Source organism: Phoenix dactylifera, chromosome 6 (assembly GCF_009389715.1).
Source record: "Phoenix dactylifera cultivar Barhee BC4 chromosome 6, palm_55x_up_171113_PBpolish2nd_filt_p, whole genome shotgun sequence".
Classification (NCBI taxonomy): domain Eukaryota; kingdom Viridiplantae; phylum Streptophyta; class Magnoliopsida; order Arecales; family Arecaceae; genus Phoenix; species Phoenix dactylifera.
The window spans coordinates 18245102-18529036 of record NC_052397.1 but is presented as its reverse complement, the minus strand read 5'-3'; the positions used below and the strand labels follow the sequence as shown (position 1 = coordinate 18529036).

General features: G+C 40.9%; 23 protein-coding genes and 2 non-coding genes across 47 annotated transcripts; 14 read left to right on the top strand and 11 right to left on the bottom strand.

The window, feature by feature from the left end:
- Nucleotides 1–3289: 3289 nt before the first annotated feature.
- LOC103697557 (lysine histidine transporter-like 8) lies at nucleotides 3290–19575 on the top strand. Of its 2 annotated transcripts, XM_008779442.4 has the most exons (6): nucleotides 3290–3548; nucleotides 10465–11020; nucleotides 12905–13038; nucleotides 18023–18450; nucleotides 18617–18748; nucleotides 18890–19575. In XM_008779442.4, the coding sequence occupies exons 2-6, from the start codon at nucleotides 10590–10592 to the stop codon at nucleotides 19373–19375; spliced, it is 1611 nt and encodes a 536-aa protein (XP_008777664.1). In that variant the 5' UTR covers nucleotides 3290–3548; nucleotides 10465–10589; the 3' UTR covers nucleotides 19376–19575. The 2 variants fall into 2 exon arrangements, with proteins under 2 accessions (XP_008777664.1, XP_008777663.1); XM_008779441.4 differs by lacking the exon at nucleotides 3290–3548 and having other exon boundaries at nucleotides 10324–11020.
- Nucleotides 19576–23983: 4408 nt separating this feature from the next.
- On the bottom strand, nucleotides 23984–58599 carry LOC103697559. The gene is given in 10 exon segments (XM_039127771.1): nucleotides 23984–24339; nucleotides 27598–27814; nucleotides 27894–27984; nucleotides 30340–30596; nucleotides 30678–30878; nucleotides 30964–31054; nucleotides 57222–57292; nucleotides 57294–57320; nucleotides 57416–57724; nucleotides 58504–58599. Coding segments are annotated over 10 exon segments (1575 nt in total). The 3' UTR covers nucleotides 23984–24124.
- On the bottom strand, nucleotides 35224–35329 carry LOC120111244. The gene has a single exon (XR_005512322.1). It is a non-coding gene; the product is annotated as a small nucleolar RNA R71 (small nucleolar RNA).
- Nucleotides 58600–58659: 60 nt separating the features above from the next.
- On the top strand, nucleotides 58660–72973 carry LOC103707473 (telomerase Cajal body protein 1; the record flags this gene model as incomplete). The annotated part of the gene is given in 14 exon segments (XM_039127770.1): nucleotides 58660–59018; nucleotides 59146–59204; nucleotides 59322–59402; nucleotides 59529–59575; nucleotides 59578–59608; nucleotides 59699–59780; nucleotides 61008–61112; nucleotides 61718–61855; nucleotides 61933–61983; nucleotides 64665–64718; nucleotides 69702–69786; nucleotides 69867–69933; nucleotides 70034–70144; nucleotides 72415–72973. Coding segments are annotated over 14 exon segments (1401 nt in total), but the record flags the coding sequence as incomplete, so codon positions are not given.
- Nucleotides 72974–74207: 1234 nt separating this feature from the next.
- On the top strand, nucleotides 74208–81979 carry LOC103707543 (cell division cycle-associated 7-like protein). Its single transcript, XM_008792074.3, has 5 exons — nucleotides 74208–74653; nucleotides 75662–75898; nucleotides 77024–77107; nucleotides 80792–80921; nucleotides 81123–81979. Exons 1-5 carry the CDS (start codon nucleotides 74322–74324, stop codon nucleotides 81741–81743), a joined length of 1404 nt encoding a protein of 467 aa, XP_008790296.1. The 5' UTR covers nucleotides 74208–74321; the 3' UTR covers nucleotides 81744–81979.
- Nucleotides 81980–85198: 3219 nt separating this feature from the next.
- LOC103707474 lies at nucleotides 85199–109099 on the top strand. 6 transcript variants are annotated; one of them, XM_026804815.2, is made up of 17 exons: nucleotides 85199–85645; nucleotides 85919–90854; nucleotides 90942–91130; nucleotides 91261–91375; nucleotides 92392–93445; nucleotides 95091–95538; nucleotides 97732–97785; nucleotides 97883–99805; nucleotides 99887–100745; nucleotides 100877–100993; nucleotides 101100–101230; nucleotides 101795–101887; nucleotides 102044–102313; nucleotides 102564–103188; nucleotides 106211–106286; nucleotides 106382–106543; nucleotides 108250–109099. In XM_026804815.2, exons 1-16 carry the CDS (start codon nucleotides 85398–85400, stop codon nucleotides 106479–106481), a joined length of 11238 nt encoding a protein of 3745 aa, XP_026660616.2. In that variant the 5' UTR covers nucleotides 85199–85397; the 3' UTR covers nucleotides 106482–106543; nucleotides 108250–109099. The 6 variants fall into 6 exon arrangements, with proteins under 6 accessions (XP_026660616.2, XP_017698411.2, XP_017698412.2 ...); XM_017842922.3 differs by adding an exon at nucleotides 108029–108109 and having other exon boundaries at nucleotides 97883–100745; XM_017842923.3 differs by having other exon boundaries at nucleotides 97883–100745.
- A 5958-nt stretch (nucleotides 109100–115057) lies between these two features.
- LOC103707475 (inactive protein kinase SELMODRAFT_444075-like) lies at nucleotides 115058–124344 on the top strand. Of its 4 annotated transcripts, XM_026804817.2 has the most exons (10): nucleotides 115063–115505; nucleotides 115610–115749; nucleotides 116009–116148; nucleotides 119862–120271; nucleotides 120465–121169; nucleotides 121323–121483; nucleotides 121869–121945; nucleotides 122039–122357; nucleotides 122452–122690; nucleotides 123375–124344. In XM_026804817.2, the coding sequence occupies exons 1-9, from the start codon at nucleotides 115226–115228 to the stop codon at nucleotides 122653–122655; spliced, it is 2436 nt and encodes an 811-aa protein (XP_026660618.2). In that variant the 5' UTR covers nucleotides 115063–115225; the 3' UTR covers nucleotides 122656–122690; nucleotides 123375–124344. The 4 variants fall into 4 exon arrangements, 3 of the variants coding, with proteins under 3 accessions (XP_026660618.2, XP_026660617.2, XP_017698416.2); XR_003385800.2 differs by lacking the exon at nucleotides 123375–124344 and having other exon boundaries at nucleotides 115058–115505; nucleotides 122026–122357; nucleotides 122452–123049; XM_026804816.2 differs by lacking the exon at nucleotides 123375–124344 and having other exon boundaries at nucleotides 122452–123049.
- A 4716-nt stretch (nucleotides 124345–129060) lies between these two features.
- On the top strand, nucleotides 129061–133733 carry LOC103707476 (wall-associated receptor kinase-like 14). The gene is made up of 3 exons (XM_008791976.4): nucleotides 129061–130379; nucleotides 131106–131186; nucleotides 132099–133733. Exons 1-3 carry the CDS (start codon nucleotides 129650–129652, stop codon nucleotides 133337–133339), a joined length of 2052 nt encoding a protein of 683 aa, XP_008790198.2. The 5' UTR covers nucleotides 129061–129649; the 3' UTR covers nucleotides 133340–133733.
- Nucleotides 133734–142437: 8704 nt separating this feature from the next.
- LOC103707477 (cold-regulated 413 plasma membrane protein 2) lies at nucleotides 142438–145560 on the top strand. The gene is made up of 4 exons (XM_008791977.3): nucleotides 142438–142738; nucleotides 144300–144407; nucleotides 144497–144567; nucleotides 145194–145560. The coding sequence occupies exons 1-4, from the start codon at nucleotides 142557–142559 to the stop codon at nucleotides 145445–145447; spliced, it is 615 nt and encodes a 204-aa protein (XP_008790199.2). The 5' UTR covers nucleotides 142438–142556; the 3' UTR covers nucleotides 145448–145560.
- Nucleotides 145561–148543: 2983 nt separating this feature from the next.
- Nucleotides 148544–172896, bottom strand: LOC103707544 (exocyst complex component SEC3A-like). 4 transcript variants are annotated; one of them, XM_039127700.1, is made up of 26 exons: nucleotides 172440–172896; nucleotides 171451–171521; nucleotides 170812–170892; nucleotides 170558–170625; nucleotides 170235–170337; nucleotides 168666–168811; nucleotides 163894–164011; nucleotides 163327–163431; nucleotides 162159–162260; nucleotides 161891–162028; nucleotides 161325–161453; nucleotides 161170–161250; nucleotides 161002–161076; nucleotides 158165–158335; nucleotides 157925–158075; nucleotides 157733–157797; nucleotides 155190–155360; nucleotides 155018–155097; nucleotides 152633–152714; nucleotides 152229–152326; nucleotides 151891–151999; nucleotides 151664–151732; nucleotides 151038–151103; nucleotides 150873–150962; nucleotides 148994–149138; nucleotides 148544–148753 (listed from the first exon to the last, which is right to left on the bottom strand). In XM_039127700.1, exons 1-25 carry the CDS (start codon nucleotides 172609–172611, stop codon nucleotides 149028–149030), a joined length of 2652 nt encoding a protein of 883 aa, XP_038983628.1. In that variant the 5' UTR covers nucleotides 172612–172896; the 3' UTR covers nucleotides 148544–148753; nucleotides 148994–149027. The 4 variants fall into 4 exon arrangements, with proteins under 4 accessions (XP_038983628.1, XP_038983627.1, XP_038983629.1 ...); XM_039127699.1 differs by having other exon boundaries at nucleotides 148544–148778; nucleotides 172440–172895; XM_039127701.1 differs by having other exon boundaries at nucleotides 148544–148778; nucleotides 157988–158075; nucleotides 172440–172895.
- A 1376-nt stretch (nucleotides 172897–174272) lies between these two features.
- On the bottom strand, nucleotides 174273–175071 carry LOC120110973 (pterocarpan synthase 1-like). The gene has a single exon (XM_039127007.1). The coding sequence runs from the start codon at nucleotides 175061–175063 to the stop codon at nucleotides 174527–174529; it is 537 nt and encodes a 178-aa protein (XP_038982935.1). The 5' UTR covers nucleotides 175064–175071; the 3' UTR covers nucleotides 174273–174526.
- Nucleotides 175072–178414: 3343 nt separating this feature from the next.
- LOC103707479 lies at nucleotides 178415–179633 on the top strand. Its single transcript, XM_008791979.3, has one exon. The coding sequence runs from the start codon at nucleotides 178744–178746 to the stop codon at nucleotides 179263–179265; it is 522 nt and encodes a 173-aa protein (XP_008790201.2). The 5' UTR covers nucleotides 178415–178743; the 3' UTR covers nucleotides 179266–179633.
- A 3771-nt stretch (nucleotides 179634–183404) lies between these two features.
- Nucleotides 183405–191600, top strand: LOC103707481 (zinc finger BED domain-containing protein RICESLEEPER 2-like). Of its 4 annotated transcripts, none has more exons than XM_039127696.1 (3): nucleotides 183405–183721; nucleotides 185623–185725; nucleotides 189254–191600. In XM_039127696.1, the coding sequence occupies exon 3, from the start codon at nucleotides 189255–189257 to the stop codon at nucleotides 191301–191303; it is 2049 nt and encodes a 682-aa protein (XP_038983624.1). In that variant the 5' UTR covers nucleotides 183405–183721; nucleotides 185623–185725; nucleotide 189254; the 3' UTR covers nucleotides 191304–191600. The 4 variants fall into 4 exon arrangements, with proteins under 4 accessions (XP_038983624.1, XP_038983623.1, XP_026660621.2 ...); XM_039127695.1 differs by having other exon boundaries at nucleotides 185601–185725; XM_026804820.2 differs by lacking the exon at nucleotides 185623–185725 and adding an exon at nucleotides 184722–184910.
- A 1746-nt stretch (nucleotides 191601–193346) lies between these two features.
- LOC103707482 (hemoglobin-2-like) lies at nucleotides 193347–195111 on the bottom strand. Its single transcript, XM_039127698.1, has 4 exons — nucleotides 194866–195111; nucleotides 194655–194769; nucleotides 193784–193900; nucleotides 193347–193701 (listed from the first exon to the last, which is right to left on the bottom strand). The coding sequence occupies exons 1-4, from the start codon at nucleotides 194997–194999 to the stop codon at nucleotides 193558–193560; spliced, it is 510 nt and encodes a 169-aa protein (XP_038983626.1). The 5' UTR covers nucleotides 195000–195111; the 3' UTR covers nucleotides 193347–193557.
- A 4493-nt stretch (nucleotides 195112–199604) lies between these two features.
- Nucleotides 199605–200201, top strand: LOC103707545 (protein MIZU-KUSSEI 1-like). Its single transcript, XM_008792076.1, has one exon. It carries the CDS (start codon nucleotides 199605–199607, stop codon nucleotides 200199–200201), a length of 597 nt encoding a protein of 198 aa, XP_008790298.1.
- Nucleotides 200202–202118: 1917 nt separating this feature from the next.
- LOC103707546 lies at nucleotides 202119–209113 on the bottom strand. The gene is made up of 11 exons (XM_017842919.3): nucleotides 208548–209113; nucleotides 208241–208310; nucleotides 207647–207727; nucleotides 206750–206866; nucleotides 205271–205714; nucleotides 204747–205156; nucleotides 204100–204199; nucleotides 203930–203989; nucleotides 203748–203834; nucleotides 202867–202995; nucleotides 202119–202635 (listed from the first exon to the last, which is right to left on the bottom strand). Exons 1-11 carry the CDS (start codon nucleotides 208592–208594, stop codon nucleotides 202330–202332), a joined length of 1851 nt encoding a protein of 616 aa, XP_017698408.2. The 5' UTR covers nucleotides 208595–209113; the 3' UTR covers nucleotides 202119–202329.
- Nucleotides 209114–217185: 8072 nt separating this feature from the next.
- Nucleotides 217186–238535, top strand: LOC103707483 (histone-lysine N-methyltransferase SUVR5). 4 transcript variants are annotated; one of them, XM_008791986.3, is made up of 12 exons: nucleotides 217189–217608; nucleotides 221827–222881; nucleotides 226519–226821; nucleotides 226913–227023; nucleotides 232633–232743; nucleotides 233783–236608; nucleotides 236791–236952; nucleotides 237204–237320; nucleotides 237390–237493; nucleotides 237581–237718; nucleotides 237853–237940; nucleotides 238022–238535. In XM_008791986.3, the coding sequence occupies exons 2-12, from the start codon at nucleotides 221907–221909 to the stop codon at nucleotides 238127–238129; spliced, it is 5043 nt and encodes a 1680-aa protein (XP_008790208.2). In that variant the 5' UTR covers nucleotides 217189–217608; nucleotides 221827–221906; the 3' UTR covers nucleotides 238130–238535. The 4 variants fall into 4 exon arrangements, with proteins under 4 accessions (XP_026660622.2, XP_008790207.2, XP_008790206.2 ...); XM_008791985.3 differs by having other exon boundaries at nucleotides 217188–217608; nucleotides 221842–222881; nucleotides 237390–237718; XM_008791984.3 differs by having other exon boundaries at nucleotides 217188–217608; nucleotides 237390–237718.
- Nucleotides 238536–239023: 488 nt separating this feature from the next.
- LOC103707484 (probable E3 ubiquitin-protein ligase ARI2) lies at nucleotides 239024–252070 on the bottom strand. 2 transcript variants are annotated; one of them, XM_008791988.4, is made up of 7 exons: nucleotides 251644–252070; nucleotides 251233–251265; nucleotides 250855–251134; nucleotides 249781–250261; nucleotides 240082–240630; nucleotides 239816–240006; nucleotides 239024–239589 (listed from the first exon to the last, which is right to left on the bottom strand). In XM_008791988.4, exons 1-7 carry the CDS (start codon nucleotides 251788–251790, stop codon nucleotides 239435–239437), a joined length of 1836 nt encoding a protein of 611 aa, XP_008790210.1. In that variant the 5' UTR covers nucleotides 251791–252070; the 3' UTR covers nucleotides 239024–239434. The 2 variants fall into 2 exon arrangements, with proteins under 2 accessions (XP_008790210.1, XP_008790211.1); XM_008791989.4 differs by lacking the exon at nucleotides 251233–251265.
- A 3968-nt stretch (nucleotides 252071–256038) lies between these two features.
- LOC103723949 lies at nucleotides 256039–256962 on the top strand. The gene has a single exon (XM_008815048.2). The coding sequence runs from the start codon at nucleotides 256039–256041 to the stop codon at nucleotides 256960–256962; it is 924 nt and encodes a 307-aa protein (XP_008813270.2).
- A 2784-nt stretch (nucleotides 256963–259746) lies between these two features.
- Nucleotides 259747–260418, top strand: LOC103723951 (agamous-like MADS-box protein AGL62). The gene has a single exon (XM_039127769.1). It carries the CDS (start codon nucleotides 259747–259749, stop codon nucleotides 260416–260418), a length of 672 nt encoding a protein of 223 aa, XP_038983697.1.
- A 1753-nt stretch (nucleotides 260419–262171) lies between these two features.
- LOC103723941 (EEF1A lysine methyltransferase 4) lies at nucleotides 262172–265663 on the bottom strand. The gene is made up of 7 exons (XM_008815035.4): nucleotides 265016–265663; nucleotides 264750–264846; nucleotides 264507–264645; nucleotides 264312–264394; nucleotides 262946–263080; nucleotides 262752–262856; nucleotides 262172–262593 (listed from the first exon to the last, which is right to left on the bottom strand). The coding sequence occupies exons 1-7, from the start codon at nucleotides 265210–265212 to the stop codon at nucleotides 262462–262464; spliced, it is 888 nt and encodes a 295-aa protein (XP_008813257.3). The 5' UTR covers nucleotides 265213–265663; the 3' UTR covers nucleotides 262172–262461.
- On the bottom strand, nucleotides 265223–265296 carry TRNAE-UUC. Its single transcript has one exon. It is a non-coding gene; the product is annotated as a tRNA-Glu (tRNA).
- A 114-nt stretch (nucleotides 265664–265777) lies between the features above and the next one.
- On the bottom strand, nucleotides 265778–273021 carry LOC103723942 (protein TIC 62, chloroplastic). 2 transcript variants are annotated; one of them, XM_008815036.4, is made up of 14 exons: nucleotides 272777–273019; nucleotides 272180–272309; nucleotides 272012–272084; nucleotides 271855–271906; nucleotides 271541–271717; nucleotides 270985–271066; nucleotides 270483–270555; nucleotides 270228–270338; nucleotides 269466–269597; nucleotides 268976–269106; nucleotides 268680–268889; nucleotides 268461–268595; nucleotides 266148–266333; nucleotides 265778–266033 (listed from the first exon to the last, which is right to left on the bottom strand). In XM_008815036.4, exons 1-14 carry the CDS (start codon nucleotides 272958–272960, stop codon nucleotides 265979–265981), a joined length of 1731 nt encoding a protein of 576 aa, XP_008813258.1. In that variant the 5' UTR covers nucleotides 272961–273019; the 3' UTR covers nucleotides 265778–265978. The 2 variants fall into 2 exon arrangements, with proteins under 2 accessions (XP_008813258.1, XP_038983622.1); XM_039127694.1 differs by lacking the exon at nucleotides 265778–266033 and adding an exon at nucleotides 266414–266470 and having other exon boundaries at nucleotides 266211–266333; nucleotides 272777–273021.
- A 1105-nt stretch (nucleotides 273022–274126) lies between these two features.
- LOC103723944 lies at nucleotides 274127–275949 on the bottom strand. The gene is made up of 3 exons (XM_008815037.2): nucleotides 275608–275949; nucleotides 275195–275515; nucleotides 274127–274423 (listed from the first exon to the last, which is right to left on the bottom strand). The coding sequence occupies exons 1-3, from the start codon at nucleotides 275705–275707 to the stop codon at nucleotides 274344–274346; spliced, it is 501 nt and encodes a 166-aa protein (XP_008813259.2). The 5' UTR covers nucleotides 275708–275949; the 3' UTR covers nucleotides 274127–274343.
- A 2514-nt stretch (nucleotides 275950–278463) lies between these two features.
- LOC103723945 (type IV inositol polyphosphate 5-phosphatase 11) lies at nucleotides 278464–283624 on the top strand. 3 transcript variants are annotated; one of them, XM_008815039.4, is made up of 8 exons: nucleotides 278464–278846; nucleotides 279301–279460; nucleotides 279555–279685; nucleotides 280784–280860; nucleotides 280964–281089; nucleotides 281300–281487; nucleotides 282887–283024; nucleotides 283133–283624. In XM_008815039.4, the coding sequence occupies exons 1-8, from the start codon at nucleotides 278791–278793 to the stop codon at nucleotides 283289–283291; spliced, it is 1035 nt and encodes a 344-aa protein (XP_008813261.4). In that variant the 5' UTR covers nucleotides 278464–278790; the 3' UTR covers nucleotides 283292–283624. The 3 variants fall into 3 exon arrangements, with proteins under 3 accessions (XP_008813261.4, XP_026656093.2, XP_026656092.2); XM_026800292.2 differs by having other exon boundaries at nucleotides 281291–281454; XM_026800291.2 differs by having other exon boundaries at nucleotides 278465–278846; nucleotides 281291–281487.
- Nucleotides 283625–283935: the final 311 nt, after the last annotated feature.

Here is a 283935-nt window from a genome sequence, read left to right as displayed (position 1 = left end):
AAAGGAAAATCATGTTCATCAAAGATGACATGTCGAGAGAGGAATTCTCGGCCAGAAGACAAATCAAGGCAACAATAGCCACGGTGATTCACTCCATAAGCAAGAAAGACGCATTGCTTGGAACGGGGTGCTAATTTGTGAGAATTATATGGCCTCAAATATGGCCAGCAGGCACAACCAAAATTCCAAAGCAGATTATAGTTAGGAGATTGGCCAAACAGTTTCTCATAAGGGAAAATATTGCCTAAGACAGGAGTGGGCAATCGGTTTATCAAGTGGCACACTGTAGAAAAAGCTGCATCCCAATAAGAATAAGGGACAGAAGCATGATGCAAGAGAGTCAAGCTGGTCTCAACAAGGTGCCTATGTTTTCTTTCAACAGAACCTTGTTGCTCATGCATGTAAGGACAAGAAATGCAATGTTGAATTCCTTGGGCTGAAAAATAAGAGTGAAGCGAGCGATATTCTCTACCCCATTCAGTTTGAATGGCCTTAATTTTGTTGTTAAACAAACGTTCAACAAACACTTGAAAGTGTTAAAAATAGAAAACACATCAGACTTTCTTGCTATAGAGAAAAATCAAGTGTACCGACTAAAATGATCGACAAAACAAACATAATATCTATGACCAGAAACTGAAAGAGAGGGCGAAGGCCCCCAAACATCGGAAAACAAAAGTTCAAGAGGAGTACGCGACCTATGCTGAGATAATTCAAATGGAAGCTGATGGCTTTTGGCGCATTGACAAGCATCGCAAACAGATGCTAACTCTTTAATATTGGCAACAGGAAGAGCAAATTGATACAGAATTCGTTGAACAACATGAGGAGCTGGATGACCAAGGTGACAATGCCATAAAGAAGGAGATACGCGTTCACCAACGAACACTTGAGGACTGGTAGGGGAGTGCTTGTGCAGGTAGAAAGGGTAGAGACCATCCTTACACAGGCCTTGATGAAGAACTCCTCCCGTGACCTTGTCCTTAACAAGAAAATGAGTGGCATGAAATTCGATAAAGACATTATTTTGGGCAGTAAACTGACTAATAAACAATAGATTTTTCCGAATATCAGGTACATGTAAAAGATTGTTTAGAGTAAAAGAAGAGATAGGAGTGGAAAGAGTAGAAGAACCTATATGTTTAATGGCCAAACCTGAACCATTTCCGACTTGTATCTGATCAGTTCCGCAATATTCCTCTGAATGCAGATTAAGATTGCTGAGGTCAGAGGTCAAGTGATTTGTAGAGCCCGTGTCACAGTACCAGTTGCTATCGGAAGGGCCATCTGGTGCAGCAAGAAAGGCAGAAAATTGATTTTGTTGCTCAGCTTGATAGGTATGGTCAAACCTGTGATAACAGGTCAATGCCGTATAGCCTTATTTATGACAGACTTGGCAAGTTGGACGAAATAGAGATTGTTGAGAGTTTCCACAGCCACGACCTCTTCCCCTTCCATGATTAAATTGCTGAAAAGAGTTTGATGATTGACCACCACGAGCACAAGTGCTAGAACCACCACGACCACGATTGGTAGAACCACCACATACTGCAGCATTAGCCGAAGCACCAGGAATAACAATGTCTCCCGACATTTGTTCAAGCCTCAATTCATGACTCATGAGATGCCCATATAGATCAGAGAAAGACATGGGCTCGACTGGAGTTGTAACAGATGTAACGAAGGAATCATAACTCGAGTCTAGAACTGCAAGCAAGTAGGAGACCATTTTATAGTCTTGGAGTGGCTGTCCAACAGCAGCCAGGGTATCTGCAATAATTTTGACTTTTTGATAAAAATCTGCAACTGAAAGAGTCCCTTTCTTCATGGTAGAGAGTTGATAGCGGAGTTGCATAATCCGCGCCCTTGAGTGAGATGAGAATGCCCCTTCAAGGGCCAACCAGACGTCTCTGGTGGTTCAAAGACCAACAATCTGAGGCATAACACTCTCAGATAAGAAGGAAACCAAGGTACTCAATAGAATTTGATCCTGCGAGTACCAAGCATCATATTCTGGATTAGGGACAGGAGCAGCTGATGTGGAGGAAGAAGGAAGAAAAGGTGGTGGATAGGGTTTGGTCCCATCAACATAGCCAATGAGTTTCTGGCCATTCAGGTACGGGACCACCTGGGCCTGCTAGAGAAGAAAGTTGTCTCTAGTTAATTTGAGGGGAAAAGTATGCTGTCGATTGGTAAGAGTTTGTGTTTGGGAAGGAGGATTATTTGTTGTTGAAGTGGAGGAAGAATTTACTGAGGTTGAAGATGAATCGTGAGAAGCCATGAACGACGTTGGTCTTTTGGCTCTGATACCATGAAAGATACAATAAAATCTAGAATGGTTCTGTCACCAATCTGTAAAGTTTTGGATCTCATTATATAAACAGATATTAGTTGCATGATAAGTATGCAGATCCCGTAACAACTTCTATTAGATAATGTTTGTTACCATAACAACTTCTATCAGATCCCATAGTCTAGCAACAATATTTTTTGGTTTTTTGGTTTAACTGATTAACAGGTTGGAGTCTTTTGGTTATGCTGGATGAGCTTTATCCTTTACATCATCAAAGCCCCGTCATGTCCAAATCGTATTTCAAATGCATGAACGGAGCAAAAGCAATACGACAGTGTGTGCCTGTTTTTGTGATTTGGATGGAGAACACCCGGACCCGAAAACGATAGAAATAAAGGAAATTACGGGGAATGAATGGAAAGAAAGCAAATGAGAACGGAAAAAAAAGCAAAAGAAAAAAAAAAATACCAGGACAGGAACGGCTCTCAACGCCACCTCGTCTTTCTTGCCCATTCCTCGCTGTCCTCCCCCCCCCCCGGGACGCCGTACACACACTTTCAGAAAAGATAAAAAAAACAAATGAAACAGAATGACCATGCTGTCCTCGCCTAGAAAGCAAAATCGAGCAATCAGCAGTGGATTGCGAATGGGCTTTCTTGTTATTATCGTTAAATATATTTCCGGGTCTCGGGTGCAGTGCAGAGGGCGACGGAATCTCCTCAACGTTGAAGGTGTGATTGGCAACGTCAAATCTCTTCGATCATCTAATATTTTGGAGGATGTTATGCCCCTGGCTCTACACAAATTTACGTCACGGACCATAATGGTGGGAGATAAGTCGGGCTTGCCCTTTGGATAAACACAAGCTTAACCGTTGTCCTGGGGAGTAGATATCCTACCCTTTATGTACCAGCTCAGCAATGGACCCAAGCAATAATATGCTACCATCTAAGAGGAGAGAGATCGTCCCCTTTCTTCTCTCTCTTGAGTCTCCAACTTTCATTGAAGTTGGCAACTCTGGTCTCCACCGCCACCACCAAGCCTCTTTCCCATCTGCTTCCATCAAGAGATGCTATCGATAGCCACTAACCATCCAATTAACTCATGACGAGTCTTTTCCTATCCGTCCCTCCCTCCTTCCACTCCCGAATTCCTACCTTGCATTGAAATTAGAAATCTTGGCATCCGCCTCCACCACCGGGCCCCTCCCCCATTCGGTGACACAAGGAGCTGCCACCAATCACCCAATTAACTGGTAAGCCTTTTGCTTCCCTTTCCCTTCTCTTCTCTCTCTCTCTCTCTCTCTGATGCGGGGAGAGGCGAGGTGAAGAAGATGATGTCCCTGTTCCACTGTTGGCTTGAATCACCCAAACAAAGAAGAACAGGGGTTTGGGCTCTTAACAGAGCTTTGCAAAGTTTCTGTTTTTTTTTTTTTTAATTCATGGGAAAACAATGAAGAAGAAGCCGGCGGCCTCTGCTTCTTTACATCCTTTATACTTCACCAATAACCCTAAATCCCTAATCAAACAGACTCTTAATTTGGCTTAACTCAGACCCTAAGTAACAGACCCTAGCTAATCAACCTAACAAGGACCCAATTAGACTCAACTAAACCAGAATTTTTAAAACAATCTTGATTCCGGTTCCGCATCAGTCCCCTCCACTTGAACTCAACTCGTCCTCGAGTTCGCATCTGGATATAAATGCTCTTCGGAATTATGGTATTCATAGATATCGGCGACATTAAAAGTCTTTGAAATTCCCATATCATCTGGTAGGTCCACAACGTAAGCATTGTTATTGATCTTTTTCAAAATTCTGTATGGGCCATACTTTCTTGGCTTCCATTTGCTGTAAGTTCCCACGGGAAATCTTTCTTTGCGCAGGAAAACCATCACCATGTTGCCTTCTTGAAATTCTTTGTGCCTTCGATGCTTATCTGTCGTTGATTTGTATCTAGCATTTGTGTCCTCGAGGCGCTTCTTCACCTCCAACTGTATAGCTTGAACCTCCTCTGCCAAATGTTCTGCAGCCACGCTCTTTCCCAAAATTTTCGGTAGGCGCGCCAGATCCAATGCGTGCTTTGGTGCCTTTGAATAGACAATGGAGAAAGGCGACCTTCCGGTTCCACTATGGACAGCATTGTTGTAGGCAAACTCTGCTTGGGCCAAGGCATAATCCCAATGTTTCGGGGTGCTCCCACAGATACAACGAATCAAATTACCCAGTGTCCTGTTAACCACTTCCGTCTGTCCATCAGTCTGAGGATGCGCAGTGCTGCTGAAATTTAATGAAGTGTCAAACATCCTCCATAGAGTAAGCCAGAAGTGACTCAAAAATTTGGAATCCCGATCTGACGTTATAGATTGTGGTACCCCATGCAAACGAACAATCTCCCGAAAGAACAACCTTGCAATGTGGGATGCATCTGATGTCTTCTTGCAAGGGATGAAATGCGCCATCTTGGAGAACCTGTCCACCACCACGAAGACTGAATCTACACCCCTTTGTGTTCGGGGAAGTCCCAACACAAAATCCATCGACAGATCCTCCCAAATAGCATTTGGCACAGGTAGAGGCATATATAATCCAGTGTTTTGCGACTGTCCCTTCGCTGTTTGGCAAGTATAGCACCTTTGAATAAATTTTCCAACATCTCTTCTCAACTGCGGCCAATGATACCTTTCCGTGAGACTGGCAATGGTCTTGTCCCGACCCATATGCCCACTAAGACCGCCACCATGAAGGTCTCTAATCAGCTTCTCTCGCAATGAGGATCTGGGAATACATAAGGAATTGCCGCGAAATAGATAGCCATCCTGAATGTTGAAGTCTCCAGTTGCTTGATGACTTGTACACTTTGCCCATACATCTTTGAAATCCTCATCTTCTGCATACAACTCTTTCAAATATTCAAACCCCACGACCTCTGCCTGCATGGTAGTCAATAAAGCATTGCGTCGACTCAAAGCATCTGCCACCCGATTCTGCTGCCCGGACCGATGCTTCAACACAAAGGAAAATTTCTGCAAGAAGCTTACCCAACGAACATGCATTCGGTTCAAATTGTTCTGATTATTGATGTACTTCAAGGCTTGATGGTCGCTGTACAGAACAAATTCTTTTTGAATAAGGTAATGCTCCCAATGCTTCAACGCCCGGATGATGGCATAGAACTCTAGCTCGTAGGTTGTCCATTTTTGCCGTGCTTCACTAAGTTTTTCACTGAAGTACTCCACGGGCCGTCCTTCTTGGGTCAAAACAGCCCCTATGCCGACCACAGAAGCATCACACTCCACTTCAAATAGCTTCTCAAAACTCGGTAATGCTAGTACTGGTGCAGAGGTTAGCTTTTCTTTTATCAGTTCAAAACTTGCTTGTTGCTGCTCCTTCCATTGAAATTGGCCCTTCTTCATGCATTCGGTGATGGGAGCGACGATGGTACTGAAGTTCCGAATGAAACGCCGATAGAATGTCGCTAACCCATGAAAGCTGCGGACTTGGCTAACATTTGTAGGAATCGGCCACTCCCGTATTGCCTTTACCTTCTCTTCATCAACCTGTATGCCATCAGCCCCAACAACAAATCCCAGGAACACCAAGCGTTTTGTAACAAAATGACACTTCTTAAGATTAACAAACAACTGATTCTCCCGTAAAGCAAGCAAAACTGCTCTCAAGTGCTCCTTATGCTCAATTTCATTGCGACTATAGATCAAAATATCATCAAAGTAGACGACGACGAACTTTCCAATAAATGATTTTAGTACCTGATTCATTATTCTCATGAAGGTGCTCGGTGCGTTGGATAGGCCAAAAGACATGACCATCCACTCATATAACCCATCCTTCGTCTTGAACGCCGTCTTCCACTCATCACCAGGGCGAATCCGGATTTGATGGTAGCCGCTTCGTAAGTCAATTTTGGAGAAGACCTTGGCTCCTTCTAACATGTCGAGCATATCATTCAAACGGGGTATGGGAAACCGGTATTTTACTGTTATCCTGTTGATCGCACGGCTATCCACACACATACGCCAACTCCCATCCTTCTTCGGCGTCAAAAGTGCAGGCACCGCGCACGGACTCATGCTCTCCCGGATCAGCCCCTTCTTGATCAAATCTTCAACTTGTTGCTGCAGAATTTTGCTCTCCTTGGGACTCATGCGGTAATGAGGCAGATTGGGAAGACTTGCACCAGGCACCAAATCAATATGGTGCTGAATATCTTGCATGGGAGGCAGTCCATTTGGTAACTCTGCAGGAGTGATGTCTTTGAACTCTGTCAACAATTCTTTGAACTCCTCGGGCACCTGCTGCAGGATAGGCATCTCCGTCCCCTTAACAATCAACACCATAACCTCTTCAGCCCCCTTGAGTTCCGCCATGAACTGCGCACCAGAAACTGCAAGGAAAGACTTCCCCTCCACTTGAGAAGTTTTGGGGGTAGGCTTCTCTTTCATGGGCACCAACAGAATTTTCCTACCCTGCCATCGGAACAAGTATGTGTTGTCTCGGCCCCTGAATGTAACATCTGTGTCATGCTGCCATGGACGCCCGAGTAGAACATGACATGCATCCATATCCACCACATCGCATACCACTTCATCCTTGTAGTACCTCCCGATGGACAAGGGCACCCTGCATACATTTTCTACCCTCGTTTCAGCTCCTTTCTTAATCCATCCAATCTTATAAGGAGACGGGTGCTTTTCTGTCTTCAATCCCATCGCACGGACCAACGCGGAGGAAACAATGTTTTCGCTACTGCCGCTGTCAATAATCACGTTGCACACAGTTTTGTTGATAGTGCAGCAAGTTTTGAAGATGCTGTGGCGTTGCGATTCTTCTTCATTCTTCGGGGCAAATAAAATTCGCTGAACTACAAAGGAAGCCAGAACTCCCTGATCTGGCGCCGTCACCTCGACGTCTTCATCGTCGGTCTGCCCCTCTTCATGATCCTCCTCCTCCTGCGGCACTTCTTCTTCATCCTCAGCTTCGACTACGTGGACTGGCCGTCGCTTCGGACACTCGTTAGACCGATGCCCAACCTCCCGACATCTGTAACATTTTATAGGCATGGGTTTCTCGTAGGGGTTGCCACTACCTTTTGGGGCCGCCTGCTGCCTGCTGAAATTTCCGGCTCCTCTCGATGTGGATATCGGTGGTGGTTGACTCGAGGTGGCCGCCCCTTCAACAGTCTTCTGCTTTGCCATGGTGGAGCGCGAGGATGATGCTCTAGTCATGGGCTGAAATTGGTGTGCCTTTCGTGTCGCCTGCGCCTCTAGTTTTAAGGCCAAACTTGTAGCTTCCGTCAGACTCCACACCGGATATAAATCCACCTGATCTCGGATGGCTGGCTTCAACCCACCAATGTACCTTGCCACTTGCTGATTTTCTGTTTCTGACAAGTTGTTGCGGGCATTGAGGCGGTTGAATTCATCAGTGTATTCGGTCACCGTCCGGGGGCCCTGTCGGCAGTTCTGGTACTAATGGTAGAGCGACTGCTCGTAGTCAGGCGGGAGAAAACGGCCACGCAAATGTTGCTTCATCTTGCGCCAGGTGGTGATCTGCATCTTCCCTTGCCGTAGGCGGTTATGTTGCAGTTGATCCCACCATGCAGATGCTCCACCCTTTAATTTATACGCGACCAACTTCACTTTCTTCTGATCTGGGATCTCCATATAATCAAAAAAATTTTCTACTTCGGCCAACCAGTCCAAAAATCCCTCAATGTGGAGATTGCCGTTGAATGCAGGGAGGTCTACTTTCAATCTGAAATCAGGGGAGCCCCTGTCACGAGCGCCACAAGGGAAACCTATTTCTCATGGGTTCCATATGTCTTCCTCCTGCATAGGCCCTGTTCATCCGTGGATATGGCTCCTGCACTTCGTCAGCGATTGCATCTTCATCAGGGGGCCAAGCGTCAAAAGCCAAATCTCCACGGTTAAGTCCTCGGTCGAATCCATCACGCCTGCGGCCCATATGACCTTGATTTCCCCAGGGTCGTTGTCCACGGAACTCATTGGCTTCGCTGAAGACGCCGTCCCCAACCTGGATTCGCCGGTGGTCGAACGCCTCCGGCCGATTCCTCCTTGGACGCTGCCCCCCACCGCCGTCGTTAGCCGCTCCTCCGTCGGGAAAGCATCGCTCGAAGGGTCCTCCGGCCCGTTCGCCCCCAACAGAGCCGAAGTCACCTGGATGCAGTCGCGGTCCACCAAACGCCCCGTGGACCGCTTCCTCTTCTTCCTCGTCGGACGTCTCCGGAAGAACCCGTTGCCGACGTCGGTGGGGTGGATCCCGTGCCGGCATCGGTGGACCGTGAGGGAGATCCTCACGGGCTTGCAGTCGCTCCCGGTTGATGTCGACGCGCATGCTTTGAAGGGCTTGTTGGATGTCACGGACGGCTCCTTCCAAGCCGCGGACGGCCGCCCACAACGCCGGCATCCCACGATCATCATCACCGGGAGGAGCACTCGCCGCACCGCCATCTGCCATCGAACCAGGAAAATCCTCGCTCTGCTACCAAATGATGCGGGGAGAGGCGAGGTGAAGAAGATGATGTCCCTGTTCCACTGTTGGCTTGAATCACCCAAACAAAGAAGAACAGGGGTTTGGGCTCTTAACAGAGCTTTGCAAAGTTTCTGTTTTTTTTTTTTTTAATTCATGGGAAAACAATGAAGAAGAAGCCGGCGGCCTCTGCTTCTTTACATCCTTTATACTTCACCAATAACCCTAAATCCCTAATCAAACAGACTCTTAATTTGGCTTAACTCAGACCCTAAGTAACAGACCCTAGCTAATCAACCTAACAAGGACCCAATTAGACTCAACTAAGCCAGAATTTTTAAAACAATCTTGATTCCGGTTCTGCATCACTCTCTATGCTTGCTTTGCCTCCTCCCTCACCCCCTCCTCCAGTGGCGTCGCCATCAACACAACTCCAGTTTAAGGACTAAAAAGAGGAAGGGAATGCTCCCCACTCCTCTTCGTTCTCTTTTGAAATCCTAGCCCACATTCTTTACCTCTTTAGTGTCGCTCCACTCTTAGCTCAATCATAAGCACCACCAATCTACTCCTCTATGCGGAACCCATCAGCATGGATTTGATGGGGGAGACTGGGCATGGTGTATTATAGTTTCTCTTTGGCCTTCGGTAAGAAGTTTGCCATGAAATTCATTGACAAGGCCCTCCTTCCCGACCCCATCGACCACAATCTCGCAGGAGCCCAAGATCCATGAGCTCACCTCCACCATGAACCGCCACATTGTCCAAAATCCATGCCGCCTACAAGGATGCTAACTCCCTTCACCTCATTCTCGATCACTGCCTGGGCCCCAACCTGTTTGCCCGCATCTTCGACCGAGCCCCGCTCCTCCAGTGCGAGGCCTCTGTGGTGATACTCTCGTTGATTATGCCTATCTCCATATGCCATTTGGGGGCGGGGGGGTGTGTGGATTGGTCTTTATCGAATAAGCCAACCTTTGTTCATTTCATGCGCGTGCCTTCATTTCGGAAGTGGGCAGTGAGGAACGGGGTAGTGATCGTTTCTTTTGACCTAGTAATTGCTAAGGTAGCGCATCAAGTGTAGGATATAATTTCTCCTCAATTCCAGCCGGCCACACTCCTCTGCAGAAAGAGAGAAGGATCTCTTTTTCTTCTCATATGGCAGCATATTATTGGTCTGGCATACAACTGAGCTGCTGTACCGACCGTAGAATGGAATTCTTTTTGCTAATCTCTGCTTCATAATAAAATTTTTAGATAAACCAGATTTATAGCTGAGCTGAGGATCAGTCTAATCAGGAACCAGCATGCGTAAATATGCATAGTTGCTTTTTCTTAATAATATGTTTTATGCATGCTAGTTCTCGGTTGGATCGATCCACTTAAACGCCCAGCGTCGGTTTATATTTGGGAGAAATTATTGGTCGGGTCTTCCAAATATAAAGCGACGCTGGGCATTTTAGTAATTTAAAAAGCAGACTATCGCTCACTCATAGCACGCACTCACTCTCTGGTCCCACTTCTCTCGGTAGTGGTAGTAGTACTACTCCTGTCTCCTCTGCTTGCGCGCTCTGTTTCTCTCGCCCTTCTCCAACGCTGCTTCTCTCAATTTTTATTTGGTGTACAAACCCATCTGTCCGTTCATCGACCCTGATCCCTGACAGACTGACACTCACGCACGCGCGAGTGGGCAGAGACGCCTGCTATCCACATAAATCACCGGCCAGAAGAAGAAAAAGAAGGGAAGACAGAAATCGAGGAAGAAAGACCGAGCTTCAGAGAGAGAGAGATGGAGGAGGGCGCCAGGGGGGGAATGGGGATGGAGGCGGAGCTGGTGTCGATACCGGCGACGCCACGGGGGGTGTCGACGCCGGAGACGGTGACGCCGTCGGGGCAGAGGTCGCCGCTGCCGCGGGGTCCGGGGGGAGGCGGCGGGGGCTCCCACTCCCTGTCCAACAAGTCATGGACGCCGACGCCGGCGATGATCTCCCCGCGGTTCCTGAGCCCGTCTGTGGGGACGCCGGTGAAGCGGGTGCTGGTGAACCTGCGGGCGTACCTGGAGGAGGTGGGCCACCTGACGCGGCTCAACCCGCAGGACGCGTGGCTCCCCATCACGGAGTCCCGCAACGGCAACGCCCACTACGCCGCATTCCACAACCTCAACGCCGGTATCGGGTTTCAGGCCCTCGTCCTCCCCGTCGCCTTCGCCTTCCTCGGATGGTATGATCCGCACACCGACGACTCTTCTCTCTCTCTCTCTCTCTCCTCTCCCATCTTTTTACTCTTTCCGTTCGCGCCTGCTGTTGCTTGTCCTTTCTTGTTACTTTGCTTCATGAATAAGTTTAGTGGTCACACATGACCATCCCCGCCTACCGCCGGCGTTTAGTACGATCGGCCGGGTACTCTGATCCGTACGACGGATCGAGTTTTGGTGGTAGATTTTGAGGGGGTAATTTGCAGCAGCGCGGCTGCTGGGAAGTGGCGGACAGGGAGAAGGCGAGTGCGCCCTTGCAATAGGCTTCCCTAAGCATGTTCATGCCAGTGATCGATGGTGATGTTGCGGGGAGGGAACTAAGTTACCGTTCCCGACCGGCCTCTCTGATTTCATTTGATGCGATACAAACAAGGAGCAGCAGGCCTCTTTACCGGAGGATTAGCGGCCGTCGCCTCGTTTATGTTATCTTATTAAACAGGGATAGCGGGATTGGAGGGGATGACTTATTCTTAGCACGCGCTGCTGCCTTTTGTTAGACCTCCCCTTCCCTCCCCTGGCCGCGATCGAGTGGCCGAAGCAGGCGCTTTTGGTGATGGATGTGATGATTGCACCCGGCTTGCTAATGACCGGACCGTGCATTCGGGCTGTTCCGACTGTCAACATCACTGGACAACGTAATAAATAAAGGATAGCAATTCGCTTCGTCCATTTTCTTGAGAGATCGAAAAATAAATAAATAAAGGACGGGTTGGATTTAAAGGGGAGGCGTGAGCTTCCGTCTGCGTGTCAAGTTGACGCATCCTTCCCTCCGTATGCGTAGCTATCCGAAGGGCCAGAGAGATGGGATGGAACAGGGCACATATTCTTAAAAAATAAAATAAAATAATTAAAGTTGTTATTTAAAACGTAATAATGAATGAGAATGCCACCCCCATGGCATGGCACGGCACCATCCCGTTCCAAGAGGGGTTACCAACGTAGAGCGATATTCCTGTTCCTCCAATCTCGTGATATGTCTGCATCATAGGCTTTGCAGACTTTCTGCCTCACTTACGCGGGCACCTCTCTGCCTCTCCGTGGAGGGGACTAGTACTAGTGACCAGTGAATTGCTCGCTTCACCCTCGATTGTCTAACTGCAATTGATTTCTTTTCTCGTCTTCCATTTGCTTCTGCTATTTCAATAATTTTTTAGCTTCTCTTTAACTATAAATTGAGGGTGAGTCGTGGCGCAAGCCAACGTTGCTTTATTGTGGTCTGGAGGTCACAGATTTGAAACATGCAAACCGCAAGACTGTATACATCTGATGCTCTCCAGATCCCTGAATGAATGACGGGGATGCAAACAGCAAGACTGTATACATCTGATGCTCTCCAGATCCCTGAATGAATGACGGAAACTTCATTCATTGGGCTGCCTTGGTTTTATGCTACATGACAGATTCCTGATGGCAGTTATGACCATAAATACTTTGGGAAGGATTTATGCATAAGGTCTTGTAATAATGGTTATCGCGATAACCGCACCTCTTGACCTGTTGTTTCATCTGTCCTTGGATTTCGTCTCCGCATTACTCGTTCCTTTTGATCAAAAGACAAGCCACTGTATATCATAAATACTTGTATGAAGAACAGTAACTCTGATGTACCTGCGTCGCAACATGCTGGTTGCTGATCCGATGAAGAAGCCAATGAAATTTAGTCCATTTGAAGAATGAAATGCCTTCCAACACAAGCGCAGCCTGGATGCCACATTTAAAGCATGACTAGCCTTGCTACATTTGCAGATAAACACATTTTCCACTGGACATTATAAAGAAAAGAAAGGTAGCGCAATATAAATTGTCGTCTAGAATACCATTTCTCTAAAACTTTTTTCCTTGAACTGCAGGAGTTGGGGTATAATATCATTGATTATTGCTTACTTTTGGCAACTTTATACCCTCTGGATACTAGTGAAGCTTCATGAAGCTGTACCTGGCAGGAGGTACAATAGATATGTGGAGCTCGCACAGGCTGCATTTGGTGAGACCACATGTGCCCTTCTTTCGTTTAGTAGGAACTATTTGAATTTGCATTGCTTAATCATGCAAATCTTGAGATTTCAAGGCTTAAGTTGCTTGTACTAGTTAAAGATTGAACATTTGAACTTGCTGTTATCCTACTATAAAGAGACAAACATGGCAAAACTTGAATTCTATGATATCTCTAAACTTAATCTTTGTTATCCTGGTTACACACTCTTTAGTTCTTTATCTCCAGAAATGCATCAATTTAAAGCCAAAATAACCTTCTGAGACGGAAATTCTTCTAACATGCTAGTGCATTTATATTGAGACTATGCGTGTTTTGTATATAGTAGCAGCATAGTCAACATGGATATCATGCATGTGATGGTGAAATTTGTGAAGGATTGGTAGAGAAGATGATCGAGGACATGCAACAACAAGCAAGAGATTATCAGCATGATAATGCACTCAAGTTCTTGAGAAGTTGAAGCAGTGAAGGTGAAGTTGTGGAACAAGTAAACAAGCAAGTTGAAATGGGAATAAAAGAAGCGACATCATGCTACATGGGTGATAATGGAAGAGAAAAAAATGCTGCTTAAGTATTATCAAAGAGTCTTAGTTTATATTCCTAATACGATACATGGTGCACCTACTTACACATCCTTCCACCTAAAATAAACTCGTGCATGACTCAATTCTCAGCTCTGAGGGAGAGTCAGGCCTCCCTTTTTGTTTCACAATTTTATCTTTTGGAAGTAGATAAAAACAATTTTTTGGGAGATGCTGTCTTCAGAAACCTATTTGGAGAGAATGTTATTAGTGTTCTGAAGTTTATTTTCAAGATAATCAAGGATTTTGCATATCTAAATTGTTTATACGCCAACCAAAGCTTTAAGTTCATTTGTACAAGCTAGATGCTATAAACAAATAATGGGACCATTTGGTAGCAAACATACTTTTGTTTCTCTGCCCTAAGAAAGGGAGGATTGTTTCAAATTGACACAATGAAGTGAGGGAGAATTCCATTTTGTGCTCTCTCTCAATTTGCACAATCAAAAAGCAAAATGAATTGGATTAGAGTACTTGAGCTAGAACTCTATTGATAATTCAAACTTGGATTATGCATTTCAAAGCAGCGATGGACCATCTAAAATGGAAACTGCAATCCCCCTCCCTCCACCCCCACACACACATAGAGGCTTCTCTCTAGATAGTAAGAGAGGTAGGGTAGATTTATATTAATGTGATTGGACCAAGTCTGTGATCACCTATTCCTATCAAACAATGACAACTTTAACCCGCTCCTTTTTCATATGTTGCATTTGTTAGCTTTACTTGCAGAGAGGTCCTACCAACAAGTGAAGCAATCTTTGCAAGGAAAAGCTGCATTAATGGTATGTCAACTTAGAAGAATACCTCCATAAAAGTTCCAATAATGAGTGTAGTACATGGTTGTAAAATTGTTGTTTCTCTGTAGAATCAAATTGGACACTCTGTTTAGTTGGAGAAATATGACTCTTTTGCATATGCACGGGGTCTAGAATTGGACTGTACACTAATTGTTAAATTTTTGATAGAAAGATCTAATGATTCAATCAATGATGGACTTTCCAAATTGGTGATCTATATCTTTTATCATGATCCACACTACTAGAAATATTTAGAAGCTATAAATCATATGTTTTGATGGTCTCTATCATTTGCATCAAATGAGTAGCAAAATCGACAGCTTTAATAACATGCTAAGATGTTTTTCTATGATGTAAGCATTAAAAAACTTACTAATTTCCAATTTATACATGCTTTTTTTAAAGTGTATAGATCATAATCAAGAAAGTAAACTTTTTATTAAACGCCATATCATGTATTTTAAGACACTACTACAATTGATATTGTCGACCTTTGCACCCTCTTGATGCATAATTTAGAGATGACCAGAGGGTATAATTTTTGTTTTAAGCTTTCTAGGCACTTTCAGTGGTCTATATCTCTAGGTATTTTTTGGCAATTTTGGGATGCTTTAATCTTTTACCAAATATTTACTATTTAGTGCATTGAGTAGAGAGAGAGAGAGAGAGAGAGAGAGACTGCATTCCATGTAAGTCCAGTTTTGTATTTTTACCTTTGCATTTAAGGTTATTTCCCCATATCAGCAAGGTATTCTGTATTCACTACCCCCTGTATTTTGTGAGTTGTTTCTTCTGTTGTTCGCTTTTTTTATTTTTCTCCCTCTTTTTCCCCTTATTGTTGATTTATAGGTGTCATTGAGTCAGATCAGCTCAAATCAACATCCACTATCATAGCAAAGGGTTACCTAGAATCCAGTCTTATGTACTACTAGGTTAGACATGTTTGACTTGAACACATTGACATATTAGTGGACCAATACCTTACTCATTCAAGACACGGAGAAGTGAAACAGAGAGGAGGAATGGAGAAAGGGATGAGGGAAGGAGATAGGTCTACGACCAAGCAAGGTAATGGTGGCAACTCAAGGTAATAGTCCAAAATTGTGGGGCAATGGTAGGGGCAAGGTCCACCGGCGATTGTATTGTACTATACTTGTAAGGTACTTGTAGCACCATGGAATGGTTCTGTATATGAGTTGAATTGGTCCATACCGGTCTAAACCAAGTGAAATTACTGATACTGTCTGAAATTAGGGTACGTACCATACCATACTGTAACAACTTAGGATCTTATCCAAAATGGCTAGCAAAAAGATATTTTTTGAATTCCTTAGTCCTATATAAGTATCCAAAATTTTTTTGACGAATAACCGATGTGGAATTAAATACATGCTCGCACGGGTCCTCACAGACTCCCTCCATTTAAGCTCTGATATTTTCGTCAGGTTAAGAGTTCAAATTCATTTAAATCTAATCACAAGAACCATGATTAGTCTTTGGTTAGCCTTCATAAACCCGTGTTGTAGTGTCTCCTAGTCCACATAGGCTATGGGCCGAGTTCGCTCTAATACCATTTGTCACAACCTAGGATCTCATCCAAAAAGTCTAGGTGGAAGGTATTATATAGGTTTCTTGATCCTATATAAATATTTAAGATCTACCCAGTGAAGAACCGATGTGGGACTGAACACACGCCCATACGGGTCCTCACATATTTTTCTTGTTTAAACTCTGACATTCTTGTCAAGCTAAAAGTTCAAATCTAATCACAAGCACCACGATCAGCCCGATATATCCGTATTGCAGTGTCTCCTAGTCCACATAGGTTATGAGCTGGGGTCCGCTCTGATACTATTTATGACAACTCAAAACATTATCCAAAAAGACTAACTGGAAGGTATTTTTTGAGTTTATTAGTCCTATATAAGTACCTAAGATCTCTTCGGCGAATAACTGATATAGAACTAAACACACGCCCACACTGGTCCTCATACATACTAACTCATACTATTTCAGACAGTACCATGATAGAAAGTGAGAAAAAAAAATGGTCAGAAACTATCTTGGTACGAGGTGCATACCATACTGTATAGGCCGTATTACACCGAACAGGTAACATATTGGTATGGTACCGATACCTAGATTGCGAACTTTGAGCAGGGGTGTTGGCAGGGTCAAAGATGAAGAACTTAATTATATAACAACCCCCCGGCTTGTCATGCTTGCCTATCCCATACATAATTTGTGAAAATGATTGGTGAATTAAGGGATTCTAGAGCAGGCTGGGTTGATAGGCTAGGTGCATAATTGCTAGCTCTAACTTGAATACAATTAAGTGAATTATGTCCTTGTGTGTATTCTCCAATAATACATCCCGGTTTTGTTTCCATACTAGGGGCAAGGTACTAAACTCTTGTTAGACTTCTATATATATTTTCATATCTTCTTAGTTTAGTGCACCAGTTGATAGTGTTCTAAAAGCATGAAGCGGAGACCAGCAACCTTTCATGCTTCATTGAACATGTTTATGCAGGAAATAAAATCAATATTGATGCATCATGTCTTACATCACATTATGGCAGGATCAGTCACCTGGGCAAACCAACCTTCCTCCAATTTTAAACATGTTTCTGAGGACGTATTTAGGGTCATTTAAACTTTGTTATATTCTAATTCAACATTATTTGTCAGGAAAAGTCATTGTGGTTATAAATTGATTGGCAAGTAGGTCCAATATTGGCAATCTAAATTATTGATTAAACTCATGATGCTGTTACTAATATAATTTAATTCTTGGTTGTCATGTATGGGTGCTAGTTATTAGACTTAACCATGTGTTGGAATTGATATGCAGCAGGCAATGATCTCTGCTTTTGTTCTGAGTGTCATACATCAATTTAGATTGGTTATTCGGCGCAAAGTGCGCTAACTGAAATTTTAATTGGTTACTGTCCTCTCCAAACCAGCATGTGGATCATTTATAGTTACAGCCTGATTCAGTTTTTAAGAAATCACATTTTAAAAAAAAAAATTGAAGAAGTGGGTTAGCATGATGCAGTAATACGTACACCACCTCCAGCATTAATCAATATGTGGATCTCTATGATTATGATGAGCATAAGCAGTTGAGCTATACAGTCGCTGCTTACTCCGCATGCTCATCAAGATCCATAGGTGAGGGAGAGATAGGACCAGCTGCAGGTCAGATATTTTAAAATTTTGTTACCTCCTACCCGATCTCATTGCTGTTACATTGTGAATTATGTCGCCTACGATGTCATAGAGCACATCCAGCTAAACATGACAGTATGCTCATGGAAGATCTGTTTTGGCTCTAATGAACAACATGGTGCATCCATTTATTCTTGTGAAAACAATGAAATTAGTCTAATGATACAAAGTGACAAATAGAGATCCTAAAACATCAAAAATGGATGTTACATGCTATACTAAGTTTTTGTACATCGTTGTCATGGTAAAACACCAAAAATTTATAGATGGAGGCTAATGTTTATGCTTTATACAGCATTTTTTTTTTCGCCTTGTTAACTTGCTGCCATTTACAAAATTATGTTTTTTCTTTTAATTCAGGAGAAAGGTTAGGTGTTTGGCTAGCTTTGTTCCCAACAGTTTATTTATCAGCAGGAACTGCAACAGCATTGATTCTTATCGGAGGGGAAACCATGAAGCTCTTTTTTCAGATAGTTTGCGGGCCCCTTTGTTCATCAAACCCACTTTCAACTGTTGAGTGGTATCTGGTATTTACCTCTTTATGCATTGTTCTTTCTCAGCTCCCAAACCTAAACTCCATTGCTGGACTCTCGCTTATTGGAGCTGTAACGGCAATCACCTATACTAGCATGGCCTGGGTACTCTCAGTCAGCCAAGAAAGGCCCCCTTCTATCTCTTATCAGCCACTCAGATCCCAGTCTTTCACCGCATCAGTTTTCTCAATCTTGAATGCTCTTGGCATAATAGCATTTGCATTCAGAGGACACAATCTGGCATTAGAGATTCAGGTATAAACTCCTGGCTCCAAAAGAATTATCCTACCGAACTTTAGGTTTGGCTGCTGCAATGATATTATGGCCGGATTGGATGAGAATGTCTTCAGTGTTCTTTTATTATTGTTACCATCATCTCTTTTCTTTGGGTCATGTAGTTATTGCTGACCTTGAATTGCAGGCAACAATGCCATCAACTTTTAAACATCCTGCGCATGTTCCCATGTGGAGAGGAGCCAAGGTTGCATATCTTCTAATTGCAATGTGTTTATTTCCTATTGCCATTGGAGGTTTTTGGGCTTATGGGAACCTGGTAAATATTTTAAATCCCATCGCCATGCTTAGAAATTCTGATGGTAACCAGAATCTATTCTCGTATTGTGCTAGTCGTTAGCTATATCATATGTTCAACCGTATGCATGTATATTGATGCTAATGTTTATTCACCTTGCAGATGCCTGCAGGAGGGATGCTGAATGCCCTATACGCTTTTCACAGCCATGATATCGCAAGGGGGCTGTTAGCAACAACATTTCTTTTGGTTGTGTTTAATTGCCTGAGTAGTTTCCAGATATATTCAATGCCAGTGTTTGACAGTTTCGAGGCAGGCTACACCAGCCGAACGAATCGTCCATGCTCAATTTGGGTCCGGTCTGGCTTTCGGGTCTTCTATGGCTTTATCTCATTCTTCATTGGAGTAGCACTTCCTTTCCTTTCTAGCATAGCTGGCCTGTTGGGTGGCCTCACACTTCCTGTCACCTTTGCATACCCTTGCTTCATGTGGGTTCTTATAAAGAAGCCCCAAAGATTCAGCTTCAACTGGTATCTGAATTGGTGCCTAGGCACGATGGGAATAGCTTTCAGCTTAGCCTTCTCTATTGGAGGTGTCTGGAGCATGGTGAACAGTGGGCTCAAACTCAAATTTTTTAAGCCTAACTAGATTCCTTTTGATAGGGATAAGGTTGGGCACTGTTCCATACTCTTGCAGCATTAAATTCCTCAAGTATTACATAGAAATGATTTGCTCCATCATCCCTTTATGTCTCCAAGAATACTGTGTTGTATATGTATTTCTTATGTGATTTGTTGTAATAGATTGTAATTTATGATATCATAACCTGATTGCTTCAGCTATCAAAACTTTTTTTTTTCTTCTTTACATATATTATATGCTGACGGGACATGCGATGTTCAAACTTGAGGCCTTAACTACGAAGGGTGACAGCTTACGTTACCAGTTTGGAGGTTATTCGGATAACTAGATAAAAATCTAGGCAAGTATAATGATGGGGACATCAGAACCCTTCATCCAGATGATCCTGAGCCCCCGAATTAAGTCATACTCGGATTGGGTCCATTTTTTCCCACCTGGGAGGAGTTATTTTTATTTCTGAGCTTGTTTGCATTTAGGGCTTATTTGTGTTATTTGTGAGCTTATTAGGATTTATTTCTGTGTAAGGGGATTTATGCAAATTGTGTATTTAGGCCCTATATATAGGGAACTATTTTCATGATTAGGATTTAATGAATGATTAAGAATTTCTTTTCCCCCACATCTTATTCTTCTTCTTCCTCCTCCTCCCCTTCTCTTCTTCCTGCATCCTTAGAACCTCTTCTTCCTTCTCTCTCTCTTGTTCTTCCTTCTTCTCCTCTTTCCCCCGCACTTGTGCAGCATCATATAAGAGTCTACATTGTTCCAATTTTCATGTTAAAGGATCAAAGTGACGAAGAATGCCTCAAAACTTGAATTGGCCTACGAACAAAATTTATGAAACATGGTACACGGATCTGCATGCTGAGAACTCATTACACCACGGCCACTTCCCAAGCGTTAGTAATAGAATGCGTAGAAATCACAGCACATGAGAATCTATGTTATTCGCTGCATCATTCACCCTTCTTTCTATTCATTTTTTTTTACTCCCAGTTATACCAACTAGTATAATTGGTAAGCTGGTCAAGTAGTTGAAAATCGTTACCAAATGACCTAGACACGCTTATCCGACACTCTAGTCTAATTCTGAAAGAAAAAACCACCAATTCCTGCAAGCCAAAAGCCGTTCTGGATGCCCACAAACAAATAAATAATATAATCAAGCAGACGGTAAGCTCCCCCCATTCACTCCATTTAGTTATACAAAATGGGCCACACAGCAGCCACAATCATCATGACAAGCACCATTATATTATTGGCGGAGAAAGGAGAAAATAAAAAGCTGCAGTTGTCCGGTTCAAGCTTACCATTAGTCTAGGGCATCTTTCCACGAACTCTCAGCCCCCAGCCTCTTAGGGGGGTAAAGGGGCATAAACTTTTAGTCCCATACTGCTTGAGTAATGAAAAGAATTATGCTTATAAGGCGTCTCCATCCTTTTTCCCTCACAAAACGCTTTTTGGACAAAGTCATGAGGGGTAACTCCCGTCCTGAAAAGGCGGAGGAGCCTTTCTAAAGCGGATAATACCTCATGACGGTACGTAACCCCTTTTTATGCTCTAACAGATAGAACGCCCCGGGTACATGGACCTCCCCCCCCCCCGCATAATCCTTCCCACTCGGGGGTAGTGTTAGGGGTGTAAAGGAGGACCACAAACTTTTAGTCCCATACTACTTAAGTAGTGGAAAGGATTGTGCTAATAAGGGGTCTCCATCCTCTTTCCCTCGCGAGGCACCTTTTGGACAAAGTCGTAAGGGGTATCTCCCGTCCTGGAAAGGCGGAGGGGCCTTCCTAAAGCGGACAATACCTTGTGATGGTATGCAACCTCTTTTCCTGCTCTAACATAGCGAAGCCTTGGACTAGGTGTTCTCCATCAGGGGATCATGGGTTCATGGACTCTTCCATTCCTTCCGTCTCCTGCACACCCCAAAATCAGTGTTGTATGGAATTAGTCAACCCTCTTTGAGGATCATTTTCAAGATCAACCAAAAAATCTGGAAGCTCAACTAGAAGATTTGAATGCTGTCAATCAAACAGGTAAGCCTATTCTCCAAGTGATGAATATGTAAGTTTCAGAAGTTTTTTTACATCGGAACAGAAATTTGATACCCAGCCCAATTAGAGAGCTGGCCTAGTCCACTTGACCGCCTAGCTCTCTGCTGTGCATGGCATGAGGAGGGAAGAGGACTCCCAATGAAAATCTTCTTCTTTCCAAATTTATCAGACAAAATCCGACTCTAGACGGGATTCCGGTCGCGACTGATCTCTATTTAGAACTCCTCTAGATCCCTCTTTCACCCCACTAGAGAATCAGCTCCGATCAGAGCTCATCGCCAAAGTTTTTTTTTCGATTTCTTCTCTGAACATTGGCCGCTATTTGCACCCTCATAGTGGTCAATCGTTGTCGAAAACTAGGTATGAACATGACCTCCTTCGACCCCCCTTCTCCATCTTCTGAGGCCTTTAGAGCCTCGATTCCGACTGGTGATCGCTAGATTTTTTGTGAAAAAGGGGATGCTTTGTTTTCCTCTATTTTGGTAGACTAAACCTTTATTTTCCTTTTTCTGGCTGTTGTTTGCTGCCAGTGCTCATCACAGGGGTCTTCCACCGGTCCCTCGCATTGGCTAGAAGCCATGGCCAGAGCTTCGGCCATCGGATGCCTTGATTTCCACCGTTAAGAGGTTGAAACTCCTATTTTTAGGCTAGTTTAATGTCGTCGGCCACTCGTTGCCCCCGGTCATAGGTCCCCAGATTCCTAGGCACCACCCGCAACCACCCTCTCTCTTCCCCTTCCTTAGAGGGAGAAGCTTGTTCTCTCTCTTTTTTGCTCCTTTTTTTTTTGGTAAAAGCAACAATTTATATAGCTCTAACGTGAGTACATCCTGCCAAGTCACAAAAAAGTAAAAGAGTACAAAGGAGAGGGAATGTCTCCTATATATCTCCTTTCTCTCTCAGCTCCTTTCTCTCTTCTCCATTCTTTCTCTATCTTATTTTTTTCTATTTGGACTTTCTCTCTCAGCTCTCTCTAAGATAGTTGGATCCGATAAAGACTCTTCTTGGTGATTTTGGATCGACCTTGGTGAAGGGTCTTAATCTATGGCCGCTAGATAACGTATTAGTCCCCATCTTGGTCCTTGCCGGACATTATTAGATTTGGTTACCCTAGATTCCTGCCCAACTATCTGTACCCTAGTTAAAACATGATCAAACTAAATCACTTTGATCGAGATGACCGATATGTTGGATGCACCTGCTTTGCCAACCTTTTGAGGGTGCTGGAATTTAGAGTTAAATTTTTATAAAAATAATCATGATGAAATTTTGATGAAAATATATTTTTTTGAATATTAGGCTCTAAGACAAATTTTTGGAGTTAATTGAACTTGTCAGTTGATTTCACTCGTAAGGTAAATAATGAAACTGTTTTTTCTAGAGCTAACTGCAAATTATATAATATTTCTGTCGTTGAATTTTAAGTTGTATTATTTGTAACTTATGATTGAAAGCATGGTATTTATTTGTTGAATATATCTTATTATGGAATATTAATTGATGCATGATCCAAGATATTAATTTTATTGATTGATTTTGATATCAGATGTTTTGCATATTTTTTTCGATTTAGAATATGAACTAATTTTATGGAAAGAGAGAGTTGATTCATGATGGTTTTCCAGCCTGACTATGTATTGATACCCTGTCAGTGGGGTTGTGTATTAGTACATCGACAACATGCTAATAGAGATTATGCGCTGCTATATCAATACTCCGACAGTGGATGTTATGCGATGTTATGCGCTAATATATCGATACCCTACTAATAAGGGTTATACGTTGGCACCCTACTAGTGTAAGTTATATATTGGCATATCAATATCATGCTGGTGAGAGTTACATTGGTATATCGATATCTTACTAGTAGAAATTATACGTTGGCACTTTAATTATTACTGAGTTCATATTTTAGCCCAACCACAAAGTATAAATATGGTCATAGTTCATGAATATTGAGATGAACTTAAAATTTTTGAAAAAAATAATAATTTATGAATGAAATTTGAAATGATTGGATAGTGTTTAGATTTAATTTTAAATTGATATACTTTACATGCTTATTTACAATATATTATTAATTATTTTATTGCTTGATTTATCTAGCAAAAATGTTCATTACTTACTGAGCTGTGTAGCTCATTATTTTATATTCTACTATATTTATAGATCCATGAAAATTCATTATAAGAGAGCAACTAAAAACAAAATTTTGACACCTTTATTTAAAAAATATTTTTATTTAAGTGAATGCAAAACTTTAGAATATTGTTTGATTTTGTGAAATATTAAATTTTAATTTAATTTTTTCGATAAAAATTTAAACATTAATTATTTAAATTATTAATTTAAATTTATTCTACTGCTCATTTATAATATCATGTTGAGATTCCTTACATACTTTTGGAAAAAAAAAATTTATAAGTATGTAGCAGTTGTCATGACCCCCGACTCGCGACTTTGGGTTGGGGGCACGACAAGAAATCACTCCACATGTTAGAAACCATGTGTCACAAGCTAGAGATATGATACTTTGCAGAAAAATCACAAAACAACAACAAAATTTAGAGTTGACAGCTCAAACAAGGCTAAGTGGAATTATGCTTGATTCAACAACCGGTATCACAAAATACCAAATCAATTAAATCATGTACAGACCAATATACCATCCAAGCTGGTCCTATTTAAGGATTTGGATAAATTTTCATACAGTTGGCATGGATGTTGAAAGAACTACATATGCCAGGTACTGCAGTGCATCCTGGATCTTGTCTAGTGCACTCATTCGATCAGCATGGAGATGCTCAGAAATTGCATTTGCTTTCTCCTGTATTTTGTTCTGCTGTGGGAGGCTACCATGTGTGTCAGAAGAAACACTCTGAATGGCTGCTAGATACGCTTCAACTATGTCCGAAATACCTAACAAAATGCATATCCTTCAAATTGATGAAGCAATCCCAGATAAATGGAAAGAGGAACAATACAATACCGCATAACTCATTTCTTAGAAGTAGGCAAAGCAACATATTCCTTCCTGAGAACAAGTGGAAAAAAGGGGGAAAGCCTACAGTACCACTTCTTTCAAGGTATAATATGTCTGTTTGAATCATATCTTGAATGAAGTGAGGTTGAAGGTTATGGCCTCATGCAAACATATAAAAGTCCTTGCCGCACATCAAGCAAACGAAATCAAATACTGGAATGCAGTCTGTAAAAATCAAATCCTACATTCAAAAAAGCAGCTATTGTAGGTGTACCAACCATGCAAGATTCCATAAGAGAAGAAGTAACATTTGCCTTCATGCACTAATGCTACCTGCAACCCATTAGGTTCTATTTTATTCCATTATGTTCATATATATCTATTGCAGTCACTTAAATTGGAATCCACAATCTAATGTTAGGCAGTTAGCACCCGGTAATACAACCAGAAACCAGCAGTAGCATACCAGATTGTCTTGTGCTGCTCCTATCTTCCTTTGTAGATTTTCTACAATTACTACACCAGGAAGATACCTTCACCTCTCATTTATTAGAGAAACCAAGAATACACCACCCTCGCGTGAGTGATCTTTTGCCCAGAAAAAAAAGGAGAGAAAGATGAAAGAATAAATTAGTGCTCCTTCATATTAGCCAACATATTCTCAATTTTTATTTGTATATTTTCAGTTCTATGATATTTTAATAGGTTATTTCTTTTATTTAATATTTTTTATTTTCTAATTTGAATTTGAATTTTTCTTTTTCCTGCTTCAATTTTGTATTGTTTTATATTCATAATCATAATCTTGAAGCCCCCAACTATTTGGGATCACATTAATGAATCCTCGTTCCCCAAGTATTCCTCTCAATTTACACTTTTCAGTTTCCATTTTCTATATTTGTATTTAAATCAAATTATTTTTTGTATTTACAATCTCATGTTAGACAGATAGCACCCCATAATACAACCAAGAAGCAGCGGTGGCATACCAGATTGTGTTGCACTGCTCCTATTTTCCTTCCTCTGTAGATTTTCCACAGATACTACACCAGGAAGATACCTTCACCTCTCATTTAATAGAGAAACCGAGAATACACCACCCTTGTGCAAGTGATCTTTTGCCCGAAAAAAAGGAGAGGAAGATGAAAGAATAAATTAGTGCTCCTTCTTTAAATTTGCTAACACATTCTCAATTTTTATTTTATATTTTCGGTTCTATGATATTTTAATAGGTTATTTCTTTTATTTATATTTTTTATTCTCTATCTGAATTTTAAATTTTCCTTTTTCTGCTTCAATTTTGTATTGTTTTATATTCCTAATCATAATCTTCAAGCCCCCAACTATTTGGGATCGCCTTAATAAATCCTCATTCGCCAAGTATTCTTATTTATATTCTCAATTTATACTTTTCAGTTTCCATTTCTTATATTTGTATTTAAATCAAAGTTTTTTTTGTATCTCTAATTTATATATTTGGCATGTTAGTCTAGTATGTTACTCTCCTCCTCATATTTTTAATCACTATATTCAGTATGTTGATCTAGTATGTTACTTTCCTCCTCCTCCTCCTCCTACTTCTATTTTTAATTTATAATATTTGGTATGCTAATCTAATGTGTTACTCTTCTCCTTGTCCTCCTCCTCCTCCTCCTCCTGCTGCTTGTATTTCTAATTTATGCATTCGGTGTGTTAATCTAATATGTTACTCTCCTCCTCCTCCTCCTCCTCCGCCCCTGATGCTGGTACAGCTGCTCCTCCTCTTCTTCAGCCTCTGCATCTTGGACAATTAACATATGTTTGCTTTCATGTTTGGGCTTTTGGTCTTTGAACACTTTATACTTTCTTGCAGTTTAATAATTTTATGTAATTCAGTGGTTCATACTTGTTTGTAGTGCCAAAGTAGTTATTTTCTTGTGGCTGCTTATTGTCCTATTATCTTTGAATTTTTGATATTTGACAGGCCATATACTTTGTATGAGTATAAATCTGAATTCTTATGCTTCTTTTATTTGCATTTGTATTCATAAATTGATAACTCATTGTTAAATGTGTTTAGAATCATTAATTCACTATTATTTATATGTACATTAATATTTTTTTTGCCTCACTTCATCAGGGCATATGCCTTGCATTGCGCCTTGTGCCTAGCCACTAAGAGACCTCGGCACCTTTGTGCAACTTGAGCCTTTGATGACTTTCATTAAACAGCTATTTGATACCCATATCTGGCTCAAGATCCAACTCAAATCTGAGAAGAAAACTTTAAATCCAAATACAAATCAATTAATTTTACTAGGTTTAGACTCTACTCTGGCTTGAAACCAGCTTGCATCTGTTTAGACTCCTAGCTTGCATTAAGCCAAAGTTGGCCCAAAAGCACACCAAAATCAATTTGAGCCTAACCCGACCTGTAGCTTGCTTCCTTCCAGGCCAAGCTCAGCTTGAAGACACCCCAGACCAATTCCATTATTATCCCTATATATTATATGCTCCTTCTGTACTCTACCATTCATGTCCAGAACTACCCTTAAAAGAGAAGATCCCATCAATCTATGCCCTGTGCATTTCTGTATGTTTCTTAATGATGATTTGATTTCCTCCCCTTTTCTTCCTATTTTATGTGTTCCAAATGTGTTGGCTTATTCCAAAACCAATATCTTTTCAACCACAATTTATATCATCCCCTTTACCATTGTCTTATCATATAATAAGCCTACCCCTTCTTCCAGCAATCAAGATAGATTGAATAGGACTACTGTTGTTGTAATGGTAGTAGTAGTTGTTGTTGTTCTTTACATCACACAGTACTATTTTCTTTCTTACTAATTTGAGTTAGAGACCAGATACCTACTTGCTGTTACAACATAATCCCCATTACTTTCTCTCTTCTAATGTTTCTGGTTTTCCTCAAGAACGCTGCTCTTGAAAACCAATAGTCCCAAACCCTGGGCTATTTTATAGCAGTGCTTTGTAAAGCTTATCTTTTTTTAGGTTCAATGGTTTGTGTAAATTCACCACTAAGTAAGTTTCCAAGCAAAAGATCAGTCCCTGAAAGAAAGGTATATTATGAAGAACGTCCATAACTGGAGTACTAGCAGGAGAAAAATATTGCCGATGCCCATAAAGACAAACCCAACCAAGATGTACTAAATAATGTGGTTGAATTCAAAGAAAATGGATGTATGACGCACCTGTAGAAAAACTGTTATAAACTGTTTCCACATCTCCAGACATGGACTGGGCCTTGAATCTGATGATCTTAGCTTTAGAAACAGAATCTTCGGGCCACTCAATTTTCACAGTATCTTCAAATGTTTCTTCACTCTTCAATTTGCTTGCACTAAAGATGACTGACTTTCCAAGGATCAAAAGTTGAGACACAGCAAAGCAACACAGTTCTGAGAGTCTCTGCATTAAAAAGCAATGACTCAGCACATCATACAATAGGAATACAAGACTAAAGAGCTTCCTATCATTACCCACATACATGAACACCCTCTGAGTGAACTGTCTCAAGTCTATCAGAAGTTCGTTGAATTATTTCATTTGCAGCAAGCCCCCCAAGGGCAGATGTGAACCTGCAAAAGTAGTTCCCAGAGGAGAATAATAATAGGAAAAGGAAATTTTTTAACTTTGTTGCAATACAATATAGAAAATTAACCTAATTACAACCACAAAATTTCTTTGCCAGTGAAGCTTGACCAACTTTTAATTTTCACACAAGAAAAAAAATGTTATGCTCATTAAAATCAAAATAAAAACTAAAGTAGATGCCAACAATTTGGTTCACCAAGCATTTCCAAATGTGCTACACCTGAACAAATACAATTATACAAAAGCAGTGGCACTTCAAACAAGACAATTTGCTACCATGTAAACACAAAAGACAATGTCGTAACTAAAATAAAATTATGTAAACTAGGAAACAAATTCTACCACATGTATATGAGACTGCTAATAGGATGACCCCATTGGCCCTTTACATCTTGCCCTTTGGCCTCCAAACATCATATGCCACAATAGGGATCAATTTTTAAAAGCAACCGTCTTAGCCACATAGAAACATGGCTTATTGTTTCCTCTCATGTTTGGGTCTGGAGGACGAAATTGATTTATGAATTAATATTGATAATAGCCAAGTTTGCACTTCCGATAAACTTGCTAAATCTTATTTGATATGTTCTCTCATTGTTTAAAACCTTGTAACTTGTATTCTGTTTCCTATGGGTGCTTGTGGTGTGTGTGCATTGAGTTTTTTTTTTTTGGGTGTGTGTGTGTGTGTGTTTTGATGGGGGGTGTGGTTGGTTAGTTTCTTGGGTACTTGATTAAGCATCTGCCCAGCTCTTAATAGCTAGGCAGCCTTTGATCAAATTTTAAAGCTAGTACGCAAGTCAGGAATGGATGTCCTAGAACTCCTTGACTGTATATAAAACATACGTTCGTAAATATTCAGCTGATAAACTGGGTTGTGAATGTCTCTTCTGGTGCATCAATTTACAATCTTTATATTCCTCAGCCTGGCCTAAATACATCAATTCATTTGGCATGATGGGATGGACTTTCAGACTTAAGATAAACAAATAAATCACTACACCTAATGCATAATTTTTGTGACATCCAATCTTGACAAGCATCTCTAATTGGACAGAACTATATCCAGTCTAGAGAGTTTTTTTTTTTTTTTTTTTGAGAGAGAGAGGAGAGACCAACCTGCACTATGATTACCCAGGTCCTTATTTTTGAAAATGCACCACCCAAGAAGTGAACCCAGAACCTCTGGTCCCCGAACAAAGGGCTGTGACTACTGGGAGAAGTTCTCCAATCTAGAGATTGTTGGCTGACACATAGTATCTGTTTTTGAAATGGTTCCCAATTTCCCATCTTTACTACAATGTCAAATCTGACCTGTTCCAACACTACAACTAGGTAAGATTCACCACAGAAACTATTAGTTGTATGTGTTATGGGGCTTCAAACTATGGATTGTGATTAGTTCATTAACAAATACTTCTTCCTGACAGCAAAGTACCTTCTCTAAAAACAATATAATATGATTTGAATTAGAACTGTAATGAAAAAAATATGCTGCATTGATTCACAACCACTATTTCCACAACTGCAACTATGCACCACTGGCCGCTTATAGAAGAAAACTACCCAAACAGAGAAAAGAATGCCAGACCTTGATGTCAAAAAGAAGTGAAGCAATTAATTCATAGATTCCACTAAGCAAGAAAAAGGGTACAACTTGTTTCTTGCTTACACCTATAAAGCTTCAATTAGCCACCTTAATTATGGTTACTAACTACAAAATGCTTCAAGCATCTCCTTGACAAACTCAAGTTAACTTCTTAAAGTAAAATTGTCAATTTGACAAGCAGTGTATTTTGTACCAAGTTACTCCTTATAAAGCATAAAATATATCAAACTAGGCAGTTTTACGTGCATAGAGGATGAACTGATATGGTTCACCGATTGATTGTTGTGACTGTACCTGATTAGCCATTCTCCACATATAATGGCATCTACATGTCCTGTCAAAATGCATGGGTCATTGATGTAAAGAGTCACCAATAGCACGGACAGGCAAAATTGTAAAACCAGCAATGCACATAAACATAATTGGCCTGGTGCCACTTTGCAGTTTGTATAAGTAGTTCTCCTTGAGGGTTCCCATACAATTATTTATATTTTTAGTGAGGTGAGCAAATGGAAAGCAGATTTGGATGTTTATGCTATTTCCTTTCTACAAGTCTTGATTGATTGACTGGTTAGGCAGGGTGTCACAAGCATTTGGGAGAGAGACACAGTAATAAAAGAATCAGTTTCGCTGTGCTGTTAGTTTTATTAAAACCATGAAAGAGTATCATATGGAGAACTTGTGCTAATAATGAATCGTAGATGATAAATTTTGAGTGTTATGATACTATTACCCTGCAGCCATATCGGCAGCCTTGCTAACACTTGAGTCCCGTAATTTTTTCATCTCAACATCAGTGTCAATATTTACCATCTCAATATTTTTTCCTTTATCTGAATCTACTCCATTTTCTTCAAATTCAGTTCCGAGACTAAAAATTTGCTGGATCTGTCTAAGCTTTCCATCACAAGAGGACTTCTGTTCAGACGACAGTTTTGTCTTTCTCCTGTTAAATAATAATGCATGATGATTTGACAATGCCTCCAGTTCCTGCATCCAAAATGGTTTGACAAAACTCACAACTGCAGATAGTGAAGCATATATCAAAGTTTTTAGAAGAAAGAATAACACCTCAAGCTGATCGGGGCCTCCATATATATAAAAGCATCTGTCAAATGTGACTTCCTCAAATTGTTCATCATCAACTTGTTGACCAGCTGCATCAGAATCCTTCTCAACTTCTAAACCAGTCTCTGAAATGAGCAAATCCATGGTCTCTTTACCAACCTGCTCAAGCACTTTGATTCCCTTCAATGTGAAAGACTTCCCAGTCTGTAATGCAAAAACGTAATCCAAGGCATTAGGCCAAGGGAAAGAAACAAAGCTGGTTTTAGGGGTTCATCAACCAGAAATATACCTCCATTATTGATGGGGCAAGAGTAGTGGCTTTGCCAGGCAGGCCACCTTGCTGAATGGATTCTGCAAGATTTGAAGCAGAATGCTCCAGCCTGGAAAGAATTGGTACCATGCCATGTGAATAGACTGATATAAAGCCAAGAAGTTTGTCTATTCCAGAATAAAGAGACAGTTAAGACCCAAGATAATGAGATAACAAGGAGTAGTAAACTGATCCACTTGATAAAAAGTTATATCTAAAATGGCACATGCACACACACAACCATGAACATGTAAACGATTTAATGACTCAAAATCAATAATGACTATTCAAAATGAACATCCAAACTGTGCTCGAAATCTCAACTAAAATGATGCCTGGAAACCAAAAATCATAGGTTTTGGTAATTTTCAATTTAAGCATTACTTGGGAGTAAAAGTGGATTCAATTGATTGTACTAGCATGCTAAAGTACATGATAGGCTATGTAAGTTGAAAATTGATGAGAGTACAAAAGTACGATCTACATACTACTTAAATTGGTATTATTGCCAACGGATGACAATATTATCACTAATTTAATATTATATTTTTGATTGGGTGCAGGTGATCATAAATCAAAGTTACAATGCGCATTTAGTATAAATTGGGCCTAGACAAATGCATCACTCAGACCACATACGCCCAACCTCGTCATGGTCTGATCGAACCCACCATTCATCAAGCACACTTGCACTCGAGGGATATATGGCAGCCATCCTAAGGCAACGCGCAATGGGACATCCGAGGGCTTAGGTTTATCAAGCCGAGAAGATCCAAAAGGAAGAAAGTGGCCACATCAGCGATCATTTCGTGATCAACGTGTCTCCTCCACGGCGTCCGAGCTTCTTCTCCCACGTGCATCTCCAGCATCCCGCAATCACCTCCGAGCTCAGGATCCCGCGCTTCTCACGCAATCCATCCCGCGGCCAGCTCTTCAGCCATTCCTTTTCCGCGTGTGAGCCAGCGTCCATTCCCATTCTCGCGATCATCCCGGCAGCCGCATCCCATGCTTCCGAACTCATATCAGATCCCGCAGCATCCGTTTCTCCCGTGCCTCCCAGCCGTCCGCGATCAGCTGCCGCGTCTGCGTCCCAGAGCTCCCAATCTTCCTCGCATCCCACGCGTCTCAGCTTCCTTCGGCAACCATCCAGCACATCATCAGCGTTTCAAAGCTTCCGTGATCACCTCCCAAGCATCTGCCTCCTCCACAGCCGTCCGCGAAGCATCCATGATCAACGCCCTCTTCTTCCGCCAGCGTTCACGCGCCTCCCAGCTTCCACCATCTCCGTTCCCGAGCGTGTGACCCCGTATCAGCAGCCCGTGACCAGCTCCCGTGCACAATCACAGCGTCCGCCCGAGCCAGCGATCAGCGCCTCCTCCCAGCAGTCCTCCACCTCTTCCGTGATTTCAGCCCGCGATCAGCCTCCTGCGAGTGATCCATGGCGTCCGGTCCTCCTCTCCCTGCAATTCTGTCTTCACCGCGTACATCTTCTCTCGTAATCCGGCCGCGATCACCGCCCAACCATCTCACCCGTCTCCCAGCGTGCTTCCCAGCATCCCAATCACCTCCCAACTCCAGCCGCCTCTTCCGCCCGTCCAACTTCCGTTTCAACATTTTTCCAGCATCACAGCCGGAACTCGCGTCCGAGCATCCCGCGTCCATTGCTCCCGGATCCACATCCCAGCTCTTCCCGGCAGTCCGCTCCTCCAGCGCATTCCATAGAGGGGGAGAGTTGAGTATAAGAGGAGTCGGCTGAGAAGGGAAAAAGGGGGGGCTGATTCGTGGGAAGAAGAAGAAAACAGGGGAGCTCTTATTCGGGGAAGAAGAAGATAGCCGTTCAGTCGGAGAGGAGAAATGGGGAGGTGACTCTGTTTTCACAAGAGAGAAGGGAAGAAAGAAAGGGAAACAGGGTATGCCCTGTTTCCGAAAAAAAAAAAAAGAGATATAAAAGAGGAGGCTGTTTTTGTAATGGCTTGCTAAATCCCTTGGCAAAGGGTGATGGATGAACCCTTGTCATGTTGCTTTCATCAAGTACACTCTAAACTTTAATTCTAATTGTTTTATATCCATTGGTATGTTTTGGGTTCTTGCATATTTATTTATTAGATAGATCTTGCATGGTTTATATATATTGATGCATGGATTATTTCGATGCTTGATTTGTCGTAGACGTAACCGGCACGATAAATACTTGGAAGTTTAATTCATGTTTTCAGATTGTATACTCCATGATTAGAACTACCCTATCATATTAATCCTTAATCAAGAATCGCCGAGTTTATTTGTTGAAAGTAACATTGTCAAGGAGGATTCCGGATCCCTAGCCTTCTCTATATTCTTGAACGTTGTTTAATCACATATTATTCTCTGCTTTTAATTTCTAAAGATCAACTAAAAATTACATCTAAAAATTATGCTAATAATCCATAGATCGTTCCCTGAGGAATCGACCTCGGACTTCCGAGTTATACTACTTGTGCGATTCTCCTGCACTTGGGAGAACAATTTTATTTTTGCACCAAGTTTTTGGCGCCGTTGCCGGGGAATGGCTGAGTTATTAGTATAATTTTAGATTTAATTTTTACCTTAGTAGTTAGTATTTTTCTTTTGAAAAAAAAAAAATTGCATCTTTACTACTATTTTTAATTCCCTGCACAGTTTGCATCAAACTCTGATATCATAGAAATTAGCCGTCTGATTTGACTCAAATTTGGTCAGCTAGTGCAAGACACATTGTCAGATAATCTGAACGGTCTGATTGACATTCTGACATTTTTAAGACCATCAGATTAATACGAAACCTTGCTGCTTTCTACTTTAAATTTTCTGCATTTATTTTTTTTAGAATCAGAATTTTATCGTTATCATATCTCATTAACCCTTGTTGCTAATTGAAAATTTAAGAAAAAAAAATTTAAGAAAAGATCAAGGGTGATTATTCAAAACTAAAAAAAAAAGAAAAGAAAAAAAACCTAAAATTTCAAATTTCAAATTTCAAATTTCAGAATTCAAATTTCAAACGTCAACTCGTAAAATTTTAAAAAAAATAATGAATTTGCTTGATCACCTATTCAATGAAATTTAATGTCATGCATAAAACATTAAAAAAAAAAATCTCTTGATTGTTGCATATAGTATAAGGCATCAGCATAAAATATTCTAAGGGCTGAACCCATTTAAAAAGATAAGGTCGGGATTTCATCACTCGTCCTTAGCCCAAAAATCACCCCAGTGCATAAATATCCTAAGCTTAACTAAAATCAACTAGACGTTGGCCCCTAAGGACATTCGAGCTCAATAGGACGAAGACCACCGAAAGTTGCACCAATTTCGTTCTGTGGCTTAGTTGATGTCTAGGCAAGCTTTGTCCCTATAAGAGAGACAGTTCATCTGTTCGAGGCAAGTGGGTTTTAAGTGGGACCTTTGCGAACGCATCGTGACCCCTCCACTTACCTGGGAGCTTACCTGGTCAACTCGGTTCATTAGACCGGATTGGAGGCTTAGGCGTCCTCTTCAAACCAGTTAGGAGCTGTCTAGAAATTTAAGAAAAACATTAGAAATTGAGGTGTAATGTTTTGTTGCATGTTTGATTGTGAATAAAATTTTTGTTTTAGGATATCGTTTTAGGGTAACTTTAGTTGGTACTTATATTTATTTTTTATTTTCTTTTATTTTTTTAAAAAAAAGAAAAAGAAAAAAAAAAGAGGGAAATATTTTGCATGCTAAAGTGGAATAGGGACGATACCGGTCGATTAAGTCGTACAACTTTAGATCATCCCTTAGGACATACCCCTGAAATTCCTTCGCAGTATCTCACACCTTGTGAGATGGCTGATTTAAATGAAGATGCGGGGAGTCACCACAATCGAGAACGAGAACCCCATGTTATGACTCTAAGACAATACCTACAACCGGCTAGGACTAGTCAGCCTTCATGCATAATTTTTCCTGATAATGTAGGACATATTGACATCAAACCCGGGGTGATTCAATTGCTGCCTAAGTTCCACGGGTTAGAGTCCGAGAGTCCGTATCTTCATTTAAAGGATTTTGAAGAATTGAGCATTACATTTAGAGGGCCAAACGTCACCGAGGATGTCCTCAAGCTGACATTGTTTCCTTTCTCTCTAAAGGATAAGGCCAAAACATGGCTAAACTCTTTGCGACCTAGATCAATAAGAAATTGGCAAGATATGCAGAGAGAATTTTTAAAGAAGTTCTTCCCCACACAAAGGACTAACTTTTTGAAAAGACATATCAGCAATTTCCAACAAAAAGATAATGAAACATTTTATGAATGTTGGGAAAGATTTAAAGACCTTCTCTCATGCCCTCATCACGGATTCGAAACTTAGAGAACCATTAGCTTCTTTTATGAAGGTTTATCTCCACGGTTGAAACAATTTGTAGAGACCATGTGCAATGGTAGATTTTTAGAAAAACAACCTGATGAGGCATGGGAGTATTTGGATTCCCTTGCTGAGACTGCCCAACTTTGGGATAACGGGGATAGAAGCAACAAGTCTTTGCCTAAGCCTACTAGCTCTGTACATGGAGGCCTTTACAACCTCAGAACTGAGGATGATCTTCACGCTAAAATGGCAGCCCTCACTAGGAAGGTAGAAGAAATTGAGCTTAGGAAGGTTGAGCCTGTCAAGACTATAGAGCTTAGAAACGAGTGTTGTGGTATCTGCGATATGTCGGGTCATACTACTACTGATTGTCCCACCATACCGGCATTCAAAGAAGTCTTGCACGATCAAGCAAATGCTATGAACTCCTACCAAAAGCCTTATAACGATCCATACTCGAATACCTATAACCCTGGTTGGAAGAATCATCCAAATTTTAGGTGGAGAAACGATCATCCTCAACAGTCACACCATTCAGCTCCTCCACCTGCACATCCTACTTATGCACCATCACCTTCTCAAAAGCCAAATATCGAGGATACCTTGCAATCCATACAAACTTTTCTACAAGGTCAAGCTAATATCAATGCTCAAAATACTCGAAATTTTGAAGACATAAGGAACCAATTGTCAATGTTGACTACCGTCCTAAGTACCCAAGAGAAGGGTAAGCTTCCAGCTCAACCCCAACCTAACCCACAAGTGCACGGTAGTAATAATACGGCTCCCTCTAGTTCGCATACAGAACATGCAAAAAACATCATGACTTTGCGTAATGGGAAAGTCATTGATCAAACCGTCCCATTGAGACCGCAAGTCACTTCTAATTCTGATGCCCCCAAAGTTGATGAAAGGGACAAAGAAGAAGTTGAGGTCCCAACTTCTACTAAGAAAGTTGAATGTCCTTTCCCTCCACCTTTTCCACAACGGTTAAAGCCGTGGCAAAAGCTCGAACCTAATTCTGAAATTCTTGAACTTTTTAAACAAGTAAAGATCAACATACCTCTTCTTGATGCAATCAAACAAGTACCCTCATATGCCAAATTTTTGAAGGACTTGTGTACTGTCAAACGCCGATTAAATGTTAAGAAGAAGGCATTTTTAACTGAAAATGTGAGTGCTATTTTGCAGCACAACATTCTCCCTAAATATAAAGATCCAGGTTGCCCAACCATCTCATGCATCATAGGTGACTTTAGGATAGAGCGAGCATTGTTAGATTTAGGGGCGAGTGTGAATTTATTGCCATATTCTGTATATGAGCAACTTGGTTTAGGTGAGTTGAAGCCAACCTCCGTTACTTTGCAATTAGCTGACAGGTCAGTTAAAATTCCAAGGGGGATTATCGAGGATGTATTAGTCCAAGTAGACAAGTTCTACTTTCCTGTCGATTTTATTGTATTGGACACACATCCGGCTTCGAACTCACAGTCTCAGATTCCGGTCATTTTAGGACGTCCATTTCTTGCAACTTCTAATGCATTGATTAATTGTAGGAATGGCGTCATGAAGCTTTCTTTCGGTAATATGACCTTAGAACTGAACATTTTTAATGTGTGCAAACAACCCAATGATTCCGAAGAGACTAAGGAGGTTGATTGGGTTGAAACCATCGCAGAAGATTATTTGTTAGCTAAAGCAATTAACGACCCATTCAATGATAGCTTAATTGATTGGTGTCATAATGGAACCAATGGTAATAATTTGTCAGTCACACCTATTGTGGATAATCTAGATATCAAGATGGTCAATGGGTGGAGACCAAAAGAAGGAGAATTTGAGAGATTGTCGCCTCGAGAGGTGAAAATAGAACCATCCCATGAGCAAGCACCCAAGCTCGAATTGAAACCCTTACCAAAGGAACTTAAGTATGCTTTTCTTGGACCCGAAGATACTTTCCTGTAATCATCTCGTCTGGACTTGATCATAACCAAGAAGGAAAATTAATTGATGTTTTAAAGAATCATAAAGGAGCCTTAGGGTGGTCTATTGCCGATTTGAAGGGAATTAGCCCCTTAATTTGCACGCACCGGATATATTTGGAGGACAATGCCAAAACCACAAGGCAAATGCAACGAAGGTTAAATCCTACAATGAGAGATGTGGTTAAGGCAGAAGTTCTCAAGTTGCTTGACATGGGTATTATTTACCCAATTTCCGACAGCAAGTGGGTAAGCCCTACTCAAGTCGTTCCTAAGAAATCGGGTTTGACGGTAGTAGAAAATGAACAAGGTGAACTAGTTCCAACTCGTGTCCCGACGAGTTGGCGCATGTGTTGACTACCGAAAGCTGAATTTGGTCACACGAAAGGATCACTTTCCTCTACCCTTCTTAGACCAAGTATTGGAGAGGGTTGCAGGGCATGATTTCTATTATTTTCTCGATGGCTATTCGGGATATTATCAAATTGAAATTTCACCGAAAGATCAAGAGAAGACTACCTTCACTTGTCCTTTTGGCACATTTGCTTTCCGACGAATGCCATTCGGGTTGTGTAATGCACCTGCAACATTCCAAAGATGCATGCTCAGCATCTTTGAAGACATGAACGAGAAATTTTTGGAAGTGTTCATGGACGACTTCTCCGTTTTTGGCGACACATTTGATGATTGCCTGTCACATTTACAAGCTGTCTTAGCTCGATGTATGGAAAAGAATTTGATACTGAATTGGAAGAAATGCCACTTCATGGTGCCAAAGGGAATTGTCTTAGGACATATTGTTTCATCGAAGGGCATGGAAGTAGATAGAGCTAAGACTGATTTAATTGCTAAGCTACCTGCACCCAAGACGGTTAGAGATGTTAGATCATTTTTGGGTCACACCGGATTTTATAGGAGATTCATCAAGGACTTTAGTGTTATATCTCGACCATTATGTAATCTCCTATCCCTTGATACACCGTTCAATTGGACTGAAACTTGCCAAGATGCATTCGAGAAGTTAAAGTCTATGCTTAGCACTACACCCATCGTTCGACCACCCGATTGGTCATTACCTTTTGAGATTATGTGCGACGCTAGCGACTATGCAATAGAAGCTGTCTTAGGACAACTCAAGGATAATAAGCCATATGTCATTTACTATGCAAGCAAAATCTTAAACGATGCTCAAATGAATTACACTACCACCAAGAAGGAATTGCTTGCAGTAGTATTTGCCTTAGATAAATTTCGCTCTTATATCCTTGGTGCTCCTATTGTTATCTTCACGGACCATGCGGCACTAAAATATTTGTTGGATAAGAAAGAGGCCAAACCACGCTTAATACGATGGATACTTCTACTCCAAGAATTTGACATCACTATCAAAGATAAAAAAGGAGTAGAGAATGTGGTTGCTGACCATTTATCACGATTAGTTTTTCATGATTCAGTGCCACAGTTTTCCATCAAGGACTCATTCCCTGAAGAGCAGTTGTTTGCACTTTCTAGTATACCATGGTATGCAGATATTATAAATTTTCTTGTTACAAGCCGGATGCCGGAGCATTGGGGGTCGACAGATAGAAAAATTTTCTTGCGCGAAGTAAAGAATTATTACTATGACGAACCCTATTTATTTAAATATTGCAATGATCAAATCTTTAGACGATGCATACCGGATCATGATATACAAAGCGTACTCTTTCTGCCATACTGATGCTTGTGGTGGACACTTTGTCTCTAAGAAAACTGTTGCAAAGGTCTTGCAATGTGGTTTCTATTGGCCTACTATGTTCAAAGATGCCCACGAGTTCTGCAGAACATGTGATCCATGTCAACGTATTGGAAGTCTAACTCGTAGGCAAATGATGCCTCTTCAACCCATTACTATTATCGAAATTTTCGATTGTTGGGGCATCGATTTTATGGGCCCATTCCCACCATCTTTTGGATATGAGTACATTTTAGTCGGTGTCGAATATGTGTCCAAATGGGTAAGAAGCTGTTGCTTGTAAGACCAATGATCACAAACCCGTCCTGAAGTTTTTAAAAGAAAATATTTTTTCACGATTTGGGATGCCTAAGGTCATAATTAGTGATGGTGGAAAACACTTTTGTAATAAGCCTTTTGAGACATTATTAAAAAAGTATGGTGTCACCCACAAAGTTGCTACCCCATATCACCCGCAAACTAGTGGCCAAGTAGAATTAGCCAATAGGGAGATCAAGCGTATTGTAGAGAAAACGGTGAACCCATCACGAAAAGATTGGTCCTTGAAACTATCGGATGCATTATGGGCCTATCGTACTGCATACAAAACCATTCTTGGCATGTCTCCCTACCGGCTAGTCTACGGAAAAGCGTGTCATTTGCCCGTAGAAATAAAACATAAATCGTATTGGGCAATTAGAAAATTGAATTTTGATTTACAAGATGCCGGTCTAGCTAGAAAATTGCAATTGAACGAGCTTAATGAGATTCGCAGAGATGCTTATGACAAAGCTAAAATTTGCAAAGAACGAATGAAAATCTTACATGATAAATCAATTTTAAAAAAATCTTTTGAACCTTTGCAAAAAGTTCTTTTATATGATTCCCGCTTACATCTGTTTCCTGGTAAGTTGCGATCGAGATGGACAGGTCCTTACATTATAAAAACTGTTTTTCCACATGGGGCGGTTGAGATTGAGAATCCACGGGATGGTAGAATTTTTAAGGTAAATGGACACAGACTTAAACCTTTTCTTGAGAATTTTGCAGATGAAGAAGACTCCTTTTTCTTGGGAGAGCCTTCTTATGACTGAACATGAAGGCAAAGGTATGTGTATATTAGTTAGGATTATTTTTCTAGTTTTGTAGATTTTATTTTCTGGATATCAACAGCTTAAGGTATTCCTCTTCTCTCCAATATTATTTTCTCTACTGTCTTTCATTATAATTTTCTTGTATCTATTACATTGAGGACAATGCAATGTTTAAGTTGGGGGGAGGAAAGTATTTTGCAAAAAAAAAAAAAAAAATATTTTTGCATTCTTTTCTAAGCAAATGCACATGTATTTTCATATTGAGTTTGTGCAACTATTAAGGCAAGGAATACATGCGTACTATGACTAATTAGAGACCTATTATTAGATCCCCGCACGTGTATTTAATGATTATAGGAAGGCCTCAGGAGTTCACATTTGTTTAATGCATTTTTATTAAGCCATATCTGTAAAAGAAGTACGAGTATCCTTGTCCGTACTATAAGGTTCTTGATTTGGTTTTCACATAAAGATAGAGGTTGAATACCCCGGCTAGATCATCTAAGTGCCTTATGTTCCGATCTTGGTTGACCTATAGTCACGTTGCAGTCACATTATATGGTTCAGTTTACCTTCTCTATTTTGAAAAAAAAAAATTTAAAATAAATAAATAAATGAGGAGATGACAAGTCTAACCTCGTGGCGTAGTTTGGTTCGAGTAATTAAGCCCGAGGGGTGTTTTCACCTAATGCCTTGAGCCAACTGGATCAAGAGTCATTGGCCGAAAACTCGCTACATGGACCTTGCTAGAGCCTAAGGGGGTTGGACTATTGTAATTACCATATGTCTTTAAAAAAAAAAAAAAAAAAGCATGAATAGGGTTGGTCGGGCTGAACCCAGTGACATGTGGTAATGGCTAGTTTGACTCCATTGTATTGGACCTTTGTGTACTTTGGATATTTAGTTGGGATTGATAGCTCTTTCTTTACATACGAACCATTCTTGACGAATGTAGACAACATGTGATATTCTGAAAATTTGATAGATCAGGTTCTAATAAACTGTAGTAAACACTTGCGAACTTGAGTAGTACACCTAAAATTCAAGCGGTACCATGTTGTGGTGGAGGTATTAGTGCTCTAAGAAAGTCATTCTATTTATGCATACTACACTTTAGTATTCCCCTTGCTTTGATAGTTGCCAAGCTTGAGAAAAATATATATATCACATGTGTATTGACTTAGATTTCATTGTATATCATTTTATGAATGATGTTTGTGGGTAACATCCCTGAAAACCCTCACGAGACAACACTCGTCCATTAGGATAACCTAGGGGTTTAACGGCTTGTTGCACATGCTAAGTGCAATCGTGATTCTCTACGAAATTGGGTACATATTTTAGTTTTATGTCTTTAGCTTTAATAAAAAGGCATAGGTTAAACCACCCCTTTTGCACTCTTATTTTATCATTTGCTCGTTGATTGCTAGAGACTAGCAATAAGCTAGTTGGGGGGTGTGATGAGAGTACAAAAGTACGATCTACATACTACTTAAATTGGTATTATTGCCAACGGATGACAATATTATCACTAATTTAATATTATATTTTTGATTGGGTGCAGGTGATCATAAATCAAAGTTACAATGCGCATTTAGTATAAATTGGGCCTAGACAAATGCATCACTCAGACCACATACGCCCAACCTCGTCATGGTCTGATCGAACCCACCATTCATCAAGCACACTTGCACTCGAGGGATATATGGCAGCCATCCTAAGGCAACGCGCAATGGGACATCCGAGGGCTTAGGTTTATCAAGCCGAGAAGATCCAAAAGGAAGAAAGTGGCCACATCAGCGATCATTCCGTGATCAACGTGTCTCCACGGCGTCCGAGCTTCTTCTCCCACGTGCATCTCCAGCATCCCGCGATCACCTCCGAGCTCAGGATCCCGCGCTTCTCACGCAATCCATCCCGCGGCCAGCTCTTCAGCCATTCCTTTTCCGCATGTGAGCCAGCGTCCATTCCCATTCTCGCGATCATCCCGGCAGCCGCATCCCATGCTTCCGAACTCATATCAGATCCCGCAGCATCCGTTTCTCCCGTGCCTCCCAGCCGTCCGCGATCAGCTGCCGCGTCTGCGTCCCAGAGCTCCCAATCTTCCTCGCATCCCACGCGTCTCAGCTTCCTTCGGCAACCATCCAGCACATCATCAGCGTTTCAAAGCTTCCGTGATCACCTCCCAAGCATCTGCCTCCTCCACAGCCGTCCGCGAAGCATCCATGATCAACGCCCTCTTCTTCCGCCAGCGTTCACGCGCCTCCCAGCTTCCACCATCTCCGTTCCCGAGCGTGTGACCCCGTATCAGCAGCCCGTGACCAGCTCCCGTGCACAATCACAGCGTCCGCCCGAGCCAGCGATCAGCGCCTCCTCCCAGCAGTCCTCCACCTCTTCCGTGATTTCAGCCCGCGATCAGCCTCCTGCGAGTGATCCATGGCGTCCGGTCCTCCTCTCCCTGCAATTCTGTCTTCACCGCATACATCTTCTCTCGTAATCCGGCCGCGATCACCGCCCAACCATCTCACCCGTCTCCCAGCGTGCTTCCCAGCATCCCAATCACCTCCCAACTCCAGCCGCCTCTTCCGCCCGTCCAACTTCCGTTTCAACATTTTTCCAGCATCACAGCCGGAACTCGCGTCCGAGCATCCCGCGTCCATTGCTCCCGGATCCACATCCCAGCTCTTCCCGGCAGCCCGCTCCTCCAGCGCATTCCATAGAGGGGGAGAGTTGAGTATAAGAGGAGTCGGCTGAGAAGGGAAAAAGGGGGGCTGATTCGTGGGAAGAAGAAGAAAACAGGGGAGCTCTTATTCGGGGAAGAAGAAGATAGCCGTTCAGTCGGAGAGGAGAAATGGGGAGGTGACTCTGTTTTCACAAGAGAGAAGGGAAGAAAGAAAGGGAAACAGGGTATGCCCTGTTTCCGAAAAAAAAAAAAAAGAGATATAAAAGAGGAGGCTGTTTTTGTAATGGCTTGCTAAATCCCTTGGCAAAGGGTGATGGATGAACCCTTGTCATGTTGCTTTCATCAAGTACACTCTAAACTTTAATTCTAATTGTTTTATATCCATTGGTATGTTTTGGGTTCTTGCATATTTATTTATTAGATAGATCTTGCATGGTTTATATATATTGATGCATGGATTATTTCGATGCTTGATTTGTCGTAGACGTAACCGGCACGATAAATACTTGGAAGTTTAATTCATGTTTTCAGATTGTATACTCCATGATTAGAACTACCCTATCATATTAATCCTTAATCAATAATCGCCGAGTTTATTTGTTGAAAGTAACATTGTCAAGGAGGATTCCGGATCCCTAGCCTTCTCTATATTCTTGAACGTTGTTTAATCACATATTATTCTCTGCTTTTAATTTCTAAAGATCAACTAAAAATTACATCTAAAAATTATGCTAATAATCCATAGATCGTTCCCTGAGGAATCGACCTCGGACTTCCGAGTTATACTACTTGTGCGATTCTCCTGCACTTGGGAGAACAGTTTTATTTTTGCACCAAGTTTTTGAAGGGAAGTATTTTGCAAAAAAAAAAAAAAATGTTTTTGCATTCTTTTCTAAGCAAATGCACATGTATTTTCATATTGAGTTTGTGCAACTATTAAGGCAAGGAATACATGCGTACTATGACTGATTAGAGACCTATTATTAGATCCCCGCACGTGTATTTAATGATTATAGGAAGGCCTCAGGAGTTCACATTTGTTTAATGCATTTTTATTAAGCCATATCTGTAAAAGAAGTACGAGTATCCTTGTCCGTACTATAAGGTTCTTGATTTGGTTTTCACATAAAGATAGAGGTTGAATACCCCGGCTAGATCATCTAAGTGCCTTATGTTCCGATCTTGGTTGACCTATAGTCACGTTGCAGTCACATTATATGGTTCAGTTTACCTTCTCTATTTTGAAAAAAAAAATTAAAATAAATAAATAAATGAGGAGATGACAAGTCTAACCTCGTGGCGTAGTTTGGTTCGAGTAATTAAGCCCGAGGGGTGTTTTCACCTAATGCCTTGAGCCAACTGGATCAAGAGTCATAGGCCGAAAACTCGCTACATGGACCTTGCTAGAGCCTAAGGGGGTTGGTCGGGCTGAACCCAGTGACATGTGATAATGGCTAGTTTGACTCCATTGTATTGGACCTTTGTGTACTTTGGATATTTAGTTGGGATTGATAGCTCTTTCTTTACATACGAACCATTCTTGACGAATGTAGACAACATGTGATATTCTGAAAATTTGATAGATCAGGTTCTAATAAACTGTAGTAAACACTTGCGAACTTGAGTAGTGCACCTAAAATTCAAGCGGTACCATGTTGTGGTGGAGGTATTAGTGCTCTAAGAAAGTCATTCTATTTATGCATACTACACTTTAGTATTCCCCTTGCTTTGATAGTTGCCAAGCTTGAGAAAAATATATATATCACATGTGTATTGACTTAGATTTCATTGTATATCATTTTATGAATGATGTTTGTGGGTAACATCCCTGAAAACCCTCACGAGACAACACTCGTCCACTAGGATAACCTAGGGGTTTAACGGCTTGTTGCACATGCTAAGTGCAATCGTGATTCTCTACGAAATTGGGTACATATTTTAGTTTTATGTCTTTAGCTTTAATAAAAAGGCATAGGTTAAACCACCCCTTTTGCACTCTTATTTTATTATTTGCTCGTTGATTGCTAGAGACTAGCAATAAGCTAGTTGGGGGGTGTGATGAGAGTACAAAAGTACGATCTACATACTACTTAAATTGGTATTATTGCCAAAAATCAACACTGTCGGTTATTATATGAACATCTCAAAGCAAGCACAGCTCAAAATTCAATAAGCTTCGGTGCTTAGAAAATAGTTAATAGATTTAAAATTAGCACAAATGCCATAATACTGTCCAAAGGACCCCCGTAAAAAATTTCGCAAAGATATTGACATGCATGTCTTTATGATCATGACCTAGATGGTAAGATATAAACCTTCCAGTGACTAAAAACATAGTTAAATAAAGATGTGTAGACAACAAATTACACCAAAATAATTAAATGACACCATAAATTTGGTAAACTTTGGTGGCCGGTGCATGGGCTTTTGCATAACCAAATAAACAAATTCTTAAAAAACGTCATAAGAATTGATGAAAATCAAGGGAAGAAAGCAAGGATGGCGGAACCGGTACCGGTTGCCCGGCAGGATGAGTCGGTATGGGCCCGCACCGTGCCGTGCCGAGCCCGTACCAACACCATAGAAGAGACAAGCGAGAGGGAGAACGAAAGAAGAAAAGAGAGAGAGAGAGCGAGGGAGAAAAGGAGAGGGAGAGGAAGGAAGAGAGAGGTCAGCCGGGGCTAGCCGACGGAGGCCGGGGAGACGCGGAGGCGGGGCTCCGCCTCCGATCCCTTGTTTCATTCGAAATAGGGGCCCAAAGAGGGCTCTTTTTATTTTTGCCTTTCATTTTTGCCTTGTTTCGAACGAAACAGAAGACCGAAGGCGGAGCCCTACCTCCATGTCTCCCCGGCCTCCACCTCCTCTGCACGGAGGCTCCCCGACCTCTGCCGGCCGGCCCCGACCGGCCTCTTCCTTTCTCTCCCTCTCCCTCCCTTCCCCTCTCTCTATCTCTCTCTCTTCCTCTTTTGTCTTCTCCTTCTCCCCCTCCGGCAACGGCGAGAGGCGTCTCGGTTTCAATGGCAGAACCGTCCCAATCTGCCGCCGGTACGGCCAATGATGTTCCGAAAGGGACGGTTCGGACAGTTCCGCAGACCTTGGAAGAAAGTTTCTACATCAAATCATATAGGATAACTAAAAGCAAAAGAATTTGGTAACTGAGAGCAACTAAAAAGATTTCTATATATTCAAACATGTGATACTTTCAAGCAAAGTTATTAAAGGGTCAAGATGCACCACCAAAGAAAAGAGGTGCAAAGTGAGGGCACACACCTTAATGAAGTAAGGTACAACATATCTGACATCATGAATTCATTATATGTATTTGTACTAACTTGTATACGCATAAGCATATTTACATACATACATATTCATATGTTTGAGCATACTAGCAACCAAACACGTTCGATACATATTTAAGGAAACATCATATAAACTTTTAAATTATAGTATGTAAATTATAAAAATGATATTACAATAATTAGATTTTGCTTTACTTGTTTAGTCTCAGAAATTTTTGTTATGATATTCTTCTTATTTGTGGCAGCTGTATACTAATTTTTCTATTTTTCCTTATTGATTTATTCTCAAAAAAATGTAGCAAGAAAATATTAGAGACAAGTTCTAAAGTGTGACCTTTCTACATAATGTAGGGGCCATTGCTTGGTCAATGGTAAAAAGCTTGGGTTGAGAAGTGTAATGGTACAGGTTTGAGTCCTAGGGAAGCCATCTTGTTCAAAAATGCCAAATATTAGGTCTATCCCCAGTTTGCCCCTCCTAGGACTCCGAATTTTTGGGAGCATAACTAGAAATGGCCCTTTTACTCTATACAGAAGTATCCAAAATTTCCATCATGAAGAAATCATAGTTATTGATTGTTATTGACGAAATTTTGGCTATTTAAGCCACCATAAAAGAAAACTACTTAAAATCATCTACTTAAATTTACATCAAGAATCTTCATTATCAAAAAAAAAAAATGTCAAGAAGCTTAAATAAATTTCTGTTCAGAAGCCATTATGATCTTCAGATTTTTAAATTGGATCAGTTATAATGCCCGTGCAATGCACATGGCTGCAAAACATTTTAGACAAGATATTTTTTTAAAAAAAATGCTTAAACTTGGATTAGGTGCTAATATGCATCCTTAAGAAAATTATTTATGATGTATTTTGGTGCGGGCACCAGAATCCAGAAAAGACTCCAATCAATTAACTCAAGATCACTGTGGCTTTGATCGAGTCCTGTAAATAAATTCAATAAGTCAGAAAGCAAGCCTCAATAAGTCAGAAAGCAAGCCAAGTCAGGACATGTTGCATGTTTCTACCACCACCTTTGCACACCCTTGGAGCACCACCTCGGCATCCACATCAACATCAGCTGGCCACCTCACCACCACTCCAACCAATGGAAGCACGCCAACCAGGATGAAGTCAAGCATAAGGAGCCGACCACATCATCTCATCAAAGAAACCAATGCAACCTCATGCCACCTCATCAGAAGAACCAATCACCATGCCACCTCATACAAGTTGACACGTCACCCAAATTCAAAGTCCAAGAGGTCGGCCACAATTTAAATGCAAGAAAATTTCAAATGGGAGCCAACAACTTTTCAAATCCTCCCCCTTAAAGTCGGCCAACTTTCTTTCCTTTTCTCTAGCAACCAAGCCTTCAAATGTGGAGCGCCATTCATTATGTGTTTAAATTTCAAATCATGAGGAAAGTCTATAAATACCTCCTCATGATATCTTGTAATTTCAATTGATGAATGAATAAAAAGTGCTTCTTTCTTCCTTAGCAATCTTGCTTTGTCACCTTGAGAGAAGGTTGGGCGTGAGGCCCTTGTTCCAAGTTGGGCGTGAGGCCCTAAAGCCACTACCACATCCACCGCTGCCCTACCTCCTCTCGCCTCCTTTTTCTTTTGTGATTTCCATTCCCCTCTCACGCCAAAGTTCTAATCCCTATTTCTTTGCAGGTCCTTAAAGTACTCCATGTCATTGGGTCAATTATCCTTCCAAACCAATAGCAAAAGGGCCCTGTTGCAACGGAAGATAAAGCTTGGTCATCCAATCATCAACCTTCGAGAGTGAGATCAAGGATCCTCCTCCAAAAAAATTTCAGAAGTTCAATGTTTGGTAAACCTCAACTCTAGGTCTGATTTATTGAAGGAAGTGTCCTAATCAAGTGGTTTCTCAACCACAACGGTCCATTCTTCTAAGTCCTAAATGAATTAGTACATGCGGGTAACTAGTCTTGAAATTACTATGCTCATGTTAATGTTTTCTTATCCCATATGTGACTGAATTTCCTGCTGCTATTAGGCTAGTTAATCAACATAACTTACTGATAATCCTTATGTTTAAATCCCTCGCATTCATCCCGCATCATTTTTGGTATCAGAGCCAGGTTAATTAGGACACGCACATTGATTATGCTGAAATTCTGCACTTGCTGAAATTTCTGCACTTTCCTGAAATCCATTGATGCCAAAATCCTAGTTTGCATGCCTTATTAAGTTTATGAATTAAATCTGAATATTTCGAATTTTAATTCCGAATTTTAGTTATTAAAGTTGAGATCTGATCTCCACAAATTTAGGATTTGAAGTTAACAATTTCAAAGTTAAATTTGAAATTCTAGGTTTGGGCTCCAAATCTGAAATTTCCAAATCTAAAATTTCCAAATCTGAAATTTCCAATATGACTTTTGCATTCGAATTTCAAAACTTGAAATTTTGAAACATTAGATCTGAAATCCAAATTTGAAATTCAAAATTCGAAATTAAAAGTGGGAACTTAAATTGAAACCAAAAAAAATTTGAGATTCAAAATTTAAATTTGAAATTTAAACTTGAAATTTGAAATTTGAAATTTGAAATTCAAAAGCTGAAAACTAAAATTCAAATCTGAAATTCAAAATTCAAAAGTTTAAATTTGAAATTTGAAATTTGAAATTTTAAATCTCAACTTGTGTGGACATTTAAAATAGTTGCATCCATCATAAATCATATTAAGGGCACTCTAATTGCAACATAAGGGAAGGATTTCATCACCTTTCCTTAGCCCAAAACAACCACCCTCATAAATCTAGAACCTAAGCCTAATTTAAAACTCAACTAGCCAACTTAACTTAGAAACCACAACGAGTCTTTAGGCTAATTGAATTTGGCTAATTCCTTGCTGTCTAGAAAAGTTCCGATCAGGGTCGTGGCTACCATCTTATCTGCCCAGCCCCGTTAAGCGGTTGGTGTCAGCTAAGTATGGTTAATGGCGGTTACACGAACTCTTGGTCCAACTGGCCTGGGCAAGTGGTGAACCAATTTTGATTAGATAAGTCTTTGATTTAGATTTAGCAAACCCTAGCATAGGCTAGTCATTTTGTTTTGTCTTGAGCCTTGTATGACAACTAGATCAGGATCACCCTACAACCCATCACATACACAATCCATTGAAGCCATGGACCCCAATCTTGAGACCATCCTAAGGACTATGACTGAGCAGTTCAAACAATTGAACAATAGGTTTGATCAAGTTGAGGAGAGGCTAGGAACCCTAGAGGAAAATCAACAGACCCACGTGGAACCTGAATTGACACCCCAACCCCATCGCCACCTTTTCACTCCTGAACATAATCAGCGACGACCACATCAGGATCATGTAGACCAGGATGAACGAGCCCTTAGGAGTATCAGACTTGATGCACCCTCCTTCGAAGGAAGTCTAGACCCTAAGGTACACATTGATTGGGAAAATGACATGGATCAATATTTTGAGTGGTATGAAATGTCGGAGGAAAGAAAATTCAAATTTGCCAAGCTTAGGTTGACACGACATGCAAGGTTATACTGGGAAAATATTGAGAGGATCACTAGGCAAAGAGAAGAACTACCTATCAATACATGGAGACAGATGAAAATTAAGCTAAGAGAGAAATACGTCCCATTATCCTACGAACAGAGGTTACTAGATCAATGGCAAAGATTAAATCAAGGAGGGAAAACTGTATCTGAGTACATTGCCAAATTTGATGAGTTCGCTATGAGGTGCAACATAGTCGAGTCAGAAGCCGTAACCCTATCTAGGTTTAGAGCTGGTCTTAAGGAGGACATTCAAAGGGAATTGTTCTTAAGGGAAATTCATGATTTAGACCAAGCCTACCAGATTGCCAGAGACTGCGAACGATTCCAGAGGGGACCCATTTTTCGACGACCTGAACCCAATAGGATTAGCAACCCTGGAAGCAGGCCAAACCCAAGTTCAAACCCATCACACAGACCCAATCCTATCACTCCACAGGCTCGTAGGGACGACAAAGGAAAAGCCCCTGAAGGTAGAAAGGAAAACAATGTCCCTTGTTTTAGGTGTCATAAAATAGGACATTATGCAAGCCAATGCCCCACTAGAGCGTTACACATAGGAGAAGTAGAAGAAGAAGATCCTGAGACCCTAGAGAATTATGGAGAAGAAGTCTACGAAGCAGAGACCAATTTGGTAGATGAATATGAAGAAGAGGAAGAAATCATTGAGACGTCTGAATTTCTAGGAGTTGTGAGATGTATATTGACCCAGGCTAAAGAACAAGAAGATTGGCGTAGGACCAACATCCTACAAACCTTTATCAAAATAGGAGAAAAAGCCTGCAAAATCATCTTAGATAGTGGAAGCTGTGTCAATGCCATATCAACCAACACCATCAAGAGTTTAGGGTTGCCTACCGTACCCCATCCCAATCCCTATAAGGTATCTTGGATAAATTCGACCTCAATACCCATTAAACTTAGATGCCAAGTCCAGATACAATTCCAATCCTATCAGGAGAAGGTATGGTGTGATGTCCTTCCTATGGAAGTAAGTAGCATTATCCTAGGCAGACCATGGCTATACGATCATGATGCTACCCTGTTTGGACGATCAAATTCATGTTCCTTCAATCATAATGGAAAGAAAATTGTAGTTCACCCTACCCCACCTAAGGACAATGTTAAGAGGGGAGCTAGTAGTAGTCTGAAGGAAAAGAAACCTGGATTGAACCTAATCAATGCTAAGGAATTAGAGCAAGAGATCAATGAAGGTTCACCCATTTGGATGTTGGCTGTTAAGGAGACCCTGGACCAAACTCCAGTAGCACACCCTCAAGAAGTGGTTGAAATCTTAGAGGAGTTCAAAGATGTATTTCCTAAAGATCTTCCTGACAACTTACCACCTTTAAGGGACATTCAGCATGCCATAGACCTAGTTCCAGGAGCCACCTTGCCCAATCTACCCCATTATAGGATGAATCCTTCAGAGCACCAAGAATTGCAAAAGCAAGTTGGCGAGTTACTTAGGAAAGGGTTCATTAGGGAGAGTTTAAGTCCTTGTGCAGCACCTGCCCTTCTGACCCCTAAGAAAGATGGCACTTGGAGAATGTGTGTAGATAGTCGTGCCATCAATAAGATTACCGTCAAATACCGTTTTCCTATTCCCCGTCTAGACGACATGTTAGATATGATGGCCGGAGCCACGGTATTTTCCAAAATCGATCTTAAGAGTGGCTATCATCAAGTAAGAATTAGGCCGGGGGATGAATGAAAAACCGCCTTTAAGACTAAGGACGGCTTATTTGAATGGGTAGTGATGCCTTTCGGTTTATCCAACGCACCTAGTACCTCTATGAGGATCATGACCCAAGTTTTAAGGACATTCATTGGAAAGTTTGTAGTGGTCTATTTCGATGACATTCTCATATATAGCAAAACAAAAGATGACCACTTGAATCACCTTAGACAAGTTTGTCAATCACTTAGACAAGATAGCCTCTATGCTAATCGAAAGAAATGTGAATTCATGACACATAGGACTATCTTTTTAGGATTTGTCGTGACCACTGAAGGAGAATCTGCCGATCCCAAAAAAGTCAAATCCATAATTGAGTGGCCAATACCCAAAAACATTCATGACGTTCGTAGCTTTCATGGTCTAGCCACATTCTATAGGAGATTCATTAGAGGATTCAGCACAATTGTCGCCCCCATTACTGATTGCCTTAAGAGAGGAAATTTTGAGTGGACCAAGGCAGCTGAAAAGGCCTTTAGAGAGATTAAGGACAAGATGACACAAGCACCTATATTGAGATTACCCGACTTTTCCAAAGTTTTCGAGGTTGCCTGTGACGCATCAGGAGTCGGGATTGGAGGCGTTCTAAGTCAGGAAAACCACCCAGTAGCATTCTTTAGTGAGAAATTAAACGACGCCAAGCTAAGGTATTCTACCTACGATAGAGAGTTGTATGCAGTGGTCCAAGCCCTAAGGTACTGGAGACACTACCTTCTGCCACTAGAGTTTGTCCTATACTCCGATCATGAAGCCCCTACGTTTTCTCAACTCTCAGAAAAAGTTGAACCCTAGACATGCGAAATGGGTAGAGTACATCCAGGCCTATACCTTCGTCCTGAAACATAAGGCTGGAAAAGAAAATCGTGTTGCCGACGCCCTTAGTAGACGATCTATGCTCCTCACTTCTGTTAGTACCGAAGTCATAGGTTTTGAAAGGCTCAAGGAGGAGTATGAACATTGCCCCGACTTTAAGGAAACCTACCAATCAATCCGTCAAGGACCCTCGAGCCAATTTCCCGATTTTACCATTCACGACGGATTCCTCTTCAAAGGAAATAAGTTGTGTATTCCCCGTACCTCCACCCGAGACTTTCTAGTTTGGGAAATCCACGCAGGAGGCCTAGCTGGTCATTTTGGTAGGAACAAAACCATCTTAGAAGTTGAAGACCAATTCTTTTGGCCAGGTCTAAAGAAAAACGTTGCCCAAATAGTAGCCCAATGTCGAACCTGCACCACAGCAAAGCAACAACGACAAAACACCGGTCTATACACTCCCCTACCAGTCCCCGAATGCCCTTGGCAAGATATTAGCATGGACTTTGTGTTAGGGATTACCCAAAACCCTGAGAAAACATGATTCAGTATATGTCGTGGTAGACCGATTCTCCAAAATGGCACATTTCATACCTTGTTCCCAGACTTATGATGCCTCAAAAATAGCTTAACCTTTTCTAAATGAAGTGGTTAGGCTACATGGTTTACCCAAGACCATCGTATCAGATAGAGACGTTAAGTTCACTAGCTATTTCTGGAAGACCCTTTGGCATATGCTAGGAACCAAACTCAAATTCTCCACTGCCTACCACCCTCAAACTGATGGTCAGACCGAAGTCGTTAATCAGAGTCTAGGAAACTTATTGAGATGCCTTGTCGGTGACAACCTAGGAAACTGGGATCTCCTATTATCACGCGCTGAATTCGCTTATAACAGCTCAGTCAATAGATCCACAGGAAAGAGTCCCTTTGAGATTGTCCATGGATATAAACCTAGAAAACCTGTAGATCTTATTCCATTACCCTCACATGCACGAGTCTCAGAGACAGCAGAATCATATGCACAACATGTCAGGGATTTACATAAGGAAATCAGTAAGAAAATTAACATGAGTAACAAAGCTTATGCGCAAGCAGCTAATCGTCACAAACGGGCTAAGGAATTCATTGAAGGAGACTATGTAATGATTAGACTAAAACCTGAAAGGTTTCCCCCAGGAACTATGAAAAAATTGCATGCCCGCAGTGCAGGTCCATTTAGGATATTAAAGAAAATTGAACCTAACGCTTATGTGGTTGACTTACCCCTTGATTTTGGTATTAGCTCGACCTTCAACATCTCAGACCTTATAGAGTATAAGGGACCAACATTGATACCTAGTGAGCCCTTTTGATCATGTTCCCATTGAGAGTGAACCCACACCTGAGTGCCCTCCAGCCACATTTCCAGAACCGAGAGATAGGGTTGAACATGTCTTGGATGATCAAGCTATCACCACCCGGAACAAAGGGTACCAACGCTATTTGGTTCACTGGGAGGGTCGACCAGAATCTGATGATTCATGGATTACTCGAGAGGACCTACAGAGACTCAACCCAGATCTACTAGAAAAGTACCACAGCCAAACCAACCCCTGTTCGACAGAGTCGAATTCTTCCCACTCCGGGAGAATTGGTGCGGGCACCAGAATCCAGAAAAGACTCCAATCAATTAACTCAAGGTCACTGTGGCTTTGATCGAGTCCTGTAAATAAATTCAATAAGTCAGAAAGCAAGCCTCAATAAGTCAGAAAGCAAGCCAAGTCAGGACATGTTGCATGTTTCTACCACCACCTTTGCACACCCTTGGAGCACCACCTCGGCATCCACATCAACATCAGCTGGCCACCTCACCACCACTCCAACCAATGGAAGCACGCCAACCAGAATGAAGTCAAGCATAAGGAGCCGACCACATCATCTCATCAAAGAAACCAATGCAACCTCATTGCCACCTCATCAGAAGAACCAATCACCATGCCACCTCATACAAGTTGACACGTCACCCAAAATTCAAAGTCCAAGAGGTCGGCCACAATTTAAATGCAAGAAAATTTCAAATGGGAGCCAACAACTTTTCAAATCCTCCCCCTTAAAGTCGGCCAACTTTCTTTCCTTTTCTCTAGCAACCAAGCCTTCAAATGTGGAGCGCCATTCATTATGTGTTTAAAATTTCAAATCATGAGGAAAGTCTATAATAACCTCCTCATGATATCTTGTAATTCAATTGATGAATGAATAAAAAGTGCTTCTTTCTTCCTTAGCAATCTTCCTTGTCACCTTGAGAGAAGGTTGGGCGTGAGGCCCTTGTTCCAAGTTGGACGTGAGGCCCCTAAAGCCACTACCGACATCCACCGCTGCCCTACCTCCTCTCGCCTCCTTTTTCTTTTGTGATTTCCATTCCCCTCTCACGCCAAAGTTCTAATCCCTATTTCTTTGCAGGTCCTTAAAGTACTCCATGTCATTAGGTCAATTATCCTTCCAAACCAATAGCAAAAGGGCCCTGTTGCAACGGAAGATGAAGCTTGGTCATCCAATCATCAACCTTCGAGAGTGAGATCAAGGATCCTCCTCCAAAAAAATTTTAGAAGTTCAATGTTTGGTAAACCTCAACTCTAGGTCTGATTATTGAAGGAAGTGTCCTAATCAAGTGGTTTCTCAACCACAAACGGTCCATTCTTCTAAGTTCTAAATGAATTAGTACATGCGGGTAACTAGTCTTGAAATTACTATGCTCATGTTAATGTTTTCTTATCCCATATGTGACTGAATTTCCTGCTGCTATTAGGCTAGTTAATCAACATAACTTACTGATAATTCTTATGTTTAAATCCCTCGCATTCATCCCGCATCATATTTTGCTGTAATCACATTCTTAATCTACATAAGTTTTTTTAGTTCTTTTATGACCAATAAATTACTAATGAATTTGGACTTCGGAAAACATGGGACTCTTGTTTTGCACAGAATTAACATAAATCCCAATTTGAGGATAGTTTTCATCTTTAGACCCCTTTTCAGAGTCCTACAACAATAGAATTTCTTTTCATAGAAGTTTAGCATGATTTAAGTCTTTAAGGAAGAAATCTAATTACGGTCATCATGGGAACTAAAAAGTTGGGACAGTAACAACTTTTATAGAGTGTTCAGAAAATCTTACATGCTCAAATCAAATATAAGTCAACCTGCTGACTTGGAATTTTCCACTCCCCCACTTGAACTACCATAGTTCTACTGAAATTCCTCCACTCAATTTTGTTCAATCCCTCCAATCATCTCCTCTCTGTACCTTATGAGTCATCTAGTGTCCCTTCCCATCCAAGTTCCAGTTTCATCCATATAAATGAGGGAGACTTCCCCAACTATCTCTCTCCCATGCAGCAATTGACTTTCATCATATATCTAAAAGTTTTGTGGATTTTCTTTGTCTAACAACTGTGTTATTTTTTGTTTCACTGTCCAGAAAATTTCTCATGGTTTATATCTTCTTTGTATTATTTTGTCTGTTTTAATTTCTGGATTCAAAAAAAAAAAAAAAAATCGAGGTACAATGGGACTGCTCAATGTGTCATGCAATGTTCTTTTATTGGGTATTTCTTTTTGGTTCTGCGAGTTTTGATAGATTTATCTGTGAGATTTTTGCAATCTTTTGTCAAAACATACTTTTTCTAGAGAGAAGGATGCTGCTACAATCCATGTAAATGCATTGCAGGGTGGAATTGATTATTAGGTTACTTAATCTTTGTTTTCAAATGAAGAAAAAAACAATTAAAGAATATTTAAATCCCAAGAGTATGATTTGTATTAATATTGTGTTGAGGGCCAAACATGAACTCTCTCTCTCTGTGTGTGCGCGCGCGCGCACCATCAGGGCAAATGTAAATAGTTTTACTAATCTAGAAATAAAAGGGTAACACTACAATCAATCAAGCAATAAGAGGTCTTGGTGATAATTTGAGCAGTAAATAGCATATAGGGAGTGTAAAGGCATATTGCTGAGAGCCAATTAGCACCTAGGTGGAATTATTCTTACAATGTAATACACTCATAATTGTAGAGTTGACTAGATCTGCAAACTAGTCTTGTGCTACTCAGCAAAATTCTTCTTTAAATTGAATATCCAATAACTTGTTTAACTTTGGCTGATATATATTTGTCAGTAAAGTTAGTTTTAGAATATAACATTTGGGTTGTTTTCATCCTCCCTCTTAAACATGCATTTGCATATATATATTTTTACTAGTACCAAAACGGAGTATAATCTTTTCTTGTTTTTGTAGATGATATTTTTTATTTTTCCTTATTTGTTTACACTCACAGCCTTTATGTTATGATCTTTTCCTTATCTCTTTGCAGCCCTTTCAAATATTTAATTTCTTTGTTTTATTTTTTCTCACAAATGATGATGAGAGAAAAACAAAGAGAGCAAATTTTGGTATGATCTCACTAAAAAGTACAGATGTCTGTGATGGTCATGGGCTAGCACAGTATGCATTGTGCATACCATGTTGGTCAAGTTTCCAGCCAATGCCAGGGCTAACAGCTAAAAGAATATTTCCATGCCAGCCATATAGGTTCTGCCATGGGCCCATCGCACGTTGAAATGTCATGCACTGGCCTAGACCAACATGGAGCAATATACACGATATATAGGCATGTGCCCCTTTATCATGCCTTAACTTCAAATGCGACACATGCTTTTTTGGCACTAACTAGCACTACAAGATATTTGAACCCATGGTCTAATAGTGTACACTTTTGAGTACATTCATAAATTGATATTATTTGAACATTTATGGAAGCCATTTTATTACACTTAGGCACTTAGAAGCCATGGCAAGTGTAGGTGGTACTGCTTTCTCTCTGACTATCACTCATCTTTAATTCTAATTCATTTAATTAAATATGTCGAAGAACATAGACGACACAACCTATATATATAATGACTGTGTTTTCCAGATTTGGTCTAATATATCAATCAAACAAAGGAGAAAAGGTCGCATACTTGTGAACGAGGTTTGAGCTCCCCTTCCAAGCACTGCCTAGTGCTTGCCAAGCTCCTGAAGCAAAGTTTTCCCATTGAACTGTCAAGAACCTTAAGACCCTGCACACCATGAAGACACGGATGTCAGAATATTTTCCAATACATCAAGGAGAGACAGTCATCAGAAATAGCAGAATGCTGAGAATAACATATACCAAGAAATTCATCAACAGATGCAGAAACTCATGAGCAACATCAATACATTCAGTAACAAGAAAGCACATATCAATCAGGTGATGAAGGAGATGGATCTCCCTACATACGACTTGCTGACCGAAGAAAGAGTTCCTCATGGCTTGCTCCAATTTGTCCAACGCAGAGTTGCGGAGTTCATGTTCTACGTGCTCCCCCAATATCTCCTTCAGCTGGAGAGATCTGCCCACCGTCAGCTGATTCTGAATCAGAGCCAGCAGCAGTTCCATGTCCGTGATGCCTTTCGCAGCATTCTTTGCAGCTGCAACTGCCTTGAATCGGAAGAGGCAACAGCCAACAAAAAGAAAGAGACCCAGGAGATCGGACAATGATCGCAACGAATAAAATTCAAACGGTAAAAACAGAAATCCAATGCACACTGCTAGCAATTAACATTTAACCACGAAGGGGGATAAAAAAGGAGAGCAAATACGTACATGTCAGAGATCTCTTCAGCGGCCTTCTGGAGATCCGAGAAAGACGGAGAGAGAAGAGATGCCCACCCTCCCCAATCCACCTCTACCTCCACCTCCCTGCGGTTTCTCTTCCTTGCTCGAAGGGCTCTGATTACCCTCCTTCTCCTCCATCAGATCCGGAGGTGTCATCTCTCCTAGATTGCTGTGCTGGCTAGGGTTCCGGCCTTCTCTCCTTTTCCCGAAGGATTCCCTCGAGACCTTGATCCAGTCTCCCGAGGAGACGATGAAGCTTGCTCCCTGAGTTCGCACAGATGAGCTGTCTCCGTGTCCTCCTCCAGCTAGCTGCTACAGCAAGTCGATATCCGTCGTCTCCACCTTGCGGACTCCCATCTTTTCTTTTTCTCCGCACGACACAGCCCAATCCGATCACGCTTCGAGACTATTGTTTCTCCTGATACGATTAGGATGACAGAATATGGGGAGACAAAGAAGAGAAACATGGGGTACATCCGTACATACCAACCAAAGCAGGGGTGTATTTATCAGTTCTGAAAGGGAACGCCCCGAATGGCATGGGGATTGAGAAGCCTCGAAACTCATCGATGCGTGGCTCCAGCCACATCCATCCATCAGACGGTCCAAATAATCGTCGGCTGCAGCTCCTTGGCTATCTTTTCGAAATTCCCATTCCCCAAGCGCTCCCCGCCCCCTCCACTTCTGGCGGCAGCCATCTTCGCGTATCCGCTGATCGAGCGGAGGATCAATTTCGCCGTCTTCTCGAATTCTAATAAATCGAGAAGCTTGTTCGGACCCTTCCCTTTTTGGAGGAGTGCTCTGATGTCTCCACCTTTCGAGCCCGTGCGAGTAGAAGGAGCAGCCCGAACGAGAAGAAGGGAAATGGCCAGCAGGAGAAGAGGGAGGAGGAGGAGAAAGAACCGGAGAAATCCGGTAGTTGGGGCACAGAGCTCGCGGAAACCACTTCATGGCCGGTGCTCAGATTCGACGTCCCCCCGCGCAGGGTCTACCACTTCTGGCCGCAGTTCCGCACGGGCGCCAGCCCGAGCGACAACTTCCTCAAAGGGGTGAAGTGGTCTCCAGACGGCTCCTGCTTCCTCACCAGCTCAGACGACAACACCCTCCGCTTGTTCTAACCTGTAAAACAAGAAACCCCCTCCCACCACGCCACCAATCCAATCCTTCTTCCATCCGTCGCTCCTCCACCCATCCGTCCTATTGTGGTGCTTTTTGTTCCTCCTCCTAATCGTTCCCTTTCATGTCAGACCCGAGGAGGCCTTCAACGATCGTGTGGCCCGCGAGGCAGCTGTAGATGATCAGGGTGCGATACTGCTGTTTATATTATCACTTCCTGCGCCTCTTCCGTATTAGCATTTCCTTTTTTTTTGTGTGCTAGAAGTTGATGTCTTCATTTTAACGACGATGCTTCGTGTAGCAGATTCCTATGCTTCCAGTCTCATGGTGCAGCGAGGCAGAACGGTGTACGACTTCTGTTGGTATCCCTACATGGATGCATCAGGTGGAAGATTCCTCTGCATTTGCTTCATTATTGAAGAAATCAACTGCGGTAACTGAAAATTCCATTCTTGTCATCAGTAGATAGATTTCAGTTGATGATGTATGGACTTGCTTACTGTCTTTCCAGATCCAACTACCTGTGTATTTGCAACCACTTACCCGGTGTGACCATCCAATTTCATCTTTGGGATGCTATATCTGGTCAGTGCTTTCCAGCTTCCTTAATAGGATTTTATCTTCCTTCCTTTCAATTGATGAATGAATGCATGAAGTTTGTTTTACACTGATGATGACAAGCTCCGCTGGCATACCGGGCATATGATGCCATGGATGAAATAACAGCTGCACTTTCCATCTCCTTCAACTCCTCTGGGACCAAGTACTGAGCGTCACCTCTTTCTTTCTTTCTTTCTTACCCTCTCTTGATTATGTCACTCTACCTTTCAATTAAGACTTGGAGACTTTATCTGGTCAACACTCACAAATGCCAAGTATTGCTAATATGTTCACAAAGAACAACCTTATAACATGAAAGAGTCAACATTCACAAATTTTTCAGATGATTCTGGAGAAATTTCAGCCACTCTCCATCGGGTAGCAGTTCGAGTGTGGTAGACTAAGGGCAAGAAAAGAAGAGATAAAATTACAGAATCTTGAGAGAGAAAGATGTGATTAATGATGACTTTGTATTTGTTGAGTTTAGATGACAATGATAAGAAAATCTTAAAGTTTATTTAGAAGAGCAAGAGGATCATTGGAAATATAGATCGAGTTAGATGCACTGAAGTTACAACAAAACTATGTGAGTGATGGTGAGATTAAGAAACATGGAAAGCTTGTTATGGAAATTGTGGATAGTGGACTTTATCGGGAGGAGTTTAATTATAAGAATTATATTTAGTGAGTTGGTGTATGCATCATCGATTAATTCAGTATGATGCAGTTAGGGTAAAGTTTTAGGACCAGATGAAATATCAAACTGAGGCATGAATATCATGAGAGACTTAGATAATATGGCTTGATTGGCGTTTTTGATGAGATCATGAGATAAGAAGAATACCAAGCGATTGGAGCAAGAACTTTGTGAGTGAACAAAAGATATAAAGTTGATGGACATATTGACACCAACTAATATGGAATCAAATTTACTTCAAAGATAGACCCTTGTTTTTTTTGGGGGGGAGCACAAGGGTCAAATACATAATCAGCCTTGCAGGGTGGGCATCATCACCTTTTTGTAAGGCGGTTACTTAAGTTACTCCTGATGTTGAGTATGTGATGGCAACAGCTTGGAACTTGAAGTTTATTATGTTCATCAGCTGCACCTGGTCCAATTGAACTGTATGTCTTGCCTCACATATGTTAGAGGCAACTATTTGGTGATGTTGTCATAGTTTTTATGAAGTTAGCAAAAAAAAATGTTTAGTTTTTAGTTTCCTCTCTCAACAATTTATGTCTCCAAGCAGCATTACATGAATGATATTTATATGAAGTTATGAACAAACATACAGCACTCTTTTTACCTTGCTTTGTTTCAATTTTAGAAACAAGACATGTTTAAATCCATCCATAAGTCCTTTTAAATGTTTCCTATGTTGTTCTGTAGGCTCTTTGCTGGATATAATTAAAGCTTAAGAGTGTTTGATGTACATCGCCCTGGTCGAGATTTTGACCAATATTCTTTGCAAAAAGGCAATGATGGCCCCCTCAGGTAGTTATTTTGCATTTAGATGATATTAGTATTGGGTTTTGTGGTTTAGTATAAGTCTGTTGACAGTGTATTGGCATCCTGAACTTTTTAGTATGAATCACCGATGCTCTATTAAATGCAACCTTAATGATCAAGACTTCTTGCTGGAATTTGCAAAATTAAACTGATCAGATATGACTTTCCATACTGTTATGGCATATAATTGGATAACATTAGATATTTAAGGGCCCAATGAATCATGCTATATCTATCGTTTTTATGCAGATGTGCTCATTTGGCATAGGACACCACATGCTTATGTGTTTACATTTGATAACAACCTGTAGTTGGATACCCATCTGTTTATGGATTGTGTACGTATATAAAATTTGGTTCATTTAAAAAGTGACCTTCAAATTTGCTTTTCATCCTGATTTATAGGACCTGGCTAGCTGAGTAGTTTCATCGCCTTAACACCATGAACAGACTTTTTTGTCCATTGCATTCTGTTTTCTAACAGGAGTTTCAGCTGATATTACTGCAATCCTTAAGGTGTTAACTTCTTATCTTCTTTCTCAAGTAATTTTTGCTGAAACAACAACTTTTTTCAAATGTGTTTTCCATAGGTATTGTATCTTCAATTGCCTTTTCTCCACACATAGTGGGATGTTTGCTATTGGCTCTTACAGCCAGACAACTGCGGTATATGCAGAGGATAATATGGAAGCTTTGTATGTTTTACATGGCCAAGAAGGTGGTGTTACCAGGTTGGTAAGACTTTCTGATATTTTATATCTGACAACATGTTGGGTCAAGAATTGGCTGATTAATTTTCACATTTCCAGGTTCTGTTCTCAAAAGATGGAAATTATTATATACTGGAGGACGAAAGGTAATTTGAAGTGTCGAGCTTTCTCAAGGACCTGTTTACAAAAGAATAATTCTATCATGACTGTTAACCACACTCCATTTATTTAACAGCCACTTTGTGAATCCGTAGTCATTCTAAGCTTTTTTGCCAATTACTTCCAGCCACAACTTTACATCTTGCTTTTCTAAATCTGCTTGCTCTACTAATTCATATCATATCCAATAGTTCAAAACATTCTCCATGGTCCATACCCTATTCTCATGATTTGATGTTGAAAATTTACATTCTACATCAATTGGTTCACTTCCTTCCCTTGTCCTTTGAACGTGCAATCCAAGGTTCCTACGGTATACATTTTTCAGAGTTTACCTTTCTGATTTGGCATTACATCCACATTAACATTTGTATCTTGCGTGCTCATTTTAGATATATTATCTTCTCTATCTTCCCAGCGTTTGAGTCCTTTTCATCCATGATTTTGAGGATTGTTCTACTCTTACCTTCGTATTGCAATATACTACCTATGCTAACGCAAAGCCTTAATGAAACATTTGGTGACTAAAGCTCCTTAGACAATTTATTAAGAGCCACATTATGTATGCATGGGTACTCACTCAACTTGTTGGAAGAATGCACATGGATACAGAGATTGTTGGGCCTCTAAATTCAAGTTGTTATCTTCGGGCATTGCACTTTATCATGGGAAAAGGTAATATAAGCAGTTGTTTTGGGTCTATCACTATGATACCTAACCGTTGCTGGTGGGGAGAATGCATTGACTTTTTCTTTTCTGCACCTTTTTTTTTTTGGTCTACATGTGGCAGTTCACACTAGTCTTGCATGAGCAACAAAAGTTGCCATTTGGAGTCACTGGATATAAAATGCCTACACAAAGGTAGGGAACAAGTGCAGAGCGGGTCCATAAAATCATCACCAGAATGATGGGAGCAATAGAGAGGCGACCCAATCAGACTTTCTGCACCCTCAGGATATAACAAGTTTTCTGGAAGAAGCCAAAATCATTGATAGATTTGTAGCACACGGTTAGATGTATACACCCAATTGTTACCATTAATAAGCAAGAAAAGATGTTTCTGCGTCTTATTAATTAAAAAGATAAATATGTGGACCATGTAATTGAAAGTTGAAACCTATTCTCAACTTATTCTTTGACCAGTTTCAAACTATGCCAATTCACTATGATATCAACAATATATTGTTTGAGGATTTAAACTTGAAAACTGACAATCAATGCAACTGAAGTGTGGGCATATGTTTAGCAATGCAATTTTTTGATAGATTTAAATTGGTTGATTAATTTTTTATTGTTCTTTTTTAAAGGAGAAGTTGGGCATATTTTTTTCAGTATTTTTCATGCTCAATCTGAAAGCTATTCATTGTTCTGGGTTTTGAAGCCTTATTTTAGGAAAAGTTATGTGCGTAAGTCCTACATAAGGATTAGGTTTGGCGAAGAAGGGTTTTAAGTCAGTACATTTGCGTTTTGAGTTGATGTTGATGGCCGTTGTATGTTGGGTTATCTAGGCACATAAGCTTTGCAATTTTAGATAGCCTAAAGTCCTTTTTTTAGAGAGAGAGAGAGAGGAGAGAGAGAGAGAGATATGACGTCTGAAAGTGTTATCTTTGCCTTTCTTTTTTTTCTTTTTTCCTTTAAAGAGAAAGTCCAGAGTTGGGTAGATTTATTAATTTTGTGTTATTCTCTTTTTTGGGAGCAGGTGGGCCAGATTTTTTTCCAGTAATTTTCATGCTCAATCTAAAAGCTATTCGTTGTTCTGGGTTTTGAAAGCCTTATTTAGGAAAAGTATGTTACATAAGTCCTACTTAAGGAATAGGTTTGGTGAAGAAGGGTTTTAAGTCAATACATTTGTGTTTTGAGTTGATGTTGATGGCCTTCTATGTTGGATTCTCTAGGCAGATAAGTTTATGCAATTTTAGATAGCCTAAAAGCTTTTTTTTTTCAGAGAGAATTGAGAGAGATAGACCAGAGAGAGAGAATGAAAAGACTTGAAGTGTTATATTTGCCTCTTTTTTTCTTTTCTTTTTTTCATCTAAAGAGAAAGTCTAGGGTTGTCTTGGTTAAGTAACGAGTCTGTGTCTAGTGAGGCTTGTTATCTCTCTACCTATAAAAGGAAGAGAAAAGGGCTTCATCGATTTGAGGATGACAGAAGGAATTAATTTCTCTTCTATCTTTTCTTTCTACCTTATCCATTTCTTCTTCATGCTGAATTTTGGTCTTACCCACCTTTATTCTCTAGTCTCTTTATTCGTATTTCTCTTTTAAATTTGCAATCAATCCCTGCACATGAATGTCTGCCTATTAGCTTAAACCCACATATTACATACACTGACATATTATTTGCTATAATCTTCGATCAATGGTGCTGCTTCATTTAGACTCTATGCACATCAATATGCTTTAGAATATATTAATTCAATTTTTTCTTCATCATTGCTTCTTTATTGAGCTGAATCCTTAATAAAAAAAGCCTATTAAAGCTTTTTTTCATTGTCACCTAATTTTTCTTAGATCTCCTCTTCCTCTGTCTTAGCCACATGTAATCTTAGCATTTCTATGAACCCCTGCATTTTAGATGAATTTGATCTTATAAAATATGAAAAACATAGAATTTACATCTTCACTTGTGGCACAAAATGTTATGATTGACAATTTTGTGTTGCTTTAGGATCCAATATATTTTGTGCTGGGATATTCGTAATACCATTGGGGTTGTTTACAAGTAAGTTTATTATGATCCACTTTTAATGTTTATTCCTTCTCTCTTATCAGTATCGTAATACTGTTACTAGTGTGAGTGAATTTATGTTTTCTATGTTTATGCTATGAGGCTTGCTAATTTATCAGATAGAGTAGTTGAAGTCATGGCAATCATGCTTCTGCATTTACTTAGTGTAGGAACTACTGTTTTGCTTACTAAATGAAGAAAAATAGTTATTGACAAAGAAACATCAAAATTTTGTATTAGATACACAGTTAATTGGTCATGTAAAAAATAGAACATCAAAATTTGTAATTTCTCCCCCTGATTTTTCATTGAAATATTTTGATGCCAATTATAATAAGTGCAATGACATTTAGGCAGGTTTACAAAGAGCATCAACAATTGAACTTCAATTTCAAAGAAAAGATTAGATTCTAGGTTTTCAGTTTCTGCTCAATCAAGAAATTCCAGTTTCAGTTTTGGTAAAGTTTATCGGTTTCTGTTCCAGTTTCAGTTGAAAATTGTCAGAGAAATTGCTAACTAAAATTAGAGAAAAGCATTAAAATAAAAATAACAAACTATCAAAGAATGCATCAGTCAACATTTTAAATTATCTAATATTTTTTAAGATTTCTTGGGACAATTAATTAAAAAAATATTGAAAGCATGTTTACATTGTAACATATCATTTTTTTATTATGAGTCTTACATATGGCCAATCTATGTGCCCATGAGATTTGAGATTTAGAATAGTGTAAACCTATATTTAAAAATTTTAGGTTCCTCTAGTCTATTTAAAGAAAGTGCAATGTTCCAAGCAAGGTTCGTCGTACCGGTACCGGTAAGCGTTCCGGTCGCCTACCGGACTGGCATGGTTCCAGTTCGGACCGGTTTAAACCGGTACCGAACCGGAAACACTCTTCCCCGCCGGAGTTGGGGAAGAAGAGAACGAGAGAGCGAGCGGGGAGGGAGAGAGGAGAGGAGAGGCCCGCCCGCGGGGGGGCGGCAGAGGCCGTGGCCACAGCTGCGTCTTCTGTTTTTTTCGAAACAGGGGACGCAGCCGCAGTTTTTTAATTTGAGAATTTTTAAGTGAAGTTGGCAAATCGGTTACCGATTCCACTTAAAAATCTCCAAATTAAAAAAATTAAAAAATTTTAAGTGAAGTCGGCAACCGATTTGCTAACTTCACTTACAAATTTCTAATTTTTTTTCCGCGGCCCCATCCCCTGTTTCGAAAGAAACAGGGGATGCAGCCACGGCCTCGGCCTCCGCCGCGCCCCCGCCCGCCCCCCACAGGCTCCGCTGCCCCTCCCCCCTCCCCCGGCCTCTACTGCCCCCCATGGCCCTCCGCAGGTGGCGGAGGCCTCTCCTCCCTCCCTCTCTTCCCCGCTCTCTCTCTCATTCTCTTCGTCTTCCCCGGCTCCGGCTGGGTTCGGCCCGTACCGATTTTCACTACTTCGGCATACCGGTTATAGGCCGGACCAATCCGAACCGGTCGGTTCGGACCGGTTCGTCAAACCATGGTTCCAAGTATTTTCAAAATCCACAAAACTCAAGTATAATATGGATAAAATGCTTCCTACATTCTAAGAAATGAAAAAATGATAAAAAAATTGGGAGGTTTCTTGTGAGGAGCTGTGCGGGCATGTACTTAATTCTACATTGGTATGCATTGGATAGATCTTAGGTACTTATATAGGACCAAAAAACCAAAATAACACCTTTTGGCTAGCCTTTTTGGGCGAGGTCCGGGTTTGTTATAAATGGTATCAGAGCATGCCAGATTATGGTCCATGTAGATAGGGGGACACTACATCACAGACCTGTTTAGGCTGACCATGGAATTGTGGTGTTTGTAATTGAATTTGTAATACTTGTAATTTGATTTGAATAGATTTGGACAATTGGACCCTTAGCTTGATGAGGATTCTAGGGCTTAAACAAAAGGAGTATATGAGGATCTGTATAGGCGTGTGTTTAGTCCCACATTAGCTATACACTAGGTAGATCTTGGGTACTTATGCAAGACCAAGGAATCCAAATAACATTGTCTAGCTAGCCATTTTGGGTGAGGCCCTGTGTTGTTTTATTTCGTTAATACATACAATGAATTTTGCCACTTAAATTGGTCATGTATGCTTTCTAATGAGGATTTATAGAGTCCTTAGAAGCAGGTAAATTATTAGGAGAGATTTGTTCAAACAAAGCCTTAAAAATATGTTGCTAAAGTTTTTTTTTTGAGGGTAAGGGTGGCAGATGCCCACTAGATTTTTTAGAAAAAATAAAGAATACAACTATAGATCTCCCTCAACAAGGTTGGGGGCAATACGTAGGGAATAGCAAGGATAGTTTCATTCAAAAAATGTTGTACCGCCCTGAACCATCAGGTTTGGAGCGTACTGAGCTGTACCAAGGGTGTATTGGCATGGTTTCGCCACTCGGTTCAAATAATCGGATGAAACAAAAGAGAGGGAGAAGGAGAGAGATGAAAAGGGAGAGGGAGGGAAGGAGAGAGAAAGAGGGAGGGGGGAGAGAGAGGCCGAGAGAGAGAGAGAGAGAGGGGGGCTTTGAAGCCCCTTTCCTCCAGCCGAGTGATAATAGGGGCAAAGCCCTTGTTTCAAAATGAAGCAAGGACTCCGACCCTATCTCTCTTTTTTTGAATTTTTTTGAAGTGAAGTTGGGCTTGTCTTCACTTTTAAAAAAAATCAGAAAAAAGGTTGTGGCTCTGTTTTATTTTGAGATAGGGGCTTCACCCCTATTATCACGCGGTTGGAGGAAATGAGGCTTGAAAAGCCCTCTCTCTTCCTCTCTTGTTCTCTCTCTCTCTCCCCCCCCCCCCCCTCCCTTCCTCGTTCTCCTCTCCTTCTCTCTCTCTCTCTCTTTTCAACAAAATAAGGGCTCCACCTCTATTTTTGTGTGGCTGGAGGAGAGGGGGTTCAAAAAGCCCTCTGTCTCCCTCTCGGCCTCTCTTCCCCCTCTCTCCCTCTCATCCTCCATCCCCCCTCTCTCTTTTTCTCTCTTTCCTTCTCCTTCTTCCCCTCCCTCACCAGCTATGGCTATATCATCACGGGTCCGAAACGAAACAATACTATATTGTACGGCTGGGCAATTGGTATAGGTCTTGGTACCAGCACAACATACCGTAGTTACATGACTCCATTGATTTAGGATTCTCGCAAACCTTCTCATAGCATCTGAAGTTTTTCTTACTAGAGTATTCTTCATTCAAAAACAAAAAAGTAGGATATGGTACGAGACCATCAACTAGGAGGACTTTCTTGTTTAAAGATACTAGATCATTTCTTTCCCTCTACAAACACCAACAACTAGCGAGCACGAGTTGATTCCAGAGACCTCTGATATCCATAGGAACATGTCTTATTTGCCAATCGGTCCACAAGGATCATAGAGAGGCTGCCATGCCAGTTATGCACCAGCTAACTTTTAGCTCCTTCTAGATGATTTTAGCAAACAGACAGCTGAGAAAGATATGAGTAGCTGTGTCTTCTGGATAACTGCAGAGAGCACACCTTGAACTAACCAACCTTGCTTGGCCATTAACATCCTCAATGTGCAAGTGGTTATTAAAGACTTAACCACATAGAAATCTTTACTTTTCCTGTTGTTGGGACTTTCCATAGACAGGATTACAAGGCACATAAGAACCCACCTTCATTAAGGAACTTGTACAAGGAGTTAACTGAAAAATTCCATCTTCCAAATTGGCTTATCACCCTCACAAACTGGTGCTAGCAAATTAAGAATTTCCGTAAGATCATTCCCACTCCTATTCTTGATCCCAAGTGAAAGGTCTTTGAACCAATATTTTCTAGCATCTCTCCCTTTCCCGCGGCATTCTGCCACAGAAAGTTTCTCCCTCAGACGGAGCTCCCCAAGACCAGGAAGCAAGGATCTCAATGAGACTTCTCAAATTCAGGTGTCTTCCTGGAAGTGGACCAATTCCCCACTGCCTCCTGTGAGTGCCAACCTGCTCAAAACGGAGGCAATGATCTGATAATGTTCCTCCAAATGGGTGATAAGACAGAGATGGATCTTTTGAATCTAGGCCCAGTTTTTTTCTTTCTATAGTGTAACTTCTTAACCAATGGTATCCAGGGAAGCCTTTTCATCAGTGAAGAATTTCCAACACCACTTTCCTAGAGTAGCATATTCAAGTCTTTCAAATTCTTGACTCCAAGACCTCCTTCAATTTGTGCACAGACTCTACTAATCACGGAAGCCTTGAGGTCAAGGTAGTTCCTTTCCAAAGGGAAGCTCTACGAATCTTATCAATCCTTTGTATCACCCAAGCTGGAATTTGTAAGGCAGGCACAAAGCGGATGGGTAGTGCTGAGAGAACAGCATTGAGGAGGGTTGGCGTCCTCCAACGGACAGACAATTTTATCAATTTTATTCTTTCCATCCTGACAGTCTTTGATCAGTTTTATGGATTTTGGCTATTTTGACAAAAATTTTAGGTATAAAATCTTGTTTCTGGGAACTCATGTCCCTTTTATATATGTTTCTTCTGTCCAGATTATGTGTATAAGCATGAAGTTTGTCTGTTAACTGCTGCCAAAGTGTTCAAGCCCCAAATGGCTGAAAGCATTCATCTACATATTGAACTACTTGACATATTAAAGGATAGGTTTGATATCGACGGCTTCCTTTGATAATATCAGAACTATTCCCTCTCTCTTGCAAACAGCAAGAGCAATCATGATTAGGATTTAAAAGGCAATATTAGTTGTCTCTATATCATCCTTGTTATTATTGAAGTTGATGAAAAATGCCTTTTATTGTATCTTTTCGAAAGAGTTGATACCTTTCACATAATACCTGTTCTTCATTTCCTTCTTACTTTATCCTTGAAAAGCTTTTCTCCTTTTCTGGAGAAGTCATACTTTTTCTAGAACAGCATGGTCTTTCATGAAAATGAGCAGGGTTGATTCTGTTGAAACAGCTTTAATTTATGAATCTTCTTTTGGATCCTATTATTAGATTGTACCGATCAGCGGAATATACAAATCAGCGAATATCATTTGATATAGAGCCTTGTGGTAGGCACCTTGGTACAGGAGGGCAGGTATTGTTCTAACTTCATTTGTTAGGAATTTTAACTTGAATAAACAAATCTAGTCAGCTTATGATGTTCCACACTGACAGGATGGCCTAGTTCACATTTATGACCTTCAAACTGGGCAATGGATCGCAGGATTTCAAGCTGCATCTGGTACACTCTGTTTATTAATTCAAGAAATGGCAGAGTATTTCTTCGACCAGTCATTGTTCTTTTTCCTTGTCTTTGCTAACTGATACATGGCTCTTCTCAGATACTGTAAATTGTTTCTCTTTCCATCCATCTCTGCCATTGGCTGCATCATCATCTGGGAACCGGAGATTTGGCATGCCAGACAAATTGGAGGAGAATTTGAGTTTGCATGGTATCAATTGTTTACAACATTTCATGCCACATATATTGAAAATTTATTGTTGAATCTTCATGCTTACAATTCTCATTTCAATTATGTCAGCTTGTTATATTGTGTAGAACCTCAATCATCTGCACAATTATTTTGAAACAATGTATGGTTTATTCTTGAGATGATTTGCTCTATTTGAATACAAGAATAGATATGCTAGGTCTTTCTAGTACATGATATTATTTCTAATCGTGTTTTATACTAATGCCCATTTTTCCATTCTTAAGAGCTGCCAGCTACATTCTTAAGACAAGCAAGGTAACTAAACTTCATTTTATGGATATATGACCTTTTGGGATGTACAAAATGAAAACCTCCAAGACTTCACCATGACAGGTATTTGGTTGGGTTGAGGTATGATTTGGGGTTAGGGCAGGTCTATGGCTCTCAAAGGGGAAAATAAGAGCTATGAGCTTTTGAAAACTGTTAAGAACTTGACAAGTTGTGCTAGGGAGATGTGGGAAGGTTGTTCATGACATGGTATTGGGTGCTTCACTGGCTCCAGTAATTTTTTTCAGAACTTCAGAGTCTGGTGCAGTGTGCAAGTATACATTTTCTTTTATTAACATTTTGGCTAGAAATAATTGGGTTTCAGTTGTCAGAGTGGAAGGCCTTAGATGTGGCATGACATTCTCTGGCCCAGGCTACTATGGGATTATATATGGTTGGTGGATATTTGTTGTAAGTTTGGTTTCAACTTTTGTGTGAAAGTGGCATCTATGGTGATTAATGCATGTCGGTCATTGAACCCAAAGAGAAGGGAGTTGTTGTTGGATGACCATATGGTATCAGAAATTAGTTGGTTAATTTTGCTGCTGGTGGATGATCCAAAGTTTCATGACTTCTTATGAACAAGTGGTGGATTCTAAATGTGTTGAATTATTTTTTGTTTAGATGAAATAGTGGAAAACAAAAGCTTAATGATGTCTCATTGGTGGGCATTTGCTTGGAGCAATAATTTAAGAGATCCAATTAATCTTGATAGTTTTCTTATTTTTGCTGCGCCGGGGGATAAGTTTCATTGACCATTCTTCGGTTATAAATAGGTTTGGTGTTGGGCCACTATAATACTCGTATATTCATATGCCACTCAAAACAGAATCGTGGTTTTGTCTAACTTGATCCTGTTTGAATTTTATGAGTCAAACTCTAATTTTTCAAACAGTGTTACATCATGTCTGGTCATATTTTGTCCAATCCATTTTCCTTGCACTTCACTATTTGGTTTCTATATAAAGTTTAGGCTTTAGATGAATTGGTGTTCATGTTCCATTTTGTGAATTTGGATCAGGATCAACTCTGGGCAACTTTTGGCCTCAGTACTTATCTTTCATCATTAAAGCATACTTCTGAAAATAATTGCCAAGGAATAAGGGTAATGGTCAAAACATTTGATTGCCGACGATAAAAGTTCTCAATGAAGCTAAGAAATTTTTGTATAAAATTTGAAATGTCTTCTTTGAGCTGAGTGCATCCAAGAACTTAGGCCTGACGGTAATGCCATTCTTGTATGGTGAGATGTATTTGAAAGATGGCATCATGCAAATATTTGGCAAACTCTGATAGAGATTGATTAAATCCTTAATGCCCCGTTCCTTGATCATTTGTTCTTGTTAATAGTGAAGTTTTTTGACACCTTTTGCTCCAGAACTGTTAATATTATCAAGCAGGGATTAGTGAGATGCGCTTGGGATGTTGGGATTTTGTCAACTGCATAAGGAGGATGGTGTTTAAACAAGCACAGTTTTTTGCTTTTTCCCTGTTGTTTGTGTTGTTGTTGTGATCAAGATACACAAGCACAGATTCATGAATGGTTGTTGTAATGTGTCGTTTTTCTTCTTGATAAAAGGTTGAGCCTTAAGGGTGTTAGACATGGAGATCCTTTAGTATCATGTTTTTGCGATTTGTGTATCAGAATTTCTGGAGGGAGATACTAAACATGGATAAGCTTTGTACCAAGTCTGTTTATAATGGTTATATCGAGAACCACAAGGGGCATGCTTGCACAGATCTCTAAGGATGCGCATAAAGCTATGTTATGTAAAGAACTACATTTTATAAAATTATTAGTTGAAGCAATATTAAAGAATGCATTGTGGTTAATCAATTTACTATATTATTCTTTTTATTACTCCACAATCTCTTAATTAAATCAATGGCAAGGATTTCTTGTTTTTCTTTCCAACTTCTTCAGTGATACAATTCAACCATGTTCTCTCTATGTTCTGTAGGCAATGAGAACTGTTTCTCTGTGTGGTCCTTCTCTTGTCCTGAGGAGGTGAACAATGCAGCTGCCAATGATGAAGCATTTGATCGCAGAAACATATTGGAACATGCAAACAGAAATGGAGAAAACTTCTGAGCTTCTGGAGTAGCTTCTATTTTGTACATCATGAACGGAAGCCTCCTCTCTTCCAGATGTTGAGTTGGTGCCATATGCATTGTAAACAGTAGCAATCAAGCATTTTGCAGCTACTCCTGGTGATCGCACCTAAGTTGGATTGGAAGATTCTGCATGAGTATATTTTGTATCATCTGCGTGTCATTTTTTTGCATGCAAAGGTGGCTTTGGGGAAGTTTTATAGATTCAGCTCTGGTTTGTGACACAGTAAACCTAATATTGTTAAATCCTCAGGATTGTTGGCTTAGAACTTGTTTAATTCTCCCCTCGTTCAACCTCAGGATTTGTGCTGTCATCTTTTCTGTCTCAGAGAACTCTGTATGTTGTATGAAGTGCTTAAAATCACTTCCAATAAGTATATTGCAATATGCTGAATGCCCCTTCCATGACGTTTTAGCATCTTTTCTTTTCTGTTTGGGGGAACCAGTGTGATGTTGATCAATATTGTTTGATGGTATCTTTTCTTTGGAACATTGGAAGATCAAATTCGTCAATGAGTTATTCAGGAAGTTCTCTGTTCCATTTACTCCAGCACTTGCAACAGCTACTGCCTATTACGACGGGATGTCTTGGCTATCATATTTTCTTGTGTCAGTCAAACTTTACGATCAAATTGTGTACGAATTGATTAGGGATTCGTGTAGCTTATTAAGCCTTCTTTCATCAAGAAAGGAAAGAAAGGAGATATTGGATCGCTCAGAAAATTGGATTTTGTATTTGTTATTTTATGTTTTTTTGAAATTCAAAGAAAAATATTTTAGATTATTTTGCAATAATCTGAGAGGTAAGGATTTTTCTGCCATATTAGAGAATAATCTTGCGGAAAACTCTTGGTGGCATCAATGTAAGGGGTTACCTCCAATGCAACCTTCCCTGTTTTCTTTTCTTCTTTCCTCGCCAATCTTTGAATAAATAAAAATTTTAATTTTTTTTCTTTTAAGAAAATCAATCTTAAGATAATGATTTCTGTTGAAAACAAAATTGCTAAGTAGTAGAAAAATGGAGAATCATAGTCAAATCTCTGCTACCATACTCATCATAAAACATTGGCGCGGATGATGGGACGATTTTTATGTATCATACTTTTTGGACTTATTTGGTTCGTGGAAAAAAATTTTCCTCACTACAATATTTTTTTTGAAAAGATCATTTCTAAAAATAAAATGTCTGGAAATATAGTTTTAGCATGTTTGGTTGATTATGGAAAAGTAGTATATCTAATAGTGACTTATGTTTGGTTGAGCATCTACTTTTTCTAAAATATCTCATACTTTCCTATGAAATATATTTTTTATCTTTAACACAAAAAAGACTTGATGAGGTAAGAGTACTTTTAGAAAAAAAAAAATGACTCTAATTTCTAATCGATAGAAAAGTGGCTTTTCCATGTCTTCTATATATTTTTTTATAAAATATAAAAATTTTATTTTTATAAAAATACTATTTTTTATTTTTTTAAAAAAAACTCCCATCAATAAAAAATATTTTTTATTTTTTTACCGCATTATTTTTTTTCGGGCGAAGCAAATGAGTAAAGGAACAAAATTATATTATTATGCTCATTTTTTATCGCATCGGACCGACGCGCGGTTACCTCAGTGGGTGGCTGGGGTGTACCGTGTAGTTGCTTTGTTCCCTGGGGAAACGTTTTGAAAGATCGGCAGCAAAGGCGCTTCCCTCTTTCCCTGCTTCCTCTCCTTCCTTGCGTCTTCTTCTCCTTGGGGTAAGGCAAGAGCAATGGTGACCACCAGAAAGAGAGCCGTGACCGCGGAGGTCCCGGCGAGCCCCGCGAAGAGGAGCGGGAGGGAGCCCCGGCGACGGAGCCCCTCCCTTCCTCTTTCTCCTCCACCCCTGGCGGCGGAGGGAGGCTCTGGATACGAGAAGTTCCGGGAGGAAAGGATAAAGGAGAACCTGGAGAGGATGCAGAGGCTGGGAATCCTCCAACTTAAGTCCCAGCTCGACCCGATCGTCCCCAGCGAACCCTCGAAGCGCCCCTACCATCAACGGAAGGTGGCCCAACCCTCCTCCGGCCTCGACAAGCCCCTCGCTCCGACCAGGCGCTCCTCTCGGTACATGAATACCATACCATTCTCTGCTCATGCCCTTCCCATCTCGACCACCCTAAATATGTACGTATTCCGTCTGCCTGCCACTGGTTAGGGGCATGGCAAGAGCTTCTCTCTCGCCGGCGCGGTGGGAAAGCCCTTGTAATTAGGACCACTGGACGGGTTTTGCTTCCAGTATTGTTGTCCCCTCCCTTGTTGCTTCTGATTTCTTCTTTCCTTCCTTTTCCTTTATTTCCTTTTTTTATATTCCATATTGTCTTCGTCCTTCATTTCTTGGTCTGGGCATCATTCTTTCCAACCCGTACCGTTTCCAGTTGATATGAACGTTTTCTACAGTCTGGTCTCGAATTTTTCACATTCCCTTTTTTTTCTTTTTAAGGACATTCATGAATAACTTCTTCTGGTCTCGGCAACTAGATTAGGAACAGTCATGGCTTCTGGTGATATAGATGATGGTTTAGCTAGTCGCTTGTTCCAGTCTTCTGTTGTACAGAAGTTAGCTCCGATTAGCTTCTTAGCAGGAGATGACGATTTGCTGACGACTTTTCTTTGTAGCTTGCAGCCCCTAATTCTGGTGCCCGCGAAGCTGTTTTGAAAACAGTAGTTGCCTGGTATAAAAATAAAAGTACAATGGTCATTGCTGGTTCCGTGATGATATCTGTACTACTTACTTTTAGCTTACCACGTGCTTTCCTTCTCCCTCGTTTTAATTATTTTTATTCATCTTTGCATTTTTGTATTTTCTGGCTATGTGGAGGTTGACCAGGATTAGATTTTTTTTTTTTATAGAAAAAAGGGATAAGTTATGAGAAACTGAAGGGCTCTAAATTCATGTACTTCATCGAGGTTGATGATCTTCTGCTTGTCTCTATGCTTTTTGTGTAGTAATGCTGGAGTAGGCTGTCTGCCTTACCTTTGGCTGGATATTATCTTTTGGAACACTGTCTGTGGTTCTTTTCTTGAACATTAATGGAAAACTTTTCTTCCTTCCTTGTTCCTGAAACATTTTAGGTTGCAAAATATAGCTCCAGTTAGCTATGCTGAGATCCACACAAAGAAGGACGAGAATCTAGTGAAAAATATGTCAGTTTTTCTTGAAAGAGGTGCAAATGAAGAGGTTTATGCAGATGAGCATGAGAAACTGTTAGGTACATGTGAGACAACTTGGACTCTCTTTGTAGATGGATATGGCAAGGATGGAAGGCGTATATATGATCAGATTAAGGGGAAGACATGTCATCAGTGCAGGTGAGCTTTTTGCATATGTTAATTATGATTAAATTCCTTTATAGCACTGGAGAGAATCGTCGCAAGTTTAACTTTTACCATTCTTTCCATGATGCGGAATTTATGAGCTAATCGTTGTTAAACATATTTACATTTTAGAATAATTTGTTGTTTTTTTCCTTGTTAATTTGTATTTTACTGCTAGCTAACAGAGATATTAGATAATTGAGCTTGCAAAATGATTGTTTAAGTGATAAATTCTAACTGGAAATGCTGATTGAGATTTGCTCAGAATTCACTGTCATTAGTGAGAAGCCACATTAAGAGTAGGACCTCGCACCAAATAAGAAATGTGCCTAGTCTGGTGCATAATCATCTCAGTTGTTGACACCAGAGAATGGAGACGAGAGGAGGTAGTCAACTGAGTTTCCAGATAAGCACTCTCACCCATGTGGAATCCACCATGAAAGGAGGATCTCAAGAGAGAGAATTTTCTCTTTGAATTTAAAATAGCAGTTATCATCATTCATCATAACATGATGCAGCAATTATATAGCTTGGAGTTTCATAGCTAATGGTATTTGTGCTGGCTCTAAAACCAGAGTCTAATCAGCTTATTTTGCCCCCAATATATTTTAGAAATATTCACATTTGGAATGTAAGGAACCACATCTTCATTATCCACCATTAACTAGGAAACAGTGAACAAGATAAATGGCTCCAGGAGATGCTTGGATATTTTATTTTTTTTACCCAGCCAGACACTTGGGAACACCTCCTGTGGTATAAATCTTCCCAGCTGGATGACAACTGCAAACTATGGGCTAGGACCGGTTTGTTATGCTTGGCTATATATAAGATGGAGGCAGGTGAGGCAGTCGAGTCTAGTATTGTTTTTGTAGGCGAGTGAGAAGCAAGCGAGAGTGCATAAGTTTATGCACTTATTCCTACTTCGAGCAACAAATTAATATTTAATTTATTAAAAATGGATGTTATTATATTTCATGACTTAATAATATCTGTATGTTTCTATTTTATGACTAGATACATAGTTTGACACTCTGTATCTGTCATTTCTTTCACTTTCTCCTGTGTACCAAAGTACTAAATGTTGCTTTTCTTCATTTGTGTATCACTTTTATGCAGACAAAAAACTCTTGGTTATCGTACACACTGCAGCAAGTGCAAGCTGGTCCAGGGACAGTTTTGTGGAGATTGTCTTTACATGAGGTGCATATTTTTAGTGTTCTAACCATAAGAAGATAGAACTAGTTTTCTACTGGGTACATATGGAAGTGGTTATTTTGTAAAAGCAAGTGACAACCTCCACCAATATTTGTATTATCGCAAATTTCTCTAAGTTGATACAAAAACTCTTTTGCTAACATTATAGTTGATTTCCATCTAAATTTCATTAAAATCTCTGACAGTTCTTGGTTTATTTGAGGTTTGCATCTTATCAAATATATAGATGTTTCTTTGTATCTTGCTTTCTTTTTCTATTTTCTAACAGTATATTTTTGTATTTACTCAAGTAAGACATGATGTTGAACTTTGCTCTGCTTTTTATCAGAATGCTGGTCTTACCCAGAACTTTTCAATTATTGAAACTTGAAGAAGTATTTATTGCAGAATTGCAAATTGGTCCATTGCAGTGACAAGTAATAATGTGCCAAGTGAAAAATCCCCTTTTTGCAAATTGTCACTCTTTTCTTGTCTCATCAAATTACACCTACATAAGCAATATGCATTTTTAATTTTTAAAGGGTTGATTATACAAAATCTACTCAACCATATGTACATTGTCCTAGTCCTTAAAACGGAAAAAGTCTTCACATTTTATTACATTATCTTACCATCAAAGTCTTCTTGAACTCTAACTTTGACCTTCAACAACTACTCAAGAAGACCCTCCTTGTTGGGTTTATCTTTGGTACCATACATAATTTAACTATCTCATAAAATTTTCCTTCATGTTATTGGAAACAATCAAATGCAAGCAAGAAAACAAGTACAAGTGTTATAATTTTTGTAATGATCACAAGACCTTCCAAAAGGTGGATCTCCAATTAACGGATCCTATTTTAATTACATTGACAACACATTTATCGCCCTTTCCTTTCTGGACAATAATTCAAGACAGCATCATATTGTGGTTTCTCTGTGAAATATTTTATCCCTTAAACCCAACTGTATGAGTAAATCCTTCCTTGTTCTCACTAAAATTGCACACATTCTCTTTTTAACTTTCAGCAGTTAGACTGACCAGCAGTTGAAATCAAAAGGAGCTTGCATGTAACCTACAACCAGAGATAATTGTTCCCACAAAGTCTTTTTTCGTAATGAGCAATTTAGATGCTTCCTCAACCAAAACTTTTAGATTTTTTATGTGCCCATTTGTGTTGTACATCTCTCATCATCCAATAAGCTCTTTTTTGAGTTTCCAACATCGATATAAACCATGGGTAGGATCTCAATTTTCACTATTTTTTATAAATGATTGAGCAAGGAAAAGTTCTCATTAGTTCACTTACTTGATATTAAGCCAAAATGGTTTCTAAAATATTTATTTCTCTCATATTTTGTTCTTCTACCATTTTCCATAGCTCTATAATACAATTCGTTACTTTTATTATACAGTAATATATGCAACTTTGTTCTTTTTTACGGTTCTATATATCCGTACTTATAGCTTTCCGTACCGTACGTACCGTACCATACTTGTATGGAACCAGTATGGAGTCTTGTATTATATCGACACTCGATGCGCCTCGCCGCCCCGTACCGTACCACATACCGATATTATAATAGGATGATACTGATATGGGATCTGGTATCGAGACGGCAAACCTTGTCCATACGATTATGTTGAATTGTTGATCTTCGTATCATCTGGCATTCGGCTGCTCTTCAAAATTTAAATTATATACACCAGTTAAGCAAGTGAAAATATTAATTATATTTCATATTTCGACTGTAATATCATCGTTCCAAGGAGTGCTTGTACGTTCCTCTCTTATTTGGTCAATTCTATGAATGGTCCTTTCTTTAATTCCATGGTTCATACTATTTCTTCATTTAACAACATTTTGAAATGTAAAGTTCTCTTCATCTTTTCACCATCTAAACTATTTTTTAATAATATTCAATCTTTTCCATTTCTTGTGCATCCAATGCGACATGTGTACTACATTTTCTCGTTTTAGAGCAGTCTTAAACAATAAATAGCCTCCTCACCCTCTTTGGAGCATAGCATGTAAAGTTCTATGAAGCACATCTTATCATAGTAACTAGCTTTCACACCTCCCTATGGATATTTTTGTTTTTAGGAGCACAAATTTTCAAGCTTTCAATTTCTAGTCTGCACCATTTTCAATTGATTGTCCGATCAACTTCTGCCTTCAATTGCCAACTCTTTTTAGACATGGATGTACCTTGACATGCCAAGCACATTCTTAGTGGTAATCTCAGTGCTATCGGTGCCACTTTCCTTATGATGATCCAAGCTCATATTTAGCTCCATTTTTGATAATTCAAAGTATCCACTCCTCATTTACTTGATCCACTTTCAGGTTCCATTCTTTCTCTCCTACAATTTGTTAAGAATGTAGTCTTTGTTTACCTTTTGGGGTTATCAAGTGATGCTGGGAGCAAGTTGTGAGTACTCAATTTGCTCTTACTACTTCACAACAACATGCTGATTTTAGCTAGTGAAACTCCCTCATTTGCTAATTATAGTTTCTCCATATTGTTCATAATTTCAAGAAGTTTGCAACTTAATGCATCTGATGAAACCTATCGCTCTTAAAATTACTAGATGTTAGCATCAAGGTTTGTTGTACCAGTAGCAGGGATGGTACAGATGTCCAACAATGTGGTGTGCTTCTAGTATGATTCCGTACCAAGCTAGAGCATACCAGAACCAGGTGGAGGGAGAGGGAGAGGGAAGGGAGAGAAAAGGAGAAAGAAAGAAGGAGAGAGGGGGGGCAGAGAGAGAGAGAGAGGACTACCGATAGATAACTGGCATCATCCATCATCGATGTCGGTTTCGTTGTTGGCATCAACAACAGTGGCGGTGAAAAGCTTTAAAAAAAATAACAACAAAGGATCATGAGCAATGGAGAGCTTATGCAAGGTGAGTGGGAATTCTAGAGTGGAATCAGACGGGTGGGGCAAGTTTTAAAGGTTATTAGGCTAGTTCAGCCCTCAAACTGCTTGGAACCAAGCAGTTCCGGACGGTTCAGCCCTATATTAGAAGGTTTGCGCTAGCTTAGTGCATTTACTGAACCGAGAGACCGAATTGCCCCGGTTCAGGCCTGATACTGTTAAGTACCATCTGAACTAGATGGTACAGTATGGTTTGGCATTCCATGGGTAACATGATTGTTTAATTAATGAGATGTCTAATCTATAAGAGCACGTGGGCACTTTTTCTTTTAGGCCCACCAATTGTAGATCTCACTGAACTTCACTAGTTCTTGTCTCCCAGACCCATCTCTGATGGTGTATGTTGAAGCCTTTTTTTTCTGTGCCCACCATATACTTCGAATGGTACTCCATGTGGATGTCCATGTCAATTCGTACATTCTCTCTTCTCAAGAAATCTGTCATCTGTCTAAGCAAGAAAATGAGCTCATTATGCACCATATTGACATGAAGAGATCTGGTTCTTGAAGACCCTGCCAACATATAAGTTGTGTCACAATCTAAGTAGATCCAAATTCAAATTTGTAATACTGAGCTTGCAGTCACTTTCAGAAGTATGAGGTAGGCCTAATTTAGGCTTCAAGTGAGATACTTTCTATGTCAGTGACAGTAAGCCACCATAGTGTTCCACTGTGATTTTATCTCACTTAGTAAAAATAAACCTATTCATATCATCAACCATCATTGCTTATGTTCATAAAAATGCAGATATGGTGAGCATGTCCTGGAAGTTAACAAGAATCCCAAATGGCTATGTCCAGTCTGTCGTGGAATTTGCAACTGCAGCCTCTGCCGAATCAAGAAGGGATGGGCTCCCACTGGCCCTCTCTACAAGAAAGTAAAAGTTGATGTTTCTCTTTCAATATTTCCTAAGGCTTCTAGGGTTCAAAATGAAGGCACTAGCAATTGTCATTCCAATTTTCTATACTGTGTCATGTGATCCAGTTCTATAATCTGATATTTCCAAATATGTTCAAATGCTTTAGCGTGTGAGTTGTCGGCATTACCTTAATTATCATTCCTGATATTTTTTATGCAGGTCTCAGAACTGGGGTTCAAGTCAGTAGCACATTATCTTATTCAAACTCGAAGGTCACAAACAGACTCGTGGGACTCAGAATCTGCCCAGCTAGTGCCTTTGAGAAATTCACCACAATTTGCTGATGCAGAAGACTCACCCCATCTGGAAAAGCCCCTGGATTTACAGGATGGCATGAAGTTGGTGTCCTATGGAAAGAACGGCAATGACTGCAGTGAGAATGGGGGACTGGATAGTTCAGAAATGCATATTGTTAGCAATATTGAAGAGGAAAATGTCATAAAGCTTAGAAGCAAGAGTAAGGAGGCAGAGGACTCAGAATATGCCCAGGAAGAATCTCCAGAAAAGTTAATGCTCCTTACCAATGCAAAAGACTCATCCCATCCCAAAAGGTCCTTGGAGGATGGTGTAAAGTTGGAACCTCATGAACAGAACAGTAATGACTTCAGGGAGAATAGTCAATTGAATGCTTCAGATCTGCGTACTGTAGGCAATATTGCTGTGGAAAGTGTTACGAAGCTTAGAAGCAAGAATAACAAGGCAAAGGAGCCAGCTGCATTTGTGAAAGCAAGCCCTGACTGTATTGCTGGCAGACTAAGGAAGCGCCCTGACAAGCCATGAAGATGTTTTCTTTTCTCATACTTCTTTGACAGGAAAAGGAATGCTTAACTAAATAGCTCATGTTTAAAGTCATTTAATGATGTCTGAAAGCCAGCTCATTTTGTAAAGGGTGTTTGTTTCTCGTAGTTGAAAGAATTTTAGGTTTTGGGGCTTGACTGATGGCCTCATTTTTGGCCATTTTGTTGGTTGAATGCATTTGGATGCAGGGAAAATCACCATTTTGTCGGTTGACTGCATTTTGTGAACTAAGCATGGTTGGTGAAATTACAAAGTTTGGTTTCTATGATCTGATTACTGATTATTTCATTCTTTTGTTGTGCCATCATGGTACTGCAGTTATAGATCTGAACCCTTGGGTTTGCCTCAGCTAATGCTAAGTGGATTCTAGGATGATATTGGTATTTGCAGGTTTTCAACTTTACCCAAGCATCATGAGTGCTTTGTACTCCTCACGCAGGTATAAATCGTAGTTCTTTTTTTGTTTGTTCATTCGTTTTACTGCATTTATAGATCTGCACCCTTGGGTTGCCTCAGTCAATGCTAAGTGGATTCTAGGATGACATCGGTATTTGCAGGTTTTTATCAGCTTTACCCAAGCAACATGAGTGCTTTGTACTCCTTATGCAGGTATTAATCCAAGTTTTGGTTTTTTTTTTTTGTCAGTTCAGTTCAATGTGCTTCATTAAATAGACTGAAACAGCAAGGCTTGTTGATTGTAATCAGGTATATGGTTGTGATATTTTTGGTAACGGAGCAGGTGCTTCTGCCCACCTATTTTTCCATATGTAGTCAGCCAGCAATCCTACCATACTCATAATCTCTGGGAGGCACTACTGATGCATGAAATTGTGCAGGTATGTTTTTTGTCTTCAAGTAACCAGGAAGTGAAGGGTCTTCAAGAGTTCATACTAGGAACAATGGCAGCTCCTGTTTAAATAGGCATTGCATAGCATCTTTAATTGTGTATAAAATCTATAGGTCAAAGAACTTGCTCCAATAAGATATGTTGGAAATGAGATTATACTGGTTAATGATGAAGTTTTAGATGAGATTTACATGAGGAGCTCGATAGTTACTATCGAGCAATCTTATGCTGGGCTTAATACCAATGGAGATGGGCTAGAGCAGTTTATTTGGTGCTCAAGCTTGCTTGACTTAACTTTCCCAGAATCAGATGGCTTGGTTAAATGTTCAATCTGGGCTTGAGCATGATACTAATCATAACTACCATGCTGGGTCCCAAACCACCTTGGCTCAGCTGTATGGCATCCCTCTCCACGTGAACGAGGTGCAGATTTCAAAGCTGCTGGTGGCGTCCCCGCCATATTTCTCAAAAACTAGCAAGCTGGGTTAGAGTCCAAAGTTCAATCAAGTCAAGCTTTCCACGTGAGCAAAAACTAGCCTCATACATACTTTAATTATTTCTATTTTATTTGTTAGGTTGAAAAACACAGCATGTTAATACATTGCCACTATGAAATTTTAAGAGGGTTAGATTTACGAAGCCTTAGAAGTTTTTGTGTTTGGAGCCAAAAACATCAGATCACCTTATCGTGTGCCAGGGCTAGATTTACGAAGCCTTAGAAGTTTTTGTGTTTGGAGCCAAAAACATCAGATCACCTTATCGTGTGCCAGGGCCTTCTGTCCTGATAATTTAACATGAGAATCCAAGTGGCATAATATCACTACCAACTACCAACATTTTAGCTTATCTATATTATTTGCCCACTCGTAAAGCTATAAAATTACCAATTGTCTACAATCGAACCACAAATAGTTCTACACCACTCCCGCATTGGCTGAAATAATTCTGCGAGTTGTATTTAGAATGCTTACCAACTACCAACATTTTAGCTTACCTATATTATTTGTCCACTCTTAAAGCTATAAAATTACCAATTATCTACAAACGAACCACAAATAGTTCTACCCCATTTCCGCATTGGCTGAAATAATTTCTGTGAGTTGTATTTAGAATGCTGATCAGTCCTCCCATCTGTTCATTACTTGTACGCATGCTGAATATAGTCAATTTACAAAGGATAAACCAAGTTAGATTTGCTTACCAATATATATATATATATATATATATATATATATATATATATATGTGTGTGTGTGTGTGTGTGCGGGCGCGCGGGCGCGCGTGCATGTATGTTTATAATTTAATTTGGGATTTATATAAATTAGATCATTTGAAGGGTCACTTTTTTCATTCTCATGGCAAAACTCAGATGGGAAAGTTTACCTGCTTGATCGACCTCACATGTCAAACAAGCTTCATCGTTAGTAATGCAAGATGATTCTATTAAGTATGACAATTTGTAACTAAGCTATACAAAAATACCAAAATTAATGGTTATTATTGGTGTGAATAATTATCAACATGAAAATTTTTGTACCATGCATAAACTTGAACCCAATGAAGACTATTACAATCTTTTATATACTTTTAAAACTTCATAAAAGTATAATATGAAATATTTTAACTTAAATGAGAATGTCAATCAGTATCGTAAAGTTATTAGGGGTTAGATACTTGGTGACTTGTGTTTGAATTCTCCCTTCATCCCAACTTTTGCTGGACTTTCTCATGTCATAACAAGATTCTTCATATTACTTTGGTGATAGGCTTAATGTTTATTACTAAATTATATTTGTTGATTTTACATAATTCTGCTAATGTTATATTGCCAACACCATTCTACATTATTCTCATGGGTGCAAATGTTACCAAATCCAAGAGCTTGTTTAGTACTATTGTTGTTTTTGTGTTTTTATTTCTCTACAAATTAGTGAAATACCGCATGGAGATTGATGGTGAATATAGCATTTACACAAAGTTTTGCCATTCCTTGAAAGTAATAAATTTTTATTGCCAAAAGTTCCAAAGGTTTTATAGACGATTTAAAAGTAGAAGGGTATAATTATACATATTTGTTCAACCTAGTTTGATTTTGTTCTTGGATTCTTCTAAACAAAAATAGAAAAAAGCTATTTCCAAAGGGACACAAGCATTTGTGGAAATTCATTCAGAAGACATGAATTATGTATATTCTGGGCAGAAACCATCTATTGGTAATCTATTCTGGGGATAAGGTACAACGAATAAAACTTCTATGAGGGTGAAGAGGAGGAGAGGAAGGAGGTGGGGTCTCACTAGAACACGAAGAGTGTGAGGATTCGGGAAAAAAACTAGGAGGGAAGTGATGCTGGGGATTGGCTCGCGGCCAGCGACCGGAGGTAATGGGGAGGCATAGCTGGAGCCCTCTTGAGCGCATGGGAGAGAGAGAGATGGATTGGATAGGAAGGAGTGTATTTATCAAATAGATGATCTCCCGGCCGAGCCGCCCCACGGCGCGCCACGTCCCACTAGGACTCCAAAAAAAAAAAAAAAAAAAAAAACCATGCATTTAAAACACATCTCGCCCTTCCTCAGCCGTGTTGGAGAGTGAAATAGGTATAATAAGGAGTGTATTTATCAAATGGATGATCTCCCGGCCCGCTCCGCTGCTGCCTTCTAGAATCAAGCTTCGAGGGTTGTCGTTCCGCCTGAAAACGGAAGGTTGCAGATAAACTCAAAAGCACCGGCGGCGGCCGCGGAGCAAACGAATAGATAGTGTATATGCTAGAGCCGAAAGAGATGCGACGATAATGCAAGGCCACCTTCACCACCACCACCTCCAGCAGCAGCTAGCCGCGCTCCTCTCCGCCGCCTCGGACGGCGCCGACTCCTCCGCTGCCCCCGCGCCGGAGGGGCGGCGAGAGAGGGAAGACGATGCCGCCCGAGTCGCGGCCCTCGACTCGCTCCAGCGCGCCATCCTCTACCCGCCCAACGCCCTCCTCCTCTCCCACTCCGCGCCTTTCCTCTCCCAGGGCCTCTCCCAGCTCCTCTCCGACAAGTAAGAAACCCTAAAATTCGCTCTCTTCTTCTCATACCTCTACTACTTGGTGGTATAGATAGATAGATCGATCGATCAATAGATAGATAGATACGAACTGTCATGTATGCATGCGCTATACATATATGTTAATAACCCCTCAAAAATCGAAATCGAATCGAATCGAAATTGAATTCATGACCTCAAAAATCCTCTTGTACTACGGTCCGTTAACGTGACCAGGGAAGAAATATATTTATTTGTGTTCCAGCGTCGACGATTTTCTTGTTGCAGGTCATATGCCGTGAGGCGGGCGGCGGCGGTTGCCTATGGATCCCTGTGCGCCGTCGTGAGCTCCACCCCTCTTCCATCGAATGTGCTCCAGAGCCACGTCCTGACTGGTGGGTTGGCTGATCGGTTTGTCGGTTGGGCTCTGCCCCTTCTGGGGGATATTGGCGTCGCAAGTGGATCTGCACAATTGGCGCTGGAGGGTCTCAGGGAGTTCCTTCACACTGGGGATGCATCCAGCATCGATCGATTCGTCCCGCAGATTCTTAAAGCATGTCAAGAGCTCCTGGAAGATGAGAGGACCTCCCTGAGTTTGCTCCATCAGCTGCTTGGCCTTCTTTCTTTGATCTCTTTGAAATTTGGGCACTGCTTCCAGCCCCATTTTGCAGACATCGTGGACCTGCTTCTTGGATGGGCCTTTGTGCCCGACCTCTCCGAGTCGGATAGGCACATCATCATGGACAGCTTCTTGCAGTTCCAGAAGCACTGGCTGAGCAATTTACAGTTCTCGTTAGGTTTGCTGTCCAAGTTTTTGGGCGACATGGAAGTGCTGATTCAGGACATGAGCCTTGAGACCGTGCAGCAGTTTGCCAGGCTGCTTGCTCTATTCTCCTGCTTCTCGACAGTTTTGCAGGTCATGGCTTCTGGCCTGCTGGAAATGAATCTGCTTGAAATGATCATGGAACACCTTGAGAGTATGGCTCCTAGGCTGTTGAGGTGCATATCAACGTTTGGTGGTAAATCTGGGTGGTCGAAATGGATTGGAGAGTCCTGGAGATGCTTGATTCTTTTGGCAGAAATACTGCAGGACAAGTTCTCCAGCTTCTATGCAATGGCCATTGATATTTTGTTCCAAAGCTTGAGGGGGATTCCATCCTTTCAGATCCAAGTGGTGCTCAAAACTAATCTGCAATTGCTGTCTCTGCAAAAGCTGGGGCTCCTCCCTTCGTCTGTCCAGACTATACTGCAGTTTGAGTCCCCCTTATCCCAGCTGCGTCTGCATCCAAATCACCTTGTGGTTGCAAATTCAGCTGCCACTTACCTCTTCTTTCTTGAGCATGGTTCCGATGGTGTTGTTTCTCAGGCCATTACATGTTTGACTGAAGAGCTGGAGCTGTTGAAAAGGTTGCTTGGAAAAATCCATGGACAATTTGCTGATCTTGGTGGTCTTCAGGAGGAATTCAAGTCAGATTTAGGTTCTGGGAAGGGTTATTCAGAACATGAGTTGCTTTCCTTGATGAAATTTGATTTGAAAGTTCTACGAAGTTCTGTTTCTTTTGGTTCTGCAGAAAGTTTGCCAGAGCAGATTGTCATTGATACAGTTAGATATGAGAGATTGATGAGACTGACGTCTTTTATCTTACAAAAGCTTGACCCCTTCAAGCCCCCTATTCAGGGCTGCCTTGAGTTGCAAACGCATGTTGTTAGGGCATTGCAAAAGTTCAGTGAATTTGAATTCTTAAGTAAGCTCGCAATTTTCAGGACTTCATGGAAGAGGGTGTCTGGTGATTTATCTACTGAAAGTCAAGGATGTATTGAAGCTAAGAATGTCCATCCTGATCTCATTAATGAGTATTTAAGAAAGTACAGTGCATGTATAGCTAGAGCTCTTGATGTTTCTTCACCTTTGGCTGTTAAACTAGAAGCGCTTGTCTGGATCCGTACCTTTGGACAGGTAATGGTAGATGTGGATAAGGATGCAGATCTGGTCAGATCTTTCTGTGAACCCTATGGAAGTGCCAGTCTTGGCAGTGATTTACTCTTTTCAATATTGGATGCAGCATATGACAGGGAGTCAAAAGTGAGGTCTCATGTTGCAACCGTGCTGGAGGCACTTATGCAGGCACATCTTATTGATCCTGGGAACTTCTATTGTGTTTCAAAGGTTATCCTTGACAAGCTAGGTGATCCAGATATATCTATAAAGAATGCATTTCTAAGGGTACTTTCTGTTGTCCTGCCTGTTACAATTTATTCATGTGGTTTGATCGAGGATGAAATTATCTCCTCTAAGCTTGCGCCATCTAGTACAGGCAACCGATATTACTTGAATTGGAAGCACACACTTGCCTTGAAACAGCTACCTAGAAAACTTCAGTCACAGCAACTTGTTTCCATTTTAAGTTATATCTCGCAAAGATGGAAGGTGCCCTTATCTTCTTGGATCCAGCGATTAGCCTTTACTTGCTGTGGCAAAAAGGATGTCTTTTCTGGTCAACAAGAAGTAGTTGGAGATGCTGGTACCAGTGCTGTATGGAAGGATGCCAGAGTAGACGGAGCTGTGCTTGAAAAAATATGTCCAGTGAACATTCTAGCTGCTGTTTGGTGGTCCATACATGAAGCTGCAAGGCATTGCATTGCTCTTCGTCTTCGAACTAACCTTGGTGGTCCCACCCAGACTTTTGCAGCCTTAGAGCGCATGCTTCTGGACATACCAAATGTGTTGTTGCTAGATGCTGAACAAAGCGACAGCAAGTACATAGGCTCATCTAATCTCCACCTGTTACCAATGTGGTTACTGCTTGATTTTGTTGAGGCGCTGAAAAAAAATGTGTATAATGCATATGAAGGTTCTTCTGTGTTACCTGCTTCTCCTCGATCGAGCTCCCTGTTTTTCCGCGCAAACAAGAAAGTCTGTGAGGAGTGGTTTTCTCGAATATGTGAGCCTATGATGAATGCTGGGCTTGCATTGCATTGTCACCATGCTACCCTTCATTATGGTGCATTGCGATTGCAGGAGCTCAGAAACTTGGCAGCATCAGCTTTCAAAGATAAAACTCGTGGGCCAGCAGTTTCTGAAAATCTTCATAATGTTAGAATTAGATTAGCTGAAGATGTCTTGAGGGTCCTGCGATATGCATCCTTGGCCTTGTGCAGGTGTCATGATTCAGAGGCTTTGATTGGCCTTCAGAAGTGGGTCACTATGACATTTTCCTCTTTGTTCCAGGAAGACATCCAGCCGAGCCAAGGTGTAACTGGAAGCTTTGGGCATCTTTCATGGATGACAGGACTTGTCTATCAAGCTCAAGGACAGTATGAGAGGGCTGCTGCACACTTTTCTCATCTACTTCAGTCTGAGGATGCACTTAGTTCCTTGGGTTCCGATGGCATCCAATTTGTTATTGCACGTGTTATTGAGTGTCATACATCCATTTGCAATTGGAAGTCTTTAGAAAATTGGTTCACAGAATTACAGGCACTTCGTGCTATGCATGCAGGGAAAGCTTATTCTGGTGCTTTGACTACAGCTGGTAATGAGCTGAATGCAATTCATGCCTTAGCACGCTTCGATGAAGGAGATTTCCATGCAGCATGGGGCTATCTTGATTTGACACCTAAGAGCAGCTGTGAACTTACTCTTGATCCTAGGGTGGCACTAGATAGGAGTGAACAGATGCTTTTACGGTCAATGCTTCAAAGGGATGGGAGGGCTGATAAGGTGCTGGAGGAGCTCGATAAGGCCAAGTTGATGTTGGATGAACCATTATCTATTCTTCCACTTGAAGGATTGACTGAGGCAGGTGTTTTTGCCACACAGCTTCATTGCATCTTTGCTTTTGAAGATGGCATCAGGTTAAATGGCCAACATGAAACCAAACATTTTTTATCACTGTTAGATTCATTGCATCATGTTCTGCAATCCCCAATCAATAGAGTTCATCAAGATTGTAGTTTGTGGATCAAGGTTTTCAGAGTTTATCGCACCATGCTGCCAACTTCTCCAGTAACTCTGCTTCTCTGTCAGAAATTATTTAGTTTAGCTCGGAAGCAGAGAAATTTCAAGTTGGCTGACCGCATGAACCAATACATTATGGACCACCCTTTGACAAGTTCTGTATTGATGAATATGGAGTTGCTTGATTTGAATTTGCAGTATGAGGGAATCCTACTGAAGTATGCAGAAGGGAAGCATGAAGAGGCCCTCGTTGATCTTTGGTCATTGGTGCGTGATGATATGTTGTCTACAACTGCTAATGCTTCTGCCATTGGTTCTGTTCTGAAGGCCAAGGCATGCTTGAAACTCTCTGCTTGGTTGAGACAAGAGAATACAGATATAAATTTGCACAATATTCTTTTCAAGATATGTGAAGATTTCAATGCATGTAATGCAACTGATAATTTTTCATTTACCAGAGGCAGGCTCTCATTTAGTGATGGTCATGTAACTTCTGATGCAAACTATCGTGCAGTTCTGGAAGAAATAGTTGGTACAGCCACAAAATTATCCTGCCATCTTTGCCCCACTATGGGTAAGACATGGCTTTCTTATGCTTCTTGGTGTTTTAGTCAAGCCAAAGACTCTCATTCTGTACATGGTGCAGTTCTTCAGTCATGCTTGTCTCCTATTCTTAATCCAGAACTCACAACAGACAGATACCAGTTGACGGAAGATGAGAAGTCCAAGGTGGAAGTCATTATCAAAAAGTTTTTTCACATTGATGGAAATGCAAGCAGTGTAGAGGAAGAGCAATTAGTATCCACTTCCCTTCCTGAAAATGAAGCCCTTGTAAATTCATTGGTCCAGCAAGCAGCATATCTAATGCAAGCCACATCTGGAGGACCTGGGTTTGAATCCTGTGATGGTGATTGCCCCTCTGTTGCTCTATCTTCTCAGTTACAGGCGCTTTTTCTCCATACAAATGCTGGACTAAGGAAAAACGACATCTTGTCCTTAGTCAAAGAGCTGATTGACATTTGGTGGTCACTGCGGCAGAGGAGAGTATCACTATTTGGCCATGCTGCACGTGGATATTTTCAATATCTAACACATGCATCTTCCACAGTTTTTGCTGGCTCTCATGATAATGTTATGAAAGAAAAAACCAGAAGCTGCACACTCAGGGCAATGCTGTATGTCCTACATATTATTGTCAATTATGGATTTGAGTTAAAAGAAATGCTTGAACATGGTCTTAGAACAGTTCCGCTATTGCCATGGCAGGTGAGAGATGCTTTAATTTTCATGCAGGGCAGCCTGATTAATGATGATACTGGTTTAAGGTTTTACATCTTGTCATTTTTATTATAGGAAATAACACCCCAACTGTTTGCTCGGTTAAGTTCTCATCCTAAACAAGCAGTCAGAAAGCAATTGGAGGGACTGTTGATGATGCTAGCCAAGCTATCCCCATGCTCTATAGTGTATCCTACACTAGTTGACTTTAATGCTTGTGAAGGAGACCCCTCAGAGGAGCTTCAGCGCTTGTTGGACTGTTTGGTAATGAATCTGTCTTATTCAATTGTAATGTTTTGTGATCTCAAATATGATTTTCACGACTAATGTTAGTTTACTTCAGCATCTTTAGTTAGGTGAGAGTTGTGATCTGACATTCTATTGCCTGATGCAGAGTAAGCTTTACCCTAAATTAATTCAAGATGTTCAGCTTGTCATAAATGAGCTGGGAAGCATAACTGTTCTATGGGAGGAACAATGGCTGAGCACACTTCAGGATCTTCATACAGGTAAATGAGGTCCATTAGCAGTAAGGTTTTTATATTACTAACAACATTTACCACTGGACCTATAGGAGGTCTTCTAAACTGCTTGTATAATTAGTTCATTTGTCATATTTATGTGTTTCTGTTCTGGCATAGATGTTACAACTGGCAAAGATAATGTAGTGTTTTTTTCCTTCTTTTTTTTTTTGGTTATAACAGATTCTGTTTGATGAGATCTTTCTGAATAACTTTTGTTATGTTGGAACTTGGAACTTTTTTTAATAAAGAAAGTCTAGGAACCAAAATAAAATAAAGAAAATGGTCAGACCATAAGTGATATTGGACATATCCATACAATATTTGCATGAAATACAAGCCAAACTGTGATCTAGCTGATTGTTCTTTCCCACCAGAAGCTCATCCTTCTTTCTAAGTTACACATAGGAACAGAAAAATGCCCATAAGATTAGTTGGGGAACGTGTCAATAGTTACGAGTCTTCCTGGATAAGGGTATAGCAAGGATACATTGGCAGGTATGTCATAACTTGGATTTCGGTAACACAAGATGAAGCTTTAAATTATACTAAAAGAATTTTAGAATCTAAAGGAGAAGGTATGACAAATAGAATAGTTGCTTAAAAAGATTTAAGGGTTTATATGAAGTAAGCATCTCTTGTAAAATATGAGCAACACCAAATCCCTCTAGAGCCCAAACTTCCATTTCTCCTACTCGTTGTCCCCCTTGCTTGGCCCTTCCTCTAAGGGGTTGTTGTGTAACAAGTGCGTAATGCCCACTAGAACGTCCATGGATTTTATCATCAACTTGATGAATTAATTTTAGGATATAGGACTTTCCTATTAGATGATGTACAACATATCTTTTGTTTTAAATATCAGTTTATTCCGTTTTACAAAAGATCACTTTATTCCTGTAGTTATGGCTTTAATGGTTCTCGCTAGTGCTTAATTCACAAATTTCTATCCAAATATCTTACTTTCTGGAATTCACAAATGGTTACTAAATGCTTCTGAAATTTAGACGTCATAAGACGCATAAATTTGCTGAAAGAGGAAGCTGCACGAATTGCTGCAAATTCCACCCTCAGTAATGCTGAAAAGAACAAGATAAATGGAGCAAAATACTCTGCTATGATGGCTCCAATTATTGTGGCATTAGAGCGTCGTCTCGCCTCAACATCTCGTGAACCAAAAACAGCTCATGAGCTCTGGTTCCATAAGGAGTATGGTGAACAGCTGAAGTCCGCCATCTTAAGTTTTAAAACCCCCCCTGGATCTGCAATGGCGTTGGGAGATGTGTGGCGGCCATTTCATACTATAGCAGCATCTTTGGCAACTCGTCATCGAAAGTCAGTCATATCTTTGAGTGAAGTGGCTCCACAACTGGCATTACTTTCATCTTCTGATGTTCCAATGCCTGGTCTTGAGAAGCAAAACTCGATGCTTGATGCCCCAGGAAATTCTACAGATGACATCCAGGGCCTTGTTACGATCTCTTCCTTCTGCGAACAGTTAACAATTCTATCAACAAAGACAAGACCTAAGAAGCTAGTTTTACGAGGATCGGATGGTCAAAATTATACTTATCTTCTTAAAGGTCGAGAGGATCTACGTCTTGATGCTCGAATCATGCAGATGTTGCAAGCAGTTAATAGTTTCTGTTATTCATGTGCTGATACTCGTAGTCGATCCATTTCAGTTCGTTATTACTCTGTGACTCCAATCAGTGGGCGAGCTGGATTGATCCAGTGGGTAGACAATGTCACTAGTATATATAGTGTCTACAAGTCATGGCAAACCCGTACCCAGATAGCACAGCTTTCTGCAGCTGGAGCTGGCAGTGCGAACAACCCAGTGCCACTTGTTCCTCGTCCAAGTGATATGTTTTATGGAAAAATCATTCCAGCGCTCAAAGAGAAAGGCATAAGAAGAGTGATCTCACGAAGGGATTGGCCTCTTGAGGTTAAAAGAAAGGTCCTTTTGGAGCTTATGAAAGAGACTCCAAGGCAGCTTCTTTGGCAGGAGATGTGGTGTGCTAGTGAAGGATTTAGAGCTTTTACTTCGAAGGCGAAGAGGTATTGAATTTTGTTTTTTGTAATTTCTTTTTAGAAGCAGCTGACTCATGTGGCAAAAAAAATACAATTTTTTCTATGAAGATTGAAAGAACTCGATTTGTTTAATACAAATTATGCTTTGTCATTTGATTCTCATCTTGAGGCAACAGTGAACTAGAATATTCGAAGCTGAACCTGAAATAGACAGGACCATGCTTGTTTCCCTGCTTAATTTGCGAACAATCCTGGGAAGCTATTGACACACATTCAGGCTGAAGTCCCTTATAATAGGGCTGATATGTACACCCACTTTGTTGACTGACTTGTTTTTGGGTAGTGATAACTGTCAGAAGACTATACTTGATGGCATCTGCTGATGTTTTATTCTCTCCTGGCATCAGATTGAATTTGTAGAACTGATACAAACTTGTGCAGTTATAATTCCATAATGTTTTTTCTTAAGTTTTTTGCCTTTTTCCTTCCATTCACAGATATTGTCCTTGTTGCACCAGCTTAACTACTTTTGCATTAACCTCATGCATTGTGTTGAGATTCATCTACCTTCTAAGAGATATCTGTCATTTGCTAACTTAAAGAACACCTTTATTTTCAAGTTCATAATTGTTGTCATTTTGTGGGTTTAGTTCACCCTTGGCATAGTTATTGCACTTCCGTTTACAGCCCTTGTCCTTGTTTTCTTCGTCTGCATGTTGTTTAAGACCAGCTTTACTACTTGTATGTTAGCCTCTTGCATTATATCAAGATTCATTCTAAGCCATGTCTGTCATTTGCTGATTGTTCATTTCTAGTGCATTTCTTCTTGAGATCTCACTCCCTTATCAGATTGTTCGGCAACATTTTGGTAGCTCATATCCTATCAGTTGTGCCTCCATGTGGATGCTCACATGCACTCTTATCTGCTTCTATGTTACCTTCATAAAACTCTCCTCTTTCTTCGATTTACTATATGCTGCATTCTTCATTATTCATTCTTATGGAAGAGCATCAATGGGGATCCACATTGAGTTTGAGAGAGGTATTAAGTATATGTAGTTTGACAGCCTTACTTGTATATATATATAGTACAACATGTAGGCTGTCTTGCATGCTACCAGTGGTTTATTTTTCCTACTATACCAAACAGATATATGTATACGGGGTGTGGTGATCTGTTCAGTTTTCACTTCGGCAAGTATTGGCTACATTTCATACTGCGATATCAGCTTTAGTGTAACCTCTGCTGCTTAAATTTCAATTATATGAGACACATGTAATTTGGTCGGATATGGCCTATTGGTTATTATCGTAGTTACTACAACATTCGTGGGCATTTACAATCAGCTTCTTGATACACAATTTAATTAAATACTGCTGGTTGCACATTTACCATTGTTATTTCTGATTGATGACATGAAAGACCTACAGGCATGTTCCCATTAGTTAGTTCTTTTCACTAGATGATGTTTTTGCCTTGCACAAAAGTAAATACAATGTGGATGGAATCAGGCATTTGCTTTCAAGTATGGGTATGCTATTTTGAGTTAGTAGAAGAATATCTTGTTGATTCCACAACCTAACTTTCATGTTTTCATTCTTCTGGATTTCGGGAATGATTCATCTTTTACAAACTTGGCATTAACCTAAATGATCCATACTTGATTTGCAGGTTCTCTGGTAGTGTAGCAGCCATGAGCATGGTGGGCCATATACTGGGCTTAGGGGATAGACACTTGGATAACATCCTTATGGATTTCTGTAGTGGTGATGTTGTCCATATAGATTACAATGTATGTTTTGACAAAGGGAGGAGGCTAAAGATTCCTGAAATAGTTCCCTTCCGCCTTACTCGGATAATTGAAACTGCTTTAGGTTTGACTGGAACAGAAGGTACCTTCAGGGCTAACTGTGAAGCAGTTATGAGTGTTCTCCAGAAGAATAAAGATATTATCTTAATGTTACTGGAGGTATTTGTCTGGGACCCTTTAGTGGAGTGGACACGTGGAGATAGCCATGATGAAGCAGCAATTGGTGGTGAAGAAAAGAAAGGAATGGAGCTGGCTGTTAGTTTAAGCTTATTTGCCTCAAGAGTTCAGGAAATCCGTGTTCCTTTACAGGTAATTTTTGTCCAAGTATTTAGCTTATTGTGCACATGATCTTCCAGAAACTTTCAGAAAGGAGTTTACACATGCTTAAAGGCTAGTAAACATGTTTTGACAGACCCTATTGTGTGACGAACTCTGAAATTATTTAAAAACCAGCATAGCATCGTATAGGTGTGTTTGTATTCAAGTGTCAATTTGGTGAAAGGAGAAAACAAAATACAGGTACATGTAGGGGGGGAAAATTACTAAATTAGATGCACAATATCTGTTAAACAGAAAGTATCAAAGGACATAAAAATTACAAAGTGTTTATTTGTGGCTAAGCATTGAGTTTCTAGATATCAGTCTTGATTTCAAATATTGCAATGATCTTGACCTGTTTAATGTATTCGTTGAAAGGTATAGGTCATTAAATTCATGATGCTTTCTTTGATTTTGAATAGTGGTCACAAATATAAACCATTTTTTATTTGCTAACTTAATTACACCTAAAGGTACTAGTGTCACCAATAAAAAAAAGGCACTAACAGTAACAGTCTTACCAATAGTGCTGCTGTCAAATTTTTTATTTCTCAGAGAAACTCATAGTATGAGCTCAAATACAAAGGATATTTGCCCCTAGAAAAGGCTTGTATTAATGCCTCCATTCTTAGCTAGCTCCAAAAACTATAAAAGTCCATGTCTAGTGTCGTTGTGGTGGGTTAGACTCATTGTTGGAAGAGTTCACATTTTTACCAATTTTCAAACTTTGTCATTAAAGAGTTCAGCGAGTATCCAAAGTGTCTGAGGCATGGTCTGCCGTACCGGTCCGTACCGGCCGGTACAGGCCGGTACGTACCGGTCCGGCCTAAGATCGGTACAGGCCGGTACGTACCGGTCCGGCCTGAGACCGGTACCGAATCAGCGTGGAATCTGGTACCGGTAGTTTCTTGTTGAAGAACCGGTACGGGACCGGTTCGTGCCGGTCCGGGCCGCCACCAGTACGCCGACCGGTACCGGTACGGCGGACCTTGGTCTGAGGCATATTTGACTCACTAATATATGTTTAACAAGGGTTTTTTCAGCTGGATGTGAGTCCATGTAACACTGGTTTACCATGTATCAAGGACGAAATTTAGGCCGATAGTAGTCTGGATATTGAACAGCAAAAATAGCCTAATAGTTCCAGGCTAACTTTGATTATAAAGTTTTCCGTCTTTTGCAGATAGTAGCATTGTTGTTAATCCGCACTGAACTGCTTCAGTGGTTGGGTCATGGATTTCCGGTTCAACCACACTCCGTTGTGCTTGAACTAGCAAGCATTTTGTATTTCTCGTCCTTCCCTGACCATTCTCCTCTAGAGTTCCTATTCTTGGTGGTGGTCCTCTCACTGGTGGCATCCTCTTCTTCTCTGACAAGACCACCACCCTCCACCTTGATGGCGGTGTCCTCCCAATGTGGTGCCCTTATCAACTTTGGCAGTGTCTTCCTCCAGAAACCTTATAGCAAGATACCTGTATTTGCCCTTCAGCAGCAACTTTGCTTTCTCCTATCAGCCACCGTGTGAGAGGAAGGTGCGGGCCTCTAGTGGTTGGGATTGTTGGTAGGTAAGGTTTCAGTTTTTTTCAATCATTTTTTTTAATGACGGAGTCTCATGGTCCGTGAACGCATCAACCTGGTTGGTTTGAATGGTTTGACTGCTTGGTCTGGTGGACCAGAGGTGGACTGAATGATTTTTCAGAATTAGTGGGTTTTGATGCAACCCAACCCACAAAGGTTTGCAAGTGACTGGTCGAATGGGTAGACCTAGTTAATTATCGGGGTTTTAAAACATTACTTTTTAATGCATTTCTTAGAGCACCCTTAACTGCCCAACTAATGTTCTGATCTTACTTTCATAGTGCCAAATGCAACCAAATCAGTCATTCCGAGTTCAAAGATTAGTATGTTTTTCTTCAGAGCTTCGCAATCTTCTTTGATTTGGTTAGGAATACTAAAATTGGTGTATCAGTTTTGAGAAAGTAATTGCATGTTACTCTTAGCATTCTCTTCTTGTAAAGTCATTCATATGCTTCTCTAATGATTTTAGTCAGCACTGGTTTATATCTGTCCATGATAAAGAACAAGAAAAAAAAAGGACATCAATTTTTCTGGAAGCTGTTAATCTTTACCGCCTTGGGGAGAGGGGGGCAAAGATCGAACATAACAATGACTTTCATGTTTCAGGAGCATCATGATCTTTTAGTTGCTACCTTACCTGCTGCCGAATCTGCCCTCAAGGTACTACAAAAAATGTTTCCATATTCTCTTATGTGATGCATCTAGAAGTTAGGAAGATAAACCAACTAACTTCATGTTTATTGCAAAACTGTGACAGAGGTTCCTGGATGTGCTAAACCAATACGAGGTGATATCTGCCATATTCTATCATGCTGACAAAGAGAGATCAAGCCTTCTACAGCATGAGACATCAGCAAAATCAGTTGTAGCTGAAGCTAAATCTATATTGGAAAAAGCTCGGGCATCATTTGAAGTTCAGGCTCATGAGTTTGCACAAGCAAAAGCTGTGGCAGCTGATAAATCCCAAGATCTTGCTAAGTGGGTGGATCAACATAGAAGGGTGCTTGATGCATTACGGAGTGGTTCAGTTATGGATATGCAGGCATGCATAAAGTTAAGTAGCATGGAAGAGGCCTTATCTCTTACTTCTGCTGTTCTAGTGTCAGGAGTTCCACTAACAATTGTTCCAGAGCCCACGCGAGCACAATGCTATGATTTGGATAGGGAAGTTTCTCATATAGTTGCTGAGTTGGAAAATGGGCTTTCCTTTGCAATGGAAGCACTCCATGATTATGCCTTAGCATTGCAAAAAATTCTCCCATTAAACTACATTACAACCAGCCCAGTGAGTGGTTGGGCACATGTTCTGCAACTTTCTGTAAATAATATTTCATCTGATATTCTCTCCCTTGCAAGAAAGCAGGCTGCTGACGTTATTGCTAAGACCCAGGGGGAATGTGTTGATTTGGTTCAACAGAGGCATCGAGATCTCTTTCATAAAATGGAAAGATATATAATGGAGATAGAGAAAGTTGATGATGAATGTTCAGAATTGATGAACTCTATTGGATCAGATACTGAAGCAAAATCTAAAGAGCGCCTGCTATCTGTTTTCACGAAATATATGCAGTCTGCAGGTTATTCAAGAAATGAAGATGATACTTCTGGTACTCATTCAGTTCAAAAGTATGAAGGAATAAAGGATTTTAAAATGCAGGGAGATCTTGAAGAGAAGAAAGTAAAGATGTTATCTGTTTTAAGCATGGCTGTAAATGAACTATATATGGGGATTAAAGCGAAAGTTATAGATATCTCCAATAAATCGACTGGCAGACTTGGCTGGAGAGCAGGAGATGATGGTTTACAACCTGATTCTACCACCTTCCGTGAGTTTGAAGAGCAGATTGAGAAATGTGTACTAGTTGCAGGGTTTGTCAATGAAGTTCAGGAACTGGTTGACATTGATTTACCTAGGATCAGTACAACTACTGATGATGTGAAGCTTACATCTGAAAGAAATTGGGTTTCTGTATTTCAGACTAGTTTGCATTCCAGTAAATACTTGATTGAACAAATGACTGAAGTTGTTCTCCCAGAGATAATTAAATCAGCTATCTCTTACAACTCAGAAGTAATGGAAGCTTTTGGATCCCTTTCTCAAATCCGTGGTTCCATTGATACGGCACTAGAAAAACTCGCTGAAGTGGAGCTAGAGAGAGCATCCTTAGTAGAGCTAGAAAAGAACTACTTTGTGAAAGTTGGGCTCATTACTGAGCAACAATTAGCTCTTGAAGAAGCTGCAGCGAAAGGCCGGGATCATCTATCCTGGGAAGAGGCTGAAGAGCTGGCGTCCCAAGAAGAAGCTTGTAGAGCACAGTTAGACCAACTCCATCAAACTTGGAACCAGAAAGATATGCGGAGCTCTTCTTTAACAAAGATAGAAACTAATATTAAAAATTCACTAGTTTCTTCTGAACGTTTCTTTGCATCTTTAATAAGCATGGAAAAGGAGGGTGATCTATACAATAGAAGAAGCAAAGCTCTTCTCGCTGCATTAGTAGAGCCCTTCTCCCAGCTGGAATCAATTGATCAATGGCTGCTATCATATGGTACTCTTCCTTTTAACTCAAATGGCTCTTCTTCTGAGCTAGCAGATATTGGGACATCCAGTTCTTCACTATCTGAATCAATGTGGGGATTTGCCAGCTCATTGAAGAATCATGCTTTCTTTGTTTGGAAAGTTAGTATTCTGGACTCTATTCTTGATATATGCATTCATGGCATATCATCTTCAGTTGATCATAATTTTGGTTTTGATCAGCTTCATAATGTTCTTAAGAACAAGCTTGGAATTCATCTGCAAGAACAAGTTAATCGGTACTTGAAAGAAAGAGTTGCTCCTGCTCTCTTGGCCCAGATAGATAAGGAAAATGAGAATTTGCAGCACATGGTAGAAGCAACAAGGCAGTTTTCCTCTGATCAAGTAAAAAAAGATTCTGGAGCAGTGAGAAGAGTTCAGCTTATGCTTGAGGAATACTGTAATGCACATGAGACAGTTAGGGCTGCCAGGTCAGCAATTTCTCTTATGAAAAGGCAGGTAAATGAGCTTACTGAGGCTCTGGGCAAGACCATTTTGGAGATTGTGCAGATTGGATGGCTGCATGACCTTTCCTTGCCATATTTGCTAAAAACCAAGGTTTTGTCTCAAAACAATCTTGGTGATGATGAATTTCTGTCCTTGGTTTTGAACCTTAGCAGGCCGAAACTATTGGAAGAAATACAGTCTTCCATGTCGACAATAGCGAGATCACTGGAATGCCTGCAAGCTTGTGAAAAGGCTTCTTTGTCGACAGAAGGACAGCTTGAAAGAGCCATGGGATGGGCTTGTGCTGGCCCAAATGTTGGAGCAGGAAGTTCTTCAGCCAAAAGCTCAGGAATTCCTTCTGAATTCCATGATCATCTATTGAGAAGGAGACAATTGCTTTGGGCTGCTCAAGAACAGGCATCTGATGTTATGAAGATCTGCACCTCTGTCATGGAGTTTGAAGCATCTAGAGATGGTCTTTTTTGGGTACCTGGAGACAAATCTTCAGGACAAACTACTGGTGATGGTAGAACATGGCAGCAAGCTTACCTGAATGCCTTGACAAGATTAGATGTTGCTTATCATTCTTTTACACGTAAGTTTCCATCCTGGCTAGATAACCTAGTCTCAAAATTGTGATATTTTTCATGTAAATCGTTCTTCCATTTATATGCTAGCTGCAGTTTTTTCCCCTTTTGCTATACCTTATTTACCATTTCTTCGAAGTAGGTGCTGAAGAAGAATGGAAGCTGGCACAAAATAACATGGAAGCTGCTGCTAGCGGCTTGTTTTCTGCTACTAATGAACTCTGTATTGCCTCTGTAAAGGCAAAGTCAGCTTCAGGTCTACTCTAGGCTCTCTTATTTTTGCAGCACACAAGATTCTGGTTAATATTCATGCAAGCATGCAGATGTAAAGATGAATGATGGTGCATTACATCTGTTTGCAGGTGATCTACAAGATGCCCTTGCAGCTATGTGGGAGCGTTCTAATGAAGCCATTGTGGCATTATCTGCTTTTAGTCATGTTTCAAAAGGACACACTGCCTTGACTACTGAATGTGGTTCGATGCTTGAGGAGGTATTAGAGTTTATTGGATATAAAGGATATAATGAATCTGGAAATTTATTTTTCTCCAAGAAAAATTGATTATTTCCTTATATGAGCATGCCTCGAGTTCGTAACTGTACCATTGTTTCTGTTATCATTACTGGTATCTGTACATAAATGAGTTAACAGATACTATAGGATAAACATAGAAAATTTGATACACATGGCGATGGCCATTCTTGGAGTTTATTTTGACATTGAAATTCCCATATTCTGCGTACATGTTAGTAGTGTGCAAGAATGTGCCCCTTATAGAGTTCCCAGACATAATATAGTATTTTGTCATCAAGGAGATCATGCTTAGCAATCAGCTAGAGATGGCTTTGCAGATTGTAAAAGTTGATGAGTTCAGTTTTCTACCATATTTTTCAAGATAATCTGAAAGCTACAGTTACATGAGAGAATCAACATAACTCACCTAACCTATTTTAGTAGTCATATACCTGCATTTTTCCTTCATCATATATGGTACTGACATTGGGCCTGAATTACTTTTTTTGGCTTTTCTTCATGTTATGCACTGTTTGTGTGCAGGTATTGGCAATAACAGAGGGTTTACATGACATCTACAGTTTGGGAAAGGAAGCTTCCGTAGCACATAGCGCGCTTATGGCAGATCTTTCTAAGGTTTTCTGCTAGCTCGCACTGATTGCACTTTGTTCGTGATTTGTGTGAAATTGGAATTTATTGCTCAGTTCACAACTACATTGTGCTGGCTTCTTCTAAGGTTTTGATTAAGTAATTTTACATATTTTAATGTAGATTGTTTCCATCTACTGGCAGGCAAACGTGATCCTCCTTCCAATTGAAGCTTCCCTATCAACTGATTTAGCTGCTATGGCTGATGTAATGTCAAAGGAAGGAGAAAGCAATACAGATGTTTCTCTCGTTCGTGGACAGGCTCTGTACCAGTCTTATGTCTTCAGGCTTAGTGAGGCTTGTCGATCTTTGGTGCCTTTGGTGCCATCGCTTACCTACTTTGTAAAAGAATTGCACTCCACATTAACCAAGCTTGCACGGGCTTCAAGCCTACATGCAGGAAACCTCCATAAAGTAATTCTCTTTAAGTGTAACTTTTTTGGTTAGTAACTGAAACTTTTAATTGCTTGCTAGGTGAACTATTCAGCCTACATATCCCCCCCCCCCCCCAGCTTATTGGTTCAGGAAAAGAAATTCTAAGCATAATCTATAAGATTACTTGATTATCTTTTGGATAATTATACAAGTTTCTACGTGTCTCTGTGAAAAAGTGTTTGTGCAATTGTTTCTCCTTTCGCTTACACAAAGGTTCATGTTCCTGCAGGCTCTCGAAGGTCTGGGGGAAAGTCAGGTGGTAAGGTCTCAGGACCTTGCTCTATCAAGGTCGGAACTTTCAAATGGTGGAGTTCTACTTGACAAAGAAAAGGTGTCTCTCGGAAGCAGTGGAGACAATATTGAGGATTTAACTACAGCTGGCGAATTTTCTTTGCCAGATGAAGGGTGGATCTCTCCTCCAGAACACTCATACACCAGCAGCACAGAGTCCAACATCACTTTAACTGAAGCAAGTTTTTCTGAGAACTTGGACAAAGTAGAACTGTTCTTGCATGGTGTCAATGCTGGAGAGGATGGTAGCACTGGAGTTTCCTCCAAACATACTGATGGACCACAAAGTGCTTATGTTGGGAAACCAGAATCTGAATGTCCAAGAGAAGTGGACGGTGCTAATAGTCGATCTACTGTTGTACAACCAGATCCAAGTGTGCAAGCTTTGTCACTATCAAATGACGCTACAGTGACCCATCTTGATAGTGTGGAGGAGATAATTGAGAAAACAAAGCCTCTACGTAATTATAATGAACAGCACTCTTTAAAGCAGGTCAAGGGATATGGTGGAAGCCATGATGATCCTTCTTCCTGTTCAGATTCTGCAAGTCGGATAATAAGGGGTAAGAAATCATAGACATTGGATGAGCATTCAATGCTGTTATTTCGTCATTAACATTTTTTTCCCATTATATCAAGTACCATGGTGCCCCATAATCAAGAGAACTCAGAGTCCCAACTATAAGTAACAAAAAACCCTTTTGTGGGTCGCAAATCCATTTTACTCGAATTTTTTATAAAACATGTACACGACTAGTTTCTAGACATCAAAAAAGTTGCTTTAAGGATGAAATGCATCACTCTAGACAATGCATTGCACTTTTGCAATTTTAGCACCAAAAAGAATATATACTTTGCTTTAAATTTATAGAATATATTTCATGGATATAATTTCATAACCTTTTTGAAAGGAGAAAGGCTTGATTGACAAAATAGGATTTGTAGAGTCGATCCCAAATGGTTGGGAAAAATCTTGATAATTGTATCTATGACTTAACAAGAAATGTTTTGCCTTGAAAGCACAAAATGTGTTCTGCTCTAATTATTAAAGAATATTGTCAGTTCATTTGATAACAATAATGGCAGTAGTGCAGGTGCAAATTTGTCGAGTGATTGTATTCACTTGTCTTGATATAGTAAGAAGTGTTTCCTCTACTTACCTTCACATGAATGAGGCTGAGGGGAAGAAGGAAAGTGATTCTTATAACATCAGTGATGCTAATGCTGCATATTAGAATCACCAGTGATTGCACAAGCTTTCGAAGTGCAGCTAGGGACATATCTCTATATGATACATTAATTTGTATGTTCTATTTCTTGAAGTATGACTAGTCTATATGGCTATGGACGTGGCAACTGGGTGCTAGAACATGTTAAACTGAAGCAAGATTTTTGCATTATAATGTTTCTAAAGAGGGAATTGAGAAACAAACACATGAAATTCATTGGAAACCTTAAGGAACCACAAATAAGTAGGTTGCCCAAATTTCCTATGTTTTGGAGAAGCCAAATAGATATCATTTGCCAATTGGGTTTTCTGGGAGATCCGCTGTGGCATTAGAAAAAAAGCCTCTTGGTATCTATGATTCGATGAGTCCTATGGTCACTGCAGAAATTAAGGATGGATTAATCTATAGGTTGTAGGTTTTCTTTCCCCCTTTTTTCCCCTTGTTCTTTTGAAGGAGATGGAGATTCAGCTGTAGTTCTATGTCAGATCAGAAGAATTCTCTGTGGCACCTAAAAAAGAGTGCTTTATAGTTTGATTTTCTAATTTGTCATTTATACCTTTTAAATGTGATAATGAAGTCCCATCAAATTCTCATCACATGATTTACAACATGAGGTTATCTTGTCTATGTAATTCTTGACAATTATGAGAAGACACTGGGTTGCATTTTTTAAAGGTTCTTTAATTCATCGTGATGAAGTTTGAACTGTATCAATTGTCAATAAATCACGAGATCCATGATTGTTACAGCAAAAGGTTCTGTTGAATCATCATTCTATATTGGCACTATCAGCAGATACCGTTCCAATAATCAATTCAGTGAGAAAGGAACAAATAGCTGAAAGAGTTTTTGCCAGTGACCTTTTTTCCGGAGAGGAGCTTATTGATGTTGATATATATGAGTTGATTTGACTTTATTTCTTGACATGAATGAGAATGGTTCAAACATAAGTTTTGAATTTTAGGTGAAAGGTGATGGTTATCTGTTAGTAGTTTTTAGCACATGCAATTGCACGTGATAAAGAATTTTAAGGAAGGTGTTTTTTTGTTACTTGATTTTATTTTTTAGCACATATGATGCACATGATGAACTACGCATGCCCCAAGTACTTGTATTAAGACAAAGCAAAATGCACCTTAATTTTTTCTCGATAAAGTATAGGATTGTCACCAGATGTGAAATAACGGTTGGCCTAATATTGGATGGTACTGTAGTATAGAAGAGTAGTAAAGATTGTTTCAATCAAGATGGAAATATATATATATATATATATATATATATATATATATATATATATATATATATATATTCCATCTCTAGATCTGATCCAAAAGGTAGAGGGCTCTCATTAGCAATTGCAGATTATGGTGGTTGATGGTAATTCTCTGAAATGAAGCATCAACTTTATATGATCTTTATGTCTGCAATTAGTTTATGATTTGACTGATGCAAGGGCAGGACATCTTTTCTGGAGTATATGACTGAGACAACTAATTACAAAGTTTTTTTCTTGATTTTGTTTTTAAACTTCAACTTTGTTGGGATGCCATTGTTCAAGGTTTTGACTACTCCTGAAAAGGTTCGAGGATCAAATGCAGGAACTTCCCCCATGCTACCCATTTAAGAATTATGTTCTGATCTTTGCAAGGAATTAGACAATAGGTTCCACATAATCTTTACACGTCATGGATAAGATTAAGGTTGCAACGTTATGATGTTGTTAGGCAGTTAGACCTTTGTTTGTCTGGAAATCTTCGAGCAAGGCATATGTTAACTGTCTTTCCACTTCCCTCAGCATTACTTGCATGTATAGAAGATTTAGAGACCTATATATTATGTATCATTAACATTATATAGAATTTGCAATCATTGTTGCAAATCTAGACCATCTGCTACTTTTTGTTTTTCCTTGCCATCAAGATGGAGTATATCAGTTCTGCTGCCACCAGGCAGTTGTGTGGTTCAGATGCTTGAATGGCTTTATTATCATTTATAATTCTTCAGTGATGATGCATTAAGGTATCTAATTCATTTGACTTTCCATTGATTTGCGGAACCAATTCAGCTGAACTAAGTTCAGTTATGAGTTCTATTTCCTCCAGACTGTTCTGTAGATCAGATGTTTCAATGGCTGTATTATCAGATGGTTATTTTAGGTCTGATGCATTAAGGTATCTATGTCGTTTGACCTACATTAATTTGAGTGTACTGATTAAGCTGAACTAGCTGTTTAGTTGGGTCCTTTGTTTCAAAAAGAAGGGATATGACGCTGGGTTGTGGATTGAACTTCCATTCAAAGGGGAACATTTTTTGAGTTGCAGTTTGTTGATCATGTACGTTTACGTTCTGTTGACAGGTAAGAATGCTTATGCTTTATCAGTCCTGAGACAAGTTGAGCTGAAGATAGATGGGAGGGATGTTGAAGATATCAGGTACCTTTATTGTGACAGGAGTTGCTTTCTGTTATGTAATTAGTGAGCTTGAATTTACTCTGCACTGTGTTGAACCTTCGCAATTTCTTTTGCAGGTCCTCGGAAATTTCAGAGCAAGTAGACTTTCTCCTTAAGCAAGCTACAAGCATAGACAACTTATGTAACATGTATGAAGGGTGGACCCCATGGATATGACCCCTTGGTTGGTTTTTTTCACTTTCTTGTTCAAGCTCATCAAGTGAGATATATCTTCTCAGGTAATCATTGTCATCTTCTGCTTTTTATTGACTATTTAAGTCCAAGTTTAATTTGTTACATCAAGAGGCATCTTTTTGCTTGCAATTTAATTACATGAAATTAAATTACATGCTGCAATTCAATTATCATAGGATTAGTACAATAATAATTTTTATAGAATTATATAAATATAAATAATTTAATTTTATAATAACCTATTATTTTTCATATGCATTGTAATAGCTAACATTTTTTATATATAATTAATGTTAGTATCGCCATAATATTATTATTATAATATGATAATAATGTTAAATACAATATATTTCAGAATAGCAGTAGAATTTTATTATAATAGCATTATAATATAATGATATAATATTGGTATAACATTATAATATAATAATAATATGCTACAATATTACAATATAATACTAAATATTATGATAATAGATTTATAATATAATAATATAATATAGTGTTACTACTATAATAAATATGAAACTAGTAATATGATATGATAATGATAGTATAATATCATAATATTGTCATCAATAATAATATTGTAACGTTCATCTAGTAACATTATTATCGTAGTATTCTTATTTTAGTTACAAGGACATTTGGCTGTAATTTTAATTACAAGTTTTGGGTTGAACTGCGGCCTTGCAGCCAATTGCAACTCAAGTTTGCCAATTGCAAGAAACCAAATACCCTTTAAGAGAGAATTAATTACGTTGTTCCCAGCTCAAAGCCATTTAGGACCAATATAGTCAAAAAAAGTGTCATAACATTGTCAATTTTAATATGCTGCATGCGGTACAGAACTCTCCAATATGGGGCACAAACAGGCACAGAAACTGCCCGTCTATTTGCTACCGTCCACTCACACAGGTGGCAGCGTGGCAGGAGGACAGAGTGGATGGTGGATGACACAATCCTGCGTTCACCTGTCTAGGAAATAGCAATATCAGCCATGTCAGTGGATGACTGATGCCAAGATCAACCAAAATCTCGGTGTGTCTTGGCCAGAATGGAAGGTGGGGAAATTGGGAAGTGTTGAATTTTTTTTCTTCCTCAACTGAGGTGAAAACCATATTACATGCCATACTTTTTAACAATTGGTTGGAGTTGATTTTTTTTTTTTTTTTGTTTAAGAAAATGCTATGATAACTAATTTTGTGGGAGAAAAGTCTTAGTGCCACCCGAATACTCTAAATTTAGAATTTTTTACTTGTCAGAAACTTGCACGCCCGGGACACTCCGGAAACTCCGCATAATTATGCGTCTGCACACACATCTATATATGGAAGTTTATTTAACTATAATAATAATAATTAGCAATAATTTGATAAGAAGAGTATGAAGTCTAACTTATTGTTTATTAAATATGTAGAGTGATACATAATATGTCCAATTTTTAGGGGATTTTCATGTCGGATTCTTTTCTGGTTTTAATGTCTAAATGGTGGTATTGTCTAGAAGATAATGTCATACTCTGGCAGATGGAGATAACCATGCCCATGGCATCCATTGCCAGAAGACTTTTTGAGCTTTGTTCTTCTCGTCATCGTCGTCGTCATCATGTAATCCTTCACCAACTTATTGTCGATACTCAATACACTCTAATCCCGTGGGACACGATTTTTTTTTTTTTTTTTGTAATGAGAAAAACTATTTTGCTGCTCTTTTTTTATTTATTCATTTGGGCCGTTTCCCGTTGCAGGAAAAAGATGTGACTTTTATTTTCTTGATTCACCGAGTGGTGAATGCTAAATACCATGGGCATTGAAATGGCTGGTAGCAAAGTGGGGCTCAGTTTCTACGCATCAAGGACTGAGACGGGGTCTATCGTGCCAGCTGGGGAGTGACGACAACGCCCATTGCCGTTTTGTTGCAATATATAATAAGATTGGGGTGATGTCTATCCATTTTGCCGACACGATCACGAGGCAAGGGCACACCGAAGGCCCCACAGAGATGGAGATACCTCTCTTCTGGTGGCTTCTCTTTTAACGCCGAGAGCACCCTGGTTTCCGAAGCCGGTAAAGACGTTGCTCCCTCTACTAATTATATACCATCACCCAGCCCTTGTCCCTCCATCTATCCAATTCCTTCCTCCTCTCCTGCTGCTGGTTTTCTCTCTTGCTGTGGCCTCTGCTTCCAATGTCTAGCATAGTGGATAAGTGGACCGCTCAATATGCCAAGCTTCGTGAGAAGAGCCGGGCCGCCTTCTCCGGTGGCGGTTCCAGCCCGGTAGCGGAACCAGAGCAGACCTCCTCCGCTCCTCGTGGGTTCCCGGTGCTGAGCCAGGCCCCGCGGATCGAGTCCCAACCGTCGCCTTCGCTTTTCTCAGAAGCTGCACTCGCCATGCTTGTCGACTGTTTCAGCCCGTAGACGATATATATGTATATATATGTGTGTATATATGTATCCTGTCCCGCATGCTCTCTTAGGTGAGCTTATGATCGATTTCATGTGCATGTTATCGAACCATCTTTGCTGTAATCACCCCTTGTAATGGTTGAGCGCGATACCGAATACCAATGATACAATGGATGTTTCGTCTGCTACTACATCGTTATGGCAACCTGAAACCAGCATAGCATCGTTTGGGGTTGTGGTGCAAAATAATTAGGACTATTACCGATCATGGGAACCGCTCGGCAAATCTATTGCTTGAATATTAGTTTTTCATAAACAAAAATTAGAAGAATAAAAATAAGAGATTAAAAATAAGAGCAACAACAACAGCAATAAATGGCAAGAGAAAGATACTGCATATAGATGGACGAAAATATATGAGCTGAATTCATCCCAAATATCGAGGAAGGAAATGGAGGCCCAGATCTAAAGAATTGATTCGTGATTATGGAAACTGACATCAACAATTTCTTATGTGAGAAAAATTCTAGAAACCCTAAAGTATCCCTTAGCCAGAACCAGATCCTTGCCTCCACATCCACACTTCTCATGAAGGAGATGGGAACGAATGAGCAGAGGACAAAGCAAAAGGTGCGAAAGGTCAGGGAGTAGTTCGCTTTGTGTCCACCTTCTGTTAGGAGCTCTGAAACCATAATCTTCTTATACATTGCTCTTTTGCTAAAACTATATAGATGCAAGTTAGATCACGCATGAAATTCCGAGAATTTTCCCCTTATGGACGGGTGAAGAATGGGAAAAACCAAGCGCAGGTCAGGCTGGTATATCGGTATTTATATCGAGAGCTTACAACATAAATATCTTTAGGTAAACAATAGTTATATAGACTAGCATTTGGAAGAAGTGTCAAGAAACGCTATTGGCTTGTCCATACTGTATCGTGGTCTCAACTTTTTGTAATCCATTCTTCTCTTCTAAATATTTCCTTCAATAACAAGGGTGGGCTTTCGCCCTCCCCTTCCAATTATCCACAGTCACACACATACACTCACGCAAGTGCAGCGACCGAGAGACAGAGAGAGTAGTGAACATGACAAGGAGGTGTGAGAGAGATGGTGATGAACATGATCAGTAGGTGTGAAAAAAATGGAAGGTAAAGAGATAGGAAGATATAAAGAAGACTTGAGGGTTTGATCATCACCTTTATCCTAAAGGTCTGTTTTGTTGGATATAATATGGTATGGAAAAATAAATTATATATTAAATTCTTATATTTGGTACAAAAAGTAGATGAGAGATATGGTAAAATAAATTATAGATTTCATACCTATTTTTCTAACAAAAGGTAAAACAAATATCATCAATAGATGATATGTATTTTCTATATTAGATTACCCTATAGAGGTAATCTAAAATTATTATTTCTTCATGAAAATATGCTCACTTATATTTTATTAATATTACATTAATTATACTACATAATTAATATTTATTATATTAATATATATTATATTAATATTAATATATTATAAATATATTAATATTTTGATTAATAATATTTGTAAATAATAATATATTTAAAATATTAACATATGTAATAAAATACTAATTATTAATAAATAAAATTTAAAAATATTTATTAATTATCAATAAATATAATATAGGGTTTATTAGTAATTAATATATTTATTTATATACTAAAACATACTAAATTTTATTTATAATAAAAATATATTTTCTAATGCATGTATGAATAATTTAAAAAATAATTAATTTATGTAAATATATTTCAATATTCGAAATGGCTAATATTGACAACATTTATATAAGTGAGTCATAAATAGTTAACAAATGTACCAAGAAAAAAATTATTACTTCATTTATTTATTAAACATTGTTATTAAAAAATTTAGCAATATTTTTATATAAGTTTATCTTCAACCAAACACAATAATCTTTTTTCGATGTTGTTTTTTAGACTAATTTTTTTACTTACCAAAAATGACAAAAATTATTTTTTCTTGCAATCATTTTTTTCAGATAAATAATTCCTAAAAATCGTTGTATTATCCTATAATCTGATATATCCCAACTAAATGAACCCTAAGAGATTTCTCTTGGAGAATATCCTTCAACCTAGACGTTAGTATAGTAATAACATAATAATGAAAAATAAAGAAGATGGGAGAGAATAAATGATGATGATCTCAAATTCGAATTCAAGATTTGATTATGATGGGCATTAGTCCTTGATATCATATTGTTCAAACAAAATATAGAAAATTAATACAGAAGGTGCTAGTTTCATTTGTGAAATTTGAAAAGAAGAAACTTATTTGCAATATTGCATGATTTCATGCATTCATTTTTTCTGCATCTCGTTGCTTGTGTTGGAAATTTATTATGAGTGCAACACGAAATATACATTAAAATAAATGATGTAAGAGTAGCCATTGCTATGCAGCTCCATTGGTAACTTTTAATCTGAGGGTGTGGTATTGCTTTTACAAAAATGCTTTTACAAGTTCTAAAGCTAAAACCACTTCTCAAAAAAGCGTTTTATCATTTTATCATTCAAGATTCTGGACTCTGGAGGGTCTAAAATTTTTAATTTACTTAATTTCTAACATTATATTATATATTTTTCTCTCTTAGTATAGAAAGAAGACTCGTGGTGTGGAGTCCAGCTACCAATTTCGTACACGACGCCGCCTCCAGAAAGACCTGTGGGTCTTTAGCCAGCCGTTTCGGAGCAGCTGTATTTTGCACCGCCCGCGCGCTGCCGCTGGTTTTTGAGCCCTTTTCTATTTTTGACCTCTTTCCCACACCCGGCCCTAGAAGCCGGAGATCGTCGATGTTCGGTTCGGTTCATCTAATCAATATGCTATTCTATGTGCATTGCAGCATCAGATGGATTTGGCGAGCCCCCTGGTTCCTACTTCCTAGGGGCTCCTCTCTCTCTCTCTCTCTCTCTCTCTCTCTCTCTCTCTCTTTATATATAATTATATATATATATATATCTGGGGGACGCGCCCCCCGTTTCCGCGTTAAACCTCGGCTTTAATTGAGCCGCAGGTTTCGCTTCGTTTCTTTTTCTTTGCTTTGCTTCCTTCTCTTCGTCTGCGTGGCCGTGGGTGTTGGTATATATACCTCCATCCATGCTCTCACCTCCCTCCACCCAGCCACATTGAACAGCACGCAGAGAAAGAAGGAAGAGAGAACCAATACAAGAGGGAGAGAGAGGAGAGGAGAGAGATGTCGAGCCTGGTGGATATCTGGACGTGTGAGCTCGCTAGACTCAGGGAGAAGAGGGCGAGTGCCGACGATGCCGGGTCGCCCCGCAGTCCTTCCTCGCCGGCGGTGGGAGGAGGAGGAGGAGAGGAAATGGAGAGGCATCTCGTGGGCAGAAGGGGCCAGTCCTTTGCTACCGGCGACAAGGCCATGGCCACGCGGGGCGTGGCCCTTTCGGAGGCCACCATCTGGATGCTCATGGATCGCTTCGCCCCGAGCTGAGCCCATCCGCGCGCGATGAGGTTCATCATCGTCAAAGTACTCTTTTTAATCCACATAGGATCAGGAGATGGGAGTCGGGCGTGTTCGCCATCTCGTCTCATCCCATCTCATCTCCTGGTTCTAGCTAGGACCCTAGCGCATATGTAATTGTCACGAGGAGTCTCTGTAACATATGTGTACCGTTCGCAGCATGCGTATGAATTTTTAATTATTTGGCAGCGCGTCTCGAATCGATCGGCCCAGTATCGGTCGATGTAATACCGAACCGTACGTGCTTGGAATACAAAGGAATCTTTAATAGCTTCTCCGGTTCAACCAAAAAAAAAAAGAGCTTCTCCGGATTCATGGTCATGGTGTTTGGTTGCAGCATGTCTTTTATTCATGTCGGAGACGGCCTGCCATCTATTTTCCATAACTGCATGCCGGGATCATCAACATATATACTGAGGTTTTGCTGGCGGCACGTTGCATTGGTCTTTCGCGCGAATATACAATTGGATCGCTTGCTGCTGTTCTGAGATCTCTGCTGACGGAGTTCGGAGCGCCTTGGGAGAACGATGGGCGGAGAAGCTTTCTTTCCCGAATACGGGCGAGACGATACCAAGGGTTTCCGGGCGCGCCACCGTGTTTCTTTTTGCTAGTTGTACCGTGTTGGGCCTTAGTGGGCTATGTCGGCTTGGTTCCATCTTGGGCTCTTGGGATATTTGTCCGATATGGGCTGGTTCCTCTTTCCAGGAACCATTCAATAGGGTGAATGCGCTCGAGGGCCCATATCTGTGCTCATGCGGTCTCCTTGGACCGTTTCTTAATATAGGGAAAAGAAAAAGAAATATGACACACAAATCTAGCTTGCTTGCTTCAAGTTGCAGCCGCTTCAAAGACTTGGGCATTACATCGTTTAAGGCTGCCTCCAGCAGCGTGACACGGCATGCTTCATCCTGTTGGAATCCAACACCTCCATTTGTGAACATGCTCTGTCTGCGGGCCTAAATTTCAGTGTCGGTATGGATCAGGGATGAGCGTATCCGAAGGAGGTATTGATGGATCAGAAGAAAAGGGCTTTAGATTTTACACGGAATGTGGACAGGGACGAGACAAGTGATCTCGGAAGAGAAGGAGAAGGTGAAGAATTCGGGAGGTGGCGTTACGTAGGGAAGGGGAGGATGATTGAGAGAGGAGCGAGCGGCAAAAGGGGGGGTGATTGGTGACCGCATACTGAAGCCCCCTTTCTTGTTCGCCTTTTTTTTATTTTATTTTTCGTTGTTCGGTCCTGTTGGTGAGAATCCATTAGGTAACTTTTTTGTTTATCATATGCGTGCTTGGGACATGTGAGATGGGATACGTGGCAAGCCAAGAGAACCTCCCTTCGCGATGACATCCCTCGAGAACAGGCTCACTGGAGGAAAACCCAAATGTGGGCTAAAGAGGCCCAAGAGCAAGGCACAGTGGCCAATCAGTAAGAGTAATGCTGTGGATCCAAAAATGATATGCAAAGTAAAATAAATAATAAAAAGCTTTAGGCCATGTAGCAGGATGGGATTAGTGCGATTAAGGAGATTGATGTAAAATGTGGTATTGTTGTGATATGAATACCTATTCTCTTATGAATTATGATACATGGCGATGATTTGTTTTTCTTTTTTTTTTCTTTTTTTCTGTCTAGAGCTGATGACTTTAATGTGTGTGGGTGTGTGGGCATGTCCTGAAGATTTGCCTTTGATTCATGTTAGATCATGTCATTATAGAAAAAGGAAAATTAGTTGGATGGACCAAACAGCCCTGTATCCTAGGCGAAGTTGCAACCGGGATTAACCTACGGATTAGGATTTTACGTATTCGAATAATGGCTTAATGGACCACGGGTCAAATCTTAGTAAAGTAATACTAATAATAAAAATGATAGCTGTAGGGCCTAATATTGTTAAGCAACTGTTGTGGCACGACTCTTTTGTATTGTTTTGTTTCCCGCAAGCCGCTGCCATACAACGAAAGCGAGGGCGATAGCAACTGTGGACCAGCAGAACAGGCCAAGTGGCCCACGAAACCCACGCGCCCTCACATGACTGATGACACTCATCAATTCGATGACCTGGCTGCACATGACCACTTGGATATATTAATTTGATAATAAAAAAGAAAAAAAGTGTGGATGACAGCAACAATATCCTCATGTAGGCTGTTAATTAATTTGAGAAGTCAAAAATCAATTCACTAGAATTTAATTTTGAACTAAACTAGAATTAAAAATTAATCCGACTCTATTGCTGAATGCAACCCCTCGGTTGCCTCAGCTTTAGGATGAGGAGAGTGGGAGTGTGGTAGACATCAAAGTCTCCACTTTTGATAAATTAGGTGAACTATAATTCAACCTTAAACTTGGAAAAACGTTTGATTCAAACTTTAGTTATACCTGGTTCAGAATCAATATAAATTCATATTATTAATGAAAATAATGAGCCCGTTAGGACAAGTTCTGGTTATGCCCGTCCAATCGAGCAACTATATCCTACACGGTTGTATATACGGTCAATCACAGCAGCTCATTTCCATAACCATGCATTGAGAAGAGCATTTGATAAATGAAAGTATGCGAGAACGAGCGGCCGACCGTCTAAGATGTAATTTCTCCAACCAAGAGAGAGAGGTAGCGCCTATATTATATATACATGCTCGGGTCCCGACACCTTCCGGTGAGAAAGCATTCAGGCGCTTCCCATTTCCTGATGCGGTGCCACCTCTTCCCAGAAGAGAGAGAGAGAGAGAGAGAGAGAGAGAGAGAGTAGGAAGAGGAAGAGACACCGAAACGCATGCGCGAGAGATGGTGGAGAGAGGCGACGAGACGAGAATTTGCATTAAAGAAAGAAAGTGAAGACAAAACAGAAAGAGGATATATCCTGGATAGATTCGAGCGTCCGGCCAGGCAGCGAAACATCGATCCCATGTCGCCGGAGAATGTGGTGGTGGTGGCGGTGAGGGCGGAGCGGGAGATCTCCAAGACGGCTCTGGAGTGGGCCCTCACTCACGTCGTCCGCCCCGGCGATCTCGTCACTCTCCTCGCCGTCCTGTCCGACCACGGGGCCCGCGGTGGTAAGTAATGATTAAGGCGGTTCGATCCCTTTTCCATTCCTCCATCCCTCGCCGATGATATTAGTGGATAACTCTGACTCTGCTCCGTTCTTCTTTCCTCGGAGGTTGGCGGCGGAGGCTACTACCGTGGGGCTTCCCCAGGTTCGGCGGCGGCGGAGACAGTGGGAGCCGTCGCCACCGCGAGCGGTGCCAGATCTCGGCCGCCTGTTCCCAGATGGCGCTGCAGATCGACGGCCGGAACGAGGTATCCATGGAAATTCTGAACTCTTTCGGATCTCCATGGAGATCTTTTCTTTTTTTTTCTTGTATTGGAAGGGGGAGGAGGATGGAGGAAACATTTCACTCCGAGACCCATGACCGTCATTAGGCTTTCCTATATTTTCTTTTCTCTTTCCTCCTTTTATATATATATATATGTATCATTTCTTTTATTACTTCTGATGATGGGAGATGTCTTTTTTGTCTGATGGGAGCGATGGTGGTGGCGGCGTTGATGATGGCAGATTAGCATGAGGATAAAGGTCGTGGGATCGGAGTCGAGTGGAGGTGCGGGTTTCGGCGGCGGCGGCGGCGGCGGCGGTGGCGGGGGCATGGTGGCCACGGAATCAAAGAGTGTCGGTGCCAACTGGATCGTGCTTGACAAGTAATATTTCGCTACTTTCTTTTGATATAGCATTCAATCTTGCTACTGTAGCCGGGCTGGTGTTCCACGTGGTTGCATCCTTCCCGCCAGTTCTCGCAGAGATTAACGATAACAGCTAGCGTTAGACGCTGGCACCTGCCCTTGGCGCCCACACCGAGAGCACCTAGATCGGTCCTTCCAGCGATCGGCAGGGCATCCTCGTCGCTTGCTCTGGCACTCGCCACAAGGCGCGTCTGTACCGTACCGCATCATCAGGAAACTAGATAGAGATAAGCCATGCGCCAGTGGATTTGGATGGAAGTTACTGCAGCAATGGCCCCCGGAAGGAGAGCTTAGTAATGTCTCCATTCGCCTTGGCGATGGCTAATCTTCCATCGTAATATTCTAATCTTTACCTTACATGGCTGTCCTGTCTCCTATTTTTCGATTTTTCCTAATCATAACTTGATTACCTGTTTATGGTTCATGAACGCCAAGATCGATCATACCCTTCTATTTTATCAAATAAAGGGGCTGCATATTCTCTAATTTCCTGCAACCCCCACCAACCCCCTCACGCAGCCAATAAAAAAAACTGCCGCGGGCCTTGCTGCAGCACATGGAGCTCGAACGCGCGAGAGAGAGACGCAGCTCTTCAAAAATCCATAAGACTCTCGTTTGAGCTCCATGCGATGCAAGTCATGTGGCCGTCTCTTGTTAGCCAAGGGACTTATGCTACAGGAAACTCTTGCAGCCAGCGTTGTAGAGGATAAGCAGTCAATAATGGCCTGCCTCCTCCAAAGATAGCACATGGAACAAACTTCATGGCACCCCCAATCCACTTACTTCACGCATCTACGAACCTTTTGATTGCCCGACAGAGATCAGAAAACTTCAGCTTTTAATTTTTGACAACTTCTCATACTCACCACCTGAAAGTGAGGCTTTAATGAAAATTATTTTGCCTTGTTTTTTTTTCTAAAATAAAAGAAAATAACTTTGAAATTGTATTTAAAAGTGTTGGCATAATTTTAGGATCACGTAATAGCTTGTATCAGTCCATCTTATTCTTCTTTGCTAGCATGATCCTATATCGGCCAGTATTTTTTTCTTTTGCCAGCATGATTTTATTAGAATGATTTTAAGGATCACATAACAACTTATATCAAGAAGTATTATTTTTCTTTGTTAGCATTATCCTATAACATCCTATATTATTTTTTTTGTATAGGGTCCGTACATAAGTATACAATCACCTAATCTGCCGCTACCATCTTTTTCGCCGTTATTGTGGTCGTCATTGCTATGTCTAGAAGCTTTGAAAATCTCCGTTGTCGATCTATCGGTCTTTATTCTTGGGCGAATCAACATATGAAAAAATTTTATTTTTTGGTGGATCCACAGACCTTCTATTTCTCTGCAGATGCTCTATTTTCTAAAAAATTAATATTGATCTCATTAGTAGATCTGTATATCCTTTATTTTTGGTAGATTAATACTCGAAGATTCTTTGTTTTCTTTGGATCCGCAGCTCTTTTCCACCTCTTTTCTCCTCCGCTTCAAATCTTTGATCATCTCTTCTCATCGTCGCTCGGCTCCATTCTCTCAATCTCCGATTTTATTTGTTGCCTTGGGTCCTTCATTATCCAGTTCAAAGCAAAATGCTCCTCTTCTATGGTGTCTCCATTTACGGAGATTGTCGATCCTTGGTTGCCTTCTTTCTAAGCTCTGTCCTCGTTGCAACTGTTATTTTTTATGTATTTTCTTGCTGCCACATTATCATAAAATCAATCGGTCAATTGCTTCTCTTTCATAGTGCCTCTGTCTATGAGGATTGTCAACCTTCGGTTGCCTTTTCTCTGAGCTCTGTTCTCGTTGCAACTATCATCTTTTATGTGTCTTCTCACTATCACATCATCAGACAAATCAATCAGCCACATCGATATATATGTCAGTCTGTCACATTAATCAAGCACACCAGTGTGCTATGTTAGTCAGCCGTATCAGTTGATGCATTACTCTGCCGCATTAGTTAACTACGTCAGCATTATCAAATACATCAGTTTGCCACGTAAGCTTCTTGATCTGTTACATCAGTTTCGAAGTTGCTATGTCAACTTCTACTCTGCATATTATCACATCAGCTTGACATATTAGTCTGTCATATTGGCTTTTGAGCTGTTGTTTCAACTTCTAATATGCTATATCAGCTCGTGTTCTGCTACATCAGGCTCTATGTTGTCAGAGCAACTCTTGATCTACCACCACGTTAGCCTTTGAGCTACTCAGTCAGCTCCTAGTCTATCACATCAGTTTTTAAGTTGCTACTTCAGCTCTTGATCTAGTATGTCAGTGTTTAGGTATATTCGTAATCTAATTTTTAAACTCAAGTTAGTATCTATAGTACCATCTTGAGTTCAAAGGAGAGATATTAACATAATTTTAGAGATCACATAATACCTTGTATCAGCCCATGTTATTTTTCTTTATTAGCATGACCCTGTACCGTTAGTATTATTATTATTATTATTTGTTAGTGTGATCCTGTATCGATCAGTATTATTTTTCTTTATCAGCATGATCTTGTTAGAGTGATATTAGAGTTTACATAATAACTTATATCTGCAAGTATTATTTTTCTTTGTTAATATGATTCTATATCAGCCCGTATCATTTTTTTCCTCATGGAGTCTGTATACGAATATATATAACCCCAGAAATATATTGAACATAACGGAATAAAAAAGGAAAAACATTTTTTTTTCTTTTTTTTTTCCTTTGTTTTCCATTCTTTTGCAATGGTTTTGAAACGGGACCATCGATCCTCTAATTGCATCTGGCAGCTGTCGCACATGCAAGTCATGGCAAGCCAATGCCAGTCTATCTGCTGCTGCGAGCAGGTTGTATGGGTTATATATCTCTGTCCATCATAATCAGATAAGGTGGGCGACGTCCCGCGGTCCCCTTCGTTTGGCCTCCCAGGCTTGCGGACGAGTTGTCTCCCTCCTCATATCAGGGCCTTGTCGCCCTTCCAAAGAGAAATTTCTCTGGTTCCGCAAAGCGATTTAGTGACCCGTCATTGCGTGTTGTCACGTTTGTCCACACGTGATCCCGATTCCCAGGGATATATAAAACAAACTCCAGGCCCATTTGTCTTACTCACGATCACTTGCATGACTAGATGTATCCTAGGATTTTACTGCCCATCCATCAACCGATCGAGAACTGGTTGGATACGGCGTTGCGATTCTCCGGCTAGTTGGAGTGGCAGAAGATAAGGGAATGCGAAGGGCAAATATCAAAATCCTTCGGTTGAGCATAGTACAATAAGAAGGGCGGGAAAACTGCGTAGGTGCTGCTGTCCTTAAACATAGTTCAGTAGTATTTTCTCCGAAAGACTAAAGAAAAGACCATTTTGTCGATCCATTTCCTCTTTCATTTAATATCTTGGGGCATTGTAGGGTGTCATAGCCATGCAGGTACCGAGTGTACTAATTGATGTTGCTGGCGTTGCCAGTCAAAGGAGTGCTTGGTTGAATTCCTTCGCTCAAGCATTCCTTTGCGTTGGCGTATGGCAAACTCGCGCGGTAATCCACTTCTGGCCGGGATATACGCGGATCATCTTATACCGTATCATTCTGTATATGGATATGACCTCCTCTATTGCCCCTCGAAAAAATTGTGTAGACATGACCACCCCGGTTGATTTCCATAACAATGTCCGTGATTCACAGGCAGCTGAAGCAGGAGATCAAGCCCTGCATGGAGGAGCTGCAATGCAACATTGTGGTGATGGGAGGCTCATGCGCCAAAGTGCTGCGGCTCAACCTGGGAGGAGCTTATGAACCACTTCCTCCCTTCTCTTCTGCGTGTTCTCCAAACTGCAGCGAAAAGTTTCCAAACAGGCAACTGAAACCAATCGCCATACCTGATGATGTGAAGACTTCATTTCATAAGGAAACTAGAGAAGCAGGATCAAGTACTGGAATAGGAAGAGCTTCTTCCATCTTTGTTGATGAAGGAAACCATAATCAAAAATTAGAAGGTGTCGGATCGGATGATGCAGGTACGTCCGACTCAGACAGCGGCGGTGTAGCAAGCCCTCTATCATTTCATCTTGGGATGGACCTCCTCCAAGCTGAAGGTAAAGTCCTCCATCCAAGAACCGAGCAATAATGCAATTAGGCCGTCGCTACTTGTTGTTTGAAGTTGTTATGAGCTTAGCTGCCTGGTTTCATGGCAAGCGAGCTTGGTCAGCCAAGCCCGGCCCATCTGAAGACTCGGGTGGAATAATCGTTTGGAAGTTTGTACTAAAAAGTTTCCCTCTGCTTTTTCAGCTCGCAGAGAGTCCTCTTCTGGATTCCGTCCGCAACGCCGTTCGCACCCAGCAACAGCATCTTCTGCGACTGCACATAACCGCGGGGTCTGTTGGATTCCTCAGAATCACGTTGCAGCGGAAGAGGCATTTATCCAGAGCCGCAAGACCCACAAAACCAGACCTCCTCCTCCCTCCGCTAAAACCTTGCAAGAAATGTTTGCCGAGTCAAATCGAGGAGGCTATGCCATCGGAAAGGCCGGACTTCACCCGGACCTCGCAGCAGAGGACTGCTATAGCACCTATGGCTCCGATGTGAGGGAGGCGGTCTCCCTGTTTGGAAGCTGCCCATCCATACCCCCTCCTCTATGTTCGCTGTGCCGACACAAGGCTCCAGTCTTCGGAAAGCCTCCAAGACGGTTCGCGTACCGGGAACTCGAGATGGCTACCGATGGGTTCTCGAATGAGAATTTCGTGGCAGAAGGTGCGATCGGATGCGTCCACAGAGGGGTTCTGGAAGATGGGCGAGTGGTGGCAGTGAAGCGGCTCAAGCCGGCGGGTGGTAGCGATGTCAGAGGGGAGGATGAGTTCTGCGAGGAGGTTGAGGTGCTGAGCCGGGCACAGCACAGGAACGTGGTGATGCTGGTTGGGTTCTGCGTGGAAGGGAAGAGGAGGGTGCTGGTGTATGAGTACATCTGCAATGGTTCCTTGGACCGCCATCTATATGGTATTATTATTCATCGGCATTCTTTCAAACGAGCACCTTTCGCCAAAGAAAATGTCGACGTCAACTCTAATTAACACTTATCGACGCATATATACATATGTCTCCACGTGCATATCTAACTCTTTATTGAATGTGTGGGCTTGTGCCGCGCAGGGAGAAGAAAAGCACCACTAGATTGGCACGCAAGGATTAAGATCGCGGTGGGGGTGGCGAGAGGATTACGGTACCTCCATGAGGATTGCAGGGTAGGGTTTGTGGTCCACAAAGACATGCGCCCCAACAACATCCTTCTCACCCATGATTACGAGCCATTGGTATATATTCTTCTTCTCCTCCTCTTTCCTTAACCGTCCCATTCACCGACAATAATGACATGATATCTAAATTTCTTTCACAAAAAAAAAAAAGAAAAGAGAAAGAACAGAAAGCAGGATATGTCAATTGGGTCTTATCGGTAGAAAAGAAGAACATGCATCTATCATCTCTTTTGTGTCCTCGAGAGTGCGCTAGCTATGCTACTCCACATGCATCCCAGTCTAGCTAGAATGTTTGCTGCTCTGTGCGAACCCAGAATCCGTAATTCTGTATCGTTAGAAGTGTTATATTTTTCAAGATCTAAACTGGCGACTTCATAGAAAATATAAGCTTGAATACATTATACATGTCGCCGTGCTAATTTACGTCACGCCTCTATCCAAGGTTGGGGACTTCAGCCGCTCGAGATGGCAAACGGAGTTATCGCCCCTCGCCGATGCTAATGTGGCCGAAACTTTCGGGTACGCATCTCTTGCCACGCAGACTGATGGTGCCGGCTGATATTCATTTTTCTGGGAGGGAAGTAATGCATCGGCACTAGCGAACATTGTCAGGTATCTGGCACCGGAATACATCGAGCATGGAGTCGCGACGGAGAAGGCGGATGTGTATGCCTACGGTGTGGTCCTGCTAGAAATGATCACGGGCCGAAGAGCCCTGGACGCCAGCCAGCCCAAGGGCCAGCAATTCCTGGTAGAATGGGCTCGGCCGCTCGTGTCACGGCCATCCGACCAGGGCGCTGTGGGCCGCTTCCTGGATCCGCGTCTTGATTGGGACCAAGCCCGATTCTTCTCGCGGCAGCTGCGCTCCATGGCTCGTGCTGCGTCGATGTGCCTCCGCCGCGATCCGCAAGCTAGACCTGGCATGTCAAAGGTATTCATTCCCCGGCTCTCCTTCCATCCACCTTCGGAAATTGGAGATTTTACCGTTCGTCACCTCGAACTTGTACGGTACCACGTACGTACAGGTCCTGAGAATTTTGGAAGGAGACGCCGTCGTCGATCCTGGATTTGACATCGACTCCGTGGGCACCCGAAGTGGCCGCATGAGCTGCTGTCCGCGGATCCTGCATCAAGACAACGCAATGGCTGCGAGCCTCTCCCAGAGATTCGCCCCGGAACCTGTCATGCGGGCCCTTCGTGATCAGAGAAGCTGGCCTCATTTCCGCTGAATTGCTCATGTTCGGAGTCATCCCGCTCCCAAGACGTACGTTGATTAATTTTTTTCTTCAAATTATTAGCTGATCATGGTATAGGTTAGTTAAAGTTTGTGGGTCTTACACCTATCAGATACAAAATCTGTTTCGCGTGGAAAAAGGTTTCTTCGGGGGGGATTTGGATAAGGGTATAAAATAATTAATTTTTTCGATTTATTTTTTGTGTCTATTTTGTGACAATTTTAGTGGGCAGCTTTGCTTCGTTCAGCTTTGCTTGGTCTTTGCATAAGGTGCTGCTGGATGTTTCTTTTCTTACATCCATGTGGTATTTTTAGGAACAAATTTAATTAATCTAGTATACCACCTAATGCTGACCTAATTCAATTACATGATTGGTTGAGTTGTTTGACCTGGCTTGCTTTGGTTGATGCATGATTGGTTGGAGTCGTTCAGATCATTTTCTTTCCAGATTGGTTTCTTCTGACTTTGTGTTAGTCTAGTTCGGTTGCAGCCACTGGCACAGGATAGAACCTGATTTGGGCGCTGTATAGTCCCCCTCAATCATACTTGTGTGAAGTCATCATGATGACCTATTAACACTTACCATACAATCCCAGGGTAAAAAGAGATGGAATAATCGCAGCTTGCTACGCCAAGTGTCAGCATTATTGAATTGCCACCTCTCCTGTATATAAAAAGTCTTTGTTCTTGTCAATATAAATTTACTCATCCAGGGCCCCTCTCCTAGAGAAATTAATCATGTTGCATCTGCAGACAGTGACGGTAGAGGTCACAGGATTTGAGTGCATAGTTTCTCGTGTTGAGATCCATTAATTAGCAAGTGTAGAAAAGCTAAAGAAATCTTGTGGCAGGATCTCAAGAACTTTAATTTAAGCGGGCATTATTCCCTTCCATTTTTAGCTTGCCTTGATATCATGAAGCCATTGAGGTCATCTGTAGAGTATAACCGCATGCCATTGATATTGGAGATAAGCTGATCACGGAGAACTCCAAAGATTCCTGTCATGCATAGTAACAGCAGAGAAGGTCAGATTTTGTTGCATCTAGACAAGGGCTCATATCTTCACATAGCAATCAGCAAGGTGGCAATGAGGTTTCCCGTAAGATGGCATGGATGAGGTTGTGGTTGCTTCAAGAGTCGCGCAAGGCCCATGCAATCGTAACAAGAAATGAAGGAGATGGACAAATGAGAGAAGACGCTAGCTGTGGTTTCTTCCCATGGACGTAAGGAAGAAAAGGAAGCACAAATTAGTATTTGTACTCGAGGAACTCGGTGAAGCCAGTGCAATATATAGATACAGAGAAAAAGGCTTGTGTGAGGTGGATTTTGGATTATTGGCCAAGTAACTCATGATATGTGTGTATCTTGCGGAAATTGACCAGTTGGGATGTAGCCATTGATGGAAAATAAACAAGATTATTAGCTGCAACATATCATCGAGATTCTTATCAAACTTTTTAATGGGGAACAGATAATTTCCTATCAAAGTGCATGTATGCACATCAGCCGGTCCATTCACACACAAGGGATGTCGGGTGTGCAGATGAATAAATATGTGATTTCTAATTTCTTTCAGAATGATTTACAGAAAGCATCGATACAGTGATTAAACTCAACAAAAGGTCTTCTTCTTAGTATTGATTCTTTTTGAGGGCCCCCAAGTTTGGCTTTTGGTTTGGGTTTCAGGTTCTGCAATTTGTCTCGCTGCAGATACTATCTAAAATTATTTTTGGTTTGATTGAAGAACCACAGTAGGATCAGAATCTGAAAATAGTGTTCATACTAGATTATCTGGATCTTGTAGATTTAATTCTGAAATTTGATATTTGTTTTCTCCTAAAGTTTTTCTTATGAACTCAGAAGACCTAGCTAGTTTTGAATTCCGATCCCCATATGAACAAGGCAACGATCTTCTTGCTCTCTCCAAAGGTCCTTTGGTAGCGTACAAGCTGAAGCTGACGTGATGGTTAAATGATTTTGCGGCTTGTCCGCCAAAGTGCATGCCCAAGATAGCTCTGACACTAAAACGTGATTTTAACAATAATGGATATAAATTTGAAAAAAAGAACGTCATCAGTAATTTTCTAGAATAAGAATATATAGTCTGCGAATGTTTGAAGCTGGATATATTCGACGTCCATCATCTGCTGGGGCTTGGAGAAGAAGCAGCTGTTGCTAATGCACCATTGTTTCAGCTGTGGAGCCAGGAGGAGGAGAAAGTCAGTTGGGAGCACGCGAACGACGTGTTTCATGCCACCGACTTTGGCTGCTCAATCATATCACAGGCGACTGGAATATCGAAACGAAAATCTTAGCATAAGTGATCTGTTGAGTCAGAACTTAACTTTGAGTTGTAACCATGAGCTTGCTCCCTGTTCGATAGATCTCGTGGGTCGGAGTTAGTGGTCTCGTACATACAGCCTGAGCTAATTCCCATAGTCAATATTTTGATATAAGTTATATTAATTTTAATATATATATATATATATACACACCTATATATATGTTTACATGTAAATGTTAATTAAAATAACACGTCTATATATATAAATAACATCGGCGTTTGTTTGTTTGTTACTTACTATTCCAAGCTTGATCTGGTTGAGCTCAAGCTATTTATTGATTGAGGAAGCAAGCTGCATTAGCTCTCAACCGTTGCCAGACTCAAGCCATGTAATCAACTTTTGGCTTCTTCTGTTGGTGAGGAGGTTAGATAGCCGAACATGGAAATTATGGCCGACATGAAATCCTGTTTTGGTTTTGGAGGCGACCTTGTCTTTATGCTCCAATTGGCCTGACGTCAAATGCTGGGCAGAATCTCCTAAACTAGACCATGATGGATGCTTTAGGTGGGATCAGATTTTCCGAATTCAGCTGCCTGGCAAAAGTGTGGGAGCGGGCCCAAAGCGTTGTTCTCATAATGGCTTCGTACCTTCGCTGCTCCTGCAGCTATACCGGCATAATTATCCAAGCATTATCCAGGGCATCCTCGAGGCCTCGTTTGGGGTTAGAAATAGGAGAGGCATCGGCTCCGATCGAGTTGGACATGGATTGGAATAAAAATTTATTAGTACGAACTTGATTTATTTATTAAACAAGTCAAAAATTCATCTAAATTTAATTTTATTTATTAAATAGATTAAATAAGAAAAAAATGAATTAAGCAGATTTTAAATAGATTAAATATATCTTAAACAAATTATATGGATCGAGCCATGGTCTGATTTAATTAATAAATCGGTCGAAATTAGTTAAACAAGTTAAATGTCTAAATCTGAACTTGATCTATTTAACAAGTAGGTCTAGACGGGTTAAGAAAAACTTAGGAGGGGCTAATCCTCACCTTCCATCCATTCCATGAGTGCCCAGACGGATTAGAATCTAAGGTGTCCAGGTGTACCCTTCGTAAGGGTAACATTTTGGAGGCATTTCATATTGGATGTTTGCCTGATACTCCTAAACCTGTCTGCCTTGGAGGAAAAGTAGTACCGCGTCAAACTTGCCTACGTGCTCTCATATGTTCCACCACCGCAATTTTAATGGTTTTATAATGTCTATAAGTCTTCTTATAATGTCTAATTAATTTTAACATATCCTCATAATAACATGGGATTTTTTGACAGTCCTTTTCCAACCCAATCCTAAAGTAATTTCTTTATTTTCAAAATACATATAGCTCTTGATTTTTTCGGTTGTTAGGACAAAATAGGTTCTATAACTCAACTAATGCTTGATATGATTGATTGTCATCCATATTAGCAATGATTATAGTCTACTAATTTTTCATATTAGATTTCGAGAAAAGAAGACAACCGGATGAATCTTTTATCTAGGCAGTTAGCTAGTGATATATGATTAATAGGTAAACTGAAGCATGATTATTGTTTAGTAGATAACAACCGGTCAAATCAACAACTAGTCGAGTGATGGGAAGTTTTGTGTTTCAATAACTAACAAACAGGTGCTACACGTAGTGTTGGGGTGGGGGGCGGGGGGAGACCAATTGGGGATTGGGTTGGAGAAAGAGGAATAATATGTTAAAAAATTCCCAGTAGCATGGCATTACAAAAGGAGTAGACCTAATGTGTGAATATCTATATAATATTGTGAAAAAATCGGTCCTGATAGGATAACTAGGAGCCTTGCGCTTGTGATCCAAATCATTGAATATAATCTATCATCTCTAAATTATTTCATGTTATTTGAATGATATATTTTTGACCAGTAGATATATAGGCGAAGCGTAGGTTAAAGATTCTTAGATCACATGATTTTTATGAATGGATCATGTACAATAGCTAGCTCAAAGTATCAGTTCCAAGCTTCCAATCATTTGTCAGGAGAAAAAGTCTAAAAAGACCAGCATAAAAAAGGTTGAAAACAATATTATTAGCATGATTTTAGAAATCATGTAACAAATACGTATCAGCCTATATTTTTTTTTTTATTAGCATGATCCTATATTGGTCAATATTATTTTTTTTATTAGAATGATTTTGTATCGGTCAATATTATTTTTTTTTATTAGCATGATCTTGTTAGAATAATTTTAAGGATTACATAACAACTTGTACTAACAAATATTATTTTTTTATCAACATGATCTTATGTCAGCCTATATTATTTTTTTTGTTTGGAGCTTGTATACGAATATTTATAACTCTTGAGATATACCGAATATGATAGAACAAAAAAAATAATAATTTTTTTTTTTTTTATGTGGATCTTTTATTAGAAGATTGTTGTAATTAAAGGGTTTAATTTGATGGCCAACAGCATTGCTTCCCGAAAACTTAAATTCTTATTGGAGAAGAATTTTGACTTGCGTTAGCTGCATTTGCTAATTGATTCTTATTAGCAATCTTGTGAACTATTTAATGCAGTGCATAAGCCATGAAGGTGGCGAATTGAACGTTCGGGTGGTTCACTTTGAGTTTGGCAAAGTATGTACATCAAGATATTTAATTTTGGGCATTAAATCTCCCTGCCTCTTACCTGTTTTCACAGCCTTCTCCGCATCGTTTTCTCCCTGTTGTTCCTTTCATGGTGGACCTGGCATGGGGGGGTTGCTCTCAAAAGATTAAACCGTCTTGCCGAGGGCCAGTCGAGCTTGATGCTGCCCTCTAAAGAATTCCCATCGACAGATGGTTACAACCATTGACTGGTACAAATAGAGAATCATATTCTTGGTGTTTCTACCGGCCGGGTGGTCTTGGGCATCACTGACATGGGCGATGATTGGCTCTTCTCTTTGGGATTTGGTACTGGGAGGCACCACGAGAATTTAGAAGAAGCGTCTCTCGATCGGACACCAAAAACAAAAGAGAGAGAGAGAGTCCGAGGGTGGTGGAACGATGCCCAACACATGCTCGAACCACTACCGTATCGTCATCGGTATCTTCTTTTGTAATAATCGGTGCTTTGGTCAAGTGCCAACCGGCATTTTGATTAACATATTCCCGTCAACCTCACAAGCCCCTAGCGGTCCCGAGGGAGCATACCTCGGAGGAGGGCTGGAGGGGGGAAGGGAGCAGCCTGAACTCTGTACCGTTGATGAATCAGCAGTACAACCACGAGGCAACATGTAAAAAAATATATTGTTTTGCTGTCGAACTGATTCATTAGTTCAGCAGTGAATCCTCCCATTCGACTAAAAATTTTACCGTTGTTGCTCCAGTTTTTCGTACTCGGCATGGACCCGTGATCCCCTAACCTCTTGCAGCGTTCCCGTTCCAAGCCGGTCAACTAGAGGACCGCCACATTCATTTTCGTGCACGTCAGGCTCCTGCTGTGAGGTCGATATCCGGAGTTTTCCACCCTCCACGCGGAACTTATTCCAGTGACGTATGACCTAATGTTTGGCAAGCAAACAAATGTAATTGCTGAAACACCCTTGGTCGAGTTGGCGTCAATATTTCTCATTTTCCCTGTATTTATATTACGCGCAGCACGATTGCCGATCGCCCGTCGTCTATTACACTGCATTATATATGTATATAGGCATGTATCTCTGTACGCTATACATATTTGGCGCGATATTTCACATCCGTAGTCAAGTGGTAAAAAGTCCATAGGAGGACGTGGGTCTCTTGGGTCCTAGCGGTTCCATCGATCCATCCTGGTCCTGGTCGTGGCCGTGGTTTGGGGCAGGCGACTGGCCAAACTACTCCAACCAATCCACTTGCCCCGCTCCGTTCCTAATTACCACGATGCCCTTCCTCCGCTTAAAGAGACTCAAGTGGATAGGACAGGAGATCAGGAACCACACTTCCTTGGGGACCAAATTGATGTTAATCGGATCCCTCGCTCTCCTGGCAGCTCCGAAAAGTCAAGAATACGTAGAACTCATGCTAATAGAGAGAGAGAGAGAGAGAGAGAGACCCGAATCCGGATGGGTGGCAAAGATCTTCTCCAGAAAATAGGGATAGTTCCGTCAGATCAGGCTGCCAATAGATATTTCCATGTAGCACTGGTTCTGTAACGAAGAAAAATTGCACGCCAGAGACACTTCTTCCCTTGCTTCCCTGCAGAGGAGGGCGTCAGGGGAAAATAAAAAAGAATAAAAATAATCAAAGAAAGGGGCGAAGAAAATAAAGCACCCCCTCCAGTTACCGGTAAACACCTTCTCGGTTCGAGTCTCTCCCAGTATCGCATCCCCGAGGAAGGAGCAGAGACTCGAGGTCCATTTCTTCTGGGATTCCTCGCCTCGCCTCAGAAATCCTTTGCGGCCTTCTGTTCCAAGATTCAACATGGAGCGCCCGATTTCATTTCTGGCAAGGAGCGAGTGGAGCAGATGAGATTTCATCGCCAAGACTGCCTTCCTCGTGCCATCACCGATCAGGATCGGCCTGTTCCCGTGCCCTTGGGTTTAAGAATTCCGAGCATCCAACGAGAACTCTGCCCCTCGGTCTGCTCCATTCCTCGTGCGATCGCCGCCGGATTCGAATTACCTGCTGCTGCCGGTGAAAGAAAAGCAGTCAGAAGAAGATGTTTGGGTTCCGTGGTGGCCTCCCCCTGCTCTTCCTCCTCCTCGTTGCCCTCGCTTCTTTTCCCTGCTCCCTCTTCTCCTCCCCCGACTGCTCGCGGACCTGCGGCTCCATCACCGTCCCTTTCCCCTTCGGCTTCTCCGAGGGATGCGAAATCACCTTAAACTGTACGCGCGCGCGCTCCGAGATCCGGGTCGGGGAGTTCCAGGTGCGGAACATCACGCCCGACATCCTCCTGGTGGACGTTCCCCCGCGCTGCGACCGCCCCGTCCACGCCGTCGCCAGCCTCTTCGGGAAGAACTACGCGCTGACCTCGAGGAACGGCCTCTTCCTCCGCCACTGTACCACCTCGTCCTCGGGATGCCTCATCCCCACCTCCCTGCTCTCCCGGGAAGATCTCAACAGCTGCGGTGACAGCGCCAGGTGCTTCTCCGACGTCGGGAGTACCGGTGGTTTCCTGGCCGCCAAAAATATCACCACCGCCGGATGCAGCTCCCTCTTCACCTCCATAGGCTTCGAGCCAGAGTTGGAGTCGCAAGACCCCCACATGCTGCCGCTCGTGCTGCAGTCGGCGGTGGTGGAATGGTGGCGGGAGGGCGGGTGCCGGTGCTCCCCCCACGCCAAGTGCACCAACTTCACCTCTCCGAGCACCGGGAAGCCCGGTTTCAGGTGCAAGTGCCTCGGGGGATTCCAAGGGGACGGGTTCGCCGACGGCGCCCGTTGTAAAAAAGGTCAGTCTGCTCTGCTTTCTCTCTCTCTAACCGTCCCTAACTCCTAAAGTTCCAACCGACAAAGTTCCGTTCTTCGCCGCTCCCTTGGACCGCTCGGGCGGTGGCTGGGGACGGTGGGGGGTGGAGAGACCGTGACGCACGCCGGGAGGGTTGACTTGTGTTCTTACGGGCAACATCAGTCATTCGGCCATCGTCTTAATTTCTTTTTCTTTTTTCTTGAACTTGTTATTCTTGTTCGTGCAATTACAAAGGGAATATGGAAGAACAAAAGCAAACTGATTTCTTTTTCTTCTCGGCTCGAGTCGTCGTGCTGCATTTAATTCCCTTCTTTTTATTCATCAACTGCTGCGCACCAACTGCACCCGTCCCGTGCGCACCAAATTCCGCTATCACAAGGAGGAGACCCCAGGAATATTACAAAAATCCCTGAGCCAGGCTAGACGGTGGGAAAAATGAGTCCAGTCAGTGGGGGGTCCCGAGAAGGCTAATTTTTATTTCTTCCTGCGGACCATACTCGCACACATTGATTGCGGGCGGCGCCTGACTTTTAATACCGATCCTCCTGTGGTCGAATTCGGTGGGCCAACTAGAAATTACCGACAAATTCGATCGCCCACAGATCCGAATTTGGAACCTTGTGAATTTGATTACCATATGGTCAAACAGTTGGTTGGATTATCAAGCTGCCTTTTATGACTTTTGGTTTCGTTGCCTCGTTTGTTGCAGTGACGGATTCAAAATGCAATCCTTCCAAGTACATTTCAGGGAGCTGTGGAGGAACTGCCAGAGTTGCTGTTCTGATTGGAGGTAATCCTTCTTTGCTATGACCTGCAGACTAGCCGTGGAAATTGCTATTGCAGGTTTTACCGTTTCATCATTACCAGACGACCTTTTAGTGTCTTCAAAGAGATCATAGATTCGATTTATATCATGAACTTATTAAAACACACACAAATTTAATGCCATCTATGCAGGAACTCAGAATGCACGTTTCTATTTCTGGTGATACTGTATTCTTTTATCTAATAAGCAGGACTTTATCTTGTTCTAAAACTGCCGGTCTTGTAGTCCACTTGGCATTCAAACTATGCTAGCCTACCATTGCAGGTCAGTGAAAATTATTAATCATAGGGCAACGGCATTATAAGAGGAAAAAAAAAATCCCTTTTTTGTGTGTCAACTTGTTCTTGATATAGTAACTTGTATCGACCATAAGAACCAGTTCATTAATTAGTTATGCACTGTGACAAAATTTGTCCTCAAACTGCTTCGCTTTGATTTATTCAGTGGGACGTGAATTGTTCGCAAGTCAGTATGAATCATCAAATTTACCCTAATGCAGAATTAAATTGCCGACTTCAGCACAATGTTGCATACTCCATTAATGCAGTTAAGTGTTGCATGCACAATGTTTTCCTACCACAAAGAAACAGAATCGTATTGCTTATGAACTGACTAGAATATTCGCCCCCACAAAATTCTTTAATCTCAAGAGTTTCTAGTGTTGCTAGCTAATATTAATCAGCATGCTAGCTTCATGCGTCTCTCGGTCATATACCTTTACGCAGCACATTGCATGAAGCTGGCCAAGTTCATCGCTGGCTGATATTAAGCTTGTATTGTGATATATAGTGAAGATCGCTGATGCGCCAGTTTTTTTATCCGTCATTCATGGCATTGCTTTGAGTTCTTCCTCATTCAGAAGTCCTATCTTGGCAGGGATCGTAGCTGGAGCCTTCATAATGGCTGGCGTCGTTCTTGTTTGCTACCTCATCAGGCGGCGCTCCTCTTTCTCGCGAATCCGAAAGAGTACGAAACGCCTCCTATCTGAGGCATCCTGCACGGTTCCCCTCTATCCCTACAAGGACATCGAGAAGGCCACGGATGCCTTCTCGGAGAGCCAGAGGCTAGGTACTGGTGCTTATGGAACTGTTTATGCTGGCAAGCTCGGCAACGACAAACTAGTTGCCATCAAGAAGATCAAACACCGAGACGCCGACGGCATCGTGCAGGTCATGAACGAGATCAAGCTTCTCTCCTCCGTGAGCCACCCGAACCTGGTCCGCCTCCTAGGCTGCTGCATCGAAAGAGGGGAACAGATCCTAGTTTACGAATTCATGCCCAACGGAACTCTAGCTCAGCACCTGCAGAGGGAGCGAGGCCCTGCCCTCCCTTGGACCGTCCGCCTCGGCATCGCCGCAGAGACCGCACAAGCTATTGCCTACCTTCACTCGGCGATCCACCCACCGATATACCATCGAGATATCAAATCCAGCAACATACTGCTGGACTTCAACTACAAGTCCAAGGTTGCGGACTTTGGTCTCTCCAGGATCGCCATGACCGAGTCTTCGCACATCTCTACGGCCCCGCAGGGAACGCCGGGCTACCTCGATCCCCAGTATCACCAGAATTTCCACCTCTCGGACAAGAGCGATGTTTACAGCTTCGGGGTTGTGCTCGTGGAGATCATAACGGCGCTGAAGGCGGTGGACTTCAACAGGGTGCAGAGCGAGGTGAATCTGGCGGCGCTGGCGATCGATAAGATTGGGAGGGGCTCCGTGGACGAGATAATAGACCCCTGCCTGGATCCCAACAGAGATGCTTGGACTCTCTCCTCCATTCACAAGGTGGCCGAGCTGGCGTTCAGGTGCCTGGCGTTCCACAGGGACATGCGACCCTCCATGACGGAAGTGGCTGATGAGCTGGAGCAGATCAGGCTCAGCGGGTGGGCTCCGTCAGCGGATGACTGCGTCTTCATGTCAACGGCATCGTCGCTGTGCTCATCGCCATCCAACTGCACGGATAAGTCCAGCGGAGTGTCGAAGAGCAGGAGGCTGGCTTTGTCGGACACCATGGTGGAGGTGAAGGTCGACTCCCCTGTTTCCGTGCAGGAGCCATGGTTCAGCGGGCAGAGCTCTCCTTCGGAGAACAGCCTGCTGGGTAATGTAGTTCGTTAGTCGGTCCGACCTCCTGTCGCCGCGCGCACGCGGATTCCCGGACTCACGGAAATATCAACGAAGAGCAAGTTTCAGCATTAGTTAGCCTGGGTAAGTCCCGCTGTATTATTCCTAATTAACCACCTCCCCCCTGCCCTGCTGCTTTCTCCAAACCTGGAAGGCATATGCGGTCGGGTCGCCTGTCGCTGTGCTCGGGCATTTCCACCGATCTAGCTTTGGGCCATTGGACTTGGCCTATGTAAACATAAAGGATCCCTGTGGAGGATGCAACTTCCCCGTGGCTCTGTTCCGCCCCGGGTCCTGCCTTTGCCTTCACCTTTCGCCTGGACAATCATGCTGTGCGCAGAGCTCTTGAGGACATTTCTCTCGAGTAATATACAGAGACTTTGTTTCACGAGTGTGCAGAATGGTAGAAAGATGGTGTTTCGCAGTTCGATAATGTCTAATTTTCCACGATCACCACCGCATTATCGAATACTTAAAAGAGTCTATAGCCACTGTTGGGGGAAAAGTGTTGCCGCGTCCTCGGCCGAGCGCATTCCCCGAGCAGGAGCGCATTCCGCGGAGCAGAGGCCAGCCGAGCAGGCTGAGCCACTCAAGCAAACCCCCACGCGGGAGCCGGCCGAGCGCCTCCCTCCGAGCAAGAACCACCCGAGCGCGTTCCTCCGAGCAGGAGCCGGCTGAGCGTGTTCCTCTGAGGAGGGGCCAGCCGAGCGGACCCTCGGTGGGGACCGACCAAGCAATACTTAGCCTGGCCAACCCAAGAACGCCCAAACCACGTCCTGAGGCCACGTCCTTCCGCAGCTTAGTCGGGAGATTACGTGTTGACTTCACCAACAGCCGATGAATACGAGTCGTGCAGGCTCCCGTTTCACTCAACAATCAAAGCGTATGGCACTCGCAGGCCCCCAGCTTACTCAACAATTAAGGCGTATGGCTTCCATCGCTTACGGACACCAAGCCTTTTACGGCAAACTCACATGCCTATAAATGAGGGCATGGCTCTATGACGACTTGGGCTCCGGCCTAATCTCCTGCAATGATGGCATTGACTTTCATGATCGGGCATTAAAAGATTGATCATACGACAGATTCTGTCACAGGTGAACTAGCCCTCCCTATAAAAGGAGTATTTCCCCACTCAAAAGAGGGGCTTTTCTCCGACTGGAACTCTCTCTCTCTTCCTCTCTCTCGGTCCATTTTTCTCCACATATTGCCCCTGTTCTGACTTAGGCATCGGAGGGCCGGCGCCGGAGAGCCCGGCCACCGGCTTCTTGCAGGTCTCCAGGAAGGCGCCACCCGCCGACGGACTGCCACCCACCACTCAGGCGGCGGAGCCTCCTCCTTCCGGCCGACGATCGCCTCCGGGTCCAATTTCCAGCAACAGTTGGCGCTAGAGGAAGGGACCGAGTCGCGACCATGAAACTGAGAAGCAAGGGAGCTTCCAACGCCTCCCGACGTCCTCCACCAAGCCCTGGACGCTCTGTCCAGAACTCGCCGCCTCCGGAAGACTCGACTCCTCAAGTCCGGCCGGAGCAGTTCGATGCTCTGGTGCAGCAGGTTCAGGCTTTGGCCGCTGCTATCCAGGGCCTGCAACCCAGGGGCGTCCCGATGGTGCCGCCCCCTCCGGCCCCAATTCAACCGGCGCCCCCTGAGAGTGGACCGCCTCTCCCAGGTCAAGATCACCGTGTTCCGGCCTCCCCCTGGGGGGAACACCCGGTGAGGGGTCCTGGAGACTGGCCACAGCCGTCAGAAGTCGAGTCAGTCCCAGGACAACTTGCGCCGGGGCGGACCGCTGCGGTGGCCCCTCCGAGTGATGAGCTCGACAAAAAGGTCGAGAACCTGGAACGTCAGATTGAGGCGCTCCGCGGCAGGAAGACGGGACGCGATGGTGACTTCGAGTTCACCACGAGATCCCCCTTCTACCAGCAAATCGAGGATGAGCCGGTCCCGCCAAGGTTCAAGATGCCCTAGGTGGAGCCCTACAATGGCAGGACCGACCCTCTCGACCACCTGGAAAGCTATCGGGCCTTAATGGCCCTGCAGGGAGCCTCGGAGGCTCTGCTTTGTAAAGCCTTCCCAGCAACACTCCGAGGAGCAGCCCGGCTCTGGTTTACCGGGCTGAAGCCTAGTACCGTCTCATCCTTTGAGCAGCTCGGCAGGCAGTTCGCCAGCAACTTTGCTGCCAGCCGACCCCAACGGCGGACCTCTGACTCCCTCCTCGATATAAAACAAAAAGAGGGGGAGTCTCTCAGGGAGTACCTGGACCGATTTACCACTGCAACATGGGAGGTCCGGGAACTTGACCAGTCAATCGCCACGTCAGCGTTAAAGACTGAAGCCCGGTCCTACAGATTTCTCTTCTCCATCGAGAAGAGTTTCCCTGCTGATCTGACCGAGATGCTGATTCGGGCACGGAAGTATGCGAAAGCCGAAGAAGCCGTCGCTTCCAGACGGGGCGGGGCCGAGCAGGCCTCCAAGAAGCAGAAAAGGCGCCGCGAGGAGCGTGGCCATCCCAGGAGCCCGTCCCCGCGCCGAGCCAAGAATCCGACCCGCCTGAAGAGTCCACCCCGGCTGCGGAGGCCACCTCGCCAGAGGTCCCCGCCTCGCCCGAGGTCTCCACAAGCCCGCACATCCAACGGGAGGTATGAAAACTACACTCCCCTTACCGCTCCTCGGGCCGAAATCCTTATGGAGATCGAGGGTCGAGACTACTTCCGGCCCCTGCCCCCGAGATGAGACCCTGGGGCTAGGCGTAACCCCCGGAAGTATTGCCGCTTTCACCGAGACCACGGCCATGATACGGAGGAGTGCTTCCAGCTTCGGGACGAGATCGAAGCGCTCATTCGCCGAGGAGTGCTTGATCGGTTCGTGCGGAACCAACCCATTGGAAGGCCGGTGGAGAACCGGGCAAAGCCGGACGCCGCAGCGAAAAACTCGGAACGCCGATACCTCCATCGATCTCCATCGACCAACGAGCTCAGCTCGATCTCCATCAGGCATCGAGCTCGGCTCGATCTCCATCAGGCATCGAGCTCGGCTCGATCTCCATCAGGCATCGAGCTCGGCTCGATCTCCATCGACCATCGAGCTCGGCTCGATCTCCATCAGGCATCGAGCTCGGCTCGATCTCCATCGACCATCGAGCTCGGCTCGATCTCCATCGACGATCGACCTCCATCAGATACCTCGACCACGGTCGGGATGCCCCGATGCTTCGGGATGACGGGGCAGTACCTACGTGGTCTCCCCCGGAAACAAATGATCGCGATCTCCATCGACCATCGAGCTCGGCTCGATCTCCATCGACCATCGAGCTCGGCTCGATCTCCATCAGGCATCGAGCTCGGCTCGATCTCCATCAGGCATCGAGCTCGGCTCGATCTCCATCGACCATCGAGCTCGGCTCGATCTCCATCGACGATCGACCTCCATCAGATACCTCGACCACGGTCGGGATGCCCCGATGCTTCGGGATGACGGGGCAGTACCTACATGGTCTCTCCCGGAAACAAATGATCGCGATCTCCATCGATCATCGAGCTCGGCTTGATCTCCATCGACCATCGAGCTCGGCTCGATCTCCATCAGGCATCGAGCTCGGCTCGATCTCCATCAGGCATCGAGCTCGGCTCGATCTCCATCGACCATCGAGCTCGGCTCGATCTCCATCAGGCATCGAGCTCGGCTCGATCTCCATCAGGCATCGAGCTCGGCTCGATCTCCATCAGGCATCGAGCTCGGCTCGATCTCCATCGACCATCGAGCTCGGCTCGATCTCCATCAGGCATCGAGCTCGGCTCGATCTCCATCGGCCATCGGGCTCAGTTCATCCTTGTCGGCCATCGACACTTTGGTCCCAATGTCAGACTCAAGTGATCCGGGTGCCCCGAATCCTGTGGTCGCTCCGTGCGCGAGCCCAAAAGCTACGCCACCGTGCCTCGGACTAGGCTCGGGGCCGCCCTCTATGGACATTCGCGGCACGGGGCACATAGCCCCGAAAAGGTACGCCCTAATAGCGCCCGCCCTGTTCGATACACATGCTCCGTGCATTTTCATGTTCCTGATGAATACCGACTGATATCGGGGTCTCCGGCCTAAAGTATTGGTCGAATGCATCTACTTAAACCTTAGCTCGGTTCTACGGCCGCCCACTAAGGTTTGATCCTGAGCTCGGGGCTCGGTGATTAGAGCAAGGCGCTCCCTAACTACGATTGTGAAACTACAAAGCTCAGGGGCTCGGCAGGTCCGAGTCCGATCTAAAATGCCTTAGTGGCTTAGACTAAAGCGTCTAAGGAGCCGGAAGAAGATTGGAAGAAGTATATTCGTTAAAAAAGCCCAGAGGCCAAAGTACAAAATTGGGGGTCGGCCGTGCGACAGACGCGGGCCGACCCCGAGTTACAAAAGAAAAGAAAAAGGAAAAAATATCCAAGTTAGGGCACGGCTTGCGGGATCTCCCCGGGCTCGACTTCAGCGCCCTCGGCCTCGGCTCTCTCGGCGGTAGCTCCGAGCTCGCCGACCTCGTTGCCTTCGGGCGCAATCTCAGGAGCGGATTCCCGAGCTGCCTCTTCTTCGGGGGCTTTCGGAGCCGCCTCGGCAGGCTCCGTCCCAAGGCCCTCGACTCCAGCTCCAGGCTGGAGAAGATCTAGATCGAACTCGGGGCAGAGCCGGCGTAGCTGGTTGCGGAAGTCGTCGAACTCTTGGACAAGGCCGTTGACAGCTTCCTCCTCCAGTAGCTCCTGGAACTCCTCCGACTCTTTGAAGAGCCGGACAGCGTCTGAGGCCCGCTTCTGGGCCTCCTCCTCCCGGGCTCCGAGCTGAGCCTGAAGCTCCTTGATCTTGAGCTCCGCTTCTCTTATTGCCTGCTCACGCATGGTGAGCAAGGACCGCACCTCGGCCAGGCGAGCATCGGAGGCTCGCAGCTCCGACCTGGCCAGGGAATGGGCAGCCTTCTCCTCGTCAAGCCCCATCGTCAGGAGCTTGGCTTCATCTTCGGCGGCGCCCACTCTGAGCAAGAGCTCCTCCTTCTGGAGCTCTAGTCCTCGTGCCTTCTTCTTGGCCTCTTCTTGGGCTCGCATGCACCGACGAGCGCGTTCCTTGTAATCGGCACCCAGAGTGATCAGAGTGTCGACTTCGAGAAGATGCTGCAGGCAAAATAGGGGTCAGGCCGAAGACAAGTAAAGGACTAGGAATATGAAAACGCTAAAGGAAAACTTATCCAAACAGCCGAGAGACGAGCCGAATCAAGAAATTGATTCAGGCTCATAGCCTGAATCTTCGCCCTATCGGCGGGAAGGATCGCGATGCGGAAGAGTTGCCGCGCCGTCTCAATGTTCTCGAGAGCGGAGTCACTCTCGGACAGCCGCCACTCGACTGTGTAGGTCCGCTCCCCTTGTTCTTCCTCCTCTGGCAGGGCAGGGGGGCCGGGCCTCGCCGCCACCGGGGAAGGCGGCCTCGCAGCTCCTTCGCTGCTGCTCGGCTCAGGTGCCGAGCTCCCGGGCCGGGTTGCAGGCCGGCCCGATAATTGTGAAATAGGCGCAGGACACGCCAGCGCGAAGGTCTTACTCCCCGAGCCTCCGGGCTCGGAGCTCCGACCCCCCCTCGCGCCTTTGGGAGGGCCGTCTCGGGGAGCGGCGATCTTCGCCTTCTTCTTTGGCTCCAGCGGCTCCCCCGAGAGCTCAGCGGCCCTCTTGCGGAACCGAGCGTATATGGCCTCGCTCTTTGTTACCATTTTTGCAATGTCTGCAAGGGCGAACAGGATGTGTTAGGACAAAAAAAAAAAAACAAAAAACAACAAAAAACAAACCTCCTACTATTATCCTTACCATGAGGCCGCGCCGAACTCAGGCCTACATTCACCAAAGCGTCCTCGCTTATGAGGCCGCTTAGGAGGATGCCGTCCCCGAGGCTGCGAACGCTGTCAAGGATCCCCTGCTCGCGCGTAGTAAGCTTGGGAATTTTATTGGCGCTCCTGAGTCGGCTCGGCCTCCACCTAGGGTCAAACCCCCACGTTCGCTCCGAGCCCAGAAAGAAGAATTTCTTCTTCCAGTCATGAATGGACGACGGAGCGCCCTGGAAGAGTGGCCGACCCGCCCGAAGGGCGATGTAGAGCCACTCCCCGTCTCCCGGATTCGACTTTAACATAAAAAGTCGCCGGAAGACGTTCACAGAGGACAGGATCCCGTACGCCAGACATAGCGACAGGAACACGATGATGGTCCTCCATGCGTTTGGAGCGAGCTGCGCCGGGACCAACTGGTACTCCGCGAGCAGCTCGTTCACAAACCCATGGAACGGGAGCCGTAGGCCGGCCCAAAGTGCCTCCAAATACACTCCGATCCGGCCTACCGGGGGATTCGTGACACGGTCCCCCGGCCCGGCGGGTTCCAAACGGAACCCGTGCAGAGGGAAGAACCACTCCTTGACCATCTCGACCTCTACCTCGCTCATGACGGACGCAACGTCATTTGGACCAGAACCCATTGGAAAGGAGGGGAAGAAGGAAGGAGACTCCGGACGAAAAAAGAAAAAAGAAGAAAAGGACCTGTCGGAAGTTCGCCGGAAATCGGTCACTCCGGACTGAGAAGAAAGCAAGAAGAAGAAGAGAGGTAGGAAGAAACTCGAGGAAGGCTTATATATATACCCCTCCAACGGCCTGGATCCGCGGGACGGAGCGCTGCCCACCGACCAGATCGTGACACGTGTCAACCCTAGCAATTAAGACGCCGCTTCCAACCCGAACCGGCACCTCGAGTACGGGAGCGTCGCGTCGGATCGTGTGGTCTCATCATGAGCCCACGACGCGAGGACGCTTCGAGAAGCGAAAAGGGGCTGACGAAGCGACTGCCCATTATTAGCGCCTTGGAGCGCGCAGAAATTCGAAAATCCCCCCAAGCCACAATTAACACGGTCGAAACTACTTCCCGCGCTCGAACTCCCGAGTAGCTCGAGCTCGGAAGTCAGGGGGTAGTGTTGGGGGAAAAGTGTTGCCGCGTCTTCGGCCGAGCGCATTCCCCGAGCAGGAGCGCGTTCCGCCGAGTAGAGGCCAGCCGAGCAGGCTGAGCCGCTCAAGCAAACCCCCACGCGGGAGCCGGCCGAGCGCCTCCCTCCGAGCGGGAACCACCCGAGCGCGTTCCTCCGAGCAGGAGCCGGCTGAGCGTGTTCCTCTGAGGAGGGGCCAGCCGAGCGGACCCTCGGTGGGGACCGACCAAGCAATACTTAGCCTGGCCAACCCAAGAACGCCCAAACCACGTCCTGAGGCCACGTCCTCCCGCAGCTTAGTCGGGAGATTACGTGTTGACTTCACCAACAGCCGATGAATACGAGTCGTGCAGACTCCCGTTTCACTCAACAATCAAAGCGTATGGCACTCGCAGGCCCCCAGCTTACTCAACAATTAAGGCGTATGGCTTCCATCGCTTACGGACACCAAGCCTTTCACGGCAAACTCACATGCCTATAAATGAGGGCATGGCTCCATGACGACTTAGGCTCCGGCCTAATCTCCTGCAATGATGGCATTGACTTTCATGATCGGGCATTAAAAGATTGATCATACGACAGATTCTGTCACAGGTGAACTAGCCCTCCCTATAAAAGGAGTATTTCTCCACTCAAAAGAGGGGCTTTTCTCCGACTGGAACTCTCTCTCTCTTCCTCTCTCTCGGTCCATTTTTTTCCACATATTGCCCCTGTTCTGACTTAGGCATCGGAGGGCCGGCGCCGGAGAGCTCGGCCACCGGCTTCTTGCAGGTCTCCAGGAAGGCGCCACCCACCGACGGACTGCCACCCACCACTCAGGCGGCGGAGCCTCCCCCTTCCGGCCGACGGTCGCCCCCGGGTCCAATTTCCAGCAACAGCCACAACAATACAAGCATGTCTAATTTTCCGGAGGATGTGATCAGGTGATTGGTAGTGTGATACATCTACCGCACCACCAATGAGTAATCCTAGTTGCATGAAATCTTCAGGGGTCCCGCAGAGAAAACATTCAAAGCTACTGAAATTCTGCTCTCTCGCTCCGTGGTGGTTCCAAGTTTCTAATCGGGACCCAAACATAAAATCCCATGTAGACAAGGGAGTCTAGCTTGTATCTCCAAGCAATAAACTTAGATGATACCAGAGCTTTGTGTGAGACTTGCATAGAGTATTTGTTGATAGAGCAAACGAAACATCAGGTCGTGCCCTTTTATATATAAGAATCAAGCAAGAGACAGTATCCGCGCTTTGGGTCATCAGAGCCCGCTCACGTGATTCGGGAGTGTGCGCTCACGGGCCCTGTTGACTTTCATTCGAATTTGCATTGGTTTTTGCTGGCAATCAGTTTTCTACGTTTTTCTAATTTTTGAATCCGGTTTTTTATTTTAGTATGATTTGTAAGGGTCGTCTATGTAAGATGACCTAAGATTTAATTTGTGGCCAACTTCTGATTGATTGATCCGATTAATAGATTTTTATTCTTGAAATTTTTTTCACTTTTCTGAACTTTTTCGTTGTGGTTCTTCTCTCTCAAAATACATGGGTTTAGGCTGGGATGGAGAGGGAAGAACATCTCGGTATAATTATCCAAGTCCGAAAATTGAGATTTTTGAAGTTGTGGATCCGTGGTCTGCAGGCCAAACAGTTATTACACCATTAGTTGGGCCTAAGATTGGAGCGATGACTTGTACCCAAGGCATTTTTGGATCCTGGTGGGGTCCAAGTAGGAGTGGCAATTGGATATGGTCAAATCCGATATGGATCGGATCGGATGTAGGTCGGATCAAAAATTCAGCAAATACAATCGGACTTGTTTATCAAATAAGTCTGAATCTAATCTATTTAATAAATATATTTAAACAAGTTAGAGTTAGTGGTTTACAATTCAAACTCATTTATATCAAATCTAAAGGTACTTAAAACGGGTTGTTTGCGGAATGGGCAGATCGGGTAACTAATAAATTTCGACTCCAAGCCTAGGTCCCCTGCGGTGCGCACCGGATCTCCGTCCCACGGGGGAACGGAACGAGTCGAACACCGGCAAAGTTGGAAGCGGAGATGCGGTCGCCCCGCTGCCGGGGTGACACGTGTGCCATGCAGGACCAGATCCAATCAAATCTGTTAGTCTCTTATACTCGTCTCTTCCTCTCCTCCCCGCTAACATACTTGAGCGAGCTGTGGAGTTCGAAAGGAGCAAACAAACAGAACCGGAAGAGATCGTGTTGTTTCGGTGGTGCGAATGGGGAAGATGGAGTACCTGGCGATGAAGACGGAGGATGGGCCGGCGGCGGCGAGCATCGAGTCGGACCTGAGGGAGCTAGGCCTCGCCGCCCGAAAGCTCGCCAACCACGCCATCAAGCTTGGCGGCGGCATCGGATTCGGCACCACCTTCCTCAAGTTCCTCGCCTCCATCGCTGCTATGTGAATTCTTGCACCTGCCGTCTCCAATCCAGCATATACAAATCTTCTATTCCTTTTTCTCTGATTAATTTGTTTTAATATATGCTCGCCGATTTCTTCCAATCCACGTTCTCTGAGTCTCTGCGCACGTGCTCGCAATCTCCAAGTCTAGGAATCGACTTCTCTTTCCTCTTATTTGTCTGATGACGTGCACGTCCGTCGCATGTGTGGATCCTACGAGCTTCTACGGTACCGCGTCGGTCGTCGAAAAGGCAAGTTAGCGCCGGCGACGGATCCCGTGTGCGCCGGTTTGTGTCCGTTTCCGTTCTGTCATCTGCCAAGCGATCTGAAGAGAATGTCGTGACAGAGACAAAAAAAAAGTACTTATATTGGGAATGACTCAGTTCGTCACCCTTTTGTTTGTGACATCTCACCACTCTCTTTGTTCTGCAATCCTTTGCTCGATAATGAAGGGAGACTATCAAGGTCATCTCCCGTTGTTCTTTGGCTTGTTATTTTGACCCTCGCAATGTCGCTAGCTAGCTTGCGGCATGGATGAGTAGGAAGATGGTCCGGAGTGATAAGTGGGACCTTTTGTGCTCCTCCTAAGGGACCCTTGATGCTGGCTCAATAAAACAATCTGGCCCCGGTGGGCACTGGGGACTAATTGGTGATGCTTCCTCCTTGTTCCTTGCTCTTTTAGGCTCACATGAGACCTTTAAATCAGGGGTTGTATCGTAGTAGTTGGCCCGTCTTTTTTTTGTTTCCCCTTCTTTAAAGAACTTACGGGCTTTAAGCCTTTCTGATCCGATGAACTTTGTAGTCTCACACCATAAGTTGTCACTGTGCATCTATATGTTATTTCGCACCGCTTGCATACCAACCAATATGTCATACCGACACTACGAAAAATCATAGAATTTGTGATATTATTATCTGTCATATTTTCTTAAAAAAAATATCAGGAAATGACATAAACTACCGAGTATTAGTTTGTAGCTCGTCTCCGTCCAAATGTTACTTGTGCTATGAAGGTACAGGGGATGGTAGCAGAACAAAGGTTAAAATAAGGATTCTCCAGGAACCAAGTTAGCTTCATGCCGAGAAGGTCCAAAAGTTCGATCTATTACATTGGCACCTGGCCACTGTAGTTCGCTTTAAAGAGGAATAACCCAAACTTTTTGTCATTGGGTCACTCTCTTTGATGATTTCTTACCTACTTACCTACTCTTTCTCTCGTAAAAGAACAAAAAATGGATCGGTAAAGAGCAGCTGTACAGAAACAATAGCTTATGTTGCAAACAAATCGGTAGCAATAGTATAGATGGACTTGAGAGCATTTTCTTTGTTTCTTCGGAATTTACAGTAGGAAATTAGTAATAGATGTGCTTCAGAAGTTCTGATATGCTGAAATTTATAGACTAGAAAAATGCCTATCATGTTTAATGAGATTTAAGGGTGGTGCTTGTGTCTTCGACTGACTTACTCTCTATTGAGTTCAACAGAGCAATGACCCAGAAAAATGTTAATATATATTTAAAATGATATGCCATCTCTTCTTTAATTTTTGAACCTCATGCAGATATTTGTTGATCTTGGATCGGACGAACTGGAGGACAAACATGTTGACTTCCCTTTTAGTTCCTTACATTTTTCTAAGTCTTCCTTCAAGCTTGTTCTCTTTATTAAGGTGATTTCCACACTTTGCTTTCTCTTTTGTTTATTCATTAAAAAGAAAAAAAAAGAGTTTGAACTACCATACATTCTAATATTCTGCAGGGGTGAGTTTGGAAAGTGGATTGCATTCATTGCCGTTGTGCTTCGACTCTTCTTTCCTCGACACTTCCCAGGTTTGGAATTTAGTCCTGCCATAGTGACCGCATTCCTTCTTCTTCCTTGCAAACTTTATCTTAAAGCTGGAATTCAAAGGTATCCTAGAATTTGATGCACATACATATGGCTGCACACTCTAAAGAGGCTGTTGTACAACACATGCATTTGTAGAAGTAAATGGCTGGTAGCTCGCATGCCAAATTTTTTTTAAACCGCTAAACTATTTCTTTCTAAGGTTATTGTGCCAATTACCAGATTTACTATATCTCATTTTTCACTAACAGGAATAGGGAAGGGGTTATGTTCAATGCCCTCTTGATTAGCACTGGAATGCAGTTCAATGCCCTCTTCATCATTGTTGTATTTGCTTAGCATATTGCCTAGTGAAGCACCAGTGCTTTTTCATACCTTTTTTGTTCTGTTTTTCTTTTTTTTATCTCGTTTAGTACTTTTTTTGTTATTTAATAGTCCTGTTGGGCAAGGTTAGAGGAAATAGCTTATAGTTTGATCGAGCTATTTCTGTATAAAGCTCCTAGCTGTACCAGCACTCGCATCCCTTCTTCTTGAAGGCATTCACGCAAGACGATTTGCATAGATATGCTGAGAAATCGGATCGATTCATATTGTTGGTATCCTGTCGCAGACTGGTTGGAGATTCCCGGATCGTTGATTCTTCTTCTAGCCGTTGCTCCCGGCTTCTTTGCTGGAACAATAAGGGATGGTCCGGTCGGTGTGCTCATCTGCCTGGCCATTGGTTGTTACCTTCTCCAAGAGCACATACGGGCATCAGGCGGCTTCAGGAACTCTTTCACGCAGAGTCACGGCTTATCAAATACACTCGGTATCGTTCTTCTATTGGTCTACCCCATCTGGCGCATGGTGCTGCACTTTCTTTAAGAGAAGGATATCGGTATTGTTTCAGCTACAAATTATTTGCTTTGTAAGACTCGAGAAACTCTGTTGGGTAGTGCTGGTAATATTGAGATGGCAATGCTGCAGTTATTTGCCTTCGATGCATGCATGCCATGACAAAATTTGTGCATGAACACCTAATCTGCAGGAATGGAGTCCGTTTTGTGATTCTGAAGCCCGATCATATTGATGGCCATGTAACTGCAAAAATATCAGAAGGCCAAAGCACGTATGCCGAACTGATTACGTAATTACGTGGACCCTGCTTCTCTCTCTCTCTCTCTCGCTCGCTTCAAGGATGAATAAGCTGCTCTCTATCAGTTCGCTCGAATTAAGTAGTGCTTGCAATTCGTAAGGATAAGGAGGAAGGTTAGTGCGGAACCTGCATCATCATTCAAAACGTTACTTAGAAGCGGAGCCATCAGCCATGGTGCACGCGGTAGGGGGTGGGTAGGAGAGAGCCCGAGGAAGAAAGTGCCCACGAATTTGGCACCTGCTTTTCTGCGTTCCTTTTTCCGCTTTTCTTTCCCCCGGCGTTCCTTGGCCGCCGGCATGAGGAGGGGCCAAAACGAGCGACCGGCCGCGAAAAGTTGCTTGTTGCCTTCCTTCCGCACCGTGAAAAATTATCGGAAAAAGATCCTCTCCACTCCAAACGTCCGGCTCCCACCTCTCGCAGTTCATTACTATTTTTCCTATCCATTCGCTGGATCGCCACAAAAATGGACAAACAAAGCTCGGATCCCGTTGAGTACTCTCCCCGCTCGGATGATGGATGGATCCCCATCTAGATGACCCCCTTTTCTCTCCTCTGCTTCATCAAGCCGCCCGGTTGTGTCGGCCAAAACCCAAGCGCCGAGTTCTGAGTTGATAGCAAACGACCAAGGAAAATATTTTCCTTTTAAAAAGCCTGCTCGCGATCACCGAAGACAACATAGCAAGCTAGCTGGAAAGGGTACAGCTAGGGGTGGCAAAATATGACCCGACCCGCCAACCCGACCCGTGTTCGACCCGCCATAAACAGGTTTGGGTTTGGCCTAAACAGGTTCGGGTCGTAAACAGGTTGACCCGTTTAACCTATTTAGTAATTGGGTCGGATACGGGTTTTAGATTTCTGACCCGTTTAACCCGTATAACCTGTTTAATTTTTGGGCTAATAGATAAGGAAATAAGGACCACAGGCCCACAACCCACAACGCCTACAGGCTACCGCTCGCCCAACTCCCCGCTCGGCCCAGCTCCCCGCGTCGGCCCAGCTCCCCGCGTCGGCCCAGCTTCCCGCGAGCCGTGAGGACCATCACTCCACCCGAATCGATTCACGACTCCATCAGACCATCACTCCACCCGTCGACCGACCCTCATGTTCTCCATTCTCCTCTCCATTCCCTTTAGGGTTAGGGTTAGCTCTAGCGCCGCCGCCGCCCGAGTTCTTCACTTCTTTGCCTGTCCCTCTTCCCCTCTTCTCCGGACCTCCGCCCTCTCCTCCCCCGTGTCGGCTACTTCCACCTCTCCGTGCGGCACAGCAACTCAAGGGTTTCGACGGCTCAGACCCGAGCAGCGGGCGGCGACGAAGGAGCCACGACGGAGGAGAAATCTCACAGCCACCATGGAGCTGAGGAGCAAGACGAAAGAAAAGGAGCAGGGAAATTAGAAAGAAGGGAAGAGAAACGGTGAGTCAGACTCGTATCTCTCTCAATCTCTTCATTTCAAACTAGCAGTCACCCTCTCTCTCTTGCCAAAGCCCCAACCCCCCACCTCTGTCTCTCTCCGTCTAACCCTCCCATAGTCCCACCTCTCTCTCTCTCTCTCCGTCGAAGCCTCCCAAGTCCCAACCGCTCCACATCTCTCTGTTGCCGAACGGAACCCCAAGGTCCCCAATCCCCCACCTCTCTCTCTCTCTCTCTCCCCGTCGAACCTCCCAAGTCCCATCTCTCTCTGTCTCTTGCCGGTGGATGACGACGATAGCGGGCCGACTGCCGAGGAGCGCCGATAAGCTCCCCGGTGGGGAGGACGAGGGAAGCAGGGAAGCACCGATGACCGAGCAAGGGTAATTTCTAATCTCTCCCCTTTTTTTTGAGTATTTTACTATTTTATTTCTGATTATTTATAATAATAGTTAGTTAAACGGGTAAGCATAAACGAATCCGACCCGTTTAATTGACCCGTTTATTAAACAGGTTAAACGGGTCGGGTCGGATTATCTGTTTATTAAATAGGTCGGGTTCAGATTGTAATTTCTGACCTGTTTAATAAACAGGTCAGGTTCAGGTTTATACTTTTCTGACCCGTTTAACATCTGACCCGACCCGTTTATGTCTGACCCGACCCGATTGCCACCCCTAGGTACAGCTGCTCTCGAAGGAGATGAATGCTAACCTAAGAAAGCTCGACCTTGGAGTCTGATGAGTTGCCAACCGAGATGATGGCAGGAGAATCCTTCGAGATAAACACAAAGAAAACCGTGCAGCAGGTCCAACGCTACATAAAAGAAACGCCCTCTTTCTACTCATTTAGGCTTGGGGATTCATAAAGACATACTTCCACGAAGGATGACACGGATACAGTAGCCTAGAATACTCAAAACCTTTACATCCACATGAATTAATTCTATGTTGATGGAAAACACCCACAACTTTGATACCACCGTCGTTTAGCATCATCTGTCCTGTGTCAACTCACAAATACTCGTCGACAGGTTGCAGGAACGTCCGGAGTGACTCAGTCCGAGGGTAGAGAACAAAACTACCATTGTATATTACCAGCTAGAAGCCACGAGAGAGAGAGAGATCGCTTGACCAACACCATGGCCAATACAGGAAATATAACATTTTGATCCATTTAAGTTTCCATCGACCAGAGTCCCAGCTGCTAATTTACTGCTAATATCATTGTCCATAGACTTACATGGATAATCTGATTGTTAGCGTAACAAAATATGGCCTCTTCCATGTATTAGTCTTCTCCTAGGTGCCGGCTGTTGTCATTCACTTCTCTTTTTTGGTGTAACTGATGCAACACTCTTCAACTCCCACTAATGTTGGCCGATGATATATCCAACTTGGTACGTGATCGCATGATGTGTAATTTAAATTGAAATTCTCCAAAATATATATCATTATGCAATTCTTTAACCCGCAAAATGTTCGACAATGAGCAGGAAAAACAGGAAAAGAATAATCCTTATCTTAATCATAATCAACAATCCTTGCCTTCATTTTGGTACATGAGATGATAAGTGCATCCGAGGAGAAAATTATACTCGCATCATGGGCACTTCGAGACATAGGGCAGTACCTACAATTTTTTTTCACTAGTTAATCTGCAAAATAGAATAGAGATTCCCATTCAATCAAGAATTTCAAGCAATTTCTCTGATATAATTTGTCCTTGGTAAACCAAAGAGGAGACGGCAAATAACATGAATAGAAAAAAGAAAGGGGAAACGGGAAAAAGAACCAAAATGGAATGAATTCAATGTAACATAGGAATAGAATAACATACTATAAGAAAAAGGGGAATATGAAAGACTGTTACCCTTAAGGATGATATGCAAATTCTACGCCTATGTCTACATTGAAGCCAGAAGTTCTCTCATCTCTGACGCTGTAGGAATGGTCTCATTTGGATAAATTTTAGCAACTAGCTGAAGAAAACTTCCGTATTTATCCAAAAACTCATTCTGCAATGCCAAAATAGTGCATGTGTCAAACAATATCACATAAAAATAAAATGGTATAATCAACAGGCCTTATCTCATTAATATTGATTTTAAATAACAATCATTTGTATCCGCACAAAAGGTTTCTTCAGGCCATACAATTTGTATTTACTTCCTGTCTGTGCATGGGCATGTGTTTGTGTTCGATACTAAATGCTAAATATTATATACATTTGTCCTAAATTAATTACAGTAATCAGGACAATTTTACTATGCTCATTTGAAGTTCACGAATATCAGTTGCAGTTAATCGAATTCAGTGAAATAAATTTGATCATCCATATGCCCCATGAGACTTCCTTTATCACCATAGAATTTTAGCAATTACGTAACACATTAGAGAGGATCACCTGTGCATAAAACCTGCCCTCAGATTTTCAAAATGCAGTATATGTAGCCATATGTGTATGCAGTCCCCTGACTGCACCGCAATCCTCAAGCAACTGCTATATGCAGTCTGGCTACATTTGGGCCAAAAATACAATTTATTTAGTATTATATGAAAATATATGTGACAGGATTAGCGTTATGACTACATATGCAGCCTACTTACCGTTGTATGACTAATAATATGGCCCTTCTAGCATTATGTGACCATATATATAGCCCCTTTTATGCAGGCCAAAGCATGTTTTAGATGCTTTGGTTGGATGTGCATTCCAGATGGGCCAGATACATGTTCATTGATAATATATATATGTTAATTATGCTATAATTAATTCTGGTAAGAATTAAATGCTAAGTAGTGAGCACTAATTTCTTGATGTTACTGTTATTATTATTTCTATTAGTTATAAAAATAATTATTGTTGCATTTAATACAAATTATTTATATTTAAGAGACTAGCTTCATATGTGCCAGCATATGCGGCAATCTTTATGTGCTGTGCGGCCCCTTGCCCACCCGCATACCGCAACCGGTTTCTAAAACCCTGCCTGCTCTAATATAATTTAAGGTATCCTCATCCTTATCTTATTTTAAAATTGAATTGAAGATAGTGAGGATTGTTTCTTTTGGAAATATCTTATCTTGCAATTGCTGATAGATCTTCAACTCCTCCAACATACCAATTGAGTTGTATGCCATGTAGCACTTCATACTTTGTTTTGGGTCAATTAACTTTTGAGCTTCATAATCTAGAGGTCCATCTCCACTTTGGATCCACCATACAGATTATGAAGTCATTCTTATCAATCTCTCCATACTTTCGTTGCATAGATCCAAGGCAGAGAAGGTGATCTTGTTATTCTCTATAACTTTCTTTCACTACCTCTACGTTATTGGTCAACACTTTGCTTGTCTCATCAACCAACACTATATCACTTGGGAATAATATACACAAGGAACCTATTATTACGATTAATCCATTTTTTATAAAGTTTTTTGAAAAACTTTGCCCTATTTCACACATTAGAATGCTTTTCACAACCTATTTCAGCCTTTCTGTGAACATTAGCCCGCTATAAATCCAGAGGAATTCAAAGGCATCTAAATCAAAAGTGCACTTGCTACTTTCCATTTAATAAAAAAAGGCAAAGAAGCAAGAAGTTTTTTTTTTTTTTTTTTTGATGAAGAAAGAAGCAAGAAGTTTGATCATATTGCTGCTCCATATGGCCTAACTATCAATCAGGACATTTAACACCCACAAAAACAGACATATGATTAACACACTCAGAGCAGATGAAAAGGCAAACCTTGCATTTATCCCATAATGAAGGCAACAACTCTTCTGAAGTCAAATTTTTCTGTAACTTCCTATACATGGCACCGATGGCCTTGTCCAGCTGTCAGCAAAGGGGTTAAAAAATATCTATAAACTCTACTGAATATGAAAAATGTGGTTTTTGTTCTGCTCTTACTCCTGATAAGCTAGATTTCAATGTTTTCCGGAGATCCACTTTTGACATTCCAACTTGAAAAGGAATCTGAATATGCAAACCAGCAGATACCGTCAGCCACAACAACCAGCAGAAACACATACAGATGTTTAACTTGCACCCCACAACCCACCCACCCCCCCCCCCCCCCCCCGGCCCCAACCCCAAAAAAAATAAAATAAATAAAAGACCAAATGACCAACAAGTAAATTATTGAAAAGAATAGATAAAAGCACCAAGAAGAAATAAAGACAGTAAAAAGGAGGAAGGAAAAAAAGTTAAAAACTACTGTATGCGAAGTTACATTAAATGCAAGTCATTGAAAGGTTAAATAACCTAGATAAAACTACTTGCAGTTGTTGCCCGGTTGGTTGGGTGAACTGGGGCCAACCCCCATTGTAATCATCAAAGGAACCTAGCATGCAAGTATTATGTTATAATACCTTTATTTATTTATTTATTTGAATATGGCGACAGAAGTTATCTAAATTTACATCTATCAAGGGCATTTTACTTTTTTACTAGCTACGGAACAGAATACCCTTTAACAGAACCCAACCATCTCAAACTAATACTAGGGGAAAAGCAACAATCTATGTTCCACTCACCTCCTCTGACGGAATCGTGAATGTCAATTCCTCAATTCTACGAGCAAACTGAAATAATTTTTCAAAGTGCTGCAAAGAAGTAGTTCCATACATGAGAAAACCAGCTTCCAAATATGAATTCCCAGTTTAAATCTCAAACATGGAAAGGGCGTAACCAATGTCTGATGCAACAACCTAAGTAGCTTCGCTAGAAATAAGAAGTAAAATAGAAACGGAGATATACTTACAATATAAATAACCATATTGATATGGCGCAAGCAGGCTTGCTCATAAGATTCACTTGCTTGATGATAGAATTTTGCAAGTGTGGGAACAGCATTGGCTAAATCATAAAGGCTGCAACCAAATAAATACTTCAAGTCAGTAAAATTGATACCATGTTCAATTCAACATGAGATGAGACTTGTTGCTTAACCTTAAGCATATAATCTTTCTGTCAATACAAAAATAAACAGGACAGCAGAAAAAGAAATTAGAGGTAAGCCATGACCGTAACTAGCAAAACTTTATCTCACATATTATTAAAAAAGACATCAGAAAAAAAATAAGTTAAAATCTTAGCAACCTGTTCTGGAAAGCTGCATAATTCTCTAACAGTACAATGTCCGAATATTTTGGGTCGGTCTGTGCAATCCTCTCCAAAGTCACAAACATAATGCTAACCTGTTCCAAAGCATCAAATTGTTTTTCTCCAAAGTCAAAACATAATGATAAGCTAGTATACATAACATCAACCAGATGGAAAGTCCTGTATTCATACATCAAAGTATCACAAGCCTTGTCATTCAAAACAATGCTGATTAACTTTTTGAAAAGACAGGCTACCTTAGTTGCATTGAATGTAATAAGTCCAAATTGTACTCAGTGCTTGTGCTACTTCAAACATTATCTTTTTGTTGAAAGGAAAATGAAACATTCGATAAAAAGTGATGAGTGTCTGAGTAGCATCATCGACCGTAGAATACTTACAATTTTTGTATATGCCTGGTCAACCAAATCCCTTGATTGCCCTTGGATGTATTGCTCCATACGTGTTGCAAGAGAAGCAAATCTATGCATCGAGACCATAGATCTAAATTATTCTGAGTAATGAGGAATTTGAACATCTACAGCATAAGCTAAATGCAGATGCAACAGAACTAATTTTTCAACCCGACTATAGATGAAAATAACATGGATGTAATAGATATACGTCTGACTATACAGTTTTGCACTCAAGGCTTTCTTGTAAGATATACTCCTTTCAAATGATACCACTGGCATCTCAAACATAAGATTAATTGATGGTGCAATAATGAGGGGTGAATCCCGAGCAAGACAGTTGAAAACCTTGAGAACCATCCACCGCACATACTACCACTTCCACAGTTAAAAACATTTAATATGATCCTTTTTCGAGAGAATGAAATAAATTCAGTTCACCATATATTCAATTATTTAAATGGAAAGGCACTCCCCATGAGCTAGACCTCCCAGTAGTGGTCGGGCGGGCCTCCATTCAATCTATATATAGGGAGAGAAGAGTGCATATATACCAAACAATCGGGACCTGCCGTCTACTGAATATTGAGGGCCCACTTGTCAATACAACCAAAACGGTTAGTGTATAGTTTTACAATTTAAGTGGGTATCAGTCAGTATCCCATCTTAAGCAGGCAGTGGTTCTACTCTTTAAAATCAATAAGGTAAAAATTTGGCAACAGGCTCCTTCACATTGCACAAATGCTTCATGCCCAAAGTGGAGCAAGAAGGCTTTGAGAAGGGATCAGTTGTATGGTTTATAAGTTCGGATTGACATATCTAAAGCTTAACTTTGCTCTAATAACGATATGGATAAACGATAACATTGTAAACCCACCATCACTGTTTAATTGGCATTTGGTTTGCAGGGTGGGGATGACATTAGTAAGCACACCTCACATACAAGAAGACCAACAAGACAGAGGATAAGGTGGATGGATAAGTTGTGGCCATGTGAAAAATGCACTCTACACTATGGATTTCCCATGGAATTAAGTAGTCTAGTTCAGCATAATAAGCTAGATTTTTGAGGGAGAGTTCAGAGGGCTTTCTTCCCTGTACCAAGGTAAAAAGAAAGTTTAGGTTTAAAGCCAACAAAAGATGCATAAATTATTAATCTCACCATGAACTTAGTTTACAACATCAAAAATTGGAACTAGGTCCATGAGTTAGCCAAGAAATAGAGAGAGAAAAAAATCTAAACTGTGAATTAACACATGAAAACCTACAAATGTGGTTTTGGTTTGGAGTTTGGACCAACAGGTTAGACTGACAAGAAAACCTTATAGAGAATTAGTTTACAGATGCACGTTTAAGAAAAAGAAATGCAGTGAAATTTTTACCAGATGCGATAAGTGGCGTATAACAAGCAAGGAGGCCAACAGACTCCCACTCTGAATGCACCACCATGTTTAAAGAGAATTAAGAAATTCAACAGAGGGCCAAGAACAATTTAAAGTGTCCATCCAATGAAAATTATATCAGCAAGGTGATTCAAACAAAAAACAAAAAATTGCATACATGTAAAAAGATAAGTTTCAATGAATGTTGCTAACATCAATATTGCATTTTTGACAAATGAGTGGTGCAAATTGCTAATAACATGTGAATCACTATATTATACAATGATTTATTGCCATGTTAAGTGTAGCAAAGCTTGCATTGCCAGCTCATTTACTGTGTTAGGCATTTAGATCATATGAAACTGAAATCAGCATAAGAAGGCTGGCACTACAGGTGGTCCATTAGGATAACTTTTCTATGTTAAGGGATGAATGGAAATAGAAGAAAAGGTTATGTGATAATTACTGGAAATGAATAATGACCAACTTATGGAATGAATACACCTAGTCTGGTATAAATCTAAATAGAAAAGCTTGTAAGATCCAAAGATAAATAGGGTCTTGCAATGATTTTTGCAGTTTTCCATTCTTCTTATGATCGTCAACAGACTTCTATCATTGCACCAATTTTGGTTGCATATTTAAGTTATAGCAGAGTAAAAGGTTGACACCAATAAAACAAACCGTTAGTGACATGATACGAGTTTCCCACTACTCTATAGATCTATTAGTCTGTCTCTTTATTGTGTAATCTACAATTTTCATGGCACCAATTTGCAAGCAGACACTTTTTGGATACATTTAAAAGGAGAAGTTTTAGCCAAGAAAATCAAACAATACATGAAATAGAATCAACTAATCTAGCAACATTAAATAGAAATTAATCAAAAGCATAGTTAATAAGAATTACATTTAAGCAAGAAGACTGAAAACAGGTTGAAAACATCAGACCATACAAGTAAACAAGTTTAAAAATTCAAAAGCAGTTAACCTTGGAATATAGGGTACAACCCCCATTGGTCGTACATTGCGTTCATGCCTTTCAATCTGGTAACAAGCATCATCCACAAACTGCAATGAACATTGCAATTAAAAAAATATTTGATTAAGGCATTTCCCTATGAAAAGGGCAAGTGCAATATCATGTGGCAGTATGACCAAACCCTGCTGAAGTGAACCGAAATTCTGGTCTCCAGGTCATCAAGTAACAGACGCACAAATCCTGCTGCATCAGCTTTCTGACCAGAAAGGTAGCGCTCTGTAATCCCATGCATTGATATGCAGCACATAGGATCAATCTTGCATGCCCAATCTACCACTGAGTAGAAATCTTCCTAATAAAACAGAAAGTAGCAATAGCAATTTACTGAACTTCAAAAAACTAAAGATTTGTCAGGTTGTCTTAAATAAAATATAATTTTTAATAACTGGTAAGACAAAACCACTAAAATAAGATAATGGTATTATTGTCCTTAAAATAATAAATATAAGTAATGCTAATAATCAATAAGCAGAAATGATAAGTAATGATAATAATCAATAAGCAGGAATGATTAAGTGCTCATATGAAACTAGAAAGTTTTCAGGTCAATTTGCACTTGAAATGGTATAGGAAGACATGCAAAATCCAGTCACATAACTGAATAGTAATTAGCACGTTGTGCTTGATTTCATGGTAAACAGCTCAGAATTTTTTTACCCTCAAACAAATTAGAACTCAAAAGGTACATTTAAGTTATCAAAAGTGACAGACTTTTCCACACGAGGCATATACATTGCAGATGCATGAATAGAGCCCATGATTGAAAATTGTTTTCATCAAGCAAATATGGTGAAAAACTCCAAAAAAGGTTGAAGTCAATTTTCATGACCAAAAATCGACGTTGGAGTGCACATAATGAAAATTGTCAAAAGACAAAATAAAAGATATGAATTTAAATAGTTGAGTGCTCAGTTTCACTGACAAGTAGGGCAACTACAGGGGCCTACAAAGTACAAAGATTTGTGATGAATATGCTCATACAAAAATCTCAAGCAGCCGTAATAGTAAAAACTTGTCAAAGCTGACCAACAACTATTAATGAAGTTTTAACTATGTATAACAGCTCTTGACCACCTAAGCAGGTGCTCGAAAGACAAAGGTAAATTTTGGAGTATTACGTTTAATGCATGGAGACCTATGAGGAAATAACCACATCTCTCAAAAGATTTTTTTTTAAAAAAAAGGGAAAAGAATGGAAGAGATCTAAATTTAGAAAAAAAGTACATCAAATGTAATAGAGCGAAAAATTATATTTTTTGCTTGCACTCATCTAACTAGAGTCCTCTGTCTTTAGATATACATGTGTTATGTGTGCTACTTATGTAAGCATGCCTACACACTGCTTGAACAAAAAACATCCCCATCAATCATCATGGTAAAGACACTACATCGGGCTGGCAAATGATTTGAGCAGGTCTGTTGGCCCAGACCACCTTAAGGCCAATAAGTTCATAGCTTTGAATTGGGCTAGGACTAAAGGTTAAAGTTCTAGCATATTTTCTGTCAGATTTTAGCTGCCACCATCACAGCCCAAAGCCAGAACCTCATTAATTTGGGAAATTAACTTTCACCCCTTTGCACGACTTTGTAGAAGAAGGTGTAACAATGTATAAAGCAACACATATTTCACATTAGCAAACTATTAGTAAACAAAACTTAGCCAAACACTAACCTTAAACGGCAATAAAATTTAAGGAATGAGAATCAATCAGCCCTTTAACTTACATACACATATTTCAGCATATCATAGATATCTATTGCTACAGACGGGGCATAACAGCTTCGTAGTGCCCTCCAACCATGTTTATCTCCTCTGTGGTGGCCCCCCTTTCCTCACAGTGGGAGCACCAGTGGATGGGGAGGAGAAAGGAGATGTGGACAAGACTGTACATGGATTTGTTGAGGCTGGAGAGCAACAGTAGAAAACAAGGGGAAAGAGCAGAAGGCAGGATAGGGAGAGTAGGTGGAGTGGAGAAAATTAAGGAAAGGAGGATAGAGAGAATTGTAGGAAGAAGAGAGGAATGGAGATTGAAGGGTCCATTTGTGCCTAGGGGCGACAAACGTTTGGGCTTGAGCCCAGCAAACAATAATATATTCAGGCTTAGAGCCAGCCAGGGTACATGTTAAAAAAATTGAACCAAGCTTGCACAATGAGTGGCCCCACCAAACCATCCCAATTCCAGCCCTGGCCCTGCATCAGATGCAAATGGGGCCCACATATCAAGAGGGATATGGTATGCTTCATCCTCAAGTGTATGACATTTTGACCCTGTACACACGTGGCTATGGTCATGGTCTGTCGTACTGTCCAATACCGTCTAGTACGAGGCGTACCGTACCATACTATACCGAGAGAAAACTGGTACGAAACTTAACTTCGAGTCAGTACAAGCCCCGTACCACCCCGTATCAAAGTGTAACAATCTGTACCAAAGTGTACCGAGGTGTACCAAAGTGTGTACCGGCCTGCACCGAAGCATACCGGCCTGTACCGAGACATACCGACCTATATTGAGGCATACCGAGATAAACTTTGAGAAAAATGGTTAGAGAGCTATTTTGGTATAGAGATGTACCATACCGTACCACACCGAATCGATAAAGTACCGATACAGTTTGCGGTACCAAGATAGTGGACCTTGGCTATGGTCATACAAAAATTACCTGGGTTCCATCGAGCAACTCTCGTAGACATTCATTTAACATTGCCAACTCTGCAGGATTATTACCTGGAGAAAGAATCATAAGAAATGCATGTTACTTGGAGAAATATTAATCACAAAATGTAGAAAGCAAACATCATATCAGTCATGAGACAATGCTGAGGTCCATTAAGAACAAAACAAAGAAGATTACTGGGTTTGACATCATTTCCATGAGCATTCATCTTGCTGAGATTTTCTTCATTTGTACAATTACCATTAGAAGCAGTTCTGTCAACACTTGGAGCATCAGGTGGAGCAAATGTAGAAACTTCAAAGCACATAAAATGCACAAAAAAAGAGCTCTGCAATAGCAACCAAAAGTGCATGTTTTATTCCATGTATTGATAAGCTTTACTATGAGATTCGATGCATGAATAGATGAAAAAATAACCTCATCTACAAAAAGAGGAATAAAGACTGTCAACATCTTTGAGTATGCTTCAGAAGTTGAAGTATCTGCATTATTTGCTGTCTGACTTGAAGCTGTGGGACCCTCAAGCCAAAGATTTGGATTTCTTGATGCCTTGGTACTTGCACGAAGTTCATTAGCAAACTCACGAACCTAAAAACCATACACCAAAAACTAGGTTAACATCTATATTTACAAATCACATTCATCTTTTTATGTTTACAGTTTTCTTACAGTCTCTACCAAGAATGTTCTGCATTTGCTACCATCTGAAATTGTAGATATGAGCAATATGCTTACAAGCTTAACAAAAATGAGTTCTAAAGGAGTGGACCGCAAAGGAGAGGCTACCAGCTCTTTTAAGAAGCCATGTAAACATAGAAGATGGCAAAAGTGAGAAAGAAGGAAGATTCTTAGATAACACAATAGAGGATCCCTAAGGTCCCTATTGGTGTGCAAGGAAGGCACTGCTCATAAATAGCATAATCTTGAGATACGCAACTCCCTCCACAAGCTGTCCTACTATTTTTGACAGGATGATGCTCAAGGATGAAATTGCAAGTAAATGTTTGTATTATTACAGAATCATATTCTACCAAAATTTTATCCCTTCAAATAAAGGTTCTACCTCAATCTCTAAAAACTTTACCAACTTGGGGAGCAAATCCAGAAGTGCACAGATTCTTGTTATGGCATGATGATGAATATGTATGCTTATGAGACACGCTGATGAGTATGTCAGCCAGACCATTGGTGCACGCATATAGTATAGTACATTCAGCAAACCTAACATACAATCCACAAACATTCAAGGAATAAAATAAAAATGTCTTGACAGTATATTAGAACTCAATATGGGGTATCTATGATTTAATAGGTTGGTCCTAGCTAACATGCCACACAAACTCAAAGAGAATCAATAACTATACTTTGGCAGTAGAATGATAAATTTAAATGAAATTAAAAGTTAGACATGTCAGTGTGCACAGAAGCATGAAAAGAAGATGGCAAAACAATAAAAGTGTGAAAATAAGTTTTAAAGTTGCCACGGACCAAGCTCTTAAGAGTCCACAAAATGAGCTGAAAGTATGCCGGAGGATACACATTTTCATGGATCAAGTCAATGCTACCAGATGCAATGTGCTTATTGCCAAGGATGACCACCGACATTTAGTTTTCCAAGCAGCAACTACAATGCAGCATCTGTGGTATGGTGGCAATGGTGGTGGAGGCAATAGCAATAGCAATTGCAGCAAGAGGTATGGTGGCAATGGTGGTGGAGGCAATAGCAGCTGTGGTGGCAGCAGCGGCGGAGGTGAAAAGTGTATCAAGGGGGTGGTTGTAGCAGTGGTGGACTGGTGGCTGAGGTGGTGGAGGCAGCAACGACAGAGCTGCGCTTGAAAAACTTGAATTGCTTGTTTTTTTCTTAAAAAATAGGTGAAGAAAAAATTTTCACATTTACACTTTTTTTCAGAGACAACAAGAATATTTTTTAGAAAGAACATAGAACCAGTAATATCGAATATGTTTTTTATCTCAGTTTTTATGTTTTCATTTTATTACTAATAGAAAGCAGAAGGAAAGAAATTATGCCGTACTTTTTCAAAGAATAGGATAATTTTCTTTTTCCATATGTTTCTTTACAATCAAAGAGACTCTAAACAAATATATGTTCGATCTTATTTGCAGAGTTTTTTTGTTCAGACTAGTTTCAAACATCAATAAGGACAGCAACTTAACAAATTTTTAGAAAAACTAAACCTGCTTCTTACCTAATATTTCCAAACCTGGACTTACATTTTTAAGAACCCATATATTCTATCCTAAGGTCTTGTCATATTGCTAAAAAAATAGTTTAAATACATCATGGTAATAAAGCTCTAAAGCATGGTTTGTTGTGCCGAAATCGGGGCCTAGACCATTTCGTGTCGGCCCCATACCGACATAGTAGAGGAAGCAGGGGAGAGGGCGAACGGGGGAGCAAAAGAGAGAGAGAAGGGGAAGAAAGTGAGAGAGAGAGAGAAAGAGGGCGGCAGAGGCAGGCGGAGGGGGCTCCACGGCCGGGTCCCCTATTTCGTTCGAAACAGGGATCTAGCCGCCTTTTTATTTTGCGACTCTTAAATGGTCAGCAAATAGTTTGCCAACTTCACTTAAAAATCGCCAAATTAAAAAAGGATCGGACTCTTATTTTGAACGAAACAGAAGACCAGTCCGCGGAGGACCGGCGAGCCGCGGAGGACCGGCGAGCCGCGCAGCCAGTCTCCACCTCCATCTCTCTTTCTTCCTCTCCCTCCCCCCTGCTCACTCTTTTTTCCTCTTTCCTTCTTCTCCCCCTCTAGCATGGTATGCTGTATTGTATTAAACCGGACGGTACCGAGCGTACCATACCGATTTGGTACCGGTACTGGCGGCGTACCAATACTCAGTACGTTAGGCGTACAGCGTACTGTACCATACCGACACTATGCTAGTGTGGCATCGGTACGGAATCCGGTATCAGTACGGTGGACCTTCCTCTCTGGCGACGGATTTCATTTCTGTTGCCGAAACTGTTCCGGTCCGCCACTGGGACGACTCAATACGATCGGAACTGTCTGGTTCGAGACGGTTCCGCCGACTCTGCTCTAAAGCCTATATGGTTATGCAATTGTATCATGTAGTTTTAATTGAAGTAAATATGGTAAATCTATTCCTTTTAGGATTTCATGACTAACATTACTATAGACCATGGACATATCACATAAAAACATGAGAGGAGAAATAAATTGAAAAATGATCAAAATTGAAAAATGATCAAAAGGAGTGTTTTTGCAGCTGACCTCTCGACGAAGTAGCAGGTTAAAAGAATGGCAATAAGCTTTCCTCAAAGGGCCCAGACAATTCTTGTCAAGACTCTACATTATTCATAAAAGTTTAATGTGAAATTATAAGACATACTAAAACTAAAACATCTTGCACAAACCTATGGTTTCTTAATAAGTACAAACCTTTATATGCTGTAGAAGTCGTGCATAAGTCCTGCACTTGCACCTAAGCTCTGCATGGTCAGGCCTTTTCACCAGTCCCCGCTGCATGCATCCCAAGGAACAACCTCAACTTAAAGTTTAGAATGACTAATGATTGATGAAACTAAAAAGATTACCTGAGAAAAATAGCTCTTGTCGTTTATCATTAAATCCACCAGACTAGGAAAGTAATTCCTTAAAAATTCTGATGCTCTCCTAACGAATGTACATTTTAGTAATATAAATTCGGCACGTTTTTCCTTCACCTGTACAGATTACATTTCTTAAATTTGCTTCAAGTCCACTGCAACACTAAAGTAGAGTAAGGAATAAGCAATATTTATGCATTCTGTTGCTTGATGTTTATGATCAATGGCTGGTTTATTACTCTGATTTCACAAAAAAATTCTCCAAAATCAGTAAATTAAGGTGCTAATTTGTTATCAAAGCAGTGAAAATAATTTCAAAACCACACAGAGTATTCCTGATAGCCTCATGCGCGCGCGCACACACACATACATACATATACACACATACATATATACATACACACACACATGTATATATACATACACACACACATATATATACATGTATATATATGCATATGTGTGTGTAATACGTGACTCCAATGAATTCCTCTAGAATTTTCTCTAGTCGATCATTTAGAATCTGTCAACATAAGCAGCACTAGAAGACATACAGCTCGCAATTTTGCATAACATGAATCCAAATTTGGTACTTCAAGATTACGGATAGCATCAGTTAACCATTCACATGCTTCAATGTTTTTAATCATGTTTGCCTCATCAAATGAACCTCCTGTCAGAGCTGCTTCCCACTGCCATCCATGTGATTAAATTGGATATTAGTCTTACAAAAAATACAAAATAAACTCTTGAAAACTGACTCCATCAAAATGGATTCACAGTGAGTATTTAGTGGTTATATTACAACAGACATAAACATACCTCGGAAGGAATTTGCAAGCGTTCAAGTAACTTATCAAGTTCCTCAATAAGTAATTTGTTATTTACTGAATGTAACTCCAACTTATTGTTGCGTGATTCTATCTGCAATGTATAAGCTGGAAATATATATAACTTGCAATGATGGTAAACAGAATGACTTCAGATAAATGAAGATATTTTGATCAACATATAAGTGGTGACATGAACCAAAACAAATTATAACTAGCTGCATGAAAGCATGAGAAGGAATATATACCGATGGTAGTGCATTTCGTTGATGATAGATACCTAGATCAGGTTTGCTGAGTAAACAGTTACAGCAGCAAATTAATTTGCTCCCCTGGATTTGGACATGGATAGAAGCTGGCACAACTTATGGATCTAACAAGTTTAACAAAATGGCCAAGATTTGGGTAGCGTTTGGGCCACTGATCAGGCCAACAATGACCTGGTTGGAATATCTCTCTCCCCCACCTCCTACCTCTCTCCCTTCTACCAAACAGATGATGTGAGCAGATGATGAGGTTTATCTTAAATGGATTGAATTGTATTGTGAGTCTGTGAAGGAAGACAAACCACATGGGAGATAAGCTTATACAAAAGATCTCAAGATTTGGTGTATGAGTTGTAGTGTCACTAAAGTTTTATTTGAGGCCAATATTTATAGAGCAGTAAGATTACCAAGCATATGATGTATTTGGTGGCTAACCCCTGAATTAGCCAGTAACATCTCTACTCGCTGACAAGATTATCATAAAAACGGGCCAAACATGAATCAATGGAACAATGACAACAACAAAGCTTGAGCCCATCAAGATGTGGTCAGCAATAAAGCAAAAAGGAAAGAAGGCCAGTTATGAGATTGAACAGAATTTTCCACCTGGTAGTTAGCCTGATGCCGACCCTCCAATATAACTGCACCAACCTTAGTCTTATGCAAAATCACGAGTAATGGGAGCAATTATATATATATATATATATATATATATATATATATATATATATATATATATATATATATATACTTAAGGAATATATATGTGTATAAGTATTAAAAAACATGCATCAACGTCAAAAAATTTCCCAAGATTAATAAGTTTCATCTTCTGAAACTAATATGCAACTTTTTCTGAAAATAGATGTATTATATCAATTGACTGGATCATACCGATTTAATGTCCTCTCTCATATGTCTGAGCTTCACGTTGAAAATACCTAGCCACTCATCCATATCATGCACACATATGCTTGCTGTTTCTAATCCCTGTAATACCTGCACAATGTAGGGTTTCAACAACTCCAAGTAAATGACTTGCCTATGGATCTCTTTCTAATAGCAAAATCAGTTCAGAAACCGTACATGATATTCGACTTATTGGGTAAAATGACTGTTGAGATACATAACCAAAACAAACAACCCTCACAAGTCACAACAACTATTTACTTTTGGCTTTTCTTATTGGCCACTCATTCCTATTAAGGGCTAGTCTCCGACTACCAGATTTTCCAAGTCTTTTTTAATAGCTTTCATACAAATTAAGGCCTTGATTGATAAATTACAGTATCTGAAAAAAAAAAAAAAAGCTCACTTCTCACTTGTGAACCACCCCCACCTCCCCCCCCCCAAGGGGCAAGAGGGGGAGCGAGCGAGACGGGAAGAGAAAAAGCTTAGAATTAGAAACTCATAATAGTCGATGGGGATGCAAAGGTACAGAAGACTAAATCCACAGGCAACCTCTTCTATTATAGATTCATTTTCCAGAAGGGCATGGACATTTGCTGCTTCTAGAGCCAAAAGTTCCCGCTTCAGCCTTTCTGAAAATGCCTCTGCTTCCCCAATGCCCATAACATAGCTGCATCAAAACAACAAATGCCTAGTCATATGAACTGCTAAGAAACTAGATATGACAAAAGTAAAATTTGGTACAAAAAAGTGAGAAGTTAAAAGAACAGAAAAAGAAAACAAAGAGAAGTGTTATGGATGCTCAAACTACTCAGAAACACTATGCCTCCTTAGAAACTTACCAAGAGGTTATATTTATGCCTGTGTCTTTGGAAATATTAAGACAATTCAATAATTATAATTGGCTATCTTAAAGTACATATTTTATAGCATAGGGATTCCTGGTGTTCCTGGTGTTGTACCTGTGGTGTGTTAGTTATTTATTGCATGAGACTTCACATAAAGAACCTGGAAGATCTTCTTATCAGTGAGCCAATTCCACTATTGACTTGGATCATCATATCACAAGATTCACAACCGATGTTACTGATCCCATACCCTTATCAGCCATTCTGGTTAAACTGGCCCAGAATCTGACATCATGGACACCATCAGGCATGACATACCTGGCCAACTTCCAGAACACACTAAGGCTTTGATGCAGGTATTTGTGGGCGCTTGGGATCTGCAATTTGATGTATGCCCCTTAATGCTCCTATCTCCAGCCATTGGAGAAAGTCAAACCACAACAAAAAAAATTGGATAGATCAGTGTCCTTCTTGTGCCATCAACCTGTCATAGCACCATATGAAAGCAACAATCCTCTTTCTGATAGCCCATTGGATACATCTGATGTTGTACCAATGCAACCCAATTATAGGACAAGCCTCTCGTATCGCTTCGCAAGTCAGCTGCAAGTTCACTTGAAACCTGCGTACGACCCTCCTATATCCTTCCCTTCATTGAAAGCTCCTTGAGATTTTTGAGCATCACTTTTCCCCTTTTCATTTTAGGTTTTCAATCTCAGTATTGGAACCTGTAGGGTTGGGTAGGACAATATGCCCCCATAGAGACAGATGGTCCGTTGTTGGAATCAACACAGCAGTTGCACTACCTATCAGGGGGTCATGTATCGAGCCCCTAACTGAATATGATATACCCAGTACCAAGGCAGCTCATTACCGAAAACCTGACTGCAAAACACAAACAACAATTCCTATAAATCTTAGATCCCTTCATGAATCTCAATAAAACCACTTAGCTCTCTTTAGTGTGCATTTATCTTTCTATTTCTATTATGAACCAACTTTTGCTGTAACTTTGGGTTTTTTTCTTGAATTGAATGCTCTTTACCCTTCAACTTTATAGTCTTTCATGTTGAGGCATACATAGTATGTATCTTTCTACACTATCATAATCATACAATGGACAGATTTCCCCTATTTTTGCATCATATGAGGGTATCCGATACTGATACTCACTAGATACTTATTAGATATGTGCCTAATACCTATGTCAAGTATCCCATTTTTCAAAATTGAAAAAACATCCTATATACTTCCTGGATACATTTGAAATACTTCCCTAATATAGGTTTAGTAAAATTAAAAATAGAGATGAAGGTGAAGTGAAAAATAAGGATCATGAAGTTTCTAAGAGTAATCATTTTCGGTACTTCGGATCGATTATTCATAAGGGAAGATTGAGAGAGTGTTATCCATAAAATTAAAGCAAATCAAATAGTGGAGAAGTGCAACTAGGATATTAATGATCGTAGGATAAGAACTATGTTGAAAAATATTTACAGGACGACCATACAACCAGCTATGCTTTATGGTACAAATACGTTGGGCTGTTAAAAGAAAATCATGTGCATAAAATAAGTGTGGCCAAAATGAGAATGTTGAGATGGATGTGTAGTAATACAAGAAAGAATAAGAAATAAAGTAATTCATCAAATGGTAGAGATAGCACCAATTGAGGATAAACTAAAAGAAGGACGACTTAGATGCTTTGGATATGTACAATATAGACCAAGGGATGCACCTGTATGAAGGGGTGATTTGATACATGTAGAAGGAAAGAAAGGTGGAGGTAAATTGGAAATCACATAGGATAAAATAGTAAGGCATTACTTGATATCTCTAGATCATTCAGAAAGTATGGCACTAAGCATAGCAAATGTAGAAAAAGGATTCACATAACCAACCCCAACTAGTTTGGAATTAAGGCTCGGTTGAGTTGAGCTTAGAACTTGATGCAATCCTATAAATATGGACTATGTCAGTCTAATATGATAGTTCACTTTACTTTTCCTCTATAAAAAACGAGTTTTAAAGTGGGTTAAATTTGATCCGATTATATCCGACTTTAAGTCCAACTTTTATCGGATGACTTTTAACATAAAATAATCTCTGAACATGTATCACCTAGTCAGGGCCGGCCCGAGCCTTAGGCGACTGAGGCGGTCGCCTAAGGCCCCGGGCCAAAGGAAGGCCCCGGGAGGCTGACCAAAAGGAAGCAAAGGCCCCATATAAACGGGATCAGGAGCTGGCTAAGAATCTTCTCCCCTCCATCGGTGGAGAGTTTTCTGGCCTGCAGAGGGGCAATTTGGAAGTTGGGGACAGTAGTTTTGTTTTGGGTTGGGGGGGGGAGAGAGAGAGAGAGGAGGGATTTGGTTGGCTTGATAGACGCCTGAAGCCACTCTTACCTTTCATCCCTTCTCTTTTTTGGTTTTGGTCTTGGTTTTCCTTCCCTCACACCACTCCTGATCCAGCTGGGCCATCCGGAAGAAAGATAGGGGGATTGGAGATGGACGTCTTGGAGGGTGGAGATTCTTTTAGTTTTCTCCTCTCGGTTTCTTCTCCCCTCTTGGGTGGTAGAGAGAGAAAAGGAGGGAGGGGGTTGAATGGCTGCTGTGCCGTGATGTTGCAGTTGCTGCTTGGGTACTCACTTGAAGGGGAGATGGTGGGATGGGATTTTTATTAATTTGATGGAGTGAATTTCCCATAATGACCCTACTTTCTCTTATTGAGAGATTTCTTTATGGACAAATTCTTTTCTTACCTTGACCATGAAGTGCCATGGGATGACCTTTTCCTATCCGGCTCTTGCTTGACATGGTAAACAGTATTTCCAAGTATTATCTCAGTTATTTAATCAGTTTCATGGCCCTTCATTTAGAATAATTACTTTTATGTGCTTCTATTCAAGAATTATATTAAATTGAAAAGGCTTCTTGTCTATCTTTGTTAGATTCATGGTTGAAATAGTGTACTTGATAGCTATCTATTTTCATATATTTTTTTAAGTATTTTATATTTATTAAAAAAATTATTATTAAAAAAATTATTATTAAAAACAAAAGGCCTCATTCATTGGATTCGCCTTAGGCCCCAGAATGTATTGAGCCGCCCCTGCACCTAGTTGAAAAAGCTTTCCCGAGTAAATCCTTCTAATGACCCATTTATCTACGGCACTGATGGATTAAGATTTATTATCGCTGAAGTAGTTCTCCGCCAGGTCTAGGGCTCATTCGGTCCCTAACGGAGATGACTCCCTTGTTCTTGTTGAGGCGTCATTGCCTCTGAATTGCGCTCTTGCTAGTGCCCAGCCAGGTTTGGGCAGCTCTTTGGAGAAGGACTTAGCCCCCCGTGAGGTTGGTAACAGTACACCCTCATCAGAAGTTCTGTTAGCTGAGATTGCCTCTTTGAGGAGAGAATGTGAATCTTTGAGAACCCTGGTGGATGCATGCATGTATATATGTATATAATTAGCTATGCATGTAGGTATGTATATAGTGTAGCTATGCATGTATATATGTATGTATAAATAGATAAATTTCTTGATGTATCCTAGCCATATCGTATTCTACTTTTTCAATATTTGTTGCACTGGCATATCTATATCATTTATCAATGTTGCTACTTCATGGCTTCACAATATGTTGAATCAAAGAAATAAAGGGTTAATGCCGGAAAGAGAAAAGGACCAACCACCCTTCCAATTGTAGCTCCAATGAGAAAATAATGATCAAGGGACAACAAGAAAGAACATCATTAACTAAGGAGTAGGAACAAGATAAGGAGAAATATCCCTTTTCTATGCTAACATTTAACTCACTACATCAAGAACATGATGCACTTGAAATTAAATACTCAATAAAAAGTAGATAACAAAAAAATTCCCCACTATGGTGGCTCACAAAACTAAAGTTCTACATGCAATGGAAGGAATAGTTAAATGATCCCAATTGGTAGCAACTGATGCTTACAAATGAAAACCCCTACCATATTTTTCTACAAAAACAAATAAGAAACAAAAGCCAGCAACAATAATCTAAAGACTTGTCCCAACTTTGTGGGGTCAGTTTCATGAATTTGTATTCTTTCCAATCATTCTTATCAAGGGGGAAAAACCAATGATGACTGCTTTATATAACTTAGACTATTCTGAAGATAAGAAGAGCTTGGAACTTTTTACCTGTAGGAACAAATTCCAACTTACTATGGATAACAAAATTAAAGCTGTTTCATTTCAAAAAATGTCAAGCTGGAGAGAGAGAGAGAGAGAGAGAGAGAGAGTAAAAATTAAAAGCAGTTGATATGATGCAAAGCTTGCTTGCACGTCTAACGTGTATAAACTATAGTACAAAATTTATAAAATCTAAATTTTAACTCAATCAGAAAATGTGAGATAAGCAAAAAGTAACCCCATCAAAATAGCAAAATACAGGAACACCATAAAGAAAATAAATTCTCAAGCAAGGATATAAACAGGCATACATGCCAAGAAGAGCCTCCATATCCTCTTCTTCAGCTTGCGAAACAAGGTCTCTTTCAACGGTAACTTGTGAGTCATTCTGTGTCACAAGAGATGTAGCTGGTCCATTTTGGGTACTGACTTGATTTGTGACTGCAGGAGTGTTTTCCTGAACCAGATTTGTATTAAGAGGTTTTACTGTAAGATGCTCATATATAAGTCTGTTTGATGAGAGATTGCACATGATAAAAACTTGAAAACTTCCACAATGATGAATATGGCCCCAGGAAGATATCTATTGTTGAAAATTAGTTGAAGAGCAAGAACTTATTTTGAGGAAGAGCACTAGGACTTGATACAGTTGATTCGTTTAGTGTTTCTTGGAGTTAATGTAAGCATTGGTGCTTACTGCACCACATCAATATATCATACTATATGCCTCATAGGCAAAGTACCCAAAGCTATATTTGTGTCTGTATTTCTAAATATTATCAGGGGACTTATTGTATTGTACAATGTTTTACAAGTTAGATATGGCAAAACAAAAAGAGCAACCAAAAAAATGACAGCAGCATCAACCTAATTCCATATAGATAGGATCAGCTATGAAGCACAACTCTAAAAGAAGACTCTTAACAACAACTGGAAAAACATTTTCAAAAGGCTCTCACCTAAAACCTCACACAAATTATGCTTACAATCCTAGCTTGAAACAGTAGATGGATACGAGGACCTTATAAAAAGGAAAGAAAAAGCAGGCAAAATGTTCTGTAATTGGAATGTGAATGGCTTTATACATGCACCCCTCATTGTGGTGTCTTATTCATGTGGTATGACTCCTTTCTAACTATACACATTTTGCTTCATGTCCTCAAGAGGTTGCCAATTCAATAGAACCTCTCAAGTTTCAAAATCAATCAACAAAGTTAATTTGAAAGATTAGATGATCAACTAAGACCAACATAAGGCATATGAAATGATTAATAAGCAATTATTTTAGGAGTCAAAATAAAATTTTGTTGCAAATTGCCTAGATATATCTATTGGCATATATTCCTAGCCTCCATATAACATTTTATTATCTATTGATATTTACGATGAGGCCTCTGGTGCTTTCGAAGGTAATGTCCATAATGAGACTTCAGCAAAGTGAATGTTAAACTTAAATTATGGAAGAATGCCTTGAAGAATTAGGGTCTATTGCTTAATCAATGTGAGCTTGGGTTTAATGGGGATTCCTTAAACTTGTTCCTGCTATATCTTCTTAATTTTCTTATTCAATCATCATGGAAGGTTGATATAAGAAGAAAATTGAAATCAGTTATTTCATATGATTGCTGCATGAACTTGGAAGAAGGGGTACACAAATAAGAACACTCATCCTAATTTCATGCATCCAAAATATAATGAATGTGTCTGCATCTTGATTGTGGGTGAGTGGCTGCAGTTGGGTGGGTCAGTGGGTGTGGGTGTGTGTCCGTGGTGGCTGGGTGGGTGTCTGCATCTATTTGTGCGTGCCTATGTGCATGGATGGGTAATGGGTGCAGGGGAATGAGTATGTTTAAGTGGAATGAGTATGTTTAAGTGCACACCTTTGCCCAAAGAGCCATCTCCACAATATCTATACCAACAGTTTTTGGAAGACGGCCCAATATCTCTTTACACATATTTAAGATGCAGAGAAGTAATCGATTCCTACAAAAGAGAGAGAGAGAGATTAAACGAAACCACAAAATCATATTAGCTTAGATTGATCCAGCTAAAATTCTCGACTAAATGTTCAACTATTTTTATTTTCCACAACAAACCAGTAAAAAAATATGCAAAACAGAAAAAAATAGGCAGGAGAAACTTCACTATGTATGTACACATGTATGTATACATCCATGAACTTGTCATGCTACTAAGTGATCACCTGTCATCTTTGTTGCGCATTGTCCATTGAGGAGGAGCTACACTCTGGCTTCTAAGATTATCAAAGCCCTAAACCAAATAATATAGAGGGAAAACTTGAATGACTTCAAATTATCACAAAAATCTAGACTAATATAAATGGACCAAATTAACTTTTCCACTCTTCATGGAATATGGAATTCCCATACAAACATTTTGATGGAAAAATATACATGAAATCTACAATGAGAGACCAAGAAAATAAAAGAAAGTTACCAGCATAAAAGTACAGCCACTGGGATCATTTTGAATAACTTCCACTTTTGAAAGATGCTTTAGCTTGTAAATTTTTGCAGGCTACACAATTAACAGATGTAGTGAGCAGAAAAATCTTTGATGTTTACCTATTCTCATAGACCTGATCTTAGAAAAAGGCAATGTAGAGAATATTCCATAAACTTAATCACGATGATTTAATCAATTAGGAACACCAAAATATACCTCAACCTTTTTGGCCTCCAGTGTCCTGTTATCCTTAATTATTTCAGTAAGTGGTGTAGGAGAATATTAATTTTTGTTTAACAAATCCATAGCTCGTTTACCTCTAGTAGGCATCCATTATTTCTGACGTTAAATGTTAAAGATATTGAATTTTGTCTCTTTGTTGCATACAAAATAATAAAGTCAAGATCGGGCAGCAACTCACAACTGTAATTGAGAAGAATAAATAAGTTATTGTGTCACTGGCTTACCTTCTGTAGAATGACACTATTTTTTAAAAGCATGATAAAATCCATCCTAAGACTTCATCTAAGAAGTTGTCATTAGAGAAAAAAACGTACAAGAGTTTTCAGAATACTTGGAAAATGTTGTCCAAACTTAGTTGCACATAAATATGGAAAAGCAATTAATTACCTCAAGAACTCCTCCGCTGGAATATTTTAGAACACGAAGAAAAGCTTTAGTCCTCTGGCCTTTCGATTTGGCTGCATTAACGGATGGCATTTACTACATATCTCACGTTTATAGCAACCAAAAAATGCATAATGAGAGAGAAAGAGAGCTCCACAATTGATGGAAACCACTTTTGTAGATTATCTACTTTCGATCTAAGTTAGAAAATCAATTAAATGAAACGTATGTAAACGAAATGTGAAGACCCGTGCGGGCGGGCGTGTGGTTAGTCCTACATTAGTTATTCGACGGAGAGATCTTGGGTATTTATACAGTACTTAAGAACCCAAATAATACCTTCTAACAGTCTTTTTAGTTGAGATTCTAGGTTGCTATAAATGGTATCGAAGCGGATCTGGCTCATTGCCTATGTAAACTAGGGGACATTGCAGCACAGATTCATTGAGACTATCAACCACGGGCTAATCGTGGTATTTGTGATTAGATTTGAATTGGTTTAGCTCCTTTGTCTAATGAGGATGTCAGGGCTTAAGCAAGAGGAGTATATGAGGCCCTATGCGGGCATGTGTTTGGTCCCATGTTAGTTATTCATCTGGGAGATCTTGGATATCGTGTGTTTAGTCTCATACTAGTTATTCATCAAAAAGATCTTCGGTATTTATATAAGACTAAGAAACTCAAAAAATACTATTCGGCTAGCCTTTTCAGGTGAGGTCTGGGGTTGTGACACGAAAGATAAAAAGGTATGCATACCAGGATGCGCCTCATACATAAGTTCAAGCATTCCATGATCATGGGAGTTATAATGGATACAAGAAATTTGCAGGCATCATAATTATTTAAATCATGCAGCTACCAATTTAATTGGAAATTTTAGCTACATCTTGTGTGTGAGCGAGAGACAGAGAGAGAGAGAGAGAAGAAAGAGGAAGTTGGATAGGTTAGGTTGACAAGGTGAGAATGAGATGGTTATGGAGAGTATAGCGTACTGGTGATGGCGAGAACCCTGGGTTTGGCCATATGGCGGCCGAGCTTGCCGGCCTTGCCCCAGACGCCGCGGCTCTTGGCCACCCGGATGGACAGCACCACCTTCTGCTTGCCCTCGATGGCCGCCTCGCACGCCCTCCGCAGCTCCATGTCGTCCGCGCTCGACCGCGCCATCCCTCCCCCTTCCCTTCCTCTCGCCCTCTGCTCCTGCTGGCTGGTTAAATCACAACGAAAACGAAAGCAAAGAGAAGAGATGATCCCAGGATGACTGGATTCGGATTTATTTCGTTCGTTTCTAACCAACACCAACACAAGCGCAATCTCTGGAAGATTCGGACGGTTTGGTGATCCGAGGATTTCTCCCCTTGTGTCTCTGCTTCCATCCGTGACCGCGCGCCCTCGCGACCATCTCCATTCCTCCCCTTTTTCGCGGAGGAGACGTTCCGAGGCGGGTCCAGTAAGATCTAGCGACGGAGACGTGCCACACATGAAAAAATAAAAAATAAAAATAAATTAAGAAATAGAGGATAGGTTCTAAGATTAATACTTATGTTTATCTGAAATTTTTAAAACAGAGAATATGGATAAAATATAAATAGAGATTTTTATTTAAAATGCAGTCCACCAGGTTTGGGATGACGTGAAAGGAACAAAGGATAGTTCAGTCTCATTGAACAGTATAACTGATTCCATTTTAAGAATATTATGGATCTGAATTATCTAATGTACAATATTTTTGGGACAATATAAGGTGATTTATGTGGTTTAAACCACGTCCTCCAAGCCTCCACTTGTTCAGATATGGTTTGGTGGAGGCATATACGTGACCAAGTCGAAACTTCAATTAAATTCTGATGACAAAATATCTATCAATAGTTTTCTATTATTTATTTTCTAGCTTCAACCAAAGCTATTGTTGTATGATGGCTCTTCTGGCGACTTTACGGTTGAACATGATTCATACAAATAATACAAGTTATCACCACGATCAAGAACAAATAGAAGAATTGTATCAACTTCATGAGGGAAAGTTGCACCATTAGATCATGGGCAGCCTAGGATTGGTCAGTTTGTTGGTTAGGCTACATCCAAGTTAGCCCTTTAATTACCTAGATAGGAGCACTTCTAAAATCCACTGTTTTTTTTCGAAGGAGGAACGCAAACATACTGAAGTGTCTTCCTAGATTATGCTGCTCTAAATGATCAATTGTCATGGGATGCATACAAGTTCTTAATATCATGCCATATTGGTATGCTGGTTTTCTTCTTTTAAATGCTAGTAACCTAAATTCTGAATGCTACCCCAATCGGGTAATTTCTTATGCAGCAAACCATTCTTGCTCCCTTGTTTGGGAGTTAGCTTTGTTAGTCAACTCCTTTTCAGTTGCAGGTTGTATTACATGTCGATGCTAGTGGTTGCATTTATTTTCGGATCATGTATCCGTGTACTGAAAAAAAATTCTGAATGCTGCCCCATGATTAATTTACGATATTTAGCATGAAAAATATATGGAATAATCATATGCATAAGGACACTTCTCGTTTCTTGACAAAACCCACTGCATGTAATTGCACGACCAGCATTATGCCTCCTCGATCAGTTTTTGCCCTCCAGATATGCTATTTTGCATTATACTATTATTATATGATGTGAACAAGGCAAGAGAGAGAGAGAGAGAGAGAGAGAGAGAGAGAGAGAGAGAGAGAGGGCAATTTTTACTCCGTGATTTGTGTTGTCATTGCCATAAAAAATTAAAAAAAAAAAGATTTGTGCTGCCATTGAATACTGAAGCTCACATCTTTGAGAAAAGATATCAAAGACCACAACAGTACGGTAAAGTGCGTACAAGTTTGCTACAGGATGCATATATTTTTAACATCTAGAACACTTTTATATATATATATATATAGCTCTTCAGCCCTAGTGATTTGGTATTGGCCTTTAAGCTTCCTAAACCAATTTCTATTGCAGGAAGGAACCAATAAGCCTACAAAAATGATAGTCAACCGGAAATTAGATCGGTCGCCAAAAAAGAGAAAAATTAGATCTACCGAGACGCTTGTCATTGGGAAGAGAGGAGCGGTGCGGTCATCCTGGTATCGCGCCGGGGAATCTCAGCCTTAAGGTGAGGTGATAAGCGGCGTCAGCCAGGGATGGTCCCTCTGCCTGAGATAAAACTGCGAGTCCCCTAGCGAAGGCAAAAGACCCTGTCCCGCCGACCACGGTAAGCTCCTCTCTGGTCCCATGTCCCACCTGCTTGGCCTCCACACTGAGGCTACCGGAGTACTCCGGCGTATCAAGGGTGAGATATATGATGTTGAACGCGGAAAGCGCCGAGTGCTCGATCGGAACAATGAAGCCTCGTGCTTTTCCGATGACTCGGGAGGTGTTCTTTGGTCCCTCCGTGAGCTTGTGTTGGAAGATGAATGCGCTGTTAGCATGCAAGGTTGCTTCTCGGCGGGGATTTGGAAGGTGGGGAGGCTGCATGTAGAGGGAGAGAGCCAGCCAAGGTCTTGACCGAGTGCTCTGTGATTTTTTGGGGAGAGGTGAGACCACGGCCAGAAGGATAACAGCCAGCGTTGCTGCCGAGACTGCTGCAAAGAATATTATCTTGGATGTCATCATGGAACCAATCGAGGGAGGAATCCCTGGGAATGCCTTGATTGGTCTGCATCTGATGGCTTTATACTACACGGAATTTAGCGATTTTGGTCTGCTGCACTTGCTCCATGATGCTGTACACCAATCTCCTCTTACTGATCCACTTTAGAATACCTAAACCATTAGCTGCTCCCTTTGTTAGGTGAAAGTGCTCGTAGTTTTCAAAAGCAAAAAAAAGGTTTTCATACGGTGAGGAGGTGAGGATGGCAGATGGTTTGGTGGAATCAGGGGCTGGCCCTCCTGACCCACTAACCTGTAAATTGACATCTAGGACTCATTTGGTGTGCAAAAGCAAAAAAAGAAAAAAAAGTGCGAGATATTTCATGTTTTGTTCGAGTTTTTAAAAAAACAGAGATGGAAAAGTAACTATTCCATAAAAATAAAATTCTCATATTTCATAAAAAAGAAAAATCTATATAAGTTATAAAAAAGTTCAATTCCCACCAACTAAAAATTTATATAGATAATTTTTTCTCGAAAAGTGCCCTTAAGCTTTTAGACAAAATAGGTAAAATCTTTTTCTTTATTAAGGTCAAAGTAGATGCTCAACCAAATATTAGTCATTATAGAAGGTGTTACTTTCTCATAAACAATAAAACATGCAAAAGGCACTTTTTTATGCATCAATATCCGGGCATCAACTTTCTAAGAAATATCCCAATAAAGAAAAAAAATTTCTGCAAACCAAATAAGTCCCTGGTCGAGAATTTTTCTTGCATTCAGGGCGATACCAACTACCAAGGTGGGATCTTATGGATCTCGACCATCTTAGCATGCTATTATTCCAAGATAAGCTAAGACATTAGTTTATCTTAACCAAGGTGGAAGATTTTATAAAAATCTTAAAAGTCCAAGACGTCTTGATATTAATGCTAATATATGATAACCAAACTAGGAGGAATCAGAGTGGATCCAGCGTATGGCCTATATGGACTAGGAGACATCGTACCATGGTTCCATTCAAAACAAGCCATAAGTCAAGAATGCAAAAATTAAACAGAAAGGAGTATGTGAAGATCCATACGGACATATGTTTAATTTCATATTGGTTGTATGCGGGGGAGATCTTGAATACTCATGCAGCAACAAAGAATCCATATAATATCTTCTTAACTAGTCTTTTTGGGTAAGCTACTGGTTCATTATAGTTATTTCAATAAATAAACTTAGGTTGACCTTCCAATGGTCAAGTGACGATATTTTTATATTGAGAGCTTAAGTACTTGGAAGATAGATGGCAATAAAACATGGAAGTAGGAAAAGAAGAAGTTCCAAATCAGTAGCTCTAGGACCTATTGTTGGTCTGGTTCAAAAATTTAGTTCATAGTTTATTTTAGTACAGAATCTTCTTTTTCTTATTCTTGTTTAGATTATTTTGTTGACCATGGCTTCGGATTGTATCTTACTTGAAAAAGAATGAATGATCTTCTTTCATAGCGTTAACTGTTGGATCGCACACCACACAGATCTCAAAACATTCTGAACCTTCCACATGCATAGATTTTAAAGCGACCATTGTGCAATCCAATGGCGGATTCATATGAAGAAAGATGAACTTTTTTTTTTCATGTGAAAGATATAACCCCTGTCCGTTGGTCATAGGTTATTTGTGTTGTTATGTGGAGGCATCTGTCACCGTGGCAAACTGTTGCGGTACTTAATCCAGAAATAAGGACTCGTATTGGAATTTCACAAATGAAGGCATGTCCAAGGGTCATAACAGTTCCAATGCATTAATGTACGATTTTAGCCCGCTCACGACATATCATTTCTCACCTACACCCACTTCTCAGCCGCATTTGCATGTATTGATAATGATTAGCAGAATATACTATTATATATATTTGTATATATTAAGAGTTACAACTTTCTTTTTGAACGCACAATACCTAACAATATCTGTTTTCTGCCGGACAAAGGTTGAGTGAGTATCATCTGTCATTAGCCTGTGGTTTTGCAAAGTCTCAAAAGTCTAGTAGATTATAAGTAGCCAATATATTCTTTATAGCATCTTCTCATATGGTCATACATCACGCTTTTGTAAGCTTAGAATGCCTTTTTGAAAAGATTTGCCCCATTCTTCTTTACTTGCACCATCTTTGTAGCACTTCATTTAATAGCCCATCATTCTTAATTTGCAAGTTAATCATCTTAATTAACCAAGTGGGTCATTGCATGGGCAAGGTATGGTCTATTGGATACATGGGACAAGGCCTCAATGATTGAGGGACCGAGGCAATGCATAAGGGACTTGACAACACACTAAACACTGGACAAGCGTCTAGAGAATAGGGGATGGTTTGTTGTTGAAATAGTGATAGCATTAATTGCATCTCAGGGTAGAGGAGTCATGGGCGAGTCCGAACGTGTTATTTATAGGTTTTATCTCCCAATATTTATAGCTAATAAAAATGCAATGCTATTTTTGGTTTAAGTATTTTTTTTTTAATTATAATAATATAATTATAATGATCTCGAGGACTAGATTATACTTTTTTTATCTAAAAAAATTATTTTTTAGAACAAAATCACTTTTGAATCGTCTGCTTGCACAAATCACAAAATACTTTAAATGCTATCATTCATCCATTAGCACATATTTTAAAATGAATTGATCCAATAGTGGATTTGCATGAAGAAAGGTGAATCCTTTTTTCACACCGAAGACACATCCTAACCTATAATCTTGATTTTGCATCATGGAAATATGGATGGCCTGAGTACGAAGTCTTTGCTATTGCTTGCTCTAACCAAAACAAGGATGCTTGGTAACCTTGGTATAAAAACACCAACTTTGACAGAAGAGGATATGAGCATAAACTCACCGTGACAAGATAGGTTTGCATGATATTAAGTCCCATAAGTAGTTTCCTTTGCACAGGCTAGTATTTTCCATATTCGACGACACTCATGACTTATATATTCAAGAGAAGAGAGTATTCTAATAGACAACCGTGATTCTATCAAGTAATATTATTTGGAATAGACTCGATATACGTATATTTTGTTTAAGCTAATGCATGTTTTCGTGTTTTCCTCTGTTTTCCTCAGCTTTAATCGAATCAGAAAGGTGTACGTGGGTACGGATAAATAGCGAGAACTCCATGTATTAGTGCACAGTGGTATAAAAGGACAGCTACTTCGATGTCACAAAAATGACGGCACGTTATCCGTCCATGCCACCAGGCCATCCGTCTCTCTACCAACCAGAAGCCAGCCGCGCACGGAAGAATTAAAGATTAGTCCTGGAGCTTTTCGACCGCTCCAGCCCTCCGCTCCGTAATTATCCCCAAATCGAAGCCCATCCCTGTAGGCACCGACTCCCAGGTTGGCATCTTCCTCGCTCACGAGACGGCAGAATAGCCGATCGCGTCGACGCACCATCCTCCTCTCTCTCTCTCTCTCTATATATATATATATTTATATACATCCTCCCCCGTCTCAGCTATTCCATCTTCTAACCCGAAGAATTATTGATCAAGCCGTATTAAGACCTGCCCGTCAATTGGCAGACCGAGAAGTATGCTTTTAAAAAGCAAGTCATTGAATTTATTTATTCACCGATTTCTCCGGTAGAGGCTGGCCGGCCGATTGGTTCTTCTTCGTATAAGCCAGCTCCGGCCGGCCGAGCCGGCTCATCCGAGATGGGGATCTGCAGCTCGTGCCAGGCGACGGCGGCGGCGGTGGAGGCGACGGCGACCGTGAAGGTGGTGTTGCAGGATGGAAAGCTGGAGGAGTTCTCAAGGCCGGTCAAGGCAGCGAACGTGCTGCAGAAGGACCCCACGTGCTTCGTGTGCAACTCTGACGACATGGAATTCGGCGGCTTCGTCTCTGCCGTCAGTGCCGACGAGGAGCTCCAGCCAGGGCAGCTCTACTTCCTCCTCCCGCTCTCCGAGCTGAGGCGACCCATCCGCGCCGAGGAGATGGCCACACTCGCAGTCCGGGCCAGCGCCGCCCTCATGTCCGGCGCCTCCTCCGCCTCCCGCTGCCACAAAGGCTCCTTGGCGCCCCTCGTATTCCCTGCCGGGGGGCGCAGGTCCGGCGTTGAAGCTGGTGGAGGCGGAGGGGGCCGGGTGGCGATGGCGGAGGGCGACAGGAGGCGGCCGAGGAGAGCCGGTGGCAGGGGACGTAGTTTCACGAGCAAGTTGAGTGCAATTGCGGAGTAGATGCTCACGAAGGTAACCGGAACATTCCCTCCGATCCTTGGATTAGATCGATTGGATACGGTATTTTTGGTGATCTCTTCGAGGTCAGTAAACCGGTAAACTTAAACTTGATTGCAATGTATAAAGCGGGACCTCCACCTCCGCGTTAACGGAACGGGAAACAGCTGCACGTACATAACCTTTGACCCATAGATTTTAAACTTGGACGGCCAAGATTTAGTTAGATTCTTGATGATCGGATGGAGGAGACTCCTTATATTGTTCCGTTGAATCACAAAAGTGAGCAGCAGCGCCGTTCATGCTTGGTTGGTCTCTTCTGTGAATGATAAATAAATAGTGTATAAAAAGCCTGATACTTTTTTTGTAAATTGATCTTAACCCATAAGTTCATCCGAATTGCCGTAACGCAAGACCACCTTCGCCTCGGACCGTCGCTCTTAACGAAGTCAAAAAGGTCGAAGAAAAGAGAGGCGGCGGCTTGGTACGAAGGGTGCATATCACCGACAGCCAGGCTTCCTCCAGCACTACATGGATGGGACGGCCATCAACCAATAGGCGTCATATAAAGATGGATGGCACCCAGCTTTAGCTGTACTCCATTTTGCGGTGCCGCATGCCCGCGGTGAAGAATCAAAACTTTTTCCACACTTTCTGTGCCTCTTGGTTTCCCGACGTGCGGCGCTCCGGAGTTTGCCAAGGCGCTGATGGGATTAGACATGAATGACGAAATTGCCATGTACGTGCGTGCACTTTTGGTGAGGCTCCGTGGGCTTCTCAATATGAATCCTTTGCCGAGATCTATTTAGCATTCCAACAATAAATACTAAGGGCTCATTTCATTCACCGAAAAAATATGAGTAATTTAATCAGCAGAAAAATAATAAAATAATATATATTTAGTTGGAGATTTCAAATAAGAGATAAAAAATAAAAATCTATATAGAATATTAGAATCCTATTTTTTTCATGAGCCGAAAACCAAAATATTTTTTTCCAAAAATATTTTTAATTTTAGTAGTTTATGTCCTTTTTTTCATTGTAGTTAGTTATTAAAGATATAAAAATTATTTTAGATAATTTTTATATAAAAGTACATGCTCGATCAAACATAAGCCATCCTAAAATTTTATATCACTTTTCTATGAAAATTAAACATGCCAAAATTATTTTTTAAGTATAATATTATGATCAGGCCTCAACTTTTAAGAAAACTCGTTCTAATAAGATAACTTTTTCTCACAAACTAAACAAGTCTTAAAAAGCAAGCAATTCGGTTTAAGTCGGTGCTACCATGGCCACAACAAGAAGAAGAACGAAGTAGCATCTAGCACTCTCCGCGTTTCTCATCCAAATACAAGAGGGGATTGTTAGATTTAACCCAACCCCCTCTCAAGGCTCCGACATTGACATATAGCGATTAGCAGGTCCGGGATCCAAATCTTTTCTTCTTTGCAGGGACAGCCAATCATGACCTGCCAGATTGTCATGGACTTACCCACGAGCTCGTCGTAGGGGGTGCTAGTATGAGTGTGGCATGGTGCTGCGGAGGATTTGGCATCAACCAAAAGTTGCAATGCTCATCGAACCCTCCTGAGTTGAGTTTGGGTGGATGCTTGATTGGGGTATTGTGGGAAGCAATGGTTAGCTAATGTGTAGCAAGGCTATGGCATAATACCTGGGGGCCCAAGAAGTATGATATGTCACATGGCAGCGAACCGCTAAGACATAACGTAGATACTTGAGCATTCCTCTTGGTTAAGGTTAAGGGCATGGAACTTTGGTCATGTTCCTAGGCTTTCTAGGCCTCTAGGATATGGGTCCACGTAACACGCATGCGGCCGGGGCAGGCAGTGCCAGGTCCAGATGATCCCATGTGGTGGTGTTCGGGGCAATGTTGGTCAACCGAGCTGCCACATTGCATGCAAGGGATCTCCGAGAGGTTGGTCCTCAAGGAGTTGTTCGGGCTATTCTGTACCTTCTCTATCTTTGTGATGAAGCCAAGAGGCAATAGGGGACCAGTCGGACAAAGGCATGGCCTACTTTGACAAGCAAGTTTCGTAAGCATTGCAGGATATTGTCTCACGGGGATCTACGGGAACCAGTCGATCATGGAGTACAAGTGTGGTTTATGGAATATTGGTTAGATTGTGCACTTTGGAGCCGGGCTAAGGATTAAGAAGGGTTAAGAGAGTCGTGTCGAACAGAGGAGAGCAAGATCAAGGATTAGCTAGTTGAATATATTTACTTGATCGGTAGACTTGGATGCTAGTGTTGTGGCAGTGCACAATAATGTGCGAGCAAGCTATGGATATAGAATGTTGGGTAGTACGATTGTGGACCATGGACATTGTTGAGCGATATAGCCATGGATAAGAAGGCATACCGAGGATGCAAGACTAGATCATGGCACAAGAGCTTGTGGGGAAGCTTGAATTAATAACGAAAGTCAAGAGGACTTGGACGTGCATAATGAATTATAGCATCGAGGGACTGTAGGATATGTCGGCTTGGCGGTTTGGCTGAATGACACTATAGATTGTTTTGCGTGAGCCTCATGCATATGGATGGCGTTGCATAGTCGTGTCTAATGGATTTGGTTTGTACATTCCTGAAGGGTAGCATAGAGGCTTGCAGATCGGGTGACATAGTGGTTATGTCGTGGTATGGAAGTACGTTGAGAATCAAGAGATCTTGGCTGAGCAATACTTGGCTTGTAGGGCAAATCCATAAAATAGGCATAGAGGTGCGAGTTATGGAGCACTCTTGGAAAAAATTTATATTATGATATAGAAATACACATGAGCATTGCAGTTGATCTAAGAGCTCGGGTTGCTTATAGGCTCTCAAAGGTGTTGCATGTGCTTGGTTCAACAGAGTTGTCAGGTAAGAGCATAGATCTCAAAGTACTCTATTCTTTGCCATTTATCCATCTGCATAAATCTCAAAACAACTAGTGGGTGATCACAGTGGATCACTTTGATTTTTTTTTTATCTTTCATCTATTTTTTATTCAATCTTTCTTAATTGTCTTCCATTTTCATTCAATTCCCACTAAAACAAGAGCCTCATGTTAGGTTAGTGGGAAGGACGTTTCTGAAATTTTATGAATATTTTAGTATCACATGCCATCACGTGATAATGATTTGTAATGGAGATGGATGGGCCATGTTGCATCAAAAATTAAATTTTAATGGCTAATTTAAACTTTTTAAAAATTTAGAATCGAAATGTAATCGGCCCAAAGTTAAAAGGATGTCTCTGTAATCTTTTTCTATAAAAAAAAAAAGCAAGAAAAAAGGATGAAAAAAAATGGGGCATAGCAGTAAAAAAAAAAGAAAAAAAGAGCAGTATACACATAAAGATTCAAATAACACAAAAGTGCCATGATAAACATGTAGCAGCAAAAATCTGAGACAAGGATCATAATTTGCCCAATCACGTGGTTGAGGGCCACCGGGGACCACTGGATGTCTGTAGAAAGGGACCCGATGACACTCATAAATCATGGCCGTTGGTCACCCCATGATGCCCATATACATCATGACGCCAAAACCATACCATTTCCCCCAGTCCTCAGATGAAAAGGGTGCGATTATGGTTCAAAATATAAGAACCCCCTAGCCAACCGCTTTTTCTTGCCTAGCTGTCGAGAAAGGGAAGGCCTTTGTTAAATGGGTCGGTCCGCTCTCCAGTCCACCAGCATGTCATGGACTGGGCAATAAGAAGCCCATTTCATGGTCCGGGCGAAGAGCCTTGAAAGATCCTTGGTTAGCCGATGGCTCGAGCCATCTTCTCGAGCCATGGCATGGGTCCCGCTTCGAGAAGAAAATAGTCCACGTTTCTAGGGCCTTCCAGCAGATTACCACGGGCGGGCCGCCGTGATGTTCCTGTTCCCAGTTCCCAATCGCCAACCCTTATAATAAATAAATATATATATAAATATATATATAAATATATCTGTGTGTTTTTAATTGGGGTTAATAGATCAGATTCCGAGCTAGTAGATGGATAGACCCCATTGCAAGCCCTAGTGGGTTAGCGGAAAAGGGCGCTGGCCCACTCAAGGGAAACGCCCAATGCGCCACCAACCGTCCACGTCCGGGATCAGCATCCTAAGCCCATTGGGCTAAAAAAAGAGATCGAGCGGTTGTCGCCTTCTCGTTTCGCTCTCTCTCTCTCTCTCTCTCGCCCGCCTGCTAGGGTTTCCAATCCGCCGAGGGCCTCCGACCCATCATCATCTCCCCGTCCCTCGACCCACCACCTTCGCTTCGAGAAGAGAGGGGCCAAAAATATATAGATATATATATCAAGGATTAGAAAAATTTCCCGCCTTCGCTACTCCATCGCACTCCAGCTCTCTCTCCTAATTCATCGTTCACCTCTAAACCCTGGGGTTCGAGTTGAGGCGATCCCGTTGATCGCGGGCCTGCGATCGCTCTCCGAGCTCGCATCTCTGGTAAGATCGCTAGATCCCCCTTCCCCTTTTGTTCTCATCTTAGATTCCTGCTGAATTGCCCGGTTTTTTCGGGGAGACCTTCGATTTCTACCGCCGTTCGTATGGTTTGTTACATCTCTTCGTCACCTGCTTGCGTTGGTTTCGCTATTGTTGCCATGAGCTCATGTTTTGGATGCCATGGTTTAGATTCGGGGACATCGGCTCCCTGCTTCTGCTATTTCTTTCTTCCCCTTCTGGTTTAGATCTATTTATTCAGTGTCCAATCGAAAAAGGGCGAGACAAAAAGACGCGATCCTGTGGGCCAAATTGTTATCGGATCGCATGGATCTGCCAACTGCCAAGCTGTTTCGGTTGCAGAGGGGAGGGCAATTCCTTTTGCTGGGCTTCTGATCCATAAGGACTCAAGAATTGGGGAGGGCTTTGTTTCTTTCTTTTTTGGCGGGGAGGGGGTGGATTAGGGTAGAGAAGATTCCTCGCCTGGGAGGTCTCGGTTACATGGGCCTTCTGGCATGAGCCCAAATAAAATAACAGGCGCCTGGAGGGAAAGCCCACGCCGGATCTCTCTCTACTTAGGTTCAGGATGATTGATGCCAGATAGTTGGGATACCAGGCCCGACGCTCGCAGTCGCTGGTGCATGCCGCATATGGAGGCCCTGCAAACCTCTCATGCCATCTACCACCCAACAACAACAATAAATCCTCTCTACATGCTATGTTGGGAATCATGTGTTACCCACCGGCTGAATTGCCTGATGTCCAAGCTTGCTCATCTCTACCGGTTTTTTTATATTTTATGTATTAAAACTTGCTGACAATTATATTACTCAAATTCAATTATGCGTCCCATGATGTGTGCAGGATCAGACCATGATAACTTCTCCCTTTTAAGCGTACTACGTATTTGATTTTACTTCCAGTTTTGAATTTCGATTATAACACTATGTTTAGGCCGAATTGCATATTCTTTGAGAAATAATTAGGCCCTAATCTGAGTTTTCAGGATACATAGAAAGAATCTTGGCCCATGTCCCGGCATCAAGAGAGCCCCATGGAGCTTGTTGAACCTTTTACATGTCTTCCATCGGGTGGCCTGTTGAGGTGGAAAAGATGTGGAATTTATGTGAGATAAGAACCTGGTGAAAGCCATCCTAGAGAGAGTCAATGATAAGTACTTTGTGAAATATCCAAAGTATGTTATAAATAATATCATAGTTACAATAACATATTAATCATAACATATGAAATTAACTATAATAAATTTAGATCAAATTTGAATTTGATATAAATAATTTACAAATCAATTAGTTTTTTTAATATTGAAATAATATGATATGATATTATTTAATATATTTATTTTACATATTTAATATAATAGAATGTCTAATAGGCTGAAGCTGTATTTGGTTAGATGCCTTGGTGGTAGGGAGATAGAGGTCAGGCAGTTTATGGAATGTGCGGTGTTGGACTCAGTTTGTCTGGAATCAGAATGAAATAATATTTCTTTTGCATCATAACATTTAAGAATGTCACCATCAAAATTTAGTTCTTGCCACTCTAGGCAAGGGGTGGGGGTTCAATTGCAAAGGGCGTCCACCCTTTTTTGGCCCCAGTTTCATGAGTGTGAGACTCAGTCTGACTGAGGCCTTTGTTTCAGTTGGGGGGCTGTGGATAATAGGGTAGGGAATGGGGTGGACAAAAAGAAGAAGAGAAAAACAAATAAGGAAATCATAGTCACTAGTTTTTAGAAGGAAAAGATGATCATTGCATTCCTCTATTTAGTTTCATAATGTCTTTAATTAACAATAACGTATGCTTTCTCAGTTTCTGTCCACCTATTATCTTATCCTTGTTTTGTGTCAACTTCTTTTGTAATTTTAAGTTCCTTCTTGCAAATCTTGAAGAGGCCAAAGTGCAAGGCCCACTATCTAGACTTTCAAAGAGGTGTAGGCATAAGCCTCGAGACATTTCATGCTCAGGTCTCATAAAAATGTAGAGAAGAATAAAGTAATTCATTTTTTTTTTAAAGCAGTGTTCAGGATTTAGGTTTGTTTATTACTCAAGAAAAATTGCTGAGATCTTATAGCAAATACACGAAAATTGGTTGGCTATGTTTTGATATCACATATGCCCATGTAGAGCTTATAGTGCAGAATAACTTTTCTTCCGTACGTAAGATAGATTCTTGAGATCATACATCTTCATGTTAAAATATATTAAATCTCTATGATCATAGCTTTTCTAACTACAAATGGGATGTGCGGTACATTATAATGAGGCATTTTGTGTATTCTGTATGTCCTGTTAGTGTCAACCGATATCATGAGATGTATATCATAACATCACCTCTAGTTCTGTTTCATTATATCCTCCTATACTTTTTTCTGGCTTCAGACTTGCTTAATTGCTTTCTTATCTAATTAGTAGCTTCATTTTGTGGGACCAATTAATTACTTTTTTGGTAGGTCCTGGAGGTTACTTGTTTTTTTTCCTTCAATTGATGCAAATAATGTCCTTAAATATTATGTTTTGGTTAATTGTTGGAGAAGTACAATAAAATGCATAATCACAGTGCTCTTGTCCCCTGTTTCTAGAAGGTTCTGGATAATACCTTTGCTTTTCTCCCCCTACCTATTATTGATGTTTCAACAGAGAAGGATAGGATTATATGTTTGGTTCTCTAGTCTACCCACATCCTTTTTGGGTATTCTTAATTGAATAAAGATGAGCTCATCCATGCCTCTATGATATTTGCAACATGATTGACTGGTTGAAATGTTCTAGTGCTCCCTTGTGTGTAGAGAAGCAAACCAGGTGGGAGATCTGTTGGTCAGTTTGGCTACTGAGTGCAACTCTTTTGACCGAAGCATTCCCATAGCAGTTGGTAGAACCTTGGCTGATGCCTATGGGATAAGCTTCAAGCACGTGTCATAGCCTACACCGCTCTTTCCTAACCATGAGAAAGCTCCTTTACTTTCATTCCTTATTGATCAAAATATAAGAATTCAGAATTTGTACTCAATTTAATAAAAGAAAGAATCCTTCCATCAATAGCTCATCGACCTTTTCACAGTAATGGGATGGAGTCATGGATTTTAAGCGTTTGTTACTTTAGTAAGAACCATATCTGTAAGACTGGATAGAGTTCTTCCTCCTCATTCCCTCCTATCTATGTTCATTTAATTCCTTTTCTAATCAGATAATTGGGAGTTGTGTCCTTTGCCATCTTCATTTCTTCTCTCTGTGCCGCAGCCCAGCCGGGGAAATTCCTAACCTTTCTACAAGCATTTGCATCCTTTCTCACATCTTCTGACCTTTCTATCTTAGGTTTTCTCTCCTTGTTTGGGTCATTGAATGCAAATACACGCCCCTTTCCTTACTGGGGTTTTGTAAATGGTTGCTGCACCATGCCATCACTTTTTGGTTTTTCCCATCACTTTGACCTCAGTCGGTACTACTTCTATGCTTCCTTGAATGCCTTCTTTCATCATCCTAATCTCTCTGGTTTTGCCTCACACAAGTCACATCATTCATATCAAGTATAGCTATCTCATCTGCTGGCAATTCTGTCGAATATTCTGGATTGTACAATAATGTGGTCCATGTCGGTAGATTTTCCCCAGAGTCTAAAGATGCATGAACCCCCAATTTTTTTTTTGTACATGCAAAGACTGGGTCATCTTTGTTCTTTGTTTTGCTTCATTGAACTTTTATTTACCATACCTCTTTATAGAGTATGCTTATTTTGATTTATCTTTTTAGAGTAACTTTAGGCCTTTTATTATCTTTTATTTTACTGAATGAACTGTTTGAAACTTATGGATAGTATAAATTTTGATACATTATTATTAGAGGATTTTGCTCTTTGTATTATGGACAGTATAAGTTTTGAATGTGTTCTTTATATTATAAACAATATACGTTTTAAGCATGTTTTCAGTCTAATAACCCCCATTATCCTTTTTTAAGAGCATTTTTTTGCTCCAATAAATCAGTAGAAGATTAGAACTTTTGTCATGCCCTATTTTTATCATTTTGGCAACTCAGTTCTTCTTCATCTTTTTTGAAAGAGCATTTTCTGTTACAATAAATCAGTAGAAGATTAGAATAATCTTCTTCTTCTTCTTCTTCTTCTTTTCTTCAAATGCATTTTTCTGTTACAATAAATCAGTAGAAGACTAGAATTTTTGTCATGCATTAAGTAAAAAATGTCTTGGACTTTGATTGGAAAACTATTTTTAGCATTTTTGCAACTCAGTTTAATTGACAAAGATATTCCTTGACATTTTCTGCTAGTTCTTATCTTTGCAAGAGGCTTTAGTTTTAGGATAACATGTGGCATACTATGCAAGCAGTTTTCACGAAAGTTGTGTTTCAACATGATATTTTATGCAGAAGTATGGTGTGCTCGATGCACCAAGAAAATATTTGTATTCATGGCATTGTAAAATTTGATTGGGTAGCATTTTTACTTTTTGTTTTTTTGCTTTAGATCTTTTTTTCTTCTCCACTTCTCCATCCAAGTATCTAATTGTTAATAGGATATTTCCTCCTAACACTGCTGAATGATTTCTCCGACTTCCTTTTCTTCTATTGATGCCTGCATGTATTTCTCCATTTTTTAAACTGACTTGCATTCAAGATTTCAATTTTTATGGGTAATTATTTATTCTTTTTCTAAGTAGTAAATGTCTTTCAATTCATCATTTTGCCCAGATTTTCTTTTCTAGTCTCAGGTCAATTAGCTTTGGCATTTTTAGCTTCTCTTCCTTACCTTTTCATCGCTGCTTCTTTTGTCTAGGGAATTGCTCTTATTTGGTTTTTGTTTGGAAAAAATTCAGGATAATGCATCCCATGCATATTGCATGGAGGCGACTGCATCTTGATTTACACATTTTATGTCATATGGTGAGAAAACCTGGAACATATCAGAAGTGAAATGATTTTATCTGGCTTGCTTTGTATGAATATCATGGCATGCTTTTTGAGAGCTACTGGATAGGCATCAAGGTTGCAAATATAAATAAGCATTTTTCCCTTTTTTTTCCTGATGGAATTAAGAATGTCAGATATCATCCTCCTCAAATTTGATCTCCTGCATATCCTTTGGCCAATTACTGGTTGTGTCATTGTTGCATGCTTGTATATCAATCTTATATGCATTAGCATGACTCCCTACTCAATAAAAATACATCATGTTCTTTGTTATGTTGTGAATTTCTTATTTTCTTTTTCATTAAATGCAGTTATGCACTCTCTGCTTTAAGATGATTAAGGTAAAATTTTTTCATTATCTTGTTGTCATGATTTAAAATGGAAAGAAAAAAGATTGATAAAAATTTCTAGTTAATTTTATATCCAAAATCTGCACCATCAAAGGTGTATTACTTTTCTAGTGGAATTCTTTTTATGTGATTTTTGGTTTTTAGTTAAATATGTGCACTTTTTAGGAATGGAATGACCTGAAAATCATGTTAGTCTGTGTTTCTTGTTTCATTCTGTTTCTCTTTTAAGTAATGTTCGCTCTTTATTCAGCATGGCTGCAGCTAGTGACACTGAACCAGTCACTACAGAAACAACTCCACAACCTTCAAAGCGCAGGAGAAAGAAGTCATTGGTCTGGGAACACTTCACTATTGAAGCTGTGGCTGGAGGATGTACACGGGCTTGTTGCAAGTTGTGCAAGCAAACATTTGCTTACAGTAGTGGGTCGAAGATTGCAGGCACTAGCCACCTCAAGAGGCATATTGCTCTGGGCTCCTGTCCTAAAATCAAAAATCAGGAAAAGAAAATGCTTGCGCTTACTTCAGGTTCAAAAGCCGATGAAACTTTCGGTGAACCCCCTCCCAAAAGACGCTACAGAATGTCTGGCTTTGCAAATGCTGCATTTGACCAGGACGTCAGCTGCGTATATCTTGCAAAGATGATCATTGTGCATGACTATCCTCTTCACATGGTTGAACATCCCGCTTTCATATCTTTCGTTCAAAGTCTCCAACCTCGCTTCAAGATGGCAGACTTCAATGCCATTGAAGCAGAAATATTAGCCATTTATCAGAAAGAAAAGCAAAGCCTCATGCAAGTCTTTGGAACTATGCCTGGAAGGGTTAGCCTCACCATAGGCTTGTGGACAACAAGTCAGACTCTCGGATATGTTTGCCTTACTGGGCAATTCATCGACAGCGACTGGAGGCTGCACAGAAGAATGCTTAACTTCATGATGGTATCATCTCCTCATTCAGAAAATGCTCTTAGTGAAGCTATCGGGGTTAGCCTTTCAGATTGGAGCATGAAGTCCAAGTTATTCACCATCACTTTAGACAATAATTGCTCATCTCATGACATCTACAGTGCAAATCTCAGAGACCACCTGTCCAACAAGAACACGCTCATGCTCAAGGGTCAGCTGTTTGTTGTCCGTTGCTATGCCCATATCTTGAATGTAGTTGCTCAAGATGTGATTGCTTCAATCCATGGTATTATATACAACATCCGTGAAAGTGTGAAATTTATCAAAGCTTCTCCAGCCCGTGAAGAAAATTTTGCTGAGATTGCCTTGCAACTTGAAATTCCTAGCACAAAGACATTGTCTCTTGATGTTACAACACAGTGGAACACAACTTACCTCATGCTGGTGGCCGCTTTGGAATATAAACAAGCATTTACTGTATTGGAAACATGCGACGATAACTATAATGAAGCACCATCGACTGAGGACTGGAAGAAGGTAGAGATTGTTTGCACGTATCTGAAGCTTCTATATGACTCTGCAAATGTCATTATGGCAACGGCTGATCCAACTTCAAATATATTTTTCCATGAGGCATGGAAAATCCAGCTAGAGCTGACCAATGCGACACTGAATGAAGATGTTCTGGTGAGCAGCTTTGCAAAAGAGATGCACGAGAAGTTTGACAAATATTGGAAAGACTGCAGCCTTGTCTTGGCAATTGCTGTGGTTATGGACCCTCGTTTCAAGTTGAAGCTTGTGGAGTTCAGTTTCTCAAAAATCTATGGTGCGGATGCTGGTAGATATGCCAAGGTAGTGAACGACAGCATCCACGAGCTCTATCTTGAGTATGTTGCCCAGCCACTTCCATTGACTCCAGCTTATGAAGAACAAGGGGAAGCCACCGGCAACAACATCAATGGCAATGAAAATGGCAATGACAACAATCGGCCAGCAAACCTGGTTTCTAATGGTGATGGGCTTCTAGACTTTGATCTCTATCTCTCTGAGATGGCTGTGAACCAGCCAACAAAGTCGGAGCTAGAGCAGTATCTGGAAGAGTCCCTCGTTCCACGGATCCAAGAGTTTGACATCCTCAACTGGTGGAAGCTCAACAATCTCAAGTACCCAACGCTTTCCAAGATGGCCCGGGATGTCTTGGCCATTCCGATGTCCATGGTGAGTACAGGCTCCTCCATATTTGCCAGTGGAACAGGAAGCAGAGTGCTGGACGAGTATAGAAGTTCGCTGCGTCCTGAGACAGTGGAGGCTCTGTTCTGTGCAAAAGATTGGCTCCAGTATTTGCCCACCATGGCAGAGCCACCATCAACAGCGATTGTCAAAATGGAGCTCTAGGTTATGCATAATTGGTTACCCTTTTCTTGGCAGCGTGCGTGTTTGGACTTTGGATGAGCACATATTGCTTCAAGTTCTGCATCAAGTTGTTTACTTTGCAGGATAGCGACAGGGCATCCTAGCATTCAGCTTTATTTTCTGAGATGAGAACTGGTTTGTTTTGGCTTCCGTTTATCGTTGTTGGAATATTTTAAATGATGTGCAGCCGCTTCATCGTCGCTGTTTTATCTGATGCAGCTATATACTCCTGTTGAATTATGTCAGTAGTTTAGATGTGCCTATGGTTATGGCTTTTTTCGCATTGCTCAAAATACTGTAGAACTAGCAATACTTCTTGTTCTGATGGATGGTTAGGCATTTGTACGCATCCGGAGGAATGTTGCCATCAGAATGATTTATGTCCTAATAGTCGATGTTAAGAGGGATGTGGTCGACTGGTGGTGTTTTCCGTCTGCATGCATCGTATTCCGCAGCTTATGACCAAAGTGAAAAAAAAAATGTGGCAATTCCTTCTGCGAAGAATGATTGTTGGTAGGCTATTCGCAGAGACCTGGACGAGTTGGTGGTAATTTTCGATGATATTGCTGTTCATTTCCTCCGCACGTATCCGGGAAATTAGGACCGGATTAAGCCCAGGCCAGAGGGCCGAGGCAGCGGTCCCTCTCAACCGAGCGAACACGTCCTCGGAGAACATATAAGCAGGCCGGCCGGCATTCTATTTTGGGATCTTTCCAAGTTAGACCGCAGAACCACCTCCTTGTCAAGACCGGCGCATGGGCATTGAAGTAACTTTCAGTTTCTTCCTCTTCTTCTTCACTAGTGCGGTCTGCACCCACCCTGGCACCATCCTGTTATCCCCACCATCTCCATCCCTGCATCGCTCGGATCATGATGGTCTCGATCCGCGTCGTCTTGTCCGCACTGCCACGGAGGCGTGGGTCCGGGCTGGGGCGAGCCCCGCCGGAGGTGGCCATCGGCATCGGGGACCAAGAGCTACTGCACCACGTCCGCCGCACCTACACCCAGGTGGGGCGGCGGAAGACCCAGACCACCACCTGCCGCCTCACCCTTCTGCTGCCTCCACTGCACGCACGGCCACGTCCAAGGCCAGCCACCCTACTAGCTACCACGAGGCTCTCCTTCCTTCGTTCTACATTTTGGTGAGAGAGAGGGATAAAATGGAGTAGGAGATCATGTATAATATGCACCAACGTGGCTATGCATTATGCCAATTATTTTCTCTTCTTGCTGGAAGCCAATCACCGCGACAAGCATACCATGAATGAAGCATTCAAAAAAAGAAACAGGATCATTGGGGTGATGCATGGTGCAAGCGTGCAGGGTGTAGTTTTCCTTATCCTCCTTCAACTTTTACCCCCCTCGTTTATCCTTCTCAGCAAGGGAGTTCCTCTGTACGCATTAAATTGACGTTGACTCTAGAAATGTTGGTTTCCTTGTCTGAGTCTTCTCCCATTTGGATTTAAACAATGGGACCAGATTGTATGTTTTGTGAAAGAAGAATTCGCCGCCATTGGATTACGCAACGGTTGTTTCGAGACCTATGCAAGCCGATGAATAAAAAAATTTAGAGTGCTTTAAGTTCTATGTGGAGCACGATCCAATGGCTAATATCGTGAAAGTAGAAGGTCCACCATCCTTCAACGCAAAAAATACAGCCTGAACCTTAAAACAAAGATGCCCGATCCTGCAACCATGGTTGTTTATATATAGAGAACAATTTATAATCAGGTGCTCTGTATGGTAGATGGACGATGTTCCACATAATATCATGGGATCCTTTTTTGTTTTCTCATTTACCTTTTTAAGAAGAGGCCGTGAGAGCATATAATCATGATTATTTCCGATATACTGATAATTATTGCTGGACTGGACCTCTTCTGTTGAACCTTGGATTAGAAAGTATTCATATTTGAGGGGGCAAAAAGACGATTCGGGCTTACTCTTACGAAAGAATAGGGAGAGACCAATATGTAAAGCCCAGAAACGGTGATTATTTATGAATATATATATACACTATTATTATTTATGTCTGTAGAATATTTTTCATTATGAATGAGTGATATTTTAAAAATTTACAGAAACACTTGGGCACCGTTGGAATGGATAATTAATACTGTGATTATGAGCAAGTCTTCTAGCTAGGATAGCATGCAATCAAGGGAATAACATTCCATGCCTTCTTCTTATTACCAGACCGTAATACAACCTTTCCTATCTAAGGAAAACAACAGCTCTATGCTGAGGGAAGAGGCTTCATCTCTTGCTTAATAGCCGCAACCAGCTGGTCGTAAGCTTCCGCCCAAGCGTTCTTCATCTCGGGGCTCCACATGCCCGGGACTGCCTCCTTTATCGTGTCCAGAAGCGCAAACCTGGTCACCTGTTCGCGAAACAGAGTCATCTTTCATGCTTTGTTCATCAAATTCTCCGCCGAACTAAAATGGAAACCAATCCATCCTTACCTCAAAGTGTTCATCGAGCACACCAGACTTGAAATGGCTCGCACCCAGCTTCTTTAGAGTCGTCTCCCTCACTGTAACCTTACCCGCTTTCCGCAGTTGTGCTGCCGACTCGCAAGTCTGGTACAGAGATTGACAAACTGTTAGGCAAACCAAAAGAAATTCAGCAGTGTTCTAGGCGAGAAAGGTATCCGCCACATTTTTTAAAAAACTTTTCCTTTGTGATCGAATGACTGTGATGCAATATGATAAAGAATTAATCATGACAAGAGGGGAGGGGAGGAAAAGTTATCTCCGTTGCTCCAATCACGAGCAATTCTGTCGCTCAAACTTCATGTAGAAGGAGGAGTAAGTTGACTCCTTTACTAATTAACGAAACTCCAGCCACTCTCTTAATGATAAAAACTTCACAAGTCGCGCTCGAACTAGAACTATACGCATGGCAAGGTTGACACCCTCGCTCTATCCGCATGCAAATAGATGGACCTTCCGATTTATGGGTCCGGTATCTGATGGAAGGTGACTGGCCTAGCCTGTATCCGATAGCGATATTGTTGTTGAAAATTTTCGAGAGTCGTAAGTATATTTCTTTTCCTTCTTCCATTATACAGATTGAAAGTTAGTTCGAGCAAATACTTTTTCGTTATGGAAGATCGTTTCATGTCCTCTTCTTGCAAATAACCATCATATATCTATTTCAGCTGCGAATAAAATCCATTCACATGTGGCTGCCTCTTGCGTGACTAGCCAAATACGAGCCCTCCAAGTATCATAATGTAAATAATTGATCGAATTTTGATCCATTTAATAAGTTTGGATGATAAATTCGATTTTGCATGTAAACTGATGGGGATGGAAGAAGGTGGAGAGATACCATGACAAAGACGGACATGGCATGGGTTTTGAGCTTGGGGTTGCTTTCGAGGGGCGCATCGGAGTCGCGCAGGAAAGAGAAGAGCCGAGTTGCTGAGGGCGCGATCTCAAAGATTCTGCGAAGATGGTAGCCGAGCATGAGAGATAATTAGTAGAAACAACAAGAGAGAGAGAGAGAGAGAGAGAGAGAGAGAGAGGGGCGGGACAGAGACCTGAGGAAGAACTTGAGCCCGTGGGCGGCGGCATCTTTCTTCATGGCTTTCCAGGATGCGAGCACAAGGGCCTCCTGCTCTTCGGTGAAACCTTTCGCCGCCGGCTCGCCGCATCCCTCGTTGAACAGGGCCATCGATGCTGTGTCTCTCGGATTTGGTTGGTTAGGGTGACATGGAGGGCGGGTTTAAATAGTTGGGTGGTGGCTTGGAGCTCGGACCGGGCGGCACCCCTGGAGGTGGAGATGGAGACGGAGACGGAGACGGGTCAATGTTGTATCTTAAAACTGGCCCTTGGGACCGAAAAAAAAAAAAAACTGGCCCTTGGGGGATGCGGGAAGGCAACATGCACCCTTTCAAAGTTGAAAAACAACTCAAATGGGATTCCATGCCGCAGCCTGGCGCAAAACCATGGGCGGCCGCCGCCCGGAGGACATAAGAATATGGGGTAATCGATGGGCAGTCCCGTGTTAGATCGGACCCTAAAGAAAAGTCCATGTTGATTGGTGGTTTAACTTCCGAGCCTTTACGATTTTAGATTTATATCCAGAGACAAAAATACCCTTTACTCCTCCTCGCTGGGTTACTCAATTTCCAAACATTTTTTTGGTGGGTATTCTCTCTCCCTCACGCCTAGATTTTTTTTTTTTTTGGGCGTCCTCTCTCTCCCAAGCCCCTGTTCTCTCTCCGCCCCGCCGGCCATAGCCCGCCCCCTCCCGAGCCCCCTTCCTCTCCCAAGCCAAGATCTTCTGTGGAGAAAGGGCAAAACCTCGTCGCCGACCGGCCACGACAAATGCGGAAAGGAGATCCACCGCGTCGCCATCGACCGCGCCCTGATCCGGTGGAAAGATGTCTTCCCCGAGCCCTGCCCTCCAAGCGAAGAAGAGATCCGTGGCAGGATCTAGAGGAGGAGCAGGAGGCCTCCGCTCGCGCCCGCGGCCGCCATGGCTCGCCAACCGCGCACCACCGCCGGCCATCGGCCGACCCCCTCCTGCGGCCGCCATGGCCTGCCCTCCTTTCGGCGCCGCCGACCTCGCGGGAGGAGAAGAAGCGAAGAAAAAAGAAAAGAAGAAAAAGAAAAAAAAAAGAGAGAAAAGAAGAAAAATAAATAAATAAATGTATAAATAAATATATTTACGAATGAAGGAATAAAAAAATAAATAAATAATTAAGATAATAACTAAATATATTTCAATGAAATAAAATAATAAATAAATAAATAAGAAGGGAGGGGAAGAAGAGAAGAAAAAAGAAAAGAAAAAAAAAGAAAAAAGAAAAAAAAAGAAAAGAAGAAAAAAGAAAAAAATAAGAAATAAATAAATAAATAAATGCATATATAAATATATCTAGGAATGAACGAATAAAGAAATAAATAAATAATTAAGATAATAACTAAATATATTTCAATGAAATAAAATAATAAATAAATAAATAAGGAGGGAGGAGAAGAAGAGAAGAAAAAAGAAAAGAAAAAGAAGAAGAAAAAGGAAAAAAAAGAAAAGAAAAAGGAAGAAAAGAAGAAAAGAAGAAAAAAGAAATAAATAAATAAATAAATAAATGCATAAATAATTATATCTACGAATGAATAAATAAAGAAATAAATAAATAATTAAGATAATAATTAAATATATTTCAATAAAATAAAATAAAAATAAATAAATAAGAAGGGAGGAGAAGAATAGAAGAAAAAAGAAAAGAAAAAAAAAGAAAGAAAAGGAAAGAAAAAGAAGAAAAGAAAAAAAAAAGAAGAAAAAGGAAAGAAAAAGAAGGAAAGGAAAGAAAAAGAAGAAAAGAGAAGAAAAAGAAAGAAAAAGAAAAATAATCAGTGAGTGAGTGAGTGACATTAGCAAAATGTGTCAGCAGTTGAATAACCTTTTTCGAGTACCCTTCCCAACACAAATCTCATAACTACCAGGTGTTCTTGGTGGCAACTAATCTGTGAAGTAATTTAACCTTTTCAACAAGCTGTCTCAAATTCTAGTCCCATAGATGCAATGCAAGCAGATCTCGAATGGAACAGGACCTCATTTGCCGATGGTGAAGTCTTAAAGAGAACAATTTTTAGACCGATAATGGAATATTTTGATTTCCAAACTCAGTGATTTGGAATCATCATAGGAGAAAGCAAGTGATTTGGAATCCTCACAAAAAGGTTAAGCGCTTATCAGCGGAGGAAGAAGCGTGTATTATCACCGGTTTGGAGGAATATCGTTGCTTCGGTGCCACCTCCACGGCATAGGATTTAGTTCTGTATTGGCAATGGAAATGACATCAACTTCTGGGAAGATGTATGGCTTGAAGACTCTACCTTGAATCCTCTTTTTCCAAACTTCTACCTACTATGCATGAAAAGGTTTGCTCCAGTTGCCTCGCAGGGGAATGCCGGAAGAAAAGCTTGGAGCATTGAGGACCACCTTCATCTTCTCATCGAAGCTCACTACGAGCTGGACTCATGTGAAATGCTTTAGGAACTCAGACCTTCCATTTCTGGGAAAAGAATCTAGAGGAATGGGAACGTCCCTGCGCCATTTTTTTTTTCCTTTCAGCTAAGCATAGCTCAGAAGTTAGCCAGTGTAGTTAATGTTAAATGAAATGATTAGACAGAACACAAATTGATTTAGGATTGGTCAGTATCAATAATCAATGAATCAGACGCAACATAAATGCGACACCAATTGGTAGACATTCCAAGACATCAAAGTGGTACTTCAACATGAAATCAATTAACGATCACCGTTTTCATCTCACCTTTTTCATGGTGGTAGAAATGAATTTAGGGATGTGTTGATGGGTGATCCCATATACAATAGATGACATCATACAATTCTAAACATGGAAGACAATCAGACTCAGAAGGCCAATATTTGTGTATAGTTGACAAATCTTGGAATTTATGACATATCATGTCACTATAATTATGTCTATAATTGTGCAACCAGCCTCATGTAAAGCTATTATATAATGGCTATTATATAATGTAGTTATCTCATTTCACCGAGCATGATGCCTTTGATATATCACATTATCTTTATTCTCTTCCAACAAGTCTTCTCAACTTAGTGTTATGGGTTTTTATAAATTTTAAAAAGCTGCAAGAGAGGGCCTGCGAAATGGCAAGCTGCTGCTCCAAGGATTTTAGGGCATCGTCAACGTCTCCCCTCCCACCACCCCTTTTTTTTTTTTGGCTGAAAGCCTGAAACCCCCCTCCCCTCATCTTCCAAGCCGCTAAGAATGGCTTCTTTGCCTCATCCACTGTAATAGAGCTCTTAGGTTCGAGCCATGACCACTCCACTCTCTTCTTCCTCCATTGCCTCTTCACCACCCTCCAAGAAAGAACACAAAAGAGGCTTCTTGTTTCCTTTCTCCTCCCTCTCCCAGGTGACGCTTGTGGGACGTCCATGATTTGATCTCGATGCTCATGCCACTAGTTCATTTAAGATGGTGTTGGTTGACCTAAAGGAGGTCACTACACTAAGTTTAGGTCATAGGTGATTTTTATCCCAAATGAATTTGATCTTCAATAATTTAAGATAACCACATTTGGTACACTATATTCTACTAATTAAAAATTTATGGTCATCTATAAGTAACCTGTTTGATAAATCATAATAATCCAATATCGTGTACCATACCATGCTAAAACTATACCTAATATATTCCACATATTTTACAACTACTAAATAAAATTCTCAAATAAATTATAAAAAAATACACATAAATGTCTTTCGGCAGGTCCATACAATTTATATGTAGAATTTTTTGCATAAGCTAGCTATAATTTTGATAGCCAAAATTATTAATCCTATAAAATTGTATTAGTTGTTATTGTAGAATTAGTATATTCATTTATACTTAAATACTAATATTTATTTTGATTAGAAAAATAAGAAGTAATATATCAAATAATATCATAATGTAAATATAGGGTACAATAATATATATTTATTATATTTTTTAAATATAACTGAGTAATAATATGATTAATAATGTATTAAATATAATATATATATATAATTAATATATATATATAATATTGATATATTAATAATATATTAATATACCAATTTGTTTATTGAACTCAGAGATATTTTTTGTCTCCAAATTCTGTTAATTTGAGATCTCTGTACTTACAACCACCGGAGTGCATGACTGGAATGCAACAAAAAAACGGAGAAATTTACTGGTTTTTAACTAGTCGGGTTAGCAAAATGGCCGCGGAGATGGCGGGACTCGCGATGCGCATGCAGCGCTTCCGGTGCGTCGCGGGCACCGCTTCGTGCTATTATTTCCAAATCTTCTCACTACTCTTCGAAACAATCTCCTCCATCCGTTCCCTTTCTGTGCCCTCATTTTTCCGATTGGAAAAAAAAAAAAAACTATGATGAGATGGAAGAGCAGGTTGCACATCTGTTCGTACCTTCCGAGTCCACTCACGCTCGCGAAATAAGCTACAGACACATCCATAATAATCCATAAAATAATGTCTATTTCAAATATACCCCAGCCCGCCAGATTAACTAACGAGAATGCGAGCTAAGATCACATCCTGGGAGCGATCCCGTGCTTCCCGCTAACGTCGACTTTATCCGCTTCTCCTTTCGTCCTTTCTCGATAAATTCACACGTATATACCCCTCCCAAAATCCCAATCACATCGTTATCTTCTCTTCTCCTTCGTCACTTTTTTTTTTTTTTTTGTTATTTCCCCTTCGATTCTAGCTTGAAATTTGATCGCGACGTCACATGGCCAGCAGCAAGAAACAAGACGAGGACAGCAACCACGCGGCGGCGTGGCGGAGCACGTTCCTCTGGATCGCGGACGCCCTGATGCTCCCCTGCAAGCCCATCATCTTCCCCCTGTTCAGCCCCCGCCCGCCCGCCGTCACCGGCACCATCCTCCACCCCCCCGACGACGACGCCAACAGGAGGCTCCGCCTCTTCCTCCAGGACGGCAGCCCCGCGGGCCCCACTCTCCTCCTCCTCGACCTACCCCTCGCCCCCTGCCAGCTCGCCGGCGCCGCCCGGATCACTTTCGAGTGCGAGTCCGGGGGCGCCGGCCCGCTGCTGGCGGAGCCCGCGTGGGCGGTCTCCTGCGACGGGCGGCGGGCCGGCTTCGGGACCCGGCGGGCGGCGCCCACGGAGGCGGAGGCCCGGGCGCTGGAGTCGATGCGCGCGGTCTCCGCCGGCGCTGGGAGGGGCGTCGGCGGCTTCACGTACATGAGGGGGAGGTTCGACAGGGTGGTGGGTTCCGCCGACTCGGAGTCGTACCATCTGGTGGGCCCCGCCGGCTTCCTGGGAGCCCACGAGCTCAGCTTCTTCTTCCTCCGCGTCCGACACTGATGGCATGCCGCACGAACGTGTTCTTGCGGATTGCCGCAGCTGATTAATCTCCAGTCTCGAGTCTTCATGAGCCTTTAGTGTGGGTCGGCAATTTCTTCCTTTCTTTGTTTCTTTCTTTCTTTTAATGCATTCTTATTTGTTTTTTCGATTCATAGATGTAAATAAAGTGGGAAATACTTTTTTTCCAAGGTTCCATTTTTCAGGTTCTTTTTTTAGCTTGTATAATGACAATATTCTTTTCTGATTTGTAGAAGCTGCAATGGTACAGATGTATTACCATTTCTCAGGTTCCATCTGCCATGTACTGATACTGCACAATTAAAGAAAGTATTTATGAGCCTAAGCTTGAATCATCCAACTATTTATTGTAACATTTCTTGGAGGCCCCTACTTCTAAATGCTTACTTTTTTAATTTCAAATATCTAGATTTGCAGGTCATCTATGGTTTATCAAGTGGGAATATACGTATGATTATTGCAAGAAAGAATCCGTACGACGCTTGAATCATGAGAATTCCTGTTCCACTCCACTGGCATTCTAGATCTTGTTTTAGGAGGAGGACAATATTTACTTTCCGAAAGGACAGCCTGCAGAATGCTACTGCGACTGATCTGCTCTGCATGCTAACCACAATGGTGTCGGCTTCTTTACCTCAAAGCAAAATATCTGCGTTCACCTTCAAAACAACGGAGTACAGCTCTCTTCTTCTTCTTCTTCTTCTTCTTCTTCTTCTTCTTCTTCTTTTTCTTTTTTTTTTTCTTTTTTTTTTTCTCGATAAAAGCGGCATTTCATATAGCTCTAACTTGAGTACATCCAGCCATATCAAAAGAAAGTAAAGCATACAGGGTAGGAGGAATATCTCCTACAGATGTCCATGTAACCTCCCTGGAATGCCGGGCAACAAAAGAGGCAACCCAGTCTGCTGCACTGTTTGCCTCCCGGAAAACATGTAACGCCCGGAAATCACTGGACTCCTGCGCCAATCTTCGAATCTCACGGATGAGGGGATGACCATCACCATATCTGTCTACTCCCCGAATCCACTCGATCACCACAGAGGAGTCCCCCTCAAGGCATATATGCTCAGCACGAAGTACCCGCCTCGCATAAGATATCCCCTCCCAGACTGCCCGCAGCTCCGCACCGACAGCAGTAAGTCCCGGCGCACGGCGGCCACCAGCTGCTATCAAACCACCCAGATGGTCTCTGATGACAAAGCCAACTCCTCCAGACACCCCGTCCACCGACATACTACCATCAAAGTTCACTTTGAGATGACCAAGGGGTGGGGGTACCCAAGAGACTAGGGCGAACCTGGGCGCTGTGACAGCGGAAAGAGTACCCCAGATGTCCCTGGCCATCTCAGAAGAAGACCTGACGGTAGTAGTGGTAACCTCCCTGGCAAGACGCATAGCTCTGTCCACCACCACCCTCGGAGGTAACCGTCTGCCCTCAAAGATTCCAGCATTCCTATCCAATCATATAGAATGAGCCAAATAAGCCCACCGGATCCCGGCCTCAACAGTACTGGGCCTCCGCATGGAAACTCTCAACCAATGAATCCAATCTGGAGTACAGCTCTCTTTGATTCTCGTTTCGCCCGTGTCTTTTAGAACTCTGTCACTCTTTTCAGATCGTGCTCTCTAAATCCAGCTCCAATGCATGAGCACCACAGGAAGCAAGATCTAGTTAATAACTGGCCATGTTTCTTCAGGCACAGTGTATATATACATGGCTTTTCCTTATTTAAGACAACAGAAGGGGTTTCCAGCCCCCACCCAATTTGCTGACATTTTAAATTCTAAAGAGGTGCAGGTGGGACTCGATCCCAGGCACAAGTGTATAATAAATATCAAAGCAGATTTTCAGTCACAGGCGAAACTAATGTAGACTAATCTGATGTTTGGTGAGAAGAGAGAGGCTAATCTGATGTCCACCTTGTGCAAGTACCACTGAATTATGTACACCAATACAGTGTCAGCAGCCTTTATATCCTCATAAATCAACTCTTTTATACACTCCACGCGCACTCAAATTAAAAAAAAAAAAAGGACCCAACTCACCTCCATCTAATGCACAGAGGCGGACCATGTTCTCCAATAGAAACATTAGATGGTGTCAGTTTATCTAAAGATTTGTCAATTCTCTCGAAAGCAAATACCTGAAAGTGCAGTTGTGAGGTACCCATTCAATGATCTTGCAGCATCTTTTCTGTTGCCATCGACGCACAACCATTCTTAGAGTCTTAGGAAGATAGCATCGAATCATGTCCAGTAAACCTTGCTCCCTTAAATTGGAGTCCTTTGCAAAAGAGTCTATAATCTTTGGTAAAAGAATCGTCTGATCCTTTCGAGTACAGACGGTAGCCTGGAAGTACTGCTCTTTTGCAACTCCCAGCTGTTGGAACAATCTCTTTGGAGTGTATATGCGGACCTATCATAAGGGAGAAAGAGGGAAAAATAAAAAAAAGATGCAGAGCCAGATCAAAGAGACTTGTTGTTAATGCTTTTAAGTTCTTTTTTTTTTCCTGATCGAAGATATGGTTGTTTTTATCTGTAGGCTATTGCATGCAAGTTTCCAAGAAAAGCCAATCAATATGAGAATGTAATTGTTCTTAATTAGCAGAGACAGTTTTATTTCAGGTATAAGCAATTTAAACTTTACCGGAGGATCTGAATGGCTTCCTGAACAAAGTGCAAAATGTAGCAGAGGTTCAGGATGCTCAATGGCATAGGCTTGCCACTCATCTCCATCTTTGAACTTCATTTTGGGGGAGAGTAATATCCGAAGCCACTACAAGTACAACAAGACTTGTTAGGAATCATTGCAGAAAGTAAACTAGCAGTACTAATCAGCAATAAGTAGCTAATATGAGGAGGTCCTGTGAAATGAGTTTCATCTCCATGATAATTAAGCTTAGACAGACATTTCACAAAAAAAAAAAAAAAAGCTTAGACAGATGGCAACGAAGTTCACAACAGTGACAACCGGAAAATATAGCAGCTCTTTAAGGCACGCTTTTGCACCAAGCTAGAGTTCAGAAGTTGGCTTACCAAATTGTTGACTTCCACTGCATTTATAAATCATATATGTCATTTATGCTATTTTAAGAACCTCAAGTTCAGGGAGTTGTGGAGGGAATTCTTCAAAATACTTTTTGTTAAAGTACTTGTCAAGTGTATTTTATAGCTTGATGAGTGAAGATTGTTGAATAGTATATGAATGCCGCATTATGAAGACGAGGCTACAAAACAGGCATGCTTATGAAAAGCTAGAGAACACTGTACAAAAAAAAGACTATCAAAAGATCAAAAAAATCATATTTAGGAGTGTAGTGTTTTCTGTGAATTTTTAAAAGGAAGAATATTTGGAGAGAGAAGTTTACAAAGTTTCACCATGTAAATTTTGATGATATAGAATAACAATCACAAGCCTAAGAACACAATCTTTACCAATTTGAAGTCTTCAATATGTTGTACAAAGAAAAGAAAATCGATACAGCCGGTAGATCTTTTAAGGGATAATATGAAGCATAGAAAGAACACCTGTCGAGGAGGATGTGTACGGCATCCCAGAATTGAACCTTGTATCATGTCTGCATTTATAGTACGACCACCTATATTATATTTAGCCTGTAACAAACAAGATTATAATCAGAATAGCTGCCCTCAACATCTGCATCAAGTACACCACTTTTTAGTTCGCCTCTTTCTGAGATTATATTCACCTTCATGAGTAATGATGCCCTTTTCATGTTATTTTGAGGGATCCCATACTCTAGATGCGCCTACATATTACATAAGTAATAGTTAGGAGATGATACTTAGGGATCGCTGCCAAAAAAAAAAAGAGCACATGGCAAAGACAACCAAGCTTCAAAAATTAGACAGCAGTTACATGCATCATCATAGCATTGTGCACATTGATCCAGAAGGCAAGCTTCTCCTCGTTCTTCATCTTTCTGGGATCAACGGTTTCCAATTGATGGACAAGCAATCTGTTACGAGAAGTGATTCAATTTTGATCTCATCAAATTACATTAAAAGAATTGAACAAATGACTAATTTGGTCAGCTGATTTCTCTCCTCTGTCGGATGTTCAGAGAAACATGCACATTAATAAAATATCTAGCCTCATAGTTAATGGCACAGCAAACAGAGATCACACTCCAAAAAAAACTAGAAGACGAAGAAGAAAAAGATACAGCGAGCAGAGATTTGAGTACCATATTTGAAAAAAAAAGGTCAAAAGTTTCCAGTAATTCTATATTTCTTTTGAGAGATCAGACTTAATTAACAAGCAATTAGCAGTCCAATAAGTCCATGTTTCATTGAGAGAACTACTTGTGGGACACCAGCCAAGGAGTCGACGTCTCAAATTCTAACCGATCATACATCATGATGAAGCTTGAAATATTACCGGTGTGTCGGAATAACATACATGCTTAAGACAAGAAAGAAATTAAGATTACGTATAATGCGACTTGACAAGTGCCTCGGTAAGCATCAGATTTTTAGTTGAAGTTCTGGAGTAGGAAAACTTACTGATAGTCGTGCAGCAAGCCGTTGACATCGTTAAATCTTCGACTCTTCTTGCCAATAGAAGTTACTTCTAGCATTGCACTGTAAGGTCCGCCGTACTCCTTTAATCCTTCGACCTGGAAGCGATTGTCCAAGCGTGCATCTAGAGTGGATTCTCTTTTACGGCCAGGACTTGATGTATATCCCATAAAATTGGGAGAAAATGTAGTCTTTGACAAGAAGGACGAAGTAGGAGAAGATGAGAGGGCTTGATGCACCAGAGGAGACTCAGCCAAACTGCGATACAGGGCGCCCATGCTCCTGACCATGTCTTCAGAGAGTCTGTTGGGTGTCTCTGGAATGTGATCGGCAATTCTAGTTCCAAGATGATCTGCGAGGCTTGTCACCCCTCCCGAGTCAGCATTCCGTCCATGCTGTGCCTCAGCCACAAGAAACCATGATTAAAATGCATCGTTATTGGTTGGTAAATCAAGCAATCAACAGACTGACAAAATTAGAGGTATGAATGAAGCTGGCGTTCCGGCTACCTCAGGAAAAGATAATGGTAAGGTATGGCATGCCTCGAGAGCTCTGGTTAGTTTCTTAGCAGAAGGTGACACTCTAGTCGAACAAACTGCAAGTTGCAAGAGAGAGGAATGACTCCAGCTGATGCCATGGCTGTGCTTCTCTAGGCTATGGACAGCACAGGCTTCATCTACGGATTTGGTGGCTGACTTGCAGGGAAGCATCATCCGACTAGACAGCTGAAATGCTGGATTTTCTTTTCTGGATGGGAAGTTCGATGTGGTGGCATCCGATAGTAGCCTTGACTGAGAGCCCAGCGGCTGTCTCTCCCTGTCTTTAACAGCAGTGGGTGATAAACTGGATATCTGCTGTTCAAAAGCTTTTCGATACTGGGATAAAAGATACTGCTCCAGATACATAACCTCTAATTCCAACATAGCAATCTCCCTAATCAGTTCCTTGGTGGGCTGGCACCGCATGGAAGTTATATTAATATTTCTTAAACAAGATAGGAGTATACTAAAGAAACAAGAGGTAGTGAGGGGGAAAAAAAAAACTGAAGTCCACATCAAGCAAGTATTAGGTACATCTAAATTTTCCTATTTGTCAAATAGATATTCCTACATAATCAATAGCTAAACCTAGTTGAACACCAATGTTAATCTTAAGTAAAATAAAAGCTGAGGGCGAGCTAGCATTTTTGACTTCATCACAATTTGCAACTCAAGCATTGTCATCAACTAACCGAATTAGAGAAACTGGGAGATTATATCATTAATTAGTATTAAGGCCTGATGTATATTGTTGACCTTTTCCCTTAACGACTTTAGTTATTTAGATCTACTTGTTAATGAGCATGGCATCGGAGTCAAAGATCATGAGTTTAACCCTAATCAGATTGATTTTATCTATTTATTTTCTCGGGTCTTCTCTTTCCTTGACTTGTTTCCGGTTGAGTTGTTCTTAACTCGTGCTTATATTGTGTCACTCTAATTGTTCCGAGAGTTGACTCGGTGTTACGACCTGACATACATTATCGATCTCTTCCCCAACAGCTTAAGTTTATGGCCAATATTCCGGTTTATTTTTCGAGTCCTTCTTCCTTTAACTTGTTCTCGTTTAAGCTGTTCTTTACTCATTCTTATCAGTTGTCATCTTGAGTTATTCTTGGCACCATGCCTCCACCTATGTGCTCCGGACCGCATGTAACAGCTTAAGCTCTTGGCATTTCAAGATTAGTTAATAATTAGAGCATGAAATGATCTATAAAAAATATGTGCTTTTTTCTCAAGAAAATCTTTTCCCCTTCTCAAGAAGCACAGAATTCCAACCCTCCACTCTCAATTCAAAATTAAGATATCTAAGCGGCAATCAAAACCATTATTCAAGTAGGTGTCATTGAAAGATGGTCAAAACGAAGGTAACAGTGCGTTCAAGAAGTAAAAAACAGCCATCAGAGAAAAAAAAGGAAGGAAAAAGGGAAAAGAAAAGAAAAGAGTTACCTTGGACATCAAACTGTCACTCGACAAATCAACAACAGGAAACTTGTACCCCAGCGCTTTCTCCAGAGCACGGCGCATAACAAGTTGATCCTGGAGCCGTTTCTCAAGTTGCTGAATCTGCATTATAACAAAGAATAATCGGAAAGCATTCTTCAGAAAAAAGAAAAATCAGAAAGCATTTCAGAATACGACAAAAGTGTGGGGTAGAAGCCGTAATTGTTGATGGTAATCATCAATGTAAAGGTTATGGAGGACAGAGATAAACTAGGTGCCATTTATTAAGAGTTTCAGGTCCCTCAAGATATCTCTGCTTTCCATTTTGGAACCCGTATTTGAGGATACTAGCTCTTGTTTGGGCTTGAATTAGTTCTACTATTGGATGTCATCTGCTGCCACGAAGAGTTCAAGAGCAATCAGAACACAGATATATTGATCAAAAACCAATCTATAACGCTGACAACTCGACGATAGAAAGTTATAGTTTTCGCATCGTGTTAAGGCAGATGCACTAAGAAATGCAATATATATTCTCGAGGCACCGAATGGAGCACTCTTTGTTGCCAAATTTGAATCTCCAATATTTCTGGAGCATTTCTTAGTATCAAATACTGCAAGCAGTTAGTCGATAACACCAAAAATTCTTAAAAATGGAATGTTGTAGTTACTTGCTAAAAACTAGTCATCATTTCAGCATTTTTTTTTGAGCAAAACTATCGCACAATCATTTCAGCATTTCAAAAATGCTGAATAGTCAGATGATCACAATTTCATTCAGGTCCATTTATGTAGGCAACACTTGCAAGCCAGAAAATTAGAGGAGCAAAAAGACTGAGAAACTTTACAAATGGTAGCGTAATTTAACGAGGTCCCGGTAGTGTCATGTGCTCTGTTTTGTACCTCTTGCTTCAAAGAGCTTCGGACTTCATTGTCAGGAGATGGTCCGCTCTTGGCGTCAGTTTGCCCCTTAGTATCTATATCCTGCAGACCAAATCAAATCCGGATTTATTTATTTATTTTAAAGTTGCATTCACCGTTCTAAGAAGATAATTGCTAGTACTAAACTTCCAAACAATTGCATCCAAGTGGCTATTTTTTACAAACTAGAATGACTGAATAACTACCCATAAACAATCTCATTGCCTTTTGTCATGTAAAGAGGGCTTGGTAGTGTCAATTCAAAACCAAAAGGCACAGAGCCACAGCCCACGGACAACATAATTTGCATTCTTCTTTTTAATGTAAAATTTAGTTGCAACTTAAAGGTCGCAGTTGATGAAATCAACATGCTTGGCAACTGCCTTGTCATATAATAGGAAACTAAAATATTTTGAAATTAAAATTTATTCCCCGTCGTTAACAAGCATTCTGCACATCCACGAATTAACAAACTCTGGCTTCCTAAATTAGGATCTCAACAAAAAATATTCTACGCATGCATGAAGCAAGAAACTCTGGCTCTACATGAGGATCTAAAGAGAGAAAAATTCTCACCAGCATAAGATGGCGACAAGATTTGAGTGATGAATCCAGCTTATCCTTCTTGACTCTCTTATCAGAATCACTGTTATTTCAAGCCAACTATATCAACACAGGGTACAATAAAAAACGTAAGCCTAACAACTTTGAAATAAGCAATGGATAGATCCAAGTAAGATCCAACGAGAAAATCCAGCAATTTGAAGGGAAAGAAGAGCACGACCTCCTCCCTTTCACATGCACCCAGGAACGCATCCGGATTCTCAAAAACAGTAGGGCTAATGAAGCAGGGAACAACTAAATTGTGATAGGAATCGGCTACCTCTTGGAGCGCATATGTCTTGCAGAGGCTACTTGCTTGGAATCCATTGTTTTGACAAAAGAATTTTTGCATTTTCACGTCCGGCAATTTTGAGCCATTAAATCACCTCAAAAGTCATTCCTGCAGATTGCTTGAAACATCTAAGAACTCTGCCAAGCTTTCAAGCAATGAAATAAAATGAGGAACAGAGCATTCAAATCACAATCTCCATCGCAGAAGACATCTTAAAGAGAACAACAAGTGACGGAAAAAAAGAAGCCTTCAAATGGCTTGTCGAGCAGAAGAACCGCACTTCATTCTGACTCTTAAGATATAACTTCAGTTGTTGTCAAGATCCACCATTCTTTGCGAGCAAGGCGCCATCGAGCACTGGAAGGGCTTCAACTTTGACCTTCATAATATTTATAGCCAACCACATATAGAGCCAGCGTCAAAGAAATGACCCATGCGAGCAGCACATCTTCAAACAAGTCAAAAACTTATTACTTTCCAAGATTTAAGAAAACGGGTTGGAGACTTGTGATTGACAGTCGTGTAACAGAATTAAGCAATCGTAGAAAGTCTTCTCGTTTTGCTCTCCTAACTGGCTATCCGTTACTCTCGGTCACACCTACATACTCTCTTATGAATAAAATCCCGGTAAGGGGCCACGGCCCCTCTCCACATGCACAAAAAAAATAAAAAAATTAAAAAGAAAAGGAAAAAGAGGAGCATTAGGTAACGCAATCAATGTACCTGGACACTGAGGATGGTCCCCGGAGCACTTTCTGTATATATGTCCATACATGCACCATAACATGATAATTTCAAAAAACTGCATCTGTTCCACTTCTATACATATTGTGAAGAATATGATCCCATCAGAACTCCACAGTTAAGTATGCTTGGGCCAGAGGCCCGGAGTAGTACTAGAACAGGTACAGGGAACAAATTGTGGGTAAAGTTCACTGGCAATTTTGGGTGCCTGGGAGAAACTTGCCCTTCTAAAATAGCATCGCACGTCATATTTAATGACAAGAGGATAGTGTGGGCATCTTCATGCCCGATTTCTTCTTCAGATAAATGGGAGTCGGCACGTCAGTCTGCTAGAGAGTAGCAGTTGCCCTTTCCACAGTCATTACTTTGGTTTGTTTTTTTTTTTTTTTAAAACCGGACTCGCGCGCCACAATCTGGCTTCTCCTAGGAATCACTGCTTGTTTGGTTAGAGGTTTTGGAAGTCAGGTGCGTGTCTGGGTACCCCACACTATAATCTGAGTTAACTATATCTTGGTTGCTCGAAAGAAGTTCTGAATTATATCACTCTAAATCGCGGCTGCCCTTCCAATTCTCGGTGCCTTGAACCATCTTCTTTGTTGTTTAGTTTGGAAGGACGGACGCTAAGGACGTTAGATGATTTAATACTAAAGATCGAGGTTTTCCTTAAGAGAATCTTTCTAGCTTCTTAAAGTTAAAAAGAGGACAGAATAATTAATTAACCCTTGAAAGGGATGAAAGTGAGGGATAAAAGAGGATTTGGCTGCTTCAAGGAAGGTGTTCCTATTGGGACTTCCCTTGTGTTTGGGTTATTAACCTCAAAAGGAACTAAAGATACCCAGATTGTCCGCTATATCAATGGAGCATTGCTTGACACAGAATCTATAGCTTAATATAATTTCGATTGGCTTGGCCTTTTGCAGAAACACTCTAAAAGGAGATTGGGTACCACAGCTCCTTTTTCTTTTAGCGAGAAGGACATGCTGGAAAAAGGGCTACCCCTCTGAAAGTTCTGCACAGAGTAGACAGAAGCAAGTCCGGAGTCTTCGTGTGACCACTTGGATTGGTGGCTTTGCATGCTAAGAGCCCTAAGCTCGCGCATGAGACCTCTTTGTTGCCGATTTCTGTGGATCGACAGGATACGGCCAAGACCTCTTTATGCCCATACCTATGCCCATGGATGGGGATTGCCACTAATGCAGCATTAGTGTCTTTATTTCATTAGGTAATAAACTTTTGGGTCAAATATATGCAACTTTGGAACTTTTTTATTATATTCTTACCAGAAAAAAAGGGGCTCTATTTACTACTTTCTTCTCTCTTTTGAAGGGAAGCATAATTCTAGTGGATACTGATATTTCCAAACCGTCCTTTTTTTTCATGAGAGGCCCAACGCCTGCCTACAATTGCCAGTAAAAATTAAGGGGAAGTCTATGATTCATGGTACTTAAGCTTAAGAAATCTCGTCACTCTTCTCGTCTACAAATCTCAACGAAGGAAGAGCTCGCAGAAAATGCTGAGGCAACAACCAGAATATTCTATAGGCATAGAAACATGCAGCAATTATTCCATTTCCATTTAACCGACCATGGTCAAAATTTAAGACCCATATCAGCATTATAATCGCCTGTCTTTATGCTCCATGGCCAACATAAAAAGGCTGCTAGATGTAAAATTATACGAGCTTCCAGCAAAGAAAGCTTTCTCCTCGACATCCAGAATCATTTCGAAACTCTGCATATATATTTTTTACCTCCAGTGATGTCGAGGAGAAAAGCTTTGTTCGCTGGAAACCTTCTCAGTTCATTTTTACATCCAGCAGTCTAAACCTCAGGTTCTCCAAGGGCTTTTCTGCCATCACCAATACCAACATGGATAAAGATACAAGTCGTCATTGAAAAGGGAAAAAGAACATCTCGGCGGGAATCAGCGTCGCGCTTCTCGGTGTCTGAAGCTCGGGGGACGCGTGCTCGATTCTGGGAGAGAAGGAGAGAGAGAAGGCATCTCCGCTGGCCCACGGTTAAAAATAAAAACAAGAACACTCGAAGCAACATGCGAGTAGAAACGACAGGCGAACTTTCCAAAAGGATTTTGACAAAGGTTCAGATGCTCTGCAATCTCAGTTCCAGGCCAGAAGGCCGCCAGCAACGACCCAGCAAGACTGCCACCTTTGTGGATTCCTTTAAAACCCACGGCTAGATTTGTTAAATAGTTAAAGCTAGCTTTGGGCATGCGAGATGTCTTTGCGGTCGCGTTTGTAAAGTCACAGAGATGGGTTGTTAGGACATTCTTCGCCGATATTTTCAAAAAAAGACTATCCTCGGCCCTCGCCAATATCTTTCATGTAAGCGGCCTTAAATTAAAAACATTTCAAAACCTAATCTTTACGGCATTCCTCTACGGTCGTGCCATTTCAAACTGATTTAGACACAGAACATAGAGATCAGAACGGCCGTGCGATGTGGTCGCCTGTCCTCTAAAATAAGCCCTAAAGGGTATGCAAGATCCGCTGATTTGAACCAAATTACTAGTAGTATGGTATGTCGTAGCAGCCCGAATTAGGCATTATGGATCATACCATATCGGATACTTGGTACGGATAGTATACCGATACTTAGTACGCTAAAAAAATTTCGTGCTATACCGTACCGACACTGTACTAGTGCCGCACCGGTGCAAAATCTGATACCAAGATGGCAAATCTTACTTGGTAGCAAAAGAGATGAAAATTAAGATTTAAAAAAAAATCTATTACCAACTGATAATTGATTGGTACAACTATATTGTTCCAACACCAGGTGCAAAATTTAACTAGTACCATTTTACCGAATCCTGGATTATATCATAAGCTAAGCACCCCGCTAAAAGGAAATACAATAATAATATAAGTGAATAGCTCAGTAAGAATCCCCCAAGCGCATATACCAGCATGAACAAAATAACATCTTTTGGCAGATATATAATTGCGAAGATAATTATCCAAATATCATTATTATAAATTTCATACATGAACAATCATGTAATTAAATATTTGTTTAACAAATTAAGTATATATATGAATCAAATAACAATGCCGACATGTATGGCCAATATAGCAACTCCAATGCATACATCATATAGCCAAAATAGCATTTTTGACATACAAATCATATATTACCAGAGAAGCAGTTCTGTTCAATAGTTAATTTAGGTAAATTATTTTTTATTGTCAGGTAAGCATAGGTCGGATCCCATAACATTAGCATTTCAGCATTTGAACTAACCATGGTCAACAACTACCTGTGACAAATCATATACATCATATTTCTATCATGGACAAGCTACCTCTAAATGCCAGGTTTCCTCGGCATCAAACTACCTACAATCATGACCTTGTTGGGTCGTTGTTTACCGGGACAGACAGTCACCAATCATTTTGCCAGTCCCCTGTACACGCAATATTTTAGTCGTGGCTGGCAAACCGAGTCAATAATACCGCGGTCATCCCAGACATAAGAGGGCTAGAGCAAGTCAGTACCTTAATTAAGTCATGTTTATCCGGCACTCACTTTTCTTCCCCAATTATATACAAGCATCATTAATTCCCAATTGTTATCAAGTTAATGTACGAAACAGATTATGCTGCATCCCATCATTTAACATAATTTTGCTTATCATGTTTTTCATGTGAAAATAATTGCTAATATTGATCACAAGCAATGCAACAATTTAAAAAACTGCATCCATGAGCCCCATGATCATTATTATATATCGTATAGTATATATATATCATATGATATTAATTGATATATTATAGACATAGTACCCATGCAATCATGCGCACGAAGATTAATGCCAAACATACCGAACTTACACTCCGCAGGTACACCCATGCACCCAGTTAATTTTAAAATTTAATTAAACTGGCATAACAAAATCTAGACAATGACCTGCTCACTAATTTCAAATAATTAGTTTTCTTCTAAATTTCAAAATTGGACTCTTCGATCCTAACTCTAGTCCTAGGTTTCTATGGCCTAATCCAATAATTAAATTAAATGCAAAAAAAAAAAAAAAATCCAGGGTGGGGTAAGGAGTAAGTGGGTCTCAGTCCACTGCCCTAAGAAGAAGAGGGAATGTGGGAATCGGCCCACTGCTAGCTGGAAAGAGATTGTTTATAAAAATATCCACGTCCGGTGGACGTCGGCCCGCTGTTTATTTGGGATGTGGGCTCCGGCCCACCGTGCGGTGAAAGAGGGGAAGAGCGAAAAAGAGAGAAGGGAAGAGAGAGAGAGATGGAGCGTGAAGTGAGGGGAAGAGGAGAGATGAGAGATGAGAGATAGAGATAGAGATAGATAGATAGATAAATAGAGAGAGAGAGAGAAAGAGAGAGAGCGAGAGAGAGAAGGCGAGAGGGAGGTCGGAGTTTGGTTCTCGGCCGACCAAAGGGAGAGGGAAGGAGAGAGGACCGAGAGAGAGAGAGAGGAAGAGGGAAAGAGGGGGGAGAGTGGACTCCCGTCCACTGTCCACAGGGCCGACAGATGGGGAGGAGAGAGGGAAGAGGGAGAAGAGAAGAGGGAGGAGGGGGTGTCGGGTCGGACTTTCGGCTTCCGGCCGGCGGCACAGCCACAAGCCACGGAAAGAGAAGGGGAGAGGGAGAGTGGTAGAGGGAGAAACAGGGGAGAGGGATTCTGGGCCTGTCCTCAGAAGTGAGACAGAGGGAGAAAGGAGCGTCCAGTGGCTCCCCGTTCGTGCAGGGGGGTCTGGCGCCGCGACGGGGTTGATGCTCGAGCTGACCAGGTATTGGAGTCTAGCGAGGCTGGCAGCTGAGCGGCGAGAAAAGCTGGGGAGGAGAGGGAGAGAGAAAGAGTGAGGGGTCGGAGAGGTGGTGGGTTCGGTGGGGTGTGCTCGGTGGTGGAGACAGCGGTGGCTGTCTTCGGCGGCGAGAGGGGAATAAGTAGAGGAGCGGCCGCGCCCCCTCCTTCTCCCAGCCCACTCTCGGCCGGACAGGCGGCCGTGCCGCCGGCTAAACCCTCGTACGGGTGGAGGCGGGTGCGTTCCCTTTACCGACGCTGACAAAGGATAGAGCAATAAAATATAATTTGTAAAAAAATAATAATAGCACAATAATTTTTTTTTAAAAATAGTAGTTCGTATATATATAGACATGATAATTTATTCAATAAAATGTACACTCTCACGAATGATTTTAAAAATCTCTATACCTTCCGTATGTAGTTCTACGATAATATTGTTATAAGCAACTTAAGTAAGTTTCTGAAGAAAAACAGTGGCAAAGCCACTACTCGTTTCATTGAGGATGGGAATGGTGAGGTATAGAGCTCCGCCCACAAGAAGAGTTGCAGGCTGATCACTTGAAAAGGAAAAGAACGCCAAAAACCGAGGATACAACCTTCTGCTGCTGGGAGCGAAGCTAAAAATCCAGCGGAAGTCACATAGAACACTCAAAACCCTTCGAGCAGACAACTCAAGAACAAGAAGAAATTAAAAAAATCAATAGAATCAGGGAACAACAAAAAGCTGTGCAGCCTGAGGCCCTAGAGCATCAGAGATCAGAGCGACTTCTATAAGTTTAGTAAAAGGATAAATGAAAAAGAAGCTCCACCTAGGATTTTCTTCCCGTTAGGAAGCCCTGCATTTGTACATATAATGCACATGAAGAGAAATATGGATGGTTGCAATATCAAAAAATATTTTTTTATTTTAAATTATTATGTTAAATGGCAAATGACTCGCTTGAGGTTGTTATACACTTATACATATAAAGAATAAATTTTATTTCTCTAAAAAGAGAAGGTTCTAGAATTTTAATAGATATTTTTCAAGAATTTTTTTTTTTAAGTACAACAGATGATCAACAAAATCAAAAAATAATAACTCACTAAAAAGCTCCGGCAGGAACCTTGGTTATTCCATATGAAGCCTTCCGAGTGGTGGACAGCAAAAGATGCGATCCGAATAGTCACATTATTCATTTTTCTGTAGATATGCGTGGTTATGTAGGAGCCACACTGCCCTCATCGTCTGTAGATTCGTGGAGCCGTGGCTGTTTCTCTGCAGTGCCTCTCCAACCCATACTAGATAACTATGGCCAAGTCACTCCAAAGGAGGAGAGTTCTTTCAGTGTTGTTTTCCGTAGCCAAACATAAAAATAAAAAAAAAGGAAAAAAAAGAGTATTCCTTTGCTCTTTTAAGTGCACGTGTAAAGATTTTTTTATTAAAAAAATGAGGAGGGGGGGGGGGGGGGGGGGGGGGTTCTCATGCCAGATGTTTGCTTGTGCACGATAGATCTAAACAATTTTTTTAATGAAAATATTCCACATATTTGCTTCCAGCTAAATCGTTTCTTCAATATCAAGTACATATTATCCATGCCATCAACTGGTTACGGAACTGAAGGCCAAGTTTGCCTTAAGCCCAGCCGTATCCTGTATAAGTTTATTCGGAAATCCTCCAGAGACATAGATCCTCTATGAACAACTTCAACTCTGAAGCCCTTAGAAGGGATGGGGTTAGGTTCAAGCACAATCACAACTTCAAATTAGCTGTCGTTTTGAGTGGGGATTCTCTTGCATTGGCACTTTCTCTTAGTTGCTCTAGTTGCTCTAATATTTTCATTTGGATGCTTCATTGGCCTGCTATGCAAGATCTCCCTTCCCTTGTCACTTGCAAGCATTTGATCATATTCTCTTCATGTCCTTGTCCAAATGAATGGCTATAAATAGCACAATATGTTAAAAATAATAAGAATACATTCTAATAGTATCGTTGTTATGATATAGAATATGGTTAGATATTCAATCTCAACCTATAAAAGTGCAGCCTTCCGTATAACATTTGTAAGTTACAATATGTGGCTATCAAGCTTTCACACCTTCTGATATTAACTGAGGTTGCACTTCTCTCTTGAAGCTAACCATGACGGACATATGAAGTAGGATATGAAATCCTTCAAATAATGCGGCCAAATTAGGAGTTCAGATCCTCTATAGTACATGTTTTGCCCCACAAAGGAGAGGGCATGTTTGGATGGGCTACATGGCACTCCTCTTAGAAATGGACGGCTAGCGCTCATCGTAATGATATGCCAAACATGACGGATTGAGAGATATCTAATAATTATCCATTTTTAAGGTGGTACATGTCACCTATTCAAATATACAATGGCATATGCCATACAAAACGCAAAGTGTAGAGAATACTGACTCCCAAGTTGGAGATTTAGAGTGGCCGTTCGGTTTTTCATGTCATCCACCAGCTATCATTTAACATATCTATTTACTCTTTCCTACTTAGTTATGTGAGACTTGCAATGTTGAATATGCGTTCTTTTCGTGTGCAAGACTCGTGATATTGGACGCTCACTAGGCTAGGACTTGCATGTGGGCAAAGCCTCTCCCCCGGCTCCTCTCATCTAAAGCCTTGCCCGTGCTAGAGGCTCTTGGCCAAGACTTGCACGTGGGCAACGCCTCTCCCCCAGCTCATGTCATCTAAAGCTATGCCCATGGCAGAGGCTTTAGTCTTTTATGCGGATCCAAATTTGCTCATATTAGGAGTGATAATCATGTCACATCAGATCAGATATGGAACGTATCGAATATATAGTAGGTCAAAAATTTGTTAACTTAAACTCGACCTACTTATTAAACATGTTAAAAATTTAGATTCAAACTTGATCATTTTATTAAACAGATAATCTAATATAATCTATAATAAATTAAATTAAATTATATTAATTTTATGTGGTTTCTGGCCTTTCCCTCCGGTCGCCCCCCTATTTTTAGTGGATCCACCTATGTTTACCTATTGCCGCATGAAGAAATAAAAAAACGGCAAGCAAATAGAGAGGGGTCTATTTATCATCTACGCAAATCGTGCCTCCGCCTCTCCAGCCCCAGCGGTTCCTGTGGGCCGAGTCCTGGTGCAAATATTAATAGATCCCCTCCCTTGCGGCCTCGCCCCTTGAGTATCGCAAGTTCAATTCCAGTACAAACCCTAGAAGCGAGGCCAGCCCAGTTTTCCTCTCTCTCTCTCTCTCGTTCTCTCTCGGCCCCTTGAGAATAACGAGTTCAATTCTGATACAAACCCTAGAAACCAACGCCAGCCCAGTTGCCTCTCTCCTTCGAGCCTCTCCCTCTCCGCATCTTGGGAAATGGTGTAAACTGAAGCCCCCCCCCCCCCCCCCCCCCCCAAATAGGTCGCGCTCCACAAATCTCCCTCCCCGTCATCCACCCATCCTTTCTCTCAAATTGTACCCGATCTTGGCATCCATCCAAAGCTGGAAGCAGGAGATCGGCACTAGAACAAGGTACGCCTCCCTTGTCATTTTCTCCGATTCCATTCGTGTTCCAGAAGTCCTTAGCCTCAAAGTTTTTTTCGGTTTGAAACCCTTTTTAGTACATTATGCCTGGTCTAGCCGTTCCGTTTTTTTTTTGTTTTTTCTTTGCATATGTGCATAAAGATAAAGAGACGGAGGGAGGAAAGGAGGTAAGAAAACCCTTAAACCTGGATTTTATGGTTAGAAAGGGTTTCGATCAGAGTCTTCCATTTCCGCTTTTTCTAATAATACGCTCTGTTTTGCTTCAATTTGAATTTGATCTGGAAATCTGGATTCTGGGAACAAGAATCTGATTCCTAGGGTTTTGATTTTCGGTTTTCGTCTACGTTGATTCAGATCTCTTAGGTTGTTGTCATGCGTTTTTTCTTTTCTTTTCTTTCCTTTCTGGGCGTGTAAACGATCTATCCTCTGTAGCTCTTGGTACGCCAGTGTGCGCTTGGGTGTGCCAGGAGAGAGGTGTTTCTGCCAAGTTCTTTTCTCGACGCGTGTGTGGTTGGCATGTGCCTGGCTGCATGCTGGGGCTCAAGCGATGAATCAGGACCTTGGTGGCCCCCGGTCGCTGGTCCTTCTAATCTCGTGCCCACTCTTTGATCCGAATTTGCTAAGCAGTCGTCACACTGCAGATGGTGCTGCTGCACGGTCGATTAGTGGCTGCTGAAGCTGTAGCTGGACGCTAGATTAGTAAAGAGAAAGTAGGATCCTGTAGACAAAGTGCAGAAAATGGAAAAGAAAGGGTGAAGATGACTTTCATGATGCATAAACTGATGAAATACCGAAATTATGTATTGATCGCAATTGCGTGCTTACCAGTTTCTGCTTACCGGTTTCCTTAAGTGACTTCTGTACTTAAAAGAGGTTTTGCCAAAACCATGGCAAACCTATTCTTCCATTTGTGGAACAGTGGAGTTTGCATTTCAACTTTCTACAGTAGTTATTTCATTAGTAATCGTTGAATTCCAAGATTGACCATTCCAACATAGGGAAACAATCCGATATGTATAATTTTGAAAGGGTATGTATATCCAAGCAGACCACGACTAGGAATTCATGTGGAACAAAAGCATGTTCAATCAAGTTTTCATCCAAAGCTAATTTATGTGGCCAAATTGTATAGTAGCTTATTTATTCTAATTTTTTGTGTTTTTTTTAATTACTTTAAATGCTCAGAAGATCTTTCTCCAGATTAAATTCGATTTTTCAAGTTTTTAGAACATTTAGAAGCACTACGACGCTAGACACGAAACAGGATTTTGATGAAAAGTAATTACTTTGAGGTAGATTTCAGATTTGGCTATTTGAAACACAAGATCTCATAGGTAAACTCTTCTATCATATGCTATATGGCAAATGAATTGGCGCCAGCCATTGCTCGAACATTTTATTTTTAAACCAATGAAAATTTGTTTTTTTCCCAATGGTGAAGTTACTGAAAGAATAAATCTGAAAGTCCTAGGCAATAGGACATATGTTGAAAAGATGGTCCATTTATTATTTGACTTATTTATCTTCACCGTTTTTCCCTAATTTGAATTGCCTTTTTTTGAATTTCTTTTTTTATTTTCAAATGAAACTGCAAAACTAGTCCAAAACCACTGATTTTGCCAAAATTGTTGAAACTGAAACTCACTGACTTAAATGAAAATTGGGGCAAAGTTTTTGAACATTTATATGGGCATAAAATGTTACTCTAGGCACCATAGTGCTTCTACGCAACCTTCCTTCTATCAAATACCTTTGATGAAGAATAGGAGGCACAGACATAGGGAAGGAAAGTATGGAATTAACATGGTTAAATATGGTGATGGTTAAAATTAGTGCTGGTATGGAGGGGACACATTTATGTTGGGAAAGGTGGAAGAGGCGAGGAAGGAGTAAGAAAATAATAAAATATGGTTGCAAGTTGTGATAAAAGATCTGACAAATCTTGAATTCATGGAGAATATAATCTTGAAGTAAGTGACAAGAACGTTTTGTAGAGCTGCCCCAGATATGTGGATTTATTATTTGTATAATATTTAGTTTAGAGTAGTTAAAATTTATCTTTGATCATGGTATGTTGAACCAACCCGTTCAACATGTACTGTATCGGTCCGGGCCTTGACCGGTACGACGAAGCTGTGAAAACTGGTAGAGGGCCTGCAGATGCCGAACTCAGCTAGAGCTGGGGAAGAAGAAGAGAAAGAAAGAGCGAGCGGGGAAGGGAGGGAGAAGGAGAGGCCTCTGCTGCCCGCGGAGGGCCGCAAGGGGCTGGCGGAGGTCGAGGGGGCCGGGGGAGCCCGTGGGGGCGCGGCGGAGGCCGAGGCCATGGTTTTTTAATTTGGAAATTTTTAAGTGAAGTCGGTAAGCGATTTGCCGACTTCACTTAAAAATCCTAAATTTTTTCCACGGCCTCCGCCGCGCCCCTGTGGGCTCCCCCGCTTCCCTCGGCCTCCACGGCCCTCCGTGGGCGGCAGAGGCCTCTCCTCCCTTGCTCGCTCTCTCCTTCTCTTCTTCTTTCTCGGCTTCGGCTGGGCTCACCCGCTTCCGTGGGGAAGAGCTGGCCGGTTTGGTACCGGTTTAAACGGGTCCGAACCGGAACCATACCGGTTCGGTAGGTGACCGGTATGCCTACCAGTACCGGTATGACGTACCCTGTCTTCGATGGATATTTTTTTGATAATTTAATGAAATTACATGTAAACATCGGTATTCATGATTCAATCTTTTATCCTGACTTTTCTTTCAGTTTCGGCACTATTCTTTTTAGTTGGTTAGCTATTGTTGACTGTTTGGTTAACAATGATCATTGCAATCTTTGTTGTTGTAATAGATCCTATCTGATTCCAGTTCTTCTGTGAGTGGCACACATGTCATAAATGTGTCTGTATTGTACATCTTAAAAATATTTTTTTGCATATTTAACAATTAGAAATAATTAGGAACATTAAACCTTTGCCTTAATCACAATATCAAAGTTTTTTTTTTATAATTTTTTTTACTGTGAATCCTTTTTCTTGATCACATTGGAAGATGAAAAACTAAAGATCCTTAAATTTGGAAATGATATTGTTGGTGAATCTATGAAGTGCATCTTTGTTATGAAATAATGTTGGTAGTGATGATGTACCTACCATTTTTAATATATATATATATATATATATCTATATATATATAATTTATTATAACTATTTCTTATTTTTATTTTTATTTTTTGTTTTAATTTTCTGAACTTCTACCAAATATTTTCCATATTTGTTGGATTATTCTTTTAAAGTTTTCATATTTCCCCAGACTCCATTACATCAGCCTAGTAGTGAGACTGGACACTTCTTAGTTCTTTTCCCTGGCCTGTCAAGTCACCCATATGCAAGGTTTGCTGTACCGGTCGGTACCAGTCGGTACCGAGCGTACCGTACCCGTATCGATGGGTACCGGTATCGGTACACCAATGTCGGTACGGTCGGTACCGAGCGTACGGTACCGTACCGACACTCGGTACGCCTATACTAGTGCGGCACCGGTACGGGGTTCGGTACCGGTACGGCGAACCTTGCCCATATGTGACATCAAACTTGCTCCTTGATAAAACTGAAGCCCAAACAGTTTACTCTCTCATGTTGTCTTCGTGAAATCTATAAACTGTGAAATATTCACGATCAATTTGTGAACCAGTGAATAAGTGGCAGAACTGTTTGGCTGACCTCTAAACTGTGAACAATTTGTGAATTTCTGAAAAAATTGGTGATTGTTGTTACTGTGCGTGGGCCATGTATAGTTGTTGTGGTATATATGCATGATGTATAGATGTTCTGGTATAAATTCATGATGTATAGTTGTTGGGGTATAAATGCACGATTTGTGCATATGCATATTCGATTGCTTATACAGCTAATAAAATACTCACCATGTTGTCATATCTAGATTTGGGAAATTTACTCTGTTGGGCACCTATATCTTTGCTACCATGTGGTTCTGTATCTGTGTATGTCTACCAAGTCATAAGCTCAGATACAATTGTAGTCATATGACTAGCTATCCAATGTGTCCCTTCCTGATTAAAGTAATGATGCTTTTATCATAATTCCTTGTGAAAAGCAATCTGTATTATTTTAAATAGAACAGGAATATCTATTTTGAATATGATTATTAGTTTCATTTTACATCAAAAATATTCTATATTGATATAATCTGACAGAAATTGATTGTCAGATTTGCCTGAAACAGGGTTAGAAGTTGATGTATTAGAGAACTTGCATGTTATATGGAATTCAGGGTAATAGGAGGAAGTCATGTCAGTACTCTCTCTTTCTGAAGTTCAGTATGTTGGCGAACGAAGTGCAGTAACAAAACCAACAGAAGACATACTTGAGGAATCCACATTGCTGCAAGTAGATGGTCTAAGAAAAAAGGCACGGGAGAAACCATCACTTGCTATTTGTGACAGGAAACAGATCCTATTAGAGGCTGATGATGCTCAACGAGGGCCTGCTGATGGTCAGTTAGACAGCAGGAAAGATGGTACATTTAAAGAGCTTCACTATTCTCCTCAAGGGCATAATGATGAAGTATTAGACAGCATCCATGCTACTGAGAAGCCATTGCCAAATATAGACATGTTTCAACAGTGGCAAGTACATGAACAACTAAGCAGCAAACATGATGGAAATGCTAACATCCCAGATAGTGACGAACATGAAGGAAATGCTTGCTTCCTGCATACCGATTCTCAGCTGGCTGAATGCAAAATGTTAAATGGTATGGTAGCGGAAGAAACTTCTCTTCTTAGAGAGAGAAAAATTAATGAGGATGACATACATTTCAGAATAGAATCACATTCCTATTTTGATCAACAGTGTAATGAAACAGGCAGCTGCTTTGAGCAGGAGCAAGGAATACAATTAATTGATAGTAATTTTAAGTCAAATGATTACATGGTACCTGAAAAAGACAGCCAGGGAGATGAAATATGTGAATTTAAAGAAAGAGAAGATACACCATGCAGTGCTGAATCCGTTCAGACTGATACTTCAGATTCGTGTGGAGAGGAGGAAGACCAGTCTTGTCTCCCTCACAAGCTGTCTGATTTTGAACCTGATTTGCCCGAGCGGGGGCCAAAGAATAATTCGTTCTTGTTTGGTAATGCCTCACACTCATCTGTGCAAAATATGAACAACAATGTGCAAAACAGCAATCAAGAAGGAGAATCAGGTCTTCTAGGGAGTGAATATATTGAACAAGATCAACCTGTGGCACTCTGGGTGAAGGTATGTCTCATGTCAAAATCTTCTATTCAGAAAGTTACTTGTGTATGTGAAGTAGGTGAATGTATATTCAATGTCTCAAGCTAGTTGGTGTGTAATCATATGTTTTTTTTTTTATGTTGGAGATGTTAATTGCATTTGCTGTTATCAATTTATGGATGAACAACTGATTAGGAATGTTCATGGAATCATGGTAAATATGATGCTAGAACAATTTCTTAGCTAATGTGTTTCACTAAGCTAAATCAATAAATCATGATTGTCTATAGTCTTTTTTTCTTTGATTACTCTGAATTTCCTAAAAACACATGCAAATTGTTAAAAGCCACTTTTAAGCCACATATAAATCTATTTTGCCTAATGAAATTGCAAGATCGTAAAATTTATGAGGAGCTTCTGAAGCAACACTCGTAATGCCATACAGAAGGCAAGGAGTGAGCCTCAAATTATAAGGCAAACCTGTTACCGTTTTCTTTTTTTGTATGATTACATTGGCATTATTCACATGTTTACAAAATTAACTTCATGATTAATTTCACTATGTTTCAATTCCTGTGTAAAGCTTGATTTGTAAAGTTGGTGCAACAAATATCCTCCCATGGTATTTGAGTCCACAGGCATCACGCATGTGCATGCACACACGTAATATACAAGGACACATTTCTTTCTGTCTGTTGTCTGTAGAATCATTGCAATCAATAGGTATGGTATGTTTGGCTTAGGCCCCATTTTGTATTGCTTTTGGAGGGCCAAAAAGCATTTCTTGGATGCTAAAAGCTCTTTTGGGTGATTTTAAGGTGTTCGGTAAAAATTTTGAAACAACTTTTTGACTTGTCCAAAAGCTTATTAAATGTCTACTTGGGGAAAGCTTTAATTTGGAGCTTTTTGGCAAAAGCTACTTGAGATGTGTTAGGAAGCTGTTATTTCTCTTGAGAGACTCAAATTCGAGTCCTAGCAATGGAATTTTCAAACATTAATTTAAAATACTTTTTATTGCTATAATTATTTAAGTTGGTGTTTTATGAGATTTGAATTTATCTATTATATTATTAAGATTAAAATATAAAAATAATTTACAAAGTAACATCTATAATAACAATTTTGATAGTACAACCTAATAATATAATATGGAATAATAATACTATAATATATTGTATTTGTTATGTTATATTATAATAATAGTATATTATTATCATTATTATTCTAATATAATCGCACTATAATAGTGTAATATTATTATATTATAATAATATTACATAATAACATTTTTATTAAAATAATATCATCTTAATATATAATAATATTATTATTATAATATGATGTAAATTATTATTTATGATATTATCTAGTTTAAAATATTAAAATAAGTAATTTATAAATTAAGAATACTTTATAATAGTTTTTTTTGACAGCATGGACGGTTATATAATTGAAAGTGCTATGCAATATTCCTCATTGTTATTTTCTGACACTCCAAGTACTTAGTTTGGTTATTAAACAGATATTAACATTCCACATAATTTTAAATATATAGTTACCAATCACTTTTTATTAAAAGCTCTATTGCCCCAAGCTCTACCAATAAAAGCTCTACTACCCAAAGCAATGCCAAACGGGACTTTAGGTAATTAGCTCACTGGGGCCGCATTATGTGAATCTGATTTAGTGCATATGTCTGGCTTCGTTTTGTCTCTTCCTTGAGCTTCAAGGCATTTAGAATATTTTGTTTTAAGGTGCAAGGCACGGCATGTCTTGAATGAATTTTGTTATAAACATAGTTATTCAATAACTTAAAACGACATCAAATTTTATTTTAGAATTAATGATAATTTTGTGGGTTTAAGGAACTTGGCAATAGGATGGTCACCTGTTAAGGGTTTACTATATTTCTCTGCAAGTAACAGACATCTCATCTGAAACTTCCTTTATTTTTGGTCAACCAAACTAGGCTGAGGAATTCTATGCAGGGTTTCCCTAAATAAGAATTGTGTTTTTTTCTTTGGATTAATTGGGCTTGTGGTTTTATACAAATTTTATCAAGTTTTATTCAGAATATTTAGAAGGAACCCACGTTCCTCGGGCTTTTATTTCAATTTGAAGGTAACCTTATTTTATTTTCTTGAGAGTTGTTGAAAGAAACATAGATCTTAACAATAATATATTCGGGATTTATATGATGGGATTATCTGTATATGAATGGTCTTCAGGTATAGGCAATATTGTACTCAGTTTGCTATTAATGTGATGATTTATGTTAAATGTGACATCATGTATCTCTTATCAACATGATATATTGATATATGATCCCCATGTTTTTTTTCTCCAAATTGGTTGGTAAAATGGTAGAAAACAATATTACAAAACTGACCCCCTTTTGGTTGAGAGGCACATAATTGATACAATTTTCTTTTTGAATGCATTGTGCAATGTCTTATTGCCATGGGTTTTCTTTTCCTAAACCTATTACTCTATTAACGACTGTTTGTGTTATTAGTCAAGGTTTCAGATACTGGTACTGGAACTTGTACTGGTATTTTGCCGTAACAAAACAATACTGAGTTACGATTTATGATGCATGGCTGCATCTCGTACCAATAGACTGTGTCCAGGTGCTAGCAACCCACCAGAATGGTTTTGTATCGTTCGTACTATCCCGTTTTGATGGTATTTGAAACCTTGCTTCCAGTTTTGACCAATATTGCTTGTGGCCACTAGAAATTTAAAATTATCCCTGAACTATGTCACCCATTAGGTTGGTCTGATTGAACTTAGAATATAAATCCTTGGACCTTGAATGGTACACTTTGTTACCAGGATTTTCAAATCTGTAGTATGGTACCATCAGCCATGCATACTTTCTTGACATGCGTACTAACCAGCACTGCTGGATTCTGTGGATACACCCTTGGCATGGCCAATTATGGCATCCATTTTTTTCTTTATCCCTTTCTGTTTTTGGAGTTCCAAACATCATATGGAATGAAATAAAGGCGTTTTAAAGCCATAGGGATTCAATTTTGGTTATTCTTCTTTTGTGATTGTTTCTTTCTCATGTTGGATGGTTTATTCCATATAACAAACTTTCCTTTGAGTTTTAAAGGATTAGTTGTCACAAAGTTTGGGCTTGATCTTCCCCAATCTGAAGTAGAAATGTAGTATGGGTGATTGAGGTCCAATTCACATATATTAGGGCATATTGAGGCCGGCCCCACGTACAGTTCATGGCCAATATACTATGTACCGGCTGGTATATCGCTGGTATGCCTGGTTTTCAGAACTTGTTCATCACTTACAGTTACTTTGTGATGTGAACAGGAGAGAGCTTAACCATCATTGCAAATAGACCATCATGTTACTTTGTAGTGATCTTCTCTTGGAAAATGCCTATTCTCATATAGGGATAATGTGACTTATTATTGCGTAAGGAAAGAATGTTTTTTTTCCCCCCAAGAAGCTATTTAGTCATTTCTTAAAATAATGATTTTAAGTTTAAGCCTTGCAATCTTCATGACCGGGGTTTTGAATGTCTTTTCCTTTAGTGCATATTCTGATTAATCTTTGTTATCTATGGTGATAATTGCAACTTCTCTTCACATTATACCTCCATCTGACTCTTTTTGTTTTCCCCCCTTGAGAGTAGTGGAGAGGGAAGTGGCAAACTGGAATTCGATGTCCTAGGGCAGATTGCCCATTGTCAACTTTAAAAGCGAAGCCTACACATGAGAGAAAGAGATATATTGCAGTTTTTTTCCCTCGTACAAGGACATATTCTTGGGCAGATATGCTACTAGTTTGTTCAATTGGGGAATCACCAGAACCACTTGTTAATGGTAACCATCGTAGATGGAGAAAATTGGTTAAAGACTTAACTCTTCCACGTCGATATATTATGCAAAAGCTTGCTTTTGCGATGCTAAACATCAGTGACCAGCTACATACAGAGGTTTGGTTCTATTGTCTTTAAACATCTCATCATCTTTGATATCTCCTTTTGGCATTTCTTTGTTATGAGGAGTTTGCTTGAATTTTTATAGGCTGTAATTGAGGATGCTCGCAGGGCCACAACCTGGAAGGAATTTGCTATGGAAGCTTCTCGCTGTAGAGATTATCTTGATCTTGGAAAGATGCTGCTAAAGCTTCAAAATGTAAACCCATAACCATGACGTTTTTTAGAAAAATAATAATGCCATCACTCATTTTCCCTTTTTTGGGTGAAATTTAAAGTTTATCATCTTTGTGTACTTGATCTAGGCTTATATCATATAGTTTGTTCCTAGTGCTGTTGTCTGAAGAGTGGAAATTCTTTGTTTCGTCGTAATGTTAAATTTGTTCTTCTATGTGTCAGTGTCAGTTATCAGGTATTTCTTACAAGAAATTCATGGTAAATGTGCACGTCAGAAGATAATTTTCCTATGTTCCCATTCATTTTAAATTTCCATTCTTTTCCAGATTCATGCATAATACATAAACTCAAAAATTCTCATATTGCATGAGACACTAGGTTTTTTATATATTATTTTTTGTATGTATCTTGCATGTAAGTGATGTCATATAGTGGTATCGGTGTCATTATTTATGTACCTTTTATGGACCAAGTAATAATAACATTGTTTTCTTCTGCTGGATGATCCATATTCGGTGCATAATGAAGCTGAATTCTTGATGCAGATATTGATGTTAATTTGCTGGCTGAACCATGATACTCTTGCCATCCTCAAAACCTGGTGCTAGTAGGGTCAAGGTAGCTGGTTAGGGTCACAATTGAACTATAGTTATATGAGGATCAAAGCATATTCATTGTTTTGGAATGAGAATGCTTAGTTATATCTATCGAACATAAAATGGGAAGTCGTCGATGACAGAAAATTGGATTTTAGATGATCTAGATTATAACAGTAAAGGGTTTAGAGAATCTAGTAATTTAAAATGAATAGATGAGAGGATTATTATTAAAATGCGGCTACACCTGACTGTTTACGGCGTAATAATCATCTAAGAGACAATTGACTGAAAAGTATGTTTTTTGGTAGTGTTTGCCACTGTTATTTGCCAGGAGTTAGCATGTTTGGCCGAATCATCAAGGATTATAATCACATCACGGAAGAACAGTATACCTAGGTGCTTAGCAAGCATAGAAGAATCTGGCCTTGACTTTCTTAGATGTTCATCTTAGGCATCAAGTGTGATTTATGTGGCAACTCAGGCAACTGCCTGAACATCTAGGTGCTGCCAAGTGGTAAGGGCTCTTTTGCCTGTTTTATGACTTCAATATAGTACAATAATGTAATTTGATTGGTACAAGTAATCAGCTATTTACCTTATAGAAGTTATATAAATTCTTTGATTATCTTTGTAGTTAATTATGGATCTATAGTAATTAGATGTGATTTATAGTTTAAAAAATTACATCATGCATGTTCCGGAATATTTAGTATTTGTTGAAGTATTTTTTATATGGAGTATATGGATGTGGAACTTAGGCATAATTGCAATAATAGACCTAGTTTGGCCTAAAGTTGAAAGTTTGCAAAATATTACTATAGGGAAACACCAAAATATTACTCGGGCCACTGTGGAAGACAATCTCAGTGGTTTGACTACCTTAAGAAAAATTATGTGCTTAAATCAATTCCTTAGGAGTCAAAATATGGTGTATCGTGGTTTAAGGCCCATGTATCCGCCATCATGAATGGAGAATGCTTCCTATGATGACAGACTTCTTCCAAGCGACCACCCAAGAATTGTACTTCTCTCTAACATTTGTCATATGAGTAAAAGGGACAGGGACTAATGCAAGTTTTACTTTTTTTAATTGCTTTTAGTCTTAATTACGTCCTATATGATTGCTAGGATTTTATTTTATTTTTATTTTTTTTTGAGCAACTAATGTCGCACGGCGTAGACTGGAGTGTAAAACTAGTGAATCATCCTATCCATCCCCCAAGATGGCCTTACTACAACTTGACCTATCTTAGTTTTGTAGAAAGGCAAGGTTGCGACGTTTTGATTTGTTTCTTCTATCTGCCATTTCAAATGACCATGCACTGGAAAAGAGATGGATGTACTTCTTGGAGCTGCAAGCAATCCAATTCATGCATTCTAACTATGAACTTGAGCTTATTGCCTTGACTTAATGGGTGCTTGTTGGTTTTCTGTTCCACATTTTTTTTTGATTTTTTTATTGGATGGCATTTATTTGTCACGGTGGGAAAAGAAATTTGAAAGCTTTTTCAAGTGACATCTTTGAAATTTCAGGGTAAAAAGATTTAATGTTTTTTAATTGATAGCAATTGTTTGAGAGGTTCATTAGGAACAATTTATTATATTTTTCAGAACTTTGTAGCTTCAAGGAAGAGATTTTCAAGAGTGACATGTTTAGAATTTCAGGGTAAAAGATTTTGTTTTTTTTTTAAAAAATATCAATACCAATTTTTGAAGAGGTTCGTTAAGCATGGTGGGAAGGAAATTTTAAAGTTTTTTTTTAAAAATTGCATGTTTAGAATTTCAGGGTAAAAGGATTGATAATCTTTGATCAATTGTTGAAATGGTTCATTAAGGAGATTCGTAGATATTTTCTTGTGGATATTTGTAGCTTCAAGGAAACCTAGATGCTAAGTTTAGTTGTAGGAACCATTAAAAGTTAACTTCCTATGTCTCTTTGAGAACAAATATTGCTGAAATTGAAATTTATGCGACCACCTATCAGAATATTGATGTTCTATTATGGTTACACCCCCTCAAACACCTAGGCCCATCCTAGTTTCATGGAGTAACTAGACAGCCCATCCTAGTTTCACCAAGTAACTAGACATTGATGAGGTGATATGTTGCGCATTTTCCTATTCGAGTATATAAAATATCAAACAAAGTGGAGGTTATGCTTTAAAGGCTGAGATCTCATCTTTCTGGATCAATTTTCATTGTTGACACCTTGAAGGTGGTTACTAAAAATTATTATTTGGTTTTTAAGAGGCAATGCACCGTGGGGACTCCGATTGTATGTTGTTTTTATTGCTATTTTAAAAATAAATGCCTATGTCTCTCAATAAGGAGAAGTTTGAAATGCTGTTTTCTTTTTGTAGATTCTTCATCTGTGCCATATTTTTTTGTACAATAAAATGATGAATGCAGGGTTTAGAATACTAGTATAGATACTTGTATTGGTACCTTATTGGTATGGTATGAAATGGTATGGTACGATATTGGTAAGTGATATGTCTCTTGTTGTCGGGGCAGCAAAATAGAGGTAAGGATGCAAATGTGCTAAGCCGTGCTGAGTACTAAGTTGCTTAGGATTGGCTTGGTCAAGCTAGTCAGTGTTCAAACTTGGGGTCGAGCTCTAGTTTAGCTCAAGAACAAGTGTTCAAGCTTGGCTTGTCATCGATAAAAGAGGCTCACTCTCAGCTTGTAATCAGCTCATTTAACCAATTGAATCGAGTTCGAGCTCAAAACCAAGTTCAAATTAGAGCTTGACTGAAACAAATTTCCCAAGCTAGAAAACCTAGATCTACACCTCGCCTCTCCCCGCCAAAAAAAATATCTAGAGCAGATGGAAATGGGATTGGTACCTTTTTGAGGAGAGTATGCTGAAATATAATCTTAGCATGGTTTGCGGTACTGTGTAAAGAAAGGTATCACATGAAGCTGCTAGACTTGAGGCTCTCACTGTGAAACAGGGGGGTAAGGGGATAATCTTTGGTGGTCAGATGAGCACGATCCCTTGGAATGCTGTTGGACTTGAGGCTGTCATGATGAGGCAATGGGGTAAGGGAAAGTCCCCAGTGGTGAGTTGAGCGCGATCCCTTGGAATGCCACTGGACTTGAGGCTCTCATGGCAAAAGGAGAAAAAAAAGCTGATCTCTATAGCTGAGAAGAGCACAAATCTAACAAAGAGAGGTAAGGATAGAGGGGATCATTTTCCAATGATGGAGTGAGTTGGTGAGGGTGATGCGAGAGTGAAGGGGGAAGGATTTACAAACTTGGGAACTGTGTCAGGGGAAGAGGTTGAGTTGAAATACATATTTATAAATACATGTTCATGAGCCTGATTAGCTGAGCGCCCACCTACTTGAGCTTGGCCCACTAAAGAAACGAGCCTAATATCATGTTTGGGCTCGGCTTTTTTGATTTTTGAGCAAGCCCAAACAAGCATTTTAGCGAACCAAGCTCAAGTTCATGGATGGGTCGCTCCATTCGCAGGCCTTGATAGAGGTGAATTACTGTGTTGGTAGGATACTGGTATGGGAGGCCTGCTGGTATTGGTACCTTACCATTATGATCTAGTATGGCTTGTACAGATTTGTATGAAGTGGTACTTAAATCATTAGATGGATGTTTCAGACTTCCATTATTATTTTTAGTTAAATTGCAAAATGATTAGCTTGGGGTAGTCTAGAGAAATCTTGACTTGTCCCATAAGCCTTCCTATGTATGCAGTGATAAAAATATAAAATGATTTCTTGATAGCAGCAATGTGACATGGGGAGGGTGGTTCTACGCTAGTGTAAGCCTGGAGGTTGTCATCAGTGGAAGAATAGTCTGTGGTGTTGCTATCAGAGGAAGCGTGAGTTGGCTGCTTTCCAGCATATATTATGTTGTGTCTAAGTTGTTGACACTTAAACAACTGACATTTTGCACGAAGTTATTTTTACAGGCTACAAAATAGTGGTACGTGCTTAAGCAAGATTTGTTTACAACCCTCTTTAATGGTACACAATCACAAAGGACATCAATGGATGCACATGTTTCAGGTATAGGCGTATAGGTGGATGAAAACATGGTTATCTCTTTGATCTTCAGTTTTTCTTATCTCCATGTGTTTCAATACTCCATTAGGTGGCTATGGGAAGTTTGAGGAGTAGGAGTTACAGAAATGCCAAAGAAGACTGGTAGTAAATCACCAATGCATGATGGTGTAATTGCAAATGCTTGGTATCTCTCATATGGTAGAATAGCAAAGTATCGAAAATTGCAACTTCGTTGATATGGCCAAATTGATTTAAATTGATTATTGTGCTAAGGGAGCAATAATTCTTGCCTCGAGGGATCAATGCAACTTGTGTGAGCCCTCAAGCTTCCAGAATTCTGCAGCATTGTGTTTACAGCTCAAAAGAATTCCAGAAGGAAAATAATGACCCCAAACTGTGACATTTTGTTGATGCCAACAATGTAGTACCTGTACGTATGTTGGTGCCAGCAATAATATGGCCCTAATTATATGTTTTAATTGCAATATTTCTTGCTTCTGCTTTGCTGAAGTTTATTATCACCAGATTGCTAGTTTGCATGTGTTTATCTGTTCGACATGATGGCTATCTTTCTGGGTAAATCACTTTTGACTTAAAGTGAATATGCATTTGTGCAAATGCCAGGATAGCGTTCAAATTTTTGTGATTGATAAGGACCAGAGTAAGGGGCTGGATTGGAGTTCCCTTTGTCTTAGTTACCAATCTTAAAAAGTTTCATTTGGGTTTGCCTATTAAAATACTAATGCTGCTATTTCACAATTTGTTACCAGCAATATTGAACTGGAAAGGTTTTTGATTAATTCTCTTTCATTTGCATTTTCCTTTGTAACTTTTATTGCTACCGTCTTCTTTGAGCAGTTCTAATTTCATATATCTGGTTGGCCATTTGTTTCATTTTCAATTCTAAGTTGTGAGATAATGGACTATTGACCATCCAATTAAACAAAAATTAATCTTTGGGGGTTAGATTGTATCCTTTGAGGTGTTGACAGTTGTTTTACTCGCAGATGATACTTCCTAGCTACATAAGTCAAGATTGGCTGGGAAATTCTGTTGACTTATGGATGGAGAGGTGTCAGAGTGCACAGGCTGCTGAGTCCATTGAGATACTTACAAAGGTACTGAGTTTTATTTTACTTCGTCATGATTTTTATTTGAAAAGACCTAGAATAACTTATAATTTATTCCTGTAATCGGAAAACTACCATCAATCTTTGCTGAATTCTTTGGTATCTCATCCTGTCTAGCTCAAGACTTATGACTAATAATATCAGAAAATGTTGATGCGGAATGGATTGATTTTACTGAGCAGCGATGGCCTTCTATCTTGAGGTTGTCTAATTTCTGCTCATATTATTCTTGATGCTCCTATCTGATTTGTGAAGAAGCTTCAATCTATAAGTCAAATAAATCTCAACAATTACTCCAAATCAACTTTAGCTTTGACCGAATTTCCTTGAAAAGAGAATCATGTGCTCATAGGAGCTTTTTAAAATGTTTTAGTATTTACTCCACTGGTTGTTTTTAGCGGCTAGCAGTTAGTGAGATCTATCGTGACAGCTAGACCATGCAAGCTCGTGTATTCAGGGAACAGTTTGTCAAGGTTCCTCTAGACAGTCCATGTGAAGAAGGAAAAGAAGAATTTTGATATAGAAAGCTACTTTAGTTTGGTTCATTTACTGAACAAAATTTTATTGTTTTGGTTTGTTTACCAGATTTAGGATATGTTGTTTGGTTGTATGAGAAACATAGATTTATGCATTTGATGCGATTTCTACCTGTGTCTACTGTTGCATGTGGAGTATCAGATGGCTGGAATACTATCACATGTGCACATGCAAAGGCTTAACGGGTGATTTAACTGGAAGTCTTGAGGTTGCTATGCCTGGTAAACATTGGAATCAATGATCTAACTGCAACAACATGTAATTTCTCATGTTAAAGTCTTCAAACTCAATCATTTAACTTTGTGGTTTGTTGGGATTTTTTTCTCGTTCATTTTAAGATTGTAAGATTCGTTTCATTTTTTTCTCTGGCTTGCCCTTCTGATAAATTTTTTACATTAGCTTCCATTATAATAAGTATGTTGATTTTTTTAGTGCATTCTGTAGGTTTCCAACTTCTCCTGACTGATGCATCTTTTCTTTCTTGAACTAGGAATTAGTGGATTCTGTATGTTGGACCCAGGTTGACGAGCTCTGGAGTGCTCCTGTGCAGCCGGAGTTAGGTCCTGAGTGGAGAACTTGGAAACAGGAGGCAATGAAATGGTTTTTTTCTTCACATCCAACTGCTATTGGTGGAGATCTAGAGCAGCAGAGGACCTGTGATATCTCTGCGGGTATGGAACCTCAGATTAGTAGGAAGCGTCCAAAGCTTGAAATTCGCAGAGCAGAACCTTCTGTTTCACAAATGAAAGATTCTGCATGTGCATTATTCTCCCAGATCAACACGATAGTTACTGATTCTGGACATCTGGATTGCCAGAATATTGTAGAATCTACTCTGACACAGGAGCATTCTTGTAAAGTGGATGCGCAGACTGGAGTGGCTGTAGCGATAGTGCCTGGCATTGCAGCAGATAGATGTGACAAGATTAAAGTTGAAGGTAATGGTGTAAAATCTGTTCAGGGTTCTCAAGTGTGTATGTCTACAGATGGAGAATGTGGCAACGAAACCAAAATAGATTCCCGTATTGAATCAGATTCTGTGAAGAGATATCGCCAATGTGCTTTTTTCGTAGAAGCAAAGGGAAGAAGGTGTGGAAGGTGGGCAAATGATTGTGCTATGTACTGTTGTGTGCATTTGAATGCTCATTCTGGAGAAAAGCCATCTCAAAAGGTACAAAGACCTCCTGTTGGATCCCCCATGTGTGAGGGTACTACTACTCATGGTAGGAAATGTAAGCATCGAGCTCGGATTGGTTCTGTATTCTGCAAGAAGCATCATCCTCAGAGCAGCCATGATTCAGCGATCACCGAGAGTCTTGCTAATCCCTCTGAGAACATGCTCAAGAACACCATTGATGGTAAAGAATATGGGTCAGCAGAAGTACAGATTCCTGTGCAAGAAAACTTGATTCCGATTGTAGTGGGAGAAACCTTGGACGAAAGAAATTGCTTAATGAAGAAATCCGAGCTCTACAATGCACTACCTGTTCCTGTTAAAAGCAGTAGCCCAGATTTACCACGCTGCATTGGATATTACCGTCAGAACAATGGTGACCAATGCCTAGAGTATGCTAAGCGACACACTTTATACTGTGAAAAGCACCTGCCAAAATTTCTCAAACGTGCACGGAATGGTAAAAGTCGATTGATTTCAAAAGATGTATTTATCAACCTACTGAAAAATTGCTCTTCAAGGAAACAAAAATTATATCTGCATCAAGCATGTGAGCTTCTATATGGGTTTATGAAAAGTAGTCTGTCCCGCCAAAAGCCAGTTTCAAGAGGTGACACCATGGGTTGGATATTATCTGAAGCCTCCAAAGATACAGTCATTGGAGAATTCTTGTTGAAGCTGGTTACAAGTGAAAGGGAGAAACTTATGAGGATTTGGGGCTTCAGTGCAGATAGGGGTAAGCAGATATTATCTTTGGAAACCAAAGTAGCATCAACACCTTTGTTGCATGACAAGGCAAATTGCCCTGAGATGACTATGAAGTGCAAAATCTGTGCTGAGGAGTTTTCTGATGACCAAAAGCTTGGGTTACATTGGACAGAAGTCCACAAAAAAGAAGCTCGTTGGCTGTTCAGAGGATTTGCTTGTGCAGTCTGCATGAACTCATTTACCAACAGAAAAGTTCTTGAGACACATGTAAAAGACAGGCATGGCATACAATTCCTCGAACATTCAATACTCTTCCGGTGCATGTCTTGCAGTAGTCACTTTGTGAATCCAGAGCAACTATGGCAGCATGTTCTGTCGTTCCATGCAATGGATTTTAGGCTACCAGACCTTACTCGACAGCCCCTGGATCATGCTGCTCAACCGAAAATGGAAATGAGATATAAACTTTGTAATAGCAATGATATCTCAGAGAAGGATGGTGGTTCTCAAAGGTTCCTATGCAGGTTCTGTGGATTGAGATTTGATCTTCTACCAGATCTAGGTCGCCACCATCAAGTTGCTCATATGAACCCTAATTCCATGAGCCACTTCCCACCAAGGAGAGGGAACCATCATCTTCGAAGTAGACATTGCTATCCTAGATTCAAAAAAAGTTTTGGAACCTCATTTAGACTGAAGAATCAGACAAGTTTCCACATGCAAAAGCATTTAAACTCTTCTAACTCGATTTTATCTTCGAGGCCAAAGCTGCAAACTCAGGCATCAGAAACAGCTGGTCTGGGGAAGCTATTGGAGTGCCACTGCTCGGATGTTGCACAGAACTTGTTTTCTAGGATCCAAAAAACAAAACCTCGGCCAAGTAACCTTGAGATTCTTTCTGTTGCTCGTTCCGCTTGCTGCAGGATAAGCCTTCATGCTGCACTGGAAGTGAAGTATGGAATACTGCCTGAAAATCTTTATTTGAAAGCAGCAAAACTTTGCAGTGAGCTGAATATCCAAGTAGATTGGCACCTAGAAGGGTATATCTGCCCGAAAGGATGTAAGCCTCTCACAAACCGACATTCTTTAGCTCCTTTGAAGCCTCTCTTAGATGGGTTTGAGGAACCTCCTACCCTTGCAATTGTTCCTGTAAATGATGCAAAGTGGGAGATGGATGAATGCCACTATATACTCAACTCAGAGCATTTTAACTGGAAACCTAAGCAAAAGGCCATAATTTTGTGTGAAGATGTGAGCTTTGGCAGGGAACCAGTTCCAATTGCTTGTGTGATAGATGAGGAATTTAAAGATTCTTTCCATGTCAGTTCCAATGAAGTGCTCTGTAGTCAAGAGCTTGGCATTTCTATGCCTTGGCAGGGTTTTACTTATGTCACTGAGCGGTTGATAGAGCCATCTCTTGGTCTTGATACAAAGGTGATTCTCTTCTCTGATATGTACCTGGTTTTGTTGTCTGACTGAATTTGTTCATCTGTCGAAGGGTAGAATTTGTGACCTCCTATACAGAAGCCATCATCCTTGTTTTCTTTAAGCATTAGGTCTGTTTTGCAAAGTTGCTTTTACAAACAGATGACCTTCTTCCAAGTACTTTTGTGCAGAATTCACAGTTGGGATGCGCCTGTCCACATTCAAAGTGTTATCCTGAAAGCTGTGATCATGTGTATCTCTTTGATAATGATTATGAAAATGCTGAAGATATTCATGGTAAATCAATGCATGGTAGATTTGCATATGACGAAAGAGGCCGAATTGTCTTGGAGGTAATTGTGAATTGTCTGAGTTTATGTTTTTGGGACTTGCACTGTTGTAATTACATGGGTTCTGCCTCTGCCACTTAAGACTACTATAAAGCAGGAAATAAGATTACCTGGCTTCATGGCTGCCTGTTGTAGTGGTTTTATTACATATATCAATATTACATATTTATATGTGGCACATAATTGCCTGCTTCAGTTGAATTAGTTGTTCTCTTATTCACTTGGCTTTGTGCTAATCTAAATGAGGTACGCAGGAAGGTCACCTGGTATATGAGTGCAATTCCATGTGCAAATGTGATGCAACATGTCAAAACAGAGTGTTGCAGAGAGGAGTTCAAGTCAAGCTGGAAATCTTCAGAACAGGAAACAAGGTGAATATCTTGGTATCCTAAATAGTAGTCAGAACTTAAAACCTTAATATATCACATCATTCGTTACAGGGTTGGGCAGTTAGAGCTGGAGAAGCCATTTCACGTGGCACTTTTGTGTGCGAGTACATTGGAGAGGTTTTGAATGATGAGGAGGCAAACAGAAGAGGGGAAAGGTTCTATTCTTCCATTGCATTTGTTCCTGTTCTTAAATCTGTCTTATTATTTGTTAGGAAGCTTTTTAAGTTCTCCAAAATTTTCAGGTATGACCAAGATGGATGCAGCTACTTATACGATATTGATGCTCACATTGATGGTGCCAGAGGTTTGAGTGAAGGGACTGTACCATATGTGATCGATGCCACAAAATATGGGAATGTTTCCCGGTTTATTAATCACAGGTAATAACATTGCGCTTTTAGTTATAAAAGCCTTAGAAGCAGTAGTACTGTCTTTCATATTTAGTGCTTCAGCTACTTATGCTTCATTGACATTGCCTTGAATGCATCTGGCATGATGTTCAAATTGGTGGTAGCTGTTCACCCAACCTTGTGAATTATCTGGTTTTGGTGGAGAGCATGGATTGTCAGCTTGCTCATATTGGTCTCTATGCAAGTCGGGATGTATGAACTTCGCTGATGCTCTCTCCGTTTCTTACTATGTTGAAAACCCTTGTAGCTTATTGAGGTCTCTTTTGTTCTTAGATTGCTGTAGGGGACGAACTGGCCTATGACTACCGCTACAAGTTATTACCTGGAGAGGGACGGCCATGCTATTGTGGAGCTCCAAGCTGTCGAGGTCGCCTATACTGAATTCTCCATAAGTATGCAGTCCTAGAATTTATTGGTCCATTATTCGGGCCTTCTAGGTATTTGCTCCCTCAGCATTGGAGAATTCCTGATTCTTTGGAAATTTTAAATTTAGTTAGATGAAGAGGGCATCTCTCTCTTGGTTGGGCTGGTCAGGAATCACGGATGGTCAGCTGGTATTTATTTGCATAGATTAAATGCTATGATATCATTAAATTCAAAAGAATGTATTTCTTTCACCATATTAGTCGATTATTTCCTGCCAGCCTACAGACGTGTAAAAGGAAGTAGGCTGTCTGTAGCTAGGCTAATTTCTCTTGACCTGTAATATTACGTTCTCCCATCAAATTTCTGATGTACAACTATCTTTTAAGAAATGTTAATGGAATTGTTCTCTTCATTCGGACTAGAGATCAGAACTGGATTTTCTGAGCTCGGTTGGACGCAAACGTTACATTCTAATGGAAGAAAGTTGCGGAACGAAGGGTTGCTGGGTGGTTGTTTCAAATTTTTGTACTGCTGTAGCTAGCTGAATGCCCATTGGTGAGCTGAGGCATCTCTCATGAGAACGGACAGTCTGACGGTGTAACATACCCGACAATGCTGGTTGACATACCCCCCCCCCCCCCCCCCACTTCCCCTCGCCTTCTGTTTGTATCCCTGGATTTCGTGTTTCGTGGTGCGGCCCGTTAGACCTTACAAACGTTTCCTCTGCCTGGAGACTTCAGCCTGCACAGATCTCAAGCGTTCGATGATCGCGTATCAAGGAAGGCCACAGAAGCAGCATGTATGTACCACAGCACATTGGCATCTGGTTGACCGAGGAGCGCCCCGATAAACCAAACAAGCTCGTTCGTCGAATCAGCAGGTGCGATGGATTACATATTTAACAGAACCTTAAAAGGAATGAAAAGCAGTCATTAACTTCATTATCATCAATATCATAAGCTTAGATCCAACTTCCAAATAACAACCCACCCATTGAAAATACTCAAAGCCCGTGCATGGGGGGTTCAAAAATTGAGGAACCTCCCAATGTCCAGAAAGATCCCCGCACTGGTCGACGGGAATGGGCTCTACGGAACCTATGCACAATGGCTGGAAGTTTGTCATATGCAAAACAAGGGAAGACTTCATAAACATATGGTGTTCTTTTTCTATTTCCCGGTGTTTTAATACCAAACCAACCTTCAAAATGCCGAAAGAGCCAAAAGACCAGCACATACAGCAGGAAACCTTTTATCCGGGTCATGACGGTTCAATTTAAAGCTGTACAGTTGTAAAATGATGCAACCTGGAGGATTGGTTTCAGCTCTTATCAACCACCTCAGCCGGCATGTTCAGATCGAAACGAGCCGCACCTCCAAGAGTATCTGTCCTCGGGCGTTTACGGGAAGAACATCCACTCTCGTCGGAGCTTGATCCATGCAAAATGACAGAATATCTACCCGGCAATGTTGCTCCTATATTAGAAGATTGAAGTCCGTTAGTGGCTTCCAAGGTAATGCTTTTTTAGGCTGCTCCTAATTTAGCTTTCCAGCTAACCAAGAGAACAGAGAGAATATTGAACTTAAGCAAAAACAAAGCAAAACAGGAGAACACCCTATAGCACCGGATACGAGGAGTGTAGATTATTTACTAGTAACTTCATAAAAATAGAAACCGAGCTGCAGAGTCAAATATATGTACCGCTTCCATTTGCAGTGGAATTCCGTTGGGTACAACTGTCTTCAGGATTGGTTTTCACACTCATACTTCGATCAGAATCCCAACAAAGAGAGAGTTCCGATGCCCTTTCAAGGCCCTTGGACTTATATGGAGCAATATTATGAGTCGCACGTTGGAGGGGATACAGCAAGTCATTCTCGATACATTTATACCTGCAAGGATGATATTGTCATTATGTACATATATATGTATGTATGTATACAGAACTTTCTAAAGTGCATACTTACATCTGCTTGCAAAGCCGGTCCACAACATTGGACAGATTGATGACATGACTCATCGTATCCATGACCTCATCATCTGAAAAGTCCTGAAAATCCTTCTCTAAAAACATAGAAAGCTTCTCTACATTTGATTCCAGTTGTTGTTGCTGGTCCTCAAATAGGTTTTGCTTCAAGTCCCTCTCCTCTGTTGTCATTTCCTCCTTGAAGAGCTCATCTCCAAACATGTAAAAAGCAAATGGGTATGAATATGAAAGAACGCGCCTTGATCTAAACAGCCTGTTCAATCCATTAGTCACCCAAGCATAATCCTTGATCTTGGATTCCTTATTTTCTGAGATAGATATTTTTCCCTGAATAGTTTCCTTGAGATTGCTTTCTTGCTTCAGAGAATCTGTGTGAGCCTTGTATCGGTTATGATAGTGCATGTATCGATAAAGGTCACGCCTTGCACGTTCTGTCCTTTTCTCCTGATCATCTTTGAAGCGTCCGCAACTGTGGCCACTGATACTTGACCATGTATGATCTCTCCCAGTAGCACCACCACATAGCCAACTGTATAGAGACATTAAATTATAAACACTGGCCTGTATTATAGTTTGCAGGATATCTTAAAGTTGCTAAAACATACAAAACGTATTAAGTTATGACTGCATGAGGAGCATTATTCACAAAACTATTTATGCAATTCCTGCAACAGATGATTTGCATGACTCAAGCATATATCTCAGAAATTTGAATATTTGCTCTCCTCATTTGTAAGACCTCAAGGAAGCTCCACTTACTAGCAAAACACGCAGACTGCTCATGATAGAAGATGCAGCTCCAAGTTTTTTTTTCAGCATAGCTCAACCATCAAGTTTTAATAGCATATAGACTTCCTGTTGCCATTAGTGATAATTGAGCTCATCTTCCCCAACTATCATTATGGTTACACAGTATCACAGAATGGGATTAATATAGAATACCCTCTATATTCTTTTGCAACATATGGCAACACACGGTCATAACACAGAATTCTCAACTTCATGGAACCCTATGGATAATGACAAAATAATTCTTAATCACAGTCCTAATGTTTAAAGGACCCTCCCAACTGAACTTAGGCACGTATATCTTTTTTTACCTTTTTAACTAATTGCTCTAAGCAAAACTCCCGAAGACACAAAAGGACAAAGCATTACAATTTACAAAACCTATAAACAGTTTAAAATTTTGAAGATCTTAATTTCCACTGTTTCAGATATGCTGATGATACGTATAGAATGCAAACAGAAGTAAATTTTAACACTTATTTACTCATCAAGATCCTCCAATTGGATAATGTAGTTGAGAGTTCAGTGACTTATCTTTCTGATCCTCCTAAACAAGTAATTCTTGCTACAGTCATGATAGATAAATTCACTCTAGTTATCACATTTTCAATTGAACATACTTTTGGTCCACATTGACGCGAATATAAAATGCCAGAGTTATTTATAGGAGGAAAGGCAATAAAATTATGAATCCACTGAATAAATGAGAACGTTGGAAGTATTAGATGCATCCAAGTACATTTTATTTCCAATTCATCAAGATACAAAGAAAGTAGAACCATGGCTTGGTGATATAGAGATGAGAGGAAGAGCTGAATTGGCAACCTCCCATTGTACTGATTTTATTACACTATTGGCTGTAATTACAACCGACTATAAGGTACCGCACTAATCTAAACATTTACAATTAAACAAGCTTTGTCATAATCTAGATTTAATGGAATTTTTTAATCCATGTACAATGTGTCTCTTTATATATGTCACTGAATCAGTTTTGTTTATTTTATTATTATAATTATTGCTATACATTCAGATGATTCTTTTATCCTCATCTTCATAAGTTTCCACCCATTCCCTGCACATGCATTCTAATCTGCTCAAATACTTGGTCTTTTTTTTTTGAAAAAAAATAGCCAGCAAAATGGTTTACTAGATTTTGACTTTTAAACCAGTTGAACCTCTTATAAATACTCCAATATATATCATTCTGAGGAATTGAGTACATACAATTCTAATAGTTTTCCAAATAATACAGATAATATGTATTTATACATTTTTGCATTTATATTTATATATATATATGCAGTCTATATATTTTTTTACATCTAGTAGACTATGAAACAAAAAAAAAAGTGTTAAGATGAGAAAACTGAGATTGCTTCAAAGCATTCATTTAATTCACAAATTTTGATAACCTGGATGGATCCCATGTTATAGTGATTAAATAAAAACCAAGACAAACAATACAAATAAGATGATGGAGCAAATGGTGTTTGTCTATATTTAACTATGCAACCAACGAATAACCAAGACCAAGAAGTTATTACTATACTATCAGGGAGAGGTCAATGAGTATCCCTGTTTTAGTTCTCAGGCAGCAAAGTGGAGCCCAGTTGGCGCACATTGTAATAGGGTTGCAACTCATGTGTAGGGCTGGGTTAAGGGCTAACCCCAACCCAAGCTCTCTCCTAAGTCTATCCTGACCCTACCCGGCCTTGGGTTGGGATTTCTCCAACCCAGTCAAACCCAAACCCATCTTAAGATAAATTCAGGTTTGGTCAAGTTACTATCAGGCTGGGATGCATTGGGTCATATTAATCGGGTTAGGTTGGGTTGAATAGGTTTAATATTGGGAAAGTTTCGGAACATTTTGTTAAATTAATATTTATTAGGTTGAGGCCTCAACTATCCTAAATTTTTCATTGTACACTTATAATTTTATAATTTAACATGAGTCAACATATAGCAACATGAAATATCTAAATAATTTCTATGAAAAATAAATAGGAATTATTTATTTATTTATTTATTTATAAGGTTTGGTAGGGCTTAGGTTGGGTTGTGATTGGCTTAGAGTTTAGGGTTTAGAGTTACAGTTGGGCTCATATTGGGTCTAACTCAACCCCCAACTCAATTGAGCTGGAGAACAAGTTGGGATTTTTTAACTTACCCAATTGCACCCCTATGTTGTAATATTGCAACACCATAAGGGCACAAATTATTTGCAATCAACAATATAATTCGCATTTGCATTCTTTTAAATAGAGTCATTTAACTTAGGTGAGTTGTGATGATAACTAGTAGCTTGTAAGACCATGGTTGAATTGTAATGGTTTATAAGCTACTATACCCAAAAAAATGCACATTGCAGAATGCATTTGACTTGCATTTGTATACTATTAGCATAGAACACCATGGTTAAGTATTGAAAGGTTACTCTCATATCCCAAATTTCATTTTTGTTTACTAAAATTTGTATTTTAGCATTATCCCTGCTGCTGCTTCTAAACTAGGGCAAAAAAAGTGAAGCTAAGCATAAAATACAAAATGAATCTTACTCAATATTTGGTAAATCTACTGCATATCTCAAAGATGATATGCTAAAACAAGGAACAGAAATGGGCTTGGAGTTCGGTATCTTTTCTCCATAAACAATAAGTGATGGGACAGGATTTTGTCAATATCTAACCTAGATCAAATCTGAGGTTGTTAACTGGCCACATTCCAAGAGTGAGCCTGATACAACCTTGCCCTCGAGGAAGTGTAGTCCAATCCCAACCTGAATTAGATTTTTTTAAAGCTTGCCCAAATGTTAGACTCCTTGTTGGCCTCAATCCCAAAAATTGCCTCCTTCAAGCCTATCTTAGCCGGACTCAATTGTCTCAGCAAGTAGTCATGGCTCAAACCGTCAATGAACTCCTCAAATTGGTTTTGTATATGATAAAATCGATAACAATAAGAAGAAAATTCATAATCAGCAAAGTTGATGTCCAAGGAGCAGCAGACAAGCATATTCTTGTTCCAGGTTAATCTTGGGTCTGAGCACGATTGGCCCTTAATTGGCCTGAAGTACTTTGCTGCCTATAGAGGGGGATGAGAGCTTTTACTCTCCTATTTTCCTCCAAAGTAACAATTGACCAGCAATCAGCCACCTTCTTATTATGAGGATGGATCCCACTTCATTATTGAATAGATAAGCCTAGCATTCTTGGTTACAAAACATAAATGCAAAATTTGATACCAACAACTTTGTTCGAGGGTCTTTCTACAAACATTTTTTTGGTGGACAAACATGTCGTTCCACACAAACCTGCAACCTTTGGGCTCTTATAATGAGCAATATAACAACAATTATAAAAGAAATCATAAGAATAAACAAATCAAAAATCAAGATAAGGATTCATGCAGTTTGGCGAAACACATCCATGGGAAGACAATGCAAATGATGAAGATTACCAAGTTACAAGGGGAGACATCAACTCGACTATGAACATGAGAATGCATAAAAGTGTCTCTTAGCTCACTAATTTTGGGAAAAACAGCACTCAAGACCAGCCCTTGAGGATGGAACGAGTTTTTTTTTTCTTGAATAAGCTCCCAAATGCTCCAAGAGCCCCCTAGGAAATGAGCTGCTTCCTTTTCTCCATTTATCTCTTTTCTCCCTCGTTCTTATTTATTTTTCTACAACCTTCAACCCTCTCTAACACAATGTTTGGATTGACCGGCAAAAGAGGAAGAGAAGAGAGAAAAGCTCGTTAAGTTATATTCTCCGTTTGGATAGTTAAATAAGGTGAGAAGACAAGAAGTTACATTCTCCTGTTAGGATAGTTAATGAGGAAAGAAGAGAAGAGAAACTAAGAGATGAGGTTCCTCTCCTAACCCACCTTTTGTTTCACTCCAAAAACAAAAAGATTTGGAGAGACGAGAAACTATCTTTCACTTCTCTTCCTTTCTTTAGTGTCCAAAGTTCTCTTCTCTTTTTTTCCCTTCTTTTCTTTCCTCCCCTATGTATCCAAACAGGATAAGTCAAAACCAAGCAGGGTATGATAAATCAGGGTAGGTAAGTGATGTAAGATAAAAAGAGTAAGCCAACTAACTTGCCATGGGTTAACACTAAACCCCAACACTCCTTTCATGTTAGTGATGGACCGATCTGGTAAGATTTCAATTTGAGTCCAAGACGAACTCCTAAAAGAATGACAATCCATGTCAAATTCCCATCATATCATAAGATCCACTAATTGGCCAACTGGTAATTTGCACCAAACTATCAATATTTCGGCAACCCAAATAGAGTATGTTGTAACAGAACAAAATGACATCAATCTCTTTCATTCTTTTAGAACCCTTTTGGAACCTATCCAAATAAAGTTGCTTTATAGATGACTGCATCAATTGTATTTGCTTAACAAAACTCCTTGAGTTTAATAATATTGCCTAAACTCAAGATATAGACCTATATTGTTTTACACTGGATGAAGCACAAGAAATGAAATAGCACTTACCTTTGGTTCTAATAGCCTACACATTGCTATATTAGATCTGAATCTCACTTCGGCTTTGTAGAATGCAATGCAACTTTTCCGATTTGATATTTGTGGCATACAAAATGCTTGAGCCACATATATTACTGTACAAGAAAACAAACATGGCCTAGTGCCCCCCCCCTCGACACACAACACAAAAAAAGAAGAAAAGGTGCACACTTCACAAGGACAACATAACACTGTCCTTCATCTTTGAATTAATCGTTCTTATGAAATTTCAGCATTAATATGATCATGGCCCAAGGTGCCTTAGTTGTGTCATCTAATCAAGAAAGGTTGTATAAATTAGGACAATACCTAGTTTTTGAGTTCAGACCATAAATGAGGTTGGGCATTGCATACTTTTCTGGTCTACAGTACTCAACATGGAACTGAAAGCTCTTTCTTCTCTGGACATCCTTTTGTCAGGTAAATAGGATGTATTCCAAATGATCTCTACATTTATTCATGCGACCACTTGATCTTTCCCATGGAGGTCCTCTTCCTCATTTTTGTCATTGCAGTAGTCACATTCAATGATCAGCTTACGAATCTGCTAGAAAAGATGAGTTGCTTCCACACTTATAAAGCATGACAACTTTTGATTTCTAACCTTTCCTCTATTGGCCTAATATGTTCCCCAGCAAGTTCTAGCATAAGCCTAGCGCTTCAAATAGACTATAAGTGATGTCTTGGTCATTACACTTCTCTATTTGCCAAGCCACAACATGCATCTTGAGTACCGAAAGTTTAATTCCCCACTGCATCATCTTGAATTTATGATATCAACTCAGTAACATGCATACTGTGAGGGATGCTTCCTTCTCAAACAACCACGTCTATATAGCCTATTTATTATATTACCTGTTGATGTTCTATAACAGCTTCCTCACACTGTTGCAGATTGGTGAAAATTTAAGATGAATTATTGTTCATATTGCCAGGCAAGAATCAGATTTTAACAATCATTTAATTTTCTCTAAATTGTTTTTTTTTCATTTGTTTATTTGTGTGCCACTAGCGCAACCACCACAAATATGTAACTGCTTTTAGCTTCTCCAAAGCAAACCGGACCCTTGTTGTTCAGATACCTGATGCTGACTATAATAACTTGGATAGCTAGCTACCTGATTAAAAATGTAACCAAGATTAATCTTGCCATGAAAATCAAGGACATTGAGCTCAAATCTAAAACAAATTTGTCTGGAACATATGGTTGTCCATCACAACTATATTCTTGATAGCAGGAGACAAAAAAAATCATTAAGGTTAAATGACTTAGTATCAACTTGACTACCACCTATACGACCCAAATATGGTCATACATGAGAAAACTTTATAACTTGGTAAGGAAAAAGAAAACAGATCCATTCTAGGTCAACAAGCATGATAACACCTACAAAATAAGGGCTTGGATAGGAAGAACACACTAGCACTGTAGGATTAGATGTTATGGTTCATTCCATCTAAATAGATTTGCACTTATAGTGATTTTCATTTCACAAAAAGATTTTATATAGTGAGCAACTCTTGATTTAGAGAAAAGGGTTTACGCATATAAACACCTCTTCATTTCGACAACAATGCTAAGAAATCAGGCATTAACATCATCTAGAAAGCTTACAACAAGGTTTGCAATCTGGGTATTGGGTGATGTACAGGTCTGATATCAGGTTGGTAACACCATATCGTATAGATAGAAGCGTTTTAATCGAGTACTGATTCATTATTTTTTAATTCTTTTCAATTATAGTTATTTTAAGGTTTAGAGATCTTGAAAATGTGATTTTAAGATTATTTTAATATTATTTTATTTCATATTAGTCCCAAACACCGTATAATTACCTGACGACCATAAGTCAAAAATCACGTAATTCATTACCACAAATTACATAAAGTAAATCTACACTTTTTAAAACTTTTATAATATATTTATAAATATATTAGTGACTTTATTATTTAATTTTACCTAATATATGTGGTAATTTATAAAATAATGTGAAAACTAAGCATGTTGCCCTAGATAATGTGCTAATTACCAATACACATTGCTATATTTTTCAAAACCTTTAGGGCCTGTTTGGATTTTCTTGCATGACTGGGCTGAAAATTTTGTAAAATTCGTGGATTGAGCCAGCACAACTAGCAGGATCGCAGGCTACATACTAGGTTAGGCCTGTATTCATAAAATACCCAAAGGTATCTTTGGAGTGGGCCGGCATCAAAGGTTTAAAGATAAAAAGACAAAGAAAGGTTTTTTTTTTTTTGTAAACAAAGCCCCAGGGCGAACGCAGGGGCAAGAACCATTCCACGAGTAAAGTAGAGAGCCATCTGATCAGCTCTCACTCGCTCCAAAAGCTCCTTCAGAAAAAAGTTTCTCCATACAACATTAGATCTCCGAAAATTTGCTGTCCAATCAGCAGCCTGATTACATTCTCTATAGACATGGTAACCTTGGCATTATGAAAGCTTCCAAGTAGCACCTAATTTTCTCAATAGTAGCTCTCATATCCTAGGTCAGTTCCACCAACCCACTTACCATGTTGGCTAGAGTTAGCGAATCAGTCTCAAGGTGAACATCAGCATTCTTGTGCCACTCCTTGGCAAACAACTAAGCACTTGGACTACTTCCTTGATATCCAGCAACAACTGTGTGGGGCATAAGGGGTTGCTGGCCTGTGACAAGCTCGAATGGGCTCTTGTTTGAGGAAGAGCTCTTTTGTAAGTTGAAGCAGAATTGAGCAACGTCTAGCAAGTTTACCCAATTCTTCTGGTTGGCACTTACGAAGTGCCTAAGGTATTCTTCAAGTAAGGCATTGAAGCGCTCGGTCTGGCCATCGGTCTGAGGGTGACTACTCGTTGAGAAGTTTAAGAGGGGCTGCGCCTATTAGACTTCCATAGTAATACATTATCAAGCGTGTGGCATTTCTTCAAAAGATGACACTAGAGGCAAAGACAAGGAAAACGAGGGCGATAGTCGGTATAGGTCGGACCCCTTCAAAAAGCCAGGAATAGTGGTCCGCTTACTTCGACAGAGTCATAGAGGCTTTTCACCGAACTAGAGTGGTTTGATCCGAAACCAAACAACAAACGACTGTCAAACATTAAAGTATGTCCACGCTTAGTAACACTTGTTGGGTCTATATGCCCATAAGGTTGCCCATGACCGAAAGATCAATCATAACACAATTGTCAGATTAGAACTATCTCAGTTGGAGGGTGCCAACACTTGTTTTTAGATCTTGTGAGACGGAATGAGAGTCAAGCCAACCCTCTTTCCATTCTTCGGATTACATAAGACCCTAGCAATCCATATAAATTTGAGGGCCTAGTCAAAAATTGATAGCCAAGAGGTCACCTAATCTGAGTATTATATAAATGTTCAATTTATTATACAAAGAAAAGAGACAAATTTAAGCTGATGAACCCACTAAAAATGACAATCAGGTAGATGCTCATAAAAGAGGACAATTTTATATGGGAACCTAACATGAGTGTCCAATGTCCAAGTGTCTAGAAGAGTTAGACAATGGAACCTTCAAGAAACTTGACAGAGAGACATTCATAACATAAAGATGTTGCAGTAAATAAGTAAAAAAACAATTCATTTAATGCATAATGTGATCAATCATTTCTTTTTAATCAATGGAATTGATAAAACCTTTGTTATATATTATATTAGACCCGAGAGCCTCTAGGAATGGTTGCCAAAAGGAGATATATAAATGTAATGACAACAGGTTTGTTATTTGAAGTCTCATGAAGTGTCCAGGAGTTTTAATTGTAAACACTCATCGAAAACCCAAATTTTGGACTGCCCATGTAACATTATAGTAGAAAGTAAGGATTTAAGTGGCTGCTAGCATGGGGCATACTGGCCACTGGTCAGCAAAAGCCACGTTATGCTAAAAAAAAATAAGGAAAAGAAAAAAGAAAAAAATGTTCTGCGCAGTAAGAAGCAGCCCTAAGACATATGAACATGTGATGTACCAGCGTAAGCATGGGTCGGTACCTCGTGATATGCAGAATACTAGATCATGTACGGCTAGTGTGCACACCAGCCTAGCATGGTATGGCATGGCTGGCATGAACCAGCACTTAAAACCTTGCTAGGAAGTATATGGCATTCCAATAACCTCCATCATTTCTATTGATGCACTATACAAGCAATGGATAGTCAGACATATTATTGAAAGAGATCACATGCAAGTTATCAAGTTAGTAATTAGGAAACATTAGATCAAAAAGGAAAAAAGAAATCTTAATGGAGTTCAAATGTAGCATGTCATGTTTGAAGAAATGTCACTCTAACAAATGAATAGTCAGAAGAAAAATAAACAAGAACAAAACATAAGAACACTTACCAAAATGCTTGTCCGCAAATGCATGCAACTAAGTTGCAGCCACCATTCTTTTCAACAGGCTTGTGACACTTTGGGCAGGGTTTTGTGTTAACTGTGATCCAATTCACAGTCTCTGATTCATCCTGGCATTTCCTGGTCCATAGCTCCCACATCAGGCATGAACAAGGAGAATGTGCTTGTGATAAGCAATTGAAACAAAACTGCAGCCCACATGCACACTCCACCTCACAATCAGTATCACCCTCAACACGTATAGCATTCCCACAATGTGGTACACTGGGGCACCATTTAACCTTATTATTGTCCTCAATATAAGATTCAAGCAGAAATCGGTCAAAACGGTCTGCAATATCCGGATGTCTTGCACTGACTAAATTCCTAACAACTGACTCATCACAAACAGCATTACACTTAGGAGCAATGCACCTTATGCGCCGACTTTGCCCTTCATTTATCTTGACAATGAAATGTTCCGTCCAACCTACAGAAATTACAAAAGAACCAAGTCAATGGTCCATCAGTCAAAAAAGAAGAAGAAAATGGCACAAGGATCTGAGGGTGAAGCGTAATCAACATACATACATCAAGATTAAACAAATTTCTCCACGAGAAAAATAAATAGGAGAAAAAAAAACGGTTATTATTTAGCAGACTGACGAGCTACCATAAATTGGAATGCTGGATAATGTAGAGAAAACTTTGAAAATTAAAGAACTTAATAGCAATAGATTTCAGACCTTGAAATTTGTCTTATTATATGGGCGAATGCACCATATTTTCCATAAAAGATCATGAAGTGTTGATGAGTTTTGCCGGTTCCTTAGGAACTGATTTAGAGTTCATGGCCGAGCCAATGATGAGCAAGAGCCATGTAGAGGTAGGCTTAACAAGAAAGTTTTTCTGTCTTGTACTGTTTAACATATAGCTCAACAAAGAAGATCTATACAGAAGTGAAGATACCATTACTCAGAGCATGTTTAAAAGTTGCTTTCAGGTCATCTATTTTTCGAAAAAAAAAAATTACATAAACTCAGGGACAGTTACAAATGCTTGAAATAAGGAGAGAAGACTTACAATCATTACAATAGTCGTGCCCACAATCCATCTTTGTGACTGTGCTCGAAGAAACATCTTCGAAACAGACATTACATCTCACCGGGTCAGATGAGCTAGACAAGTCAAGGTCTTTATGCTGAATGATGGTCACTCCTGCCTCTGAGAATAATCGCTCTTTCCCTTTTTGATCAAGCAACTCAAAGATCCTCTCCACATCCCAGCGGTAATGGATTAGCAGGGTCCTCGCATGCTGCTCCCTTAGAGATAACAAATCCATCACCTTTCTCAAATCCTCCTTCTGCAATAATCAGAAAACCATTGAAAACAATGAATCAAATACTAAGCAACATGATTATCGAAACAAAATCATCAACCTATCAGGGAAAAGTACATTACCTGCGCTGCCAAAAGAGACTCCTTTGTGATAACCTACAATAAATCAGCGGAGGATAAAAGGAAAATTACAATATATCAAAAAAGGCAGCCTTTCGATGTCACAAAAAAGAAAGGAAGAGAAATTGCACGCTAATTTCAGCTGCAGGGAGTTATATTTTCTTTCAAACCCGCCTTTATTCCCGTTATAATTTAGAAAGAAGCGTTATTTGAGCAGACGATCTCGAAAATTTATTATAAGAACGAATCTTAACATGGCAGACAGATAAAAATTTGGGGGAAAAGCAATCCAAACAGAGGGATCAAGAAACCGATACCCGAGATGCACACTGAAGAATCCAGGCAAAAGAAAACCCTAGGGGAGCCCATGGAAGGGATAAAAGAGATGGCGGAGACAGGGAAGAGAGACCTCACCGATGAGACGGACCACTGGCAGTCCTCCTCGTGGCCGTCCTCGAGACCCTGAAGGACGGTCTCCTCGAGGACATCATCCTGATCGCTGAAGTAGCAGCCCGCTCCCTCCGGATCGCTCGATGACGGGAAATCGTCGTCTTCCGCCATGCGAGAGAGAGAGAGAGAAAGAGAGGGAGAGACAGATAGAGAGGAAGAGGGGACGAGTCGAGACGGTGGGGCGGCTCGATTGATTCGAGGAGATCGGATTGGAGGTTGGGAAGAGGGGGGGGGGGTAAGAAGAGGAGGAAGCTTGGCGACGAAGGAACGATGGATAGAGAGGACGAATTAAAAGAGATCGGAAGCGAGAGATAAGGGGTGGGGAGGAGGGGGGTTGCGAAGGGGTAAAGAGGAGGGCGAGCGTCCCTCTGGTTTGGGGAAGGGGGAGGGGAGGGTTAGCCTCCTTGCTGGTTTTCAGTTATTATTATTATTTTTATTTCCCAAATATTCTTACTAAAACTGACTTGTTTCCTCTTTTGCAACCCACGTATGCATACCTGGCCCTCTTTCTCGCTTTTAGTCAACTATATAAATACAAACGAATCCATTATTTTCAAAATACTCCTATGCAAAATATTTTTATAATATATATTCTTTTAAAAATATCCCTACTGAATATTTCATGCGCCTTGCAACCACGCAAACAAATGGAGAGGGCAGGCTGGCTCTGGAAAGCTTTTGCAGGTGATTTCGTCGTTTCCCTTGGTCCCGAAAACACACACACATATCCATGTCTTCCACCTCTCTTGGCTCTCCTTCTTCTGCTGTTTTGTTTGGCGATCCGCGACAACATAAAAGCTTCTCAGCATGACCGACATTGGCAATCGAGCTATTTTTTAAACAAGCCATAATATTTTCTTGGTTTAAGTTTCATTAACTTAAGAGTTCAAAATCATTCACAATCACCAAAATTGGCTCATGATCAGCCCCACTAAGCCTGTGCTGTAGTATTCCCTAATCTACATAGGCCATAGGCTGGATCCATTTTGATACGATTTGTAGTAATTTAGGACCTTATCTGAAATAGATAGTCGAATGGTATTATTTAGATTTTTTGACCTTATATAAATATTTAAAAAAAATTCAATTAATAATACTTATGCGACTACATGCACGAGCTCGTCCACGCAAGCAATTGGCAGCAAGAAGTTTCCGAACATGATGCATCACCTTCTTCATCTTGGGGTCATGCAATTGGGCATGGCCGGTGTGACTACCGTGAGCTCGAGAAATTCGGAGACAAACACAAAGACGGTTTTCTACCATGCAATCGCCAACTACAGGCGTGGATCCTAGCATTGAGTCAGGTGACATTGCCGACTACTTCTACAACGGCTTCCACGTCAATCTCCGCAGCCCAGGGATCAATCGCCGGGAGATTCGGACAACCTTGCTGCATCTCCCCAGTGTTCATACTAGCTGCTTGCGTATTCAGCTCCGGCATTATCCCTTTCATCTCCAAAAGATACATGTCACAACATGTTCCCAACCTTGAGATTCTGAACTCCGACTCCACTTGTGTTCATCAAATTGGGTGTGATTCTGAACTTTATTCTCTATGAACACCGGAAGACAGATCAAACACTTGGACAAGATTTCTCAACGCCATGTTTGTGGAGACAAATCAAGCTGCCAGACATTAATCGGCTGATGGTCGTGTAAAGAAGATTTGCTCTGGAATTGAAGCAAGAAGCAGCACATAAATTCACTTGCAAGTATTAGATGCTGAATCAATTCTTTGTTCAAAGGATTGCTCGAAATATTCTCCTTGTCAAGAAGGAAGAGTTATTGTGGCTACTCAAAATTCTTGTAATCTCCACTCCTATGATCATTTTCTGAAAGTTTCAACGTGTTCATGGACAATAAGCTGACTGTCCTAATTCACTGGATTCTTATTTGTTTTCTAGGTCATTGGGATTAATTTTTGGGGTGATAAAAGGTAGTGGAAATATGTGTGATGTCTTCTTCTTCTTCTTCTTTTGCTACAACAGATTCATACAAGTCTAATGCGAATACATCTAAAAAAGTCAAAAAGTAGCAAATCCCGGAACGCTCTAGGCAACTCCTCACCAATCCAAAGCACTCTCTTAGAGTGATTTGCCACAAACGAAGCCACCCAATCTGCAGCTTCATTGGCCTCTCTGTAGACATGCTTGGCCTGGAAGGCGACGTCTCTACCTACCATGCCCTAAATGTCCCAGAGCAGTAGATGGGAGCCACGCATGCCACCTGTGCACCTCTAGATCTATCTAATCACCATAGCTGAGTCATTTTCGAGCAGCACTGCGTTCGCACTGAGCATAATACAAAGTAGCCCAAGCGGCCCTCAGCTCCACCCCAGGGATGGAGATGTTGAAAATCTGGCATCTACCGGCTGCCACCACCCTAGAGTCTGGGCCTCTGATTATAAAGCGCGCATCACCCCTCCTGCCACCATTCAACACACATCCGTCAAAGTTGACCTTGAGGAAATCAAAGATGGGGGTTTCTAAGTGATAAACACAATCCGTGGTGCTACAGGAGCAGATATAGAGCCCTAGCACCCTGAGTTGTCAAAGGCCTATTTGATGAACATGTATGGATAATCTCTACAACCTGCATGCTAGCTCGCTCCACAACGAACCTGGGGTAGGATTGCTCTCTCTAAAGATTCAGACATTTCTGGCCAACCAAATATGGTAAGCAATATAAGTTATCCTAATGGTCACATACCGAGTTTGAGAGGTGGGGCCCACCATCTGAGCGCTTGGGTGAAGGGGATGGACTCACACCATGCATCCGGAGGGATATCAACAAGCCTCTAGACCCTCATGGCTCATTCGCACTAAAACAAAATGTAATCCACGGACTCCTCCACTGACACCCAGGGTAGTACGGTTAGATGCTCAGTCCGCACTTGCTCAAGACAGATCTTGTCGGTAGCCGACCCCAAACCACCTTCTAGAGGAATAGGGCAACCCTTGGGTGAAGACCAAAACTCCAGATCCATACGTAATCCTGCTTCGGTTGCTGCTCACACTAAAGAAGGTCGTAGATGTCTCTCACTTTGACCCTTAGGCTATAGGACGTGTCCAAACCCTCACGTCCGCCCCCATATTAGCCCCAAAGAAAGCTTCAGAGCAATTGCTTAATCTTCAACAGCACCGTCTTTGGGATGACTACTGGCATAGAGCTCAAAATTGATCTCACCGGCATCAGCCTCCTCATTATAGATAACGAGGTAGCTCCCCAATTCTCAAGCCGCTCTTGGATGCACTGCACCATATTGAGTCACTCTGTCATCAACAATCTACTCCTAGTGATAGAGCCACCTAGGTAACTCCACGGCCCCTCATGCTCCCTTCTGCCAAAGAGCCCCTGATGGCTTGCTTCACCCATAACTTAGTCTTCGAACAGAAGCAGATGGTAGACTTGAGAAGGTTCACCCTCTGACCTGATGCCTCACAGTAGTCCTCCAAGATGCCTCTAAGAGTCAGCGTGTCCCTCGTCCTCGCCCTAACAAAGAGAAGACAATCGTTTGTAAACAAAAGATGGGAGATCGGTCGGGCACTAGAGGCTGGCACGTAGGCACCGGAGCTTGATCAATTAAAGATCGGTTAAAGTTTGAAAGATTTAGAGTATGGCAAGGTTGTTCGGCTTGAGGATTGATCAAGTCCAAAAAAAATTTAAAATAGAAGGAGCTTGATCACATGGATGTTGTATCAAGTTCAGAAGAGATTATGATTGAAGTTGCTCAAAAAGAGTCAAAGGATACTTCAATTGATCTGTCCGTAAAGATCCAAACCGAGGAATCAAATAATGCAGAAGAGTCTTGTGTCGAAGCTATCTAAGATATTGATATTTCTTATAAAAATTTAGTCAGCCATAATGTTGAAAAGCTGACTAATTTTGAAGTAATTGTGCTTGGTGGAGATAATTCATATTATACCTTGGTACTCGACAAAATTTTTAGTATATTAATTGATTTTAAAGCTACTCCAAAATTTATGCTACTAGAAGGTTCTATGCATGAGGATTTGATTTCATATATAGGAGCAAATTATATGCAAATACTTGAAGCTGCTCAAGTGGAGGTGATGGTCGATGCTCATATTGATTGCAACTTGCAACTTGATGTTCACATTTGTGACCATAAACTCAACACTGAAGAGAAGTATTAGAGAACATCATCGATTTCGACATATGCATCAAAAAGGACAAGCCAACCAATGAGTTATTGTTCGAGCGAGGAGGGCCCCAGTGCGCCAAATTGAGAGAGGGTAGATATGGAGGCTCTATGTTCACCCCCAAGCTGCCTTGTTCATCTAGAAGGTGGCTTGGGGCTGTCTGCCTACCAGAAACATGCTGGCTCGACGAGAGATGCACATTTCGCCTGAGTGCCCGGACTGCTCGAGGATGGAGGAGTCTATTTTTCATGTCATTCTTGGATGCCCGAGGGTCGCCCAAATCTGGGGGTGCGCCTCTAGTCTCCTGGCACCCTGGCAGGGGTGGTTGACGACAGAGGCCATCATGCTCTTTCTGGAGACCTCCTCTCGGAGGTCAGAGGTCGAGGGCCCAAGAATCATGGCAACCTACCTGGCCTACCATAGCTGGTTGGATAGGAATGCTCGGATCTTCGAGAACAAGATAATGCACCCACTGATGGTAGCAGATCGGGCTCTTCTTCAGGCAATGAAGGTCACTTGCGCAGCCACGTTGTCCCCCCTTAAGATGACCGGAAAAATCTGGGGCTCCCCTCCTCCTCTAGTAGTGCCCAAGATCGTTTTGGTCTCCTTGGAGCCTCCACCTTCTGATTTTCTCAAGGTGAATTTCGACGGTAGTGTGGGTGAAGGTGGGAGCACTCGTGGCGTGGGCTTTGTCATCAGAGACCATGAGGCTAGACTGATAGCGGTTGAGGACCAGAGAATATTTGACACCTCGGTCCTTGGAGTCGAGATCAGAGCAGCATGGGAGGGAGTTACCTATGCGAGGCGGGTTCTGGGGGCGGACTACATCCTCCTCGAGGGTGACTCGGCCATGGTGATTGAGGGGTTTCGGGGCCGAGGTCGTGATGTCGGTTTCAGACCGCTACTATGCAACATTCGCAGGCTCTTAGCTGAGTGTGGACTGTATGGCAACACATATGTCTACAATGAGGCGAACAATGCGGCAGACTGGGTGGCTTCATTTGCTACCCACCATGCTGGAGGCTTCATCTGGGTTGTTCGTACAGTGATGCCTCATGCTTTGGGTTATCTTCTTTCTTCTAATTTAGATAGCTGCTCCCATGCTCGACATGGGTGAGCTGATGTTGTACCCAAAAAAAAAAAGTTCTACTATTCAATTATTGGTTTGACAAGTTGTTACATATTGTTGTTACTGTGGCAATATTGGCAACGACTGCTATAGCATTTCATGACATCAACAAGTTCAACATTGTCAGCATGGACTTCGCAATAGGAGAGAGTGTTGAAAATCATTGTTTAACCTATTTATGCTAGAATTCCATTTTTAGTTTTATTCTACTAGCATACTTATTCTTTAGTAGTAAAAAGTCTTATCCTTATCTTTTGGTAGTGATAAATCTTATTCTTATCCTTTAATAGTGATAAGTCTTATCCTTATCCTTTAGTAGTGATAAGTCTTATCTTTTAGTAGGTATTGAATTTGAGTAGGAATCAAACATCCCACTTTATTTAAAGGGGATTTGGTGTCTCCTTTGGTGTGGCTTGAGAAAAGAAGAGTGGTTTGAGAAAAAGAAAGTGGCTTAAGAAAAGAGGAGTGGCTGAGAAAAGAAAGAGAAGAAAAGAGTGAGAGTTGTCCTTCTTGGTGAGAAGTGAGAAAGAGCTTTTTCATATAGCTCATTCTTTTTAATAAAATATTATTTTTTCTCTCCTAATTATTTTTCTTCCAGCACTCTTTTCTATTATTTGTTTGGTCTTTGTTCTAGATCTTAAGCCGACACGGTTAATCTACTCTGTGTAGTGTTCCATTCTGTATCTTACATGGTGCATATAACTTCTACCTTTGCACAAATGTAGATCAGCAATGATCTTCCAGAGACACTTGTATGTCTTCCTCCACAAAGCTTAAATGGTTCTATATTCTCTTCCAGTATGAAGGCTAAATGGTTCTACAGTTTCATTACAAGAACATCAGCGTCATGCATCGATTTCTCGCCTATTACTTTGGGACCTTGTCTTCCTATCTAAACTATGTATGGATATATTTTTCTATGAATCTTTTTTCTTCAATCACCATAAGGCATTCATCATAAATAATACAAGAACCATTGGCACTTAGAAATTTCCCTACTTTGATTCTCACAAGAAGTATAATTAACCTAACCTAGGAGAAAGAAATAATTCTTTCATCTAACTCAACTCGAATATCTTAAAAAATTAGAAAAATAGAATAATTAGCAAAGCTGGGTTTAGTTCTTCTTTTTTTTTTCATTAATGAATTAAATACGATGCCTCTATTTGTATTAGCATAGTCCGTCCTTGTACAATTTGAGCTCAACTCCTCTTCTAGTTAAAATGTGATACAGTTTTTCCAAAATAAATATGATTATTAAAAAATAATCATGAAAAAGCATAAACCTATAGGAGGTAAATATTAATTTCTATATTGACTTTGTTTTTAGCAACTTCACCTAATTTTTCAAGAAATGAGAGATATACGTGGTCAAAAACTTTCTTGCATTTTTTTTTTTTACACTAATTGACCTATTGCATGATTTTAAAAATTGAATTTGGCCCCGATCATTTAATGCACCGCATCTTTAGATAGCGGTTCTCGAAAAGTTACTCAACTCTTTAAGAAGAGCATATCAATCAAACACCATACGGGCAAGCTAGAGCTTTCTGAAGGTTAGCACACATTTTAATTTTTTGATGTGGCGAGTCTTTCTTCTTGACCCTATCCAATTGTTTTCGTAGTAGCTAAAATAGTCCGTATCAAGTTCGATAATCCATCTAAATCAATAATCTTATACTATAAGTAATCACCAAGTTTTATACTTATCACCACTACTCTTGGCCTATTGAAATGCTTGTACTGCTGCATGCATCATCTAGTTCTCTTTCTTCTGCTCCTCCTCCTTCTTCTTTTTGTTCTTTATATATTTGATGATTCTAAGCGCACCAGACACTTGGTGTTATAATCCGAGTATTACTTTACATAATGGTGCATGTTTGTTTGGAAGGAGCCCATATAACTTGGAGGGGGTCGGGATATTTGCGCATATGCGTCCACATATATGCCTGACGGTTGATTTACGATGCCATGCAGAAATTATGTGAAAAAGGTTCTTTTAGCATTCAGTTTGATGATGGTATTCTATGTAATTTTGGAAGCTAGAAGGCGACTTAATATAATTTTGTTTTCTGGTAGCATATTGAAATTCATAAATATATATCCAACTTCAGATCGCCATCATCATGCACCCATGAGAAATGACGTTTGAGCAGCTAAAAAGTGAATCATGCATGCATGCATGCTAGTCTGATTTCCTGCAAGACATGGATATCCTGCATGCTGTTCCATCTTGTTAAAATCACAGAGAGGGGGATTGGGTTTATGCCAACTTTGGTGGAGTCCACCATTTTTAATTGGATAGTTAATTATTCAGAAGAGTAAACGCATATGGCAAGGAAAATTTATCTGATTGAGAAAGTAAAATCATATATGGGAATACAAAATTCAGCAATGAAAACTGGAGGCGGTAACAATTCATGTACAGTGAAGTTTGGGTCCACATTTGGCATATCAGTAACAATCATGCAAACGGGGCAATTTTTTTATAACCTACAGCACATCACCCTCTCATATCAATAATCACGTATAAAAGGAAACAGCAGCAAAATTTATAAATAAAAAAAGAAAACTATTAACGTGATTTACCGGTCATGCTTCCTCCTTGAATCCAGATCATCACCGCAGCTCGATTCCCCTCCGTACATAGAAATTTAGTATTTGGGCCTTCCAGAATGGAAACGAAAAGCATTCCTTCTCTATAAATTCCGCTCCTCCTCCTGCTCTCGTCTCTCCCAACTCAGCTACAGGTGTTGCTGCTCGATCGCATCAATGGTGAGGAGGAAGCCGAGCATGGGACGCCAGAAGATCGAGATCAAGCGGATCCAGAATGAGGAGGCCCGCCAGGTATGCTTCTCCAAGCGCCGCACCGGCCTCTTCAAGAAAGCCAGCGAGCTCTCTATCCTCTGCGGCGCCGAGATCGGCGTCGTCGTATTCTCTCCTGCCGGCAAGGCCTTCTCTTTCGGCCACCCCTCCGTCGACGTGGTCTTTGACCGCTTCCTAACCGGCAACCCCCACCATGGCAGCAGCGGCGGCCCCGCGGCGGACTCGCGCCGCGGGGCGGTCGTGCGCGAGCTCAACCGCCAGTACATGGAGCTGCATGGCCTGGTGGATGCCGAGAGGAAGCGGCGCGACGCCCTCGAGGAGGCCATGAAGGCGGAGCAGGGGGGCCGCCCCTGCTGGTGGGACAACAACGTGGACTCCCTCGGCCTCGAGGAGCTGGAGGAGTACGAGAAGAAGCTGCTGGAGCTGAGGAACAATGTCGCCAAGATTGCTGATCAGCTGCTGCATGAGGCCTTGGCTCGCAAGCAGCAGCAGCAGCAGCAGCAGCACTATCCGATGGGCGGCGCCGCCGTCGGTCTTCCCGGGCCCTTTGCCATTAAGAATGAGGATGCCATCCATCCTTCTCTTGGCGGCTTGAGTTTCGGGCATGGCTTCTTCTGATGAATCGAATGCCCTTTAGGTTGTCTTCCTCGATCTCTTTTGCATAGCAAGATCTGAAAAAATAATAAGGAGAACTCTTAGTCGGTGACGTGTGGTGCGCTTCATCTCCTTCTTACTGCTATCATGTTTGTCAAGTCTTGTATCAGAACCCTACATATGTTCGTTCCAAGGCTGGGATAGCATAAAAAAACTTTGTATTTCTCCTTTGGTGAATTAGCATGTCCGTTGCTATAAAACTTGATATCTAATATATATTGATATTCTATTATGCATAGCAGAACAAGGACCGAAACTTGCATGCTTTATGATTTCAGCCTTTTTAATACACTATTCAAGCACTTAAATTGTTAATAGATTGCTCTTTCTCGACTGATTAGTTTTTTTTTCGTAAAAAAAAAGAATGCACTAGAATTAAGTTAGTTGGGATCTCTCTCTCGTGGTCGTGGCCCCATATCACCACAAAGAGTTGAATGCTCTCCGTACAACTTTATGGCTCATAAATACTCTTTTGTAAAACAGAAAATGACATAAAACAAGATAAAGAAGAATAGAATTTGGCTATGAAGACTAGTCTGAATTCTATTCTGTAATTAACTCTTTTTTTCTTTTCCTTCTTTTCCTGAAATACTAAGTTAGTATAATGGCAATTTTGCTTTATGGATTAGATTGTTGAAGATTCAACTCAAAGACCATAGAACTTTGACCATAATCTACTTGTTAGTTAAGCATCAGTATGTCAGAAGACTTCTTTTCTTTAACATATGATTTTGTTTTAGCTTGGATACGTTAATTTCTGTTTCAGGGAGAGGTAGACACGCATATAGTAAGTCATAGCGCGTAGGAAATTCATGATCGTGGTGTTTCCCCCTTTCCAATTTTAGTTTCAATTTTGAAAACTATCCATAAATTCCCTATAATTCTCTAAATGATTATATAATATAAATTCTACAAATTAACCTTGTGTTGCAATACTATGATTACTAATACATAAAGTGAATGATATTAATGATCGGCAGTTTTATGGCAATGACATCAAAAATAAAATTTGAATGACCTTTAAATGATATGATAGCTCATTCGAGGCAAACCATTGAATTAGCTGCTGGAAATTGAATACGTACTTTCTTAGAGACCTATCATAGCTGCTGGGTGATTTGCATGATAATTGAAAGTTGGATGAGACTGTTCCACATGACGAGGTTACTCAAATTTGCTATTTTTATCTGTCTATTTAGTTTGATATTGGCAAACACGTTTGATGTCTCTTTTATGTCTTTTTTTCCACTTTCAAGAATAGAAGCACAGAAAACTCCGATAAGAAAACATGTTTGGTGCTCTTCTTTCTATTTTTATTTTTAAATTTTTTTTATTATTTCTAGAAAATTTAAAAGTAAGAACTCTTTATTTTAATATTTTAAAAATAAAAACTCATATCTTTAATAAGTAAGGTTGGTTTTTTTTTTTTTTATATATATATAATCAATAAGGCTTAGTTTTTAGAAGACTCCAAGTCAGGCCTCTAGTTTGACTTGCTTGCAATATTTGTATCCAAATATATACAATTTTCTCTTCCCGTAAAAAAGTAGATAAGCTTGTTGAGAAAATGCACGGGCAACCAGAAGAGAAGAGTTAAGGCAGTATAAAGTCTGAAATGCAGTTTAGAAAGCTGTTTAGGCCACATGACTGCATAAGATCTGATAGAATAATTTTACCTGCACTTCTGCAGCTATCAAACATACTGGAGAGAATAATATAGTCAAAAACAATGTATTCCATTCCAATTTTTGACCATAAGATGCCATCTAAGCATAAAATCAGCACAGCTGTTTACAACACAAATTCAAATTAAGTGGTGGTATACATGCTAATATTGAATCATGTTACTACAAAAGAAGGAATTGCCTGTTTATTAAAATGGCCTCCTCTTAAGTCCGTCCCTCTCAAAACTGAAAAGAGAAAGCCCTAATTTTCTGTATTCGTTATCACTTTTTTCATTTCTTCTGTCGAGATGCTACTGTATTCTTCCACCCTTAAAGGATATTTTTACATCTCCGACTCACCAATGGTGGTGCGGAAAATATAATCCTCATTCTCCAGCTCCTCATGTAATAAACTAATAGATGGTACGTCCGAGCTCTTGCTCTGATGTCTGCCACTGATGGATGACAGCCTACCCTGAAAAAAATAAGGCAGAGAGTTGTGATACCAAATGGGAAGCATGAAGAAACAACAAAGATAAAGGAAATGCCGCTAAGGAATTGAAAATGATTCTGGTCAAGCCAATATCATACATGCAATAGATGAACAGAAAGGGAAGGGAGGGAAACAAATACCTTCTTCAGGGTATAGAAGAAATAATGGAATTCATCCCCAAATCTGTCCCATTCAACAGACCAGGTAAAACCTGGGGCTTCAAAAAGCGGACACCTGAAGTGTGGCTGTAGGAGGATGCAAAAAGAGCACAGCTTTGTCAGAAAGATGGACAAATAAAGGGTGGGGGCATTGGGGTTGGGATTAATTGGTTTACCTGCCCAAAGGAAATTGAAACAAAGGTGCCCTCAGGTTTCAAGACCTTGTAAACACCTTCAAGCATTTTCATCACCTTATCTACCATTGCAGGCCGAGGGTTCCATGGATCACCACTGTCCACAAACAATACATCCTTTCAAAAGGATGTTTTGCACAAGCAGTTCGATAAATATACATATAAAGGCCAAAAGAAGGTAAAAGACAGTAATTTCAAATGCAACAGGCACCCCACTAAGCCAATAATGATGGTACCTGAAAAGGGAAAGAAGCTATTTTCTTTCTTTCTTTCTTTCTTCCTTTTTTCTTTACTTCATTATTTAGCAATATGGTTATTTTTTTAAATCAAGTCCACCAAAATTATATTTTGGTTTCCTTTTTAAAGTGGACTGGCCTTGCAAGTAACACATATAGAAATATTTTGAGAAAGATTAGGCAATTTAGCAGACATAATGGTTCTGGAAACACGGGAAGCAACTTAGAAAACAACCAAGCATATAAGTCAGACTCTAAGAGGATAACTTTTACCATATTTTGATTACATTTTCCAAATCAAGGGGATAATGGAACGTGAATGCATCAGCAGCTGCAATGCTCGAACAAAAATCTCATCGCAATAGCAAATTTATTCAAGAGGAATCCAGTGAGAGAACACATGCAAGGGTCATCATTTATTGGTATAGTGCAAAGGTGCATAAAAAATAAATCGGAGATAGGTTCCGTGCTCCTGAAATGGCAAAAAACCAGGACTTGGAGGAAACCTAACATATCCATTCGCATTCTTGAAAGCAATGCTCATATCCACAGCATTTACTATAGAGGCACGAAATTGCATGCTCGCTTCGCTTCATCAACAACACTCTATTTTGATGGGTTCTTGCGTGGATTTGATTACCTACCGATGATGCTCCTCCCTAGGAGAAGATTCCTGGCAATTTCTTGCAGTCCACCTATGGAGAATTCTAGGCATACAGTATAAGCTAAGCACAAAGGATATTGCTGAGTTGGAAGAGAGAGAGAGAGAGAGAGAGAGAGAGAGAGAGAGAGAGAGAGAGAGAGAGAGAATAGAAAAGGTGCCTGAGAGGGATGCAGATGAAAAGGAGGGCTCTACGACCATACAAACGTGCAAAATGTTTTGAGAGTCAGGATTCGATCCTAATATCTAATTATATTCATAAGAAGTTCGTTCCTAAAAGAAGAAGAAGAAGAAGAAGAAGAAGAAGAAACATAATAATTCAGGCACCGGATGCTAGAGATTATCAGAGAATTCAGAGATTCAAGCAACAAGTGCTCAGAAGATTATTTAGCATGTTAACATTCCGATAGCTGTAAAGAATAGTTAAAAGAGGGGGGCAAGACAGGCCTACCATGGTCCCTTTCTCAATCACAAGATCGAAGCATTCGCTGCCGAAGGGCAGGTCTAGCATGTCAGCCTGCAGCACTTTGACGCCTGCACAAATAAACACCATAAAAAAAAAGTAACTCGGGAAATTTGTCTAGCTGCTGAATTTTGCAACAACAGAGCCCCAATAGTAACAGTAATAGGGGCAGCAGGAGATTACCGTGGATGCCCTGGTCGGACAGGCGCTTCCTCATCCGGTCCACGGCGACGGAGGAGAGATCGATGCAGGTGACGTCGGTGACGCCGTCCTTGAGCAACTCCTCGCACAGCCGCGAGCTCCCGCATCCGATCTCCAGTACCTGCCACGCTTGTGCTGCACGAATTTAGGGGGGAAAAAAGGAAGAAACGGGAGATTTGAAATAGAGTGGAGGAGGATGGGGGACGGGTGGGAAATGGCACGTACAGAGAGAGCGGGGCTGAGGAGGGGATGGAGGAGGTGGCGGAAAAGGGAGTAGTCCTTGCACCACTCGTAGTGCTCCTCCGACGCGAAACGATCATCCCTTCTTGTTTGAATTAATTTTTAGTTGAGAGCAAAAGAAAGTTCCGGATTATAAAGAGGTTAGATATCACGACGACGACGATGGTGATGATTGAAAAGAGAGAGCCAACAAGGGTGAAATCGACGAGTGGTTCGTCGAGAAGGAGGTCAGTGATTATATATAAACGCACCAGTAGCGAGGATTCAGGTAGGCGGAGGTGCTCCGGGGCCGAGGCTCAGCACCCGCCTCCATGTCGCAGCTTTCCTCCCGGTTATTCATCAGACCCCAGCAATCCAGCCCAACCCTAGTGGTCGCAGAGGGGGTAAAGCGACGGGCGTCGGGAGGAATGGAGAAAATAAAAATAATAATGATAATAACTAAAACCATTAAAAAATGATTCCATTGCCGGGATTTGAACCCGGGTCGCCTGGGTGAAAGCCAGGTATCCTAACCGGACTAGACGACAATGGATGCGTGAATGAGTTGTTTGCATCTAACATAACACTCCTTTTCGCCCTCTAAAACACACAATCCCAACCAGTCTCCTACCCTTGTGCTACCATTTTAGGTCGACTCGAGGAGAATAGTGACCACCCTTTTCCTATTTATGTGGCCTCAATATTTCCAAGAAGTTGAAGATCTTCTTCTAATCGATGCTTAGCTTATTTTGAAACCAAGCCTTGCAGATCGGTGTCAAGTTCTCATGTCCACATTACAGGCAAGAATGCATGATTTGATATGGAAAACATTTGTTCATCTAACAAGCATAGAATGTGAAATCCAAATAAAAAAATGGAAACACAGCCACCTTATATTTTCTGAAAAAAATGTGCCGATAGATAAAGTCCTCATAGATATTTAACCAATGTCAGGCTATACCGGTTAGATGGTTATCATTCGACAGCAATGCCTTGGCAGTGCAAGTCACAATACCCAAGTGGGCAAAACTATATCTTCTTCCATAAATTTCCTGCTGTCCTTTTAAAAGTCAGTTTCAAGCAAGAGTCATTGAACGGTTATAGGAAATTCTTGTCCGTGTACAAGCAAGGGAGATATTCTACAAAAACAGATAACCTGCCGGTCGCAACCTCTGCAATGTTTTGCTTACATTCACAAAGAAAGAGATGTTTCTGTTTTCTACCTCGCAACTGAACTAATATTTTGGAACTGATGGCAAAGGTGAGCTTGGAGGCTTCAAATCTTCATACCTGTTCACGTCAATGAAAAGCATATTTAGGCCTTCCAAATTTATGAAAAAAAAATACAGATTATCTAAAACGAAATTCCCAAGGGATAATAATAGAAAAGATAAGAAGATTTACATTGTAAATGGTGAAAGGGCCTGCTCTTTCTGTTGCTTAACATGCTGCGCTTCTGATGATATATTCGCAGTCGGAGTCTGAGAAATGCTGGATGTGGATGTGAGGGGATTACCATCATTAGCCAATGCTGAAATGGATGACACAGCAGCTGAAGCATTTGGAGATGGTGAAGCAGGAGGCTCGGACCTATCATACCGTAAGGAGTTTCCATGAACTCTTGGAGAAAAGAAGAATAAGTATGAAAATAAGAAAAATCACAAACATACCCTTCAGGTATGAGTGCACACGGGTGCTGTCATATGGTTACAGCTACAGCCAACATTCTATGCATGAAAGAAACATCAAGAAAACAAATCATCTGCGAGGGCATGCAGGACCAAGACATGTTTCATTGCACAAGCACATTGTCATATTAGCATGTAAATGTTACAAAGAAAAATGAAAACATGAGATCATCCACTGGAGGTGACTCATTGTTGAGCTTCCTGGTTTGGTTTTTGCTGGGTCAACCCTTGATACTGGTTAAGCCCTAGCAGACCCTCACCTTGGATGAGAATTAATCACCTTTGCCTTTCGCCTGCCCTAGTACACAGAGGGAAGCCGAAGTATCATGAGAATGCTGTTTCCCTGATAATGATAAACTTTATATGCTGGTCTCATGACTTAAGTGTAGCTGAAAAAGATTTAATAATCTAGGATCAGCATTAATGGCCTTTGTTTACTATTCCTTTGCTACAAAGGGTTATATCCAATGTAAATTCCAGATTGTAATTTTTTCCTCAAGGTGAACCTTCAATTTTTCTTTCTTGGCCCTTGGACATGGAAAGAAGCCATTTACTCAACTAAGGCCTCCATTAAATCTTGAATAAACATGCCCAAAATATGTTAGATGTTCGGTCTAACCACTTATCTGTCATTCCTACAAATCCCATAATCATTTATTTTGTCCCATCTCTATTGTATTTCCTACCTAGCTTTACCAGACATCCACTTCAACATTTTTCTTTCTGCAACATATATCTCATATTCTTGGGGCCTCTTATTCTGCCCTTACTTCTATAAGTACAACATTATGAGCATTAAAATTCACCTTAATAAGCCTTCAAAACTAAAATATCCCAAGCATCAAGGATTGCTATATTGGTATCGGAGCTGGTCGTCCGGCGGCACGGTTCGGTACGCCCTCATGTTGTTTTGTGCCTGGCCTATACCAACACAGCAAAGAGAGCAGGGGGAGAGGGAGAATGGGAGAGAGAAAATGAGAGAGAGGGGGGAGGGAGGGAGAGGGAGAGGAAAGAAGTGAGGAAAAGAAAGGGAGAAGGCCGGCGGAGTGCAGCTCAACACGGCAAAGAGGGCGGGGAGAGGGAGAACAAGAGAGAGGAAGAGAGAAAGAGAGGGAGGGAGTGAGAGGGAGGGAGAAAGGGATGGAGAGGGAGGGTGGCGAAAGGTTGGCAGAGGGCCAAAGAAGGGCGTGGAGGGGGCCTGCCCTTTGGTTTCCATATTTCGTTCGAAATAAGGGTCCTGAAGGGGGGCTTTTTTTTATTTTAAAGAATTCAAGTGAAGTCGGCAATTACCTTGTCAACTTCACTTAATTCTTTTCAAAATAAAAAATATTTAATCCTGAAAAATTAAGTGAAATGGTAAACTTTTTTTTCAATATATATATTTTTTTATTTTGAAAAAATTAAGTGAAGTCAGCAACCTTAAATTTTTTCAAAATAATTTTTTTATTTTAAAAAATTTAGTGAAGTCGGCAAGGAGATTGCCGATTTCACTTAAAACTCTTCAAAAAAAGGAAAGCCCCTCCGGGACCCTATTTCGTAAGAAACATGGGAATTGGTGGATGGAACCCCTCCTCCACACCCTTCGTCCCCCTCCCCCCCTCTCTCTCTCCCCCACTTTTCTTTTCCCTCTCTTCCTCCTTTTTTGTTTTTTGATTTGAAGGCCAGAACCATCCTGGTCCGCTTCTGGTACGGCTCGGTATACCCTGAACCGAGCAGTTCGGAATGGTTTCGCTGACACTACAAGCATGATTATATATCATCCACCCAACTTCAGATCTATTACATGCCCACCTCCCTACCTCCCTCCCTTCCTCCCTCCGATATTTATAGTACAGTTTGGTGCAATAGTAGACTAGAAAAAGTAGATATGCTACTACAGCTTGCCATAACTTCAACTGTAGAATTATAAACAGTACTACCAGTCACTTTATCAACAGTTTACATGTTGAAAACTTGAAACACTATAAGTGCTTATTATAAAGTCCAATTATAAGATGGAAGACTGAAGTAAAGAATAAGCTAGCCTCACACTGGATAGGGTGATTGATGTCTTGAGCTTTGAGGAACTGATGGTGGTGTGGCATTCATGGTATTCTCCTTGAAACTGCCGAGGACAGAACTCGGAGTTGGAGTAGGAGAGGTAGGTGGTTTCAAATCTTCGTATCTGCCGAACCATTTTGTGAATCAAACATAAAAAGAAACCATGATTCAAAGTGCCTATCAAATAATACTACAGGAATTTGCTTACGCCACATAAGGAGAAAGAGCCCTTGTCTGAGCTGGAGCTTGGGCTGGTTCTTTCTTAGTGACACCTGTCGATACGGATGAACTTGTTTCAGGAGATGTAAGTTTAGGCGCAGACTTAGCTTGCACAAACTCCTCTTGTTTCTCTTTTGCACTTCTAGTTGTGGTGCTTGGAGTTGGTGTGGGAGAAGTTGGTGGTCTCAAATCCTCATACCTACAACCAATAATCATTGTTTACTGGTTTTCAAGCTTAATCTTAATCCCTATTCTATGACATAAATGTAAAATTAAGCAGCTTACATAGAATAAGGAGAAAGTGGACTGGTCTTTGGCACTTCCATCTGCTCAGGTCCATTCTTGATGACAGATTTGCTAGGTCCAGATGTAATACTTGGAGGTGCAGGATCTTTCTTGAATTCCGCTGGTAGCTCCTGACAAGAAAACAATTAATGAAGAACAGACTTCTTTCTTAAAAAAGGAAAAGTAAAAAAAATTACAGGAATGTACACTAACAGGATCATACATATTTTCTCATACAGCTGGCCTTAACCTTTTATGTTGTTCGACAAATTGCACTGCTATCCAGTCAACAAATGGAAATTGTTAAATTCTAGTATCATCCTAGGGAATTGATTGTTGCCTGGTTCATAATCATCTATTTAAACATGTACGCTTGACCAATGGAAATGTAAATAAATAATAGAAGGCTATATTCTTTCTTTTTGGGTTGCCACATAGATTAAAAAAAAAATGTTTAATCAGTTCTGGAAACTTTTGATGAGGTACCAACCCGTTGTGGAGGAATCTTTGCAAGAAGATCTTCCATGGGCAATAATGGTGCAGTTGTTTCTGCAATCACTTCCACCACCTTACAGAAGGAGAGCTTTCTATTCTTTGCCATGAACGCCATTAGCTCTGCAACCTGCAGGTAGTAACCAGCAAATTTTCCACTCAGAGTAATAATAATACACCTTAACAGTTCATGTTTCACTACACTCCTGATGCATGCACGGGTGAATAGCTATATGCTGTCAACATTGTCAGAGATACATGGTGTACCAAATATGAAGGTTTTCCCACAGTATTGTATCTTCTGGGCATGGGTATCGTGAATTTGTTCCTTGATCATATTTTAATTGGACGAGTACAAGGCAGAAGTCCTAACAAATATATATCTACACACAAATATATGTCTATACAAGTCATACTTTCTACTTTTCAGATTAATATATCACCTTGGTATCACCATGCCATCAAACTAGTACATCAATTACTATTACAAATATATATATATATATATATATTTTTCTAAGAACGATACATTTGTGGCATTTTCAGTAACTAACATAAACAAACTTACAACTACATGCAGTTGTATGTTTACTGATGCTATTGAAGTTGCCATCAGAAAAGTGCGCATAAAAAAAATAAAACCACAGATATACAAGAAATGCAGCTGCAATAAAATCTCTTGAAGCTAGTTGTACTGAAATAAGTAACAAGAAAGTCCTAAAAAGCTATGAAGTGCAAATGACTGCAACATGGCAATAACCTGAAGATTTGACACTTGACCACCAAATAATGTATCTTCATTTGCAAGGACAATGTTATGGGTTTCCTTGTAGGAGTCTGTTGGCCGCTCCATACCTCCTGGCCTCACTATCTGAAAATGAAATTATTAAATTAAGTCCAGAGATCTCAAAGAAGATGCTTTGCAAAATATGAAAGCACATGGCTGTGATTTTAACATATTATTCTGTCAATAATTTATTTTAATGGATATACTAAATTTACAATTTGCACATACTGTGTAAGGAAGACCACTGGCAAGTAATGCTTCTTCTGCCTTTCTTTTCCAAATTAGAACCCCCCAAAACAAGCTTCAGCCAAAGAAAAGGTCATTAACAGGAATTGGTCATTCACGGTTATGAATAAGGAATTTATTGTAAGCGGCCTGAAGTATCAGGCAGATAGCATGACCCTAAACTTCAGAGTATTTTCTTTGTTTACTTTTGCTGGTTTCTGAACATCTTATCATACAAGGTTTTTGAAGTAAGCACTAATAATAAATATTGACATTGAGAAGAAGTTTGAACAGATAACACAGAGTTAAGCTGAAGAAGATGATTGATGATGTCTTCCACTGTTACAGTAAATCACAGTGATAACTAAGTCGCATCATATATGATTGAATGTTTAGTAAATGAGCAGCAGATGTGTTTAGGTAGTCATATAATGAATACTCACCACAAATAGCTTAAGATAGCAATAGAATATTTAACTTCTAAATAACCTGGAATATCACTTACTTCAGAATAGAAGCAGGAAACCCAATCTTATTCGTCCCCAGAGAAGTAAGCAGAATGAAGTGGTCAACTTTTGCAATAGTTGCTGCAAGGCAAGAAGGCATGAGGAGACATGATTAAATAAAAGAATAAGTAAACAAATAAATATGTCAAATCTGTTGGAAACCCCTCGAGCTCAAATTTGAATGCTTGGAGATCAACAAGATGGCTTAAAAATTCCTAGGAATCTCACAAGTATTTTTTTCTCAGATTTCATAAAACACATGCATGTTGGAACTAAGAAATTAGAAAAAAGCAGTGGCAGAAGAAATGGTGAAACAGTTGTAAGAAAAACAAGGGCCAAAAACTATAGTTTAACAACAAACTGCTTTTCTATGTTAGAGAAGAAATATATTAGCTATCCCATGGCAAAATCTTTGAACTCTGGAGGATAATCGTAATTCGTTGTCTTGGCAGTTGTACAAAAGTTTACCTAGAAATACGGTCAGAGGATGAATGGCGCACTATTATGGCATAATGGTATAAACTTGATCGGACAGAATATTTCTTGACTTTTTACCTGCTTCAATGAGGTTTTTAGTAGCTTTGTAGTCAATGCGGTATGGTCCTGTTACATCAAAGATTTCCTTTTCGCTGGCTCCTATGCAGCATACAACTATGGAGGAATTGCCTATTGCTGGACTTATTTCACCTTGATTTTCCAGGTCACATTCAACAAGTTCAAGCTTCTCTACAGCTGATCTAAAAACCAAAAAGCATCTGTTATTGGCAGCAGGAAGCAACTGGTGTTCAACAAGAGACAGCATCACCTAATTCAGAGCTTCTTGTTGGATAGAGAAGATTAAAATCTTGCCCAATTAATCCTTATCTTACGTCGAGTTCCCGAAGTTCCAGCTCCATCATCAAGCTTCATTTGGCGTACACTCTGAAGAAGACAGACGCATATAAAGCATCAGGATCCTAAAACTGAATGTCAATATCAAATCAACATTGCATCATGTGACAGACTCAGGAGCTCAAGTCTTGTTACCTGCACCAGGGTCTCCGCTCTCTGTGCACTTCTGACACCTGCTCTTACCCGAAACCCAAGTCTCAGAAGCTCCCTGATTAACATTCGAAAAACTTATCACATCTGTAGATGAAACATTACAGCCCAATAATATATGCCTGCTGTGGGGACAGAGCAGGTGTGGGCAACCTTACAGTGCGCGAACCAACTCTACCAGTTGCGCCAGCAACGAATACAAGATTTGCATCCTTTGAGCACATTTCCTGTTTACGGGCGTCCGCGGTGCTGGAACTGGCTGCAGCTGTACCTTGCATGGATCCTGTGGCAGGACATAGATTAAATAACAACGGAACAAAGTTTGCAACATCTTCAAAATACTGACTTTTAGTTGTTCTAGTGCAAAAGAAAGATTTTTTTCGCATAGACTAATGATTTTTTTCTTTTTAAAAAAAAGGATTCATAATGGTACTGATTTAGGTTTCTCATTTTCCAATGTGGACATAAATCGATTACCCACATCGGTGACTCGTGAAATTTTCAGCTACTGCATTCATCACATTCGGGAATATTCACAAAAACCAATAGGGCATGATATTTTCTCTGCAAGAAATTATCAAAGAAAGAATAATAGCAGGCGACGTACTCTCCAATCAAAGCATCATTCAGTTCAAGAAATGAAGTAAACCATGCACAAACTCAACATGAAGAAAACGCGAGAGAGAGAGAGAGAGAGAGAGAGAGAGAGAGGGAGAGAGAGAGATGAGACGGGTCAAAACGGCGACATACCAGAAGCTCCAGGCCGGAAGTCCAGGAGCCGGGGGTTTGGGGCATCTGGAAGCCCCCTGCTTTTGATAGGAAGGGTGAGTGATTGACTGGAGGAGGAGGTGGGCTTCTCCATTCCAGCTCTTCTCCGTGAAGATGGGGGGAGGCGGGTCATGGCAGCAGGAGAACTCAACGAGAAGAGCTCCATTCCTCCTCTCTTTCTTTCTTTCGTTCTTTCGTTCTTTCGTTCGGTTTCTTTTATCTTTCTATTTTCTTGTGGAATTTCTCTTTTTATTCGATCGGTTGAGAGCCGCGCGAAGATGGAGATAGCATTCTATTTTCCGACGTGGCGGAGCCAGGTCCTCATCTCGGGATTTCGTGGTCCAACGTGTCTATCTTCCGCTCCAGCTCTCTCCTCCTCCTCATGGACTGGTTCGGCCCAGTGGGCCTTCTAGCCTCAAGGTTCAGAATGTCATGAACAATCTTGTGCGTTGAAGCCCAGAAGTAATGCGGCAACCCAAGGCCGTGCGAGTCCATAGGTAGATGACATGTAGTTCAAGGGCAACAAAGATGCGCGATCCAAGTGTTCATGTAGAATCCGGTCAGTCCAGGAGATAGCATTAATCAAGGTTTTGTATTCTCTTGCTTTTAGTTTATCTCCTTGTTAATTCCAATCAACAACTATAGTCTAAGTAAGAGCTCTTATGTTCAAACCCAAGATGTGAGAAGTAAGCATCAAATTTCAAACAAAATGTCCTTGATAATTCCAAACAAGCAAGAAAACTTTCTCTAATCTTGGAAATTTATAAGCTTTCAAGATGGAGAGTGGAGAATCAGTGAATGCTTTTCATTTCTTGGTGAACTAGATAGTGCTTGTAAAGCTAAGGCTGGAGGTCGGCTCAGCATTGGAAACCTGGAAAAACCCAGCATTTATCTGTTGCCCTAGTAGGCTTGGAGATACCACGCCAATGAAGATTCATGGTGGAAAAGAATCGACTCCTACTACTTGCAATATAGAATCAACAAGAAGGAAATAATTATTCAACCCTTCAACTCGAATTTTTTAAAAAATTAAAAAATAAAAAAAAATATCGAAAGTAAGATCTAGGTCCCAAAAGTTCACAAATCACACAGTCAGATGCATCTAAAAAAAACCGGGCTAAGTAGAAGAATTATTTGGAAGAAAAAAAACACAGGAACTAATGAGAGAGAAATAGCCGGCTTGTGTACATCCTTGCAATTGTACGAGTTTGTAAAAGCTTGGGATAAACAACATCAATAATCACATCATCCGCAAACAAGCCTAGCCTGGATGCTTTTGCCTCCTAGTTCTAACATTACTTAATCTACAATTAAGGAAATCAAGAGGGGAAATGCGCACGGATGTCAACTTTGGATACGATAAACCTCTTCACGTTCTTGTCCTCAGACAACATGTTCTTTGGCATCAATCGTTACAAACATGAAAGATTATAGGTACATCCCTCGGAAACATCCTCAACTTTCCTTCATATTTGCACAAATAGAAAGGGATTTCAGGCATATATATGGATGAGCAATCTCGGCATGACGAACCTCTTCATCATCTGAGTCAGAACTTCATATGCTGTCTAACGAACATGTAGAAGTAGACGGAAAGTCCAAAACTGACAGCCGCAAGGATCGCCATCCCTGCTCAAGATATTTTTTAATAAACGTTATTACAAATGCCTTCTCATTTGCTACATGATTAGGTGAATTGTATATATACAAAATATGATCAATGTATCATCATTCAATTCATTCAATTGTTAGAACTCATAAATTGTTTCACACACGCTCACGCGCAGAAAAAAAAATAAAAAAATCGTGGGCATTCACAAAGTTTTCATAGCCATCTTTGTCACTGTTGAGTATCGAATAGCAGGTGCCTTTTATTAAATGATCAAGATATATTAAAACTTCTGATAAAAGAATGTTATTACATATCCTGATAGGATGGGATGCCTTAATCATCGCCATTTGGTCACAAATAAGCTTGGCAACCGGAGAACCTACCGCCCAGATTTCCCACCCTTTCAAAAGAATGGGTAACTATTGACCTAGGGAAAAGAGCTCAATCCTTTAATCTAATTGTCACCTGTACTTCTTCCTTAATGGATTTTGTGTGGCCTTAGTACCTTTCTTTTCTTCAACAAAAGAAATGTTCCGTATTGAGAGTTTTTTTTTTTTCATATTTGTCTAGATCTGCCCGACATGTCTATTTTCTAACTCAATTTATGAGTTTTGACCTTGTAAAAAAAAAAAGCGAAGACTTTTGAAGCTATGAATTCTTGATGTTTCTAATTTTCTTCCACCACTAACGTAATAGGCGAATACTATCTAGATATTTAAAAGGGAGTTTTTTGAACCTTTAATCGACAACGATGAAAAAAAAGGAGAAAAATAAGAGCAATGTCGCACCAGATTCAGCAAATCTAGCAGCCCGTTCCTTCTTCCCTTTCCTGGTCTCTTTGGAAGCTCGAGAAGCCTTGATATGAAGAAACATGGAGATCACCACCAACCCACAACCAATCTTCTCTCTCACAGCCCTCTCACGCATGTCCAACGACCAAAATCCGGCCAATCCATATAAATGGGCTTCCACAACGACCTTGAGGAGCAGGACAACTCCAAGCCGGAGGTCCAACAGAGCCACTCGGTTGAGGATCCTGGCTGTCGATCTCGCTTGGAGGAGATTAACACCAGAAGCAAGAGCATAGAGTGGGACCCAAAAGTACCAATCTGATACAGATGTGGAGCCCTTTAATATTGCAAACAAAATGGGCAGTAAAGTGGGGAGGGAGAACGCAAAGGATTTGAGGCAATGACGCTACCTGGATCATTTAACTGAATCGATGCAGAATAAGCAAAGAGTAAGCCCATGGGTATGGAACACCATGGTAGCAGGGGAGATCGATCGGTTGACATCGCCATCCTCCTGTTTTTTTCTTCTACCGTTTCTCGGCTATTGTTTGACCTACAATGAAAGCATGGAGCATGATCCGGTGACCTCGAGCACAAAACAGAGTCAACGTCACCATAGCACAAACCATGTCGTTGGCATCTTTATCCTATATGTCTCTGAATGGCTATAGCACAGAGAGATTAAAATTAGCCACTTGTGAGCTATGAAAAAAAATGTCAATCAGTCTATGTAAACCATTCTTCTTTTTTTTTACATAGACATGGGAATGGAGTACAGATCGGTGGAAAACTATCTTTTCATAGGTTTGATATATCCTCAAGGAGGACGATGTTTATTGATCCACAAAGTGTCCTTTCCATCCACTCCCAGGTCAGTGAAAATCCTAGATGCTTTGCCCAATACTTTTAAATGAATCCAACATTTACAAAGGGCTAAACAGGGTCCTCCCGCATACTTCGCTCCTAGTATTGATGCCAATCAGAAAAGTGAAAGCGCTTTGAAATTCAAGAAGATAGGTGGACTTAGACGCATTGAACAAATTAGCCAAGAAGCCTGTAAATTTCAAAGAAGTGATGGGAGGGTGCAAACAGCCAGATAGTAAGGGTGCAAACATCATTACAGCACACTATCATTGTACTTCTATTGTCCGAATAATACCAAATGACTCGAGGAAGAAGCCTGTTCGTTTCCCTACCCCACACAGCTACCAACAACAATTTCTAACCCCTTCCCCACTTTTTCCTTTCCTTTGCTATCCTGTTGTTTTCTTCTTTCCATTCTCTCTGAGGACTTAATTTTCCTGTTTTTTCTTCTTTGCTATCCTGTTACAATTTTCACCAAATAAATAAATAAAGCAAGTGGAGGGGGGTGTGGTTGTGGAGGTGCTATTCATCCTTAAGAAAACAAACAAAAAAAAAGGTAGCCCTATGAATGTTATAATAAATAATGACATAACTAGAAGTACGAAAAATTAGCCAGCCTGGTGTGCATTTTACAGTCATAATTGACTGGAAGGGACATATAACTCTAGAACTATCCAAAAAAAACTTTTGTATAAGTGTGACTTTATACAATGCCATTGTTACACCGCTTAGCTGGCAATACAACGTCATGTGATAACTAAGAAATCTACTTAATATCTCTCTTCACATCTTCTACAATGGTGAATGTTAGGGAAACCTAAATGTTGGCACTGATGCTCATAAAGCGTCATCTACTTGCATCTTCTATATTTACACAGCTATGCTATTTTTCAGGATTTAGTTCTGCTGAAAGCAAGATGATGTCATCAGTAAGCTCTTGTTCTTTGCTAATATTTAATCCTGTTTTGTCATTAAAAGAGTTATCCTTCGGTGATGTCCTGGTCGGCAACTCCAACTCCCCCTCCTTCTCAACCGTGTCGACCTCCTTCATTATGTTCTTCACGACTCCATCTCCTTTTGAGCATGGCACGCGGCTTACACCTCAGATGTCAATCTACTGAAACTAGAAGCATTCTTTTTATGTAGATTGTGCTTGCCCCCCTGCGACTACACAAGATACCTCAACTGCTTGCAATGAATGCCTCAGTCGGATAGGTTGAAGCAAAACTTTGGAGGGTCAAGATAAAGGAGATGGCATGAAATTGCCGATCTTCATACGAGTGTTATCCATCTCCATATTGATGCATATGGCATGTGAGTTGGAGTGGACACTGGAAGAGAGGGCAGCCTTTTCATCTTGGAGATGGTTGCAGCTTCTCAAGTACAATAGACAGCATCATACATTTCAAACAAGACTGCTGTAAATTCACCTATATCGATATCTAAATTTTGTCGTTTCTCCTATTCCTTTCAAGAGCAGGATGCGGATGCCCTTTGTTTTGAAGAAATGTCTTCAGTGTTCGGATTCACACCACAACTATATCATAGTTCTCTCTTTCCAGCCAAAATTTAATGGCGGTTGCTTTCTCTATTTGACAAAAGAGAGTTGAACTAATGATCTCATGAGATCATTAGTTTGACCTAAATAAATCTGCAGAAAGACATGGGTTTCTTGTGCACAAGCAATACCAGAACCTTATCCTGAAAAACTTCTGCTGTCCAGTCTTTGGATTACTTTTGATGACATATGATCTTTTTTTTCCACTGCATCAAATTCACGCATAGATTTCTTTAGCGATACGGCTACACACACAGCACGTTTTCAGCAGGTGACAATTCATTCTGTATTGTGGGAGAGGATCGGTTAGAACTAAGAATGCCTTTGCACGACAATCATCTGAATCTTTTATATCCTTGCAAATCTGTCGAATTAGTAGATGGTGCTTTTCATTCTAACTATAGTCATTGGTTATAAGAAGTTGGGGCTGGAATTTGGTCAGGTGAGAGGATAAAACTAAATATGATCATGGGAAAAAATGAATTGGGAGCTCTGATGTATAATATGTACTTTTTTTCCTCTTGTAGTTTAAAACTTCCTCTTTAATCGATCAATTAGCCTTTTCATGTCCAGGCCAAACACAAACTCTGGCATCCTGGTTATTACGATTCCTATGTTTGTAGCTAGCGTCATAAGACTGTACAAGAAAAGTCTGGACCTGGAAAATTTCTAGGTAAGTCATTGGTCTTATCATATTGTATTGTCCTTATCATGTAGCCCGACCAGACACTTGTCAGATGTCTCTTCGCTGCACGCGTCGGTTGAGCAATGGTCAATGTCAGCTTCAAACAAGTTATCGTGTTGGCCGGATAGTCAAGAAAAGTTTTGAGTTGAATGCGGTAGAGAGGATGGACGGCTGCATAAGAAAGCTGCAGGGCATCTTTAAATTTGATTAAAATTATCATTGAAGGTCAATACCCCTACACTAACTTGAATGACAAGAGAAAGGAAAAGAAGACGAAGGGGAACTTTTATTCGGTCAGGGCACCGCCAGAAGAAAAACTTGTCAAAAGAAAGGTCCCAAAGTCAGTGGGGACACATCTTCCGCAATGTTATAAGTTGCGCCATCTCAATTAGTTGAGTTTTGTTTCGCCTTCTCCAAGCAGTGGGCATGGGGTGGTCTCCATATAAGCATGCACAAAGGAGGGATTCTTGTCATGGCATTTGAAGTATGGGAAGCAGAGAGCAAAGAATCATGGGTAATTGCAATGGTCTTCAAGGCAGAAGGTACGCCTTCCTCTTCTACTTCCATGTCTTCACTGTGCACCGCTAATCTTCTTTACACTACAATCTCCTACTTTTCCTTCTCTTTTGTTGAAAACACCACTTGTCCCAAAAGCTTAAGCTTTTGGGACAAGCGGTGATTTCAACATCTTTAACTATTGCAACTTGGTATACCGTAAGGAAGATATACATCCAATGAAATTAGTGACATATATTGGTGGAAAGAGGTATACATATATGCGATCACCTCCCCAAGTTAGGCCGCCCCTTTAACATATGTTCACCTCGAAAGATATCTAATCGTGCCATTAGATTTACTGCAACAATCATGATGATGAAGAAGATGACGATTGACTACTGGGCTAACCTTTTCTTTTCGTCACATCTTGTGGCATTATTCTTTGTGCATCGCATCAATGCAATGTCATTGCTCATGATCATGTCATGATAACTACAGGAAAAGATCAAAAATGCCGAAGGACCAGAGGCTAGATTCCAGTTGCACTGATATCCCGACTCATGAGGGGATAAAGACGGTAGGGATCCACAAGGTCTGCGAGTTCTCGACTGGTTCGGTTCTGTGCTTGTGCGTGGTGACTTGGAACATGAATGGGAAGGTAAGCATGCGCGATGTCAGAATGCACGATATCAACAACAAGAACAGGTAGCCGTTCATTCAAGGCTGATGACTAAACTTGCATGTGAATGAAGGCTTCCTCTGAGGACTTCGCAGAGCTGGTTGGCAGGGACCGGAGGTTTGATCTCTTAGCAGTTGGATTGCAGGAAGTTCCCAGACGCAACGTTGCGAGGCTATTGCAGGCTGCTCTTGATGAAACCCACAGGTACAAAACTAACACAGACAGATTCTCTTGCGCCTTCCTGCTGTTGATGTTTGCAGATCTTTTTTTTCCCCCTTGAGATGCTTGTCTGCCCGCTAGAGAGAGAAACTACGTATATCCGGAGATAGCATGGCTGCACCGGAGTGATCATTAGTTTAATGTTATGCATTTGAACCATTCAACGAAAAACTAAAGAAAGCTCTTATTATCAGACAAGATCGTCGGCTGGCGATTCTAACAGGGGCATGCAGAATCGAGCCATGCTTTGACTGGGGCTGGGGATTCTAATAAATGAGTGCTTTTTATTTATTAGAGAGATCTTTTTTGATGTCTTCCCACGGAAGACAAGGTAACCCAAACGTAGGGTTGGTTCTGCTGTGTTCGGATCCAGATGATAATCCACGGGTTAAGGATCTGATTTTAATATTTTGACCCGGATCTGGGTCTGGAATTGTCTCTTGGATCCGTTTGAGGTTGCAAACATTGCAGAGAGGATGAGTAGATACGCAACGTGGAGATTAGCAGCACATCCTTAGCAACCACCCGGCCGCCGCCGGTCAACAGAGGATATGGGCTAATCTATCTATTTATTTATTTTTATTTTTATTTTTTGCTAGAAGCTAATCTATCTATGTGGCTCCAAATTTTTGGCCATTCCTTGCACATCCAGACCGCATCGTTTACTGGCTCCGCTCCACCACCAAGCCCTTGTTTCCATTCCCACCAGGCACATTAGGCTTAGCATTAGCGAACTCGTGCTCTGGTTGGGAGAGCAAATGCCTCAGTCAGCATGGCAGATGACAAACTGGGGCTTGGACATATTTATAGACAGACAACAGGCAATTTGGCCTAGCATTTCGACCCAAGACACAATGTAATTAGTTAGTTAATTAACTCGCCCAATAAGCATGTTATGTGGAGCCTTCTCTAGAGTTCTGCTCCATATACAATTTCATCTTACTTGGATAAGAATTTGTCATCGCTTTGTTGTTGCTGTAATTACCCATATAAGTTTCTGTTTTAGCAAAATTACTCGCACAAGCAATGGTGAGGTTCCATTGTTAACAGTGAAATCTTCATCTCTTAATTTCCATCTTATAGTCTCTTGGGAGAAGCCACCATGCAATCTCTACAGCTATTTATCTTCGGCCCAAAGAACTCAGAGCCCTCCACAAAAGGTGAGACGAGATTTGTAAACCTTCACAAATAACGAACCTTGCAAAATCCTTCCCTGCTTCTTGGCATGCATGCATGAAACCTTTGTCCATTTCAACCATGCAGAGATGAGGATAGATAAGCATGCAGTCCGAGGCTGCGGAGGCTTGATAGGCAGGAAGAAGGGGGCTGTTGGCATCTACATTAACTTCAATGGGATCCGCTTGCTCTTCATTTCTTGTCATCTTTCAGGTTAGTTGGTACACACGCCTGACCCTCTTAATGGATCTCGGTAAGATTCAAGTTCTCGACATCCAAGATTCGAGGCCTGAGATTTGGTTCTAAATAAACAACAAAATTAAGCTCCATTAAGGACAATACCACACATATAAGCCCATGAGACTAGATTTTCAGATTATATACAGCGCTAGCGCTGAATTCAGCAGTAATTAGCTCATGCAGCTCATGCACGCAATGTGGAGGAGAGGAATTCACAGTGCAGGCACATCTCACACTCGCTCTTCTCAAAGGACCGGAATCCATATGCAAGGCCTTCACATTTAACCGTGTGGCTGGGAGATCTCAACTACAGAATACATGGTTTGAGTACGCTGCCGGTAAGGAGCTTGATACGCAAAAACCTTCTCAGTGTAAGCAAATCACCTCCTCCCCCCCCCCTTTTTTTTTTTTTGGGTAGATATGTGTCAGATGAAGTCAGATGCACCATTATTTAAATTACATAAACAGATATTAGTCATCTATCTAGCCAGTTAGATGTCCTTATCCTTGCTGGCTAAACAAGAAACATATGGCCTTGAGGGTGTATAAACCAAGATCTAATTCCTCCCATGTTTTGGAGGAAACACCACTATATTCGTGAACCAAGACATCACCTTCTTGAAAGATGGTATATTAATTGCAATCAGCAATATATATACTTCATTCTCGTGAATAGATGACTGTAGTGTTTTTCTTTTTTTTTGAAAATGTAATGGAGGACTGAGGTACTCCCCTAACTGTAGTTATTTTCACATGAACCATATGATCCAAGAATATAGGCAGACCCATCTTTTACCTAGAGGAAAGAAAAGTGCGACATCAAACTTACAACTTAGTTATTAGTAGACCTGCAAAACAAGCTAAAAAATGCAAGCTCATGAATCAGCCTTCCCAGCCAATAGAACAATAATAACAAGGACGTCAAATTTTCTTGAGAACTAAACAAAACGACTGATAATTAAACAATTGATGAGATAAATTACTCCAACTACATACAAAAAGTCTATGCCTTGTCACAGCCTAGAATCTTATCCAAAAAGTTAGCCAGAAGATATTATTTGAGTTCCTTGGCCCTATATAAATTTCCAATATCTACGCAGTATATAGTTAATGTGAGACTAAATACAAACCCACACGTATTCCTACATATATATACTCTTTCCATATGGCATGTGTTTAATCCCACATTAACTATGAACAGTTAGATCTTGGATACTTATATAAGAACAAAAAAATCCAAATAATACTTTCTGGATAGCTTTTTTTAGTGAGGTCTTAGATTGTGACAAACAGTATCAGAGCAAACTTAGTCCATGGTCTATGTAAACTAGGAGACACTGCAGCACAAGTCTAATTGGATCGCTCACAAGCTGATCGTGATGTTTGTGATTAAATTTCAATGGATTTAAACCCCTAGCTTAACGATGAAGCTAGGGCTTAAATAGGGGGAGTGTGAGGACTCATGCAAATGCATGTTTAGTCCCGCATTGACTATGCACTGGGTAGATTTTGAGTACTTAAACAGAACTAATGAATTCATATAACAATTTTTAGCTAGCTTTTTTGGGTGGGCCTTAGGTGGTTACAATTACTATTAAAAGTGAAGTGCTTTGAGCAAGATAATTGACATCATTGGCTAGTAGGTGCATGGTAATCTCAGGCATTACTTTTAGTACTTTTGTATCTTTGTACTACCAAATTAGGAACATGTAATGCAAACATCAACAACTTTTTAATGTAAGTAATGTGTATTCTCCACAACTACCACAGCTGCTTACTAGCAAAGATCAGCTTCTACAAGAGGCAGAAAAAGGACAGGTATTCGATGGGTATTGCGAGGGGACCTTATCATTCAAACCTACATACAAATATAATGCTGGGAGCAGCAACTATGACACGAGCTATAAGGTAATTGCCTTAACTAGTTTCTGATGCTTCTGTAGTTATATCGGGAAAAACAAAAATCCATAGAATTGTTTAGTCAAATACTAACATATCTCTTACATGTCTCCTCAGATCAGAGTACCTTCATGGACAGACAGAATTTTGTTTAAGGTGGATGGTTATTCTGGAATCGATGCAGTATTGCACTCCTACGAGTCAATGGACCAGATTGAAAGCTCTGACCATAAACCAGTGAAGGCTCATCTTTGTCTAAAATTCAACCATGTGTGAATATTCAAAAGAGTTTTGCCAAAAAGAAAAAAGAAACAAAAAAAAAAATCAGGAGCCCGGACTGCAACCAGGAATTCAAACGAACACGTCGTATGGAAGAGCGGAAGAATGGAACGACACACTCCTCAACCAGAGCTGAATCACACTGATTCTTTGTCTGTATATAATTTATTGTCACTAATGGAGTTTAGAGGACAAAAGTGGTTTCAGTGACATACTTGAAATTGTTGATTGATGTTTGCCATGTTATCTCGCTATGTAATGTGTCTCTTCATGTAAATGATTTGAAGGCACATTCTCTCCGTATTATATAAAGAACACATTTGCTTGTTACCCTCCACTGCATCTCTTGACTTGTTTAGCATACTCACCTCTCAAACCTAAAGAATAGGCCCTGTGCCATCTCTATAGGATTCTTTAGACGCATGAAAGTACTATCATCAAGGCCTGAAAATTTGTACACTCGGCTTACAAAACGACGACATTAAACCTCTAAATTGATGGGTAACAGGGTAAGCAACTTGACCGATCGATTTGCAACTCAATTTCACACAATCAGGGATCAAAGCTCTCCGGCTTTAGTAGGATAGCACGCAAATCGGTTGAAGTGAAAAGTTTGATACACAGGGTGACAAGTAAGCTGC

Bases quoted from the DNA above. Each gene is read 5' to 3' on its own strand.
- LOC103697557 (XM_008779442.4), top strand. From the start codon at position 10,590: ATGGAGGAGGGCGCCAGGGGGGGAATGGGGATGGAGGCGGAGCTGGTG. The intron at 11,021-12,904 runs GTATGATCCGCA...CTTGAACTGCAG, and splicing joins GCCTTCGCCTTCCTCGGATG to GAGTTGGGGTATAATATCAT. The intron at 18,749-18,889 runs GTAAATATTTTA...TTCACCTTGCAG, and splicing joins TTTGGGCTTATGGGAACCTG to ATGCCTGCAGGAGGGATGCT.
- LOC103707543 (XM_008792074.3), top strand. From the start codon at position 74,322: ATGGTGACCACCAGAAAGAGAGCCGTGACCGCGGAGGTCCCGGCGAGC. The intron at 74,654-75,661 runs GTACATGAATAC...GAAACATTTTAG, and splicing joins CCGACCAGGCGCTCCTCTCG to GTTGCAAAATATAGCTCCAG. The intron at 80,922-81,122 runs GTAAAAGTTGAT...TTTTTTATGCAG, and splicing joins CTGGCCCTCTCTACAAGAAA to GTCTCAGAACTGGGGTTCAA.
- LOC103707474 (XM_017842923.3), top strand. From the start codon at position 85,398: ATGCAAGGCCACCTTCACCACCACCACCTCCAGCAGCAGCTAGCCGCG. The intron at 90,855-90,941 runs GTGAGAGATGCT...TTTTTATTATAG, and splicing joins TTCCGCTATTGCCATGGCAG to GAAATAACACCCCAACTGTT. The intron at 106,287-106,381 runs GTACCTTTATTG...TTTCTTTTGCAG, and splicing joins AGGGATGTTGAAGATATCAG to GTCCTCGGAAATTTCAGAGC.
- LOC103707475 (XM_026804817.2), top strand. From the start codon at position 115,226: ATGCGCGAGAGATGGTGGAGAGAGGCGACGAGACGAGAATTTGCATTA. The intron at 115,750-116,008 runs GTATCCATGGAA...TGATGATGGCAG, and splicing joins AGATCGACGGCCGGAACGAG to ATTAGCATGAGGATAAAGGT. The intron at 116,149-119,861 runs GTAATATTTCGC...CGTGATTCACAG, and splicing joins AACTGGATCGTGCTTGACAA to GCAGCTGAAGCAGGAGATCA.
- LOC103707476 (XM_008791976.4), top strand. From the start codon at position 129,650: ATGTTTGGGTTCCGTGGTGGCCTCCCCCTGCTCTTCCTCCTCCTCGTT. The intron at 130,380-131,105 runs GTCAGTCTGCTC...CGTTTGTTGCAG, and splicing joins CGGCGCCCGTTGTAAAAAAG to TGACGGATTCAAAATGCAAT. The intron at 131,187-132,098 runs GTAATCCTTCTT...CTATCTTGGCAG, and splicing joins AGTTGCTGTTCTGATTGGAG to GGATCGTAGCTGGAGCCTTC.
- LOC103707477 (XM_008791977.3), top strand. From the start codon at position 142,557: ATGGGGAAGATGGAGTACCTGGCGATGAAGACGGAGGATGGGCCGGCG. The intron at 144,408-144,496 runs GTGATTTCCACA...AATATTCTGCAG, and splicing joins AGCTTGTTCTCTTTATTAAG to GGGTGAGTTTGGAAAGTGGA. The intron at 144,568-145,193 runs GTTTGGAATTTA...ATCCTGTCGCAG, and splicing joins CTTTCCTCGACACTTCCCAG to ACTGGTTGGAGATTCCCGGA.
- LOC103707544 (XM_039127700.1), bottom strand. From the start codon at position 172,611: ATGGCGCGGTCGAGCGCGGACGACATGGAGCTGCGGAGGGCGTGCGAG. The intron at 170,893-171,450 runs GTAATTAATTGC...TTAATTGTGTAG, and splicing joins CCAGCGGAGGAGTTCTTGAG to CCTGCAAAAATTTACAAGCT. The intron at 155,098-155,189 runs GTTTGGTCATAC...TGTTCATTGCAG, and splicing joins TTTCGGTTCACTTCAGCAGG to TTTGTGGATGATGCTTGTTA.
- LOC120110973 (XM_039127007.1), bottom strand. From the start codon at position 175,063: ATGATGACATCCAAGATAATATTCTTTGCAGCAGTCTCGGCAGCAACG.
- LOC103707479 (XM_008791979.3), top strand. From the start codon at position 178,744: ATGGGGATCTGCAGCTCGTGCCAGGCGACGGCGGCGGCGGTGGAGGCG.
- LOC103707481 (XM_039127696.1), top strand. From the start codon at position 189,255: ATGGCTGCAGCTAGTGACACTGAACCAGTCACTACAGAAACAACTCCA.
- LOC103707482 (XM_039127698.1), bottom strand. From the start codon at position 194,999: ATGGCCCTGTTCAACGAGGGATGCGGCGAGCCGGCGGCGAAAGGTTTC. The intron at 194,770-194,865 runs GTCTCTGTCCCG...CCATCTTCGCAG, and splicing joins GGGCTCAAGTTCTTCCTCAG to AATCTTTGAGATCGCGCCCT. The intron at 193,901-194,654 runs GTATCTCTCCAC...TCTCTGTACCAG, and splicing joins CCATGTCCGTCTTTGTCATG to ACTTGCGAGTCGGCAGCACA.
- LOC103707545 (XM_008792076.1), top strand. From the start codon at position 199,605: ATGGCCAGCAGCAAGAAACAAGACGAGGACAGCAACCACGCGGCGGCG.
- LOC103707546 (XM_017842919.3), bottom strand. From the start codon at position 208,594: ATGGATTCCAAGCAAGTAGCCTCTGCAAGACATATGCGCTCCAAGAG. The intron at 205,715-206,749 runs GTAACTCTTTTC...ATGCGGTGCCAG, and splicing joins GTGACAGTTTGATGTCCAAG to CCCACCAAGGAACTGATTAG. The intron at 203,835-203,929 runs GTGAATATAATC...TGTTTGTTACAG, and splicing joins GGGCATCATTACTCATGAAG to GCTAAATATAATATAGGTGG.
- LOC103707483 (XM_008791985.3), top strand. From the start codon at position 221,907: ATGTCAGTACTCTCTCTTTCTGAAGTTCAGTATGTTGGCGAACGAAGT. The intron at 226,822-226,912 runs GTTTGGTTCTAT...GAATTTTTATAG, and splicing joins GTGACCAGCTACATACAGAG to GCTGTAATTGAGGATGCTCG. The intron at 236,953-237,203 runs GTAATTGTGAAT...TGAGGTACGCAG, and splicing joins GAGGCCGAATTGTCTTGGAG to GAAGGTCACCTGGTATATGA.
- LOC103707484 (XM_008791988.4), bottom strand. From the start codon at position 251,790: ATGGCGGAAGACGACGATTTCCCGTCATCGAGCGATCCGGAGGGAGCG. The intron at 251,135-251,232 runs GTAATGTACTTT...TGATTATTGCAG, and splicing joins AGTCTCTTTTGGCAGCGCAG to AAGGAGGATTTGAGAAAGGT. The intron at 250,262-250,854 runs GTAAGTCTTCTC...TAATTTCTGTAG, and splicing joins GCACGACTATTGTAATGATT to GTTGGACGGAACATTTCATT.
- LOC103723949 (XM_008815048.2), top strand. From the start codon at position 256,039: ATGCACATTTCGCCTGAGTGCCCGGACTGCTCGAGGATGGAGGAGTCT.
- LOC103723951 (XM_039127769.1), top strand. From the start codon at position 259,747: ATGGTGAGGAGGAAGCCGAGCATGGGACGCCAGAAGATCGAGATCAAG.
- LOC103723941 (XM_008815035.4), bottom strand. From the start codon at position 265,212: ATGGTTTTAGTTATTATCATTATTATTTTTATTTTCTCCATTCCTCCC. The intron at 264,395-264,506 runs GTAATCTCCTGC...TTATTTGTGCAG, and splicing joins GTCCGACCAGGGCATCCACG to GCGTCAAAGTGCTGCAGGCT. The intron at 262,857-262,945 runs GTAAACCAATTA...ATCCTCCTACAG, and splicing joins TTTCAATTTCCTTTGGGCAG to CCACACTTCAGGTGTCCGCT.
- LOC103723942 (XM_008815036.4), bottom strand. From the start codon at position 272,960: ATGGAGCTCTTCTCGTTGAGTTCTCCTGCTGCCATGACCCGCCTCCCC. The intron at 272,085-272,179 runs GTTGCCCACACC...AATGTTAATCAG, and splicing joins GTTGGTTCGCGCACTGTAAG to GGAGCTTCTGAGACTTGGGT. The intron at 266,334-268,460 runs GTGAGGCTAGCT...ACGGTATGATAG, and splicing joins CATCAATCACCCTATCCAGT to GTCCGAGCCTCCTGCTTCAC.
- LOC103723944 (XM_008815037.2), bottom strand. From the start codon at position 275,707: ATGGCGATGTCAACCGATCGATCTCCCCTGCTACCATGGTGTTCCATA. The intron at 275,516-275,607 runs GTAGCGTCATTG...CATCTGTATCAG, and splicing joins GATTCAGTTAAATGATCCAG to ATTGGTACTTTTGGGTCCCA. The intron at 274,424-275,194 runs GTGCGACATTGC...TATCTTGAGCAG, and splicing joins TGCTAGATTTGCTGAATCTG to GGATGGCGATCCTTGCGGCT.
- LOC103723945 (XM_026800291.2), top strand. From the start codon at position 278,791: ATGGGAAGCAGAGAGCAAAGAATCATGGGTAATTGCAATGGTCTTCAA. The intron at 278,847-279,300 runs GTACGCCTTCCT...TGATAACTACAG, and splicing joins AATGGTCTTCAAGGCAGAAG to GAAAAGATCAAAAATGCCGA. The intron at 279,461-279,554 runs GTAAGCATGCGC...ATGTGAATGAAG, and splicing joins CTTGGAACATGAATGGGAAG to GCTTCCTCTGAGGACTTCGC.